The following is a 285,324-nucleotide window of genomic DNA, read 5'->3' as shown; positions in this document are numbered from 1 at the left end:
GACTGGTGGATGAAATCAGCAGGGTCCTAATTGATTAGTGTGGATGCCTGGTCACTGAAACTCAACAGTGTGATAAACTGAGTTCAATGCCGGAGTAAATGAGCAGAACCTGCATTATGTTGCAATAAGTGAAAATGCTGAACTATGTTTGAATTTAAGCACGTTTTTAATAATTGATATGGAGATAACAAAAAGGGTGTACTGTGCAAGTTTTCTTTATTGCCTAGACGCTTGCCTTGCGGCAATACAGTCTCTGCAAGTTGTGATACTGTAGAGAGACAATCTGTCCCTGGTGTAACACACACATGCATATTATTCTAGAAAAATACAGGAGAGGGAAAAAAGAGTAAGCAGTAAGGGATATTGAAATGACTCGCACAATATTCCTGAGACCCTAACTTCAAACCTAGCCAGACATACCGTCTAATAAACTAGGCTTTCAGTTTATAAAAGATGACGGTGCATATTTAAAGAACCATAAAGTCTTTAAATGTCTGTGGCAATGGTCTCCCTGGCTTCTAAATAACTAAAAAATATGTTAATATGACAAGGGCATAACAATGTACACCACACATTGTGTGATTCATGCAATCCTTCATTCAGTATGTATTATCCCTATACTCCTTGACAGCTGCTTTGATGCAATCTCTGCTTCATCTTGGAATAGAGTGGGGTAAAAAATTATTTGATCTACGAGTCAGTGGAACATATTTAATAACTAAATAATACAGTGGAGATAGATTTAAATTCTTTTTTTCCCCAGCCTGAATTTGTTCCGTGTGGATTGCAGGGTCGCAAAGGAAACAGCAGGTGGCAGTGCTGTGTGGAAATGCAGATGCTTTAATGAAGCTTGTATGGAAAATCAGGCTTTTGCACGTGTGTGTGAGAAGCACGCTATGCTTTTGAGGGGGAAAAATCGGTTCACACAGTCCACATACAACCTGTATAGCGTTTGCTCTGCCTCGGCTCGTGCATTTGAATGTCATGCAATGCTGTTCCGGATTCATTCATTGTAATGATTTAACTTCCTCGGGGCTTAAACGCCTTGTCGTGTTTGCTGAGTTGCTTCAAATTTCGTTTATGCTCTGGAAATCCCTGAAACCGTAACATAATCCATAACATAAACCGGAGCAGTGAGTGTAGTGTGGCAAGCCACGTTTACTGATAAGAGATTTTCTTACCTCCTGTAAACTCAATCAATGTTCTCAGGTAATGAAGTGGAAATTTATCGTTTTTCTTTTCCCCCCACACATGGATTATATCAAGAGTGTATGTTTATGATTTGCTGGGCAAGATGTCTCCCTGTTTCTACTTAGCAGTCTGGTGCCATCGATGTGACTTTTTTTTTTTGCGAAATTATTTTTATTGATTTTCATGCTTCTTCATACGACGGCAGCAAGGTTGGAAAAAGATGGCCTGCAAGGAGACCTTTTCCTCCCTAACATGCACCTTCGTCCGTTTTCCAGCAATATAGGCTCGATGCTGCTTTTGCCACTGCAGGCAACATATATCAGCACTTCCAGATCTGCCATTCTTTATCACTGGAGTGTCTGTGTAAAATGCATTGTGTCAGCTTTCCACCGCATTATGGCTGTAATAGAAAATGGGCATGGTCCTCCAGTATGTTGTGAAGGTCTTTCAGCAAAACTGCATGTGCTGACTGAAATATTTTTATAATGTAAATATATGTTGGGGTGATGATTAGGTAGTGATTAGGCTCGTTAACAGAGGCAGAAAAAGGACGACCCTCGCATCTTTCTGAATGAGGTATGAAAGACTTCATGTGATCATCATTATTGCACTGTGCAGTCAGCAGACAGGCCATTGCCAATTATCTTAGGGGCTTCTTTGGTGTAATTGCTTCAGCTAAGCAATACAAAGATTATGGCTGCAGTTCACATCTCAGACACCTTTGTTCACAGTGGCTCCCCAGACTTTCCTGCCTTTTAAATAGCAATCAAAGTCACGTGCAAACATGTATGGAAATGCTGCCGGTATCATTAAAGAGTGCATTGTGTGAAAATGTGGAGACTAGGCATTAAATTACTTCCTCAATTAATAAGCAGGGACACAATTTATGCAGAGAATTTTCGTTCGGGTCTTCAAAGCGAAGATGATTTGGCCATGGTGGAATGAAACCTGATTGTATATGAAGGCATTGATACCTTAACGAGTTGCAGCTGGTAATGTTCGGTGATATTTAAAAGTAAAGTGCTTACTGTTAACGGAGAAAAAAATACTGCGAAGCATACAGATCCCTCCTCCCTTTCACACTCCAATATTGAGCACATTGTGCACCAGTGAAAGCAGTCATATATCTATTTTTCCAGCTGTAAATACATTTTTCAACATTGAAACAGACCTGGAACAACTGCAGTGGACTGATTCAAAAGCTGATCAGGTAACTACGACTGCCTGTAACCTTGTGTCAGCACAATTAGAATCTAAGCAGAAAGGGCATTCTAGCATGTGTGATGATGTCAAAACTTTCAATTAGCCTTTACCATTGTATTCAGTGTCAAAGCAACACTCTTGCTATCAGTTTTTTTTATGGCATCTCATTCTTTCATTCTGCCTGTGTGTATTCGCTTATTGTCCTGCCAATCCAGGGGTTGATACTTTTCTTAGTGGCGTCTGACTGCCCGGAACATATCACAGGTTGAATTTGTCAGTGCACTCTCCTCTTTCCTTTAAAAAAGGATCATTTATATTCTGCTCACGACTGCCTTCCTCTCACCCGTGTCCCTGTATCAGAGCTTTATTTTTGGAAACAGGTCTTGTATTTGGGTGCACTGATTTTTTTCCCCCTTTCAGATGTCCTTTCTTACTTTAATTAGCTTCTCTGTGTCCACTCAGTGATTTCGCTGATTGCCATCTATGTTTTGCCAAACCTTTTGTTCTTTTTAGTCTTCTTTCATTTCCAGCCCTGATTCATTCACCAGCCTGTCTGATTTAATAAGAGCCTTTAGTGCATCCCTATGCCAGTATCGGGCTATTATCCTATAGTAGTTAAATCAAATTGTTGCAGGTGCAATTTGATGCAAAATTTTTAGGCGCTGTTTTTGAAGGCGACAGATGACCGAGAGTTCATTTGTGTTCCTACCTCTTGAGAGCTGAGGAAAAAAATGCGAATCGTGGCCACTCAATTAATCAAATGCATTTTATCATTGAGTATCGCTGCAAGGCCGGCAAAGTGGCTGTCACGTTGCATTTGGAATACAGAAGCTGTTATACTGCAAATAAACTCTGAGGCAAACCCTCTCTGTTGGCCATGACCAGCTTATGTCCATCCTGACTCCCCTGGCCTGAAATGGAGTACTGTCCGTTCACCTATGGGTGGCAGTGTAGATTGGGGACAGTATAACTGGTTTATCCTGTCACTGCTACGTATCCCCTAATTAAGTGTTGAACTCGGGTAAATATCCAGCTGTAATAATGTTAAAAAAATAAATAAAGTAAAATGTAAGTTTACTTGGATGTGGGTTCCTCACAGGAAAAGTAATAATGTGATGTGTTGCATGTCTTGAATTGGTCATCAAGATTTCCATGCTCCTTGTATAACTGAACCTCGGGCCTGAAAATGTCCTTGCAGTTTGTCACATGGGTACTCTGGTAGACTTGCAGTGATTATCCAATCATGAAGACGACTGGAGCTGAGCAAAGAGATTTCATCTGTTTCAGTGTTGGTAAATCTGAACCATTGCTTGCTGTCTTTGTCCCAGTTCATAACCAGATTATGCACCACCGCCTAGGCTGCTGCCTAGGGCCAGGAACTCTGATCATCTGTTGCACAACATGGTGTTCCTATTATTTCTGCCAGTAATGCACAGGGATTTTTATCTGTAATATTGAAATTTAGTTCTGCTGAAAGTATAATTTCATCAGTTATGAATGATGTGAATGAATGAAATTTATGAATGAAAAAAGATTTGTTTAGACTAGAAAGTACTGTTTGAACTTCAGATTTTCTGAGTGTTGGGTATTTTAAATCTATGATTCTCTGAGGTAAGTAAATATTTTGATTGAATTTTTATGCCAGTTTGTGTATTTTTGGTAGCAGAACCAGCAAACATACAATAGGTAGTTACAAGAAGAGATTTGATTGCAAAATGAGCGTAATATTTTCAGCCTTAAATACCGTTATTACATTCGTAATGGTACATTTGTAATTTAATCTTTTTTCCTTGATTCAGTAAGTGAGTTAAGGTGATGGAAGACCAGGCCAGTCTTTCTTAAAAGCGTAAAAGGTCAATTCTGTTATTATACACCCTTAATATGGGTGTCAGAAGAGTGGACAGACTGTAGCTCAATCTGGCTGGCAGGCGACTAAGTAATTTTGAAACGGCTTGGACCGTTTCCCACTTCCTGACAACAGTTGGTTTCCCTCCCAGTTGACAGAATGCTGCGCTTTCTCTTTTGTTTCAGATCCTGCCTTTTCTGGATTTCAATGAAAGTTGGAAATAAAGCCCGTGCATTTACAGATTGTCTGCCTTCTTTCTGTCTGGCATTTACGGGGTTTTCTTCCTCCGCTCCTCTAGAAATTGTCATGTGACCTGGCTCCCGAGCCAATGTTTACAGGGAACAATTAATTTGTGATAACTGTGATTGAAGTGTTGTATGCCAATATTGGGCTCTCTTTTTGCCACCGTAAGAGAACAGAAGAATCACCAGGCAAAGCTTTAGAAATTAAACTAAGGAGTGCAGTTGCATTTGTGGAGGTTTTGTGCTGACAGCGGAAGAGAACGCCACTGATCATTATGTCTACTGCTTTCTCACTATCGCGTTAATGACTTCAGTTAAAATACTCGTAAGATTATAGGTGTGAAGATTTGCACTGCTGTACCTCCCTGGACAGGTAAGAATCAACCAATCTGCAATGGTGTTATGTTGTTAAACTTGACAAACTCATCTTGCAGATTGTAAGAAATGAGATTTCCCGGGGCTCGTTATTTGTTTAGTTTCCATCCAGGGAGATCGCCCGTAAATGCTGCAGAAGTCCTGTCATGCTGGTGCGTTTCTGCAGAGTTTTCATTATGCAGATGCAGGTGTTTAGAAATATGAAGATGTATAAAGATATTTCCCAAATACCGTGGTATTCCATTGCTCGAACGTCTAAACAATCTGTTCAGTATTATCTTTAGAACTTTTTTTCAGACTCTTTCTAACGCCCAGAGGAAAGCTATTCACAATTTGTTTTTGCAGCAGGTGTGAATGAAGGTGGGTGAAACGACACTGGAATGCATAAGTCTAAGTTCTAAGCCTTCAGCGTGTAGGCCTGTCTAATGGCTGGTGTTTCATTCCATTAAAAAAACACAGCCGCAACGCTGGCTGCATCACTTTCAATTAGTGTAGTTCCGTCATAGCGTATCGCTGTGAAAACTGCTCATTCAGCTACATTGACACTTTCATTTATTTCACAAGCCCATGGTAAAAAGATCTATCTTCGTATATGATCCCTCCATTAACTCCCTGGCTTTCATTTCATGTTATGTGCAGGCCATTTTGTAATACTACAATAACTGTCATCTGTGTGGTTGCTCACCTCTTTTCTTCCTATGTATGCATGAATTTGCCTGTTTTAATTTCTTTAGGGTCTTTTTTCTATCACCACTCGAATTTATGTAAAACACCAATTGTTTTCTATAGCCAATTCATATAATATGAAAATACATCTTTATTGGCTTCGTTTATTCTGTGACTCATAAATAATTGAATCTTAATTGACACTGTAGCTAGTAAAATAATTGTCCAACTGTGAGACAATTCAACTCCATGTGCGATTTTCAAGGATTCACTGATGTGACCTAACCACCTTATAGGAATACAGATCTCTTATAATGTGTAACTCCCCAATGTACAATTAATTTCAATTGTCAGTTTACTGGGCAGACTGTTTACTGAAATGATTGGTGGTAAAAAAAAAAAACGAACCATCTGGCTGGTTCTGAGAATTGGGAAGACTTTATTTTCCTGGTCTAAATCAGAGCTTAAAAATCCAGTTGAGGGATCCTTTGGGATCTGACATATACACACACATGAAGGTTAACTGTCAGAGTAGTTCAAATTAAGGAGGTAGGACTTTAATAGTGAAAAAAACTTTCCACCTGCTCAGACTGATACAGTTAGTGATGTAAGTGAGGCTTCACCATTTCCAGGAAGGGAGGAGCTACTGTGTTTTGTCAATCACAGACTCATAGGTACCAATCAAAAGTCTTAGCTCTGAATTTTATTGGATAGAGTCCAGGCAATGCCAGGATTATGTACAGAATTCCTGCAGGGCTACAAATAATTGGCTATATTGTTACCCAGATGTCCCTCTTATCACTTTGTCGATACAATTTGTGTAGTCCTCTGGCATGCTGTTCAAAGTGTAAAGAACTGGTGACTAATACAAGACTGCAGGTGCTTTAGTGGTTGCCGGGGTCAGTGTGTGTTGTCCTGAATGGAGTGATGGGAACAACTGGGAATTATGACTGGTCTTAATTGGTAACAAAATAAAAAATAGCTAATAGTATTTTTTTTCAAAAAGGACTTTGCTTTCTGAAGCAAAACACCACAAATAGTTCAAATCAACATTTTGCAGATAATATATGGTAGCCCAACCCATTTTTTGTTCCTGGAACCTTGCTCTCCCATCACCAAAACAGACATTCTATTCTTAATTTCAGCAATGAGATTTATTGGGCATGCTCCAGTGCTATTGCATTCCAAGTATATCTCTATAAAACATGTTTTCAGTTACCGCCGTTGTGTTAAAATCCACATGCAGGCCTCTAATCCAACATCTGTGATGTTGTTTTGTCGTTTCATTACACAAAGGAATCGGATGGGTTTGCATCAACGTCGCTTTAACGTTGGTGTCTTTTGGTGGCCCCCGTGTGACCACGTGTTGGTGAGTTGCGCCAGATCTGCCGTGTCGCAATGAGGCCTTTCTCAACAGGACAGGCGTGAGTCAGTAGCCAGCAGCAGCACGCCGTGGAAGATCCCCTGGAAATCACCTGCATCCACATAGACCGGTGCAGGAGACTCCAAGAAGAACGGCGACTGAAAGGCCGCCACAACAAAGGCTGACAGTGAGCTCGAGTTCCGTCGCAGCGCAAACTCTGCACGCTGCTGAGGAACTGCTGAGATTGTTTTCTCATTGTTTTATGTGGGATAAAAGGATATTTGCAAAAAAATAAATAAAGAAAGAAAAGAAAGTGACTGCACCAAATGACTTTATTACTTCTGTACCCATAGGACATTTGTCTGGTGCTAGCAGGAGGGAGAGATGTTCCAGCACTAAAATCTAGGGAGAATTAAAAAAAAAAAAAAAAACATGGGTAGGAATATAGCTATTTCACATTTCAGTAAATTTGTTATTGCGAGTACTTTAGGGGGAAGAATTATTCATTCTGAATAATGAATGTAGGCAAGTATCATGATGTATTTTTCCTATTTTGCACAAATGTTATTGTTCATTTTAGAATTAACCAATTGTATCTTGTGAGAAAACTGAAAAGAGGAACTATATCTTCAGCTGTTTTTTTTACTTAGTGTTTAGTATTTTAGAGTTGGATAGAGTTTTAAAAAAGCCATTTCTCAAAGGGGACCTTTCTCTCACTCTCTCTCAGTTAAAGATGGGTGAAGTCCACAATTCCCACATCTCCCTGTGTCTTCTGTCCAGCTCTTCTGGCTTTCCCAGGGGTGTCAAGGTGTGTGACAAATACGTTATGAGACTGTTGGATCTCCGGGTCCAAAGTCTCCTTTTTGAATGCACTATTCTTAGTATCCCAGGTCGCTTTTGCAAAATAATGGTTATAGTTCTCTTCTTAGTCCTTGAAAAATCAGATTTCAGATTTCTTACATCCTTCAAATGAATGAAATGCAGAAGTTTGTTCAGGAAAATCTTGCTGCAGCCGGCTATTGGTTGACCTCAGGAACCACATGTTCTCGGTTTCAACTGAACACATATACACATCACTGCGAGTTCTCATACTCAACCGATTGCAGACACACATCACTACATGTTGTCATACTCAACCCTTCAACATGTACACATCAGTAATGGAGCGCTTTTAAAAAACCAACAGTCAGACCTCTCCTGTGCTGCTCGTTATGCTACTCTTTCCACGCTACACTTGCTGCAGCTCACGGAGTCGCATTTACCCTCCAACACCCAAACTTCCTCCACCTGTTGTTTGGATCGGCTTCTGGTTACTGGGCTATTTTCAGTATTTTTCCAGTTAATTAGGGGATATGCCTTGTACTCCCAGATTGACAGATTAATGCATGTAGGTGCATGCACAGACATACCTAAAGCAGATCCATTTGGTGCCAAACCAAATATTATTACATTGCATATTCATTAATATTCTTCATCTAAATATGTCTGTTGTCCTGTCTGTTCTGACTCATGTTCTTTACCCAGTGAAGGAAAAAGCTGAACTTCACTCAACTTCAGATTTAGCATCACACTGGGCATAGACAAAGTATTCCACAAACCAATTATACAACTGAACAGGCATGCTAGTGACACCTAGTGGAATGGAAGAACGCAACACAGTATGCAGCAAAAAATTGTTTACCAATTTTTAAAGACCTTCATAAGCATGTTAACCTGCCCTAAAAGAATGGTTTCTTAACTCACTTACTTTTGACACATCATAACAAGTTTGACTCTTTGTATAAATACACAAAGTTTGCAGTGAACAATATAACTGGCGGATATTGCAGAGTAAAAAAGAAATGGCAACTGGAGGAAATGTGTGTTCATGTGTCACATTGCAAACGCAGGATATTACATATGCAGGATATTGACAAGGCCTACAGTTGCAATTGGTCATTCCAAATATGGGGGAAAAAGAAAATCAAGATTACTACAACCCGAACAAGCAAATAATGAGCGTAATACTTTGTAGATTGAACATTTGTTTACTTCACACTTTATACTCAAACTTTTTTGGCAGTCGCCTACTGTGCCAACTCTGCCTGGGAGGCACTACATGAGTCCACAGTTGCTATCTCCAGCCCCCTGAACATGCCTCCCCCCATTCTGCAATCTCCCCTAGAGAGGCAGGAAGACTATTGTCATGCCTGATTCTGTTTCAATGCAAACCTCATCCAACTAAAGGAACATTCACCTTTGAAATATGTTAACATCAGGGTTGCTATAAAAATAAATACAAAAGTGCATGTATCTGTGTCTGCCTCCTGCCCAGTGCATGCTGGGATAGGATCCAGCACCTCCCGCGACCCTGTCTAGGAATAAGCAGGTGTATATAATGGATAATGGAGCAGATTGATAGCTTGGCACTCAGCAATGGAGGCATCCCATTAGGATTTTGTAAAAATCTGCCTAAGGAGACAGTCTAAACAATGGCTGCTTAATTTTCTCCTGACCCTCCCATGTATTCATTCTTATTCTGGCTCTTAGTCTTCCTCCAGCTTCACTCTCATTGCACAGAATTATAGAATATTCACAGATGGGAAATTGGCAAATGGAAGATTTTGGGGGGTAAAGGGTAGCCAACCTGTTGCTTTAACATTTTTACAATATAAATGGGCTTTTAGTGGTCTGTGATGTAGTGACAAATCCCATGTTTCACAATTGATTTCTGGCCAAATGCTGACAGGAGGGATTCAGTCAACTATATTTCCCCCTTCTCATGCAAGAACAGGTATCGGGTTCATTGGACACCTGTGTTTTCCCTTCACCAGCTGTACATGAAGTGTAGTTCTCTGATGCAATGACTTAACCGGTGGATAGCAGAATGGAAGGATTTGGCTGCCAGGAAGAACCTCAGAGATTATATTTGAGCCTACACTCTCTTGAATTTACAGAGGATATCACAGGGATGGGTATGATGCCTTACAGGTACAACTGGGCTAGCCAAATTGGGAGAGAAGGAGAAATAATAATACAAATATAACATAAAAAATAAGGGTTGATTTATGAGAAAACAGCACCCAGGAGAAGTATTTGGTTGGACATGCCAAGTGTGTACGAATCAGCTCTCAAATATTGTTTTTCTGGTTTCGTCTCACTAGTCTTTTTTCATGGGCTGCACTATGAAATCCTTATTGACTTTCTTGACGAAGCTTCAAATGAATTTCAGACTCCAGTCAGATTTGTGCGTAAAAGAATAACTGCAAGACAAACAGAGTGCCATTAGATGAGGACTGTGTGGCTGAGATACACATTTCATTTTATGTTTCTGTGGAAGGACGTATGTAATTGCATATTGCAGAAGCACAAAGAGACAGTGCTCAGAATGGTTTGAGAACCTTGCTAGCAGTCTTCCCTTTAATTCAAATTTTAGTTACGTTCACCCCAATGTATGGACATTTTCTTCTCTTTTGTCTTGCAGCCAAATGTGAAGGACTGAAGGGTGGTTTGGCGAGAGTGTAATATAGGATAACTGTGGCACTTGCTCATTTTTGTTGTGTAACATCAATTTAAAAGAAAAAAAAAATCAACGAGGAGTGGACATGGTGGCACATTAGGTGGTATTAGAGGCTTAGAGTTTAATTCCTCCTCAGTGGGGGTGTTCTGGATTGGCTAGATTCAAAACGGATATGTGGATCCTAAGACTGGAAATGGACACCAGACTTAAAGAAAGGCTATGTGCATGGCGTACTTAAACAGCCCCATACCGCCACGGCCACCCCCCCCCCCGCAAAAATCCTATTTATAATTACATGGGCTCCTTACTCCATTTCATTTTAATGAAGCTCCCTAATATAGAATTTCGGAAAGAGTAACTGAATTAGTGAAATACCCCACTGGTATAGTAAAATAGACCAAAGATTATTTGGTTATGGCATACTATTTTGAACCATAACTATACATATATTTAACATCAGCGAAACATTATTTGGTAATATTACGAGCAGGGTATTATCAAAATACATATTTTTGGAAGCTTGTACAACACGTTCCGTGTCTCGAGTGCGGTCCGTTGGCGGAAAAGTCTGCTTCTGCTCAACAGTGATCTGCCAGGGAACCGCAGCGCTGTGGATGTTATTTTACACATGTTCCCGGGTTGATTCCTACTGGCCTTCCTTTATCCTCTTCAGATTCCGGGGTCCATTAGCGATCTTGATGTGATCCTGGGTGCATCGGCAAGTGCGTAAGGCAGCAATTACTTCCACTACTCGAAAAGGGAACACTGGTTTGTTTAAAATTCTGCGTTCTTAATTTTTACAGGTAAGTCGCTAGATATCTTTTCCTTCTTATTGTGTGTAGGCTAAATGGAACAGTATGTGAAGTAAATGCTCAATAAATGGAAATATATGTAGCTTATAGCATCTCTAGTGCCTTAACGGCTTGCCTGTGTCCCAGAAAGCAACGTGAATGTTAAATATGTTCATAATAGTACTAATTACAATTTTTCCTGTTCTGCTGTGGAAAAAGTATTATATATAGATGTTTCTGAGAAACCCTCGCTGATAATAATTGTAACGCGTAATAGGCTGGTATTATTTAGATAACTAGCTTGCTAATTAAGGATATATACATGAACCGGTCACTTTAACCCATGGCCAGAACGTTCATTCAAAGCCAACCTGCACCATAAGTGTATTTCCTCGGTCCATGAAGTCGGTCATTTGAAAAACTGATAATGGTGAAATAAGGAAACAGTTACGGCCGAATTGCACATACTGTAATGCATAATCGTTGGTCGCCTGTGATCAACCTCGGGCTACGTGAGAAGGCAAGCGAAATTAGATGTACAATTGATGCTAACACGATTCAAAAAGTGAGCAAAAACAGGAAAATATTGCCTTTTACTGAAGTTCCATGAGTCAGGATACTCTGACCAAGCCAATTGTGCTGCCAACTTTAAAAAGAATGTTAATCGCTAAATATTGCCTCCCTTCAAGGTGTGTGTGTGTGTGTGTGTGTGTGTGTGTGTGTATGTGTGCGTGCGTGCGTGCGTGCGCCCATGTGTATGACTGTATGTGTGCGCGCGCCTTAGTGGACGATTCTGTTTTAATTCCGTTTTAAAGCGGGGTATGCGTAAATAAAATATGGTAGATTGATTGAGGGCATAGTGGATGTCAGTGTTTTTTTCTTCTTCTGCATGGCTTAGTCTGAATGCTGTATTTCGCATAACAAGATCTCGATTGAATTCTTGGACTTTCGTTTAAATATTCTCGGAATTCTACAGTACACATTATCTGTCGAATATGTTTGCATCGCAATGCAAATCTGAAACGCCATTAGAACTACAACACTGTGCTTTTAAGTTTTGTTTGATATATTGTCAAGATGCAGAGCTTTTCACGAAATAGTTGGCTATTTACGAAGCATATGACATCCATCTGGACTACACAGGATAACGAATCACTTTTGCACATCAAATCAGGACTGCACTGCTGGGCTTACCATCCAATACGTCCCGTTCCCCGCAGACGTTTTTTTTTTGGCTATGCCTTCATTATGACAATTCACCCAGCCTCTGTTCCAGATGTAATTGACCAAACCTTCTGATGCAAGGTCGTCCGAATGAAACCTCAAACTGCATAGCGCGTTTATTATAGAAGCCAATTATACTTCAAACGCCATGCCAAAGAAAATGAAACTATAGACAGGCAGGTTTACAAGAAGGCGCAGCGATTACATTCACGGAGCTTTGCAATAATTCTAAGACATGGAATGTATCACGTGTCTGTATCTTTCAAATGACCAGCGCATCTCTTAAATTTGGTCTATTATATAGGTTTTCTGTTGAAATTGAAATATGCCTTATCCCGTAGAATCGTTGTCCTGAAGAATTTAGCAAAGTGAAAAGTGTGTATACAGGAACAATTTTATAAGCTATATGACTCTCAAGAGTAAATGTATATTTCATCCTTTCTCTGATGTTTACAAGACCTTACAGGTTGTCCATATTCGTTCAAATGAATATCGTCTTTACTGATTAAGGAAGCAGATTATCAGCAAAAAAAAAAAACCTTTTCCTTGCAATATATTTGTCTTCTCTTTAAAGTGTCTGCTGCAATACACCAAATGAACATTCTTTGTTTGTTGCACTGACACTTATAATATTCTGTTTTACAGCTGACTTGTGAAAACAAAGCTTATGGGATACAACCCAGTTATACGTAACACTGAGAACTCCCGTGTAATTCAGGGGTTTTCGACCGGATGTTTCACTTGTGCGTAGTACGTATATAAATGAATAATTTCTAGTAATCTCTTTTGATATAAAGTATTCAAAAACCTAGCTTAATTTTCAAAACACATGCTTTAACTATTTCAATGCTAAACAGTACCAGCTCAAACTAAATTCAAAACAATGCTTTGCTCTTTTGTGTTATGTGTTTTTTCTATGGCAAACTGATACGTCTAAGCTCAAAAGTGCTTTCACTGCAGCGAAAAAGCACAAACATGAGTGGGCACAGCGGGAGAGGAGAGATGGGCCCTGCTGCTGTATTTGGTGTTGACTGGTTTAAAGAGGGGATCCCAGGAGGCTGTTGTGGAGGTGTACTGTACAGGCTGTTACGTTAGTGTGCCCCCCCTTTCCCTCCTCCCCCCCCCTCGCCCCCCCGCAGAGAGGATGCTCGTTACGGTTCTGCGTGCGCCACAAGCCCTGAAGGACAAACACCGTGTTAACGGAGCGTGCCGGGCTGCTTTTAATGCGCCAGTAGGACTATTCTAAATCAGACCCTTGCAGAGAAGCTGGGGTGTCAGGAGAGGTCACTCCTCTGAGAGGGGTTTGATTGTAGGGATCTCGTAGCTCTTCCTCAGCATAATGAAGGTGACTGTTATACTGACAATCACATAAATAAGCAGACATCTCGCCTTGTTCTGTAGAGGTGCTACTATAATCAGGGAAGAGAGGGTGAGAGAAAGAGAGGAAAGGAGAGATATTAGGTACATATTGCAATAATCCATTCTGTGACATGACAGAAGCTCGGATAAGATGTTCGTTTGTGGTGTAAATCAAGATTGCAGAGGTGACGCGGCGATGGCTTCATAGCACTGCCTGCGTGTGTTGAGCGTGCCAGGCTACTTTCAGCACGGGCTTTCATTTCCCTCACTCTCTCTCTAAGCTGCTGTCGCATGCAGCCCTTTGATTTATTCATTCACTTTGTCCTTTTTAAGCGTTTTTGTTGCGCACTGCTCCACTCTGTGACAGTTGCCCAGGCTGGAGCCTGCTGCACCCTGGCTGAGGGGTGTGTTCTGGCTGGAAGGGGCCGGAGGATGTGTGGCTGCACAGACTCTGGGGGGACCGATGGGCCCCATTACCAAGCCGGCCCCCTGTTTGAAATGAATAATGGGGACTGAGAGAAGCAATGCTGGGTCTGTCTGGGGGTTTTCTAACACAGTTTTACCCAATGATGTACGCGCAGTGGTTTGCGTAACACAGTCAGAGCAGGGGAAAAATAAAATAAAATTTAAGAATCAGAGCAGTAATGAGCAAATAAATCAGAAAAAAATATGCCCCTTTGGCTATATTACAAATACCACAACCTTCATCTCAGTATGTACTGTATGGAATCTAGTGATTTGCATTGCCAAAGGGCTGTGTTGTATGCGTGAGAGGGCACATGTTTTTTCCTTGTACATCGCTCAGAGGTTTGAATTTGAGCTTTCTCTTGACTGTAGTTTAAATTGCTGCTAATATTCCTTTTGTACAGGATGTTAAACCTGCGGGAAATATGTCTGCTCTGTGCTTCAGCGTGCCACAGGAGCAATGCGGAAAAGTATCTGGGCTCAAATTATAATCAGCGCCCATTGAATTTCCTCTTTGAAGATATCGCCTGGGATCTGCTTTTTTATTTTCCAGCATTAAATATGCTGGCTTATATGTACTAATTTATTCGGCTCCATAATAACACTTGGCAAGAACCAGGGGGCCACTTTACACTCTTCCTCTACTGTGCATTGTACACAGTTAAAAGCCTCTTGACTTTCATGGTGGAAATCTAATTCTTCGTGATATTATTTTACACTGGGATATGTAGTTGCTAAGTAGAGCAAACAAAGGAGTTACTTATTGCGACCCAAAAACAGGCTTTCAAACTGGAACGGAGCATCTCACCTGGTAAGATGCTCAAAGCAAGAAGTGGTCATTTATACACTCCTTTTTTCATTTTGGGAAAAATGTTCGGTTCCCCCTTTTCCTTCATTTCTCACCCGCTTCCAACAATCCAGGGTCACATCTGGATGTATGGACTATTCCTCTGGGACTAGCCTGGTTTTTCTGCACCTCTGATTGGCAGAGATTTTATGATGCTTTCTTCATGGCAACAGAGAAGAGCAGAAGATGAAAAATACCTGATTATAAAGAGAACCAGACAATTAAAGGTAGATGATTTTTACCTTGAAAATATTATAAAATAACTGTGCTAAGGCATATCTATGATGCACTGGCAATCTCAGTCTTTACACACTTTAACTGAATTTGTGCACCTTTTATCTGTATTTGTTGTTCTAAAATGTGCTTGGGACATTTCTGGGCATGGTGCTCTTTTCTGTGTGGGGAGGGGTGGGCGCGGCTACAGAGCCTGTGGTTCGGGATCAGATCCCAGCAAAGCGTTAGTTGCTAGTCAGCTGCTGCAATGGCAGATGCTAAGAAGCCTAGATACAGCGAAGCAAAAAGACAAGCCGCCAGAGCTCGTTCGAGTCAACCTTGGAGTTACTTTTCTTTGGTGGCGTCAGCTGAAGTTCACCAAGGGGATGAAAAGCGACGAGGAGTAGGCCTGTTTTCTGTTGGACCTGTAAGTAGCATTACTTCTAGCTAGTTACCTTATGCAGCTAGATCACCGAGGTTGGGTAGCTTTTGTGTCAAATTCTGTTCTTCCATTAAGATGTCTTCCCCCCTATGGGAACTGCTGCTACGGTAATTCACCTGCATTTATTTCAATCAGGGGAAATGAATTAGATACAGCACGCATACTATCTAGTTAACATTATGTGTAGCTAACTACCCTACCAAAGCTAACAAAGTTGCTAACAAAAGTTGCTGAAAAGGCTACGGATAACTTCATGAAAAAGTCATTCACTTTACAAGTGTACTGGCTTGCTATGGTAGACCTATGGCCTGCTAATGTTACTTATTCTACATTCAGTTCCGTGTTTATATCCCAATTCTAACTAAATGTCCAGGGGGTATTTCAGGAAGCAGGATTACTGAGTTGGCTGGATGACTGTGTGGAGTAAAATCCAGAACAGCTCTTTTTCAGTCCATGTTCCAGATTTGGGAGGGTTCTGAGTTTTACTCAGTGCAGTTATCCAGCTAACTCAGTAATCCTGCTTCATGAAACAGGGCCTAGAATAGCTAAATACCAAAAAAGGAAAAACACAAAATAGCTGTGCTGGCACTATGGAGTAGCTACCGTACAATGTTCCCATGCTCTAAGGGGTGTGCTTAGTGTAAAGCTTGTTATAACACTGCCTAATTACTGTTACCATCTATATGGAATCATTCATGTTGCTAAAAATATTTTCAATATCTCTGACCACCTCACCGCTTCACTTGACATTTTGCTTGTAGCGTTCAAGGGTGTGTTCTCAGCAGAGGTGTGGGTGGGGTTGAGGATGAAGGAGGTATGAGTGGGTGACTATACAAGGGCTGCAAAGCCCTACATAGTATCCCTTTAAATAGTAGAGGATAGTAGAGTTGGAAATAGTAGAGGCAGAAACCTTACCTTTGTTTCATTAGTAACCTTTCCCTTTATTCCATTCCTGGAACCGCTCTGCCTTATGAGCTAGCTTGGCAATTTAGTTCTGACTGAGGATCACTAATCAGTAGCTGGCTTTTTTTTTACTTAACTGTGTCTGTTTTGTGTTGTTACGGTACATTTCCGTAATTCACGTTGCTTTTAATCACGAGGACGTGATTATGCTGTAACTAAACCTATTTATGTCAGACTGGAGATGTACTATAGGTTAAAATCTAGTTCACTGCCTATTCTATTTGCAGACCACCAGACTATTCTATCCATGGACAGAGCTGACTGCAGATTACATTTCACTGGGTCTAAAGGAAGGTCTCAGGCACACTCTACTGTATGTATTTTGCTGTAGGTTGAGGTTCAGGGCTTTCGTCATGAAAGAAAGAAAGATCAAATTAAATGTTCTGGCTTGTCAAGCACTTGAATCGGAGCAATTAACGTCTTCAGCCAGAATTGTGTGCTGTCAGAAAGATCTGCTAATTTGATCTTCCCCTTCTTGCTGCGGAATTACTTTGTTTTTTTTTTATTTTTAAGAGGACATTACTGTTGCCAAGGAGCCATGCACTTTCCTCTGCCTGGTCCAGCAGCAGATAACTCAAATCATCAAGGCAAAATTGTTTTTCATTCCACTTTTACTTTCCAATTATTCAGTCTAAAGACTGCTTAGAGAAGAATGTTCTCCTTATTGTTCTCCTCCAGTTCCTCAAGGTTTACACATTTCCTTGTGTCTGATGTAAAAGACATTACGCTGTGTGACTTGCATTTAAGGACTCTCAAAATGGGAAAGTAGGATTTTGCCATCAATTGAATATTCACACTCAAATTTCTGATCAGTATTTTATTGCAAATATGGGAACACGTAAGGGCTTGTGTTCTGCGATGTGTTTGCAAACAAACCATCTCACGGATATCGGAGACATTTATTTCAGTGCTGTGAGGGAATTTGTTTATTTACGTGAGCAGTAGTAAGGTTTAATGTATTAAATACAGGACATTTTGAAGTATTCCAGCAAAGACTAGCTGTTTGATCAACAGTGACCCGGCATATACTGTACAGTCTTTGTCTGCAGTACACGTTTATTGGTTTTTGGCTTATTGTTGTCCAAACCAAATTGCCTTTCCCTCTCAACAGTAAATATGTACTGTATTTAGGCGAGGCCATTTTGATTAGAGAAAGCTTTGATGCTGGGACATTAAAAGTGAAACGAATATCCTGTTGCATGAAAGGCTTTTTCTCCTTGTGGGACTTGTTGGTATATTATATTTCTGTCTCTGGTACAGCATTCTGGTTAACCTCTTGTTTTTAAGACAACCCGTCTTCTTACACATTTTGAAACGTACTGTTTGCTTGTGAGGATGAAAGACTAGGGAAAAGCTGCAATACAGTCTTTGGCGCTGATCTCATAAGCGGGGAACGTCTTTTGATGTGAGCTATTTTCAGAAGCAGGATAAATGCAGAACGTCACTTGTGATTTACTCCCGTAATTTACTTGTTTTTTTCTGCGTAGCTTTCAACCGAGGAACATCTCCCTCCCCCCAACCTACAGATTTAAATTGAAGAAAAAAAATATATAATCCAGCTTCTTTTTTCCCATCCTGAGGAAAATGTAATTATGACTGTTTGGTTGGCTGGTGTTATATAAGACACACTGGGATGAGATTTGTTTCATTCCTGCCTGGCAACCATGAAGGCAGAGCAGTGGGGACCAGGGCTGTTAGTTACCCCACTTTAATGAGCCTGTTCTAATCAGCTTCAGCCCTGAAGGCCCCTGAAGGAGGACTGAGATAGCTCCCCAGATCTGGTTTGATCTGTGACATCACTGCACTGTGGAGCCGCACTGTGGCCATGGCGTTGCCAGCATGAAGTGGGGTCAAATTCCACCCTGGTCATCTAAATGCTCTTGGATCACACCTTCATTTCCCAGGACACAGTGTCATTGGATGGGGGTGGGTACTGGTGGTCATTTTTCCTACCTGTCATCTATACAGTGTCCCAGTCAACCTTGATAAACCAGGACATGCAGAATGGGGGAAATGGTGAGGGTGGGGGTCGTTTTCCTCAAATTGCACTGATGGCAACTACATTCATGTGTTGAGGTGTCTGTAGAGGTGCTCGTGGGGAGATAAAGCTAGTGAGGGAATACAGTTGCATGCTCATGTGGTTGTAGCTGCAGGGTTAAGGGAGCATGGTGAACATTTCCTTTTGTAGCCCTCCCTCACTCAAATCCACCCCACCTCCTCCATAGACCTCACATTAGCGGCAGCCATGTAAATCGCATTTCCGCACCGTCCTCCTGCAATTTTACACCGCGGCCACATAATTTACTTGTTATGAGCGGATTTATTCTGCAGCGTGTCTGTGCAATTTAGGTAGGTAAGGAGTGCGGTTATTGAATTTCCTCATCTTTAAGTAATCCAGAATACAGATGTCACACTGTGATCTGCAGAGCTGAATCTCTTTCAGAGCCCGTGATGTGATAGCCACCCGTTAGTTCAGATCCCAGTGCATTAGCATTTAAATGAAGTTGCTCCATTTGGCCAAGTTTGAGGGGCTTTTGTCTCTTGTTGAATGAATCGGGCCTTGGAGAAAAAAAGAGGCGAAAACACTGGACAAAATCAGATTCCTTCGCTTGTTGAAAAAGAATTTCATTCATGCCTGCATAAATTATGAATTGTATTAAAAAAAAGAAAGCGGACTGGCATCCCTAATGTGAGATTCTCTGAAGCTGACAAATCAGCGCAGAATTATGCCCTTCCACAAAAATAAAATAAAATCATCCCCTTGTTTTCATTCTATTCAGTTACAAAAAGGAATTAGAATACGACTGCAGAAGAAAAAAAAAACATTTGAGTGATAAAAATGGCATGTAAACCAGCTGAAATATTAAAATTAGACATTAGCCTTGAAGTAGTGTATGGCTCAGTTACAATGCGCTTGTCTGGTACAGTACCTGGCAGGCAACTTTTGGCAGTGGTTGAGAGCTTGTGCCATTTAGAATGAACTTCAGAGCTTTGCAGGCCCAGGAACTGTTGGTTGAATTATTTGGAGTTTGTTGAAAATCGAGGTGGCTGACTCATTAGAAGTCAGTTGCGCCCACAGACATTCCCATTTAGGAGAGGTTGTCACGACCAGATTATTAAGCATTTTGTATTTAATGGGCTGACAGTGGACTATGAACATGCACTAGACAAAGACCATTGCTCTGTGAAGCAGTGATAGGTGGGAGATTCAAGGACAAAATTCAAATTTACTTCCTTCTGAGGCAGCCCATCATCATATATGGCCTCCAAGTTCTAGTTTATCAACAGCTCTGGCAAAAATAACCCCCAACTCTCCTGACGGAATTTTTTTTTTCGTGTCCTAACGTGCCCATTTGCGAGCGTGAGATATTGCGTTTCTATACGCATGTGACCTTGGTGTATCTTTCATGTAGCATCGTTCCCGAGCGCCAGCAGCTGCATCACGGGTCAAGAGATTACACCTTCCTTTTTGTGCGGCTCCGTTATGTCATTATTACTACTTAGGCTTTCAATTTATTCAGCGGGCTCACTCGTTAGCCGCCGTGCCTCAGTGAGGAATCGCATTGCATTAGCATTTAGATGAAGCTGCGCGTCCCTGCTGAGACGCGGTACTGTACTTCTCGGGCGCGCCGCTGAGAAATTCCTGCTCTGCCGGCAATTTATGCGCGTAATAAAGACACCTAACCCGGTTTAGCGCACGGACTCTGAAAGTGGAACTTTGTATTTGAGCCATCATAGAACCCGGTGCATATATTAGACCGTTTTCCGTTGTAATTGTCTGGGTTTTTACAAAAAAAGAAACAAAATCCCCAATTGGTGCCTTAACGACTGTTTCAGGTGCAGAGCTGGTTCTTTCTGGGCATTGCTTTCGTTTTTGTGTTGTACTCAAAGCGCTTTCAAAGCTGACCACTGGCTTCTAAAAAGATGTGAGACAGGAGGCGGAGTGGGGGGAGTGTCAGGGGAGAGAGAAAGATCACAGAACTTCAGACACACACACCGCAGCGGCTTGTGATCGCTTCCTCTCTGTTGACCCTTGCCCTCAGACTGCATATTTCAGTAAGCCACTCTCTGGTAATACAAAATTATGCACATAAATCTGAAGCTCTTTCAGCTTGAGCCCCGGTAAGAATAGATGTCAGTGAATAAAATGTCAGAGGGTTCATATATGGTACAGCATCACATGGTATAAAGAGGGGCACGATCAAAATACAGACAGCCACAAAGAACAGGCTTCTTTTAACTTCCCAGGCTCCTTAGTTCTTATGATCTTATTAGTGAGTTTAATACATTATTAAATAATGACTGATAGAAGGTGAGTCATTCTTCTCTTCTCTTCTACTGTTATTCTATTTTTCTTCAGGCCTTGCCGTGTTTACCTTGTTTTTGCGTTTCGGGCGATGCTTTTTGCTGTTGTTAAAAGCCTGAGCTCCTCTTCCCTTCATCCTCTTCTTGTAAGCTTGTATTCTTTTTCTCTCTGCTCTTTTAAAAGTGTTTTTGTCACAAATGCGGACGCCAGGTTTCGTGCCCCGTTCTCGCCGTCGCTCAGCGGGGGTCACGATGTTGTGGCGTTATGGCTTCCTGTTTCCTCCTCCCCATTCCGAGGGATTCCGGTTAAGCGTGAATTAACGGCGCAAATAAATGAGCGATTTAGCGGGAAAGGGCCAGCCCGGGTGTGATCTACGGCGTGCTCAGAAAGAGTAACAGCGGTTTCCGCGAGGACCGGAGGGAGAGCGCCTCGCATTTAAATGCCCCTTTCTTCGCACCTCCCCTCCAAGGCTACACCCTCTGAATTTTGATGCCGCGGGTTTGAGATACACCGCTCATCTTTCGTCTGCTGTTGAAGCCAGCGGTTTTGACTTTATGTTCGATGCAAAGCACATATTGATTTCCGTGCGGCTGAAGACGGGGAAGAATAAAAGGTGATGGAGAATTGCTGTTTTCCTTCAAAATTAAATCCACTTTTGTTTGGCACCTTTTCAAAGCATCTTTACAAGGCAGCAGGCTGTCATTATATTCGCAGGGTCTTTGATATACAAAGCCCGGAAGAAGACGCTTTCCTTTTAAGTCTCTGAGTTTTTTTGTACTTTGCGTGACACAGAAAGGATTTTTCCTGAAAATTTCTGCTCCAGAGATCATAGTAACGGGGAATGCTTGGCTTGCTGCTCATTGTAAACACTGTTACAGTTATAATGACTTGTTCATGACCCGTGAGTCGTGTGGAGAATGCGCTACTCAGCACCATGGACAGTTCATTGTAAACCCCCTGGCTGCTTGACAACCAGTATAATGGAACTGCCTTTCACAGGATATGTCTTCGGCAGTTTATGCGATACACTCTGTGATGCACGGAGACCGGTAATCGTAAATGACATTTTACAAACATAATTACATTATTCTGAAGTAATTATATACATGTGATGCCGTGGCACCACCAGGCTTTTATGGCTCCTGGGTGAAAGCATTAGATGAATTTTTTAAACTATAAACAGTGCGCACTATTTGTGTTTGTATTGTGTCTCACTGATACTACTAGCATGCTGCGAATATTAACCTAAATTGCCATGCCATTTTTTCCAGCTGTTGTGTTCTCTAAATTTCTGAAAAGTCTTTCAATTTCTTTTATATCTGCTAGATGTAATTTCCAGAGCTTTGTTAAGTGTCTCCTGTGGAGAATCCTTGACCACGTTTAAATTCTTATCTACCATTGCACAAACACACCATGTAGAACTAAATGATACGGGCAAGTGGCTAATGAATATGAGTGTGTGTACCTGTGTGTGTGTGCTTGTATGTGTGCATGTGTCATGCATATGTTTACCTGTGTGAGTGTGTTTGTGCATGTGTTTGTATGTATACATGTGTCACGCATGTTCATCTGTGTGTGCTTGTGTGTGTGTGTTTGTATGTGTACATGTGTAACACATATATTTATCTGTGTGTGTGTGCGTGTGTGTAGTTCACACTCCCATATCTCCGTAGGCCAGACTCCAAGCAGCTTGATTTAAATGAATACAAATACAGATTCCTTGCTTTGTAGCGTTCGGGAGAGGTGGCAGATAGTGTGCAATGAGCGGGAGGGCTGCAGGGGATGGGGGTGATATGATCAGGGAAGGAGATGTTCTGCTAATTTGAAGGCAGAGAAAGGGCCAGTGATTTGCAGTAGTTTAATATGGGCGGTGGTGATTTGAGGGAGCACCACAATGGTGGTGATTTTAAGGTGTCAAGTAGAGGTGGTAGTGGGAATGGGAAGAAGGGATGACATATGCCGGCTCTGTTGGATGGATCCACGGACCGAATCTCAAAGCACAGCTGAAGCTGACATTTTTTTTACGTCATACATACGGCTGAGAATGATGAAGTGGATGAAGCTCATCCGTGCACTTAAATGCCTTAGTGCAATGGCACGCTTTTTATTTTTGGGAAGGCGTGTGTAGTACAGGTACGTGGTTCGAGAGGGGAATTTCATCTTTTCACAACAAAACACAACGCGAGCTGACAGGAGTGTGCCCACGTTGTCACTTTGCGGAAGCGATTGTTTTAATGACGCGAGGGGAAACCATCAGACGCACCTGAGAATCCTGCGGGGGGGGGGTGGGGTGGAGTGGGGGGGGGTGTTAAATGGATGTCAAAAGCATTGCTGCTAACGCTTTTTTTCCCACTGGCGTGCATGACAGCCTCCCGTAGAAATCAAGAGCAACTGAGGTAAGGAATCAAAAATGATACAACGGAACAGACTAGAGAAACACGATGAGCACAGTGAGCCTCTGACTCCTGATGTCTTAGCGGGCTGGAGGGAGATGAAAGTGGATCCGACGGGGATTTTCTCTGGGTGCTGACAACATTGCATCTTAGCACCTGGCGAAGGCAACCTTCCAACCAACCAACCAATCAAAAAAACAACAACAAAAAGACAAAAAACCGAAATAACATTGGATCCTTTCATCTGTTCGCGAGCCGCGTGAGGCAGCGACCAATCGGGCGAGTCTTTGTTTGCACGTCCCCCGGCCCAGCCCTGCGGTCTCAGTCACTTATAGTACGCTGCCCTCGCTCTGCTCCTCTCACACCAGGGCGGGCTCATGCATGCTAATGAGGGAATTAAGAGAGGCAATTTGAAGTTAGGAGATAATGAGTTTAAAATCATAAAAGTGCTTGTGTCAGCGCAAGCGTGGCGGGCCGAGTCCACCGCTCGACACCCTCGGTTTACTCGAGTTATCGTCCAATCACGAGGCGATGACATTTTAACGGACGGCCGTTAATGTTGGCCAAGGGAATGTGTCCCTTTGCCTGGACTGTGGTGTCTAAGTCAATGCAGCGTGTGTGGGAAGAAAATACTGCCGTTTCCTCATTAGGGTAAAGAAGCGATAACATATATGAATTATGGGATACTTCCCCGTGGTACAGCTTTGCCCAAGAATTTTAGTGGCCCCTGACTTGGGTGGCCAGGAGCAATAGCTCTCCGTATGTCGGCCATTTTGGCTCATTAAGGTGCAGAGGGAGATGTGAATCTTCCTGCAGGGCAGATTCTCTACACTGGACTCCGCTGCAGCCAAATTGCTGTGGGTCAATGTGCCCCATCTTGACCGATCGCTGCGTGTTTATTACTGGTATTGTAGTCGCACTCTGTGATTTCCACTCCGCCGGCAACCACTACCCGTGTTTGTAATGGAGAGAAATGTCTTCCGACTGCTGCTAGATGTAAGAGTGAAGAGCTTCAGGTAGCACAAAATGCCTCTATCATTTTTTGTTCAGTTGTTCAGCAATTTGATCGTCAGATTCTCCCCTGCATAATAGTTTCTGTCTGTCGTGTTAAGCTTATACGGGTTTAGCGCTTGCACAGAGGGTGTACTCTGAGAAAAATGAGGGTGGTTTTATTACTTCTTCGGATTGGTAGGATTTTTTTGTGAGCGTGTAAACAAAAACCATCAAATGAAATAGAAGATGATCTCACATTTCGGAGGAAAACAAATTTCCTTTTGGAGATTAATAAAATATCAGCTGTCTGTCTTATCGAGCATGCTGAGGCCACGCTGTGCCCGCACACGCAGTGTTGTGATTCAGCCGTATGGTGATAACGGGGGCAAGCCCCGGTGTGACTGAACGACTGCAGCGTGACCCCGCGTCCTTAACTTCCTCAGAGACGGCCTGCGCTCGCCCGGTCCGGACGACCCTCACCGCGCACCGCACGCTGAGCCAGGCTCCGGCGGGCAGCGCCGTCTCCCCCACCGCCCCGCCCTCGCGCCGAAAACACCGCTTCGCAGATTGCATATGGCAGCCAGATGTACGCTAGCGGTCCGGAGCAGGAGGGCTCTAATGAAATGGACTTTCCAGCCCTTGCGCGGTGCAGCGGGGACGAAGGCGTGCAGGAAGAGTGATTTATCTGGCGTCAGCCGCTGCCCCCCTCTACCCCTGCTCGCGCTGATGAGGGGGATATCGACAGCGGCGCCGTATCAGCCCCTGGCCTCCGCCGCGGCGCCTTATCTCCGCCCGCCCTCCCGACCAATAACGAGGATTCGGTGGCGGGGGGCGTCGAAGGGAATCAAATCTGCGTCGCTTGTTATCGCGTCCTGACCTTTCTCCCGTGTGACCGTCGCGGAGCGTAGCGGCGACATCGTGCCGGTGGCGCCCGTTCCGAGCCGGCCCTTTCGAGAATAACGGCGCTCCCGCCGTATGCAAATGAGCGGAGGTGAATGTGTCCTCCATTAACTTCTGACACCTCGTAATCCTGATTGTGCAGATGGCAATTAAGGACGGATCTAATCAGCCAGTTTTTTTTGCGCCTTAAAAATGTTCCCGTCCTCGTCCCCTGAGTGGGCTAAATGTTCTCGGGAGGCGGAGCTGTGGGGGTCCAGGTGGGATACGGGCACTGCATCGGGGTGACCGGGGTTAGTGGGGTGACTGGGTACTGATGCCGGAGTGCCAGGACCCGCCTTTTGCACCATGGCAACAGTAATTATTCAGTGGAGGTGCATTATTGCCTGAGGTATAATGAGCACAATCTGGTCTAGGCCAATATCTCCATTACATTTGAGTTATGCAGCTGGAACATTAATGATGCTAATTAATTTACGGAGCTGCTTGATAAGAGGTGCGGTTCAGGTTAGGGCCCTGGTGTACCGTAAGCATACAGTGTGCAGTGCCCCGTGACAGCGTGGTGGCAGAAGTGGAAATAGCCTATTTCAGCTTTTACGGGCCGCTCCCAACATTTATTTCTGTGACCTGTCAGTCCACAGCCCCTCCCCCCACGGCCACGCCCTTTGGAGAGAATGATTTGTAGTGTTTTTGTTCCTCATGATGCACACGTAGTGGACTCCTGTTTTTAATCCGTATCTCTAACATCTTTCACCAAGGTAGAGCAATTAAAGATTTTTGAGGGCGAGTTGACAAATTTGTGCCGATTCAGCTGCTGTGGCGTAAAAACCTGAGCGAAAGGGGGGTGTCTCGTGGCTTAGCCTGTAGAGCACTGTCCACATGCTCATTACGAGCCGCGACGTCGCCGGTTCAAATCCCGACCGTGCGACCTTTGTCGCACGTCTCTCCCTTTCTTTTCCCGTTCTTCCTGTCTCTCTACACTGCTCTGTCCAATAAAGCTGAAAAAAGCCCAAAAGAAGAAAAAAAAAAAAACCTGAGCGAAGCCTGGCTGCCTTGCCTCCTCCTCCTCCTGTCTGTGTGTGTGGCGTGCTGTCGAGCAAGCGGGCCGACGGGCACCGCGCAGGCCCGCGCGCCCGAGGAGACGGTGATGGGTTTTTCCTGGGCGGCGGCACGCCCGCCGTAAGGCTCCTTCTCCATCTTCCTCCTCCTCCTCCTCTGAAGCCCGGGGGGACGGCAACTCCTGAAGCACTTTTCAATCGCTCAGAAAAGCGATTTCACGCGGCCGGCTCGACTGACGGGCACCGCTTGGTAAAGAAAAACCGAAGCCCCGCTTGTTTGCATATCTGCGGTTCTTGTCGCAAGAAAAACAAGTGGTTTTTTCATGGTGCGAGATTGCAAAGGAACTGGCATGTGTCTGGGTAAGAACACCCATTTTCCATACACTCCCTCTAAATTAGTGGGGGGGGTCCATGCGCTTTTCAGGTCAGCAGACGGTGAGACCGAAATACCCACACGAAACCACTCTCCGCCGACCGTTATTATCGTTATTATCATTTTTATTGTTGCGGTCGCCGTTGTTTTGGTTTTCGCCGAAAGGCTGATGACAGTCTTCAATCTTTTAATTCCGTCCTGTGTCTTTAAAACACAAGGGCCGTGGAGCAGCTGAAATAAGCGTCCGCTGACGGCGGGCTGTAATGGCTAATTTAGCGATCTGCCGCGGAGGGCGGCTGTAAACGCGTAGCCGGGTGGGCGGGCGGGCCTGTCGCCTCTCGCGGCGACCGTGTGTATTAGCGACGCCGCGCTCGAGCGGCTGCTGACAGAGGCGACCTCAGCGCCCCGTAATCACAGCCTCTCTCTCCCCCGTCAAATCAGCTCGCCATGTCGCCGCTGTCCCTCAACCGCCACCGCCACCGCCCTCCCACTCCTGTCCTGACAAAACCCTTTTGGTGATGCTTGGTCTTTGGTGGTTAGATTTTGACGACCGCTTCTTCACCACATCGGAGCACGGGGCTGTTTGATGCACCACGGGCTTATAAACAGCGGTGCAGTGCGCTTTCTGGCCGGTTCGGTCATGGGTTTTCGGGTGCCGCAGGTCTCCGGTCCATTCGGGGGGGTCTGGATCCGCCCCAGGTCTTACGCAGAGCTGTGGGTGGAGCAGCGCTCTCACTTTCACTGAGCGCTCATCGCTCTTCGCCCCGCCCGTGTCCTGAAATACCTTTCCTCCTCGACTCACTGCCCTGCCGCGAAAGCGCGTATTGTTCTCTCTGTCTACCCCTGAGAGCTGTTCCTGGTGACCCGGCCTCTGCTGAAGCAGAGCAGAGCAGAGCCCGCCCACTGCAGAGGCAGCCGCAGGCCGCAGCGCACGCCGCTGTACTGCCTGTCAGCGCTGCCGCCCACACGCTCACGCTGTCCACTCCCCCTGTATTCCCACTAGAGGACATGGGGTCAGGAGAGCATACACTACACATGCACACACTCACTGATCGCACACACACGCACACACATGCACGCACGCACACATGCACACACTCACTGATCGCACACACACACACACACATGCACACACGCACACACGCACACACACACACACACACACGCACGCATACCCATACATACTTACACACTGAAAAACACATGCACACATGCACATGCACTTACGCATACACTGTAGGCACACACATACACAGACGCATCCTGACATATGCGCACGCACACAGACGCACATGCACATGCACACACACACTTATACACACACTCAAAACACACACACGCACACACACACGCTCATGTTCAGAGCTCAGAACTGCAGTACAGGACATGCGTCCTCCCCCTCCTTCCCCATGTAGACAGCAGACAGCAGAAGTACTAGCTGCTTCACCACACCGCTGTCCTGACTCTTCGACTCACATTGCAGTGGGAGAGGACCCGAATGAGCGTGACAGCAGGAGCCTAAAATTAAACCAGGTTTAATTTGTCTGGGGCAGGATTTATCTTCTGAGTGAGCCAAAAGGCTTTTAGAGGAAAGGGGGGGGAGGATGTGGGGACTTAAACAAGGAGATAAAGCAAGTTGCGAAGGAAGGTAGCGGAAGTTCTTGTCAAATCGCTTTGGTCTGCATCTCCATTTGGGCTATCTTCTGGAAAACATCTGTACAGGCCAGCCTTTGCCATGGAAACACGTGCATGTTTGCATGATTGTGTGCATGCACGGATGGCTACTTGTATGAGACAGAGAGAAAACGAGAAAGGGGGAGATAGAGGAAGGTAGGAGAGAGATAAACACGAGCAATCAGTGTCCCCTCACTGTTCAATTTCACACTTTCAGTGCGCTGCTTGTCTCTGATGACCACCCCCCCACCCTTCCACTTTCACCCACCCCCCCAACCCTTCCACTTCCACCCCCCCCCACCCCTCAGCAGCGCCGAGGAGCTGTAAAGGAAGCAGACCCCTGTTAAATCACAGATCAGTAATCACGCCGAGTCCAGCTGATAAACAGCTCTTTATTTTCCCTCCAGTCCCCTTGAAAGCGGCTCGGGTTTGAACGTTTCGGCGAAGGGAGTTCTGCCTCGGCGAGCTACGATTAGCGGGCGCTGCTAGACTCTGATCTGCTCCGACCGACCTGTTTGCCTGTTGGTCCCTGAGGGCCTGAACGCCACCGTCGCTCACAGGCTTCCAGGGCGCGGCCGTCAGACGGCTGAGACCCCGTCGTGTCCGTGATATTTTCTCAGAGGTTGATTTAGGGCAGGACCCAAACAGTGTGCCCTGCATTATTTTGCTGCTAAAAGCATTGGGCTATTTTTGTGCTGGAAGGGCGCCAAGGCTGAGGCATTATGCTTTTTAAAAACTGTTCTGTCGTCGCCTGTTTCCTGCAGATCCGAACGGCGATTTGACTTGATCTTTCTGTTCCTTTAAGGTGGGCACCTGAAACACACACCTGAAACACACCACTGCTACTACGACTCCCCGCAGCAATCGGTAAGCGACCAGCTCTTTTGTGTGCATGCGACGACGCCTTTTAAATAAAAATTGTAATTTGCGCCTTCAAAAGCCGGACGCTTCGGGTTATTTGTCGGAGCGCAGGAGAGACAACACACTGGCGGCGGCAAACAGATGGACAATTAAATAAAACAAAGCCCCGTTTGCTCCCTTAAACAAACGAATTTTATACGATTAGATGTTAGACAGCAGGTTCAGCGTGAGGGGTCTTCCGGAAGCTACTGTCTACTTGCGTTGTGCATTTTCCAGTGGCGGGTGCAGTTTTGGCAGTACAGCATGTTCCAGGGAGGCGGAGGTAGGCACTGTACTGTTATCCTCGCACAGATTATGGATGGGAGATGGGTGGAATGAGAGAGAATGGGGGCATTGTGGGAAAAGTCTTTGAAGATGCACCGAGGAATGGGGGAAAAAATGACGGCTGAGAGACCTAAATTGCAATGCAGCCTTCCCCCATTACTTATTCATACTGCACTGGAATATTTATATAGCGCTCTCCTCTGAGACAGTGAAAGACAGCGGTGCTCTAAAGAGCAGTACCAGCCTGTCACTAAACGGCTGAGCCTGTCATGGAGCTGACATGAGCGGGAGACATACACGCGTGCACACACACACATTCACACACATACATACGCTCACACACGCACACACACGCGCACACATACTCACACACACACACGCGCACACGTGTGCACTTACAAGCGCACAGACATACACACACTCACACACACACACGCGCGCACACACACGCATGCACATGCATACTCACACACACACATACTCACACACACACACACACGTGCACACACGCGCACACACGCACACACACGCACGCACATGCATACTCACACACACGCATGCACACACACACACACGCACACACACACACACACGCATGCACACACACACACACACACTCACACACACTCACACACACACACACACACATGGTTGATTCCTGTGCGTAATGGAACAGAACAGTGTCTTCTGGACGTTGAATTGTGAATCCCCTTCTCCTCGCCTTAGAGAGCGGAGTAGAGCACAGCCCCAGGGAAGATTTCCCCTGATCCTCGCTGACACGTAACGTTTCTCGGAGGCGACAGCTTGGCGGTCGTGAGATCGTCCGCCGTGGCGCGGACCCGCTTGAACCCGGCCGTGTTCCTCAGCTGAGACACAGCGGGCGCGTGCTGGCTTTCTGGGTCTGCTGTCGCTAAGCCCTTATCTGGGTCCCTCATAGCTACAGCTGACAGGCCTTAGGTAAGCCATGGATGTGTCACTGTCATCACCGATCAATATGCCTGCGCAGCAGATGATATAAGGATTATTTGTTTTACTTCTCCCAGTTGTAACTATGCAGCAATAGTTGTTAAGTATGAACAAGTGTTTATACTTATTCGACAGAGGAAACCATTCGTATACTAATATTAAATTCCCAGAGGTGATTTCTCATTAGAGATGATTTTCCTTTCATCTGTGTGTGTGTGTGTGTGTGTTTATAAGAATATACAGGTATACAGTGTATAAATGTGAGTTTTGACGCTGATAAGAAAGTACTCCGCAGTGACAAACTACAGTGAAATGCAGAGAGCGCTATCAATGACCTTTGAAGTGTAAATTGATGCATTCGTCACGTAAACACATCAGATGGTATTTCCATATTTCAAACACGGCTATTTTTATAAATGAAATACTGCCCGAATGTTAGGCTTTCTCCGGAAGAAATCTTCTTTTTTTTCTGGATAAAGTGGATTTAGGTTTTCTTTGCGGGCAAAAGAAAAAAAAAAGAGACAAGGATTGATTGAGCACTAAAGAGGATTATCAGCCAGGAGAGGAGCAGTTCCAGCGTGCGGCTCCAGTTGCTGTACAAGTCGAACATGACTGCATGGTCCCCCCAGAAGGACGTGACAGTGCCAGATAGCCTCCAGCCATGGACGCAACAAACAGGCAGCTAATATATGGAAGCCCAAAATCTGGCCTCCAACGGTTCCCAGCCGTCTGTATGTCACTGATAGAGTTAGAGAATGTCATGTGTGTTATCGCCCCTGCAGACAGACAGAGGGACGTCATCGGGACTCTGGGGGAGGGGGGGGACGGACGGACGTTTGAGGTGCTGTTTACTGTCTGTCTGAGTTATGCATTTTTGTAAATGTTAATGCCGTGTCCTCTTTTTATAGACCTATGTCATCAATCATCGATTGAAAGGCTTTGTGTGAAATAACTGAACCGAAGGACAATGATAGGGTGCTCGCTTTATTATCAAATGTCACCACTCTCCTGTGTAGGCTGCTAGCGTACTCCTGAGACCATATGGGTGTGGCGCTTTTCGCTGAATGCAGATCAGCCTTGCCCATCACGTGCATTTCCCCACTCGCCTCTCAGCACCTAGTCTGCTTATCTCTTTACCTGTGCTCTCAGTTGCTAGATAGCCAGCCACCTAATGATGAAGGGGTTAATGGAAGAATTAAGTGGAATGCTTGTGTGTTTCAATGTGAGTACGTGTGTGGAGAGAGAGAGGGGGGGGAGGGAGGGGAGGAGAGAGGAGAGAGAGAGAGAGAGAGGAGGAGGAGGGAGGGAGAGAAGAGAGAGGAGGGGGAGAGAGAGAGGGAGGGAGAGAGAGAGAGAGAGAGATATTTTGAATCTGGGAAAGTAAGCAGCTGTCTGCTTAACTGAATGCCAATTCATCCCCTAATAAGTTTGTCAAGAGGCTGAGAAACTCAAGCACTTTTACAGCATGTAGCAGACAGGCCTTTCTGGCAGTGTAACTAGTTTCAGAAAATGGCATTTTCATTAGGACTGCAGTTTAAATGCATTTCTAAGCAAAGCCTTGGTATGCAGTGGATGCTGTGCGCACTCTTTCTCATCCTTTGTACAATTATTATCACAAGTAAATGTGCAGTGAATAGATTGGCTGATTTCTGACATCTGCATTTCACAGTGGAGAGGGGATTTATGGGTGGAAAAAAAACAGGATGAGTGAGTGATGTCAGAGGCGATCACAGAGAGCTCAAGCCTGTTCCGCTGTAATCCCATGACCAGAGTGCCTCACCACGTCACCGCTTCCCAGAAGGGCCACCGTTTAATGTCATCGCGTGCCACAAGGGACCATAAAAGCACATTCTGATTTCATCTCTGTCCTCTTCTGACGCTAGTGCAGCAGAAAAAAAACTCTACCCGTATCGCTGTCTCTTTGATTTGTGTTTGGCCACTGGTAGTTGCTCTTGTTACATTATGTTGAAGTGGCAGGTCTCTCTCATCTCTCTCTCTCTCTATCTCTCTCACACACACACACACACACTCACAATTTCTTTAACAGCATGCACAAATATACACCATGTGGATGTGCAGTACGTGCACTCATTTCTAATGCAATGCATTTTTGAAGGAACTGAATTTCCTGCTGTGAAGGAACACAATATCAGTCCAGACTAATTCCTTACCGCACAGTCAGATGCTTGACCTCACATGGCTTGGGTAAAACCGGTGACCACCTTGAATGCAGCAGCCGTTCGATTTCAAGCTTTACACCCCGAGAAACTTCTAACCTGTCATCAATAAAACCTCAGGGCATATTAATTGTCTTCAGACATTTTGGCTTCTGTGTTTGCTTTATGTGTGAATGAGGGGCAGAGAACACACAGAATGAGCAGACACCCATCTTAAAATAGCTTTAATCATACATTATTTGTGCTCAGACTAACAGCACTGTCAGATTGCATTTAACACAGGGTTTATAGTCTGGCATTTTCTTTTCTTTGGAAGTGGGCTGCAAACTGAAGTAATTTTCTGAAACCAATTGCTTATCTGTTCTGTGTGAATTTTTACTCTTAGTGCTTTGCTTTGGAGCTCTCTGGAGATATGGAACGGATGCACTGAGCTGAACCTGAAGTTTGAGTGAATCCGTGCACCCTATGTGCCCCCCCCCCCTCCCCCTGGGGACCACTTGAACATTTCAGAGATACAGAACATAACCAGATCCTCCAGAACCTGCCATACACTGTCAGGAGTCACACTTTGGGGCTTTTCTGCGACAGAGCAAGATCGATTCTCACTCTGCACTCACAGCCACACACTTGAATGCTTGGTATGCATGAGTGCGCACCACTGACAGACACTGAATATACTTCTACAGCAGACATACATGCACACACATGTACACACACACACACACACACACACACACATACACACGCCCACGCCCACGCACACACACCAGCTTGTTCAATTTCTCTCTTTCCCTTTTTTCTTTTGTCTTCTGTTCATGTCATTGTGGCTTTTCTTTACTCTCCTACTCCACAGAAAAAGACTATCACTAAGACTGGGCTGGGATGTAGTTAACCTACGACCTCTCCAGTTCTCCACAGTAATATATAAACCCCAGGACACACATCAAATGCTACCGAGACTGTTCATTGTCCTTCCTTTAAAATGTCAGCACCTATAAATGTTCTGTGTGTGTGTGTTCGTGCACGCGTGTGTCTGTACTTGCATGCATGGTGCTTTTGTCTCGTGTAAAGTCCATTGAATTATACATTTCTTGCCTTTCTGTGGGGGTGCTATCACTGAGTTCATTTATATTTGGGTCCTCATACAAATATTAATACTGACCAAACATTTTACTGTTGCAGTAGGACCCAGCCTGATCATTGACTGATTTGCCTAATTGAGGCAGTCAGTATCACATTGCTATTGCTATAGAATATAATTGATACTTTCCATTTTACTTCTCACGCTGCTTGTTTCTTCATTTCTGAAAAAATACCCGTACTTGACAATATGCAGTTGCGGTCTACAGCCAGGAAATGTGTTGGAATGAATGTGCAATTCGCAAACCCAGCAGATGGTCTTAGCATGGTGTTTGATAAATACTTTGTACCTCAAATGAAACATTTCAAAGAAACTTCACTGTATTTCTTTTTCACTGTGAGTCATTCTTGCTTTAGGTTTTCTTATCTTGCTTCTGTGCAGCATTGTGCGCGAAAGGCTTTAACGAAGTGCCAAGTGTAATTAATAGAATGCTGAGTGTAGCACTGGCCAAGGCCAAATATCTATTTTAAATAATTTAACCCTTTAGACATCAGTGGAACTCATTTTTACTGGTACCTATTTAAGTTTATTGACAGTTTCAAATAATGCATCTGGCTTCAGAAATATTCAAGGGTGGATTTATTAGGATGGATATTTTTCTAGTTAGTGAATATCATTTCAGTTTTAGCGTTTTCATGGCTTTGACGGCCTGGATGGTTTTTTTGAGTGCAGTGAATGATATTTTCGATCTGTTTTGGCTGGAGGGGTTTTGGAGGAGAACCGTGGATGTCTACACTCTCCTGAATCAGCGGTGGGGTATGCAGCATGTGGCTGCGGTTGCAGATGATTGGCCATTCCAAATTGGGGTGGAAATTGGAAATGCTCAGCCCCACATTGGGTGCCAAAGTTTAAAAAAAGTAAAATTCTTTCTCTGCACATGATCTCCAGGGGGCTAAAGAGCATTTTAGACAGCTCCCCGCATAGCTATTAGCTATTCTCCTAGTATCCTCTAGTCGCTGTTCTCTCTCTCCCTGTGCTGTACTAGCGGCGTGGATCCCATGCATCAGGCTCCCAGCAGGGGTACAGGACAGCAGAAGCACTTTAATGTCAAACTTTGTTTCCAAAGCGAGCCCCAGCAGGTGCAGTTTGAAGGGGGGGGGGGGGGCAGTGCATTTACAAACAAGGCGGATGTGTATATTTCCATCACACAACAGCAGAGGGTTATGTACAGTGCCTTGCAGAATAATTCTCCTCCTTACATTTTATCCTCAAACTGAACATTTTTTTGGGTGCAGAATGACCCACGGTGTCAGTTCACATCCTGACCCTGCCAGTGCTGTCTGATCGGTAGCTCCACAGGGCGACGTGCAATAGTGTCGCCAAGAGTACGGGAGGATTCAGTTGGTTCGGGGTCAACGGTTGATTGGGAGCCTGTGGACTGCATGTCAAAGGCGCATACAAAAGGTCTTCCTCTGACTCCACTCTGCGTGAGCTGGGTTGACAAGAGCAACAACTGCATGCGAAGAGGCTCTCTGGACACTCTCCCTCATCAACAGTGGGGTTTGCGTGGCTGCAGTTGCAGATAATTGGACATTCAAAATTAGGACATGTTCAGCCCCATGTTGGGTGACAAATTAATTCAGCCCCACGTTGGGTGACAAATTAATTTTAAAAAAAAAGATAATAACATTTTTATCTATATCCTCTGCCTTTGATATGCATTAGCAGGAGTTTTATCAGGCAAAGCATGGAGACAGAGCCACGTAGGGGCGGCCTCTCTGACTCAGATAATGGGGCGGGAATTCAGTGGTCTACAGAAAGGCCTCTGTGTCCCTGAGGTGACTGTCTCCATTTGGGAAAAGCCTGACGTTCAGTCAGGGCTTCCGTGTGGTCAAGAACACTCGAGCCGGGATTCCAGGTGATTTCATCCTGACTAGCACAACGTCTTCCTCAACATTCCGCTCGTGGCCGAGCCAATTATCCGACATTAAAGTTTTAATGAGTCTACCGTCTGCCCAACATATTGCATAGATAAACCCGGAATTGGTAGATTGTTCTCATTATTTTATTAAATCAGTTCAATCCTCTCTCTGAACAAATTCCTAACGATGCCAGCCAAGCGTGACTAATTTAACTTCATCATCGTCCTGATTAACCGCTTAAAATCTTTTCTCTTCCCAAACTCAATTAAATAAACTGCGCAGCAATCAATTTCTGAAACATACTATCATAGTAATAAAAATATTATTATGATAATGCTAATAAAAACATGTAGCCTTCCCTTTTCCATTTCCCCCACGATACTGGGGGAAGTGATTTGCTCTGGCTACCTGAAGTAAATGGAACTTATCCCATCCCAACGCGCTTGTTTCTGTGTTCCGGTTTGCGCACAACAAGGCACACGCAGTGTCTATTCATGCCTCTTTACACGTTTCCCCAACGACCTTCCTCCTCTCTTTCTCCTGTACTGGCACGGCTACTACACAATCTGTGCTGCTGCTGAATCACCAGATAACTGCGAGGGGATGACAGGTGGCCAAGATGGCCGCTTTGTCCAGCGGCAGGTGTGTGCGGCGGGTCCGAGGGAGCGGAGCTGTCACGCCGGATCGCTCCCGCTGCCTGAGCGGGCGCCCGTGTGCCATCAAAAGGGCGCCCGGGCCCGTGTGCACAGGGGGGCCATTTTTCATTTCGCACCTGGAACAATTCCCCCCTCCTTTTTTAACTTCCTTTATTTCCCACCCTTTGATCTGTTTATCGTCATAAAACCATCTGTGGTCCACTCCAGCTTCTGCCCGGAGGCGCAGGGGACGGGATATTGGTCAGGGCTTGTTTGTTATTCTTCTCTGGAGTTCTCCCATGCTAGAGAGAGCAGATAGGAGTGTGTGTGTGCGTGTGTATGTGTGTGTGTGTGTGTGTGTGTGTGTGCATGTGTGTGTGCATGCAAGCATGCGTGTGTGTGTGTGTGTATGTGTATGTGTGCATGTGTGTGTGTGTGTGTGTACATGTGTGTGTGTGCGTGTGTGTGTGTACATGTGTGTGTGTGTGCGTGTGTGTGTGTCCATGTGTGTTTGTGTGTTGGAGTGAGAGAGATAGAGAGAGGGAAAGAGGGAGAAATCAGCCTGTGTCTTTACCTCTCTTCATGATGTGACTTCAGTGCCATCTGTAGTGTTAGCCTGTGCATGCCTTTCAGTGTGCAAGTATGCAGTGCTCCTTGTCTATACTTTACTGACAAGAGCCACAGCTGCATCCATCTGTGTCACAGTGTTAACAAAGTCAGCATGTTTCATGTCTGTGGAGGGACTCCAGCTGGCTTGCAGTGATCAGAGCCTCCGGAGCCATTGTACCTGTCACTAAGTACCGCAGAGCAGATGGTAAGATATGGGCACACTGTCCTGATAAAGAGCAACGAGACCCTCCTGCGTTCGGATGACGCCCCCCTACGCCTCAGGTACCATATGCTCTGGCCGCAAGGGCTCTGGTACAAATAAACGTGTGTGGCAGTGCCATTTTTATAGGCGTCATTTTGCACCATTACAACATGTATCCCCTCACCAATCCCGTATGTATACCTCGCAGGTGATGTCTTTCTGAGCTGGGCTCTCTCAGTCCGGAGAGATTTGGCCCTCAGTAACACTGGTCATTTTTTTCCTGAGAGATAAGCAGGCATTCACACAATGGAAGACAGCCCTTATGTGAAAACCGTATCTCATCTGGCATTGGAGCATTCAGACTTCGGGCCAGTGTCTAAAGTACCCTGTGTCCGGAGATGGATGCCTTCAGCGGCGTTATGGCCATGTCTGTACACACGGCAAAGTGTCCCTCTTGTATGCATTTACCATTCCAGTCAGACATTTACAGCCGAGCAAATATATAGTGTTTGTCCTTCTGTTGAGGCCCATAATAACAACCAGTGGGGTTTTTGTCCTTGTGAGATTTATGTGGCCTGAAGTGCAGTGTCTGGGCCGTGCACCGTGGCAAAAGGCTCCCGTCGCTGATTCGCTGAGTGGAAGGCTGACCTCGCCCATGGAAACAAAGGGGTTGCCGGGGCGACGGCGAGGAGAGGCGTGCGGGGAGCCCGGTCGGCTGCGCGTTCCCGGCCCTCTCGTTGACTCTCTCGCCCCCCGCTGCCCGCGGAGGCGGCGAAGGCGACGCCCGCGGAATCTCAATGAGAGGAAGGCTGCTTTATTCAGGCGCGCGACAGAGGCCCCATTCAGGCGTCTCCGCCCCCCCCCCCCCCCCCACGTTCGCCTGAGTCTGTTTGCTCGTATCATATCATAACAGCCGCTTTGAAGACGAAACGAGCGAACGGCGTTTCATCCCAAAAGAAAGAGCTGCGGGGCTGCCCTCGTTTCTACGCGGCTTCTAGCGGTGGAACCGACCGTAAGTTTTTCTCCCATGTAAATCGAGGTCGCCAGCGAAATCAAAAAGAAAATGGCAGGTCACAGGCCGCGCGATTAGTTTGGAGACCCGGTCGCTCGTTAGGGACGGACGGGGAAAAGTGGAATGCATCATAAACCTGTCCTTGAGAGGAGAAGAGGAGGGCCCCGTCCCTGAGTGTTCATGTTGCCTTTAACCCTGCGCTCGATTCAGAGTCAGGCAGCGGGGAGCTGCTGTAGCACTTAGACAAAGGCCCGCTCCTCATTTGTGTGAGAGGACTTGTCAGAGCCCCAGCGGAGGCTTCGGAGATGGCAGGCGAGGTGAAGGAGATTGAGGGTTTGTGAAACAGTGTGGCAGTCGGCAAAAAAAGCAGTGAGTGCCCGTGAAGAGGCACCATCATCACTCCTCTGGATTTCATTTTGTGAGGCAATTTTCAGGCATGGGTGAGCAGCGAGCAGCGAGCAGCCAAGAACTCTCGCAAAATAAAAATTCTTTCTCTTTGCCTCCCCAAAGGGGAGGCCAATGGTTATTTTGCTTTGCAGTTTCTATAAGGATTTTATATCCTCAAAAGACCTCACCTGGCAAATGCTAATTGCGCAAATTGAAACTGTCACGAAAAATGTTATCTGTCAGACACGCTTACTCCTCCGGTGTGCCATTTACCTGTGGCGTGCCTAGAGAATTTTACAGCTCTCTGACAAAATGCCCCTCATTTATTTGTCCTGTAAATTTTCTTGTTATTTTTGTATTTGGTTGGCTGCATCTCATGACTTTAATTTGGTATTTAATGATTCGGCTATGGTTGATTAAGCCAGTCATTTAAGTTGATGTAGGGCATCTGGCAGCTTATGTTCCGCAAGAGGCTGCAAGGGGTGGAGTTGTTGAAGGCTTCTTGAACCTTGATGCCTCTGGGAGGTCTCTCTATTCTCAGTGCTGATAGACTGAATAACTTTTATCTAAGCTCTCCATGCTAATAACAGGCTTTTTATTCAGTGTTGCGTACAGTATTTTTTGCAAAGCAAAAGAAACAGCCTGCGATGTAGCGGAAGGTTTGCCGAGGTCATGAACGTTGGCCAGAGTACAGGATTTCCAGCTCAAAGTTCAAGTATCTGCATGACTTGAAAAAGTCTATTTATGGTGTCAAACTAAACAAAACAAAAAAATCTACAGTTCAGGCTTCACAAGTCTTTTGATGAGCTCTCTATGGCACCACGTTGAAACCTTAGCATATGTTTAGCATATAGTACTACATACAGAGTCAAAGCTATTTTGGTTATTTATTTTGGTATTTTCAAACCAACAGTTCATTTACAGTATGCGTTTATTGTTATGGTTATTTTTAATCCATGTACAGTATATATTTAAATTAAGAAAGCAAAAGTATTACTTTCGTTGAAAGCCAGTGATAAGGCAAAAAGTAAGCTTCTTGGTTCCATATGCCATTTTGTAAAAATAGCCTGCCAATTTTCACTGATGAATAATACTTTGAGAGAAAATTGGATGTAGAGAAGTACAAACAGAATCATTAGGTAATCCTTATTTATTCTTTCTGCCTGCACCCCCCAACAATGCCAAACCTCACCCACACTTTATTTTAAACATGAGTGTGACTAAGTTTTCTGGAAAAGTAACTTGGAAACAAAAAAGTTAGCCATGCCCTGTAATGAGGAATGTATATCAAAATGGCCCTGAAGCCTTGACAGTGGCTATGCTGAGATGTTTTTCACTCAGTGTGTGGTAATTGGGCGAGTCAGAATAGGAGACAGAAAACTTGCTGAGCAGAAACCATGTAGGCATATAACTTTGTGTTCCAAAGCTTTGAGCTTCCTCCATTTTTGACATTTTCTGTCTTTCACATTCAGAATTACTGAGAATAGTACAAGATTGGAAGTAGAAGAAAGATTTGAACAGATCATTAAGTAAGTAGTGCATGGCAGGGTGAGCAGTAGCCTAGATTTAATCATATGCCCCTGTGTGTGGTTATTCAATACAACACATAAGGGATGGGTCTTTATGGGATGAATGTAAAATCCTTAGGTTTCATTAGACCCACAGAACATTTGTTTTGTCATAGCCATGGTTTGTTCAGTGCTATGACACACCCAATATGGCATTGATATAGCCTCAAGGTGGAGCCATAACCTTGATTAATTTTGCCATGTTTTTTTTTACATTGTCGAACCATATAGCAATCATGCTTTACTGTAGATCACAGATTCATGTATTTATTGCTTATGAAGTAATGTCCAAATGGCAGACCTTTGCTAAAGTAAACTGTTAAGACCTTTGCTAAAGTAAACTGTTCTTACTTCAGAAAAGTTACTTTTGTTTCAGGAACCACTTGGCAGTTAAGACTTTTGCACAAGCGACCCATTCATTAAAATCAGCCATCGCCCAAAACTTTCTCTCTTCACACATCCTTGCCAGCTTCAGGTGCATTGAGAACAAGGCTATTTGCTGTGATGCACATTGTCTCAGTGTTCTCTGTTACAGATGCCATTGTCGAGCGAGCTCGGTGACGTACTTTCAACGTTCTCGGTCTCTACCATATTTCTGACATTCTGTTTAATGCTGTCAGATCCTGTCAGACAAAGACTGGTTAATACAATAGAACTGACTGATATATCAGAGCTGTCCTCTTCTGGGCTTCTCTCAGTCTCATCACCATTTATCATGATTGGGAGGAAATATCCTGCTGACGTATTTGGGCACCTCCAAGCCAAAATAGCAAAGCTGGCCCCAAATGACTGTAAAATCCAACGAACGCGTATCGGGTTCAAAAACTGTAAAAATTCATGTTGTAGCCTTCGGCATTTCTATCTGCAAACAGCAGTGACAATTTTTCAACAACACTAATGCTTCTCTTTGGGATGTAACTTCATATGCACACATTCGGATACTTGTTTGACATGTAAAATGACAAACAAATGAATTTATTTTTGGAACCTATGTTAAAGCTGTTGTTTGAAAATGACAAATGTGTGGACATTACGCTGAATACGAGAGGGTTACATTAGACAAATCTCATCTGAGGATTACAAATCCATGTCACCAAAGCTAGGCTACCTCAGGTAATGTTTGTATTAACTTGACTAAAGTAGCTAAAATTAAGCTAAATCATCGTGGAAACGTGAAAGCAAAGCTTGAACACAGATTTAGTCAGGACGTGTGGTCCCCAGCGCACTGTGGTAATTAATTACGCGGTTGATCTGAAGTTTAGAATACAGTCATTTCTGTTAGGTAAAAAGCTGGCGTTGCACCCATGCCACCAAAACAAAAAAGAAAAAAATGTCTGTCGGTACTCCTTTTTTCTTTTTTATTTTTTTTTAATTTTACATTCCACACATTCTATATTTGCCAAACTGCAGAGCAGGGATGCAAATGAAGAATAATTTGGTGATCTATACTAGTTACTGACAGGCCTACTAGTTTCCTCTAATCCAGCATGGTTGGAATATGAAGAATAAAGAAAGCCCCCCTGTAAGGCTGAGGTATTGGCGTTAGCAGTCCCACAACGTTCGCTCATTTCCCATCAAGCAGATGGATGGGGCCGCGCCTCCGCGCCGTCCCAGCAAGGCCGCCCGCTCCGATTTGGAGAAACCGGGGGAGACGGGGATTCATTTCCCCCTCATAGCGGGCCAACGACAGGACGGGGAGCGAAGGGGCATTCGTCAAGTCAACAAGGAAGGTGTCACTGACTAATCTGAAGCTGTAACTCATCCCTGATAATAAGTCTTCCTTACAAGGAAGTGCCCATCTCACCAGCTGTGCCTGAAATGACTCCAGTGTGTACATCCCCCTTCTCATCATTTCAGTGTAACTAGGCAGCTGTTTAATAGGTGACTTAGTTGATGCGCCAGTCTTAACGACTACTTGTATTTTTATTTATTTTTATTTTTCCATAGATTGCGTTGTTGCCGTTCTCGTTGTTAGTGTATAACAGTTTAACCACCAGGGTCCAGGTTGAACTATGCGGTTGTTCCCTGTACTTGGACCGGTACTTCTCTCTAGGGGTTTCGTCATACTTGTTCCTGGTTATGGTTATACACTTTGTTGTACGTCGCTCTGGATAAGAGCGTCTGCCAAATGCCTGTAATGTAATGTAATGTAATGTGTCCATTTACGTAAAACAAGAACTCACTCCAGTATGCTGTTGGTTCTGTAAAATATAGCAATGTTAGTAGGTGCGATATATACCTATTACATACTACGATAGCATTAGTGTAGGCTGGTATTTGTGCTGGGAGAAATCAGTGGCGGAAAAGAGAAGCTGCCATTGAGTTCCTCATCAAACCGTCACCGAGGTTAGATTCGCTCTAGATAACTGTCACAGGTGACAATGATCTCCGTATATCTCAGAGAAATGTTGCTTTCTGGCACAAAGCTGCCAAGGAAGGCTGCAGAATAAAAGAATCCGCCGAGCGGGCGATTGTCTGATTGCAGAATGCCACTCGGCACCCATTACTAAGGCTACGCAGAGGGCTTTGACTGACAAAGTGACAGAAACGGAAGGTGTTTTCAGCTAAAGACGCCGCAGAAAGAGGTGTTAAATCCACCGGGCTGAGGGCTTCACGGGGTGCTATTGCTGAATGCACTGACTGCTCAGAGCTACTCTGAGGAGGCTCTCATTGATGTTCTCTTGGTCGGGTTCACTCTTGACTGGCATTCTGGGAGCATCTCTGTCATGACACGATGCTGAGGCTGCAGCCTGTTTGCATGCTACTTCTTGCGGCAGCTAATCCGCGTGTCCTGATATCTCCTACAGCATAAATCCGGGGTGCCTGCAACAAAGAGTGATGAATGATTGAACTGTCAGGGTGACGCCGACATCTGCTCCGGCACGCAAAAATCACGTCTCGCGCAGCGCGCAGCGTGAGGGGGAAAACGGAGCGCGGCGGGAGGCCGCCGAGGATGCTGGGCCGGCGTTCGCGGGGGGTGAAGACCACACACCGGCCGCAGCCTTTCCAAGAAATTAAAACACACTCTTTGAAGTTCTCGAAGCAGTCGGGCACTCTCTCTCTCCCTTTCCGTTCATCGCGCCCTTCAAACAGTTTTTGCTGCAGAATGAGTCAGAGAACAGAGTCGGGACAGTTTGGAGTGCTTTATCATTGCTGCGCAAGGGAGAGTGGCCTCTTTCAGTATCTGTGGGGGGGGGGGGAATGTGGGGGAGGTTCGGTACAGAAATCAGCTCATCCATTCCTCTGTCTGTGCGGTTATTAGGCGCTGAGCATCGCCTGTTTTCTCTACGTGGGATGAAAGGAACAGGCAGAGCCTCGCGCCCCTCTGAGGGGCTCCGCACTTTCATTTGTCAGCCCGCAGAGGCCTGGAACTGCAGTAAATCCGCTCTAAATTTTATTGGATCTCTGGCTTTTTAAATTGAAATCATGCATCATACTCCTACGGTCTAATGCGCGGGGTCGCTTGTTTCCAGGTCTTGATGAATGCGTTCGGAAGCAGGGGAACAGTCATCACTGGAGATTGGGTAACACTTTACGAAGAACCAGAAAGTCTCCCATTTTCTCCTCTGCCTATTTTTTTTTTTTGCCTATTCTGTATTATGGTCCATTTGTTTTTTTTTGTGTACAGAATGTTTGCAGACAGTAAAGATCACAGAGGCCAACTGTCATTTCCTTTTATAAATATTTGAGTGGCTACGTCCATGTGTGGAAAGGTGGATCAGTTTGGGTGGGGGAGAGTGTGATGATGGCTAAATGGTAAATGGACTGCATTTATATAGCGCTTTTATCCAAAGCGCTTTACAATTGATGCCTCTCATTCGCCAGAGCAGTTAGGGGTTAGATGTCTTGCTCAAGGACACTTCGACACGCCCAGGGTGGGGTTTGAACCGGCAACCCTCCGACTGCCGGACAATCGCTCTTACCTCCTGAGCTATGTCGCCCCCGTTGTGGCTCTCGTTTAGGAGACTCCGTCAGCATCGCAGTTCCCTCGTCCCTCGTTCTCCTAATCCTGAATGCTGTGATTGGTGGTGATCTTCAGTCCAGCTATCGAAACCTCTTACTGAAAGTGCCACAATTGCATAGTTTCCATAATTTTAAACTGCCAGTAATGCTTTTCATTCTTAAAAGGTTTCTCAAAGCTGCCATGTTGGGTTAGTGAAAGTGTTCATGTATAAATCAAATGCCTTCTGTTCTTCTCCATCCCAGAAGGCAATGGGGCTGCCCCACATAGTGAACAGTTCGTCATAGGTATATATGTTTGCAGCTGTCGATTTTGGCCAGAGTGGCTTCAAAAATGTCCCTGTGAATTCCAGATTGAGGGATGAGGGATGACGCATGCTGCACCCCTGTGGGACCTTCAGTATAGTCTTCCTCCTCTTCCTCACCCTACATGGTGTTTTACTGGACAGCCACATGACATAGATTACAGAATGGTACCAAATCCATGGCTTTCATTTGTTTTTCATGTGAGGGGTCTTGAAGGCCTGTTATACACTTTCTCTTAACAATATACCAACCAATGCTTCACCCTGTATATGCATATCACATTTAACTCAATTCAGCGATGGCTTATGCGTTCTGCTTATGCAATGGTAATTACATAAGCAGAATTTCTCCCAGGTCTTTTTTTTCCCCAACACATCCGGAGTGCGGTACTCTGCTTCCCACAGATCCCGTAGGATGCGTAAAGGCTCGATGTTCAGAGTGCCGTTTTTCTCCCCGAAACGACCGCGCCGGCGTTGTGTGTCCTGCGGTCTGAAGGGGCCGCCGTAAAGCCGTCCTGCAGGGCCGCCAGCGCTGTGGCTTTTTTTACGGGTGTTCAAATTAACCAGCGCCGATGCGCCGTTAAGGAGATGATTACGGCAATTACCGCAGATTCATTTTAAAGCCGGGCAGGTTGTCCTCCAGGAGGACGCCACTGCGCCTGTTTGCGTTTGATTTCTAATTCCGCGCGCGCGTTCGCTTTACAAAATCATTATTATTGCGGCCGTGCGTTGTTTGCATCGGTAGCGCAATAAGCTAAAGGGAGCGAAATGGTTCTTAATGTCGTTCATCGGCTCGCGTGTGAAAAATCCCCGATTATTGTTTTTAATTAGGCCTTGTTGGGAAACTCTGCTTTGCGGAACCTAATTGAGTACGCCGGCGAACGGAACATGTTTAATTAACGGTACAAATTCAAATTTCCCTTTCCGTTCCCCCTTTAACAACCGCAGGGCCTCTTTGTCTCTGGCAGGCAGTCTTAGAGGAAGCACACGGCGCATTCGATACTCGCAGTTGTGTCCTCGCAGTCGTTTCTGGCAGCTCATTTTGCAGACAAATTACCGCTCTGGTTTTCTACAGCCCGAGACAGGCCCCTTTGACTCGCGCAGCACGGAAGTCCGATAGTAAAAGAAGATCTGAGCACAAGCCGTTTCAGTTTCAATTTTGACCCGCTCAGATTGTACCTGCGGGGCTTCGACCCTTTCCTTTGAGTTTTACGGGCACGCGTTGGCTTCAGTCAAATTGAACAGAACAGGCAGGACGGAGTCCTCCTTGTATTACTGTTACGAAGTAGCCATTCACAGGGTAATGTATTCAAATTAAATAAAACGCCGCCGAGCGGGGAATTTACGATGCAAATGCAGGACTCGGTCCCCCACGCGGAGCAGGAGAGCTGCGCTCTTCCGCTTGCCCGTGCTGCTGTAAAGCATGCGGTATCCATAGATACAATGCAAGCCACGCCCAGAGGGTGGGGCGGGGACACAGCTTTGCAAAATAATAAAGCGTGGGTCACAGGTCAGTGGTACCCATGGGAGGCAGTTACCCTTAGTAACCAGTAATTCCTTGTGGGAAGTGGGCGGGGCTTACTGCTTGGAGACGGAAGACGGAGCAGGGGGAGGAGCGCGCGGCAGCTGGTGGTGGGGCGCAGGTCTGCCAGACAATCCCATAGGAAGCCTGTCTTTCACCGGCCGCTCTCAGCATCAGGAAGGCAGGTAGGCCTCTCTCCCGGTTTAGTAGCCTTACTTTGCCGGTCGCTGCCGTCGCTCGCTTTTGGGAAGACGCACTTCTTGTGTTTTATTCAGGAAAGATGGCAGGAATGCACTGGGTATGGATTAACCGCTGCAGCAGCAAGGCAAGCAGGGAAAATAATGACCAGGGAGCCGGTGTGGGTGAACGCGGCTGCAGCAGGAGCCTGAGGCGTCTGATTAGGCGACCAGAGGATGTGATGTGAACACCAGGGTTAGGGAGACTTTGGGGGCGGGGGGGTGGGGATTCGCCTTACACCCTGTGAGGTGCTCAGAACGGTCGCTGAACACTCGCAGCCGGCGTTTGGCCGTCATCGGGGCTCGGAGCGTTCTGTGCCTGAGCACCGCACGGCTCCCCAGCAGGGAGGAGGCCGAGCCGGACGCCAGAGAAGGGCCGCCCTGTGTACAGCGCGGGGGTAATTAGCTTCGGAAACCACCGGCGATGGAAAATATTACTGAAAAGGAGGGAGGAACAAGAGGGGAAGGCAACAACAAAAGGCCCTCAGAGAGCAGTAGTGCCTGGTAGCCTGTGCGAGGGGGTGAGGGGAGGGAGGGAAGGGGTGTTGGGGGGGCAGGGTGAATAGGGAAGGGCTGGCCTGCGCAGTTCTCTCTCTCTCTCTCTCTCTCTCTCTTTTAAAATGGTGCCACTGTATTTCCTGACATGTTGTGCGTTTCTTTGTCCTACTGAGTTTTGTGTCGGCTGCACGCGCTGTCGGGGCGTCTGTATGTGCGTGTATGGGGCCGCATGCGTGTCTGTGCGTGAGTTATCGCGGTTGTGTGCGTCCAGGACTGCCGGATACTCTCTCTCTCTCCACCGCTCTGTCACACTGTGACGGACGGTTTTCACAGGTGTGAATGAAATAATAATTAAACGGCTAACATCAGCGTTGAACAGGTAATCCCAGCTCTGGATCCAGCCGAGCTCCTCGTTGCACTTGCGGTTCTGAATGAAAGGGGCTGATCAGGATTGCCTGGGAGTGCTTATCTGCTGTGTTGTGGCGATCGATACGCGGCCCTGATTGACGTAGGGATTAGACATCTGGGAACGAATCCCTCATAAAGCTGTCGTCTATGGAAGGCTCCCTCTTTGTTCCGCGTAGAAGCTCTCGATTTGAATATTGATCGTGTGCTTTGCTTGTCTGTGCTGTGGAGCAGCCTAATTAATTGAGAGTGATACACTGTTGTTGTTTTATGCTTTTCCTTTGAACCTACTTCTCAGTGGTCAAGAACATTTGTACAGTATAGCGGAATATAATTAAATGTACACGGTAAAGTGTCCAATTCAATTCAACTCAACAGAGTACACATGAGTCCAGTTGGGACTAAGAGTTGATTTAACACTGAACATTTTACTGTGAATCTGATATATTTTACCAACTGATAGGAAGAATTGTGGTAAGCTTAAGGTTTGAAATAAGGAAATGCAGCTTCTGAGCTGTGTGTTATTAGAGATGATTGCAAAACAGTGCGGTTGAGTCTGTAACTCATCAGCCTTTCAATAGAACAGTGTTTCCAAGGAGGAGAGGCAGGTGCTCATTACATACCTGCCTCTGCAATAGTGAAGTAACTACTGAGCTAGTCCTTATGTAACTGTGGCCCCTAGTGAACCCTCTTCTCGGGCACAGAGGGTGGCTCAGCTTGAAATCACAACCCAGGGAGAGTTTTTGATTGGATGTACCATTTATAAATCAGACCTTGTATGGGCTGCTGACTTGGCATGTGTCAAAAACATTCTGCCAAGCTCCCCAGGGTTCATTTTCAAATACTTATCGAATTCTTCATGTAGAACCGCAGAGTGAATTTCACGTCTCAGATAAACATGTACGTTGAACAGCATCCGCAAGGTAACCCCACACAATAAGTGTTCAGCGAGCTGCCGGGCCCGGCCGCCAGCGCGCAGCTGCATGGGGTGAACACGCGTTCAGGCTGCCAGATCAATCGCTTCCGCCTGAGGCCGATGGAAAGGTAAAGACGTGGATAATCTTAGCCGGCTGAGAGAGAGCAGCCTTGTGAAAGACAGCGGCTTCTATGGATCTCTCACTGTCCCATCAGAGCTCATTTTTATCCTTGATTAATGAAATTTACGCCCTTCTGTCTTTGCCAACTGGAATTTCTCTGTCAGAGCTGTGAAAAGTCGGTTTGCTTTTAATTGTGTCTGCAGGCCCTTGCAGAGTGGAAAGTGGAGTAGCTGCGTTGAGCACTTCAGATGGCACCGTGGGGATCTCTGTGACAAAAACTGTGCCTCGCTCCCTGTTTGTCGAGTTTTTCGGTTTCGTAACTTTCCCTTTGACGCGGCTGCGGTGTCTCTGATAGCGCTGTTACTCACAGGAGGGACTCTGCTGTTCTGTGCCCGCAGGACTGAGGAGAGAAGAGATGCATGGCATGTAAGCAGCCCACCATGGCTCACAGGAAGAGGCCCGGGACCTGCGGCGGGATGGCGGAGCCCCGAGCTCGGCCCGGCCCGCCCCCCTTCCCCGTGGAGGACCGCGACCTGGAGCCCCAGGGCGAGCGCGCCTACCGCGGCCCGCCGGAGCGCGACCCCAGGGGCAGCCGGCCGACCACGCCCGCCACGCCCGAGCGCGGGCACGCCGACCGCCGCGCCCACCACGACAGCGTGGACGGGGACTCCAGCTCCGACTACGTCAACAACACCTCGGAGGAGGAGGAGGACTACGACGAGGGCCTGCCCGAGGAGGACGAGGGCGTGACCTACTACATCCGCTACTGCCCCGAGGACGACAGCTACCTGGAGGGCATGGACTACCCCCGCCCCCAGCCGCCTGCCCACACCGACGAGTGCCAGGAGGCGGTGGAGGAGTGGGCGGAGTCGGAGGGGCCGTGCGAGGCCCTGGAGCGGGACCCCGACGCACACGGGTACGAGGGCAGCCCAGAGCCCGTCCCGGACCTGCACCCCGCCTCCCCGGAGGAGCCGCTGCCCCAGGACGAGGAGTACGAGGAGGAAGGGGAGGAGAGCGAGGAGTACTGCCCCAACGAGGAGGAGGAGGAAGAGGGCGACGGGGGCGACAGCGGTGACTACACGGGGGACTATTACGCCCCGGAGGACAATGGGAACTCGGTGCGCGGGTCCCCCTACAGGGGCCGCAAGGGCGGGGAGGGGGAGGGCCCGGAGGACACCGAGGAGGACATCGACCAGATCGTGGCCGAGATCAAGATGAGCATGAGCATGGGCAGCCTGAGCAGCGGCACCGACCACAGCCCCGAGGAGCTGCCCCCCGACTCTGCCCCCCAGGACTTCGCCCCGCCCCCCGCCGAGCCCGAGCCTGAGCCCGCCCCCTTCACCCCGCGCCGGCACGAGGGCCGGCCCAAATCGCTCAACCTCCCCCCCCCCCGCCACACCAACCCCGAACTGCAGAGGGGCCTGAAGGCCCGTGCCCGCACCCCTGAGGAGAGATCCAAGTGGGCCCAGGAACAGGTGAGGGCATCGGACAGGGTTGGAGACATTACTGCCGTTGTGGGAATGGTGCAGACAGTGGCCAAACGTATTACCTTAATTAAAGTACCGATACCCTATTTACTAAAGCATCCCCATTCAAAATCTGCTAAAAGAGTATGTCTGTAGAATGTGCCTCAAATAAAAATAGCCTGTTATCTGATTTGCGATATCAGTGACAAAACAGTTGGTTTTATTATCTGGCGTATAACCGCACATAAATTAAATTAAAACAGTTCAGCGGAGATGACAGCCATGAAATAAACCAGTAATGGTGCATCAAATTCCTGTAATTTTTACTTTCATGACAGGTCGCGAGCATCATCCAATTTTCAGGAGCCACATCTCTGAGTGAAATCTTTCCGAAGGGTAATTTGAAAATGCAGATAAAGCTTCTTTTTTTTTTGCTGGCAAATCTAATGCCAGGGAATGGTATTTTAATAATAGGCCGCTTTAAATGTCACTGTTTGTGTTTGCGTTTGTTTATTTCTTACATTTTTCCATATTCACGTCCAACAGATTTTATGCGCACAAAACATTTTTGCGTACCTCCCCTGCTGGAGTGTTACCTACAGTACAAAATGCAGTGTAAAAATAATTATTTAGAACTGAAAAATATTGTTACCCTCCCCAGTACAATATTATTTTATAATACATGTTCAGGGACAGGGCGATCAGATAATATTATTAGATAATATTGAGGCCTTCCTACATTATACCTGTTTAAATCTTTACTCTTTACTCTATGTATTTGATGTTTTTTCTCAAAGTCCCTGGCATAGTCAGGATTTTACTTATTGTTTTCTTGCTATGAATGATGTTTTATTATCATATTTTTTATATCTGGGAACTGCAGATATCTGAAAGCACTGCTTGGATTATTTATGCTGTGAACATTTTATGAACTCTATGCCATCTGTTAAGGACAATATTGTACAGTGTTGTTTTGGCTGGAAGGTTCTTCAGAAGTCATAGTTTACAGCGCATTGCAATAGCATTGAACCCGGCCATCGCGAGCCATTAAGGGGACAGCCAGCTCACTCATCTCGTATTTGAGTGTGTGTAATGGGCATCGATCCATTGCCGATGCACCGAAAAATCGTGCGTATCCTGGTCATCTTGCATTCTGCCACTGTCTTCCTCCTCGGGTCGTGAAAGGGATTTTTAAAAAGATTTGTGCCTGGAAGATGTTTATGTGCTCACGGGTCTGGTGACAGATTTGTAATTGCCTTCCTGCCAAGTCCCTCCCCAGCAGGGCTTCAAACCCCCCTTCCCCCCAACCCCCTTACCTCTGTCTGTTCACCTTCCTACTGGTACGATCCCATCCTGCCTGTCCCCCCCATATGGCAGCTCGTCTTGGGACTTTTATCTTTGCACCTGCTGGCCAAAATGCCACCTCGGCCCAATCTTTCGGTCGTTGTTTTAAACCAATACGGCGTCGATATAAAATATGTCTCTGGTTGCAGTGTGTGCCTCTGGAAGGAGCTGGGCTCAGGTTCGAGTGACAGATAGCTTATCCTTGGTGGCAGCCTTTCACAATAGGCCCCATATTTATTTATAAATCACTGCCTTTTCTGGGATTGGTGGATATTGATCTATCAAGGTGAACAGTCAAGCCAGTTAAAATGTTTATAACGGCCAATTAAAATACGCTTAATTCAGTGCTGAGGTGAAGTACGTTACTTCAGAGCTTGATTAAATCAATGTCATTTTCATTCGCCACAGGTTTTATATTATTTATGGTGATGTATTTTGCATTATTTAAAAATATGTCATTAGTAGGCACCTGCAGTGACTGTGGAGGCCAATAGGATGCCCATAGAGGCACATGGCTCAGCCCTGTGTCTGCTTAGGTATTCTGTGTGCATCAAGTCCTAGTCTGCCCCTGCCTCTCATTAACCCCTACAGTGCTCCTCTTCCTGGCCTGACAGATGGCTCGAGGGGAGGGGGGGGCGCTGGTGGGGGATGGGGCTCGCTGTTCCCCCGTGGCCTGAGAAGGCCTCTCACACGGAGCCACACCTGCTCTGCGGCATGGGTGTGTTATCGGCATGGCAACAGTGAGGCGCCGGGGATGACTGCTCCGCCTTCCGCGGCGTAGCGATTCTCTCCGGTGCGCTCAGCCCTCCTGTGCGCAAAGCAGCTCAAAAGTAAATTTTTCTGAAGTGTTAAACTTAAGTAGCCCCCGCCGCCGCAGATGGCTTTCGTCTACAAAGCGGGAGCGCAAATGGGATCCTTTTCACGTCCTGCTGCCGATTTTTATTTTCATTTGTTACGTTTCTTCGAATCGGCGTGACTATGCAGCGAATGAGGGAGCGGCGGCGGTGGTGATATATCTGTAGCTCATGACTGCTGGGATCTCAAGGTGCCTGGAAAGATTATCCATCACCAATCTCCCAAAGTAAACACTTCACAAAAAAGCTATTTGACTCCTGCTTGGCAGCTCTTGCCCTGAATGTACAATGGAAGATAATATTAATCCTGAGCCTCTGGAGACAGGGAAACGCCTGGAAGAAAGGGGAGCCATTTTATTTCCTCATTTGCTCACTCCCTCATCACTTAGAGCGAATGCTATGCGGCGCTAACTTGCCTCTTATCTCCAGCTTTATTTTTGCCTAAGATTTGTATTTTATTACATTTTTAAAAAATTAATTCAATTTATCCGGTTAGCTTATGTTTAACTGGTTCATTGAATAGCGACTGAAAAGACGTAATGAATTGTCACGGAGATAAGGAACGTGGGCCTCGCAGTCATGTGCGCGTCTCATAATGAGAACCTTCAAAGAAAAAGCGAATTTGAATGAGAAATTCGAATCATTTTCATTCGACATGCAGTACGGTGTTGTGGGCGAAGAGCAGCGTGCTGGTGTGTAAACTGGCACGCGGGGACGAGGAGATGCAAACCGCCTGCTTCGTTCGCCCGCGGCGGACTCGATAAATATGCCATTAGCATTGATCTGCCCAAGAACGAGAGAAGCCCGCCGTCTAATTAAGAGCCCGGAGCAGCCGAGGAAGCGGGCCATGAATAAAACAGGGAGGTGGGAATCTGTCAGGGCTCCTCGTCTCACCTCGCGACCCCCCCGATCGCGCTCCTCAGATTTGCATTCCGCTGATTGGACGGGAACGCCGCTGCCTTCGATTCCGATCGCCGCGCGTCGGCGAACAAAGAGCGCATCTCACCCGTGATTGTCGGAGGGATGAATGGGGCTATGATGCTTTAATCACACCCAACCACACATTTTAGTGAATGACTGAACCTTGAGACCTTACTTTCTGAATCTCCTTTCAAGACAAGCATGGTAGATGTACATATACATGTATAAACTGTACATACGTTCAAGAAGAGAAAGAGAAAATATGTTGCAGAATGTAGTCTTGAGTTCCTGTTGACCTCCTCAAACAGAAGCTACTGTTTCAGATCCCCCTGGGATCCTCAAAAGCCACCTGCCAGTTTGAGGCAGAATCGAATGTGAGATTATGGTGAAATTCAACAACTCCAGGCAGAATACCAGTCCGCTGGAAGGTTCTACCTGATGTAAACGGCTGTGGGTGTAGACCTTGCAGGCTTGGTGTTGCAGTTTGAAAGCCCAGGGTGTTCCAGCCCCTTCCTCCTGGAATTCCCATTAATACTGTGTCCCTGAATCACCGCTGTGCCCTTGGCATCCACACAGGGCGCGTTACAGCTCTCCATGGCTCGTGGGCAGGTGCATTTTGGGAATGCAGAAAGCGTCCGCGTTCATAAAATGCACCTGCCCACGAGCCAATGGCTGCCTTCCATCCCACCATACAAGCCACACAGTGTTTTGCTGGAGAGCAGCAAGGAGGTCGTGTACAGCAGTGAAGGAGGAACACTGGCTGACAGAAATCCACTCTAACCCCGGAGGGACTAAAGCAATTCTTCCCCACCACGGTGGACTTCCTTTCGTAGCCGGCTAATGATAATGGGCAGACTCTAATTATAGAGCTTTAGTCTGTAGGACCCAGTTTCGAGTCTTAGTCACGCAGGAGGCTCTGTGTGTTATGTCATCCCTATGTGGGAGTCATTCCTGTATGATGTTCAATGTGAGGAAAGGCCAACATAGCACATACAATGTGTGATTCCAGACCCCCCGCTTTAGCAGACATGCTAAATGCATGTAGGTGAATGTAATATTTTGTGACATATTGGGACACACTCGAATCACAGGATAAGTACACGTTGTGTGGGGGTCTGTTGTTACATAACTGTAAAATCACAGATTTTGCGTGGATGTACGTGTAATGGTTCACTTAAGGCCGAATACACTACAGGTATTCCTTGTATTCCTTATTTGTGGGAGGGCAATTTACATTGATCAGTTGCTATATCAGTTTGTATCAGGAATCACCATTCAGCTTTGTGGCTTTTTGCATTTGCATTCTGTCGATTGAGTAGAGCTGTGGAGTTCCTGCACGTGGTAGGAGTGCGCTGCCCGTCCACGGTCATGCAGTCTGTAAGGGGTTTCTTTAAAAAGTAGCCCCTGTGTTTAAGGATTCTAACCCTTTATTGTTTCCGTTCGTTGTGCAGGTGTCTAACCATGTGGAGGCGCCACGGCGACAGCACCGCTCCGATCTCAACGGCCCGGTGGAGAACAACAACGCCCCCGAGGTGAGTGGCCTGGAGGGGGGGGGGGGGGGGGTGCTCTCCCCCCCACTGCAGGCAGCTCAGGGCTGCTGTTAGATCAGTGTTAGCCTCTGGGTTATGGATGTGGCACCACTACAAAGGCACAGAGGCCCATTTCTAATCAATAACTATAAATTTCACCTTGCAAACCAACAAGTGATATTCAAAAGTCAAAAGTCAGTATCACAGTATCACTGATCTAACAGCAGCTCAGGGCTGCTGTTAGATCAGCGTTAGCCTCCGGGTTATGGATGTGGCACCACTACAAAGGCACAGAGGCCCATTTCTAATCAATAACCATAAATTTCACCTTGCAAACCACCAAGTGATATTCAAAAGTCAAAAGTCAGTATCACTATACAGTAAAGCCTCTGTAGAGGTTGGTTGTCAATCTGTGTTAGAAGATGGGTAGGGTTTATGTTGGGTAGGGCATGACAACACTTTGAAAATGTGTTCTGTACAATATACAGGGAAGTGAAAAACAGGTATGCACAATGCACACAATACACACTCTAGTAGGTGGTGATTTACCATGCTTCCAGTACACACTGTGAAATAAGAAAAATAAGCATGACATGCGAAAATGTGTTGAAAATAAGCAAATGAAAGAAAAATGTACTTAATACAATTTAATAATAATATTATATTCCAAGGCAAGGAATATAATATTAAATTCAGCAGAATAGCCTTTCTAGGTAACTAATTAGATTTAAGTAATATTAAAACAAGAAAAATATCATAGTTATCTGAATTTAATCTTATAATACCCATTAAAATTTCATTTTAGTGCAGCACAGCATGCTTCCTCTCAGCATAAATGGCGTGGTAATTTCAGAAGCGTGGTCAAACGTGTGACTTGCTGTTTTTCACATTCCCTTAAATTATATATTATATATCTCTTATCCTGCACAATATTGAGTAAAAAAATTTGACTCCCCCTCCACACACACACACACAACACACACCTGTCTCTCTGCCTCATGGTTGTGAAGGGAAATATTTTTGTTGGAACGGGTTCTACTGTAATCATCCAGGCCGATTACTTGTGCTTGACCTGGCTGTCCGGACAAAGGCTTGTTAAACCTGCCAGAATTTTACGGTTAGATTTAAATGATGTTTTAGTGCTCGAAAAATCCTCTGGATAAATGATAAACAGTTATATGGACACACATTGTAGAAGTATAATTGCGCCATCAATTATAGGCTTGTCTAGAGAAAGGCTGTGGAGCTGAACCTTCGACATCTGCTAGCCAGATTACTCATTTGCTTCTGGCCTTTGCCATATGCTGTGCATTTATACTGAAAATAATTATTTTCAAATTTTAATCGTCATGTTTTAGTTTACATGCTGTCCTTCCTGTTTTAGAGTGAGCTTTTGCTTAACCCAGGATCAGCGCAGTAAAAAGGGAGTAATGAGCACAGGTTTCAAACCTGGTTAGGACATAGACTGTTTTTGCAGGTAGTGTTTTAACTATTGGACACAGACTGCTATTGTAGGGAGTGTTTTGGCTACAGGACGTAGACTGCTTTTGTAGGGAGTGTTTTGGCTACAGGACGTAGACTGCTTTTGTAGGGAGTGTTTTGGCTACAGGACGTAGACTGCTTTTGTAGGGAGTGTTTTGGCTACAGGACGTAGGCTGCTTTTGCAGAGAGTGTTTTTCCAATAAGATATTGACTGCTTTGCATGGAGTGTTTTGGCTATAGGACATAGACTTCTTTTGCAGGGAGTGCCTTTACCAACTCACACACTCAGAAGCCAGGGATGGAAACTGAGTTTGCAGGTTTGATTCCCAGGTGGGGCACTGCCACTGTACCTATGAGTAAGATATCTAGCCTGAATCTCTTCAGTAAATACCCAGCTCTATGATTGGGCTGTATTTAAAAACTGTAGGCAGTGTAAGTCGCTCTGGATAGGAGCACCTGCAAAAGGCCTTGTGTAAATGGAGGCCTTTAAAGAAGCAAGCCACGTATTGTAAACCAGGTTTTCTTCAGCAGCTCCATAGGTCTCCCTTGCTTGCACAGAGACTAGAAAGCCTTTGCATTTAGCATACAGTAAGTGCAGGTTAGCCTACGCCTACCCTTCTGTTTTATTAAGGGGCAGACAGCTCTGGGACAACCCCTCCTAGCAGTAATTGATGAGAACAAATATTTTCTTAAATGTGGATCTTCCATTTGGATGGCATTTGTGTTTAGTGGCTGCCGTTGTTCAGGGGGGAACTGCTCAGGGCTGCTGCTTGCAGGCCCTGAGGAAGATACTCTGTCACAGTGGCTGAAAATATGTAAATGTGACCGATTTTCCTCCCGGTATCCTGAGGTGGAGTGGTATGGGTTACAGTCCACATCTACTAGAGATAGAGCTTTATGCAGCTGGTTGCAGCTCGTAAACAAATTACTCAAACTTTCCCTGCAGTGCCACTTTACATGCATTTGTTAGTCTTATTAAAAATTTTTATGATTTAAAGGTCCAGGAAGCTGAAACCTGTGAATTCTTTGCTGATGTGTTGTTTTTAATACTTTTTTGCATTTGCAAACAACCGAGAAATATTTCTATAAACGATTCTAGCAAAAAGAAAAAAAAAATACATAAAGAAAAATGTATGAAAGCCTGTGCTGAAATTGTCACTTATGGGAGGAAACTCGTTGCAGAGAATTATGTTTCTTACTGCAGTATCATTTCATTTAGAATGGATGTCCTGTTTTGACTTTGTTTGTGCATTTTTGTTGGTTCTTGGGGTGAAAAGCAGGAGTGTCTTGAATGCTGAAAGGTTTTTTTTTATTATAAGCTTTTTATTCTATGTGAAAACCAGAAGTTAGGATGGATGAATATTTCCTGACACTGTAAACTCATCAACTGTGGAAGGCTGGGAGTTCAATAATTAATTTTTTTTTTCAGCAAACGAAGAAGACTGCCTCTTTCCCCAGCTTTGTGGATGGTAAGTCATTTCCCCTCTTTCTCTTCTGTCTTCCCTGTGCCTAATAAGATGCTGTAGACTCTGCTCATGGAGTAGGGACAAAATTCAGCATGAGAAATACGATTCACAGTTCAAAGACGAGCGGCTTGTCAGAAAATATTCTGGGCGCTGAGATGGAAGACAGCACCTTCTGCTGTGATCCAAAATCGTTCTGAGGAAATTAGGCGTCCCATACATCTCTGTTCCGTGCGCCTTGAAGGTCTGCAAAGCGGAATGCGGAGTGATGGTGCAGAATGTCAGTGCTAATGAGCAACCTTAAAGGAAATGCCACGGTGTTGGGACTGTTTGTGGGGTTGTGTTGCTCAACGCCTGCTGCGGAAAGAGCTTATCCCAGGCAGATTCTCCGCTTCAGGTGACTGTTGAGATGCAGAGACGCCGAACTCGCGTTTAACCTTGATGATGAAGGTCAACGGTCAGGGGTCAAATCATGCACCAGCGTTTCAGACCGTATCTAAAGCAAGGCAAGCCAGTCCTGAAAGGCTTCAGGGCTTTGAGGGTGGCCATGAAGAGTCAGATTGCAGAGTGCTGGAAGCTGGCTGTTCATTTGTGTTATTCTTGTGCTTTTTTACACTCGATTCAGTGTATTATTTTTGAAAACAGCTCTCCATCCACTGCAACTGGCAATGCAGCAGAGACAGTTTCACAAGACACATTACAATATAGATACATTTTAATACAAGCGCAGGAGGTTTTCCCTGGTTGCAGTTTATGTAAAATTAATAGTTATGCATGGAGGTACAATTCATACTGAACAGAGGAGCAGCATCTTCTGGGGGTCAAGTCATGGGTTACCATTGTGAAAAATAGGACTTATTAGTACACTAAAGCCATTAAATTATAGCTTTTTACAAAAATTGTGCAAAATAAATGATAAAACTGAACAGAGGTGAATGTGTGGGAGGTTGAGGGTAACAATAGACTGTGCAGTTAGGACGTTGGCGGGCAGTTCGCTTCTCCACCGTGGAATTTGAGAAGAGCGGGGAAGTTTTTGGGCATGTTTGACACGGCGCTGCAGTGTGTGCGCTGTGCGGGGGGGCCGGGTCGCCTCTTCCTTATCTAATCGTGACAGCGCGACGCGTCCCTCGGAGGGTGTCACAAAGTCCACATCTACATATCAGACAAGCGCATTAATCTCTCCATCCGCCGCTCCCGCCGCCAGCAATTTCTCTGCTCCATTCTCCTCGGCGGCTCTGCCACCGGCTCCGCGCCGCACTGAACTGCGACAGTCGCTGAGCCGTAATGGTGATCACATTCTGTTAATGCACGTGTGTGCGCGGTGAAACCATTCCAATGCGTTTCCTTTCCAAAAAAATGTATATGGTTGGCTATGGTATGTAGTTGTTTTAATATGTAGATTGTTGATTTTGGTATGTGTGGGTTGTCAGGAAAGGGCATCTCATACAGTAGTGTGATAGATCTTAGGTGTTTCTTGCTGAAGTGCAATATATGCGGTGTGTCCCAGTGCTTAGATCGAATCATGACCTTGCCAATGCTGACTGGCCAAGAGTCTTAGAAAGTGAGCCCAGTAGGCTGTATTGTTGCCTGTGGGGGCAGGGTTTTTGTTGACGGAGTGTTCTTTGTCATATCACATAATAGCGACTTCCATGATCTTTCAGCACCTGTGATTTGTCTATCCTAACTGTGTAAGATGTGCACTCTGGTATAACAGCTCAGCTGGTGGACTGCAGAATGAAAAGAACTGGTATTCAGATGCATGTGCTTCAGATGCTACTCATGCTAATGTGTGTCCTTTGAAATCCAAACCTTTGAGCAATATTATGATTGGACTTTTCAATCTGCAGAGTTAAGAAAAATAGGGATTTAAAAATACTGATAGTGGGGAATGACATCTATTGTGGAAAGGAGACTGAAACCACACACCTTTCTGTGGTTATCGCGCCAGCTTTGTATGAGATGCTCACCATTTTGTTCAATATTTTCCCTTCTGGAAAGAGTTTCCAGATTAAGGTCCCTTACTGCCGTCTGTCATTGTTTGCCATGATCCTGGAGTACCGGATATTTTTGCTTGCTGCTTTGTGTAATCCCTTAACTACGTAATCAATTAAGCTGTGCAATCAGGCTTGGATGAAAAAAAACAGAAACATCTGTGGCACTCCAGGAACAAGGGTTGCCATGTCCTGGTCTAACTCCTAATATACACTGGAGCAAAGAGAGCCACATTGCAAAGACTGTCAGATGTGGCAGCCATGCTGATATACCCAGAATAACAGTAGGAAGAGCTGCATTAGCAAACTTCAGCTAATGTAAGAACATTTTCATTAGGCCTGGCCCTACAGGATGTGCACAGCTGCATGGTGCTGACTCAGCTCTTAAAGTAGGCTGCCAGTCAGAATATCTGAACAGCACATCTGCTCACACAGAGAGAAAAATGAAAGTACTGTAGTTTGTTGTACCTTAAAGGGATTGCTCTTTTTCTAGATTTTTATAAAGATACTATTTCACTTTTAGTTTTTGACATCCTTCATCACAGTTGGATCGCATGGAGGACAGTTCATGTTCTTACAGGAGCTTCTGATGATCTGTCAGGTTTACAATTGAATACCGTACGTGTTTACAATTGAATGTACATTACAGAAAATATGAATAATAATAAAGACAGCCCCATCCTCTATGTCTTGCCTTCCTTCTCTTGCTTCATCTCCCTGCATGTTCTTCTCTTGCTTTGCATCTCTTTTCAAATCTCCTCAAATCTCATTCCCTTCTCTACCACTCTGTCAATCGCCACATTCTTCAATTACCTTCTGATCCCTCTCTCTTTATCGCTCTCTCCTCTCCTTCCCTTCCTCCCTCCCACTCTCTCTCTCTTTCTCCGTCTCTCTTCCTCCTGATTCCCGTCTCTCCTCCCCAGTTCCTGGGCCCTGCGAGCCGGAGGACCTCATCGATGGCATCATCTTCGCCGCCAATTACCTGGGCTCCACCCAGCTGCTGTCCGAGCGGAACCCGTCCAAGAACATCCGGATGATGCAGGCCCAGGAGGCGGTGAGCCGGGTCAAGGTACGACCATCTCTGGCCCCCACGGCGAATTCCGCTTCTTTGTTCCACGGGCTTGCTGCAATTATGCAGATGTTACCTGCCGGTCTTTGTTGGGGGATTTTGAGGACACGGATGTCGTGTATGAGATCAGGCTTGTATTTACTGCTCGAGAGATGGGGGCTAATCAGTGTCGAGATTATTTCTGCGAGCGAGAGGGAGGCAGGGAGGCGCGCCGTTCCCCGTGCGGAGCTCTAGGGCCTTTTAGCTGTCAGTTCATGAGCCTGAAGTGACATTATTTTTTCTTGTTTTGCCGCTGTTACAATAACAAACAGGCCCTATGGGTGTGAACATAGAGAGCACTCTTCTGTTAAGCTGAGAACTGAGCAAATAAACACTTAAAACAAGTACACTACCAAGACACCTTAAATTAAAAAAGCACGGTAAAAGATGAAAATATGGTTCTTCATATTAGTGTAGCACCATCTAAATGCATAAGAAGATGGCTATGTGGATACCTGTATTACTGTAGACACCTTAACCTAGCACAAGAGACCTGCGTGTATATGAGGGTCGGTCATTGGTCAATGTTCTTAATGCAACTGGATAAATTTATTGGGAAGACAGTTGCTGCCTGTAACTGCAAAGAGCATAGCGAGCACACTAGGAGGAAAAACAATTACAAATAGATCATTATATTTAAAGATGTACCTATGTAATGTTTTAAAAATGAAATCGCACAGTTCACCCTGATCTCTGACAGGGACACACACGGGGCATTCTGTAATCGGAGGTTGACCATGAACGCAGCCTTTTAATTAAAGGCCGGTCCAGATTGTCCCATTAAATTAACTCGCCCATTTGCACTGTTTGTCTCCCCCGCCCGGTTTTAGGCTTTGGATGAGTGATGCTTGTGTCGGTGTCCCAGAGCGGTGCGATGGGACGGGAAGGCGTGCGTCGCGGCGGGGGGATAATGTGATTGCTGGCAGCGGATCGCGCGTGCCGTCGCCCTTTCCCCGCGTTCCAGTCGCGTTCCCGTTTTTATGACCGTATGCTCTTCGCATGCTGATGGTCTGAAACCCCAGCCCCGCACACGCACACGTGCATTCACACACGTCTGCACACACACACACAAACAAGCGCTTCTGTCATTTAAAAACTGTCAGAATGTCATTTCTTGCCTCGCGCGGCGTATCTGCGATACGCATAATAAGGAAACTGTTTATTGTCACGCGGCCTTTTGAAACGGCACGAATATCAACAGGTTCAATTAAATTATGCGTCTGACGTTTATGATCATGTCTATGTGCTCCTCGTATTTTATTTAAATGGTTCCTCCTATAGGAGGGTCATGTGACCTCGTTAGTGCCGATAGGTTGATTCATTTTGCTATCTCAGCCCCTGCGCTCGTCGCTCGGTGTCTGAGAAAGACCGGAGGACCGGGGATGGTGCTTATTTATGCCGTTCTCGCACCACGCCCGCTGATGCGAGGTGGACCCCCCCCCCCCCCACATCACGCGTCGCCTGTCATCCGTGACGCTCTCGGTCGACATGGCGACACGTTGGGCCTGTGACAGATACGCGGCGTGACAGCTCGTCCCAGCAGCGATTACGACGAGACCAGCGTTCGCGAGCATTCCGAAACACCGAAACGCGTCGCCGTGCCGACGGGTCGGTTTCCTTCTGCGCGTGAGACCGCGTTGGATCTTAAAAAAATAAAATGTCAGACTCCGCATCCGTCCGTCGCTCTCTGAAACACTGCAGTGTGGCGCTGCAGGCGCTTGGCTGGAATCTGCCTGCAGAAGCGAACACCTGCAGGAATGAAAAAGTGTGTCTGACTGGCACCGCAGCTGCCCCCGCTGAGCCTGCCTCACTGCAAAGGGTGACGTGTCTCTGTGACCCACCGTGGGACAGGTAATGATGTGTACCCGCCCTGCCCCGGTCACCCTCACACTTCGGCGGCTGCCCAGTAGGGGACAGGGGGGCGGGGGGGTGGGGGGGCGGGGGGCGGGGCAGCTACTTGTCATTCCTCTGATCTGACTCCTCACCTCTTCCTTAAAGGCAGTCTGTCCCTATTCTTGCCACAATCAAAAGCCATTGAAGATGAAACCATGGCAACGCTTTAACTGTCAGTCCCCCCCCCCCCCCCGCCTTTCTGGGATGTGTTTTTTCATTCGCCCTCCCGCGTCCGCTCGCCGCTGTCAAAGAGGTCCTCTGAAAGGACGGCTCTCATTTTGTCTTCCCGAATCAGACGGCGCGGGGTAGATAATGGGGCCTGTGTGGCGCTGAATGGGACGTTTTTCTCTCCGGGGACAGGGGGACCCTCCCTCTTGTGCCCGACGGGGCCCTCGGCGCCGCCCGCGCCACCGGGCCCGGCGCTGGGCCGCAGATTAATAGCGGCGCTAAACGCCGTCGTGAATCTTTCAGCCGGAGCCGGCGGCCGAACCGGAGAGAAGGGGAGGGGGTGAGAGAGATGTCGGCAGGTGAACCGCAACGTCCGTGGTTTTATTTATGCTGATTTTTTATCGCTGCTCCCTCCCTCCCTCCCTCCCTCCCTCTGTCCCTCCCCTGGATGGATGCCATGTTTATTCAGCTCCGGGCTCCCGATCCTTCTCCCCTGCGTCCCTTCGCTTGACGCACTGTGGGGCAGGCTGCCAGAGGACGCTGGTCTGCCCTGCATCGGGGCGGATGAACCGGACCTGCCCCCGCGTGGGAAGCGGAGGAGAGCGCTGGGCTGAATTTCAGCGGGTGTGCTGGGTCAGGCGGGCGGGGGGCTCTCGTTGGTGGCGCTGGCGTGCGGGTCGGCGCGCTGGGGTCGCGCGCGTAAGCTCAGCTCAGCTCAGCGCGAGCCGGTCGGTCGCTGAGGCTCAGAGCCCGTCGCCGGTTTTCCTCTTCCTGTGACGTGCGGGACTGGCAGATGGCGGCTCTTTTCAGCCAAACAGTTCCCCGTGCGAGAGCTGGAATCGCCCGCGCGCGAGAACACATGCTGCATTTATGGTTTAAGAGCCTGTTCCGTGCCCTAAAAAGGTAATCCAGTTGTCACATGTCCAAATGTTTTATGCCAGTAGAAGGACCTAGATGGCATGCAGAGAGATGGGCTGTTATGTAAAGTGTGAACATGTCTCCTGTCTCCTTAGTGTACACTGTACAGTACTGTAGTACAGTACGTATCTCCCAGCTACAGCAGTGTGCGTATTTGTGTTTTAATATCATGTTACCAGTGTGCTCGACTGCCACATTTCAGATTTTAGGCCTGATTTTGAATGAGTGCTTTGAAATGTTGCTTTTTATGGGTTAGACATTTATAACAGCTTTTCCCAGTTTGTATTTCCCAGCAGCTGAATCTCTGTTGATAAGGCCTTCCCAACCCTGTTCCTGGAGATCTATCATCCTGTAGGTTTTCATTTCACCCATAACTTGTCGTGCCTAATTCTACTAATTAACAGCTTGATGTGATCTCTAGCTGAGGTGTGCTTTGTTAAGGCTGGAGTGAAAACCTACAGTACAGTAGATCTCTACGTAATAGAGTTGGGCAGCCCTGTTGTAGATGTTGTATCCAATCCCCTTTTTAATTTGGTCTCAAGGTATCAGTCCATGTTTGCATGTTATGGTTTGCTTTGTGCAAAAAAAGCAATTACGAGCCACTAATTGCTGTTTTTATTTTATTTGTCTACGCAGAACACAGTTATGCCATCGCTCCACCTGACTTTTGTGGGCAGCAATGTCAGAACTTGTGTCTGGTTCTTTTTGTGTTCTTTATCTTAATTTTCTTTGTTTGGACTCCTGCCCTGGCTGTTTTGCTGCTCCTGTGTCTGACGACCCTGTCTGTCTTCAACACTTCGCAGAGGGTTCAGAAGGCTGCCAAAATCAAGAAAAAGGCGGTGTGTAAAACTAAAGAAAAGGAAGATAGAAAAGAAAAGACTTGACTTCACCCTCACCCTGCTACCTCTCATTGCTGCCATTTTTTATGATTTGTTTTTGTGAGCCCTGAACCATTGGATCTGAAGTTCAGCTAAAGTACTGGGGGTCCATCCGTAATAATAGTCCTCCTCTTCAAATCATATAGCACCAGTGCAAGTTCAATGGCTGTATGTGTGGCCAGGATAGTGATGCTTCCTGCACTTAGAATGGAAAATGAATACAACAAAAAGTATTGAATATCACGCTATGCCCAAATATCTTTTGTAGAACGTAGATCCTGAAACGGAAATCATTTTTTAATATTATTATTGTCAGATTAGCATGCATATATTCTACAGAACATTGTGTTGTGTGTTAAATTATGGGCTGGATTAATTGACATAGATTGACCACCACTGAATTTATTTGTATTTATTTGTATTTGTGACTCCGCCTGATCAGTGAAAGTAGAGGTCTCTCTGCAGCCAGAGTTGTAGATGGCGCTAATGGTTCAGAGCTCATTCTCGCCAATCACTGCTTCCCATCTGTTCTTGAGTACGATCACGGTCCCATGTCCTGTTGGGTATTACTGTGGCCATTGTTCACTTTCGACAGACATCCCCAGCACTGCATGCTTGCTTCTGCTCAGTTCTTCTGAATTTTTTTATTTCTTTTTTTTTATCTCTCTCATTGAAGCATTGATTCATCATTTTGGAATGTGAAGACTTTTAATGGACAACCTCACTGTAGCCGTATCATCCTTGAGAGGAAAAAGTGTGAAGCCTGTGTGTGAATTTGGACCATTCTAAAAAGGAATGTGCCATGTAACTTTTTCGGTGAATGATATTTATGCTGTAACAACCTTCTATGAAACCTCCTCCTGCCATTGTTGCTGTAATTATCAAAATTCTTTCAGTTTATGAAACCTTTCACTACATTCCACTGCACTACATTCTAATGCTGGAAGGTATGTCCTGAAACCTAAGCTGGATAGCAGATAGCATCCTTTAGCCCACTGCAATTAGTTCTAACCATATGGAGGAGTCACAAGCTCAAAATATATCTGACCATGGAATTGGCTGAATTCCATTTGACCCATTTGTATGGAAAAGATATTAATGTATGCATTGAACAAAGATGTATGTTTAGTATTAACAAGCGTGTATGCATTAGAAATATTGATTAAATGGTTGTTGGACCAGGTTTGAACAATGTCTCCAAATATAATTTCTCTAAATAAAATATTAGAAATCAATTAAAATTCTATGTATGTCTATGCAATTATATCACTCCTCTCTGGGGAAAATCTGGCCACTGTACAGAATTGTATATGGATGATACTCCTGCCAAGGGGTCCCATGTGACTTAACCTATGTAAATTATTTATAAACAAGCATTTAAGTTGCTTTCAATTGGAGTTTAAATGAGGGGTTAATGTGGACATTGTGAGTAGTCCCTTGGGCCACCACCAGAAGGCGCTTTGACCTGTCTCCTGCCCTTTATTTCCACACAGGGCCCAGAAGGGGATGCCCAAACACTGACTGAGGTGGACCTGTTCATATCCACACAGAGGATCAAAGTGCTCAATGCTGACACACAGGTAAGATGTCTCACCGAGCTCTCATACAGTAGAAAGACTTTATCCAAGTGGTAAAATACCCAAGAGGCTCTTGGGTATAATGCCTCCCTTCTGTGGTTTTCCAAAATGGATGAATAACAGATTATTATCGGTTATATATTTTTTTTCAAATTATGTTTTTTCAAGTAATTCTTCTTAAAAGGCGATTTAAATAGATAATATAATTTTAAAAAGCTTCCATAAACGGGTCTGTTGACAGAAAGCTCATGTCTGTTTTGTTGATAGCCTTAGCATTTTGCTTATTGGATAAAAAACAAAAACAGAAGCAATGCACACACACAATTTCTCCTTTTTCAGCACCATGATGCACTTTTCAACCTGTGTTTCACTCCCATCAAACCAACAACAGGCTGCGGAGCAGGTTATAGCACATAATGAACATGCCATCCAGAGACGCCAATGGAAAATGCTACACGGTGACCAATGCTCCATATTAGCGAATGCTCATTTACGAGGGACAGCAGCGGCCAACAGAACCAGCAGGGTAACTCGTCTGAAAGCCGGAAAAACACTGAGTGCTTTTCTCCTCACGGTTCTTTGTGCGTTTTGCAACAAAAAGGGCCCTCCAAGGGTTTCTCGGAAAAGCCAATTACTGCGCCAGCGCGAAGGCTTTCCTGTCTCCCGCTAGCAAACAGTGCGCACCGGGTCCATCTGCTGTGGGTCGACCGCGAGTTACACAAGAGGGGCTGCGATTAGACTTTTGAGTGCTGAACAGCAGCGAGTCCTGGCTGGAGCTGGAGCGCTCTCCCTCTCCGGCTCCACGTGCGGAGCTACGTCACTTGCTAGCCGCGAGATGCTGAGCCTTTTTAGAAGCCGCCCCCCTTTCGATGTCAGCGTCCCCTCAACGCGCATAGTTTAGATCCATCGGAAACGAATGACTGCGCCCGTTGTTCTCGCTGTGTTACGGGATCGCTACACGGCGAAACGCCGGTGTAAATTCAACTATAAGAGAGTGCGTATGAGTCCAGAAGGGACCATAATGTGTTCTCTAAGTGTTGATTTAACGCTGAACGTTTTACTGTGTACCGCAGTGCCAGTGAAGCTGCTTGCGCTCAAATTTCGTGTGTCTGTGTGATAGTGACCCGAGGCAGGAGAGTTTCACTGATTTGTCTCCTGCATGGAGCCTGCAGCAATAACCCGACAGCTTTTCTCCGCTCACTGCAGACCCCTGCTTGGTGCGAAACAGATTCTGCTCTTTATGTAACACAATGCAATTTTGCAGCAGTAAGACAGATCCAGGTCATGCACAGTAAAGGCATTTTCTTATTTGATGTTTAACTGTAAATCACTCGCTCTTGCACCTAGAGCATTGAATCATGAATCATGGGAGGAAAACGTGTGCTCATAGATTGAAGCTGAAAACAAGTGAGTCATTTTTTTAGGTTTTTTTCTTGAACTCCATCAGGAAGAAAAATGGTCTCGGGCCTAATGTACCTGAGGTAAAGGTACGGAACACTGAGTGAACCCTCTGTACGCATGTGGGTGTGATATTTAAGAAGTGAATGCAGAGAGAATGGTCGGTCTCACCGTGATGCAGCTGTTAGCCACCATCAGAATCACCAGGCTCCAATATGTCTGGGACAAAGACTCTTTGGTTTCACCATGTAAAAATGACAGCACTTTTTATACATAGCCCCCCATTACAGGGCACCATAATGTTTGGGTCATACTAATGTTATGTAAATGAGAGTAGTCATGTTTGGTACTTTGTTGCATCTCCTTTGCATGCAATGACTGCTTGACGTCTGTGACCCTTAGACATCAGCAGGTGCTGAGTATCTTCTCTGGTGATGCTCTGTCAGGCCTGTACTGCAGCCATCTTCAGCTCCTGCTTGTTTCGGGGGCTAGTTGACTAGTTTTCTCTTCAGCAGATGAAACGCATGTTCAATTAGATTTAGATCAGTTGAATGACTTGGCCAGTCAAGAATTTTCTGGTTTTTGGCTTTTAAAAAACTCTTTATTGCTTTAGCAGTTTAATAGCAGGCTATTTGTGATTACTGGGCTCACCAGTGCTCTTTTTATTCTTAATGATGTTCCAAACAGTTGAGTTTTATAAGCTTATGGTTTGCGTATGTCTCTGACTGTTTTTTTTCTTCTTATTTTTCAGCCTCGTAATGGCTTCCTTGGCTTTCATTTTCATTATGGTGCCATGAAAAGCTGAGAATCTGCACTTTAACTACTTGCGAATTGATTACAAATTTAGAATTGTGGAATACAAAGCCAAATTGAGAAAAAATGCCTTGGCCCAAACATTATGGAGCACATTGTATATTACACCCCATAAAATGCAATGCTCCCAATTATAATATGTCACCACAGTAAGACAGGGTGTCCAACTATGCATGGATGCTAACTGCAGCTAACTAGGATGTACAGAAATGTAGGTTCGGGTGTTTCCCGTAGCATTACTGAATTTTTCTCCCAGATATGACAGACTGGTATACACGCCGTGCTGCAGGCATTCTGCAGGTTGGCTCCCGATGGTGAACAGAAGTGTTAAGTCTGAACATCGGTGTGTGGGCTGGCTGGCACCGTCAGCAGGGTGCAGCGCAGTGTGGAGCTGCCCCAATCCTCGCCTCACAGTTGTCGTTTTTTCTGTCAGATTGAACTGTGAGGCTTGTGAGGCTCTGGCAGCTGGTATGAGTGGGCAGGAGAGAGAGAGAGATAACACTTCTTACACACACACACACACACACACACACATACGCACACACAAACGCAGACACACACACACACACACACACACCTACTCACACATGCACACACACACACACACAGAGATACATACAAACGCAGACACACACACACACTCACACACACGCAGACACGCGCGCACACTCGCACACAAACACGCACACACACATACACGCACACTCCAGAAAGGTAAGCCATTGCAACAGAAGAACACGGAGTAGGGGAGGCCTTCTGATATTTAATACACAATAATAACATGCGGGGCAGAGTATTTATATGTATGTACGGTACAATATAAATGGATGTATGTATTTTTTTTTTATTGATTCAACACAGTCTTATTGACAGTTACTGAGCCTTGCATTTGAAAAATGTTAACTTGGACTTGGAGCAAGAAGAATTGTGGAATTGTGCCTGGCCGTAAGATTGCTGGACGAGATTGCTGATGCCCTCTTCAGAACAAAAAAAAAGAGAATGAAAAGGATGAGAGGAGGAGGAAGAAATATGCTAGAAGCGGCTGACATAAGCGGGTGAAAGTACGAGGCGTTTCCATACCCGCAGATAAAACCGCTGTAGCAGACCGAGGTAATACCGCGATAATTTCTCTCGTGGGACTCTGATCTGAAAGGCAGACGAGCAGACTCACCAGCACTCCCCTTTCGTTTCCGAGCCCTTTGTTTTGGCTTTCGAAAATCCGCTTCATTAGAAGCGGCGCCTCCACGCCTGACCTGTTGCTGCCCGTACGCGGCGAATTCAAACGGGGGGATTTCTGCCGCGCGTGCAGCCGCAAAGGTTGCAGGCTGAGCGCGCGCGGCGAGGACAGGCAAATGGGCTAATTAATTCTCCCGGCCGAGTAATGATGTATCTGTCGAGCTCCGGTTGAAATGCCGAGCAATCTTGTTCTCTAGCTGCTTCTGTGGCTGCTCGTCGCGCCTCGAGCGTGTTTCATCATCCTGTGGAACACGCCGGCTAGAGTCTGAGGAAGGCGTCCGTCTCCTTCAGGACCTGGAATCTGGTATTCGAATCATTTCTTAAAGAAAATTTTATCCAGTATTTTTGCTGTTGTCCTTATGTTTTTTAGGCCTGTCCCATCACTGAAATGTCCTGTCAGTCAGGGAGGGTGTAGACTAGGGCACCTGTCTTGCAGGGAACATGAATTCCACCACCGCGTCTTTCCACTGCACAGCCCACTAGCTTAGATTCAGTCCTAACTGCAGGCACCCAATGGACCAGAGAAATCACTTGAGTGTAATGAGGTGGGGGCTGACCAAGCCTTCATTGCACATTTGGTTCTGGATTCAAAAAACAAAACTGTTTTAATGATAGATTGAAACTCTTTGCATGTGTATGGCTGTTTGTTCTCATGTTAGTCACAGCAGGTATAAACACGTCTGCAGTGTGGTTTACTGTAGCCGGCCCCGGGAGGCCGATGTGACTGGACGGCGTCAGGTGAACGGAGCATAAAGGATCGGCGTTCACCGTACCCCAGAGCGAAGTCGATAACGTCGCTCCCGTGTGTTGTTGCCTAGGAGACGATGATGGACAACGCCCTGCGCACCATCTCCTACATCGCGGACATCGGGAACATCGTGGTGCTGATGGCCCGCCGGCGCATGCCCCGCACCGCCTCGCAGGACTGCATCGAGACCACGCCCGGGGCGCCCGAGGGCAAGAAGCAGTACAAGATGATCTGCCACGTCTTCGAGTCCGAGGACGTGAGTGCTTCCTGTTTCCTGCGCTCTTCGCTTCCGATTGGCTGCGTTTGAGATCTGTGGGTTCTGAGGGAGGCTTGACTGTCGTTTTATCAAAGGACGAAACTAATGGCGGGTTGTAGATTACATGTGTCGCATTCTAGTTTGATGTATATGTTATTTTTACATAATAAGTATGTTTGTGTGTATGTGTGTTAGTGTGCATGAGTGCAAGTATATGAGAGTGTGCAAGTGCATGTCGATATATGTGTGTGTGTGTGCGCGCTTGTGCATTGTGCGCAGTCCAATTTTCTGCTTAGTTGTGCAAGATGCCCATTCTGCTCAGATACTCTGCCCATCTATTGGCCACTCTCATACTGCTGTGGAGCCTGTGAAGCATTGTGCTAAAGCAATAAAAAATATAAGCATGGTTTTGATGTATATATAGCAAAAAGAATATTAAATGAAATGTTGTTTTGATATTGTACAGTACTTGTAGCTCTTGTAAAGCACAATGAAGGGAAAATTAATTCCTGGTATGAAATGCGAAAAGTTACAAAGAAAGACTTGTGATACTTAATTTGTTTAGGCTTAGCAAAAGGAGTCTAATGGCAAGGTTTTGAATTTACAAAAGGAATAACAAAAGGAATTTTCTACAAAAGATTTTTCAGGTTCAGTTCTGTCAGCAGAAGTAAAGTGAAAGTAACTTCCTCACTGATATCGAGAATATATATTCTTTACAGAGTTGTCTATGCGTAGAACATCCTGACAGGCCGTGAAGTGGTGGCAGAAACACTCAGGGTGTTAAAGCTGTGCCGTTGACTGTGCCATAGTAGGAAACCTGCCATTTTGACTCTGGGTGTTGCCAAGTGTCCTAGAGTGACTGCAATAAAACAGGCAGGCTTAAGCCCTGGGCACGATGGCGTAATAAAAACAGCACCCTCGGTAGGAAACAGAGGGATCAGCCACTCAGGTGGCTCTTCCACTAGCCTCAGGTGACCAGGCTGCCTGGCGATGCGGCGCTCAGCTCGGGAGCCTTGGCTCTGATTGGCTGACGTCTGCCCCTCACCGGTCCCTGGGCTCCTCTGCACCTCTGAGACTTCCTCTGCATTGCAGTTGTTCCTCAGATTGTACCAGCCTTAATTAGATGGGCCGATGCTTCAGGAACGATGAGTCAGTGTTTGTGCGTGAGTCACTTAGCCAAGGCTCTTGTTTTATGCTCGCGAGTGTTCTGTAGGTCAAATTACATTTACTTTTAACAATTCCCTGCTGTGAACTATAGATTCACTATTTTAGTTGTTCTAGCAGAATGGGAAACTGGCTTAAGTATAGGTTTTTTTACTGCCTTATGAGAATACTGACTTCCTTTGGCCTGATTTAGACTGCAGGTACAAAAATGGAGAGAAGATAGCATCTCTTTATTTCCGTAATATTTGGTTCTCAGAAGAGAACTTTGATTGGCGGTTACCGTGGAAACTCTGATAACCTTGGCATGGGTCATCTCCATGCTTTCTGCAGCCCTGACTGTTCTTTGTGGTTATCAGTGTGAAGCCTTCTTTTAACTGCCAATCTATGAACAGTGTGACCGGAGCAGTCTCATTCTTTAAGATTTTGAGACCCAGCAAATTCCATTTCCATTTGCTCAGGGAAACAGTCACCATGAAACTTCATCTGAACTTTGCCCCCCTTTTCCTGGTTGCGTCGTGCAGACTTCTTGGACTTTATAGAAAGTGGTTGTTGACTTCACAGACAAGGGGACTTTATTTAGATGGGCTCTGTTTTACATTCATAGATTCTTTTTTTCACTGTCAGTGATGTCAGGGGTAAAAGCCAGCAGCCACTGGTGGAGAAGATTGAACAAATGGTGTTTGACATTGGAAAGCAATTTTGGCTCATTTCTGTGATTTTGCACAGAAGTGCATGCATATAAAAAGAGGTTTTTAGTAAACCCTTTTGTGGGTTGAGTGGGTGAGGAGGAAAATGAAGCAAGGAAATCATAACTTACTTATACCTGCTGGGGGTTTTTTTTTTGGGGGGGGAGGGGGGGGGTTAAATATCCATTCCAACACATTCTGTTCACTTCTGTTGTCCACTGAAAGCACATTATCGCGTCATTTCCCCTGGTTTGTGCAGCCAAGTGATGCCCTCTATCTGTATGAGCTCTTTCCCTCTGTGGCTATCACGGTGAATTGTTTGTCTCTACCACTGAAACATTCTGGTTTACCACTGAAGTGTTCCCTCCTCTCCCTTTCGCACCACAGGCACAGCTTATTGCGCAGTCCATCGGACAGGCATTCAGCGTGGCCTACCAAGAGTTCCTGAGAGCCAACGGGATCAACCCTGAGGACCTGAGTCAGAAGGAATACAGTGACATCATCAACACGCAGGAGATGTACAATGATGACCTCATCCACTTCTCCAATTCAGAGAACTGCAAAGAGGTGAGGGTGCCAGCGGGTGAAGAGGTGCACTTCCTGTCAGGGTGGCACACACACGGGTGGTGTGTGCGGGCATCCTCATGCTCAAACCACGGGCTTCCCCCTTGCAATGAATAAGCAGTTTTTATTGCTTTCCTACTGTGCAGAGACATAGCTGTAGAGCACTTACACATGCAGCTCTGGTCCAGGGCAAATTAGAAGTTGGCGTGAACCCTCTTGAAGGAACTGGGAAGATATTTAGGTTGTTTGAAATCTGTTCTGATTCCCTGTCTGTCTGCCTTGTCTCTTCTCTCTGTCTGAACTGACTGCTTACCCCTCTGTCCTCCGACTCCACGACAACCTTCCCGACAGCTGCAACTGGAGAAGCAGAAGGGGGAGATCCTGGGCGTGGTCATCGTGGAGTCCGGCTGGGGCTCCATCCTGCCCACGGTCATCCTGGCCAACATGATGAACGGCGGCCCTGCCGCGCGCTCCGGCAAGCTGAGCATCGGAGACCAGATCATGTCCATCAACAACACCAGCCTGGTGGGGCTGCCCCTCGCCACCTGCCAGGGCATCATCAAGGTACTGCCATGGGTGGCGTGGGTTGGGTGGCATCACATTAGACAGCAGATCATACATAGGGAAACTTCAGCATAAGGAATTTAAGTTCATGGAAGTTATGAATTGCAGCTACAGTCTACATCAAATATGTTAGTCTACTTCAAATATACTACTTTGTGTTGTGTGCCATATTACAGAATGTGCTTCTGCCTTGAAGCAAGAACCATGTGAAATAAATGATTGAAATAGAGATCAGCCTGAAATGAAGGTGGAGAATGGTGATTTGTGTTTTTGCTGCAGCCCTGCAATCTATAATGAGCTCCTGCCTATCTGGGTTTGTGCATTAGGGCCTGAAGAACCAGGTCCAGGTGAAGCTGAACATCGTGAGCTGCCCTCCAGTCACCACCGTCCTCATCAAGCGTCCAGATTTGAAGTACCAGCTGGGCTTCAGTGTGCAGAATGGCATTGTGAGTCTGGGGATTAGAGGCCTTCATTTCAGTGATAACATACAGTATCTAAAATCCACAGACAAGAAGCATTACAGTCAGGATGTTTTGCTGGTTGTTTGCTCCCTCTTGTGGCTCATAGTATATTTGCAATAGCGATTGGATTTGTGCTGCACAATTATTTTCCCTCAAGTGCACTACTAATTGCTCTCTCTCTCTCTCTCTCTCTCTCTCTCTCTCTCTCTCTCTCTCAGATCTGCAGTCTAATGCGCGGTGGCATCGCAGAGCGAGGTGGGGTTCGTGTCGGCCACCGGATCATCGAGATCAACGGCCAGAGCGTAGTGGCCACAGCCCATGAGAAGATCGTCCAGGCCCTGTCCAACTCTGTGGGCGAGGTGAGCAGAGTCATACTGTATCACATGAGCACGGCTTGAGACTGTAGTGCTTTTACACCACCGATGCTCCCAATACATTTTTATTGTTACATTGTTCTGTGCACATTAATAGTGTGCGGGTGTTATTCTTTCTGATGTCATCCTTATCTCTGCTAAACACTTAACTTAATGCGATATACATGTTTTACTAAGCTTACAATCGGTTGAATCCCTGCCTTGATCATCACTTAGGGACTCATAGACTGAGCATTGTAACACATAGTATTGAGCTAAGACAAAGGTGCTGTCTTGAATACAATGTACTGTAAGTGAAACAGCTTTTTTTCATTACCAACATGCTCAAATTATGTTTCTGAGCTCTGACAAGCGTGACACAGAACAGAGCTTAAACACCATCCTCTAACCAGTGAAATTATGTTTCTGAATCATCGTGTGGTCTGCGAGGATGTTTGCTATGTTTACTCTTACAGTGATCCTGCACATCAGGGGTGGCAGTCACACACAGACATGGGGATTTATAGCAACTGGTAGTAACCCCACAATGATGCTATGCAGCTGAATTGCAGAGACAAGGCTGGCATTTGTTGAAAAATGTGTTCATTTTAGAGACCATAAAAGATCAGAGGCTGATTAGCAAAAGGAATGTGCATTGCAAACCATGTGCCCTGAAGAGATGTTTGTGCCTTTTCTTCTCCCGTTGTCCAGATCCACATGAAGACCATGCCAGCAGCCATGTTCAGACTCTTAACTGGCCAGGAGACCCCATTGTACATATAGAGCCTGGGCGGACTCTCTATCACACGCAGAGCCATAAACAGCCGGAGTTTACACACGGTCAGGGGCGGCCAGACGCCGGGCCCCCCAGGGCCGTGGAGGAGACCACTCAAGCAGGCCGAGAGCTCTCCTCCAGTCTCCATTTCCAGCCGTCTCTACTTTTTTCCTTCTTCTCTGCTTCTCGCGTCGCTAAAACAGGGGCTCGCCATTCCTCCTTTCATCGGCACTAACCAATGTACTGACACAATAATTTACAGGCTGTAAACGGGAACAGAGCTGATGACGTGGACGTTATTTATTTGTGCTGTCTGTGTGTGGGATGTAGGTCAGGTTAGACAACGTGGAGAGGATGAGTGAATGCATTATGGTTTATTTTTTTATATGCATTATATATATTTACATGGTATATACTGTATATTCCTATTTTTCTGTTTTTTTGTTTTTGTTGTTCTGTTTAATTCTAAATGTAAATACTTTTTTTTCTTTTTTCTTTTTGCTAATGCTGATGGGGTTTGTCGAGAAAGACCAGTGTTGTGATGTACATACCGACTTTACCAGCAGGTTTTCATTGTGGGAAATGTGGGTTCCTATACAGTTGACATCCCAGATGTTGGACTATGGGACATTTGTAGATAATGCTTGGAACCCATAAACTCACTCCAGATTTTGAATAATCATCTGGCCTTTTTTCCCCTTTCACCATGAGAGTCTAAAGATACCACTATACTAAACATTTAGCGATAGAGAACTTTAGGCCTGTGTTAATACTTCAGTCTAAATATTTGGCAGTAAAGCTGAACGGATGTGGAGACATTGTTGTGCCTTCATCATAGTCCAGCTTGATTATAAAATGGATTTGAAGGGCAGCATTTTTCTTGTGTGTCCATTGTTAAAGTAGCTCAATTTTAGTAGCAGCCCAATCATTTAGATTTGGTCATTTGTGAATCTTGCAAATGGCAAGATTAACTATTATATTATGCCATATAATTATGCATTTTAGGGTTTTAATAGAGAAGCAAAGAAACGATTTCCTTCTCAAAGCAGTGCTTTTTTTTTTTACTACTTACATCGGACAGGGTTTTGTTCCTCAAAGTTTTAAAAATCAAAAAAAGATAAATCCCTTAAAGATTAACACACAGATTTTAAGTTTGTCATGGAACTGAATCCAAAACATTATATGAATACATGCAACTCTATTTTTAAAAATATTAATATTTTTTTGTTCCTTTGTGTTTCCTAGAGAAGCTCTGAAATTTGTTTGAGTGGATTGTGAATGTAATGTACTCTTAGAACTGTGTCCATGACCATCTGCAGTATTAGAATGTGTGTACATAATGCAGACCTTGTCTAGTATTGTGCCCTTTTTGGAATTACTGTTAGTCACTGCAAACCTTTTTTCCCCAGTTACGTTGGGCCTTGGGGTAACAATTCTGATTATAATAATGAAATAAAATACACTGTGACTAAAGAGGCCTTACCATAGAGTAATGCTTATAAAAAATGTACTAAAATAAACATTGAAAAATAACAATACAATAAACTTATTACCTGTTTGCATGCAGATGAAGATAGAAGACAAGTCATTCTGGAAAAATAATAAAATAAGTAAACCAGACTTATGAAAAATGTTTTTTTCTTTTGAGTTGTTTGCCATTAAATGTTTGGTGAAGCTAAACTTCAGCAGTATTCCTGTGTGTCTCCGTAGACACTCTGTTCAGACATCATTTTAGTAATAAGCACAAACATATGATATTATGAAGTTATGTGCTAATTGTGAAGTGTTTATCTATGCAAACCTTACCATGTAATGGATAAGAGAAGAAACTGAAATGTAAAAGAGTGGCCTGCTGGTGCATTGCCTACCCATGGATTTACTTTATCTTGCACACCTTGCAACTTTAGACAACAAAACAAAGAGAGCAATAGACTGGAATTTAAAGGAAAAACAAAAGTCTGAGATGGGGAGATTGGGAACAATTGTAAAAAAGGCATGAAAGGTAAGAGGCAGATTTGACCTGTAATTTAACAAAGCAGTTTATCGGTTCAGGTCTTGCAAAAGTGAATCACACCATATAGCATTTTTAAAAATGTTTAAGCAGAAAGCTAAGATATACAGAACATTAGAAAGATGCTTTTGTTCAGGACGGTTGTTATCTACAGATAAGCCATGCAAAACCAAATAGAGAATTGGGTACTTTGTACTGTTCAAAATACACTGGATTTTATTTAAGGGTTGTTTAGATAGCCATTACACCCAGCATTGTTGCACTGAGGGAGCACAAGCTGTTATTGGAAGATGCTAACTGTTTGAGAAATGACTGCCTTTTATTGCAGAATATGGCAAGTATCTGATCAACCTTATTCAGTAGTTTGACGAGGAAGCAGAATTTGTAGCATAAAAATGAAATTTGAGCCAATGATAAATGCATATCAAACACTTACCCAACAGGTTCACTGCATAGACTATTAGCTCTGCAGATGTAAGGTCCAAATAGGTAAGGATCACCCTCATTGATTACTTTATTAAAGACTATATTGACAATGCAAAACTGTTGAATCACCTCCTGAATATAGCATACCACACCACACAGATGGCCTTGCAAATAAATCGCTTAATGTATGCGGTCACACAAAAAAATCAGTTCAGTAAAATGAATGACTGCTAACAGCCTGCAGGATCTTGCCTTACTGGGCCTCCCTGCTTAATCTTGAGACTAGTGTGGAGACCATGTCTTTAATGGCAATCAAAGAAAGCTGATTGATGTGTGCCACAATCTCGATCTCAGCCCCATTGTCCTCACCTCTTCCCTGCACCATCATTTTCAGGAGATGGAAGGGGCTGGATTGTCTTCTAGCCGTTTGCCTGCAGGATTGACTCAGCTGCTCCAGGATTGAGAGAGCTCTTCTACAGGCTGCTCCCTTTCAGAAAGATCATGCAACTCCAGGAGGATTCCACTGAGGGATCCTTTTCCTCTGGGGCCTCTCTCACTAACCACTTGGAATCTACAGTACCTCCTCCACATCTATGAGGACTTCACTTTTACTACACCCAACTCCTGCTACTTCAACCTCTGTTGAGGATCCTGCCCATGCTGGTTCAAGAGCACATGGTCTCTATTCAAGGCAAGGTATATTCAAGAAGCCAGAAATCAATTTATGCTATAGAACTGATAGACTTGTTGCTGTCTACCTAAGCTAAAAGCCAAAAACGACCAGGCATTCACAGGTGCTTGATTTTGGGCCTCCCCTGGATGGTATGATTGCTCTAATTGACTAATTAGTTTGTAACGTACTCTGTGGAAAGGATGACTCCGAAACTACCTACTGATGTCTGCGGCCTACTCCTACTGACCACTTGCTCTTTGATGAGCCTCGTGGAAGTATGTCTGATGTTCCCAAACCCACTCATGCACTGTTCCTAGGAAGCAGCCTCTTCCACACTCACATAAACTGGCAGGTTGGGGGACTGACTCACGTCAAGAAAAAGGGTGCATACCAAGTAGTAGACTTTCATGTTGTAAGTAAACACCACTTTTGGGAGATGTTATACTCACCTCCTCTTCTTGGCTGGTGGGAGAGAGGGTTGTATTGGTACCTACCTTGTATTGGTAATTAGTCACCTCCCTTTCTCACCAGCCTACAAGACAGCTCTAAGCCCTTGGTGGCTAGTGTTTCTTTTCAAGTAGAAATGCTTGGACAAATGAGCATACCCAAGCACTGGGGCTGATACAAGCTTCCGCTTCAGAGTTTTAAATGTAGACTCACAGCTCTGGGATTCCAGAGCTGTGAGAAGAGTACCCCTAAGGTGGATTTGTGTGCTTTTGGAAAGGTCAGAGCAGAGAGAACATGCAATGAGGCAGTGAGCTGTGAGAAAGAAATCTCAAATCATCTATAATAGCCTGCAAAGCCCAGGAACAATTGCAATTGTGTTACTGTTCCAGATCACTGCTGTTTCAACACAGCATGGATTTTCTCAGGATCCGTGGCAACGGCCCCTGCAGAGATGACATGGTCAAGGTATGATATCGCACTGAAAGAGGGAATATTTGCTTCACTTCACCTTCAGGCTATATTCCCTGAACCAAGACAACGCAAGCTGAAGACAAAAATGTTGCTCAAAGGAAGAGGAAAATACAACACCATCATCCAAGAACAGTAACAGTGATTGGAAATGCTGGCCTCCTAGAATTCTTTCCATTGGCTGTTGAAATGCCCCAGGGCTTTTGCACAGCCTAAAGGGTGTTCTGCTGAACTCATAGAGCCCAAATGGGGCACAAAAAGCGGTTTCTGTCTATCCTTTTCAGACACCACCTGATTGTAGCCACTGGCCGAATCCAAGCTTGAAAACTATTGGGCCCCACTCAAAGCATATAGGAATTCCTCAATCATTGGAAGGGGGTAAGCATCATTTTTTGTCTTCAGTTACCCTGTAGTTGACACAGTTTTAGGCTGTCATCTTTGCAATGACCAGTGACACCCTGCTCTACATCCTGCTTGAAGTGGGCTTTTACCTCCTCACACTGACTAGAGGGCAGCTAATTGTACCGTTGCCAAAGTGGAGCATGATCTTTGAATCTTATCTCATACTTTGAGATAACTGTTTGTCAGAGAAGTAAGGGCGGCTAAACTGCAAGGCACATAGGTGTTCAGCTATGGCTTCCCAGTCTTTAAATACAGCTTCCTGTGAACATACCCATTCCTGTACTTTCCCAGTTAATTCCTCTTGAATTTACATCACCTTGGACCCTCCTGCAACAGCTACGTGTTAGCTAGCCTCAGTTAAGAGTAAATGTGAAATACATGTGCACAGATCTTGGCACTTTTCTTAGCCATCAAATCCAGAATGACTTGCATCTGGACCTCAATATTTGAAATGTACTTGCAGTGTATGACTGTTTCCTCTAGATGACAATGTGGTGCAATAACCTGATATCTTAGTTAACAGCAAAAACATCACCAAGGCATCTTTAAACATTTTAAAATGTTTATTTCAAGTTTTAAATTTCCATGGCACCGGTTACAAGGGACTATCAGAAAGAAACAATATCTCATACTGTTTCAAATGGAAGGTTTCCTACAGTACAAATATGGTTTTGGAATGAGTAAGACTGAACAGGAGCTGGATTTGGCACATAAATTTGTATATATATTTATATTTATATATTAAATAAATTAACAGCAATCTCCAAATGCATTTCAAAAAGATGCAGCCATGAATCAGACTAAGATAAACACAGGAAACGCCTACGGATACACTTGTACACGCACACGCATATCCGTGTGTGTGCGCTACTGTGGGAGAGAGTGGGAGGTGAAAAAGTGACAGAAGCACAGCACATTTAGTATAAATGTGGTATAAATACATGATGTTTTTTCCATCCACTGAATGACACTGAATGACCTGACACTGTAATACCAAGTCGTTTTTAAGGAAAAAATTCATCATTTCATCTAAACCAGTAATGTTCTTGCAGTCCCTTTATCTGGAAAGCTTTCTGTGAAATGGTGGCATCTGGAGGATAAATCTAAGCAACACAGTTTTCCGGAAACAATGCTATTTCCAGGTCCCACTGCTAAACAGAGAGATCCATCTTTTTAATGGCTTTCACCTTTTCTGACAGCACAGCTTTTGGTCTATGAATATTGCCTTCTGTCTCAAACCCACAACCAGATAGGTACCTCAATATTCCATCCTGAACAACAGGAATTCTAGAGACCAAGCTCCCCATACCTCTCATGGTACAGGACAGAAAATCCTCCTGGCTAAGCCTAGCTGGCTATCTTCACAGTGGCTCTGTGTGTCAGTTGATCAAAAGCCAAGTACAATCAAAATAACCAGTTCAGATTTCAGTTTATTGACTGATCATTTTCCTGACTGTGAATGATCAATCGTTGCAGGACCCAAAGTATTACACTAAAGATTTATTCCAAAGTGTGAACACAGAGATGCCATTGTCCACATTTATGGTATACAGTCGCTGCCTACATTGCTATTATTTTTGCTATTCTAAATTGATCAGTGTTCACCACCTTGCAGTCTGTCAAGCACTAAGCAAATTTATTTGAAACTCTGCACTTGAACCCCTTGTTTATTCACTGTATGAATTATTCCAAATATATCCAAATATGACTGCTGAACAAGCCCAACTCTTTGCACTGCCCACTCAAAGCGAAGTTGATGTGTTTAAGCTGCTGGACTGAAGTGCGTGTGGTTTGACGGAACTGTGGCAAGATGATGCTAGCCCAAAAAGACTGGAGACTTACAATGTGTGTGCAGCCAGTGCCCACAGCCAGAAGGACTGGCATTCAAGTAGCATGCCCCATTTGCACCTACATCCACAACAAACAACAAAGCTCGTTTGAATCTAAAAAAGGGGGAGGTGACACTACCAGGAAGTAACATGATTCCTTTTGTAGTTCTTTTCAGCTCTCGCTTGCCTGGATGATGAGTATAGGGTGTTTTGTAGAGGAAAGGCCTTGGTAGCATGGGAAACGCTCCTTCAGTCCCGTGTAAACAGAACCATACCAAAGGTATTTGTAATACAACAATAGAAAACTTACATTTGCAGATTAATTTCCACAAAGTATCAACCTTCAAATAGACCTTACAATCGGATTACTACCGGTAAATAATAATAATAATAATAATAATAATAATAAAAGTAATTCAGCAGCTATATTGAGTTCAGACATTTTATAAATAATAACACAATAAAAAAGTATCCCTAATTCAACAGAATTTTAGAATGTTCTCACTACCCTTGACATTCAATAATCAACACATCACAACTTCCAATTTCAGAAAACCATATCCAACAGTTTATGGCCTGAGGCTACCCATACGACATTTTTTGTTTTTATAATTATTATTGTTTATTGCTTGCTGAGTATTGCAGTCAAAACGTTGTACATTTGTTGATAGACCATTTTTATATGCTGAAGCTACATAATGCTGTTACAATGTAAATGAGTACAATGCAGACCATTAATTCAACACTGTAATTATTCACGTTCCCCCAATCTAATACTAATTACCATCACCCCCACTTAAAAGAAATAAAACCAGTCAGGAGCCACCCTGATTTTCTGTCCACTTCTTTCAGTGCACACAGCTAGGCCAAAAAGAACGAATGAACAAAAACACTTCACTGCAATTATTCTGTCTTAAAATATATTTATATGGTTAATTGTTCATCAACCAATGAAAAAATAAAATGAAAGTATGTCAATCAATTAATTTGCTGTCAAATGTTTATGTTACATTTTTACTCCTTGAAGATGTTTTAAATAAAGTAAGTGCATGCACAAGTCTGTGGATGGCAGACCATGCATTATTCTCATAAGGATTTCAAAAACTGTTTGTAGCCCCAATGGCAAAGGCCTATTTTAAATAAATTGCCAGTTCCATGTCAGGAAATCCGGGTTCAAAAACCTTGTCGCTCAAACGACACCTGCATTCAGATGCCTGTCTCACACCATCCCACAGAAAAGTGGGCATGGCCCACTCGGAGTACTGAATGAGGGGTGGTATGTTGGAGAGGGCAACCCATCAGTATTGTCCCCAACGGGCAATTTGTGTGTAGCATCAATGAACTCACCTGCCAGTCGCTACGAGAGCAGCACCTCTCTACCATCAGCGATGCTAATGCTAACAAGATGTGAACTGCAATGTCTCATCAATGCACCAGAGAAGCAGTCAATCAGCTTAGGCATTAATCAAGTAACCCATTGCAGGAGCCATGAATGCCTAGTAGAAATAGACATTTGTGGGGTATTTTTTTACAAGGCTATCCACAGAGGACTACTGTGATTGATTCCTGGGGCTCAACAGCCATATTATTCACTGAAACAGCAAGGCTTTGGCCATTCACATTCTGATGGACTTTTGATTTCAACTAGGACAATGAGCAGCAAGACCACACAATACCACCTGTCCTGGTCCAAACCATCGTGCATATGCATGGGTAGTCACAAGCTCCATAAGCCACACCCATCTCCCCAAGCTCCACCCCTCCCCCTTCTTACAACCTATGTGCCATGGTTATTTTCATTTATCCCATACCCGTTCTCTCTTGATCTTATTAAAATAAAATCATTTTAAGAAATTTGAAAAATAAATTAATCTAAATTTTTTTAGTCTAGGGATTCACAATATCGGTTTGATTTTAGGTTTACGTATATACATGCATACACACACACCTACATTCTCACATGACGAATTTGGGGGGAGGGGGTCAACAACAAAAAAACAGGGTTTTTATCCAGAATCTTAAGTTAGGAACTGCTTCCTAAAGCCGGACCACACAAGCACTGTTCTCACCTCTGAAAGCAGATCAAAGAACACTGAGACCGACACAATATGATGTACTTCAGACCTGGGTCAAATACGTATTTGTTTTGGATTCAAATACTTTTTTACGCTTTACCGATCTTGTCTGGTGTACTGGAACCAATGAAATACTCTCCAAAAGTGCAAGCCCTGCCTGGTCATATTGGCAGGCTCAATTACACCAGGCAAGATCAACAGAGCACAGAAAAGTATTTGTATCCAAAACAAATACGTATTTGACCCATTTGGTCTGATGTACTTGGATTTAATAATTCTTCATGTCCGTGAATGGAGTCTGCCAAGCCTCTGAACACAGAGGTATCTTTGGTAACTGAACGTGTGTGTGTCTGAACAAATATGTGGGTTCTCTTATGTGCGTGAGGTGGCACAGACATGAGCGGTCAGCGAAACTGGATAAACACTCAGGGCCTTCCATTCCATTCCCATTTTCCCCATAGACACTAAGTCTCACCTCAACCGTAGAGCTAAAAAAGGTATAATTTAATTTTCAATAATAAAATAACATTTCAATTCTGTTAAAATATACATGGAAAAGCTGTCAATATATTAGGAAATAAACTACTTTGTACAAAAAAGTACAGCATTATTACTGTTGTACTAGTAATTAATCATGGTATTATTCCCACAATTATAAACGCAAGAGCATAGTCAACATGGAATTGAAAGCCCAAATTATTATTTCATTTTACATTGAGAAAACCCACCAATTTCATTGTACTTAGAGTGGTAGTTGGAATAAAACCAGGATAATACATTACTCAAAACCAAATCAAGCAAAACAAATGCACTCTTTACAAAAGGCCTTTAAGGTTTTTTGTTTGTTCTGTTTTAAAATCAGAAAATTATAATATTGCACATCTATTTAGACTGGATCTATGGGAGCTAGTGAGTGTTTTCAAGAGGTTGACCATGAACACGTCTCTACTACCTACTGGCATTGCTAGGTCACATAACATTACACCATTGTATCTAGTTTAATCCTTTAAAAAACTCATTATTTAAAAATCTGAACTCTACTACACAGCTTTCTAATGCTTACACATAATTGAAATCCTATGAAAGTATAGCAGAAGCTTTTTGAAATAAGCCAACTAATTCATGACCATTTTATAAATAAAAAACATCTTAACCACTCATCACAGGTTTTCAACACTGAGGTTCTTTAAAAAAATCTGCTTCCTCACAATACCTTCCTCTTTCCAGACAATTACCCCTGTCGTCTTTGAATACAATGCTCCCTCAAATCCACAAAGCAAATGTCCACATGAAACATCTCTGCTGTGATGTCACCAAGGCAGCCCAGAGAAAGCCACCAGCATTGTAAGGGTTAACATGGACGTTATGTCATTGCCATTGAAATAATAAAACAGGCAATGTCTGTCCACCTCTCTTATAAGTCCCCACTCATTTCTTTCTATGGTAACTCAACCACTTCCTGCCCATCTCACTTTACTTCCTTCTGTCCCAAGTGAAGTACGATTTACATTAAAATGAATAAATAGAAAATAAAGGCATCGTTTTCCTTGGGTTGTAACAAAGTTTTAATCCTGTGTCGTTTTCATTGCTTTGATGTCGGTTACATGTCTTTTTTTTTTGTTTGTTTGTTTTACATTTTATTTATTTTTTTGTAAAAATAAAATACCTGAAATGACCTGAAATTCCAGAGAAGAAAATAAACAAAGAAAAATGTCCTCCTCTTGCTTTGTAAAAAAAGGGGTGGAGACCCAGGATGAGGGGGCTTCTCCCAGGAGCGTGCCCAGTCGAGTACGTGGCGTGAGTCTGCGGATGGTTCGTGATGGGATGGGACGGCCCTCCGTCGCTCGCTCGCTCGCTCGCGTCGTCTTCTCGAACCCCCCGAAAGGGGGCCGGGGGGTGGGGGGTGGGGGTGGGGGGGGGGTGAGGGGAAGGAGAGGAGGGGCGTGGCGCCTCACGCCCAGGTGTCTCCGTTTCACTTAATGAGCAGCCCGCCGAACCAGCGCAGCTTGCAGGAGAGCCACCGCCGCAGGGGGCAGAAGTACTCGTAGTGGAACTGCTCGAACTCCGGCGTCTTCCGGATGTCGCGCAGGAACGCGATGTCCAGGTCCGACTCGGTGAGGACGATGAGGAGGAGGAGCAGGGCGAAAAGGAGTCCCAGGGTCACCAGGAGGAGCCGCAGGACGCTCAGGACGAACTTGCTGACCTGCGTCGCCTCCCCGGACGAGGAGGGGCTCTCCCCGTGGCTCGGGGCCGCGCCCGCCGGCCCGAACTCCGCCACGTCCCCCGCCGAGGGCGTGCCCGCCTCAGACTCCTTCTCCTCCTCGATGCTGCAGGGGGCGCCGTTGATCTGGCGGGAGATGGCCAGCTCCAGGCTGCGCTCGGCCACGGGGGTGGGCAGCACGCTGTCGGAGGGGCTGTAGGCCTCGTCCGAGATGACGGCGGCCGCCTCGCCCGCGTCCGCGCCGCGCGAGCGGGGCATGAAGGAGTCGCCGTGGGAGACGGAGCGCACCGGGGTGGAGTGGGCGCTGTCTCGAAGGGACTCCAGACCTGCACGGGGAAAAAGGGGAGAACAGAAAAGCAGAGGGTTTGTGAAAGATTCTCGTTGTTTGTGCAACATAACTCGAGTTACAAAGGTAAAAACGGCACCAAGCCTGCTGGCTAAACACAGGCACTCCAACGGAGCTTCCGTTGATTGACTCCTTCCTGACCCCCCCAACCCACCCCTGGTCAAACCACAAATAAGTGGCAGAAAGGCAAGAGAATATGCAGGTCCTACTCCCCCTGTCCTGCCTGCTTGCTCTGAGCTGTTGGACGTTATGTGTTCCTACTTTCACATAACAACCATCAGGAAGTCTGTGGAGGCAGGAATTGAAATGTTTCAATATCCATTAGTACTGAGGCCCCATTAGAGAGTAGCACCATGTTTGCTTTTTTTTGCACCATGTTACTATTTCTGTACATGATTTTGGTAGACTACTTCCATTAGTTCCCTTGATTCCTTTCAGTGTTTCCTGTCAGCTACTTGTTGCACACTAGGACTTCGCTGGTGGCTGTGGGGGAATGCACTCCACACCCATACGATGGCATTCAGTTGACTTTCTAGTTCAGTTCTCTGCCTACGGAGCCCACATCAGCACATTCACAATTCAATTCAAGCTTCTGGCAATAAGATAACAGCATAGAACAGGATACAAGAGGCAGCCATGTCCACATCATGCATCGTATGACGAAGTGAGCGGAGCTTTTGTGCCACAGGTCTGAGGTGCACTTGGGGATGGTGCAAATGCAACAGATCCATGGCCGAGCCGAAGCAGTGCTGAGTGTGCGCTAGGTGTAAACACAGCGTAAGGTTTCACTGTGAAAACAGAGCCGAGCGGTGTCAGCCACTCGCGTTTCTCGGTGAACGGCAGACAGGGGGATGTGCGGCTCGAATTGAGGCAGGAGACAGAGGTGCGAGGGGGGGGGGAGGGGGAGGGGGGAGGGAATTGGGGTCTGTTACGGGAATCTGATAGCCAGGCCCCGGCAACTCTGGGGAACTAGACTGTGGTGTCTCCCTGTGCCATCGCCCCCCCCGCCTCCCATATCCCCCACCCCCACCCCAGGCTAAGTGGAAAAGGACCAAAGTGTAAATGTGAAAATAGAACACATTATCTCCCAGTGGAAACAGGCTCCTATAAGGAGGTGAGCATGCTTAATGTTGATAGCAACAGATGTGACAGCTCCTATGCTGAGTCTGTGGTGAAGGGGAGAACCACCCAGTAAGGGGTTAAAAGGAATCACTACAAATCCACAGCAGATTATGACTAACTACAGTACCTAGCTGTAAATTCCATTAATATCTCCCCTCACTTCCTTCAAAGGTTTTCTACATCAGGCTACGGTGTGGTGAAAAGTTTTAATTAATATGAAAAAGAGCAGAACAGTCCTGCTAATATTCAAATATTCCCCCCTAATCAGAACGATTGTTTAAAATGAGATAAAGCAAGAATTGTTTAAGAATATTTGAAATGGAAAGCTGTTGCAAATATTCCAGTGTCAGACAGCAAACCACACTCATCAGTACAGAAGGTTGGCCTTTGGCCCACAGGCCTCGGTGGTATTATGGTGGTAACACTGCTGGAAACCCTGCTTAAGAGTAAAGGCACTTTTTATTGTATTTTAAGATTGTCTCACCCATCCAAAGGACTTTGATGAACTATGTGAGGTATTCCATCCCAAGGTGAACACCCTAGAGCCAGTAATACACCACACCGAACAGCCCCACCCCCTAACAATAAACCACAAGAACAACACTCGATCCTCCAGTCTTTGAAAGAGAAAAGAAATTTGTTCAGAAAAGCAAAAAACTTTTTTAAATTGAGTGGTCCTTGCTCTTCGCACCTGCTTCAAAGGGACTGAACTAAGAGTACAACAGAATTGGCTTCCTTAATTCCCTCGCTATGGAGAACCTGGGATAATGTACTGTGCATACTTGATCTGCAACACTGCACGGGTATTAAAATAGAGTACAGCAGAGTCTACAACAGAAGAGAGTGAAACATTAAGTATTTGTGTAAGGTTAACATTGAAAATTATACATTTTGTAAAGACACAAGTAGAAATTTCTGATAATCCTTGAGGCCTTTTCACCAGTACTCAAAACAAAAATCTTCTTTCATATGATTGTGCACTTAGTTCACATGACTGTGGGTTAGATACACTATGTGTAGAAAATGCTATACATGCTCAGGATTCTGTTTTGTGTTCCACAAAACAAATATAACAGAATAATTAGTACATTTTCTTTAAATAAATGGCAAGGTTAAGTGTCAATAATATTAAAATGTGAAACTTATGATGCATGAAAAGGAAGGAAAAAGCAATAAATTGCATTTAGTTTTGTTCTATTAATACTCAGTTGCCACTTTATTACCATTAGTTTAAACGTATTGTCCACAGGAATGCTTGAAGGGGACTTTCGACAAAAGAATCGATTGTATCACAAATCAGCCATCCACGCGGGCTTTGTGCTGCTGTAGAACGCCTCCTGCATTCAAAGTGGCTATTGACTTAGGAAACAGTTTCCCTTCATTCCCGCGTTGACGTGTCCCCGCGCCCATAATTCACCTTCAAGAGCACAATTATGCTTTTACATTTTCTTTCTCCCTTCGGTGGGTACAGAGCAGACACAGCAATTTTCCCTGCAGCAAATGCATTACACTCTCATTCAAACCATAGAATATGTAGACTCGCCACTGAATAAAGGAATATACATTATTTACTGTATGTCTGTGTCTATATACGTATCCAGTTAACTGCAGAAGTATTGAGACAGTTAAACAATTGTTATTGTTTTCTCTCTGCACTCCAGCAGTTTGGATTTGAAATAAAGCAATGAATATGAGGTTAAAGTGAAAACGGTCAGCTTTAATATGAGGGTATTTGAAGTCTTCTGCAGACAGTAGTCACCGACACATTGTGAAGGGTATTTCTGATCTGTCGGACAGGTGTTTTTTTTTCTTCATTACGGTGTCAATTTTTCGATCATCAACTGAAGAGGTCTTCCTTGGCCTACCAGGCCCTTTGCGATTACTGAGCTCAGTAGTGCTCTATTTCTTCTTAATGATGTTCCAAACAATTGATTTCGGTAAGCCAAAGGTGTGGCCTATGTCTCTGACTGGTCCTCGTGTTGACAAACGCCAATAACAGATCCCAAAGGCAATCAAATCTTAGAATCAATACTAGATACTGAAAGCTCTCTGATACCTGCACTTAGGATGCAATTGAACACACCTGACTAAACAGAAAGCCAGGAAGCCATTTGTCCTAAACATTATGGTGCCCTGAAATGCAGGGCTATGTATAAAAAGTGCTGTCATTTCTACATGGTGAAACCAAAATGTATAAAAATACACTTTTATAAAAGCAGAGTGTGTGCACTGTGACCACATGTGACCAATTGTTTGATTACAAATTTAAAATTGTGGAGTGCAGAGCCAAATCAAGAAAAAATGCATTTTAGCATTTTAGCTGCAAAATCCTGAGTCAGGGATTCTAGAACAAACCTGACACAAGGGTCTAAAATATTTGATTCAGCAATAATGCCAGAACAGGAGATAGAACATGGTCTAATATACATCAGCACAGTGAGAAATTTAAGAATTAAGTTTCAACTGCTAGCACTCATTTATCAGAAATCAATAATACACTAATTCACATAAAATGAAATAAATCGCTTTAAGAATGGTTGCTGGTTCATACATAAGACCTAGGCAAAATCACACTCGAATTAGAAAACTGACAGAAAGAGAAATACTAGCCAAGCACAGCAATACCAAAGAGACAAGGCTCAGGTTGAATACTTTTAGCTGACCTTGTTTCAGAGTGCGCATGCATAAGGAGGGGGGTCTCCTCAAAATGCCTCCCACAAAAAGACATGCAGAGTTCACCAGGTGATTTACAGCAGGGACTTTCCAGTGACAGGGTGAATATCGGTGAATACTGCCCAGAGTGCAGCGCATTGTCACCACGGTTACCTGCAGAGGTGCCCGGCTGGGCATAGCCGTAGCCCAGGGAGGACGAGGCCTGGTCCGGCTGTCCCGCCAGGGCCGGGTAGAGGGGCAGGACCCCTAGCGCCTTCCCCAGCAGCCGGGGCCCCAGGCTCAGGACCCGAACCTTCACATCCCGGTAGCAGTGGTTGATCATGCGCAGGTGAACGTTCACCTTGGTCTTGATCCTGACCAGACATTTAACCATGGTGGCGTTTTGGGAAAGTGCACCCCGTGTCCCTGTGTCCCGCGCGAGCGCTTGCTTGTTTGTTTGTATGTGTGCGTGTGCGCGCGTGTGTTTGTGTGTGTGTGTGTATGCGTCTCCCCGTCCTGTCTCCGGTCCCTGTCACGGCTATTGGGGCTGACCTGTGCTCCCCTGGCCCCTGTGCAGTCTGACAGCGGCAGTGTGAAACAGAAAGGGGGCGGAGGAACAAGCTCCGCCCACCCCCGCTGGGGGTCGTCCCCACAAACCCACCAGTGACATACATGGAGAGGAAGGATGGCAGAACAGGGGCCCTGACAGGGTTGTTATTTTTGGAGGGGATATTAATACTCCCTGCAGGCTGCAGGACAGCTGGGGCACCGTCAGCAGGGGCGATAGGTAGGGGCTGGTGGGGGAGGGGGGCAGTGTATTTCTGTTCCCTGAGAGAGGTGAACTCAAAAGCACCTCAGCCTTCCCACCCTGGAACTATCGCCAAACCAGCCCACAGGAAACACAAACAGAGCTCACAGGACAGGTCAGGGTATGAAAAGACCCACTGCAGCCACATCCACACTGCTCCACTGAGCAGTCAGCAGTCACTGTTCCCCCGTCACAGAGAGACGCTGGTTATGCTCTTGGAAGCGGGAGGGAGGCGGAGCAGGCTGGGAGTCCAGTGCTGATTGGCTGGGCCACGCATGGGGTCACACAGACCCTCCTAGACTGATAAGCAGAGAGAACCTGGATCTGTAAATAGAGCTTTTGGAGTGACACGCACACCTGCCGCTCCGCTCTCCAGCTGGGATACACACTCGGGTTACTGCTCAGCAGAACGGGCGCATCACCATGCCCAGCCTCAGAATATGAGCAGGGCCTTAATCCGTACAGGCACACCGGACACCTGGGCGTCCAAACCCTCAACGCCCTTACTCTACCAGCTCCTCTAGACTATCCATCCATCCATCCATTATCTATACCCGCTTACAACCTGAACTGTTCGTCAGTCCATCGCAGGGCACATACACCATTCACTCACACACTCATACCAAGGGACAAATTTAGATTCTCCAGGTAGCGTAACCTGCATGTCTTTGGACTGTGGGAGGAAACCGGAGTACCCGGAGGAAGCCCACGCGGACACGGGGAGAACATACAAACTCCACACAGAAAGGCCCCGGCCGGGATTCAAACCAAGGACCTTGTTGCAGTGAGGCAACAGTGCCACCCAGTACAAATGTACAAAAAGTCCCAGCACTTATTTAAAGAGCCACAACAATACACCATCACAACTCTCATGTGTACTGTATGTGCTAACAGCTTCAACAGCAAATACATTACATTACATTACAGGCATTTAGCAGACGATCTTATCCAGAGCGACTTGCACAACTTCTACATAACATGTACATTGCATCCAACTGGATATATACTGAAGCAATGCAGGGTAAGTACCTTGCTCAAGGGAACAACGGCAGTGTCCTACAAGGGAATCAAACCAGTGACCTTTAGGTTAGAAGACTAACTCCTTACCCATTATACTACATTCCCGCCCTAATAGAATGGAAAGCAAGCCTGGGAATATGCCTGTTTCTCAGCATGGCCAAGAGTGCTCTTTCAGGGCTGAATGTAGTGACTGTCGGGGTCAAAGGTCAGCGGAGAGGACGCTGCAGTCTTACCCTCCATTATTGATATGTGCACCGCTCTCCGGCGTGTCCGGGGGACGCTGCTGAGCCGGGGGCCGTGAGTGATGGACGGACAGCTCCTACTGGGCACCAGGCCAGCCCTGCGGACACAAAGCATGCAGTCAGGCCAGAGAGTAGCACCTTTACACTGAACACATGGGGCCACCAGCACCAGTGTACTGTATGAATGAGAAGAGCAACAGGGGACAGTGCGTGCATACTTAACAAATCTGAACAGAACCAGGAAAGGGTGCAGTGCCAACACTGAACAGCAGAGGGCACCAATGCCCACATAAAGCACAGGTCAAAGGAGGAGAAAGGGAGAGTGTAGCACCAACACACAGCACACGGGGGCGCTGGTGAGTGCTTTGCTTACAATAGGTGTGAATGAGGTAAAAGAAATGTACCACCCATTTAAAGCACAAAAGGACATGAGCGCCAACATACAGCACACAGGAGAGATGCAGGGGAGAGGCTAAAGGGGATGTGGTGTTGTAATCATTCAGGAAGACAGGATGTGAGGGCCACAATTACAACAGGAAATGAGACAGATGTGCCGCCATGCTAAGACTCAGGACACAACTAGGACAACAGATTCCAGCACAAAAGCACAGTTACAATCACAAGCACAACATTTTTATATCATGCTTAAATTCAGAATTCCACCCATTTTACTCATAACAAAATAAAGTTTTAATAAAGCTGAAATATTTGACAAATCTCACCTGTGGATTTCTGGAGGCTCCCTTTTAATTTTTGCACTTTGCTCCATCACTTCTTTTGCAACTCTGCCACTGTGACAGAACACAAAAAGACAGCCTAGAGTCCATGTTCACTGAGTTTAACACAGCTGAAGTTTTGTGGTATTGCACTGTGGCCTTATATAAAAGGATTTAATGCTATACTGCAGGAACAGTACATTCCTAAGGTCCATGACAACTATGATGAGATTAACCTTTTGAACTGCACTTTGTTAAATTTGATTGCCTTTGGGGGACAGTGTATCTGGCACCAAAAACAGTGTCTGTGAAGCTATTCATATGCAGCCTTGATGTACGGCGTTTCTTCCCTTGAGTTTGGCCTGGCTGAGCTCTAATAAAATTAAAAACCCCACAGAACCGATTTCATAATGCCAGAGCAACATTATTGAATCTTTCCAGTGGAAAAAAACCCAAGCACTTCTGCATTATTTGATCATTTTACAGGATGTGTGCTCTGTGAGAGCAATAACCCTGTGCAAGCCCATGCTGTGGGCCATTGCTACACTTAGCCTCCTCCTAGCCTCTTCCTTTCACTAGAAGCACTAGGAACTGCACATGTGCAGTATGCTTGAAGGAAATCTCCAGGTGAAAGAAGGAAGTTCTCTTCACCTAAGGGGACAACTCTGGTTGAGCTGTGAAATATCTTCAGGTTAACATCTAGGCAGATAAAACACACACCCAAAAGACAGCCCTGGTGCCACGTACACTGTTTACAGGCTGCCACATAGCAGTATATTGTTTGTACTATATGGAGGTGATGTACTGTATAATGTGTATAGGTTGAGGCCCATATGCTTTTTTGTTTTTTGTTCTTGTTCACACATTTTTAAGTAAGTGCCTCTCGCTGCAGACCTAATTCCAGACACCTAAAAGAATATCCTGGACCTACACTGTACTTCACTTCACTGCAAGAATTTTTAAACACGGTGCAAGACACCTTGATTCGTATAGTCCTTAGTTTTGATGACATGACTAGACATACAGGTCACAGTTCATTTTTACACTTCAACTGAAAAATGACAAACGTGTACATGGTTGAAATGACAGCAAAACAACATGTAATGACGACAACACGTCTTTCAGCCCATCTAGGGTTTTCTTTTTCGTGCAGCCAGCACATTTGACTTGGATTAAAGAAACTGTGCGCAGGATATTTTTCCTTTAATATCTGCAGAGATCTCTGCGTATTGTCACTGTTTACCTGTATCGGAACCGACTCCCCTTAAAGAACAGGTTACTGCTGGACACAGTCCGCACCTGACTGGACTTCTCCAGCCTGCCAAAGCAAAGAGGGGGGAGGGGAGAGGGAGAGAGAACAGAGGGATGAATTCCTCCTCTTTTTGGTGGAGGGTGGAGTGGGCAGCAAACACAGGAAGTATCAGGCAATCTGACCCCCTCTGCTCTAGATTTCAACCCACATGTTCAGATCTAAGCCTCACATTTCGTACCGTGGACCCAGACACAGGACAGAGTGGCACTGATGCAGAGCCCTGTGATTGGTCACACGTTCTGTACATCAGCTCTTCAGATGGTACGAAACACAAACAGGACTTTTGTGTTCTTTTCTCTCTGTGGTATAAACCGCTGCTGCACTCATTTTCTGTGAAAATACCACAAAAATTTGTGTGTGTGTGTTTGTTTGTTGGTTGGTTTGTTTGTTTGTTTGTGTATATGTGCATGCGTGGGGGTTTTTCTATCTGTGGTTCTCACCCTGTAAACCTGTTAATACCAGAAAATAAATTGAGCATGCAACAGAAAACAATAAATCCTGGCATTTGTAAAATAAAACACTTAATTGCCCCCGTCAATCAGCATGCAGTTTCCTTCATACTTGGCCCCCCAGTGAAGCCCTGTCAATCACACACGCAGCAGAAATAACAAAGGCTCTAATAACAAGCTTGGGCCAAAAGACGGCTCTCCTGGGAATTATGTGCGGATCTGGGGATCATTTGCATGTACTCAGTCATAAACAATCAATTTTCTGCTGCAATTGACTCCCCTAGAGAGAGAGAGAGAGAGAGAGAAAATGTGTGTATGGTAAATGAGTGCGAAAAGAGCAGAACTGCATTACTGAGTTACATTAGAGGGATGTATTAAACAGACATATCTACAGAATTGCAATATCCAAAGTATAGAGTTTCAGCACGCTCACTGATCCACCAGCCAAGAGGTAGACCGCAGGCTGGGACTAAATGAGCCTCTCACGTTGGTCGTCAGGGAGATTCCGCCTGCTATCCAGGGCGGTGTCTTCCCCACAGTGAGACAGAACAAGGGAACGGTTGTGTTACCAGAGACAAAATGTCATGTGATAACAAGGACGGTTCGACGGGCCCAGCTGAGCTCCACCGGGGTGTGGGAGATGTTGGTAAAGGTCAGCTCCCTAACACACATCTCCCACAGGAGTGCTCACACTCCAGAGAACCGGCAAACCGCACATCCACTCTTCTCTCCTCCTCCCAGTTCTCAAGGGTAGGTAGCATGAGTTCATACTGACGTGGGTGTTCTTACGGCATGTGAGAATCTGCCTGTATGCGTGCTTGTACTGTATAGGTGCCTATGCATGCGTGTGAGTATGCAATTCTGAGTGTACCTGCATGTGCTGGTATGTGCGTGTCTGTGTACACCTTACATATGAAATGTAATTTACTTTTGCGAGTGAAAGACCACTGAGATTCACTGCAGTTCATCTGTGAAGGCGTGTTATGTTTAGCACTGCCAGTGAAACTCCCAGGTCTGAGTCAAAAATTATATTACTGCAGTATATCATTCCCGGAACCGGGACAATAATATTTACAGACCATTACACACCACCCCTACGCTAGGGCCTGGGAACACATACCCAGATGCCTCCCCCTGTTGGCGGCCCTGGTTCTGGCTTTGGCGGTACTCACTTGTAGAAGGCCTGGTTCTCCACTCCACACTTCCACAGGTGCTTACAGGCTTCAGGTGTTGGTGCAAAGTACGTCAAGATGATCTTCTTATCCTGTCCACAGCAGATCCAGGAGCCCAGTCATGTTTTCCCCAACATGCCAATCAAAACCACACCAGATACACAATACTGTACCTCCGTCCGAGTCTACGTTTCGCCATTCTTATAAGCAGCAAATTACATGGGAAAACATACCATCTCAACTGACTGTTGCTATGGTGACTAAATACATTACCCACTATCCACTCTCAACAGAGCTGGCACCAGGAGAATCTTTCAGTAACTCATGCCCTCACCTCCTTCTGATTTGCATATATATGAAATGTCTTCCCCTCGAACTTCAGCTTGGTAACTTCGTTCCTGCCCAGAAGGAGAGCAGGGTGTTAACTTAATAGTACCACAGTGCCAGAATGAACTTTTAAAAATATTAATCACAGCCACTTACACAAACTGTAACATACAATTCCCCTCACAGACTAAACAGCTGGATGTTGTTGAAGTAAGGTGGAATCCAAGAACAGCTCACCAGCTCCAACTAATGGCAAATAAGCAGCTGGGTGATTTGGTTGAACAGTATACATTTCTTTAGATTGTGCATTCACAGTACATTGTCATGTCCTAAAACTGACATTATATTTTAAAAAGTGAAGGTCACTGATGACACGCAGCATCACCCCCTACTCCAGGGTTTGTGAAGTCTCACTCTCCCATTACTGGACAGTATCCCCATGAAACACCAGAGATAACAAGAGCAAACCTTGCTATGTGGAACAGTGGTACACTGGGGCACTATCACACACTAACAGTACTGATCAGCACTGACTTGAGGAAAGGTCTACAGTGCAGTTTTACACACAGGAGCTGGGTCCACAATTCAGACAGTGCTCTGAGACTGAGAGTGTCCCTCCGGTCCTGAATGGGGCAGAGGCGTGACCATGAGCAGACCCTTTTATTTTGGGCAGTTCAGGCCGGCCAAATCGCAGCTTGGCACTGGTAGATGGCCATCACTGGCAATTATGAATACACAGCCAGCTGTGACTGCAACTGACTGGTGATATGCGAAGTGCCTACTCTGACCTCCTGCCGTGGATTTTTCTCATTGGTCAGTTTTTGTGCTGCCTCAGTTCAGCAACCAATGAGTGCAGAGCACAAGGGGCAATGCTCAGGGGAGGAGGTTGTGCCGTTCGAGAAGCTGCACTTACCACTTAAGGAAGTGGACTCTCTTGTTTCCCTGAAGCACGACAAATCCGAACGGGGTGAAGGCGAGGAAGGCGGGGTTTCCGGACACATCCTGCTGGGAAGATCACGCAACGCCGCAGACGGACGAGCGGAACACCGCCTGAGAACGTGAGGCTGACCACAGAGGCTCTCCCACCGCACAGGCCTGCCCTCTAACCCCACCCCCTTTATCACATGACCAGATGAAATCATTACCATTCGCATTAATGACAGAGGTTATTAAGGTTAGACTGTGTCCTGCGTTGTCTACTCTGTGAGGCATGTGAAGGTGATGGGAATGGGTCATCTGACCTTGCATGGGTGAGGGTCCACTCCGTACGTCTCCAGCATCTGCGCTTTCTGCAGGAAGTTCAGCTCCGACGTCTCAGGCGTCTGTCCTCTGTGAAAGAGGCATCGGTGATACGTTTGCACAATAAAAGCCCTCATCTCTTAAAGCATCTGCTTCACAGAAACAGTTAAAAGTCAATGGTGATGTCATGGTGAACCGCAACAGTGAATTCAAACTATGGTTTATCGTGTAGTCCTGCAATCCATGCCCTTGGGCAAAGAAGGACAAAAGTACACCACACTCACCTGTAATGCTGGGAACTAAGGGGAACTAATCTGTCATACTTGCTTGCTTTATTATGTTAAGATTTAGTATGGACAGTTCACCAATAGGGAGTGAGCTTTTGTCTGTGCAACCTCATATGACACCTACTGGAAAAAATCCACATCATGATGCAGGAGGAATTTATAGCCACCAGGGGGCAGCAGATGATTTTCTACAAATTGTCCATCGCTTAAATCCTGTCAATTCTACCTGTCTGCTTTCTGTTTCTAAGCCTTGAATGAGCAAGAGATATGGTTGAGTTCACTGGACTCAGATGACCAGAAGCTTCTCGAAAGAGCCAAGGTACCTTGCTTCTCAGATATTTCTAGGGGCAAGCCATTGTAAACTTCAGATTGACTCAAGAAAAAATATAACTCACTCTTCAGTGGATTATTCCACTAAAATATCCTGAAGGAGAGTTTATGTTAAATCATGATGTCAAATCAATGAGCTAGAAAAAAAAACATGATGTACTGAACAAAATCACTTATTCTCAATGACTGTGGCTGGGTGCCAGACATAATAAATAATTAGACAGTGGGATGGGCTGACTAAAGAGATCAGGCATTCAGGAATAGGGAACTGTGGGAATACAGAAAAGGGTGGAGAAAAAAAGATTATTAGTCATAATAATCCATCATAGCTATTAGCATTAACATATTACACCACATAATTTCTTCTATAGCCCATTTCAGTAGACTGAGTGGAAGCTTGTGGTTAAAAAAACGAAAGTTTCTGCACACATCCCAACCTCCATCTGCACTCTGCAGGAGAGTGCAGACAAGGTCTTATGAAAAATACAGTGCCACCGCCATATCTTACTACACCAGAGCTCACAAGCAGGGCTCGTGCACACAAGTCAGAGGCAGATACTCATTGTGCAGCTTGACAAACAAACTGGCAGGTTGCGGATGTGTGGTGTAATGCTGTCGCCCCGGGCACCTGAAACCCTCCCGTCCCTGGGCAGCCCTATAGCTAACTCTGCATTGCCCTGTTGGCAGTTACAGCCGGCGCTAGCAGAATCCACGTTTGATACCAGAGCATGGGGTTTGTCCAGGCACTAAAACAGTGCCTTAACAGGATGATCCCCTGAAACTTACATTTTTAAGGACCTTCGTTTAATTTAATTTCATATGCACCCCAAAATAAGCTCTGCATGGATAATTAAATTTCTTCTTCATTTTTCCTTCCCAGGACACCAGTCGTATGTTTGCGCTGCGCTTGGGGAGTCATGAAGACAGTCCGTACTGTATGTTATTGCGAAGGTGTAGTGTAGGTACTGTTAGACTCTCACTTGACCACACTGAGGAGGAATTCCTGCGATGAATCAGTCAGAGCCAGTGTTTTATTAATGATCTCTGTCTCAGGCACTGAGCAAGCAGGCAATGGAGTAATTATCACACCGATCAATGAGTACAGAGCAGTGAGTGGGGGGGGGGGGGGAGAGAGGGGGGGGTGGACATATTTTTTTGTGGATTATCAAGTAATGGCTAATCAACTTATTCTCATGGGCTTTTCAATTATTAATAAATGCAATATATGTATACAAATTTTTCATTATTTCTCAGTTTTCAATTTTATAAATTTTAGTCAAATTAAGGAGCCAGTCTGCCGTGGCTCTTCCACAAAAGTAAGCCCTGAGATGGACCTGAAAGTAACAGTCGGAAACTCAGCAAATGCCCGGGGCAGTGCCAACGGAGCTAAAATATCCACCGTGTCACTGAGATGGAGATCCTCTGACTGACAGCTAGACAAAAGGGCTCAATGCATTATATTACATTACACTTATTTGGCAGATGCTTTTATCCAAAGGGACGTACAATAACTGTGTACCAAAGGTCATTGGAACAACTACAAAACACAGGTCCGATAAGGAATTGCCATTGGAGAGTGATGTAAAAAACAGGAAGGCAGGAAACTGGTTGCAGATACACAGGGCTAACTTACTTGATGAAGCTTGATTTCAATTTAATTGTGTCAAGATTGCTTTTTCATAATAATATTTTCTTGACAACCAAGGGATTTCATTAAAATACACAAATTAAACAGATACTCTTATTCAGAGCGACTTTTAACATGAATACTAATCACAATTCTAATAAATATGATTCATTCAGTCTTTGTGAAAAATAAGAGAATTGAGATTCATTGGACAAATTCCATTGACTTCCCATCTTCATCCTCAAAATAAAAGTCCTGAGTTGTACTTGTGTGGACAGACATTTGTAAAGAGTTGGACCTCTCGCTAAGCCTTTTCATTTGGAACAAGACTGCGGCAGGGAGTGCCAGCTTGGCAGATTTTCTATCTGCAAGTAATAAAAAAATTACTCAGTAGAAGCAGTATTTGATTTTGAATGGGAATAAATGGGATAGTTATTTTCCAATCTCATCTCAAGTGAGTCAGTTTGAAGCAGGGCTAACATTTTTGAATTTACCAATAATTTGTTTGTCATCATTCTACTTAAAGCCCTCGTGTTACTTGAATATTCTTGTAAATAATCATAAATTATGATTTTTCAATCTCAAAGCATGTCAATTTCCCAGGGCACAACAATTCGGCTAACGACTTGTTGACACTCCATTAAGTTGCAATCTAGCATTTCCATATTCTTATATGCTCCTATTTCTTCCACTGAAATGTGTGTGGGGGTAGGGCTCCTTACATCAGCTCTGTTTTGTGGATCTCAGCAATCCTCCTCTCTAGCTTCTCTGAGTGTTTGGGGAAGAACTGGAACTTGGAGCTGTACCCCTCCGGGTGCTTGCCCGGGTCGTAGTCCCCGATCTCAGCTGAAACAGCAAGGGGGAGAAACACAGATCAACAGAGCCGCACCGCACAGCGACATCCTCCGCAGGGCACACACACCACAGTCAGCTGCTCCGCGCTCAGGGGAGTACAGAGTTACACGGTATCAGAGCGCTCATTATGTTTTAAAAAGATCGGAATCGCTAAGAAACACGAGTCTTATCACGACTATCAATTTCTCTCTGTAAAAGTGGTTAGAGGGGAACAGTAGACCTTAGCTTGGCACAGAAATGTAAGAGGAAATGGTAGTGACAAGACGTAACTCCAGTTCTCATAATATATTTAAAGAGCACATAAACACTGTTGTATATTGTTGTACATTAGTTCACCTAGCAGCCAGTAGGTTATTTGTAATGCCATGGTATGCCAATATTGCCCGCCACATTGGTCATTTCCTCCAATGAGGCGATGAAGCAGCACATCTCTAATTCTGCTGTATCCCCTAACTCCAACCCCTCCTCACTTCCTGTAAATGAGGGCGCCATTACTGCTGCCTTCATCTTTCACGAGCCTGTTACCATCCATCCATCCGCTTGTGAACGCCCGACTCAGCACAGCTACTGCGGGACAACGCACCTCGCTATCAGCCTTCGCCCACCTTGATTACATAATTAGCGGAGAGTTTAAGCCTAATGCAGTCCTTAATAAACATAATGAATAAACAACGGCTCGCATCCTTGGGGTATGAGGTAAATATCACAGTGCCGTGCATCTATCATGCATCTATTAATGAGGTGATGCTAACCCCGCTAAACTAGAGAAAGCTGGTTTCTGATTGGAGGACACTTGTTCCTGCGATCGCGTTACCTTGCAGGATGTAAGCGGCCAACATGGCGGCGTCCGACGTCTTGCACAGGAGGCGACCGTGGTACAGATCTCTCTTGATCTGCAGGAAGACAAGATACCTGCAGCGGCGACAGAGAGGAAAAAGAGTTTTGGACGGTCTGGATTGGGTTTTATAACCAGTGACATCAACTTTAGTAAGAACGATGAGATGAGGAATGCAAACCATTTTATGTCTTTTTCCTTTTATTGTTTCACATTTCTTACATTTGCCTCCAAATTTGGCATGGCAAATCATACTTGCATGCTCTCTCTTTATGAGTCACTCTCTTGTGACACATAAAGTTTGAATAACCACATTCTCTACAGGTGGTAAGATGAAAAAATACAGGGCCAACTTGAAATAATTTAGGAAACATTGGGTAGTACTGCTTTGGAATTGATATTTCGTACAGGGGCTCTTTCATCTTCATTAAGTAATGAAAATAATAATAGGTGAGCAGTTTGTACTCATTTGGTAAAGGCACAGTAACAGACGGTAACAGATTCAACTGCGAACTTTCACCCTCAGGTGTACAACCCAATGCTATTTCCATTACATCATGAACCACCCACAATGCCAAGATGCCACTGCTGTCCTCTAAGTCACACACAGCAGAGGTGTCAAGAGTCAAACTGCTCTCACTGCCCAATGCGGTCAAGTCAAAGTCATCCCTCTCAACAGAAAAGAGGGACACAAAATATCCGTAAGGTTTCTGGGCATGACAGAATCTTAGGGAAGCTTCCAGCCTCAATCCAGAAGAGAAAAGAAATATATTCAAGTCCTGACATCTTCACAGAAGAGAGTTAACGCTCTTTCTGTTTCCTTTACTTTGTATGAGGACAGAAGTTCTTCTCAGCGAGCCTGAGCTTGCTTGCTTGTGGGAACGGAGACATGCTCAGGTTTAATTTTAAAACTAGGCCACCAGCACGGTTAATAGTATTTCACTTAAGGTTCCATATTTGCCGTGAAATAAAAAAAAAATGCAATTACGGTTTCTCTGTTCTCTAGGTGAGGCCGGTGAAATGGCTACTGCTGCTCCCACCAGTCAAATTCTGTCCTATATTTCCATTTCCTTTTATATCACTGACCCCCGATTTTACATGCACAAATTTAACTTGACAAAGTCAAATGGATAATTGAAGAGTGAAAGACTACATGATCCCACTGGCATACACTGTGCATGCTCTATGAAAGACTGATGCATTACGTCATTTCCATAAAGTAGAAGAATCAGTGGAGAAAATAATACAAATGTAAATGAACACATATAAATGTTTTGGTTAGCCATATGCACCCCTATCTGGGAAACCCCTATGTTCCATTGAGAGTTCTCTGTGAGGTGTCTGATCCTCATAGGCTGTCGAAGGCTGCCTATTCATCTCAATGCAGAATACCAAAAGTTGCGTCTCTGCTAATGTTGTTGAAGCTCACATGTCCTAACCTGCTTATGAATATTCATAAAGGGTGTGTGAAAGAAGACTGAATCTCCATATTTATAGACCTGAACCTTTGGGTACCAACCAGCATATCCTAGGCAGTGGTTATATAATGCATATTCCCACACACAGAGACACACAGACACACACACAGATCTAAATATTAATGTGTTTCAGCATCAAGGTGAAGTCCTCATGTAAACCCAGCAGAATAACTCAATAACACAAGAGCCATTTTAAGGGGAATGCAAGAGCCAGCTCCTGGAAATGTGTAAAATCCCATAATATCACTGCGCACAGCTCAATAGTCATCCCCTCCTCGGGTTATAAGAATATGCTAACGATACTACTGATGCCGGGGCAGAGAGATTTTCTGGGTCACCTGATTGCAGGCTGTAAGTGGGATACAGAAGCAGAGGAGTGTGAAAAAGTGTGCTGCATCTCAGGGCTAACTGGGGATAATCACGTACCATTTAGAGAAGGACGCCAGCGGCCAATGTCCTGCCATTACCACCCCCTCCTCCCCACCCCCACCCAAACACACGGTCGCCCTATCCAGGGGCAATTAGAGGAGAGCTACAGTCAGCCACAGAGAGCAGAATGATAAGGCTTACCCAACCATATATCTTCACTGATTTTAAAACCCCCTATTCTCTTCCATTTAATCTTCTGCAATCAAGTGGTGAGATATTCAGACAGCTTTTAGCTTTACAATCATTAAAATACAGTTTACACTAAAGGCTAACTAAATGTTACCTTCTAAACAGCAAAATGAACTCATAAATAATCACATGTGTGAGAGAGGTGAACTGAGGGAATCTGAGAGGACATGGTTAGGGTAACAAAAATGCAGATTTTAGGCCTTTAGCAGATGCTCTCACGCTCTTTTACGTACAAAATCTCACCTGGTGATTTCCTCTTTCAAAGCTGCCGGATCCGGAGGGTAGAACTTGACTCGTAAACACATGGTGAAAGGTGGCTGGGCTTTGGGACAAAAGCAAGGGTCAGAACACGTGCGGAAACCAGCTCAAAACCACACAGCTTCATATTTTACTGATCACAGTGATAATCTCCACAAAGAGTAAAGACTGTGTGCCACATCAATGTTTCAGTGGATGCTCAAACATTCAAACATTATTATTGTACAAATCCATATTTATGATCTGATGAACTTCGTGATGCACAACAGTAAAGGCATCTCAGATCAAAAATACATATATTTTTCCCTTTTTTTGTGTCCATTATTGTTGGCTTTGAAACTAGGATAAAAGGACTTGCAGGGGTTAAATCAAGGGTTGTTGGGTAGGGAGAGGGTGCTTGTGCCTGGGGTAAGCCACATATGTTTATATATTCTTTTGTCGTGTGTGTGTTGGGGGGGGGGGGGGATCATAAAGGGGCACTGAAGTGAAAGTCTTTGGTCACAAAGAACACACTTCCAAAAAAAGTCTGAAAACCTCTGAAATTAAACCAACACCAATTAAAATAATTTCTTTACTGCTTCTTAAAAAAGCATTGAAAGCAACCTAACTATTAGTAGTCTCAGCCTCAGCCTATACAATAGTTTTGTTAAAATATGTGGAATTTCTGAGGGATGTTTTCACCTGTTTTCCCTTTAATCTACGTACATTTGAAATTTTTTTAATTAGCATAAATTAGATTTTACAAGATGGCTTTTGGGGATGTTTGAACAAAAGATACTTCAAAGATTTGGTATCGTTAAAGATGTGATAAATGCTTTTATATAGTAGCAAATATATGTAATTAATTGTCATGCATAATTAAAAGTACAGGAACAAGCTAATACTTACATTTCATTTGTTTGGCAATTGACTTTGTAAACTCCAACCAATGCTGCAATGACAAATGAGAAAATATGTGCCATATTAAAAAAGACCAGTTTAGCAGCAAGCCGCTGGGGAGGACATGAGAGAGTGCTGGAGAAATGGATCAAAACACAGTATTTCACAGTAATATAATATACACACCTTGCAAAACACAGGCCGTGCTACATTTGTCTTCATGAGATGTTGTAAATAATTTCGAACAATGAAATTCGTTATATCATTGCTTGTCTATTTATTTCCAGGAAAAAGGCTGTTGCTTCAGCACATATGTTTTGATTGAACAATAAAAATCCCACAGAAGACCTCACTGGAGAGTAAAATTCTTGTGAAATCCTTACTAAAAGGAATGGGACCCCACAAAGCTATTTCTCCCATAGTGGGCATCGGGTTTAGAGGTCCTATTACTCTAACACACATGCACACACACACACACACACACACACAGGGATAAAATCAATCCCAGCCACACTCGGGCCATCAGTCTAGGTTGAGAGAGTGTTACGCCTGGCTGCAGGGCATTAGCGGTGGGCTTTAACTGAGTTGCCATGGCGCTAATTTATGGCACGCCCTCAGGACAGGCCTCCAAAGGGGGGCTGGAATACATATAGGAGAGAAAGTACAGGAGACTGCACTCTGGAAAAAGCTTGTTTTACAGTGAACACAGGAGAGGGACAGTGGGCCAGTTTGGTAAGGTAGCAGCACTGCCCCAGCACCGAATAGACCACTCAGCAGCACGGCTCACTGTCCCTGAGCGGGAGCACCAACAGTCCCCCCCCCCCACACGGCTCCAAGTCCCCAGAGGAGACCTGGTGAGCGCTTCACTGAAGACCTACAGGAGACTCGGTGGGGTCCAGCGCTGCACCCAGTGACCCTCAGCTAAAAGCTGGAGGTGCCCAGGGGTGGACTGGGGCAGGGGGAAGAGGGTTCACACCTTAAATCTGGGGTACAGCTCCCATTAAGAGTGTTAAAAAATTCAGAAACACACGATTGCATTTTCATTGCATCATTCTTAGTGTCCTCTCAGCATAAAAAATCACAATCCCCTAGTCAATGTGTCAGAGAAATGAGGCAGCACTCCAGAATATAAAATATTATATCCGAAATAAAGTGGTGAAACTCTGTACAGGACCTTACCCTGACAGCCAGGAGCAATCTATTGTCTAGACACCAAGCCAGGTTTTAAGTATTACTGCATTGACTATTACTGCACAGCAGCTACAAGTACCTATCTATACTGTACAATTCATCCTAAAATGCTAACAGATAATTTCTAAATTTCCAAATGTTTTCATATCAAATCTCAGAGGACCAGAAAAAAGGTCAGCAGTACGTAAAAACACAAGTTAGACAGCAGGGGAGGGGAGGGAATGGGTGCCCCCTCCCCATTATTTTGAGATGGTTTAGTCCATCAAGTCTTATTTACAATCTACTGAGTCTCCTCAAAGCAACAACAGCAACAGCATCTACATATAAAAGAGCAGGGGACTGCAGAATCAGAAATGCTGAGTAAGCTGGATTCACTGTCGTCGTGGGGACTAAAATACACCCGGTGAGCGCATGTGAATTGCTCATGAATCAAATGCATCTGGCAGCCAATCCCAACACAGTGAAACTTATAACCCCTGTCTGTTAAGCCTAATGAAATGAGTTCTGCTCTGCAATGAGAAAGAAGGGAAAGCAGATCCCCTCAGAAACAGATCACCCCTCCCCAAAGCCCACCCCTCAGAAACAGATCACCTCCAAGCCACCTAGAACAGATCACCCCTCCCCAAAGCCACCTCGAACAGATCCCTTCCAACCCTGCCTCAAACAGATCACCTCCAAAGCCCCCTGAAACAGCTCACCCTCCCCAAAGCCCACCCTCAGAAACAGATCACCTCCAAACCTGCCTCAAACAGACCACCTCCAAACCAGCCTCGAACAGCAGATCACGTCACCCCAAAGCAGACCATGGGCTAACTCACCCTCTGTTTGTCAGGGTCCACATATCTGATGCCGAAGTAGTCCTTCTCCAGCAGGTTGAGGTGATGGCAAATGAGGTCAAACAGATACTGGCCCTTGGCGTCGCGCTGCAAGACAAGAAAAACACTGTCATTACATGATTCAATTCCCAGGTGTGCGGAAGCCCTGTGGGGCGTCATTTTACGAACATGCTGCTGAAATCATTAAAAAACAGACCGCTGAGGGAACCTGACTGCATGTGGGCTCACCCTAGCCCAACCGTCACATCGGATCTAAAGAAAAGCACTGTAGATTCTGGCTATTGTGGCCAGAATGTGATTCCTGTTTCACGCCACTTCAGGGGAGGTGTATCATTTGTCTTATTGTATATTAACACATGATACGACCATCAATAATGTCTCTGAAAAGTCCTGACAGGGTAAAACATGGATGTGGGAAGGTCTATGAAAAACAGAAAAAAGTGTGGATTAGGGACATTCATTTCTGGAGGGAGGGAAACTATGGAACCCTTTCCCTAAGACGCATGCGCAGAGTGACTCACACTGACCGGGGGCTGACTTGTGGGGACCAGAGTCTGTGGGTGACAGACAGCTCTGATACTCCCCCACGAGAGTGCAGCAACAGACAGCAACAGGTGGGACAACAGAGCAACCTGTCAAACCCAACTGCTTTCTGAGGACCCCAGTTCACACAGCATAGGAAAGAGATCTTTCACTGTTTTGGATGAAACAACCCACTGTTTCCTTTTACACGCACACATATGCACACATGCAAACCCTGTTTCCCCTAGATCTGTTCCCCTTCCTTACTGCTGTAAAACACGTTTCAGACAGGTAATATGCAGGAGGTTAATGAAAAATATCACAGGGCTTAGCGCACGGTAATTCAATCTCTCCCTTTTACACGGATACGGATTTCGATAGCCAGGCTGGCGAAGACTCAGCGGAGGAACCTGGAGTGGGCGGGTACTGTCGTTTACGCAGCCAATCTCCTAAGATTACAGCAGCAAGCAGGTTGGCGGCAGACGTCCAAGCTCCTCGCTAGCTGGTTGGCCAAAGCAATTCTCACAACCTACAACGCACCTCTGCATAGTGGGTCTAAATTCTCTCGCTTCCTTAGAGCGCAGAACAGAAATTAAAAAGGGGATTTAGAGATGAAAGAGAAGGGGGAGAGGAAGAAAAGAGAAGACGAGGGTGGAGGGGCCGGACCTGCAGAAGCATTCCCCTGGCATGTGGCCGTGAGGCCCACCAAATCCAAGCCCATATCTGAATGTGAAACTCCGTGCCCAATTATCCTCAGCCCCAGGAATACTACTCCTGCTTTTTCAGTGATTTCAGAATGAGGAACCACTCAAATGTTTAAAACTTGCAGCAGCCTTTGCTTTATCACAATGAGGTGCAACCTTTTGGTGAGTACTCTCACATACACAAGCTAACAATACTGCAAAATACACTCACATTTCAGAAGATAGCAATTTTGACTAGGTGGCACTGTAGTAGCCCAAATATGGGTTGTCATAAAACATGGTATTTTTGAATATTCTAAATCAGGCTTGGCAGTCAGTATAAAAAATCTAAATATAACGAGTACATAAGGCCTCTTTCCAAAGACTATATTTGGATGTCTGGACAATTAATATGACCAGAAATGTACTGAATCTTGAATCCAAAAGCAAGAGTATATGGAAAAAATGAGCACTGTCTTGCGTGGTATCAGGTAGAGCCAATATACAGGGGTCAACTGAGCAAAAAAAAACAAGTTTGAGGGTATAATAGGTGTTAATAGACAAAAACTACAAATAATGGGTAGTCTGAGTAGTTGGGAAGATGCAAGGTACACACTGGCTGTGTTCACTAAGACCTCGCCCCAAAGGCACAATGAATTGCTCCTTTTTAAGGTAATGAACAGCAACTGGAATACCAATCAGTCCCAGCTGAGTGAAGCGTTAGGTGATTTTGCTGCTGTCCATGGTGCTGAAGACCTCCCAGGTTTCACGGGACACAATGAAGCACCAAAAGAGGTCAAAGAGGAGGCAGAAAGCGTCATCTGAATCTCCTCTACCCCATCCAGCAGTTTTATTACTATACTCCAGCATTTTTCAGAAAGAGACAGGAGTGAATTAACAGACTGTTGAAGAACCTGAATGAGCCATGTTTAGCGTGATTCTATGATGTTGTAAACCAACTGCATCTTCCAGTTTGACCCATAAATCTACCCGACAGTCAGAAAGAAAATAATAAATCACTCTGAGATAAAGTGCAGGGATTAATGAAGGTGTCAGCTGAATGTTGCCCCCCCCCCCCCCACTCTTCTGTGTTCAGGGACATCTGATGCCTGTGTGACACATCTGTGGAAATCGCATGATGGGGGGTAGGCAAAGGGGTGTGTTTAATTAAGTTCAGATAATGAGGCCTGTCAGTAGTCACGCTTCTCGATATGACCCTGTGGACGCACACAGGAAATGAAGCACCTCGGAGGGTCGTTGTGTCATGTGTTGTGTCTTGTGGAAGCATTTGCCTTGGTGCAGGACATAGTTTCTCAGTCCTGTTCTAGGAAGAATACTGCATATTTCTGGTTGTTCTTTGAAGCCAGGCTCCCAATTCATTAAGTTTGATCAAAATGCTAATTGAATACTGGCGTGGACCTGACATTACATAACGCACATATATTTCCCAGGTTACCTAGGTCTGTTTGCTTCAAATGGATGACTACAGTTCAAGGTGTTCTTTTATGCCTCTTAATTAACTAACACTAACAGGTATCCAACATTAATTAGCTGACCCACTTTTGAACTCCATTGATGACTAATAAAGCCTGGGATAGCTTAATTTGTTTCAAGGTTAAAAATGTTAATTAACTGTTCATCCTTTCATTAAGACAAGCACAAATCAAACAGCGCAGTCTTTCACAATCAATTTGCTGCCTTTCCAAGACAATCCAAGCTCTTAAAAAATGACTCAAACATTAGAAGCACAAGAATCACTGCAGTTGCCATGCTGGTTGCTGTTGGAGCTCACCTTGAGTGACTGGTGACTCATTTGGCATCGTCTCCTTCACTCGTGAACATTAGTCCCCATCACAGAACACCAACCTGGTAGTAGCCTGTCCATATATGTTAATGAGTACAGTCTTCGGGCTAGCAACACCAACACTACAGCAAGGGGTGCATGGTGGAGACACATGCAGTCCGTATCAGCGGATTATTCTTTCCCAAATACAATATCCCTATTATTCTAGATAAAGAATCCCAGCCAAAACCTTCGGAAAGAAAATGTGTATTTCATACACTTCACCTACCTAGATGCATTAGGTATTTTACTGCCAACAGAAATACCTTGAGTCATAAATTATATGGGGCAGACGACACCACACACAAAGCTGTGGGTGAGTAGAGCAGGCTAGGCAAAAAAAAAAACATCTCATAATGTCCTTGAATATTCCTCTGAACTCTAAAATAAACCCTGGATTTCTGACATTGGCTAGCAAGTGAGCATGTGCGTGCCACTGCTAGCTGGTAGTAGCATCCCCTCTGTAGGGAAACCTTTAACTCAGCGGTACTTGCCACGCTTGTGGGGACGCCCGGCTCTGAGGGGAGCTGGCTGGCCGCCTTCAGTGCCTGTCAGCAGGCGACAGCTTGGACACGCGCGCCTCAGTAAAACAGTCATTTCAGAGGTCCTGTCACTCCCAGAACACTCCCTCTCCGCATTAGGAGCTTTTATAACAACAAGCAGACACTTTATTAAGTCCTGGACAAAGCGTGGTGGTCTGCGGCAGCCGCGTGAGCCGCCTGACCTTTCCTGATCGAGCCGCGCGTGGAGGCCGCTGTCACTGCGGAGCAGGTACGCGCAATGACACACACGCTTGCTCGCCCCTTATAGAAACAGAAATCAAACAGAGTATGTCAAAGCTTACACACACATTTATCTTCGTGCTACGACATTATGCCCTTTTCTAGGGCATCTTACTTAGGTTGTTTTAAATCACAATTCCCATTTACAAGGCTGTATAATTGCTGAAGCAACTCAAGTTAAGCACAATGCCAAAGTGGACAATGGCAGGACCTCGCATGGGAATCTAGCCTGTAACTTTTTGATTACTGGCTCATGGTCCTAATGTGCACACACACACACACACATTTCTGTACATTCTTTTTTATATTACTAATTATCATGGAAGACCAATGCTAATTTTATAAAAGAGGCTGTGGACCCCTGGTTTAGAGAAAAGTACAACACTACAAATGTTACTCATCTGTTCCCATACTAGCCTCAAAGCACACAAGAAGACCTATGCAGAGCCTGGCATGCCCACTCATATTCTCCAATGTCCCCCCTTTAAAAAAAACCCACATCCCTCCCAACCACGCTTGTCTCTCCAATGCAGTAAAAAATTCACTAACCAATTAGACATAAACGCAAAAGCATTAGACTGCGATTAATCACCGACAGCTGGGTGTAAATTGATATTCATGAGCCACATTTGAAAGGCAATTTACACAACAATAACAAAGAGTCTGAGGCATTTATCTGTTTATTTGCCTGTAAACAACTGAGACTATAATACTAAACCAATCTGTACTCAAGGAAGAGTGCATGAATATGTCCAAAAATGAGCAAACCTCCCAGCTATACATTAATCCTGTGGATGGTGAAATTTTTTTATTTTTAACAATACGTTTTATGTCATCTCGACTTCCTTTTCATGCACGGCAATCTTCCTGTCTGACAATGTCCTTATAATAACTCACTCAGCCACTGAGACCCCAGCAACACTGCACCAGTGCCAAGTGTTGATGCGCTCGATTAAATGGCCAGTCTCAACTTGCATTGTGAACTGACATACCTGACTTGTACAACCTTCTCACAGTGGAAGAGGAATAAAAGGATGGGGGTAGTGAATAAAGAACATGTCCATTTTTGGGTATGCCTTCGTCTCTGACAGCATTATAGCTGTTGGGGAATATGAATTTTAATGAATTAGCCTGACGAGATTCTAATTAAAATCAACGGCAGGTTGCCTTCTCTTGGGCTGAACAGGAAGTGCCTAGCAGTGCATGAACACGCATGAAACAGAGCAATGCACAGACGTCTTAAACACGCACAATACCACACAATATGCTGCAATACAGCTCATTATAATGTAGGGGGAGGAAAGTCAGCACAGCTGAGAATCCAAATTTGAGTGTTAGGTTCACCAACATTATTCATTGTATTTTCTGGAGATAATGTATCTATATTAAATGATACTAATAATGGATTGCACTTACTATATAATGCACCTTTCATGGAGCTCAAAGAGATTTACAGTGAAAAGAAAATAATTGATTTCAAATAATGCCTAATGTGTAGCAGCTACCCGAGTGACACAGCAGCCATTTTGTGCTAAAACTCAGCTGAGGTACTGTTTGGAGCTTCATTGTTTGGACATGTTTATGAATTCTGTTTATTGGCATGAGGTCAGGTACAGTAATGAATGTTTTTAAGCTGAGAGTCTGTGGTCATCGTGGTTATTGCTGTAGGAATCCTGAAATGTGTCAAACTCTCAGTGCTGTATACAGTAGGTATGGGGAAATAGTATCACGGGTACTCAACAGAAAAGTCTGTCTGATTTGTATAACAAACAGTTGTTAAAGAAAGCAGAATCCATCCTGTCTGACAGCACCCACCCCCTGCACCTAGAGTTTCAGACCTTGCCTTTAGGTTTCCACTTCAAATACCCATTAGCCAAAACCAACAGATACAAAAACTCCTTCATTCTGTCAGCCATTTCACTGCTGAACTCCACTAGGAAAAGGTAATACCAGCTGACCACCCAATCAGGCTTGATAATATTATGCACTTTATGTTTTTACAAAAATGTATTTTTATGTTTTTACTGTATTCTATCTTTTCACTTGTATTCTATGTTTTTACTTTTTATTATATGTTGTATTTAATTGCCTTGGTACTGTTTTCACTGCTGCACAACCAATTGCCCCACTGGGGACAAATAAAGTTCTACTTGACTTGACTTGAAATGCCCAATGACATCAGCACTGGGCTTATGCTACTAGTTACACTTCCCAGGGTGTTACACATCACAGACCCAAGACAGGGGTCTGTGGGTCATGTGACAGAATATGGGGGATGTTCTAACTCATGCACTGGTTAACTGGGGCTAACTGACTGAAATGCACTGCTACTGTTCAGGGCATACCTGTTAAAAACACAAGCTCACATTCCCGTGATGCGACCCACAGTCTAGATCTGTATCCTGAGGAAACAGGGTGCACTGAAGCTGGGAGTCCCATGGAGCTGCTCATAATTGGCCAAAGAGCTACCAAAGGAGAGAGGCGTGTCAGTTGGGATGGCAGCCACAGTTTTAACATTCAGTAGAGACCCCTCTGGCCAATCAGATGTGATCTGCCTGCACCAGCTGCAGCACTTCTGCAGTCCCATAGCGTGCTAACTGTGCTGCTCGTTTAGCAGACTGCACTGCGAAAGGAAGCAGTGACTATGTGCCACAGAGGATCTTTAATGGCTGCAGTAGTGCACCCTCCTGGGTTGATGGAACATGTTACACCTGAGGTACGGTACTACAATCACAACTTGGTATTTAAAATGGCAAGAAACAGAAAAACAAGGAAATAAAAAGTAATTAAAAAAGAATTCAAGTGAGCTCATCTCATTGTCCCCTCCAAGAAAGACTGTCGGCTCCGATATTAACTGGGACTAAAAACCTGCTCACAGAAACACGATTCACACAGGGCTGTGCTGGGATCTTTAGGAGCTATAAGTGTGTATTTATTTGAGTCTTCTGAGGTAGCTGGTTGTTATAAACACTGGTACAGTAATTTAATTCTGTGCCATTAGCCTCTCTGACATGCATAAATAATCATGACCCCCCCCCCCCCCCACTCTGCCTCTGTGTGATGTGTATCATAGCAGATTCCAATGCGAAAAGTTGGGCATAGCTGACATCTGCTTAATGAGAGCTGTGCCTCAAATGTTCATGGAATTAAACAAGGTTGACAGAGAGGAATAACTTAACATTCAGCAGAACCATTAGTCTGTAATTGAAACACACTGCTGTTTGATTGCAGAAGATTTTACTCTTTTGTTGTGGAGAGAACGGTGTTGTGACTGCTTCATGTTGGTAAGTCATTTTCAGTATAGAGCTGCCCCACCAATTTAGGGGTTCACAGAATCACTAAACCATGGGTGCTGTTTCATTTCCTTATATTACAGTCATTTAGCAGACATTATTATCAAGAGCACCAATGGAGGAGAACATAAATGCATTCACCTGATTTACATGAGTAATAGTGCTAGACCTGGCTATCAATATTCCTAGATCAACGAGTACATTATGCAACATCACAAAAGCGCTAATGCAAATTAACTATGCTAAACAATGACTGAAATACCAATCCTGAATACAAACAGATTACACCCATACAGCCATAAGAATAGCAACCTAAACAATAAATTGCCATAACCTGAACTAGAACCAAAGGTTTGAGTGTGTTAATGGGTGGGGATGGGAGGGGAACCAAGATGAAGTCTGAAGAGAAGAAAGACAATGAACCTGCTGTCCTGACCCCTGTGGGGAAGTCGTTCCACCACTGCCAGTAAAAATCAATATGAGTAATAACCGTGCAATAAATGCCAATGAAGTGAGATGAGGTTGGGTGTAGAATGAGCACGCTTGAGAAGATTGTAGACCTGTAGACATGGCGTGCAGCTGCACTCTGTATCCGCTGCACAAGTTGAGCTGTAAGGGCAGGGAGACTGGGAAGAAGGGAACTGAAATATTCCAGGTGTGACCAGGGCACCAGGGCCAGGAAGAAGAGCCAACTAGGGTAGTTTTCGAGGAAAGGGCAAATTATTACAGAAAGAATCTGTACACCTGACTCATTTCTTCTATATGGGAGAAGGAGAGTCCATCATCTAGGTTTAACCCTAGGCTTCTAAGGGTAGATACCTTCTGAGTGAGCTCTCCAGTGCCATCAATACTGAGCAAGAGGTCTTACAGTGGGAAGGGAATGAAAAGCATTTCAGTTTCAGCCAGTTTTAACTGTAAGTGACAATCTGAGATAGCATGAGATGCTGTTCAGGCAAGCTGACGTGTTATGTTTTTTTATCATTGTGTTCAGACCACACCAACATTGTATGAAAAAGGGCTCATATGATGTCAGCTTTTTGAGTTTTCAGTCCACTGCGGAGAGATGACACTGTGATTTTACACGGGGTGTGCTCGTAATGCCCTGAGGCGGGAGCCCTGCAATACAGTCCTACCGAAGCTCCGCCCTCTGTCTGCGGCTCCACCCTGCGGCCATGACTCCTTCTGCGAAATTCACTTAAGATGAATAATTTAAACAGGCTCAATATCAGCCAGGAAAACACGTCATGAATAAATGATGGAGCCGTTTTGACGTGAAGGAGGAGAATGCTGTTAACATGGGACACGCACAAATGGTATAAAGTGCTCTGGTCCCCGTGGTAACGTCCACGGGGTGATAACTTCCTCCCTCGGAAAAACCAGTGATCACGGTGCACACTGTATCTGTTGCAGTGTAGGTTTCTAGCAAGTTAACATAATTATTTTTGTTTACTTGTGATTTTAAAAAAAAATTTTTAAACCTGCAATGTAGACATACTCCAGGGTTTTTTTTTGCTTGTTTGTTTTATTTTTATGAGCAAATGGTTTATATAACATGTATAACCTGAAGACGTTTTATTAGAACAATAAACCACTAATCCCTCTGAATCAAATCAGGAGTAGATTGATTACACCTCCTTGATTATATTGGTATCCATCTAGGTGATTTATTTTTTTATTGCTAATGCACCACTGCTGTTCTTTAAAGTCACATCTGTCCATGTGCTCTGTGACTATTCCGGTAAGTGCTATATGAAACATTCATTAAATTGTGTGTCTAATATAGCTGTCTCTGTTGTCTTGTGGATCTGTGAGGAACCTGAATAATCACAGAATGGCCTTAAAAGCCATCCAAAAGCTAGAACAAGCTTAAACAACAGCTTGAACATGAGCTAAAACAATATAGAGGAGAACATTAAAATGAAAGGGAGAGCTCATTCTAACTCAAAAGCAGGCCTTAAAAACTACATTTTCACACAGATGAATAAGCAGCCGCTGATTCTGCTGCCCTAATGTAAACGGTTTGGGACTTAGTTCCATAGACAGGGAGCCAGGGAAAGCGCAAAGAATTGTGGGAAAGTTCCAGGGCCTGAACTCCTTTGAACATACTTAGAGGATTGTGGAGGTGGACAAAGTAGGAGAACTAAGATTTCTTCAGCACAGCTGCATGTCATTATTATACATATGACGCATGGTACAAGAAATCAATATTTCCTCTTAAACAGAACCTATAAAAATTCCCAAGAGTGGAGGGAAAATATGATCACGTAATTGATTAACTATAGTTACCAATAATGGCACATCATATTTGTCAGGCAGTTAACAATTTATTGATCCCTGATGTTGCTGTAGATGCCTGTGTTCTGCGCAGAACACCGGGAGGTGAAGCTGTCCATACCACTCCCCAGACCCTTGTACTGCAAATACACATGCACACGCATTCTCCACAGAGAAAGGAGAAAGGTTTCTGTAACCAGCTTTATCACATTTTGATTTTCTCCACAATAAGGAATGCCCATTCACATTCGTAGCCCTGTCTATCATTACACCGGCCTCCATCAATTTGGTTTTGCACAGACAGGCGGGTGCCTCCTCCAAATCATGTTCTGCTGGCTGTTGATGATTTGGACAGACAGACAGACAGACGCACGCACGCACGCATGCAAACACACACACACACACGCACGCACGCACGCAAACATACACACACGCAGACACACACACACGCAAACACACAGACACACACACGCACACACATGCCAATATACTGAGACCTACAGGCACTCAGCAGTGCACACCTGCATCTAATCAAGGCTCATCAAGTAAATCTTACTTTTTAAAGTGTGGGGGAAGCACACTCGACAAACCATGACAACCACGGCTTCTAATTGGCACTTAATCTTGACTGCAAATTCAACCTGATATAATCTTTATTTTATATATCTGCATTGCTTGGAAATTAGTAATATAATTAAGCTTATATATGAATAATTTTATTGGCTTTATAGTGAAATGATGTTCACTGAAGACTAAGAGGATGAGAATATTGTAGGCATGGTTGACAGGTATAAATATGGCTATAAAAAGCACAAGATATAGGAAAGACCTAGGCCTGTATTCAACCAAAATTTATCTTTAAGTTTGACTTACAAAGGAAACACAAGCATTACACATTTCCTAAACATTTTCAATTTAGCAAGTTAGTTTCAGTGAATGCTGAACTCAGCAAACTCTTGTTGGAAACTGCGATTCAAGATTACTGTCAATTTGAATGTGTCTCCCTTAAGTTCAAACCCATAGAGAAACATGTTCGCTGCTTGGTTTATTTCACGAGGACCATACAATAAGTGTCAAGTACTGTCCAACTCATTGCGGAATTTAATATAATTATAATACACCCACTACCTTTCAATTCAGCATACGTGTAATAAACCCTTATCAGTAGATGAATATGCCTGAAATAAATCATAATAAGCCTCTCAGGGGGAAGCAGACTGTCTCAAGCAGTTGCTGAAACGTGTGATCCATAATAGCTATTACTTCCATCGCAGCAGATGCAGCTCCAACTCAAGGTCCAGGACACTTCAGTGAGAGCCAGGCAGGCCCTTTGGCTATCTCCCATCCCATTGGCTGGCTAGTGTGCAGCCTATCGGCTAAAGCAGGATCAATCCGCAGCCCACTGGCTAAAACAGGGCAGAAGCAGAGACCCTGGGATGAGTCAAATCCTACTGGTTGAGACAGAGCTACAGTGTCCCCTATTAGCTGAAGCAGGGCTAAGGTCCAACCTGCTGAGTGAAATGCTAAATGAAGTTCTGCGCCTACGCCGGGACATGGAGAAATGTATTCCTTTCTGTTTTTTGCAGCTTGGGGCAGAGCCCCCACAAAGCTCCATCCATAGTCTCTCTTTCCTTGCCCAAAGAAGATCATGGAAATGTTAGAAAATATCATAATCTACGTTAGTCATGCGTTTTTGCACTCAAACACCACAGTTACATATTTGTACCTTTATAAGCACCTAAACCAACTCATCAGTCACTGGAATGCAAATATCAAAAATCATATTGCATGATGCTTTTTGGGCTGGTTTCTGTGATTGAAAATTGACATATACAGAATTTAAACCCAAAATATGAAAATGTGTTCATGCACAAAGATGCATTTCCCTTGCACATGTATGTAAATGTATAATTATATCAGAGGTACTGGTAAATGTAGAATTATATCTGTTTAGAAGATTAATATTTTCTATATACTCTATTTTCTATTTTATTTTTTTATTCTATTTCCTTTTTTCAGGATCATTTTCATTTAATAAGCAAGTCTTTAAAGTTAAAACACCATTCAAAGAACAATTAACATAAAAATTTAAAACTGGGGAGTATTCCTTAAAAAAATAGGAGCACCCCAAAGTAATACTCTTCATCCTTTATTACTGGCACAAAATCACTCCTGGCTTCCCTCCTTTGTAGTAAAACACAGCACATGCTGTAGACCAACACAGCGTTGTGGCACTACATTTCCCATGAGCACAGAGAATCCCCACAAACACAGTCATACTAGCAAAACTGGGAGCTGGCTGCACTTGCCAAACATTAACTGGGTCATCCACACTGGGCCTGAAATGAACAGTATGGTTTCGCCCCAGAAATGTGCAGCTAAGCTTTTCTAGCATCATCAAGCCAAGCAGTTGAGCAGGTGTTACTACATTAAATGTGTCAAGTACGGCATCTGCAAGCTAACTGCTGCTAATCTGACACATCATGTTAATATTAAACGTTCCTCCACCCCTTGGTGTTAAAAGCTTAGTGCATATAACTGTAGTTAATGGGAATGAAAATATATGTGCAGTAAATCCAAGATAAGTTATCCCTCAAGTACTAAAGAGAGCGAGATGATCTATTTAAATACTCATGGATTATGATAACTGCAAGTTCATAAGGACTGAATTATCATACAGCTGGGTAACTGCATCTGTGTACTTATGATATATTCATTCGATACATCATACAACATGCTTGTTCAATTTAGCAACATTCATTTAGCCTGCCCCTTCAGAAGTAGAGAACTTCAATGTTAGTTCCAGGAATGCAAATCTACAGTATCACCAAGACACCCCATTTATAATCAATAAATGTAGCCTAATATTAACCTAGCAGACAAAAAATTGAATGGACACAAAAAAAATACCACCAGACATATCTTTACGCAGTTATACCGACAATATTATCCCAAAAGTAGATCCAAAGAAAGAAAGACAGGATATCAATAAGGGGGTCAGGGGAGCCATAGTGCAATCTGAAGAGGTGAGTGTTCAATCTGTTTTGGAAGTTCACTCTACCACTGGGGGGCCAGACAGGAGACAACAGGAGACAGGTGACCTGGAAGTGCAGGCACGCAGGGGGAGAGGAGCCAGGTGCCCATAGGTAGCAGAATGTTTATTATTAGCAATAGGAGTAGTGGTAGCATGGCTATTTATAAATGGCTACTGTACCGCGTGTTTGCGCTGTGGGACTGTGGTCCTTTTTTCTTCAAAATAGTTACAGTATGTACACTACTGTGCCTGTGACTATGCATGTCACTGCAATGTGATCATTTTTTTGACAATCATGTACAGAAAAGTGAAATGGGGGACTATGTTACGTGGAATGTTTTCTGGAGATGATAACTTCTTGCTAGAGTGTACTGTAGATACATGCACATATTTGCATATAGATTAAGGCTTATCCGGGTGTGTCAGTTTTACTGTTAACCCAAAAAGGAAATAAATTTAGATTTGAAAATATATTTTACACACATAAAAAATGGGTGGCACAGTAGTGCAGTGGGTAGGTTCACATCTCGGCCTGGGCCTTCCTGTGTAGACTTTGCATGTTCTCCCCGTGTACACGTGGGTTTCCTCTGGGTAATCCGGTTTCCTCCCACAGTCAAAAGGTATGCAGGTAGGATAACTGGAGACTGTAAATTTCCCATACGTATGAGTGTGTGAGTGAATGGTAAGTGAATGGTGTGTGTGCCCTGCGATAGATTGGTGGCCTGTCCAGGGTGTATTCCAGCCTCCTCTCTACCTGGCAATCTCCATTTCTGGCTTATATCTAAAATTGGCATCAGAATGGCCTTGGAAGCCTTTCTATATGTGGCCTCCCTTAGGGAATTCCAACTCTTAATAGTGACTGTCTCAATCATTTTTAATTCCATCTATAAGAAAAGATCCAGGGGCATGAGGCTTAGCTTGGCCAGATTTGCCCTTGACTTCTTGTCTCATGCTGCAATAGCCTGGGTCTCTAAATCTTTCATCCTCTGGATATCGAGGCTCCCTGGGGCATCCATTAAGTGATAGTAGAGAGAGAGAGAGAGAGAGAGAGAGAGAGAGAGAGAGAAAAAACAAAGAGGGAGGGTATGGGGGGGGTTCCTGTTTCTTGCCTGCTGCAGTGCCAGGCATAGCATGGCATTCCAACAAGCCATTCCGTGTGAAAAGCCAACACTCTTTGTCTGACCCAGAGCATGACACTTGGAAAGGTGGACAAAGAGTTCCCCCCCAGAACAAACCCGCAATCTATACTGCAGGAAGCGCAAACTGAATGGATGGATACCCTGAACTCTCATCCTCATCCTTAAATCTGCATATACAGGAACTCGAAGGCACGTATTCACACATTAATTTGCATACCATACACAGAAGCACAAGCACACACACGTGTATATGTGTTTGTAAGTGTATGTATGTGTGCATGTACATGCATCCCTGCGTCTTTGTGTGTGTGTGTGTGTGCGAGAGAGAAAGAGAGAGAGAGAGAGAATGTGTTTTTGTGTATGTGTGAAAGTACATGCTGCAGCATACTAAGAGTGTAGGCCTGCTTTTGGGAGATTACCTCATGCATATGGATGATGACAGAGAATTAAAGTCAACTCTGGGACACTCCGTCACACTTGCTAGGGTATTTAAATAGCTTGAGACTTAAATAGCCGGTTAAATATGTCATAAAGGAGACAAGCATAGAGCCCATGCTATGGATAAGAGTGCAATGGCAACTCTCCCTGATCAGAGAGAAATTGAAAAAGCATGATCACCATTTTAAAAACAATGAAATATATGTTTCCAGTGCATTATAATGCACCCAGATGTACAACCCATAATTATCTGTACAATCTCCATAATTACCCTTATTGGCTACTCTATCCATTTTGCATAATTAGTACATTTCGAAATGCAGGAAATGTAAGTTGTAGGTATGCATGAGGAACATGCACCAGCAGGTCTTTTTAAATCTTCACATACAACTGATTCATTAGTTTTACAACATCATTCAGTGATGTACAGCACCCCAAAAACAGTGAATCTGTCAGCTTAACCACTTTGCTCTTTCCCTGTTCTGTCGAAATGGAAACCAAATACTGAACTCCCCCCCCCAAGAAGACACACACACACACACACAAAAGAGACAACATTCAACCTGTCACATCAATCCAGTGTACTGGAAGGGGTTTCACAAATCGCTCATTCAGAATGCAGAAACTGTACTGGCAAAGTCAGGGGGCTGGTTTCCTCAGAAACAGTAGAAAGGATCGGTGATGCGAACAGCTGCTCTCTTATCACCCCTGGTCCTGCATGCTCTCCTGAACACATCTGTCAAAAGCCATTCCTTCCTCTCCTACAAGGAAATCCAGGCCTACGGTGGCTGCAGCCTATTTCCTGCCTGTTTGTGACTACTGTCAGTAACCATGTCTGACAGCGGGAAGGCAAAGTGATAGGAAAACAAGGGGGGGAGGGGCGGGGGGGACATGATTGTTGATGGGGTGTGGAAGGTCGGATTTGCCGCTGCGTTTGACAAGCGGGAACATCACGTGATCTCGTTGGAAAACATTTCACGCTCATCCTTGTACCGTAATTTCCTTGGAGTTCGTATCATCTAACACAGCTTCACAGTAGAGTTCATGCCAGCTTCATCAGAATAATTACTGTAATTACTATGCAATAATTATTTCCAGGACCCCACTATTACTTAGCCTTCAATTAATTACAATGGAGTGCAATCGCTGATTACAGCTGTAAATGCAGTTATACCGCATGCTACAATGCTACATAATGACCCTATGTCATATACATTTTATTAGCAAACAGTCACAAGTATTAATGTCACATGCAAAGTGTTGCAGCTTTCATCTATAGTGGTGCTCTTCATTGGTGAACAAAAAAGATCATTTTACAACTGAAAGGTCATTTTCATTAACAACCATGCCATGATATTCAACTGTTATTGAAAACTGCCACTCCAATGCATATCTGCAGCGTGTAACCTAATTTAATTAAGCCCGGCTGCAGCCTTTTAAAATCAAGTGCCTCATTAACCAGTGCATTTATTATTTAATTTTTTCTGTCATAATTATTTTATCTGCATGAAATAAAGTGTACCTGTAAAGGTTATAGGATTTGACTTGATTTAATAGTCGGTGTGCTACCCTGTACAGTGAAGACAAAATATAGAAAGGCTTTTGTGAAGGAGCTTGTCTAGGCAGGTCTAGGGCACAGTTATTTCTATGACATGCCCATGGACGTATCACCTCCTAGGCCTTAACAAGCAAATAGATCAAAAGGTCACCACATGGTTTTACAAAAACTCAAGACTTACAACAATAGCTATATCGTCAAAATGACTCTATTATCCATTAACCACTGCAATCAGCAAGTTCTTGAAACAGTGCTCTTTGGCTGTCAGGAGCAGCAGCGTACATTCAGTGCAGTCAAAAGGTTAGCCCCTCTCCTGGCTCTGAAGGCATTATAGTGCAGTGGATTCTGTTTGAAGCTGGTGTGATGAGCTAAAAGCACCGGTGTCCAAACGGAACCGTGAGTCTGACTGAGCTGCTGCTGAAATGAAAGAGGTTTCCTTACACTGAGCAGAACACATGTGGGAACACAAGTGTTTCAGATGAAGCAGGGGGATTAGCAGTTGATGCTCACAGTCAACATAATGAGGCCATCAACCCCACATTGATTTAGCCTCAGATATTTCCACTGTGAATGAAGCAGCTCATATTTGAACAAAACGCAGGCCTGTTTCTCCCTTCTAGCTCAGAAAAGTCACCTCTTCAAATGTGCATACAGATTCTTGGAAATTTGACAAAATGCTTGAAGCATCTATTAAACAAGAAGTATATGTACAGTATTGTAAGTCTCAGTTACATTTTTGCAATTACACTTGATAACTTAAATCAATTACAGGATTACAGGGCACTGGTGAGCAACAAAATTCCCCAGTCAATATCTTCAAAAAAAAAAAAAAAAAGTCTTAATTTTTGTCTATTTTTAGTAAGGATCTAAGGGCAGGGGTATATTGAAGGAGGCATACATCACCATTTCCCTGTGTTAAGTTTGTCACTGCAATTTCAAAGCAGTAGTCAAGCATGCACTAAGAGACCCAATAAATGGCATCCAACTGACACAGATATATGGAGGAAGACTTCAGACATTCTTCGAGTTCAGATGGTCTGAGAGAGACTCTCTTCTGGCCAGGGAAAACAAATGGAGAGCAGAGAGAATGAAGTAAACACATGCAACAGCAGGGGGAGAGCCGCTGTATTCTCCAAAGAGTAAAAGGAGCAATCAAGCAAAACTAAAGGAGAGACATAACAAGAAAAATTAACTCACAGAGGCTGCATGTCCATATTTCACCAGATTCCTGGAGCTGAAAATACAGTGCTTCCTTACTTCCTGCAGGCGTCTACTGCATGGCAAGTAGACGCCTGACATCACAGCCTTTTCTGCTGGTCACAAAGAGGCTAATGCACTACTGCCCCAATCTTGGGCTATGTGTCTATCATGTATGTCAAACTGGACTGTGATAGTTGCGCTGGTTTAGCATGATCAGTACAGGTTTAGGTTTTGCTGCAAATGAGATGTGTGTGGCTTCGGAATGCACGCGCAAAGCCAAGCATTGGAGGATGATGTCAGTTTACTGTTTACCCAATGAGGAAGGTAGTCAGCCTTTATAACTACAGTAACCCAGTTATTGGACAAGAGGACAGGGGGGGGTGAAAGATTTGATGAAATGTTGGTTAGGGCTGGACAATAATCCAATGCAGTGGTGTATGGTGGCCAAAATACAACACATTCAAGCAACTGGTCACCATGAAGCATAAGGCCCATATACTTGATGCTATGCTGGTGTATATTTTGGTAAATGTAACACAGCAAAAGTATGGCCTGTTCACATGATGTGCACAGAAAGGACAGAAACCAAGTTACTGTTTTATGTGTGTAATGGACCTTGTTTGCTGAATTAAGGGGCTTTAAGGGTGCTCCTATTTTTTAGGGAATACTCCCCGAAACGTTCAGGTTCTACTCACTGATGTATAATGAAATGTAAATCTTTAAGATGTGGAGCTCATTCCCATTTTTGAACATAACAGATTTAGTTAAAGATCACTTCCATGGCAGTGGAAGAGAGAGAGTAGTATAGATTATTTTATCTAGGCAGTGGTTCCCAAACTCGGTCCTGGGGCCCCCCTGTGTATGGTGGTTTTTGTTCCCACCACAATCGCAATCCCATAGTTTTAAGAAGATGCTAATTTTTCTTAATTAGGTGCTTTTCCTGTTTAGAGGGATTATTTACCCTCTTAAGCCATTTTATGTCTTAAATTGCTTTGCTTCCACAAAGAACCCCTGGTCTAAGGCATCTTTTTAAAAAAAAAAAAAACCAAAACAATCACACAGCACACAGCACACTAACTCATTTGAACATTGTCTATCTTTATCTGCAGATAAAAATGGAAATCTGTAGTCAATGTGACGAAGAACAAGGCCGCAATAATTCGGCCAGCTGCACATGCCCAGACAGAAAGAAGGCTGAACAATATCAGTGAGCAAAAAAAAAAAGGTCCAGGCGTTGCTTGAGCTCCAGATATCAAGACATTGCCTCATATTATTGCTCTAAATGAACTGTTGTCCCTATCAGAGCACCGCAGATGCCACAGAATCAGACATTGTTTCCATGCAAATCCCTCGAACTACGCGTCCATGCTGAATGGAGTTCAGTGCTGAGCACATTTGCCACACTTGCCTTTATGCTGAAGACTGTAGCACCACGTCTGGGGCATTTATATTATCGGTAGGAGTCTATTAATGGGACAAAAGGGGGAAAATCAAATTAAGGTAATGAAAAGACAGTCAGAAATGCACACGCTAAATTACTCTACCAGCGTAGTCGTGCATAATGACCTGAGTCAAGCTGAGCAAGCAGACTACGGTTTAAGCCCCTTTCTGCCCTATAGTTCAATACCACACAATTACCATTTTCTCATTTTAAATAGAATATTAATGGAACATGTGAAAATCCTCCGAGTAAGACTTGGGCTGACAGGTTGGCTGCAAAATCTCAAGAAGGGCCATAGTTTGCTTGTTAGCAAGACCCAGAGAGCCACAGATGGTGCCTTTTCTATAAGGCCTATTTGAAAGCGATAGCAAGCTTGTGTGCAACACCCAACTTCAGCAATAGAACGTTGACCTGGTTTTATAACAAAGAAATGACTTCTGACTAGTGACTAGTCAGGCATCATGGCTATTTACTTTTGTAACATGTTAACAAAAAGAACAGTAAACATTACACAGTCATCCCCGCAGCTTAAGAGGATGGCCCCAGGATAGGTAGCTGGCTATGCATCATGGCTGCTGGCACCACTGATTGTGTCCTTAACACAACGGTGATGCGACCTTCAGCTGCAGATTGAGTCAGGGTGGGTCAGTGACTGAGCAGACATTTGGAATGTTGAAGGTGCATTTTAGATGTCTGGACTGATTGAGTGCTTTCTTTGTGACATGTTGCATTTGACCTAACATAGCCATACGCCAAGAATGTCACACGTACATTAGAGGACTTCGGACAGCGCAAGGACTTTTCTATAATTCCTCCTGGTGAAGTAGCTCATAAGGACATGCTACAACACATTAGAATTGTCCTTTCACCATGGTATTCATACAGTGCCTTTGAAAGACCATAGACTGTTTTGGCATAATGGAATAGATCCCTCACTACTAGGTGTTTTATAACACATGATAGACCAGTGTAAACCAGCGCAAAACCAAGTTAAGGGGAATACAAAAAGGACTCATCCTTATAATTAAAACATTAATGCATTAGCATTTATAATCTAACCAAGTTCAACCAGCATAACTGAAATCCTACTGGTCAAACCGCCCAAAAGAATAACAATAATTCCAATCAGCAGTTCTGTGCAATCCTCTATAAAGCCTCAACATTACAGTATCAAACTTACAGCCCTCAGTGCTCAACAGCAAATCCAAGAAGCCTCCAGTTGTGTCAGTTGTCTCTGCAATAACAGTATTTGTCAATCACGTTAATGGTGGATGTCACATGAATGTCATTTTCACGCTGCCCCCACAGGAGGGAGGTGTCAGGCCGGAACTGGGAGGAACAGGATTGGTGGGGGCATTGTCTGACACGCTCAGAGTTAAATTATGGACATGTACACAAAACTCTGAATACAACAGAGATCAATTTGCGACTGTTCCCCAGGAGGTCTGCTTAAAATTGCACATTCAATTTATTCAATTTCCGAATCCTCTGCAGTGCAGCCATGGATGGATGAACTGAATTGATGATTAAAGGCCTTGCCATCCGCACAGATTCTGCATATAGCCCCGGCCGTCACTCAATCAGTACGAATCAAAACGCCAGAGAGCGTTACTGAATTTAATGAGTAAAGGTGGTTCGGCAGGAGCATACTGATAAATCTAGTCAATAAGAAGATTCTGCTCACCCTAACAAAAACACAACAACCAACATGTTAATACTATACAACATGTCATAAATGTCACTGCATTGCTTACAGTATTACACGTGATATGGATGCTAAACATATACTGAAACATATACAAATAGCAGCTTGGCCTTCTCTTGGACATATTTCAGAACTGCCCTCAGGAGTGTACATGCCTTCAACCCAAAAGGGTTATATGTTATATTTATTTAAAAAAAAACTGACAAACACGGGAGCTCTGGCTTTTGAATAACCTTACAAAGCATTTACAAAGCAGATCTCATCCATCATCCAATGACAGAAGAAAGGCCGTGATCTTGATTAAACTACTGGCAGGTAAAGAGGGTGATTGATTTTCAGGAGAAATGCGGGTCAGGCCTTCAGTACAGTTCCTGGTGTCTCCTGGACTCAGAGAGTGGCCTCTCTTGCCCTGATACCACTTGACATTTCGAGCTGACTTTGTCATGCATATTGCACTGCCAAAATAACAACAAAGAACAATTATTACATTTTTTTCTGGGAGTCACTTTTTCAAACAAAATGACATGGAGAAGTTTGCCAATATCTTTTAGGTCACATACAAAAGGAATCGGTGCAGAGAAACAAAGAGCCATTTCAATAGTGAGAATTCCTTCCTGCGCCTTTCTGAAACTATGTCCCCTTTGAAAAGGGCCAAGGGACATTTGTGTAGAGCCATTTAATCCTAACAGACAGGGAAGAGCAGTGAAAATGCAACAGGATTTGTCATGTTTCATAACATTAAGCCTCCCTTGATATCACAGGTTGGATCAGCTTATGATGCAATATCACAATAAATTAAGGTACAAAGCCACTGCTCACCAAAAGGCTAAAGCTGCAGATTTCGTGCATGGCCAGTACCGCCTCATATTTATAACCCCGATAAGACTTCCCAGGAATCTTTATTTCATTCATGAGCAGTGGAACAAAATGGCTGGTTAGAATAAATTGCCTTGTTATTGTACAAGCCTACTTTTTCTTAAACATCAATAATAACGGAGTCCATATTTAAAATGCCTTGATGACATGCAAACCAGTACTGAAAGGCCAGAAAAGTTAATGTGCAAACTGAAACAAAGCTATGATAACAGTCTATTCATTGTGCTTTCAAACCGCAATGAAACGAAGGTTGTCTGTCTGGCTTGATTATTTATGTTTTTTTTTTTTTTTCCAAACAAATAAAAAGTGACTGGTTGCCTAGAACAGCAAATCTGATTGGTCTGCCAGGCCGCAGAGAGCTGCTGTAGCTAAGCAGCTGGGCTGGCGGCCCAAATGCCACACATTCATTTTCAGTAGCAGTAGGAGTAATGCTGTCACACTCCTCAGAAGGGCCGTTAGCCTGAATTGCTCCAGTAAATATCCTGCTGCGCGAATGGACAGAAGAAGGTGACAAAAATACAGAAGAATAATAGATAACATCCGGTGTCTCTATCTTGTCTATAAAGAATGAGCAAGTTTCAATGGGCTGATTCTAAACTCAGTTAAAAACCAGGAAAGGCCCATATGTGAAAAAGATGCAGTACCGACCAGCTACATTAAGCAGCGGAAGGGGGGTTCACACATATTTTATGCTACCAGCAGAAAAGAACGTGCCACTCACAAACAACCGTATTCAGTCCATTCCTTAAGCCTCTTTTGTTGTCTGTCACCAACAGAAGTGAGTCCAGAGTGGACCATTATATCCCATGAAGCATGTTTCAGTTCTAGATAGCATGAAGACATCACAGCCACACTTCCGCATGTAGTCCGTTGTGGGCAGACAGGGCAGGAAGTGGCCCCAGTTGCAGTGACTTCCCGGCCGCAATAATCCCAGTTATAACGAACTGAACCTAAACCACGGTGAAATGCACCACCAAATGCGCTTCGGCTGAGATCGATGAACACATTGGAACTGACAAGCTACGCCCTGTTTGTCAGAGCCAGTCCTCAAAGAGTGGCATATTTATCTGATCTAAAATCCTAAATCACATTCGCTGCTGCTGTTGGTGTAATGACTGTTCCAACATCAGAGAGCCCTGGATGTTTATTAATTTCGATTAGAAGAAACATTGGGTGTCGTCCTTTCTTCCCCTCCATTTAGCAGGGGTGGTGCGGGGGAAGGTGCTTTCATGCCGTAGCAAAATCTCTGGAAGACTTACAAGACTTCCACCCATGGGTCATCGGTTCTTTCCGTGCTTTGGCTGATTAAACACGGAAAGAACCTACTGCTTAAGCACAGGGGCATAGAGGCTTACTTAAAAGTGTGGTAGCTATGTGACTCATTTTCAAATGCTCAAGGGTTCCTTTAAATCAAAAACAAAACAAACACAATTTAGCTGGCTGCATTAAAACCCTGGCTGCATTTAGCAGATCTGCAGTGGGATCACTAATAATTAATACCTTTGCTTCCATAGGGTAACATAATTCAAATACAGTAATTACAACAAACCCAGAACACATCTAGTTAGGTAAACAAATATGAGCAACTTTCTTTTGTAGCCAGCAGCCACTTTAACTACTGAATAAGGAAGAAGAACAAGCTTTAAGTGGGAGATGCATCATGAAAGTATACCTGCAAATGGGGTAACAGCACACGGAGTTCACAATTTGGTTTGTACATCAGTTTTTATTTTGGCATAAGAGTGAAACTGTTATTATGTAGTGCGATTTAAATTAATTGAAAGGCATTCCAGTACCTGCTTCCTGTAACAAGATGAATATTTCATATCTCTAATTAAACCAAGAACTAACGATATAATTAATGCTGAGATCAGCATGGCATAGCAAGTTTATTTTATTAGTTATGTTGGTATTGTGTTATTACTATATAATTTAATTTGTATTATCCTGTTTCTGACATTGTCCTTGTAGCACTGTTGATATGGCCAGGTTCCTCTTGAAAAAGAGATAATAAACCTAAACTCAACTAAACTAGATATTATGAATACATACATTTAACTGCATAGATGGATGTATCCTGAAGTGTGTGGTTTGTGGGCCTACTAAGTACACATACTGCCGACTCAATGGGTATGCTCTGCACGGTACACTGGACTTTCTGGTGCATCATTACGGTAAACCATTGGGTGGGTATAAGGTTGGAGTTCACAGTCTCCTATCTGAGGCAAAGCCTCCATGGCCTAATGCTTGGAGCAGGAAATTAGGGTCTGCAGGGAAAGTAGAGTCTGTTCAGAGGGGCAATTCCTAAAGCTCACTCTACAGCCCCATGTGTTATTACACAAAGCACAGCAAGGATAGAGCAGAAGCCTATATATGCTTTAGCTGTGAGTTTGTTACCTGCTGACTTTTCACAACCCTTCTGACATAAAACTTGGACAGCGAAGAGATTGGTATAATCAAACTACAGTCTTCCACAGCCTGGCCTGAAAACACCACTTACGGAAGGTCAAATACAGCAACAGTGAGGACAAATGAAGAAGATGAGAAATGACTAAGGACAGCTCAGATATAAACCACAGTTCACCCTTGTGCTTCTGAAGACTGAGTTTGTAACCAGCTTTGTTAATGACCATTAATGGCAGTGAGCAGCCTCCATTATTTTAGTTTTCTAATGATGTTACTCACCAGATGTCGTGTAAATGTTTTTCCATTTTCTTTTTGCTAGTCTAAATGGAATGAGACATAAAAAGCTATTGAATCTCATTGTGTGAGGATTCAACAAAATGAAACGGAAAAAAGAAACAAGAGCTGCAAAAAAAAAAGCAATCTTCTGAGGCAATTATAATGAAAACAAACACAAATGCAAAGTATCCAAGCTTGCTGAGGTATGTAATGAGCTTGGATCTAAAAGGCAAAGACAGACTTGAATTTTCCCGAGAGATGACTCTCTGTACTGGAAAAATCCTCCCCAGGCGGGAGCTCATAAATGGCTGCACATCTTTGTTCCTCAGTTGTGCAGATGATCAGAGGCACACTCCAGTGGAAGAGCGGGTGACTCATGACAGTGGTTATCCACAGCTTTGTGACTGACGCATCTTCATAGTGTAGTGTGCACCCTTCTCTCTACACGCCACACCAAGACTGGAACAACCTACTGTACATTTCCACTTGAAAGGGCTTCGGAGGTAATGCTTCAGAACAAAGAATTAAAAGAATCTCTAGACCTGAAAGCCAACATTCACAGAGGCCGTTATTTTGATTATTTTGTCCTGAATTTAATCGAAACCTCAAAGGTTTAGGTATGACAGAAATCATATTTATATTTAATAACATCGCACATAATGCTGGAGCTCAAGTGTTTTCAGTTAATACCCACTGAAGCTCAGTGATGCACCAGCATTTTCACACCTTGAGCTGAAGTTAATCATGGCATTAACCTGCTGAGAATCAGCTCGCTGTGCTGATTAAAAAACGGCAAGAAGCAGAAAATAAGAGTTGTGTGATGTAAACTGTGATGCATATTGCATTGTTGCACGCAAAACAGATATGCAACATCTTAAAAAAGGCATTCTGTTAAACTACATTGGGTACCACAAAACCAGGTCTGATGATGGAGATTTAGCATCTAATAGCACTGTTCTTCCTGAGGTGTCGCATACTCACAGTCTGTATCTTACTGGCTACATCTGACAGAAAGGCAGGAAAAAGTTATAGCGCTTCCATATCGCTCATACCCCTTTATACAGTAGCGATGGTCCCACTGCCTGATTTAGCGAACATATTGTTCCTTTACAATTTTCAAGCGAGTTCCAGAGATCACTTACTTCAGCCTGAGCATTTGAAACATGTTGAACTACTGCTTCGCAATAATTCAGGGGACGAATGTTAAATGAAGAGAGAATCTGCTACCCCGTTTTTCTACATTAGATGCCAAGAGCTTATGCCTCTTGCCACTGCAAAACCTTTCAGAGTACTACTCAGCAGCTTCCTGCTTCTGTTTGTCAGTCCCGAGGGTCAAAGCTCTGACGGTAAGCTGAGACTCCACACTGCTGAATGTGTTTGTTTTCTCCTGATTTAAAGATGGCAACGGATAGAGGAACAGAGCAAGGCCACAGTGGCAGATCTGGTGTGTTACTGAACACTGACTGTGAGAATGGAGCGCCCTGTGACGGCTGTATAGCCATGCCGGTGAAGGAGCACAAAGGAGCATTACAGAACACAGTAAGCGGCAAATGAAACTAGCCCTGGGCGCCCTGCCCAGCCTGAATGCCCAAGCCATGCTGAGAGACAAGCCAGGGTACCAGAGATTCAGCTGCAAGTTTCTGACAGGACGAAAACCCGAACCACAGCAAGATTCATACAGTTGGACTGATCTGCAGGTACAAATGGTACACAGAGCCCAAAGTGGGTTATGCAACAGGAGAACCGCGATGCCGTCAATGCGCTGTGCGGGTAACCTTCTGAGCGTCCATGCCTTTGGGGAGAGTAGACTGCCGGAGGAGGAATTACACTTAATTGGTTTGTTCACTTGGTATGTTTTAAGACCTATCTGATAATGGACCTGTTGACACCATTGAAACGATCTGAAAATAGACACCGTGAAAAAGAGGCAGTAAAAATAGAAGTTTCCAATTCATTTCGGAAAATGAACTTTAGCAGTCTTTCATTTCATTTTCTTTCTGGGACAAATGAAGTTTGTCTTCTCCAGAGGACGGCGGTGACAAGCCCCCCCCCCCCGCAAGCTCCTGGGACACAATTCACCGCCCTCAAATTATATTTCTTTTCCCCGCAGGGTTATAAGCTGTACCAAGAGTGAGGATTATCCCGTGAAATAAATCCATTCTGAGCCCTGACCCATGAAGTTATCGTCCAGCCCACACTGGGAGGCCATGCTGGTAAACTAAGAGATAATCCAACTGCAGAGACTGACGGGCTTGCAGCGACCGACTGCTCCGCAATTTCCACTGTATGCGCAAGAACGAAGATGCAAAGGACTGGAACTTATGCTGGCACTAGGCCAGCTTGCAGCAAGACACAATGTCCCTGTTTCCAGCATTCAACACACAATTGCTCTGCCTTTGCCAAAAACATACACCTACACTCACATTCATACACTATCTCTGTCTCCCTCTACTCTCTCTTTCTCTCTCAAATACACACACAAGCACGCACGCACATGTGCATATGCAGGGACAATATGAAAGAAAGGTCATGTTTGTGTGTGTCTATTACAGTCACCATAGCTTATTTATACAATTACCTCATTCTTAGATATTTTCATTCTAGGCAGGCAATACAATTAAGGCCATTTTGCCAACTGTTGAAAAAAATGTTTCTGAGGGGCCAAAGGGAAAACAGCTCCAAACTTCTGTGTGAAGGGGTCAAAGTTCAACATTTTGGATTTATATTTCTGTACGATTTTTCTATTTTATTTTATTCATACTGTGACAGGACAGAGCCCTAAAATAGAAAAGTAAAAAATAAAGAGTTTCACTGCACCTGAATTTAAGTGGCTTCACCTGTTCAAATCCCACAATGCAGCAGGGGGCCACATTTCAGGTCAATAGCTGAGGTCAAATGACAGCATGTCACATTGTTACTGCTTAAATAACCCCATTTCAAAATGTGATTGCAAACAGAGTAATTACAGCAAATCTCCCCTTTTCCACAATATGGTGGCTCACATTCATGGCTTTGTCCTTTTTCTAAGCGTGTTCTGTGATGGTCAACATAAAACATTTAAACGCTGACCTGGAATAACTGACCGAATGGTACGTTTATAGCAAACGAGGGTACATATTGGTACATTCCGGCCGGAGAAGTCATAGTGGGAGGGAACACAGCGTGCTCCTATGACAACGAGTGCACAAATGAACTTCTCTTCGCTCTCTCTGTGAATGGCCTTTAGCATATGACAAATGTTTTACCAGCATGTCACTCAAACATTCCTCCGCCCCCACTCCACCCCCCCCACCCCCGCCACATTGCTAAGCAGATAGAGGGTGACTGTGACATGGAGGGTGGGGTGGTGGTCACTGGAGCAGGGCAGTCACTGGAGCGCCAGAAGCTGGAAGCCTGCCGGGTCCTCAGTCTTCAAACGGAGCAGGGAGCTGAGGACTCGTTCAAACGTGCCCTGGCATCTGACCCCAGCACATCAACAGCTCTCTCTTCATTGAAAATCCTTTACTGGGGTGACATACAGTACAAAACATACTGGCAAGGCATAAAAAAACTATATGCAAACAACAAGCACTGGAAAAAAATTCAAGGAAAAAAGTCAATTATTGTGATATGGAAATAATAACCATACTCATGTAGTTTTAATTACAGTGTAGACAAACATTACACAGTAACCGCCTTTACCACTCTTACTGTAATCGCCATCAATAATCGCAAAATTGCACTAATATAAATAACTAGGCAAAAATATAAGCAACACAATAATATGTTTGTTTTCATCTACATGCATTTTCCATAAACAATTTATGCATTATTATTGTCAATATTGAGGCATTTTGGATGTGTTGTGCAATATTATCATGTGTGAATTATTATTCAATACAACCGAATTATTTTTATATATGATCAATTTGAATGGCCACAAGAAATAAAATTGTCCTGGCAAGAAACACAATTGTCTCCAATGTCTTTGCCCTCCCTGCACACACTATAGGCTTTCAAAACACACATGATGCTTGTCCGTGTGTTGCCCACGGCAATGGAGGCTCAGAGACACCTGCAATGGCATCCCACACAGTTTACATAACGCTGGCGCTCTGGAGCCTACCATTTCCTGCACTGAACCTTTCTTTAGATGGCAAAGACAAAAGAAATATCCTTTGCAGTCCACAACAAAAATGTTAGACCGAGAGATCCATTTTGTGTTCGTGACCCATTGTATTTTTTTATTTTGTAATTCACTTAATTTCCACTAGCTAAACAAAAGACACCTGAATTTCCAATTGCACAATTTTATGACAGGGACTAAAATTCTCACTCGCTGTTATTACAGTGTTGCATGTTGGAAAACACAAGCTTCTGCTTAGACTGAAAAGGAAACCATATTAAAGTAAAATGTTTGAATAAGTGAATTTCAAGCAACGTCTATAAGATAGGCCTATTTACTTTCACATCAAACCACCACCCCAATCAGGGATGCCTTCATACAACAGGACAACACAAAACACTCACATTAACATTAATTAAACGGTAAATGTTTAATTGCAGATTAATTTTTATATTGATGGAAGATATTACAGTTTAATGAGGGGCTGGCTAGATGCCGGAAACGCACAACATACAGCGCCTCTGCTCTTTAATCGATCGCCGCTCGTCTCTGCAGCATTGCTCAAGCAGCCTTTGGCTCTAAGCCCGTTTCCCAGAGTGCATACGGTTCCGTGGGTCTCTTTGAGATTCCCGCTATGACTCGCTGCATCTTCCTCCAGTGCGCACCATTTTAAACCGTGTCACGCAGCGTGGGTCGGCAAACTGCCTAGCGTGGCTGAGGCCTCCTCAAAATCGTTTTGCCGCCCTCCAAAAAATAAGTAATTACACAGAATTATCCTAGACTGGAAACTGTGCGTTACAAAATCTGACACTTTCTGTAATCCAATTATACATTTACAGCAGAAAATAAGAGATTATATCATTACAAAATTAGCACATATTACATTATTATACAATAAATATTACATGTTTCATACCGAAGCAAGTGAGGTTGAACACCTTTTTCATCGATTCGACAGCAGTGGCACACATAGGGTCTACACCCATGACTCACTGCATCCAGAGCCCAGTGCTCTTACCACTGTGCCACATACTGATCCAGAGCCTAATGTCCACTGACATCAGTGTTGAGGCGCCTTAGAGGGCTGCTCCAGGTACGACTGATCCCAGTAACATAACAGCATTCTTTAGTCAAGTGCACAGTGCAAGAGGGGGGTTGAGTCCCATCATGAGAAAAGTCCCTTTTAGAGATTACACTTATCAGGTCTTCTGGCATGAGATCTTGTTTTCCAACCAATGCTGTCCTCTGGTTGCTATGGCTTCCCCATAAACGCCTCATCACACAAACACGCGGGCGGTGGCTGGATAATAACACAGCGAGTCAGGCATCTGCAACGGTGCTTTAAAAGAAGGATCCAAAATAATGACATGAATAAATATTTGAATAAATAAATAAACATCTGAAATGGGTGTTCTTTTGACACCTTTCAAATGGATCTATGCTACTGTGCTCGGGGTGCTGCGTTGTGGTCTAGAGCATAAGGAACAAGGCTTCAAACTACACAGTTGTGGGTGAAATACCCAGGTGGGCTGATTACCTAAGGTACTTAATCCACATGCCTTAGTAAAAGAAAGAAGCTGTATTAAATAGACAATGTACTCAAAAATAATGAGCCCAGCAACAGTGACATAGAATCCATGTGCATGTACTTGCCCATGACTGTGGTATCACATCAGGGTCAAGATATTAGCATATTTAGGATCAAGACATTGACACTAATGTAATAGCAACAGCACTAGCATTTGTGCTCAATGCTCTAGCCTATACTTTTAAGAACAGCAAAAGACCTTGAATGTTCCAACAAGGAATAGCTATATAAATATTAGCTACTTTTTCATTTTTTCCTCAGTTTTCCCATAACAGAGAGGAGGAACAAATGGCGAGGTCTGTGCTCATAACAAAAGAAGCAAACCACAGCAGCCTCAAAACCAGAGTCATCCATCCTACTTATAAAACATCCATAATTCATTTAAAAACATCTTGTCCTGGTTTTTCAACTTTAAATTGTATCATCTTATCATTATTAACACTCAGCAAAAAAAAGCAAGTGCAACCAAGCCAGGTACTTCTTCGTGCTTTGCGAAAAAGAGAAAAATTACTCTGACCCAATAGGATGGAGAGGGAAGACATCAGCTTCCCTGTGGAATACCACACTGATGATGAATTCAGGACCCAAATCATACAGTAAACACCACCCACATGTATGATAATTATCTATACCCTTTGAATATTTTTCCCAGAATGCCTGCATGGCTAACAGTCCACTCGCAGTCCAGACCATGTTTTGGACCATGTTTTATGCTCTGACAAAGTTAAAGGGCAAAGCATAAAATACCCATAAGCAACAGCATATTTGTAAGCAACAGCATATGTGGGTATAAAGCTGTTCTTCATAAAAGAACAGTAACACAGGCATACAGCAGAAAAAGAATTCTAAGATACCACGTAAGCACAAAACAGTACTTGTCCTATCCAGCAGATAGCATCAATTGCATACAATATCACTAATGTACTCATGGATAAGCTGCTCAGATAAAGCTAATGATAAATCACTCGTACTTCACTTATACTTTGTATGTTACTTGTCTTTCTGTCATCCAAGGTCATCTATTCAACCAAGACTGTAAGATTGTGTATTACTGCAGAAGCAGCACAGATGCACTGATATTTAAATAGTTGGCATATCTGACTTCTTGATTATACTCTTATCTGCTGATACACACACTATACTGATGAGTGTGCCTGCAGAGCAAACACAAGCCCACCATGATAGGGATGAGCAAGGGGGCTGCAAGGGGCCAGCCAAGACACAAGGCAATCTGATTGGCTGACTGCCTCAGTAATAAAACTGTGACATCAGTTATTTGACAGGAGTGAAGCAGCTGACCAGGAGTCATGGCTCGGTCTTTTGTGGCCATGGTTCAGCCTAGTCACAAATCACAGTCCACAGGCTTTCCCCCACTCTCCCATTCACTTCTGCTTGCATGAATAAACAGCTCACTGTACTCCTTTCTGTGCACCAAGGGGCAACTCTCTAATTAAAAATCCCAGCCAGCGAAGCTTCAGAAGTGTGTTTACAGGTCTCTTTTAAAAGGATGCCCATCATAACTTATTAGCTCACCACACTGTTGTTATTTGTGCCTTGTGTATCACTAAGTACTTGCATTGACGTACATATCTACATAAGAGCACATCAAGTGTTTGAAAATTAAACCAAGGCAAAGTGCTGCAGATAGACTTTTTCTCCCCTTATAGAAATGGAACACTCCTCTGTACACTTCTGTGCTCCATTTGGCTCTGAACACAACCTGCGCATTAGAGGTTCAGAGGGATAATGGTCTTATAAACTACCACTGCTATTACTATAATTTTCTCTGTAGTTTTTTATTATGCATGCTTATGTGAAGCAGTTTGAACCTGACAAGCGTCCCACTCTATTCAAATAAAAAATATATATTATTCACAATGACATTAACAACAACCAAAATAACCCAATGAAAGGGGACATTGACCACAGACGGGCATGGCTGAACATCAAACAAACCCACCTGGACTCTGTGGAGAGACCAGTTCACAGCAGCAGTGCCTGATGCCTGGACAGAAACTGTGGGGGATTCCACAACATGTGCCAAAAAAAATGCATCACAGAGCGTGGGCAATGTGCACTAATAATATCAGAGCACCCTTCAGTTTTCTATCAGAAAAGGCACAGCAAGGATCGTATGGATTTTTTGAGAAAGAAATATCATTTTCTCCCTGTTCTCACACTCCCCCACTTGTCTATAATGATGTCAATAAATGTAGACGAAAAAACTGTAAAAAAAAAGGGCCTTCACTGAAAATTGCTCGCTATTCTGCCAAAGCCAGCCAGAGTGAAGTCATCATTCCAAGCCCGCTCTTGATCAGGTGACCCTCACGCCTCACCGCCAGGCCAGTGCATACATCACTGACGACGCGTCCGGCTAATGAGAGGGCAGTCCTCCATTAGGGCAGTCATTAGGCAAGCCTGTTAAGGCAGGGGAGCGAATCCTTTCAAGCAGTGTGATTCACAGTGACCTCCCGCTCTTCTGAACCCTGAAAACACCCCTCCCGTTCCCCTGCACATTCCCTGGCCCAAGCAGAAACCCTGACACTGAGAAAGTAATGTAATGTAACGGCAGAAAACCAGGCTGAATTTCCTTCCACCAGCTTAAAAACGTATAGTAGCACCCATACAACCAAGAACAAACTGGCCCACCAAAAATGCAAACAATCTACCTAAAGACGTATGTAGAAGTGATGCCTGAATCATCCCTATTTACTGTAGAATCCAGAAACTTTATTAAAATTATTTGGAGTCATTTTCCTCACTGAGTCACAGACACCTGCTGCCTGTGGGTAGGGGGTTGGGTGTCTGGTGTACGGAGAGCCACATATTAGCTCTACTGACTGGACAGACCTGAGGATAATGGAGTGCTGGTGCAGTGACTTTCTGTCTCGTTGTTATTACCACTTCCTGCAGTCTCCACCAGTGGCTCTCAATACGTAGGAAGACACAGAAAATAATAAAGACACAAGCCCGGTGGAGTCAACAAACAACCTCTTAATGCAGAACAGCCTGCTGGGAGATGATGCAGACTAGATTGCACTGTAGAATGCGTGCACATTTCTCACTTCCTGTTATTTGTGCTGAATTCTGAAACCGTAAAGAAAATTGAAAAGACCCCATGGCTGTAACTAAAAGACTAACGGCAGTCAAAAAGAAATACTGAACTGGCTAGGACCCTACTGCATATGTAGGCTATTCATATGTACTGAATACATATGTCTAGAATCTTAGAATCTTTGTTGAAAGACAGATATATTCAGACTGCTCTTGTATTCATGCCATTCAAGCAGTTGAATGGGTGAGATGGGTGAAATGTCTTTTTTAGGGACACCAGTGGAATCTGGTGACACTGTCACTGATATTGTACTGCTGAACACTGATTTTTTTTATAAAGAATTAAATTAAACAATATTGGTCCGCAGTTAGGAAATAGAAACTGCGCCTACCTTACAAATGGTCGAGTGTGGGTACCTGGCATGGAATTGGGTACTAATGTAGCAGTAAACCCTGGCAGACTTTAATCAATTCTACACCTGGAGGGACAAGACCAGCTGTGCCCTGCTGGTGCAGACTCCCAGTCATTATCAGCTGATGGCAGAGGTGAGGCCGAGGCTCAGACCTGTAGCTGCGGGTGGAGCTGGGACGACTCCACTGCATAATAATGCTACAACTCCACAGAGTGAGGGGTCACTTCAGAACACTCAGATCAGCAAGTCTTACACTTATTATTCCAGGGAGGTGTCGTTGCCGAAATGACTCACAGCACAATGCACCTCCATAGCAGATATGAGCTCTACAGTCTGTTACTTTAGTGGAGGATTCCAAACCTGAACAACCAAATGCTAAAACAGTACCTTTATACTTTTAATCGTCCTGAACCTGTGTTAGATTGCTTCGCATGATTAAAAAGCCCATACATTTAAATATGCACCATAACAAAGTGGTTACAAGGTGGGTATTTTTGGTAATCTTTTAACCGGGATTCTCTTTCCAGATCTCATTGTTTTGAAGAGTGTGCACCATCATCTGCTCTTCCAAACATGCCTCCTGCCAGCCTCAACTTTAGTCCACTCAGGGCATTAGCCAAGCAGCGCAGTCATTGTGTCAGAGGAGCACATTTCATGCACAGCTGGTGAAGGCAAATTTTGGCTGGGCCAAGAGGAGTCACTCACTTGTGATGAGACGAGAGCAATCCCGCCAACTGAAGCCCTCCCTATCAGGGTAATGCTACAGCCAGTTATGCACCAGCACTGTGAGGCAGCCACTGTACAGCATTTCACATACAGAAAAAGGGACTGAAGACCAGTGTTACCTTTATGCTCAAGGTGGACCCTGGCCAAGTGCAGCTTATCTCAGAAGCAATCTAGCCTGGAAGCAGCACTCTCACGCATTGACTATATTTATACAAAAATGAAACAAGCAAAGACTGTTCATGATATTTGGTTGTTCTGTTCTGTCTCACAGAGCCCAATCCCCAGCATATGCATATGCCCATCCTCTCTGTCTCTCAAACACCCCTGCAACTGTTCTCAGTGGGCGAATGCATCTGACAGGCTTCCAGCTTTTACTGGACAGGGGTATTATAGCACTTTTAAAAAATGTCTTCATAACTTGAGATACAGTATGCTTGTTAGCATGGCAGCATTTCCTTCAAGGATTCCATAAAAACAGCCACCCCAGAATCCAACCTCCACCCCTGTACCCCAGGTAACCAAGTCACTCAGGGTAGCATTGGGGGTTCGTTACACAACCAAAGCCTGTTTCACACAAGGCCTGAGGTGTTACATCAAGCAGCAAGGTCATGGAAGGTTGGGAACCAATTCTGCCACAAGCACCCCGCCAGCCCACCAGGAGGAGTTCATTTAGCTCCTGTTTAATTTCTCTGGAGCATTGCTAACTGAAACAGAACATGGGCTCTGTTCGCCATTACAAAAGACAAAAAATTCCCATGGCATTTACCCTCTCTCCTACAAACCAATGGTACAGTTAATCACAGTGACAGTTTTTGGGCTGTAAAAAACCATGCTACAATGGTACATTTTAAAACTTTATTTAGTGTTATGTTTATTTTTTTTTAAAGGCACCACTTTAATTATGAGTAATATGGTGAATACAGGTCTAGGTCAAGATTTTATTTTTCCCAGAAGTGAACAAGCAGTGTGTGGTGGTTATTCATCAATGGTAAGCACATATGCATAATAAGATTCATACTTTTTTTGGTAAGCAACAGCAGAGAGCCTTACCGCATGTTTGTTAGGTTTATCGTAGACAAACATAAACAGATAGTGCTGAAGAAATTGTTTTAAAAAACAGCCAAAGTTTATTGAACTCTGATTCTTTGATGCTTATTAATGTTAATTACTGGTAACTGCAATTGTTTTTTTTTTTCCTTCACAGATGTTTGTTTCCACTAAAAATATTTATCAGTACAGAAAATGTACCCACTTTTTGAAATGATGTCCTCCTTTATTTTAAGCAAACATTCATAAATACACACGTACTACTGTAATGTAGATTTTATGCATAGCCATGACTATCACTCACCATTCTAAGAGGAACCAAGGGAATGAGGGTAACATAAACTGGAGTGCACACATACATGCATGCATGTACGTACAAAACACACACACACACTCACACACACATGGGCTGTGTGGGGAGTGCCAGTTCATTGACAGTGATTAAAAGGCAGATTATTTAAGACCTAACCTTCCCTTAGGCTAGAACAAAACTGGGGTAACAATGTGCTTCTGAGATGCCACCCTTTACTCTCCTCCTCTTCCTCTTATCTAAACTCTCCATGCTGATCAAAGGTAGCTGAACTCATCCTGAACATTTCTATTAGATGCACACTGAGGTCGAAAAAGTGAGTAGCTGTCACCTGATAAGCTTTTATCATGATGAATTACTTGTGATAACTGCCAGCGTGGCCATTTTAAGTGGCACTTGAAGTGCATTTATCAGCTCTTTCTACATTTAAACCATGTCCACCAACCCCCTTTCCTTCCCTCTTTCTCTGTTTTGATACTACAGATCACCTACTGTAGAGAGGCTTGTCAGCTCTGTCAACTGCTCTTGAGAATTTGCCTCCACAAAAATGACAGACTTCCCCCCAAATCACCAAGCACCTTCTAAGCACACATTGTGCTATCAAGTGATGGGCACAGAAAGTGATGAGCCCCCTCAGCAGCAAATAGCATAGGAAAGCTATTCTGCTTTTATCAGGAGTAGACAGAACCTGTACAGCAATGCAGTTTTAAAATTTTAGTTAGCAACAGTTTGTGGCCAACCATAAGCCTGCAAACCTTTAAAGTTCATTTTGAGAGCCAACCCTCCAAACTATTCTTTTCCTAAGTGCTCAAACATTTTACATTTGTACTAGGTCTCCCTATGTGTGTAAATAAGGCTTGTTAAAAATTATGTTAAGCTACATAAAAATACATTAATCTGTAGTTTTGCATGCAAACAATATCTCCACCCAACTGGGAATCAATCCCTGTTCATCTTGCTTTCCATTCTTTTTCCAATTTCCAATTAAAAAAAAAACACAGATTCTTTTAGACATATTTTAATAAATATTTTTAATTTAAGTAGAACGTTTATTTGCCCACAGCAGGAAAATTAAATCAAAAGCGTAATGCAAGCTTCTGAATGGAGCAGTTTTTAGCAAGAAACGTGAGCGTGAAAGCATCTAGACCTGTGTCAAAAGCACTGCCACCTAACACCTACATAAATGTTTGAAAACTAACGCTGCACAATTCATTCAGACATCCCTACCTCCCATAATTCCAAAAAAATAATCCAAATTTGCTTTTATGTTTGAAATTTATAAAACACACTAAAATGATCTATCAAGCACAATGTTTTTCTCTCAATAAGGCAACACAGGAATGGGCCTGAGCGATTGTTGCAATGCTCTTCAACTTGCAGTAATGTAGCAGTAATTAGGTAATAATATTTTTTTAGCTGATCTGACTCCACTAAATGCATTGAACATTGCTATTTATCTTTCTGATATTTGATTTTGATAAATGATAAAAGTTATTTGATGATTAGATAAAGGATAAATATAATTTGGTAATATGAGAAGGCCGCTGGCTGTGACTAGTAGGCTATGCAATTTCTTGAGATTTGATTTCCAAGGACTGCCCCAGTATAGCTTTCCTTCGTTGATATCTGCCAACATGGTGGCGGCTTTCTCTAAATATCATTCATTGTGTGCAACAAAACACCGCCGCTCCTGAACCAGCACGGGGGGTAGAATGTCAGTAGGGAATCCTGCGGTGGAGGACTGTGGTGTGTTTGACACTGGGCTTGTGCACGTATGGCAGTTTTGCTGAGCGAATCAGAAGATGAACCGCAGTGAGCTGTGGTCAGCGTGGACGTCGCCCGTTCCGCATCCCAGCCCCTCTAGCTGCTGCCTTCTCAGATGCAGCCGCTACACTCTCTGCGGACACAAACGCCATTGCAGTAAAACCCCAGAAAGGACAACACACAACACAGGACTGGACTAAAAAATAATATATAAACACATACAAACACATTCGTCTTCCCACAATCCTGGGGCAGATTAAATCCTGCCCTTATAAGCTTCACTCCTCAGGCAACTGGAGATGTTTTAGCAGTTCACCCAAAAATGAAACTATGGTAAGTTTCCACTTACCCGGGGAAGTATCTGTTTAGCTGAAATGTGTAGAGTTCTCTAGATATTCACTGCAGCTCAATCTGATAAAATGCACCTCGTGGGTCCATCTATGGGTAGCCTCAAAGAGCCAAACATTTACATTTGAAAAATTCAAAGGCAACTTCTCATTCCAAATATAATCTCTTGGTTACTCACAAACATCCCCAGAGCTGAATTTGAGCAATTATTCCATCTAGAACTACTAATACTACTAATTATAACTCTGGCAAATTATAAGGTATGAATAAAATAGTATAGTAACATGTGGTTATACTGTTCCAGCCCATGTGCCTTCAAGGAGCTCGGAGCTACGAGGCTCCTGAAGAATTCTTGAGCAAGGAAACACTAGTGCATCCTTTTCGGAAGTATTTTTTCAGAACATGTGATGTATAATGATCGACCTGTGTAGCCACCTCTCCCCATCTGCCATGTCAGTAACTAACGTGGCTTCAGACTGATGCTTTTTACACGTTTCCTCGATTCCTCCATCCCCGCATCCTTTCCTTGCTTTCTTTCCTTGTGTCCTCTGATGGGTGGAGCAAGGAGCAAGGAAAGAAAGCAAGGAGATAAAATACGTAAATGGAATGAGCCTACGTTGACAACGCGCGATTCCCGACATTAATTTCACATATTTTTGACCCGTTTGGCCTTCCATACTCAGAAAGGAGACAAGGAAAGGAGAAAAATTAGTGGTTGGAACGCACCCAAAGACTCCCTGGCAATCATCCAGCTCAAGGGTGCTGTCCATTCTGAGGACCACAGCCGCGTGGGAGCAGACATTTGCTGAACTGCCTTAATTAAGATGTCTACCAAGGATAATTCTGAAGGAGATTAATCCTCTGTTGTCTGTCAGGTGTCTGTAATTGCAAATGTTTGATGCAGTCCCATTCCTGCTAGCACCCCTTGGGGCGAGAATTATTTGAAATCTCTTGAAGCAATCCATATTTTATAGTAACATATATTTCTGCTGTACCACTGCCCTTCTCTCTTTAAGGAGCTATTAGCAAAATACAGCAAGATAAAGCTATATGAGGGTGCAGGAGTCTTTAGGATTCAAGACTGAGAACAAATAAAATTTTTAAAACTATGTCGGGTCCACATCTTTGCACAGGACAATAGAGTCAAAGCATTGGCTTTGTACACAGTGCCTAACTCTACTATGCAACTAATGGCTAATGGTGGCTACTATTGCTATTACCATTACTATTACTGTATCTGCCTGCCTGGCTGACATCTCAACTTGGATGGCTAGGCATCACCTGAAGCCCAACCTTGACAAGACAGAGCTGCTCTTCATCCATCACAGGTCCGCCCTACAACAAGAGCCACCATCACTGTTGGTGGTACTACAGTGGCTGTCTCTGGCTCTGACTTGGGGGTGGTCCCAGGTTACCAGCTGAATTCAAGGAGCACATTACTGCAACATCACAGTCCTGCAGATTCTTCCTGTACAACATCAGGACAATTTGACCATACCTGATCACATACTCTACCCAGCTGCTCGTTCAGACAGCCACTACAACTGATTCAGAACGCCGCTGCCTGACTTGTGTTCAATCTGCCAAGGTTTTTGCATGTCACAACTGGTTGCCGCCAGGGTCAGGTTCAAGTTCAAACTCTGGCCTACACAATAGCCAACATGACAGCCCCTTCCTTCAGGACGTAATTCAACTCTACATTCCAGCTTACCACTCTGCTCTGCTGCAGCAGGGCGACTTGCACTTCCTGCCATCTGCGCAAATGGTTCTCACTCGTCCCAACCATGGAGTTTCTCCACCTTATCTGACCTGTGTCCTGTAGTTATTTCAATGTCCTTCGACATGCACCTACTGTATGTCACTTTGGATAAAAGCATCATACAGTATAAATGCATAGAATGTAATGTTACAGGTACTGCAGAAACTCTGGTTCTTCAATTGAGCTTCTGTAAATAAAAACTCACATAACAATTCCAATTAATCTGTCAATTTTGGAATTTTTGGGTTGTGTAAATAACCCAGTTGTAAATATTTAAATGTTTCTCTTTTTTCACTCAATCTAATCAATTAGTGGCCAAATCATGAAATATTCAGTATCATTCATAAAACATGAAAAGCAAGCATATTATGTTTTAAGCTGTTGTTTCGAAAAGGAGCCTGGCTGGGCTCAGATGCTACTCAGAAAGAAAAGTGAATAAATTAGCTGCCTATTAAAATGTCCCTTCACAGACAAAAGGCTGCATATGGAATCTCTACAACCCCCATCCTTAACCTAAGTAACCACATAATCAGTGAAAATCTGAACAGTTTCTTCAGAAATGATAGCTGAGACCAGTTATTTTCTGCATGCAAAACTAGTGTTTATCATTAAAAACTGCCCCGAGTCTTTCCACAAAAGTCATGCTTGGATAGGTGGATTAGGTGAACTGCTGAAAAGAGCACGATTCTAAACAGCACTGTGGAGGACATCACCATTATCTTCCAACAGCCAAGGGCGAGAGCACTTAGGAAAATGGAATTTGAGCCGTGCGCTCGCATTGTTGAAATTGCATTGAAGACAAACCATTCGGACTGAGCGGCCATCAGATATCAGATTCAGCTTGTTTATAGGAGCTGCAGCCTAAAAGAAACAGATCGATGCCAAAATTAAATGAACTTCAACTGAAAGAAAAGAAATCGGGGTTCTTAAGTGACCAACAAGAGCTCTCTCTGCTTGTAAAATGGGAGACTAAAGGTATGTGCACAAATGCAAGAGAATGTACAATTTTCAAATTTCTTTATTCCAAAGGGAATAGTACTGACACACAACGACTGGAGTTTCTTTGTAAAATAAAATAAATGAAAGAAAAATAAAAATCAGTATGCCTGCGTAGCATGGTTAAGCTTTTCTAACCCTAACCCTAACACCGTAGGCTTGAGAAATAGTGCGGCACAGTTCTTCAGAATATGGAACCCAGTGTTACAGCACATCAAGAACCAACAGAACTCTGCCCTCTTCGTATAACGTACCCTTGTACCCTTTCGTAGATGAGCAGTGAAAACGGTACAATATTACAAAGAGTGTTGCCCTAATGTCTTTTCTTTTTTGTCTTATTGTTATTATCAATATATACTGTATATTTTTTACTTTTTTCCTGTTATGGGAGGGGGGAGGGGGGTAGGGATTGTTATTACTATTATTTTTTTATTTTATTTTATTTTTTTAGGTATCGTACCTGTCCACCTGGTTTAAGCATGTCTTGTCTGTCTGGTCTTATTATGTATGCAAAATCACTACAAATAAAATGTTCAACAAAAAAAAAAAGAAATAGTGTGGCAGTCTGTAGGGTGGCCGATTCTTGTACATTGTACTAATCCCCGTTGGGTTTGATTCCCTGCCACGGCAATATCTGTACAGTTATCCCATCTCTACCTGTAACCCCCTCTGTTTCCCCCTTGTCTGAACAAAAACAAAGAATCATAAGGAAGCTGTGGAATCTCCCTTCTTTTAAAGAAGAAGAAAAAGAAGCTTGTACGTTCAAATCCCAGGCAAGGCAGTGCACGAGTCCAAACCCAAAGCATTTCACTGCTGGACGCCATCTGAAATGTAATATCACCCTGGGTGACTTTATTAAATTAATAACAACGTGACGATTAATCATTGAATCACTCAAATAATGTTAGCACAAAAATTTTATTAAATTTTGCTTTTCATACACTGCCACTGTTATCAAAACAGTCACTTCCAAAGACTCTCATTGCTGCAGAGTACTAATTACTACATAATTACCTCATTAACCATCTGCAGAAGGTGGGCGTATACAAAACTACAAACTATATCTATTTGCATAAAATACATTTCTATGTACTAGAGTTGTTCATTTTTAAACACTAGACACATTTTTAAACAATACGAAAATGAGAATAAAGTAAATCCGGTATATTGGTTTTACTACCACTACCAACTTTAAACATATTATTCTTAAGTTAAATTATTACATTTAATTTTGTTCACACACACGCATGCCTGCACACACACACACACACACACACACACACACATACACCTGCACACAGAGTATCCCAACTCACGAATGCACATTTGTACCATTTTTACCCAACACACAAATGCACATTTGTACCAAAACACTTGCACCATTTTTAGCAGCAGGGTGCTTGTTCACAAAAACACAAAAACAGCCTGTGTGCAAAGCACGAATCACTCTGGAAATGACTCACCACCAATCTAATAAACCTAATAGTTAGATTTATTTTGACTTCCAGATCTATAATTCATATAGTGGAAGCAGGGGCCTCAATAATTCATTGAGCAACGGAAAACCTGATTGGAATGAATGAGCTGGCAGGTACAGTCAAGAGGGTATGAGTTTCTGTGTCGTGACACTGAGACAAGAGGGCATGAATGGAGCACATATCAATGGCATAGCGCAGTGCTCTGACTGTGGCCCCAGAGCTCAGATGTTGACTGCCATTTCCTTAAGATTGGTATGGATGAAACAATACATTCAGACCTACTCTATATGACCAAACGTATCTGGACACCCCTGGGTCTGGGGCTGTTTTTCATGGTTTGGGCAAGGCCCTTTATTGAAAAGGCAAATCTCAAAGCATACAATGACATTCTAGACTATTCTGTGCTTCCCCAACAGTTTGGGCAAGGCCCTTTGCTGTTACAACACGGCAATGCCCCCGGGCACACAGCAAGGTTCATAGAGAAATGGTTTTGTCAAGAACGGCATGGAAGAACTGGACTGGCCTGCACAGAGGTCTGACCTCAACCCCATTCAACACCTCTGGGATCAATTGGAAGGCAAACTGTGAGCCAGGCCTAATCGCCCAATCAGTGCCTGACCTCACGAATGCTCTTCTGGTTAAATGGACGCAAATCTCTTCAGCAATGCCCCAACATCTAGTATTATAGCCTTTCCAGAAGAGTGGAGGTTGTTATAGCAGCAAAGGGCGGACCAACTCCATATTAATGCCCATAATTTTGGATGAGATATTGGATGTCATGTATCCACATACTTTTGGCCATGTAGTGTATATGTCTAAATGCTTATATGTCATGCACTCTGAGTTTACAGCAGGGAACAGAAGTTTGAGTATAAAACTATTTAGCCTGACCACTACTGTCATTTACAACAGAAAGATCATTCCTGTTGGAACTGTACTGAACAAGTTTGCTAAAGTCAGCAATGTTTTAGTTTTCCTAAATAAATTCATCCATTAATAATTTCAACATCGCAGATACAGCACACCACATTCCAGAATGATCAGTTGTTTCAAACAGCATACATAATTCATTTGGGTTTTCACTTTCTCATTATGTAAGGAAACAAGCCTGCTTTTTACAAAAAGAAATAATTAATAATGGTGTTCCCTATACAGAATATCAATAATACATGTGAGCGGATATGTGTGTACACACAAACAAACACACACACACACAGACACACACACACACACAAGCGCACATCAGTGCACACAATCACACACAAGAACACACACACTATTCTGCTGTGGCTGACGCAAACCCTAGGGATTACTCTGGGTGAAACAGAGAGCGTTATTCTTTTTATCTTCTTTTGATGTCTATGTCTCCCCCCCCGCTGGGCCAACCCTTCAGCTGTCAGTCTTGGAAACTTCCACTTGGTCATTTAATGAAGGCTTCCAGAGACTGCAGAGTGAGAGTGTCCCTCCTCAACTGCACAATTCTGCAGAAATCAACATTCTCATCATCGCATTTATATTTCACAGAGAGCCACCAGCAATGAAATATCACAGAACGCTACCACTCTTATGTCACCAGCACTGAATTCTCTGTACGGTATGATTAAACATGTACATACTTACACTTATATTCGCAGAATTAAATATGTTTAAGAAAATGATTGTATCAGTAAACAAAAATAGAAAAGTAAAGGCAAGCTTAAGTTACACCATCTTGTGTGAATGACATCATTGGAATGCGTCTCAATAATGTTACAAACGGTTTTTGGGCTCAACAGGAAATCTGTGTCACTACTGCGCTATAACCATCCCTAATTAATAATGGAAGGCAGTTAATGCCTCCAGTAAGACACCCAGAGGAAAGTGGCTGGGAAGCTGTGCAGAGAGCAGAAGTCAAGGGGCCCTAGAGTCTCTGCAGAAAACTTCCTTTCGACTTTAGTTCAGCCCTGAGGCTGACCTGAACACTGCAAACCGACTCGACTCACAAGCCCCAAATCACTCACTCTCATTCATCCTTTCAACTCACCTACTCATTCATTTCACACTCACTCATTTCATCATTCCTTGTTCACTCAATTTAGACACTCTTTCAAATGACACTATTTCTCAGACAGTTCACTCAGTTGCTCAATCAACTCAGTTGACTACTCACGCAAGTCACTCACTCGCCCCTTTAACTCCCTCACTCACTCTTGTCCTCTAAAGTCAATTCACTGCCTGTGTCACTTGTTTAACCCACTCCAGAAGACGATATCTCCGCATGCACGAGTGCCTGTGTGTGAGCCATTCCCATGCCACTGTGGTGTGGCACAGGTTTGAGCCGTTTCTCTCCGCTGCGGCACTGCCTCAGCGCCGCTGACAGAAGACAGCGAGGTACACAGACACACGGCGAGACGCGCCGAGGTAACATCAGCAGCATCACAACCAGCCGCTCGGGGCAGAGGGAGCGCGGAGTGGCAGGGCGAGCGGAGAGCCAGACAAGCGTTTCAGAACAAACAGTGAGGAAGAGAGAGAGAGCAGGAGGGAGGGAGGGAAAGCGATTCTTGAAGGAGAGATTGGGAGATGGAGACAGGAAAACAAAGGGGCAGACAGAGGAGAGGGAAAAAAAGGCGACAGAGGAAAAGAGAAGAAAAAGACCAAAAGGGAGTGAGATGGAGAGGTAGAGGAGGTAAAGGAAAGCAGGGTGACAGTCACAATGTTATACAGACAGTCCTGTGATAAATTGCACTCACATCATAAGTGAGCCAAGTCTGATTTGAAAAAGCGTTTGCCCCATATTCAAATCCAGCACCGGATGCAGTAATTTGCATTTCTTAATTATCGCACAGTGTTTCATCTGCTGCTGTATTTTTTTACATTGTAAAATCCTTTAATTTTCTGCCTAAAGATATAAAACAACAAGAGCCAAATGCTCACATCCACACCACTCTATTTAATAAAACACAATATGACTGGCATCGCCCTCCTCTCTTTCACCACCTGGGTCAAATCTCCAGTCCTCGGAACAAAAGCCCTGGAGCGTAATCCTCACAGCTTTCCCTCCAAACGCGAGCCCGAAAGGCTGACATTCAGTATAACTGAGCAAGCAGACTTTCCTCGCTCTACAGCTGAGCTCCACAGACCCCGCCCCCCTTCACCCCCTCCCATTCAGTTAAAGCTGGGGAGGGGGGGGGGCTGCTTTTCAGTGGCTCTGTTGATACAATCCTCTGCGGGACACCCATTTTCCTACCATATGGCACACCTCTGTCTGGCTTGGGCCTCGGCACGCCACTATGCCTAGGCAGACGCAGCGAACGCGAGGCCGCTGTCAAGTCGGAAAAACGTTGCCGCCGTGGAAGCGTGTCCCAAGAGCCCCTGGGGCGCAGCGCCATAAGACGTGCCTTTCAGCACGCAGTGGAGATAGATGGTCTCTGCGCTGTGTGGCTGGTGCCTCATGCTGATGCAGTTTTTGGTTTTAGGGCGTGTGCAGACTGAGGAAGGCTGTGGTAACCGCGGCGTTGAGGCTGAGCAACCAGGGGTAAACCAGGGTTAAGGGATAAACCAGGTTTGACACAGACTCGGGTCAAGGGCGCAGAGGGGTGCTGAGTGAGAAACCAGGCTATTTGCATTTCTCCTGCAAGGCCGGATATTGGTTTTGTCCTGGCCAACGCCTGGGTAGCTTGCACCTCAATGAAGACAGCATCCGTATAAACAATATAAACCAGCAAACCATGTATAATGTGTGCCAGTTTTAATCATTAATACGTTAAAGCAGGCCTCTTGCATGAATGTGATGTCATTAACCAAACGAGAATATTCCAGGCCTTAATGCTCTGTGGTACTGTTAAAGAGCACTTTCAAGTGATTAAAATTATTACAATATTTGTCATTTTTATTACATTGCATTATTTAGCAACCCCAGATGTCAGAATTACTCCAAACATAATTCAAATGATTACAAATACTGCCCAGACCAATGATAAATAATTTATGGTTTTATGGATGTGCCAGCTTTAGTGAGCACTTGCAACCTCTAAAAATTCCTTGCCATTGGTGATCCCTTCACAGCTGTAGTGCATGCTAGGATCAAAGGAAGAAGGACAGAACGCAGGTATCTCTCTCTCTCTCTGCATCTCTCTATACACCTGTGAGGGTTGTGGGTTTGTTTTTGTGGTTGGTAGGCTTTGTGTAATTTCTGATTTTAAAAATCGATCTTTAAATCTCTCTCACACTCTCTCTTAATGTTATGTAAATGCATATCCTTTGCATGCAATTACTACTAGAGGTCTGTAACCCTAGCCATCACCAGGTGCTGAGTTTCTTCTTTGGTGAAGCTCTGCCAGGCCTGCAGCCATTATCAGCTCCTGCTTGTTTTGCCAATAACAGACTCCAAAGGCAATCAAAAGACTAGAATCAAGAAGACCAGATATGCAATGCTTTCTTACACTTGCACTAAGGCCGCAATTTAACACACTTGACTAATCAGAAACACTTGTGAATCTATTTGTCCCAAACATTATGGCACCCTGAAATGTAAGTGTTGTAACGTCTACATGGTGAAAATAAAACGTATAAAAATGGCCTTTAAAAATGCCCCTTTATAAAGCTGAGAATCTGCGCTTTAACCACATTTGAATTGTCTGATTACAAATGTAAAATTGTGGAGTACAGGGCTAAAAAAATGTCTCTGTCCTGAACATTATGGAGCTCAGTGTATATAAAGCCAGGAGTACGAGGATATCTGAGCCAGGGCTATAAATAGTAACAAACACATTTACTTTGGGTGAAAAGCTGAGCAGCTTGGCTTTTTAGAGCTGCAGGCTGCACAAGCTGGTACTGTAGATATCTATCTCTCGGATACTAAGGCAACCCTGAGACGGACAGACATGGAGGCAGACAGACAGACAGATGCAATTGTAGCACCATGACACTCAGGACAGCAACGTTTCAGACAACACCTCCAACCGCCCCCACCTCCACCTCCACCTCCACCTCCACACCCCCGCCCCTCAGGGACACACAGAGACACTCAGACATGACAGCCTGCCTCTCCTGACCTTTTCACTGCACATCTGTTCACGTCTGAGCCGACGTGGCTGCACACACAAACACACACACACACACACACGCATGCATGCACACACGCACACACGCACACACACACACATACACACACACACACAAATGCACACACACGCGCACACACACGTGTACACACACACGCGCCCACGTGTCTTGTTCTGAACATCAGACTTGAAGAGATGAGCAGTACCATTCAATCTGAGTGAATCTACCCATGAATCGCAGGCTTTACTCAGAAAGTACGCCACAGATAATGTAAACAGCTGGATTATCTAAGGAGAGCTTTCTAGCGCATGAATTTAGCAAAAGGATGTGTTCAGTGAGTCTGCCTCTTCATTTGCCATCATGTGTCTCAGAAAAGCAGCACACTGCAAGAACAGCACTTTAGTGATGCCTCCCTCTCTCTCTCTTCGCTCTCTCTCTCTCTCCCTCTTCTTCTCCTTCTCTCTCCCTCTCTCTCTCTCTCTCTCTCTCTCTCCCTCTTCTTCTCCTTTTCCCTCCCTCTCTCTCTCTTGCAGAGTGGGCAAAGACAGATTGGGGAGGTGTAAATGCAGGGTGAGATATTATTGTTATTGTTACATCTATTTTCTGGCCATAAGTAAGTTTCCTTGAACTCAGTTAGCTATGTAATTTGCCCTGGATAATGTTATGAGAAGCTTAAATTTTACACAGGGATGATTTGGAGATTCTGTGCAGGGATGCTCAAATCTTGCCCTTGAGGCCAGTATACTGCTGGTTTTCATTCTTCCCCTCCAATCAGGACTGATTTAAACCTGGGACCCCAGGTGACTTAACTCTCTGGCCAATCAGTGTCATTAATCAATTAATTAACTATCGGGTACGAAAGAAAACCAACAGTATTACTGGCCTCAATGGCCAGATTGAAGTATCCCTGGTCTAGAGGGCCATTGAATCTCTGTACAGCTTTTTAAAACTGGACAAAATGCTTTCTGAAACATTTTAAAGGACTTTTTATGTTTACCAGCACACCATTACGACTTTCATGGGGTTTCCAAACCGTTTTATTAGCTGTTGGGCTATGAGAAATCAGCCGCACATAAAGAAGCAGGAGAACTTTCAAAAGTCCAAAATGGCAAAAATAAACACTGGGCTTGTTTACAATGACATTTTACAATAACACTGACAATGCACTGAAGTTTTCAATTTGAAGTACCTCATGGCTATTTTGGCCCTGCTATCCTGCAATGTTATTTTGCTTTCAAGCCCAGGTCCAAGTGCTACACTGCTATGCTTTGCTTTGCTCTGTGACATTTAGGCAACCTTCAGCTCTGATACCCCAGAACCCCCCCCCCCTTCATGCCCAACTGCCCCCAGGGCCGCCCTGCCCTTGGAGGGAGGGGGGAATGCGGCGCAGTCTGTCAGCTGAAGTGCGCGAGTCTCTCGGGAGTGATGAGCGGCGATCAGCGCGCTCAGTATCCGCGGTGAAGCCCGCTCAGACGGCTGACCCTCATTGTGTCGCAGGCTGTCGTGTCGGTTTTATCACCGTGTCCTGGAAGGGTTAACGGCCTCGCTTGCGAGTCTTCTTTTTTTTTTTTTTTTTGCAACGTGAACATTAAAGGACAGCAGACTCACGCTCTTTTCTCCTCTCCCTGACTCCGCCCCACGCCCGCCCCTCACGCACGCGCTTCCCTGAAAGCCACTGGAGAGACCCTGGCTCGGGTTCACTGCCGCGAGCCTGGAGAAGAAGCAGACTGTGTGAATGGGCTTCTGTCGGCGCGATCCGCGGTCCCTGGAAGGCACGCGAAGGCCGGGGGAGAGGCCCATTCACATCCTACCAAAATGGGGGGGCTTCACGCGATAGCACCAGGGACGTATAAATACAGCCCGCACCCCCACCGCGCACGCTGGGACAGGCGCACTGTAACGGTCTTCAGCACGCATACAAATGAGCACACGCAGGTTTACCCACAGCCTCAATCCGTCCCACGAAAAACTATTTACATGCAGATGCATTTCCAGCAGATGGGAGCAGCAAAGTGTGCCTCGATGAATTAAACATTAAGACATTTATTTTCTATAGGAAAAAATAGAAATCTAAAACAAAAACCAATCTAAGTAGTACACAAAAGCAGGGCGCTATCTGAATACAAATCTGCCTCTGTGTCTACCCCGTGTCTGTCTGTAGGAGGATGTTGCGCTCGCGTTTCGATTCGCAGACAAAACAAAGAGGAGCGAATAACCAAGAATAACCAAGCTCTTACAGCACCCCAAGTTTCCCAGAACAGGTTTCCCATTCCCAAGAGCCCACCTTTACTTTTCAGTCACCTGACCGAAAACATTCCCATCAAACCCCCGCAGCCCAGACATCTCAGAGCGTTCCTCTGAGACAGCCCATTCAGAAAATCTATTTCTTCTTCCTAGTTCTAGTCATTTCTTCATACTCAGTTAAGTTTCTAAAAGGATCGATAAAAAGACGACTTTAAACCGTAACAATACTCAATCTAGCAGAGCTGCATTAAGAGAATATTAACCCGCTGGGCGAACGCACCAGGTTTTGGAGACAAGTGTTTTGTTTTTTCTCCTGTGTGTAATGGAGCAGAGAGCAATCGTCTAGCTCCATGTCATGTGAAGCGCTAATTCACTATCTCAAATTTGAATGCCTCAAGTGCCATTGGCCAGCCACTGTAGTATTGGCTGTGGTAGTTTTTCAAATAAAAAATCAGCGTGGCATAACAGATTCTATAATATCCTTCAGATCAAGGGTGGAGGTGTCTAGCTAGATGCAGGCTGGAGGTTAAGCAGTGTTAGTGAACATATGGGGTTTAATGGAGCTTTAAATGTACATCAGTGACCGTTGGTCAACAAGCTGTAGCGTCTTTGCAAAATTGCCTATCCCCAGGGAAGCCCCATAGCCCCACCCCACCCTGCCCTGCCCCCACCCCACACAGCAGCTAGGACAGACGGTCTGCACCCAGAAAGAGGAGGGCTGGGGCCAAGCCCCACATTTAACAGATGTGAAGAAATAAAAGAGGGGAAAAGAGAGGAGTGGTCAGGTAGTACGTTCCCATTGCCAATGGGGTTCAACACACTCCCCTGAGTACAGAAACACAAATGAGGGGCCAGAGACAGGTGGATGCTGGGATTATTTATCCTTCTCTTTCTTGCCTCCACTGCACGGTAATAATAATGCCTTATTGCTGCTGGGCATCGAGACACCTACTCAGCCTGCAAAAAGCCATAAGGAAAAACACACCATGCGCAGAAACAAGGAGAGAGGGGGGAGGGAGGGAGAAAGAGAGAGAGAAGGAGAGGGAGAGAGAGAGAGAGAGACACAGAGAGCAAGATAGAGAGAGAGAGAAAGAGAGAGAGAGACACTGTAGAGAGAGGGAGAGACAGAGAGCGAGATAGAGAGAGAGAGAAAGAGCGAGATAGAGAGAGAGAGAGAGAGACCCTGTGGAAGAAGAGCAGAGCTAAATGCTTGTGGCAGCAGGGAGAAGAAGCGCAGGCCCACAGATGAAATCCCAGCCTGAACCAGCGAAAGAAAGACCTCTCAGCCGCCACCCAGCGCTCTGCACTGAGCCCGTGTGACGTCACCACGGTCTTAACACTCCGCTGGATGATTTACCGATTCGCCTCAGATTAGGCTATAATCGCCGCCCACGCCTTTGATGTTGAGCCGCCAGATACGCCGCGGCATTAACGTGCCTGAACATCAAAGCTGCGGGAAAACAGAGCACTGTGCCTACCAGATACCCAAGCGTCCAAACGGCCGGCCTATAGCACATTAAATAATGATGAAATAACATAGACAATGGCTACGCTCACACTGTCAGTTTTTGGGAGTGACAACTGTATTAATTTTCAAGAATGTATGTCGTTGTGTATTGTGCACAGTACAGCAGAGCGAAGTGAAATGAGCCCTCTATGTAAAGTAACAGGAGTCACTCTCCTAGTCAGATCTTGTGACAGCTGTAAATATTGTCTGCATTACATTTACACACAGTTACTACAGCGCAATATGGCGTGTTTAGAAAGTGTGGCCTACTTCATTCATTTTTAAATTCAAAACATGAAGGCGTGAGTTTATCAGTCTCCTTATGACAAACTGCTGCCGACAGAGATGTAGCACATTGTTCGTTCTTATGAATTTGCTCATTTTCACCGCTGTGCTTTGTGTAGACCGCCGCATCTGAACAAACAAGGGAGCTAATGTGCGCGTGCACGCTTTCACAACCAAACTATATGAACGTAACAGGATTAAGCACTCCGATGAGGAGTGACAGCCGTATATAGCTGCGGTGTGAACGTAGCCAATGTGGCAAAGCGGTGACCGTTTCGCTGCATGATCCGCTTCCATTCATTTCAACAGTTCAATGGGCCTGATCCGCAAAAGGATCGAGGCTGATGTGTGCCTTATCTTCATTTCACTCTCACCAGTCCCTATCGGACTGCACATGTGACATCAGCAGCATGACGCTTTCAGACCACCTCTCCTGCCTCCTCCATGCCACTCACTGACTGTGAGGGCTGCGGATGAAGCACTTGATGTCGTTAACTTTACTGCGCTGTAAAAAAAATAAGAGCGACCCATCTGTTCGGACGGGCAGAGGAGAGAGCAATCACTCCTTCGGGGTCACCGCCCTCAGCAACCCCCCCGCCATCCCCCCCCCCCACCCCCCACCACCCCACCAGGGACCTCCTGCCAGGGAAGAGCCCGCTGCAGCCGCAGGCTGGCATGAGGACGAGGCGCGGGGGCTCCCAAAGCGCTCAACAGGAAACGGCGGAATCGAGGCAGACAGACACAGGATCCAAACAGACACAACAAAAGAAAACACACAATCCTTCCCCATTAGTCTCTATGGTACGGATAATTTCTTCTAATGACAATGATTAAAAGAACAGGGTGTTCCTCCCATTAACGGCGCCGTGTAGAGTAGCGTCGGTTCACTGCTTTCTCTCCTCATTAGTCTGCTGAGCCGCGGCGCAGGAGACTCGAGATCTGAACAAAGGCCGGATTCTCTGGTGAAGGGAGGCTGGTGGGTGGGGGGGAAGGGGGGGGCGCCTGGGCATCGGCGCTCGCATCACGAAGCCCCGCGGTCACGCCCGGTCAATGCGAACGAGCCGGCACCTGTGCACGTATCTGGGCCCGCTCCGCTCGCACGTCACCTTCTAGAGCCTCTCTCTCTCTCTCTCTCTCTCTCGCTGTCTCTCGCTCTCTCTCGCTCTCTCGCTCTCTCTCTCACACACACACACCCGCGCATTAAGGCCCGCGCTGCAGAATGCAGGGCTACCTGCGCAGGCAGAGAGCCATAAATGCCCGGCTTTGTTTATTCACACTCAGCACGCCTCATTACCCCCCCCCCTCCGCCCGAGCAGCCGAAGCACCCAACCCCCTTCCCCGGCTCGGCGCACACCTCGATGAGCGCCTCTGTGACGCCACCGGAGCAAATAATAAACAGACCGACCGTGAGACCCGCACAAGCGGCAGTCACCAGCAGCTCTGCTGTTTGCCGTGTTTAAATGCTGTGTCCGCCTGAGAGCTTTTAGGAATGTTATCTTTCACTCTCTCTTGCTCTCTCTCTGTCTCATCCTCTCTCAAACACACACAATTCAATTAATATTGCTTTAATGTTTGATATTGCAAAAAAATGTACATTTTTTGCCAGCAGTGCAAGTACATAAGAAACAAATGGAGTAATAATAACATAACACAAGAATACAGAAATAAGAACTTACTTTTCTTACTGCCTTGGCCTCCCTCTGTCTTTTCCCTTTCATTCTCTCTCCTCTTTTCACTCTTTTTCACAGTGGGGTTTAGTATTCCTGCCCCCAGTTGGGAGTATCACCTCAGGTCTGTTCAAATTTCTTCAACACAGGATAAACACACACACACACATATATACACAGGCAGCTGCAGTATGCCTTTGCTCCAGGTTGTTCTACTGGTTGCTGGTGCTCACATCCCGTTGGTCACCTTGGCAGTGACATGGACAGTGACTGAATGAGCTCTGGGGCAGATGCTCGTTTTCCACTCCGAAATCTCATTTTAGACACATTTGTAATGCATCCCAGAGGCTAAAGCTCAAAGCATTACAGGCAGACTTCAACTAACCCAAACCCTAAACACTCAACCAGGAGACGGTACAGTTGAATTCAGAAGTTTACATACACTTAGGTTAAAGTAATTAAAACTCATTTTTAACCACTCCACAGATTTCATGTTAGCAAACTATAGTGTTGGTAAGTCAGTTAGGACATCTACTTTGTGCATGACACAAGTAATTTTTACAACAATTGTTTACAGACAGATTATTTCACTTTTAATTCACTATAGCACAATTCCAGTGGGTCAGAGGTTTACATACACTAAGTTGACTGTGCCTTTAAACAGCTTGGAAAATTCCAGAAAATGATGTCATGGCTTTAGAAACTTCTGATATGCTAATTGACAATATTTGAGTCAATTGGAGGTGTACCTGTGGATGTATTTTAAGGCTTGCCTTCAAACTCAGTGCCTGTTTGCTTGACATTATGGGAAAATCAAAAGAAATCAGCCAAGACCTCAGAAAGAAAATTGTGGACCTCCACAAGTCTGGTTCACCCTTGGGAGCAATTTCCAAACGCCTGAAGGTACCACATTCGTCTGTACAAACAATAGTACGCAAGTATAAACACCATGGGACCACGCTGCCGTCATACTGCTCACGAAGGAGATGCGTTCTGTCTCCTAGAGATGAACGTGCTTTGGTGCGAAAAGTGCAAATCAATCCCAGAACAACAGCAAAGGACCTTGTGAAGATGCTGGAGGGAACAGGTACAATAGTATCTATATCCACAGTAAAACGAGTCCTATATCGACATAACCTGAAAGGCTGCTCAGCAAGGAAGAAGCCACTACTCCAAAACCACCATAAAAAAGCTAGACTACAGTTTTCAACTGCACATGGGGACAAAGATCTTACTTTTTGGAGAAATGTCCTCTGGTCTGATAAAACAAAAATTGAACTGTTTGGCCATAATGACCATCGTTATGTTTGGAGGAAAAAGGGTGAGGCTTGCAAGCCGAAGAAGACCATCCCAACCGTGAAGCGCGGGGGTGGCAGCATCATGTTGTGGTGGTGCTTTGCTGCAGGAGGGCTGGTGCACTTCACAAAATAGATGGCATCATAAGGAAGGAAAATTATGTGGATATATTGAAGCAACATCTCATCTTCAGCCAGGAAGTTAAAGCTTGGTTGCAAATGGCTCTTCCAAATGGACAATGACCCAAAGCATACTTCCAAAGTTGTAGCAAAATGGCTTAAAGAGAACAAAGTCAAGGTATTGGAGTGGCCATCACAAAGTCTTGACCTCAATCCAAATGAAAATTTGTGGGCAGAACTGAAAAAGTGTGTGCGAGCAAGGAGGCCTACAAACCTGACTCAGTTACAGCAGTTCTGTCAGGAGGAATGGGCCAAAATTCCAGAAACTTATTGTGAGAAGCTTGTGGAAGGCTACCCGAAATGTTTGACCCAAGCTAACAAATTGTATGTAAACTTCTGACCCGCTGGGAATGTGATGAAAGAAATAAAAGCTGAAATAAATCATTCTCTCTACTATTATTCTGACATTTCACATTCTTAAAATAAAGTTGTGATCCTAACTGACCTAAGACAGGGGATGTTTACTAGGATTAAATGTCAGGAATTGTGAAAAACTGAGTTTAAATGGATTCGGCTAAGGTGTATGTAAACTTTCAATTTCAACTGTAGGTATCATATCAGTAAAATATATTATTGATATATTATTGACGTATAGTGGCACAATATTGTCAGTTTAGGATTGGCTTTTCCATTTGCTCAATAACAAGGATTATGAGTGTGAGTATCCTTGTGTGAGATTGTGTGCATGCAACATATTGACAGATACTTGCAGGTCAACGTATGGGGCTCTCACAAAAGGCCGAATTCCCCAGGGACAGCGGGAGTTGTAATACCTCTGCGTCCTGCAGTAATGTAGCTCCCAAACCGCCGTGACAGGAAACCACAGCCCTGATGCACTGTGTAACAAGGGTAAACACAGACCACACAGCCTGCACTGAACTCATTACATATTCAAGCCCGGCACATTTTAATCTACGATATCCCCGCCACTGCGGCTGGGAGGCTGCCGGATCCCTGAAAGCCAGTATCAACAGCAGCGCTCTGCAGCTCTGTCTGTGAAAGACAGACAGAAAGGCAACAGGACAGCGAGAGCACCTAAGGCTAGCTGTCACTCAACTCCGATGAACCAATCAGAAGACGACACTCCCTGTTGAACGCGTTATGATTGGTTCAGACAAAGTGGGTCGCTGACAAAACCGCCCAGTTCAGGGTTCCTCTCCTGAGATCTCAGCTCCTGGCCCTTTGGCCATAGACATGACTGAGCCATCCGTCACAGTTCTGTGCGCAGTGACCATCAGAGTCATCAGAGACCAGCCTAGTCCCACATTCACCTTAGAACGGCCGGGAGGAAGAGTGAGTAATTGATGCCAACCTCAAAGCTGGCACTTCAACAGATATCAGGACCCTCTTTTGCCAGGCTAAGGGAGCAGGAGTGTGTGTGTGTGTGTGTGTGTGTGTGTGTGTGTCTACCCATGTGCGTGCATGCGTGCACGTACATGTACGGGGCTGAGAGTATGTGTGTGTGTGCCTACACATGTGAGAACGCACGTATACATGCAGAGCCTGCTAAAAGTATTAGGCCACCTGTGGTTTAAAAAAAAAAAAAAACTTTAGGCAGAGAAGTTCTATGCAAATTGAGTAAATAACGAACTCAAGTATAAACATTCTCCTGTTAACATTACAGCCCATCTGCTGGACCCGTCAGAGTGTGTACTGAACACTCCACCTGGAAATCTTAAGCTTCTATGTAATTTCTTCCCTGGAATAACCTTGCCACAATATGCTTACTTGGCTCTGCAACATCTAAGCCTATTTCATTCTTTGCCATATTTCTTGCAACTTTAGTGTCTATTTTACTTACACTACAGGCCAAAGACATAAGGCTATCTGTAGTTTAAAAAAAACTTAAGGTAAATAAGATTTCAGTCAATTGAACTACCCCTCTGCCTCCCTCCCAATCCTTCACCTTCCACAGAGCAAAATGATTGGATAGACTTCCAATAATTTGTTTAATTGTAATTAAAGCCAAAGGAGGCTATTTTGAGGAAAGTTAGGGGAGTTCCTAACATTATCTGGCTGAATGTTAAACCATATTTATATTACTCACCAATGGCAAATTCATTGTAGTGTTGGAAGTAATCACCAATTGCTGCATAAAATAACAGCAGTAAGCTCTGCAACCTGAATAAGTGTTCGGCCTCCAGCGGTGAACAATCAGAGAAACACTGGGACACATCCATAATGGCCGAACTACCCAGCACTTGCTTCATATGCATTTATGAAACATAAACTACAGATGATCCTTTAACACTGAGAATTACAGAGGTGTGTGTGTGTGTGTGTGTGTGTGTGTGATTCAGTCAAGAAATCTCTGTGCATTCTAAAGCAGCCTTGCCATCCAGCTGAACAAACAGCGGCCGCTCCAGTTGTGCTATGAGCATTCTCTCCCTTTGTGTTCAGAGTGTGAGACCAGTGCTGAAGACTCCTCCCAGCAGGGCTTTCCAGTCAAAATGCTGCACTCACTCACAATGCTCCAGAAGACAAAACAAACCCCATATAGACTCTAAATAAAACCTTTATATAGATTCAATTACAACAACACTGGCTTGCATTTGTAACCTTGTGTGAAAAAAATGTGTGAAATATGAGCTGAACACACACATTACAAAATACTATAACTAGAATATCGGTTACAAAGCTAAACTGAGCATTGCTTGGTGGTGTCAAACTTCATAAATGCGGGAAAGTTAACATCTGACGCCTGAAGACCAGTGAAAACCTCCTGTGAAGTGTTTATACAATGGCCATTCACAGCTACAAAGAACATTCTGATGAACCAATCACAATGCAGAACTGTGACCTGCTTTATACGCGCACCAATCGCAAGGGTCCTATCTGTCACAACTTTAACTGCAGGCCAATTGAAATGCTAGGACCCACCGCTTAGGAGGGATGGGAATTCCATTCATTGAACCCATTCAAAGACCAAACCCTTTTGCGACACTTCACAAAGTGTATACACCAATTGTGTGAGGGAGAAAACGTGGAGATAATATGTTTCATGTTTAATCATATTAAGCACGAGCATGACAGCGTGAAATTCATTCCTGCCTCTTAGCGGAGGAGGACGGCTCATTAATCAAAGAGCGTGCTAACGGGAAGCCAGCGCACCATGGCAGGCTGCCATGGGAACCGGTCTTGGGGAACAGGAAACAGGGGTCAGGGGTAGAACTTGGGTTCATGGGGGGCATGGCTCACAATCACCTGATGACCAGCAAGTTCAAGTAAAAGAGCACAGCGGTGCAGCCGCGGTTCGACAAAGCCCCTCAAATTGAAATGGTGCCTTTCGGAGTACATCTGTCTCCTACCACCACTGCTGCTTTGCGAGCAAGAATCGTCTGTCCATTGTTGTCCTTTGTGCCGGGGGATGTCCAAATCCGAGCGTGTTGGGGGCGCTGCTGGGGAATCGCCGTGGCAACAGGCAAAACTCTGGCACAGGGCAAAGACGTAACACCCCCCACCACCAGCACCCCGGATCCCCACGGTCACCAAGGAGACGCCCTCCGGGTCGACGGGAGTGCACCCTTCGTGCTGTCACGCTGTGCCAGTCCTCTGAATTCCTGGGTTTTCCCCTATAGGAAAGTGCTGTGGTGACACCCAGATCCTTCCCAGAAAAGGGCACACCGAGTAACTGACTCACTGCCTGACTGTAGCAGTAGGGCGGTAGGAGGAGTCCTTCAGCGGGAATGCATGTGGGACTAATTCTTTCCTTGTACCTTTCTGATCTGCTTAACAAATCCAAAGATGCCCGCCTTTACCGTCAGATTATACCTATGGGGAGTTCAACTGATATAACGACACTATCAACTTCCCTGCTAAAACAATTCAAATACACAGAAATAACAGTTCTTTTACATTACATTACATTTATTTGGCAGACGCTTTTATCCAAAGCGACGTACAAAAAAGTGCATTTCATGGTCATTTTATCTTTTGAATCACAAAAGATCACTGGATAACACACAGGACTACTAGTATATGCATTAATTTAACATGTGTGAGAGTTATATCAGACTTTTCCAGAATGAAGATATGAAGAAATGCATTTTTAATATGATAGTGTTCAGATGAAAGACTTTAAAAATGATGATTCAAAGTCTAATTCTTTCACAAAAATGATATGAAAATGAATCCACAGAACACAGACACAATTTCATTTGTTTTTCAGCTGAATGTAATCATTTAAATGGTGATATGTCTTCATTTTCAAAGGAGACAAAATTATATTCTCCATTTGAGACTCTCACTTATCCTTCAGAAATGTAATAAAACAACAAAAATAAAACCCATTATTTCCATGGTTACCGAATGGATCAGCTGAACATTTACACCTATTCTAATACTCTGGCCTGGATTCAGTCAATGTTCATCCAAAACATTGACTGACAGGGGAAATGGTGACTGAATCCAGGCTTCTAAATTCAGATGTGAATCTGTATTGTGGGAAGACTAATGGTGATCCCAATACCACTTGAATAATTTGGCCTAATTCAAAAATATATTAGAGGCACAGACAAGCGTATGTTTAAGAGGTCCTAAATCTAAAAACAAATCATTTGAAATTAGATTCTACAATTCTCTGAATCCAGGGATGCCATTTTGGTGGATGCAAGAACTGTTTGGTGGATGCAAGTCGCCTCTATATTCACATGGGTCAATTTATGGAGTTTAAATGTGCGCAACAATCTTCTTATTCACAAAAAGTGTAGGGGATTTTACTCTCATTAAAAAATAGACTAGAATCAACAGAAAAGGCTGAACTTTCCACATCACTGAGACATTGTCACTGTAATCTGTAATCTCATACAGCAGCAGAAACCCGCCAGAGGCTTAGCATAGGGCAGCTCCACTGTGTGGATTAACATGTTTTTAGCAGGATGCCTTAAAATCAAAAAGACACGGCTTTCAAAAATTGAGCTGTGGTGAAATGCTGTCGATGCAGATAACCAGGGGGCCTGTCTGAGACACATCCTACTCTATATCGGGCCCGAGTTGTTGGAAATAAATCTCCTTAAAGGGCCAGCGCAACCAGCCCGGAGGATCACTATGCACAATATAAGAGAGTTCTCACTTAGCACTGAATTCATTTATTTATTTATTTACTCGCTCACCAATCTTGAATCATATGAATCACTCTGTGTCTGTGTAAGAGCATCTATCTACAGTCACGATTTTATGGGATGATTTTAGTTTCCATTTCAAATGAAAAAAGCTCAGCTCCTCTGGTAGCGTGAGTCTAGTACTGTTGAAGCAAAAACTATTTTAGCTCACAGTATAGTCTTCAGAGGACTGAAGCAAAAGTATATACAAGGATTCAAAGTCTTGTCATAAGCAAGCAAAAGTAAGAATTTTCGGTTTTTAACATGTATTGTTTTTCACATTTCCTGGCAATAGCTGCTTTTGGGATTGAAGACAGAGCCTTGATTTTATCACAGCTCAGCAGAGTGTGCTTGACCCGTGTCGCAATGATGCCTAGCACAGTAATGCTGACCCCAGTGAGGCAGGCTGCCAGTAGGAGGAGGACTGCCAGTATGAATCAACACTGTCTGATGACACGAGACACGTCTCCCACAATGCACTGTGGCAAACATCATTCCAAGCCCATTAAAACACACAAAACCCTGTGCATCTCTCTCAGGCTCTGATTTTCCATGTGCGAGTTGGCATGAAGGGCAATGGGAATCACCGCAATGGATGCCTCTTATCACATCCAATTCATTCAGACTGAATGCCAGTATGCCTACTTCACATAAAACAATCAGCTCCAACTCCTAATTATACACTGCAAGACTAAAACAAGTGGAGATTGCCATCTGAGCTTGTTGTCAGTGGTGAGATATCATCTTAGAAAATCTATGGAGTGGGCAATGGCTGTTGATTGGGAACTAATGTGGACTAAACAATCACCCTCAATTCTACATTTTAAATCTTGATTAACCTTCAGCAAAGGGCCTTTACCCACGGAGCCAATCATGGAACAGCAGGGTGTGACTTCAGGACAACTTCTGCATGAAAAGAAATTGCGAAAAAAGAACAAATTGAACCACATACCCACTGAAAATCACAGCTACATTCTGCAGCTTCATACAATTAATGATTAATTATGGCGCGGCACGGAGGAGCACTACTGCCTCGTAGCAAAAAGGTCCTGGGTTCAAATCCCAGCCGGGCCTTTCTGTGCAGAATTTGCATGGTTTTCCTTTGGCTTCCTCCCACAGTCCAAAGACATTCAGGTAGGGTAATTGGAGACTCTAAATTGCCCATAGGTATGAGTGTGTGTGAGTGAATGGTGAGCGAATGGTGCGTGTGCCTCGTAGTAGACTGGTGACCTGTCCAGAGTCTTTCCCAATGCATGCTAGGATAGGCTCCAGCACCCCCCGCGACCCTGACCAGGAATAAGCAGGATCATAAAGTCAAAAAAGATCTCCAGCACCACTTTTCCTTCCCTATTGTTGTCACATCGGTTATGCTAACTGTGTAATATTCAGAAAACCTGACTTAATCTTTTCTTATCCTTGATAGTGTCAATGAGAGCAGAAAAAAATGTGCTTCACTCGTTTATCCTGTCCTCACAGCATTGGCTCAGAGACCAGACTCTGGAAAGTCAGACCGTCAAGTAGAGGACTGTTGATTTGATGCATAGAGGAATCCTGCGTCTCTAGCTCTCACCCACATGGCACCGCCGGGCACCCCCCACCTCGCGAGAGACCAGCGTGGCGCTGGCTACGGCGGCCCAGCCGCCATTCAAGGGTGACCCGAGGATGTGAGGAGCCTCTAAATGATTTGGTGACGAAAACGTGGCAGCGGGAAACTGCAAGGTCTGGAGCATGGCGGAGTGAAAGATGGCGCTTCCGTATCAGACTCCTCTGAATGCACACTCCCCTCTCCATACTTACTGTACAGCAAGACATCCCCAATCCATCAGAATCACACAAGCACTCAAGCTAAGCCAACAAAATGATTCCCAAGCGATTTCTGCTTTTAGGTAATATCAAATTAAATCAGCTTTACAAGGTCTGACTACGCTGTGTGGCATTTTCTACTGTGCTTAGCGAGGCATGGCATCCAGTGTTCAAAGCTGCACTGGCTCACCTGTTCTGATTACTGTAAAGCAGGGTAAATCACTGGCCAGACAGGACAGCTGCTCCAGCAGTTTAGAAAAACATCTGGGCTCTAAGAAATTCTAAGAAATCCAGGAGGCATTGGCCCCTAGCTTTATGGTGGGAATATAAATCTCAGAGAGAAAGGGTGACCTAGTTATTCCAATCAAGGTTCATTCCCCGCCTAGGTGTCCCCCTCAAAACCATGGATCGCCTCCTGTTGCTTGAGACAGATGGAGCACAGATCAAGAAAGGGCACAGTCCCTTCCCCCATGGCTGCCAGGGTCGGGGGGGGGACCAGGGGGCAGGACCCTCTGGCGAGAGAACAGCGGAGGTAGCCGCCATGTCAGACTGCTGGAGTGCACCTTCCCGCCTCTCGCTCCCTTTGATGCTACACTCCGGAACGGCAAGCCGAACGCCGCTGCTGCTGCCGCTGCTCACAGAAACACCTGCAGGGCCTTTCGGCCCACCTGACCGCCCCCCCGCGATGCCCTACGAACAGCCTACGAGGCACAGTAGTGTTTTTTTTTTTAGCAGGAGATGTGTTCTCGCACAGCCGGCCTCTTCAGTTCACACTAAACAATTTTCATTCACCGTGGATTTCATCTTATTTCATTTCCAGTAATCACGCCGACTCCCGGATGAAAGAGTAGTCTGCAAAGCTTTGTTGAGCATGTCGACAACAGATTCGCCTCCTCTTAATATCAAAAAGAGGAAGAACGCTAACCCAGTAAGGGTTAGCAATTGATCCCTCCCAAAGAAAGAGGAAATCCCCGTCACAACAACATCAGATGTAGTTTTTATGTCTTTCTCAAACGTGGCCTTCAACATTTGAGTATCAGCTCTGTCAGATCCTTGCAGCACAGAAACGATGAGAGCCTTGAGGTGCCGCATCTGCTGTGAGAAGGATACAGCAATTCCCCTGGTAAGATCAATCCAGGGAGCACCCTACCAGTTTCTAAAGAGTCAGGTACCAAGATGCAAACTGACTCTAATAATTTCTGATCAGTGTTTTCTCTTCCATTCATCTCAGACTGAAACAGAATAAACACAACTTTAGCAGCAGGACCCATGCCAAAGACAAACCACCAAGGACAAAACCACCAAAGGTACACATCAGCACATGGTATGACTCACGGCACCCACTGACGTAATCTCATATCACCTTATTCTTTGGCCCAAAACACTGCCACAGACTTTTACAATAAATATAATTCCACTAATAAATTATTTATATAGACAAGTCTAGTTGGAACAGGGAAATTTATTCTGAAAGGGACTTAATTTTTGCCAAAAGCAACAATCATCAGGCATCACTAGAGACCAGGAACTGCAACAACCGTTTCTTCTCCAGGTATTATTCTCAAACCATCTACGGCTGGGAAGCCACAGTTATCTTTTAATACCCCTAGGGCTCAATTATCCTTGAGGCTGATAGCAGAAAATTGTCATTTTATAGTTACGTAGGGCCATATGTTTGGGATTGGTGATGACTGTAGGCCTACACTTGTCTAGGTAGTTAGGCTATATTACAACTGCATAAAATATGTACAGACAATCGTGCAGGATAGCAAATATTATTGATATGTTTTGTTGCCTTTCTCTTTGAGAAGGCCAGTCCCACCAAGCAGAGTAGTTGCATTGTTAAACATACTGCCCTCCGTTATTATGGGTTTTGTGCTTTAGGGGGGTATAAGAGAAAATAGGAGGGACTCCTACTCAAAAACGAGTTGTTCTATAGTCTATCTTAAAGTTATGGGCAGCACGGTGGTGCAGTGGGTAGCGAATCCCGGCCAAGGTCCTTCTGTGTGGACTTTACGTATTCTCCCTGTTTTCTCAGGGTACTCTAGTTACCTCCCACAGTCCAAAGGCAAGTAGTGAAGAGTCTAAATTGCCCATATAGGTATGAGTCTGTGAGTGAATGGTGTAACCTGCGATAGATTGGCGGCATGCCCAGGGTGTATTCCTGCCTCTCCCCCAATGCACACTGGCATAGGCTCCAGCACCCCCGCAACCCTGGATAGGCGGGTATAGATAGCGTATGAAGGATAGCTTAAAGTTATGGATACAGGTTTTATAGCCGCAATTTCAGAACAGACTGTATTATTTCAGAACAAAGACTAGAGAATTCCAATGCAATACATTCTCATTTGAGCTGCGCTAGCTTCACTGCTGTTTGCAAGAGCCGTCGGAATTACATATTTCTTATTACGGAAGCACTTCGGAATGCCTGTTGAAATGTCAAGAAGAGACCAGTAGAGCGTTTTATCCTTGTGTTACCCCTCTGCCCCGATCGTCCATTTAAATGGCACTGATAACGCAGAACGAAAAATCTAATTACAAACATCCAGAACACTTGACACCGCACAGCACAATGGTCATAGAAAGATGAATCACAACATTCGACACAATGCGCCTTTATCGCAGTGCAGGATACTTTGCAAGGTCAAATAACCGTATACACGGTGCCTTGTTCCAGAGCAATAGCCTACATATTAATGAGGGCTGTTTACCTGTAGCCTATTCTAAAGGCAGGGCACAGCTAATAAGTTTCCACTTCACGTATCAGCTGTCGTCATATAGCTGCATTTCCTGAAAGTCAGCCTTGTAATTTTTGTATATCCAGTTAGATCATCGTTTTGTTCACAACTTCTGTCAAAATATCTGGAACCTAAAAAATATACGGACACAGGGGTGAATTTAGAGCACCGAAGTCCACCTCAAATAGGCCGTCTGTTTTCCCTCCCTTCTTTGAACCTGTCATAACACTGGATACCTTTCGGTAAAGTTACACAGGTAGCAGCGGGGATGATCGAGACCCTTATTCTAGCCTAATCGAGACGGAAACACAAATGCAGACAGCTAGCTCCCACTATTATGCTTTCTAGACCACTCCAGTCGTCAGCCGTTAAAGCACAGACGTATATTTACCCAAAAGATCACCCTCCACAAATGCATTACAAAAAGGCATTCGCCCCGAATCGCAACATCATTGATCAGTTAGGATACAGTATGTAGCTGTTCTGAAGCTACATTGGCGACCTCATACAAATTACATGGATAGAGACGCGGGACCCGCGGGATGCAGATACCTGCTGCAGTTATCAGACAGTACCAGCACGTTTCTTCCCTGATCACAAACAAAGCTTTGGTGGTCGCGGTCGCCGTTTAATCCGCACAGGGAGTAGCTTTTATAATGGTAGCTGTTTGATTTCTACCAGTAGGCTATTTAGACTGACCTGGATAGTGCATGTATATTCCGTATCATCCAGAAGCCTGACGGTGCAATTGTATTCTCTCTCCAGATTTCTGATGCTTCCGCTCATCAGTCGACTCAACATCTTCTTACACAATTGCTGGTCTGCGTCTGGGACCAGAACAATAAACTGAGCACAACATAGAAGTAATGTCACATTTACGCTTTCTCCGGTCACCCAGCTGAATAACAGTAGAAGTTTGCAGCCAAGACGCAAGGTTTAAGCATCGTTACTTGGTTGATGCAAACACGCTGGCAGGTCCGCGACTGTGTGCAACCATTGAAACACGGTCAATTCCGCTCCTAGTGCAATCACTGCTGGGGTGTAATCAGAACTGTGTACGATTCACCATTCACCAACTGCTACTTGAGATGTGGGGCGGGTCTAGCGGTACAGAGTGGCGTCACCGAAAACCAATGGAAATAGTCTTTTTTAGTAAGTGGCATTCGGAACTGGCAACCGAGAAACAGGAGCTTGATTCGCTTTTCTTTATGTCCAATTGCAGAAGGGCGGGGAGCAAATTTGGAATCTCACTGTCTCTCGTTTTTGGAGACCCGTCTGAGGATGCTGGTAGGCTGTAATGCGGTGTCGCTCCCGTGCCACAGATTTTGATGACGATTGGTCACACCGGACGCACTCAGCGCAGTGCCTGATATCAAGACTGAAACTCTCTTGCAATTCTATTAAAATTGTTATTTCCGATTTTAAAAAGGCATTCATGGTAACCTACATTTAAAGTGAAACTAATGTGTAATGGACTAATCTCCATGTGGCACAAATGCTTGAGAGTAAACTATAGCAAGTATTGACATAATTCTGTGCTCAAATAGTATTTGCAGTTATGAATGGGTTATAAAGTATTACAGGGTATTCATTAAATTACAACTCTCACGAGGATGCACGAGTAAACATATTTTAGCATATATACATTTAAAATACGTGAAGCCTTGTTTAATTTGTACTAGACTACCTAAAACCCTTAAATGCAACATACCCTTAAATGTATCATTCTGAAAAAAAAACTTGCATATGGAATTCTGTTGGCAGTTGCATGTTAGGAAATAATCCACCATACTGCAGCGTATACATTGTAACACAGGGTACATTTAACATATGCAAACGATGTAATTTGTCACATGATTCGCTAGGGGGAGTCTGAATGCTATGCTACTGCCAGCCCGTCGCAGCTGGTGGTCTGCTGTGTTGTCTGATCCATGGTCTGAAGGTGTACTTTGTCCGTGGTTTGCTGTCTGTGGACTGCCCTCTATAATTGGACAATGTTCAAATCTGCGGCTCGGTTAAAAAATAGATCCCCCGATTAAAATCCTGTGGGGAATGGCAAGCACGCAGAAAGGGTGTGTGAAATAATCTAATAACTGAGCGCAAATCCGACACAGGGACTACAACTAACGTTCAGTTATCTGAATCACATTAAGGCCTACTCAAAATAGGAACTGGCTCCTCCTGGTGGTGGTTCACCAACGGTACAGGAACATCATCACCAGGCTGCAGACTGCAGAACGGGGTGGGTGTCTACTCTTATGACTTCTCTTTTCGTACACTATTGAATTGACTTGTTTTCCCAGTTATATTTGTTAATTATCTATAATCTTTGTTTTGATACATAAAATGATCAGTAACATTGTATCTTATACACTTACTGGCTACTTTATTAGGTACACCTACTGTATCTAGTACTGGCTAGGACTCCCTTTTGCCCCCAGAACAGCCTGAATTCTTGATGGCATGGATTCAAAAAGGCACTGCAAACATTCCTTATGGATTTTGGTAAATGCTGAATCTACAGAATCATGCAGTCCATGCAGATTTTTCAGCCACACATTCATGCTTTGAACCTCCCTCTGTACTTATTCACAAAGGTGCTCTATTGAATTGACGACTGTGCAGGCAAATGAAATGAATTACCCTACTGGGCGTATCCATCTGCAAAAGGTTATATATAATGTTTTGATATAGAGAATTATCCTTACATTTAAGGATATTAAACATGGTCAGCAACAATGCTTAGGTATGACATGGCATTCAAATGAATGATGTGGCACTCAATTGGTATTAAGGAGCATAATGTGTGCCAAGAAAACATTCCCCACTGCTTCCGTACACTAGAAGCAGCAACATTTACCATTGACACAAGCCAGGAAGAATCCATGGATTTATGCTGTTTATGCCACATTCTGAGCCTGATGTCACAGCAGAAATTGAGATTCACCACATGAAATGTCCACTGTAGCCTCATTTTACTGTTCTAAGCTGACAGGAGTGGAACTAGGCGTGGTCTTCAGCTGCTGTAGCCTATATTCAAGGTTTGGCATGTTGTATGTTCAGAAATGCCCTTCTGCACAGCACTGTTGTAAAAAGCTGTTGTTTGAGCATTTGTGGCCTTTCTGTTAGAGGTGAGAGGAGAATGAGTCTGCCCATTCTCCTCTGACCTCTCATTAACAAGATGCTTTTGGCCACAAAACTGCTTTTCACTGGATGTTTTTTTGTTCATCACACCATTCTGTGCAAACTATAAACAGTAGTGTGAATAAATCGCAGGAGGCCAGCAGTTTCTGAGATGCTGGCGCCACCACATTGGAAGGCACCATTTTGGAAGTGAATAAATGAAATAACAAGGGCTTAATTATATGTAATACAGTCTAAGAAGAGTACCCTACTATTTCTATATTGACTTTAATTAAAATGACGCCCATTGCCGTGACATTGTTCCACAATGCCGTGACTCGGATTCGAACCGAGGTTGCTGCGGCCACAACGCAGAGTACTAACCACTATACGATCACGGCGAGCTACATGGGCGGACACGCGCCAGTTGACTATGTCTGTTCATGTGCACTCCATTCCACAGCAAATCGAGAATTAATATTTTTTTCAAATCACTGTTGAAGATCAACACGTGCTACTCTGAAATAAACAGTATTGTATTTTTCAATCACGGTGCGCCTTGCTACTACTTATTAGTTAACATTACAGACTAGAAGTCCGGATCAGCGATAAATAAAAGGCGTGGCATTAAGCGAGTAAGGCGTTACAATTTCGTTTATTAAGAAAAATGCTAATATTGTCCGCCATGCGTAAGGTTAACGATTCTTTCTTTCGTCCTTCTAATTAAAAAGCGAACATTTCAATCAGATATGTTTATATTCAGCTGCGATACTTTGTTTCTGGTGGCAGGTTTTCGATGATGATAGAGTGTGTAGACTATAGCTTGTGTTTTGCGATTGTCGCATTGTTTTGCTCTTCATGGCGTTTTGAAAAGTATCAAAGCACTACAGAATACACTTGCACTACGGGCTAAATGAGTTTAAAACGTAGGTGTTTGCAGAAATGTAATTTTGCCCGCGTGTTGTGCATGGAAAAATACACGTACAATTTCAGTGGAATCGTGCATTGTTATTTCTTTGTCAAAGTTGTACCTTTCAGCCCACGAATTGTAGAAGCATCAGTTGTCCACACAAAAGGCTATTTTACCAATTGTTTAATATTTTTTTAGCCATAGGTTGCTTTTACGTTTCAATAAGGTTTTTAAATTTAGGAGAAAAATTTAACTCGAAGTTTGAAGTCCAATTAATTAAAAAAAAAAAAACATTGGTGTATATACAAAATGCAAAAATAAGTATTCTTCCTGCTCAGTGCTTTCCGTGGCTGCATCGTCATAGTGACACATATGACTTGTGGACACAGTGGCGGCACTACTAGGTTTTTCTCTGGGACTTCTTGCTTGGGGTGCTCCTGCTGGTTCCCGAGCCCCCACGCCTGCTGTCCCGTGGGGGAGTGGCGGAAAGGGCACTGGACACCCTGATCTGCAATCCCAGGTCCACCATCTTTACACGGGGGGACTGCTGCCCGGAAGTCCTGGGACCACCACTGAAGAGAGACACAGGCGCACACACGCACCACAGACGTAACATGGACTGAGCAGCATGGAAATTACTTTCACGCCTACTGTAAGTAGATAGCGCTTACACACACTGTATACAGTAAATGATGGCAGCTACTGCAATATGAAAAAATATATGGAAACCAAATTATCTAAAGTAATTTATTAACTATTTTTTCATTGCAGTACCAGGATGGTAAGACGTCATCTTACAGTAGCAAAGGCTTTTCCCCAATAGTTTGAGACCTTCCTGTGCTTACAGATAATACTGACAACACGTGCAACATGCATTTAAAATAAACAGATCACAGTATGCATTTTAAATGAACGTTAAATTTGACAATCCTATGATAAGCACAAGATTGTAAAATTGCACTTATTCTCCTAAATTAGAAAATAGTGCAATAACCATGAAACTTGCTGACACTTTTGGAGGCTCTTGGTAACCAGTACCACAAATGATTTTTGGAAGTGGTCCTAATGTACTTGTTAGTGAGTTATGAAATTTCTCAGCAGAATCAGCACAGGGACATCAACTAGCATTACGTTAATAACATCTACCTACTAACCTGCCAACACAGATATTTTGTCTTGTGAGCTAGAAAAGGATAAAGTGAGAACTGGTCTGTTTTCACAGAATTTTTTTAGAAGAATGGGAATTTTAAGCACACAACTTTTTCCATGACTTTTCCGAGACTTTTTGAGACAAGAATATTTTGAGAGACTTTGTGTCTTTGCTGCTTACCTGATGGAGGACACGGAGCTGCGAGCAGAGCTTAGGCGGCTAGCTGGTTTGGGTGCTCGTGGGGCGGGAGACTCAGCCCTGAAGCGGATACTGCTGTAAGACCTAGACTCTAGATCTAAAACAAACACGCAACAAACATCAAATAGACGAATTCAAATCGCTTCTAATACACAAAACCAACACAACACAACCAAAACCCAAACATCAAATCAATAGAATACATTCTATACACAACCACACATCAAACATCATAATGACAAACACACCAACATCAAAATCATGAATACCCCTTGAACACGACGTCTGACTTCTAGGAAGAAATCAAGCCTCCTGATAAAATCATTTTGCAGTCTAAATTTAACTGAATAAGGATTTCAGGATGAGCCTTTCCTGGATCATGAGACCTGGCTGTGCTCCTCGCTTACCTGACAGGAGATGTGGCGCTACCAGCAGAGCTTATGAGACTGGGTGGTTTGGACACCCGTGGCGGAGGAGAGTCAGCCCTGATGCTGTTGCTGCATGAAGACCTAGCAGACCTGACGCACACAAACACAAAGATGTCACAGAGGTCCAAGATGCAGGAGATATTTTCCTCCTTATATCAAATGTATACAAATTTGAGGCTTTTCATATTTATTTTTAATTAAACTAAAGGACTAATTTAACACATTTATTTGTCTCTCTAGAGCACAGTAATCCAGTTTATACAGTGCCTTTTAGATTTAGGTCTTAATCTTGTGGTAGTGTAGCATACTGGTTTAGATAGCTGATTAAAATCCTGGCTGTGGTACTACTGTGGTACCATTGACCCTAGCTTTTGTTTCTGAGTGTTTCTGTAAATATTTAGCTATTGGCTCAACATGTATTATATAGAAACCGACATCCATGTGTTTGCTAAGTCAACACATTCTAATGCTAGCATTGTGAGTGCTTACCTAGCAGAGTGAACAGGTCTGTAACCAGGGGTCATATGAATGGCTATCGGGAACACAGGTTCTGGCAAAGGTAGGTTTTTCTGAGGAAAAAACCCAGAGCATATATGCTTCAGCAAATAACATGAAGCAAGCCTGTGGTGCTTATGTGTTGAGTAAAATTTCAGTTTCCTCCATAGTTGAGTGCAGCCAAGGCCAATTTTGTGTCACTCTGAGTGGCTGCTGGAAAGAGTTGACACTGACACAGGCTGGATCTGATATAATACCGTTCATATACATGGAACATGTTTTTTAACGGCGTTAGCTACCCAGATATCCCTGCATACACTTATTTTTGTCACACTGGATGGTGTGTCGGGAAGTTTTCCCTGGATCACAAGCTGGGCCGCTGGCTTTCATGGATTCCCTTTAACAGGGTTCTGATACTGAAAGCAAACGGTACCTCCTGAAAATGCGTTTGCAGCACAGATCTCAGGTCTGGGTCCTCATCCATAGCCTCAAGCAGCATCCTCTCCACAATTTTGTTGAAGTCATTCAGCTGACAGAGGTCTATTTCATATTCCTCTTTGGTCTTGCTTTTGGTCTTCTTGGATGACCGGACATCCCCAGTTAGTTTAGAGCACTGAGGGCAGAGGTGAGAATTCAGCCTTTCCGTTTATATCCACTTACAATTATTTAGCACATGGCCTTATCCAGAGATAAACATAGATGATAAAGCAAAATATGGGACATAACAAAATCAGAACAAAGTGTCACTGTGAATACAATAAAAATCCTGTCACTTTATGTTCTTTTCAGCAATGTCACAATTTTATACCAAGGTTCCAGCGCCATCTCAGGAGGAAACTCCTCCCGTGAAAGGCCAACTTTAAATCTCACCTGTACCTTTCCAGAGGCCATATGGCAGACCCTAAGAACCTTCTGGAAGATGACTTTGTGGTCTGATGAGACTAAAGTTGGGCTCTTTGGCTTGAACGCAATGTGCTATGTCTGGCAATGGCAGAATTGCACTGGGGTTGTATTCAGCACGAGAGCCTGGAAAGGCTGCTTCCATCAAGATCAGTATGAATGGAGACAACTACAGGTTACTACAGGTTAAACCCAATGCAGTCCCCAAGAAATCAGTGTTCAGGAAATATGCCCAGCGCATGGCATGCTGTGAGCTGTCGCACTGTCAAAATGGCATTTCCGTCCTTGATTTTGACGTGTCTGAGCCATTTGGCAATTTCCTGACTCACCCTGTGCCGAAGTGGGAGGAGAGTCACTGCTGGGGGTGTGTCAGTCACAGTCGAGGTGTATGAAACAGTTGCCGGTGACTATCACCCACTTCCCCATTTCTTATTGTGATATGCATTAAATGATCATTATTATTAAGAGAAAATGAGTAAAATCCTCATCGTAATCTTTAAACGACAAACCTGCTTTGTGACCCTTTCCAGCTTTTCTTTCTGAGTCTCCAGTTCTTTGTTCAGGGTGAGGATCTTTCTGCAATTCTCATCCCTCTGTTCCTTTAATGAGGCCTCCTCTTGATGGAGGCTATCAAGTGTGTTGTTCATGCCCTGAGGGTAAGATCAGATTTTGCCTCATTTAATCCTAATGGTGGCAGACACATTTAACTCACTGTCCCATCAGCAGCAAGGACGAAATGACAAGCTACTCCGCCATTATTAAAGCGAAGGTTAGCAGCTGGTGGAAAGTCTGTGCTGAACACCACATGCACTGCACTCAAAACTATTCATTATAGCCATTAAAGGGAAACCAAGAGGTTCCTCACTGTAAGTGAACCCCAGGTATAGAGCTTAGTGGAAGTACAATGGCTTACAGGGTAGATTAATAAATACTCTGTCCAATTAAATAGTTTCCCTGTATTTGATTTCTAAAAGAACAATCTGTCATCTGCTTTCTGCAAGATTCTCGCTGTATTACATAGTAAATTCATTGGCAACAGTACCTACCGCAACTGTACCAAAGGGGACTACATAATTCTACACTATATTCTTTAACAATACTATGGGCCTTTAAGGATTCAGCATTCACATTCAAGTAATGCATCTAGTATCTATATTGTGTGGCATTTGCTATGCAGAAGTACTGCTTTAGACTAATGTAGCAAAAAAGAAATCTGATTGTTAAAATCGTGTGATTGACACACTGCCAATCAGACGCACATCGATATCCTGTTGGAGTTCTCTTATCTGCCTCATTTTAAAGCTGTAATTCTCGTCCACAGCCCTCTTCTGCTCCTCGAGCTGCAGATGTTTTTGATAATCCTCAGCTGGAACACAGAACGATATACAGTGACAGCATTGCTCCTGTATTTCCCTCACCTTACTTCACCTCGATATCAGTCACCGCAAACAGGAATCTAGAGATCTGGCTTATTGAGTCAAGTAACGGTTTTTATGGTTCATTTTAAGAGTTAACCCTAAAGATTAATAAATGCACTGGACAGGCAGAGAATACTGAAACTGTGGCCATAGACCCACTGGACAGGCTGAGCAAACTGAAACGATGGTCATTAACGCACTGGACAGGCTGAGCAAACTGAAACGATGGTCATTAACGCACTGGACAGGCTGAGCAAACTGAAACGATGGTCATTAACGCACTGGACAGGCTGAGCAAACTGAAACGATGGTCATTAACGCACTGGACAGGCTGAGCAAACTGAAACGATGGTCATTAACGCACTGGACAGGCTGAGCAAACTGAAACGATGGTCATAGACACACTGGACAGGCTGAGCAAACTGAAACGATGGTCATACAGTAAACGAACTAGACAGGCTGAGTAAACTGAAACGATGGTCATACAGTAAACGCACTAGACAGGCTGAGTAAACTGAAACGATGGTCATACAGTAAACGCACTAGACAGGCTGAGTAAACTGAAATGATGGTCATACAGTAAACGCACTAGACAGGCTGAGTAAACTGAAATGATGGTCATACAGTAAACGCACTAGACAGGCTGAGTAAACTGAAACGATGGTCATAGACGCACTGGACAGGCTGAGTAAACTGAAATCTCATAAAAAACACGTTTTCAACGTACAAAAATGCCAAGTTACTAAAAAGTATTGATATCAAAATGACGCCAAGTTACGATACTACAAACAATATAGGCTATCTTGCCTCACCGAAATGACATAAGATGTATCTCAAAGCAATGCTACCCAATATTTCCTCAGTTCTTTCAAGTCACTTGGCCCTGTGTATAAGCATGCACTACATGAACAGGCCAAATATATGTGTGGATGGCTCTCTCACAGTCAAGATTGATTGAATAGGTGTGTGTATGTCCAATTTGTATTGGTATGTAGGCCTATGTATTTCGCTGCCCAGGCTTTCTGTTGCGTGAATGATAGTATGTTTCTTGGTACAAGTGTGTTCGTGAATGTGAATGTAAGATGCTGCCAGGGAAATGTCCCCATGCGGATAAAGAAGTTCTCTATGTATGTATGTACAATATGTGTTTTACATGCAGTATTTATTGTACGTAGCAAATATACAATAACTTGCACATGTACTCAAATTCAGTTCAGAAGCAAGTATAAACATGTTTTCTGGAGAAATGTGCTTCCTGTCGTTGCTCAGCAGCAGTTCTGTACATTAATTAATTTATACATTAATTTCAATGTACAATGTTCAATGTGTTCCATGAGGCAATTCGAAATATTTGTCTCTTTGATCTGACAGAAAGTTTGCATGACATTGTGAAATGGTAAGATTAGAAAACACAGGGCCAAGTGACTTGAAAGAACTGAGGAAATATTGGGTAGCATTGCTTTGAGATACATCTTATGTCATTTCGGTGAGGCAAGATAGCCTATATTGTTTGTAGTATCGTAACTTGGCGTCATTTTGATATCAATACTTTTAGTAACTTGGCATTTTTGTACGTTGAAAACGTGTTTTTTATGAGATATCAGTTCTTTTTGCAAAGCGTTTTATTATGAGAGTGAGAAATGCGACCCTGCAAGAAAACGGTTGTGGATTATGGCTATCGTTGTGTGAATCTGTACAGTCTGATGAGCGTGTACCGTTCAGCAGTTTCGGTTTGCTATATATGTAAAACAGTGGCTGTGAGATAGGATGCAGTGGCGTAAGCGTAAACGCATCAGAAACGCAGATGGAATATGGTATGTACTCACGGATTTGACGTCCATCCAACGAGCCTTGACTGACAAAATAATCAACACGCCCGTAGAATTATAACTCCCTAGGTCGCCACTTGTGTAGCCTTCTGTCCTGCTCCGTTGTCTGTTATTTCGTGGAGATGCACTATTAGTGTTTGTAAGGTTTATCCTTCTGTCCTGCTCCATTGTCTGTTATTTCGTGGAGATGCACTTTTAGTGTTTGTAAGGTTTATAAGGCATTTTGATAGGCTAATCTGCAGGTAGGAATCCTCTTCGCCGTTTTGCTAAACTAGAACCGGAAAACATGATAGTGGAGAATAGGAGCAGACGCATATGTCCCAGCAGGCTTTGCATATGAGAGAATAACAACAGTGCGAGAGAAATTAAAATGAAATTACGAAATTCCGTAGTTGAAACAATATGTTTTTAGCAGAATGGGCATGTAGGTGAAGGTTGACATGATCACGGAGTATAGTGCGAAGTAAATGGAGTGACCATGAGCGAGCTTATATTCCTTATCAAATGGTATATATAACAGTCGGTATTAAACATTGGTTGTTGAAGTGGAGGGTCAAATAACATTGCACACATTATTTACCTGTAATGTAATCTATTGCACGAATGTGTTTTTCTCATGTTCAGTGCTAGTAGTTATACTTATGAGTGAATCATGATTTTAAATGTAATGTTTTAATGCGGAGTTGCAGAACGTACATACGTAGTAATTGTGTGTAGCCTATGTGGCTAGATAGAGAACAGGGCGAGGTAACATGAATGTAGAAACGTGGCGTTTGCTGATATTAAGGTTTTGTACGGTAGCCAAGTGAAGAAATATAGTTAGTAGAAATGGCACAGTGGTGAACTGGTGTAACTTTTAAATAAAAGGAATACATTTGCGTCATGAAATGCACATGGGTGGCCGTGAGTGAGTGAGGTTTACCAGTCTGTGACTTCGTTAGCTAATGCCATAGCTATGCAATGCGTGAAATATCATTAGCGAACCTGCCGGTGGTTTTAAAGAAGAACACAAGCCAGTAAGCACAGAAGAGCTTCCGTTGAATCCATATGGCTTAGCAATATTGTAGCCGGTTAATAACTGAACGTACAGACGGTAAGTCATAATGCATATATCTTAGCAATATTGTAGCCGGTTAATAACTGAACGGTCAACGGCGGGTAGAAATGGTGCAAAAGCAGTAATTAAGAAGTAGTAGACAATTATTAGTGAGGATCGAAGCAGGTTAAAGAAACGTGTTTCAAGCTGGCCTTGAACATACGACCCAGTGTTCCCAAGCCTGTAACCTTACCCACTAGGCCACGGATGGATTAGCTGTTCAAATTGCGGAGTTGCAGAATGTACATAAGTAGTAATTGTTTGTAGCGTATGTGGCTAGATAGAGAACAGAGCGAGGTAACATGAATTTAGAAATAGAAACGTGGCGTTTGCTGATATGAAAGTTTTGTACGGTAGCCAAGTGAAGAAATATAGTTAATAGAAATGGCACAGTGGTGAACTGGTGTAGCTTTTTAATGAAAGGAATACATTTGCCGTGACTTCGTTAGCTAATGCCATAGCTATGCAATGCGTGAAATATCATTAGCAAACCTGCCGGTGGTTTTAAAGAACACAGGCCAGTAAGCACAGAAGAGCTCCCGTTGAATCCATGTGGCTTAGCAATATTGTAGCCGGTTAATAACTGAACGGTGAACGGCGGGTAAATATGGTGCAAAAGCAATAATTGATAAGTAGGCTAGTAGACAATTATTAGTGAGGGTTGAAGCAGGTTAAAGAAACGTGTTCTAAGCTGGGCTTGAACCTAGGACCCCATGTTCCCAAGACTGTAACCTTACCCACTAGGCCACAGGCGGACTAGCTGTTTGAACTGGAAATGTTTCAGAATAAAAATGCATGGGTATTTTTCGTGTGTATGTGCGTTTTTGATTGGGTCGTGTAGGGCAGATTTGGCTGGTGTTAGTGAAATGTCCAATGGGGAGACATGTTGTTAGTGGGATAGGCGGCAGGAAAAATAAGAATGAGAAGAAGAAGAAGAAGAAGAAGAAGAAAGAGAAGAAGAAGAAGAAGGAGAAAACGCAAAATCCCCTTAGTTTGGGGCTTTATTGTGTGGACATGTGAAGTTGTTTATGAATTCTGTCTGTTGAAATGGGGTCAGAATGTACAGAATTTAATGTTTTTAAGGGCTGAGTGTCTGTGGCTGTTGTGGTTATTTCTGTGGGGAACCCTGAAAAGTGCCAAACTCTCGGTGCTGTATAGGTATGGGGGCATGCCCCCGCCAAGGCGTAACTTGGCGGGATGGCATACCTGCCATCCCAATGATGGTCATACAGTAAACGCACTAGACAGGCTGAGTAAACTGAAACGATGGTCATAGACGCACTGGACAGGCTGAGTAAACTGAAATGATGGTCATACAGTAAACGCACTAGACAGGCTGAGCAAACTGAAACGATGGTCATAAACGCACTAGACAGGCTGAGCAAGCTGAAACGATGGTCATTAACGCACTGGACAGGCTGAGCAAACTGAAACGATGGTCATTAACGCACTGGACAGGCTGAGCACGCCGGACACCTTGCGGTGCTCTCTTCTGCGGCTGATGGCGTGCAGGGTGTTCTCCAGGGCCTCGATCTCCGTCTCCTTCTTACTGACTTTTTTGTCGAGTTTGTCGCCTTTGCGCTTGAGCTCCTCCCTCTCCTGAGCAGCCTGGTGAGAAAGGAGCCGTTTCATACGTCAAACAAAGTTTCACCAAAGGCCTGAAAAGGAAAGGAACACCTGAGATGAACATGTTTTAGGAAGCGCTCACCTGGACCATGTAATATTCCAGTGACCGCTCTCCCTCTCCATCAGCAGACATGATAGGCACTGCGATGGTCTCATATTTTGTCTTCATCTTGTCGATTCGACTCAGGTTTTCGTTCATCCCCATTCTGATTTGTGATTGCCATGGTGAAATGCAACGTTTTATTCAAACCGATTAAGTGTTTTTTCCACTCTATGAAACACGACATCAGACAATATTGCATATCAAGACATTTGAAGATATCGTCGATATGATTGTCTATAGCCACGCTATAAAAAATTATTTCTTTTTTTTGAGAATAAAATATACATAAATGCTTTTAAATAACAACATGTGTTAGCGATAAACACGTGAGTTAATATTTTAAAATCTGAATATCTATATAGCTATATCTTTATAAGCATTACCGCGTGCACCATGTCCGGCCTTCTCATTTGAGAGACTAATCTGAATCCTCTCTCTGCCACCTTTTCAATTTTAGTTCTGCTGCCTCACAACAACCTCTGTATGCTTTGTATGCCATTTGGAATGCACGATCATATATATACACAATCACATAATCATAATATATATCCTCATTACTGCAATCTGAGGGCAGACAAGCACATCATAACATTACCATTACTCATTTGGTGACCATGTGCTCTGACTGAGATGCAGAGAAATGTACCTGAGACGCTGGGTTTCCTGGCTGCTTATCTTCACCTGCGTTTGGAGCACGTCTCTGTTAAAGTCCACCTCCAGCTCTTTCTCCTTCATCGCTGCCTCTAGATTCATCCTCTGTTTCTCCAGAGAGATGACGCGCTCAGTCTCGCTCTGTAGCCGATCTCGAACCCGTTTCGCGTCCAACTTCAAGAGGTTATCCTCCACCAGGGATTCCTGTCAGGAGCCATCAGATATGCATGAGCACTACCATACTGCCAAACCACAGTACCGCTAGGTAAAGGGTGCCTTCAGCCGTTTTCAAAACGGTGACACTTAGTTTACATGACTACTTGCATTATTGTGTGGTTATCACCAAACTGTTTTTTCTATAGTCAGTCTGGAAATGCATCCCAGGAAAGCGTTTGGTTAGATGTGCAGCATAGTGCAAGAGGTCAGTATGTCGACTCATAAATTGCCCCAGGGTTTAGGCTGATACACGTATCTTTAAGTTTGACTAAATTTAAGTGTGATTTGTTTCCTTTATTATTTTTCGTGGCTGCTGTATTCACCAAACTAGGAAAACAATATTTACACACTTGCAACACCTAGCTGCAAAATTTATTTTACTTGGATTCAAAACAGGAGGCTGAAAGTCGATTGAATCCAGCACTAGAAAGTATTTTTGCACCCTGTCTGGTGGAGAATGGGGATGGTGTCTCTAGTGTTGGGTTCCTTCACCTGATTTTTGGCAATAAGCTTCTTCAATTCCCTTTCAACAATCTCATTACAGAGCTCCATTTCCACAAGCTTGGAGGTCAGATCTCTCCTCTGTGCTCCAACCTTCTCTACTGTTTTCTTCACGCAGCGACTCTCCACCTGAAACCAAGGGAAACGCTCACTAATTACCAAAAAAACAACAGATGTTAGCAAAGGTTTGCCGGAAGCCATGTTATTGCTGGCGAGCTTCACTGAGCTTCAATTTCCTCTACTGACAGTGATATCATAATACTAGTTCAAATAGCGATGAAGCATTCCCAGCATCCCATCTGCCACTACAGCATACGCATACATTTTAGGCAGGTATTTCATGCAGAGTGCATGATGGGCAGGGTGAGAGTGGTAAAGGGATTTTACAGAACACTTAAATTCAATCAGCTCAGCTCCATTTGCCTTAATTAACCCCAATGGGGGAAATTAATTTAGTTTTTGTGGTAAAATATAACAGCAGTAAAACATACGCAGACATATCACAACATATAGACAGTGGCATGACACTGTGCTACTTTGAATACCACAGACATTTGGCCCTCCGGTATGGAATAACAGCCAGGGAATAGTAGAGCGGGTACCTCCAAGCTTCTCAGCTGCTGTGACAGCATTATGGTGGTTCTCTTTTTCTCCTCTATGGACTTAGACAACGCAGACAGCTCCAGTCTAAAGGCGTGGTCTTCCTCAGAATTCTGAATTCCTTTCAGACGCCTCAGCTTCTCCTTTACCACCTTGATCTGGCAGTCCTGTCAAAAACATAAACATCGGTCAGTAGAAAGCTCCTCGGAAACACTCATTTATTTATTGTACAGTAGCTTATATTAGGGATGGTAATTTTCAATTATTTCACAGGTCGAGTGATCGCAGAATGAGCTCGATTCCAAATCGATTCCTAGCAAGGCAAAGGATCTATTTTTAGAATGCATCTTGGCAGGGCAGCACAACTCTTTGTACATAAAATGTATTCACGCAAAACAAAGCACATCAGCACCCAAGATTTTCCATTAAAAATTAAAATAAAGTCTTAAAAGCTTAGCCTATTGTGTCAGTAAACACAGTCAATGTGAGATATGATACAAAGAATTTTATTCTCAGGTCACAAATGTTGTGCGGCTACAAAACCAATGCGTATATGTATCTGTATCTGACTGTGGCATGAAGAGCAGTCACTATCTTGGATGGCACTCTCAGAAACAGTCTGACTGAGATTTCTCTATCTTCAGCCACTGATTTACAGTGCCTCCCTCAAAGTCAAAGCAGGTGTAAGAAGGTCAAAGAGGAGGGCAGATCCCTCACCTGGCTTTCAATCAGCTCCTGGTTTCTGACGTAGTCGTCCTCCGCGTTCCTGAGGTGACGAAGCAGGTTCCTGAGGACATCTTGGGTCCTGGAGATCTCGGCCATTAAGTTCTCCTCCTTGGCTTTCAGGGCCTGCAGGTCTTGTATCTTCTGTGACAGCATCCTGTGATGGTGATGCGTCGTAGACTCCAGCTCCTGCACGACAAAATAGCGGTACGAGAAAGAAAAGAATTACAAATGTGTGCCAAGAACACCGCACAATGGAGAGGAAATGCTAAGAATTATGATGGACATTTAACTGTGATGGGGCAATACCTGTGATATTACAGTGTACTTTGAGCTATGGTACATATAGAATCTCAGCATCTCTGGTAAAACTCTTTAGTCATTTTTAGGGGGACAAAATCCTATAAGCTGGTACTAAACCATATTATCAGCTTTTATAAATTGGTTTCTTGTAATCACAAACTTATTTTGTGAAAATGTTTGATTTCTCTGGATCATGAGAGTTAAATTTGTATATTTTTTATAACCTGTTCTGTGTGTTTGAACTGGTTTTAATGTTATCTTGTTTGAAAATCAAATGTAAATTTTAATTTGATTAAACTGCACTGAAAAAAATGAGAAGAGCCGTGTTTGGAGACAATATTTTTTCATGTTTGGAAAACTCACGGTATTGGCCAGCTCCTCCTCCTCCAGCATTCGCTCCATCATGGAAGCCGCTCCCTCCACACCGCTGGCTGACTCTGTCACTTCCTTAATTTTCTGTTCCAGAGCTGTGATGAGGAGCTTGGCATTTTTCAGCCTGTGCACAAACGACACACACTCATTCACCACACTGCTGATCACAATGATCATTTGCCCTCTATTCCCCATTAAAAACAAATGAGCTTTACTCCCTCAGCAGAGTCACTGAGCATTTTAAATGAACTACAGCCAGGGTCTTTACCAGGAATGATATGTACATACTAATTATGCAGTCAGACACAGTCCCTTCATTACTTAAAGCCATCCGAAATAGTTTTTGTCTAGTTCTATAAAATAGTAAAATGACATCCCATTGATCATAGTTAACTGCCTTTGCGTTATTCATCATAAACTGAGAACATGGTAGCTTCGTACATGTGTGCGCAGGCCCCTTCAGTTGCTTGTCTGTCTTGAGTGGCACCATCTGCACAAGGGCAGCGGCGATGCAAGTGATACCACTGCCAGCCAAGCGCTTGGCATGTTCCGGAAACATGTGGAAATTCTGCTTACTTGAAGCTTTTATCCTTCTTGTCATTATTCTGGCTTGCCAGCTGCGACCTCATAGCATCTACTTTGGTAGCCACCTGCTCCACGGTGCTCCTTAAGCCTTCAAACTGAACAAACGGAGAGACAGTTGACCCCAAACCCTGGTCTCTGAAGAATCACAGGGTCTGCAATCTTTCAATCTAGTCAGACACTGGACCATCCCATTCAAAAAATTATTGCTTCAATAAAACCAATCCAGCCTCTCTGTCCAGGCCTAAGAGATAGCATTACAAATGTGTTAAAGTCATGTAGTACTGTAAGAACCTTACCGGGCAGTAAGTGGTAGCCAGAGATATGCAGTTCTGTCAAACTGCAAACTAAGGTATAGTGGACTACAGCACCACAAATGCGATTATATTTATCACAGGTGTTCATTTCTCCCTGGGAACCCAAGGCTATGTAGGATGATGGATAGAGAACTGGCCTCATAACTATGAGCTTGTGAGTTTGGTTCCTACCTGAGGCGCTGCCCTTGTGTTCTTAATAAAGTAATCAAAGTAAAGGCAGCTTTTAAAGGCAGCAATAAAGTAAGGCAACTTTTTGATTGAATTTCCAACTGTCAAAAATGTTGAGGAATTAAATTATAAATAGTATAAGTTGCTCTGCCAGAAGCCTGAAAATCTAAACACTTTTCACTGACTCATGGTCATGGTTTTATGGATGTACTAGTCTGTATGCATTTAGAATTTGTGCTTTACATTCTTGTTAGCATAGTTAACTTTTACTGATATAGGGCTGTTGCATCTTAACTTGCTTGTCAGGAAATGCTGTTAGTCAGGTCTAGCACCATTGGTCATATTAATCAGGTGAAGGCACTTTTGTTTCACCTATACTGTAAGTCACTCTCGGTAAGAGCATCTACTACATTAACGTAATGTAATGTGATGTAATGGGACAGTCCGTATCAGGATGGACACTTTAAAGGAGCAGAAGTGGCTGTCAGGAGAGGATCGTGCTCCACCATGGCGTCAGTGGCGCCGGGGCACTCACCTCGCTCTTCAGTTGACCGCACAGGAACTCGTTGTCCCGAAACTCCGCCCTCAGCTTGCTCGCCAGCAGCCTGGCGGCCGTAAACTTCTTCTCGCACTCCTGGTTGTTGCTCTCCTGGATTTCCAGCTGTCTCTTCTTCTCTCCTATCGCTTCCTGCCTCTGTCTCACGTCCTGATTCACTTGAGAGAGAGACTAGGACAAAAAACACAGATGAGCGTGTTAGCATTACATTACATCATCCCTCTACGTAGCTGACACGCTATTTCAGAGCAACTAAAACAGCTTTAAATTTATCTATTAAATACTGTCTATTTACATATGTGATTTTTTTACTGATACTCTTGCTCAGGGGCACACCAGGACTGCACCTCCTGGGATTTGGGCCAGCAATCTTTGTTAGTACAGTTCCCTACACAATACACTTTACTGGAATTGAGCAGACACTCTCATTCAGAGTGACTCACAATGCAGACAGCACTGCTTCCCCAAGATAGCATTTTTCTTGCAAGCTCACTGCATTTTATAACCGCAGGGTCCCCAGATATCATGCGGAAACTGTCACACTCATGCTTGGAGACCAGAAAAAATTAGCGCGCCTAAACAATGAATGATTCACACGCGCCATGCTCAGTGGTGCACTCACTAGCACCACCTTGTGGTTACCATGATGCACTGCTCCAAATCGCCATCTCTCTTGCGCATCTGCTCAATGGCATTCTCCCACTGATGAATGAGATCTTGCCGCTCACTGTGGGCCCTGTGGAAATTTTCTGTGACCCTATCCAGCGCCACCTGTGCTCAAAACATAAAACATGATTAAAACAGAAACCTCAGGAATAATTTAAGCAACACGCAGCAGTGAGTGCCAGTGACTGACGACCCTTGCTGGCTTGACGCCCACTCGGAATGGGTGACAGGCAGGAATCTGAGCTCTCAACCTGTGCCGTCATTGTCTTGGTCCACTCCTTGTCCAGGGCCTTGTATTTCTGGTTGATCTCCGCGGTTGTTTTGTCAATATTCAGCGTGAGTCCCTGCAGTAGCCAATGGCAAATGAGCATCAAGCATACTGTCAAATCCAGAGTTTCAGCGCATCCAGTATGTCACTTACAGCAGTGCTATGCAGTGAGGCCCTGGATATTAGATTGTTATGAGTTTCAAAGCTGATTCCCTGAAAGGCTTATAATCTACAATTACAAACATATCAAAAATTGTTCAGCTTGTTTTGGGCATGACAGTTAGTATCTTGTTCTTTACTTCCTTGTCAAGTACCCTCATGCAGTGGGATTGGTTTCGCGTCTGACCTTTATCCTGCTCTCGTCCTGACGGCAGTATTTGACCAGGACCATGGTGTCTTCATCCTCCAGTGCAAATTCCTCCAACCAGTCATCCAGTGTCTGCTGATCCCAGTTCAGTTGGTTCTTCATCTTCTCCAGCTTCTGAGAGCCCCTGAGGATTTCACTCTGTGGCAAAATACCAAGAGAAACCACAGGAAGAAGACCAAGTACAGTACACGTCGTTATCTACTTGTGTTCTTTAACATCCCAGTAAAATGTCAAATGAACAATTGAAAGGCCATTCCATTAGAATGCTGTTTGTCCTATTTCACAAAGGTATGTCATATAGCACAGTTTTGTAAGCGATGCGTGTCTCTTTTCAGTCTCTGTCCCATCCAGTTTGCATTGTTGAATTACTCCCGTAAGTTTGAATGATGGGAGAACTTCCAATCATTTAATGTAATAGAAATGGGTGTAAATTCACCTCCAGTGTGTTCTTTTTCTCCCTCAACAGATGAATGTCCTTCCCCAGCTGAGTGGCTTCCTGCTGCAGGCAGCCCATCTCTCTGTCTGCAAGGGCCTTGAAATGCACCTCAGACTCTGCCTCCTTCTCCACAGCCTCGGAGAGCGCCTGTGCATGCACACATTCACGCATGCACACGCATGCACATAGAAACACAAACACGTTCACAGAGACACATAAACAAGCACATAAACATGTAGACACACACGCACACACAAAATATGCATACACAAATTTAAGAGCACACGCACTAGCATGTGCATACATACACAGATAAGACACATACACAATCACAGACACATGCAAAAGGGAACATACAATATATTACTTTGCTTCATTAATCCCAAAAGGGGAATTTACATTGCCACCAGTGCAGAATATTACATTAAAATTGAGACTTTAGAAAGATAGACAAAGCACAGTATAAGAAGACATTAAAACAACGGCTTAAAGAGACAAACAAAAACACGGGGGGGTGGAGGCTGCCACCAACACACAAATGCACAGAATATCCAATGAACAGTGTGCATACTGCAGTGTACAGGCCTAGGAGCTAGAATACAGTTTGCTGCTGCACTGAAATGGCAGTAAGGCAGTAGGGAGAAAAGATTTCCCGGGCCACTCTGTGTTGCACCTAGGTAATGTAAAACGTCCAGTAAAAGTGCTCCTTGGGCTCTTAAAAGACCCATGCAAAGGATGACCTTTGCGCTGCAGTACAGTGTGCTGTTTTTTCTTAGTGAGTTGCTCTGTAATAATCTCCAAAGAGTCAGGGGGATATTAAAATAAACAATGCTAGCCAGTAATTGTGTAGAATCTTCAAACTGCCACGTGTTTAACTGTACCGCATTCAGTTCCAGTTATATTTTTCACAAGTCAGCAACAGTCCCTTTGGAGATTTGTTTTGAACACCCTATCCACATTATTATTTGTGAAAGTGTAGAACACTGCACCTGGGTGTGAAGCAGCTCCTGTCTGACATTTTTCAGAAAATCTGATAAGGCTTGGATTGTCTCTTGGTGTTGGCTGATTTTGTTATCCAAGTTAGACTTCTCTTTTCGTTTCATCTGAAGCTAAAGAGTAGAGACAAGGGTTAGGTCAGAGTATAGGCAGTATAGCATACAGTAGCCTACATTTTGCCAAACACATTGTATGTGCTATGTTGGCCTTTCCTCACATTAAACATCATACAGGAATGACTCCCACATAGGGATGACATAACACACAGAGCCTCCTGCGTGACTATGTCTGTATTAAAGAGCACTGGAGCCTTGTGGTAAAAATCGATCCAATCACTTTTACTTCAAAAGTTCTAAATTATCTTTCAAATTAATTAGTCAAAAATGTTATATATTGTATCCTGTATTTTCTCAACAAATCAGCCTGGGTGTGCTAAACGAATAAGCTGTGTTTTAACTAATTCCAGCAATAATAACAATAAAGGTGATTACATAATTATCAAATGTGTTCCTTACAGTTACAGAAACAATCTTTCAATAAAGAAATACCTACATAAATAATGTTTTTAAACCCTTGTAAGTACTGTGATATTTGTAATTATTTTATTTTTCTGCATTAAACAGCTGCGCATTCACACTGACCCAAGATAAATATGAGATCACAATGCATACATGCTTCCAAAGTAAGTTACTAAACAACCACTTACAGCAATAGTGGGTGTGGGGAAAAGTGTCAAACATTAACCATTTTAGTGAGGCTTCCGAGCCACTGTGCTTGAAAGAAAATGCCAACTAAACCGAAAAATTGCAAATCGGGGATACTTCGCAAGTAAACTCGGGGGTAGGCCTACTCACCTCATTCTCAAGTGCTTGGTTTTCAGCGTTTGCCATCGGAACGGAGTATATATCACCAAAGCCCATTTCAGCAAAAATTGCGTTTGCCATTTTTCCTTTTAAGTAAATCGAGCAACAAGTATAATTATCACAAAAAAAAACTATAGTAAAAACTAATTCGTTCTATTGAACTGGGACAACACAACACCCAGAAAACCTGTTGCGGAAAACTAGGCTAAAGCACTGATACGAACAATCTGCAGTGACTAATCGGTTGGACTGGAGACTATTGACCATAAGAAGAACGCGCCTAAAAAGGCTGTTCGCGGTGCTACATCGCTTTGGAGCCGTTGCAGAGCGCTAGGCTGCAATACTATCGTAGCCTACGCAGCTATCTGGTTTGCTAAATCGTTGTATTCTCATTGACTGACCATAGCTTACTGTAGTTCGCGATTCATTTAACGTTAGCTACATGGGGTAATTTGTGAAGGAGAATGTAATTTAACGTTAGCTAGTCTACATGGGGTAATTTGTGAACGAGAATGTCCTTAAACGCAGTCTTATTCTTGTTTTTACTATTCAAATGTTGACGATAGGTTATGGTAAACTTAACTAACGGTCGTCAACGGCCTACTGTTGACCTCGAAAGGTGTTTTGCCCACATGAAATCAAAATAACATATGTACTTACGTTAAGTAACAAAAACAATTAAACATACTACATCATGTGAGCTTTACAGTAGACTTGTCGAAACTACACGAGCCTGTTTGCTATGCACAAACCACCTTGCCTAGAAAACCGTTAAACGGCTTGGGGAGAACAATTCTTCAATTCACATGGTAACAACTGCAGAGACCTGTTACTAATATGGACGATACTGAACAGTAACCATTAATATATTATTCCCTTACCAGTTTATGTGGAGTTACAACAAGGTATTTAGACTAATGCACGCCTTCACTAGCTAGAACAATCTGTTTAGCGATCTTCGATCACGTAAGTCTCCTGCAGGTCAGGTATGTGTCGATAGCTAACGTTAGCTGAGTTGTGAATCTAGCAGAATGAGCCGCAGTGTCTCCTGTGATTTAATGTTGCTTAAATTTTTTTGACTCGAGTCGAGGTCACGTGTGGGAAGATCTTCCTTTGTAGGATCTACACTGTTCATTGAAAGCAGAGATACTACGAAAATACTGCCTCTCAAGCTGGGAAAAGCTTCAGCAGGAAAGCTCAGCCCTGACAGGGGGACAACTGGGACATTTGGGACTGTCCTGGGCCCAGACTCAAGGGGACCCTGAGATTTGGGGTGTAACTACTTTTAATTTGTTACAAAATATATATGTTGTCCCAGGCCTGATATCTGCGGCCCTGGAAGCCTGATAATATTTGGAGAGCTCACAATATTACCCATATGTGCTCCCACTTTTAAGGTAAGGTCACATGCACATAATGCTTTAGGCTGACACAAAGCTTGAACAAGGTTTTGTTTGGAGTGTTACTTGCATTTGTTAATGAAATATTGAAGCTGAGATTTAAACACTGACCCACTATTAACTGTGTGCAACTAACAAAAATAGGAATTTAGGCTATAAAAGGAATCCATACCCGGGTAACTTCAAAAGACTAACCTGAAGAATGAAAGTTGAGCACACACCTTTACAGCCATTATCACTTTTAACAGAAAGGCCAAGACTGACATGGTTATCAGCTGCATTGAAACACCTTGCATCTGAGAAGGATAAAACTTAATTTGAAAACATTTAAGTTTTTGAGACTCAGTAAAACAATATAGAGCCAACATAGATGTTGATATATAAATACACATGTCAGGAATCAACCGAGGCAAAGAATGAGCTGCCAGTGCAATTCATGAGTCAACATAGAGTAAAATAAGTCAGTATCTTTCGTGCAATTGCTTCTCATCTTACACCCTGCCTCTGTGAACAAACCTGCAGTTTCTGAAGAGTATACAGCCTACATAAAGACTACAGTGTGATTATTTGCAATGCATTTGCAGCAGGCAGTCCATTTAATCTAACCTGACCACATCTGAGGAAACAACCTCCATTACCAGAATCGCTGAGAGAAAAAAATCAAGAACATTTCAGAGCTGCCATTCCCCCTGTATCTGTCACTCATTGCCAGAGATTTTGATCTCAAACACAGATACAGAAAAGCTAAACATGACCAAATACTGAAAGTTTTAATTGTACGTTTCAGACAAGAGACATGTGGTTTCTCTCCTGGTACACATATCTGGTTTCCAACTCTAGAGGTCACTATCTTCCAAGCCATTCTTGCTTTCGTATGCTAGCCTGACATCACAGATAATGTTTCAAAACATCCATTTTAGATTGTCTGTTATCATAGCTGAAGACTGTTTAGGGCTGTTTGGAGTTCTTGTATTCATGTCAGTCCATTGCATAACTGAAGCAAACATTTTGATTAGATGAGGCGTGTTAGAGTGAACTGTGTGGCCTCAACACACTGTGGCAGAGAACACTGTGCACATATTGTGCAGCTGACTGCAAATTCCAGAGGGGGAGGAAACCTTTGTGCCTTCTGTCGAAAATGTTACTTTTGCTGAGGCAGAAAGTGCCTGTTTCATAAAAACTGCTCATATAGTACTTTATGAGCTGTAAAGACAGGTTATTGAGGGGTTAGCTATGAGAAGTCATGGGCCTTTATTTGTGGAAAAAATTGTTCACTTTGCAGTAAAGGAAAGGAGGGTCCTTCCAGCAGGGTCAAGATACCATATTGACAACAATCAACAACTGCCTGCCTCTAGAACCGTGAATAAAAACCTAAACTGAGTGGAATCATCCAACTTTCTTTAAAATATAACTGTCACATCTGATGAAAAGATTTCACAACTTTCAATCACGAGGCTTTACAGTCGTTCTAGTTAAAGTTTATACTTCAAAAGACAATGTCGGGAGAGTACATTTGAATGAGAAAATGGACTGTGGTCAAATCCCTAGCCTTTACCTGTTGCAGCGCTGACAAGAATAGAGGGAAAAGTCCAGAAAACTGAAGAATTGATGTGTAGAAAACCCACAGAAATGCTCCGCAGATTGACACTGCAGTCCAGGGCCTCTACGGTGGTGAAGACTGATATTTGAGACCAGCACTGAGAAGCTGAGCTCTGCCTCCATGCCACATGGGAACACCAGTCTCCATGTCTCCAAATGTCTCCAATACCTCTGCATGTGAATATACCACAACAGAGCACACAGTCGTTATCACATCCTCAGAGTGCTTCACACCACCTATGGGATTCTGTTATTACAGAGGGTGTAGATATTTACTTGCATGTCTGTGGCTCTGGCATTCCAATGGCATGATCATAATTCATTATGTAACTTATATGTATAACTGTACATTGGCGATGGTTGTGTGGAAAAGTTTTCAACTTTGTGTATAACACTGCCCTCTGAATCTTATCTGACCATAGCCACCTTCTGAAAAAACATCCATGTCATTTTTTTAATATAAAGCAGCTTGATCAGATTGTGCCTCAGTCAATGATTGTGTTGTAATGTATTATTTTCCGTGAAAAGCACAAACATTATCGTGAGTTCAGTTGGTCTGAATACACTGGCTCTCAGGAGGTCATGTATCTGTAAATAATGTAATCAAGGTTGAGAAAGGTGTGGAATATGGAGTATGTCGTCATGTAAATTTATAAATGTGCTGTGAAAAAAATACAGGAATATAACTGGTAGTCAGTGGTTGTCATAACTACTGGGGATGCTTTTTATTTATTATGCCAAAAACAGCAATTTTGTGAAATATTGCATTAATCATCAAAATCTGTTTGAAATGCAGGGTTTCTACAATGTGTGCCAGTACTGCATACAGTACATGTAATTTATTTATGAATTAATTTTTTGATGAGGTGAATGATCATAATGGTATTTTGTGACAGCTATTTCAGAGAGACCTGAAATCACTGCTGGCATGAAGGATGTCATTCTTTGAGGATTAAATCAGGAAACATTATACCGGCTTACTTTAAAATGCAAGCGTGTATTTCCTAGGATTGAATGGAAGCACCGTTAATATTTTAAGCATGTTGTCCTCACTTTGTTTTCATCAAACGAAAGCGTCACTGCATTTTTCCATATATAAATCATTCTGTCAAATGGCATAGATCTTTTAATGTCAGCGGAGGATCATCAAAGGAATCCAAGTGCTTTACGAGACCCATGGCAGCCAGTGATCTACAAATAGAGGAGGCAGAGAACCTTCAAACGAACCGTCCCACACCACTTTTCCCAGATAAGTAGAACACAATTTACCTATCAGGACCTAGTTCTTCATTGTGTCTAATGTATGAGCACTAACTTTGTATTAACATCACATAATTTTAATTATAAAAATGAGCTAGGGTTATATGAAATTATGTGATCAAGAAAAAGATTGAATACCTTTTCAATAAAACATATTATTTGTTCAATTATCACTAAAAGGCTTATACACGAAGCAGACAAAGCCAATATCTACCAAATTAGACGCAATAAGGTACAAAATAAACTGTTGGTAATGGGTCATCATTTAAATGAAAACAGTTGCATTTGCAAAGCAAATGGGTGAAGATCGAGATCTCCAATTTACTGAATACATCCAACTAGTAGCTAAAAACGGCACCACACAGCTCAAAACGGAATAAAATCCAATACTTTCCATTTTGACTTGAACTTGAATGGCCTCCGCATTCAAACTTTTCACTAATCAAAATATGTCATTCAGGTTGTTCCCCTGAATAACCATTGTGCACACATTGGTGATTACACTTTCTAAAGGGATAAACGGCAGATGTTGTTGCAGATTTCGGAGGCATCTGAATCCCCCCAATGGCTGCCTGCCCCATCTCCATACAACAAACAAATAAACAGTGCCTCAACATGACAGGTGCTGGAAAGGCTTCCACAAAAACAACGCAGGTGGATCCTGGTAGTTATTCATAGCTGTTACTTCATCTGTCTCACACAAAGACAGCCCTTGACATCACTGTCATTAATAAACTGTCAGATCCCAGACTGCTATGTGACCTGGGTCTTCTTTGTTACACCTTGCTAAACAGGCTGTGCTGTATGTACAGTGAGATCATCATGCTGGGCAACAACAAAGTTTAATAGCCTATGTAGGTTTGGACTTCGATAGAAATCAAAAGATTGACTTCAAGATGTAAATAAAGAAGAAGAAGAAGGAAAATCTGCTCCATACTCATACACAAGCCAGCTGTTGGCGTGGACAAGCGTTCTCTGGTTTCACCCTATCAGTCGCCTATGCCGGCTTGCATTTTCAAAGTGTGAGCTCAGAGCTTACATATCCTGATCTCGCAGAGCCAAGTCACCTGACCAGATTTGTCCAGCAACACAGCCTATGCGGACGCAAGCAACGGCTCAAGGCTGCCACAGCCAATGACAAAATAAGCTGGGGCCACACCTACTCGGGGGATAAATACCCCAGGGGAGGCCAATGACCGCCAGGAAGCAGAATGATGTCAACATATCATTCCTTCAATGAGGCTGTGTTAATGTGCCCCTGACCAACAGGACTACAAAAACATGCCCCACCAGATCAGCTGGATGCATGTTTACAGGACAGACCCCACCCCATCTGCATAGGTGCCCTTGGCCAAGCTCCTTTGAAACAGCTGACTATAATTCCACATTACATTACAGGCATTTATCAGATGCTCTGATCCAGAGCTGACTTGCACAACTTTTGACATAGCATTTACATTGCATCCATTTATACAGCTGGATATATACAGAAGCAATGCAGGTTAATTGCTCAAGGCTACAATGGCAGTGTCGTTCTCGGGAATCTGTGACCTTGAGGTTACAAGAGTAGTTCCACTACACTGCTGCTTTAATTCTCTGGTAGTTAACGACAAGCACTTTAAATGAATGCAAGCTGTACCATGTGTAAATGTATATTGTCAAAAAAACAAGCTGATGACAGCTCAAAATCGACACGGTATGATGCTTTTCCCCTTTTGCTACAGAGAATCTCACTCTGGTGGGGCCTCTCAGCTGAGCTGATGTGCTGTGCTGCTGTGTGCCTCTAGAGGGCAATAGGAATCCAGGGATCTGACAGCTGGCTCAGCTTCAGACACCGGGAACTTCTCCGGCTACGCCATGTGCTAGCTGCGGTACTGAGGTGAAATTTCCCAAGCCTTTTCCCATCCTGCTCTTCAAACACCATGGCATCTTCACAACTGCAATACGGAAAGTTAGAGAGCTGGGCCCAACTCTCACAGCATTACTTAATTTTGCTGGTATTTAGCAAATTCTCTTATCTAGAGCGACAAACACAAGTGCACTGGTCACAGGTCAAAGTGCAGCAACTCCATAGAGAGGGAAAGTAGTCCCAAGAGACAGTAAGTGCAAGAAGTGCTGAGCTTATCCTTTTACCTGCTTGCCCACTGAAGTTGTGGAAGAAATGTACTTCAGTAAGAAGAACTCAGATATTTACATGAATATGTAAATACATGTTTTGGTTTGGTGCTGAATGGATCTGCTTCAGGTATTATTGCACCCTATCTAACAGGGAGTACTATACATCACCCATACTAAACAGGAGGAACACCAGAAAACCCCCCAGCATCTAGAAGTTGATCCAAACAACAGGTTGTGGTGGAGGGTAAGCGCAGTTCTGAACAGCAGCAGTGAAGCATGCAAAGCAGCGCAGGCAAGCACTGAGAGGTCTGATTGCTGGTTTAAAAAGGCGCTCCATTGGTGATGTGTGCCTGTGATTGGATGGGGCAGATAGGAGTGTTGTGTGTATGCAACTGGTTAATCATGGAACCGCATGAGTATGCAGTTACTGGGGCCGACCGATTGATCGGCTGCAATTTTGAGTTTTCTGACAGAACCTTCTTTGCGCATTCCACGGACACTGCTCATTTATGTAACATATCCATAGACCATGTTTCCCATGGTTTCCCATGTTCCCCATATATATATAACCAAGGCTCTTTACTTTATATTACAACCATTGCTTTTTATTATATTTATATCACACAGCCTTTTTGCATTTCAGCTGCAACTGAGAAATTGGCTCACAATGGGAAACCATTAATTTGTAATTTAATCTTATTTAAACCAATAAATTAAAAAAATGATTAAAGCCAAAGAATATGTGAGCATGTGTACATTTTTGTGGGTGCTACAGCTGATGTAGCATACATGTGTATGCATGTGAACGGGTGAATATGTGTGTCTGCATACTCATGATACATGCTTGGCAGTGGTACACTGTCCGTGCGTGTCCAGCACAACCCCCTTCTGTGTAGCTTTCTTCTTCTGCATGCCTTGCATCACCCTTTACGTACTGACACAGCTCTCTGGCATGCACTGCTTGGGTGTGTCAACAGCAACCAGGCAGTTCCTCCCAGTGCACTCATAACAGTATCCAGCACAGTAGGAGCAGGCTGCTGGGGGGGGGGGGGGGAGGAAAAGACATCAGGATTTCCATCAGCACTCATTTCTATTCATGGGTTCAGATACCACAGATCAGCAAAAAACATATCAGGGCACATAAATATTGAGACACTGAGAGACAAACCTCAAGGACACTCTAAAATTACCCACACTATATTAACTGGACCAAAGAAGTAGGGAGTCTGGAGTGGACTCAAAACCTTCCTCTTTTCTGTAGCCTTTGACTAATGCTTTTTCACATATATTTTAGACATTTTTTACTTTATTTTTCTCTTCATTTTATGAATGTGCATATGCAAGTGCATGTTTGCTTTCATATGTACAGTATATTTTATACATCTTTTTAAACTTAATTTTATACATGTATATACGCAAGTTTGCATTTTTCTGTATAAAGCACAATGGATTTGCTTGTGTATGAAATGTGCTATATAAATAAACTTTTTAAAAGTATGAAATATGATGAAAACAGATCCTTCCCAAAAACCAAAGCAAAAGTAATCAGTGGCGGATTAGCACTGCCAAAATACACACACGGGTGGCATAGTGGGGCAGTTGATCTTGGACATGGCCTTTCTGTGTGAAGTTTGCATGTTCTCCCTGTGACTGCGTGGGTCTCCTCCAGGTACTCCAGTTTCCTCCCACAATCCAAAGACATGAAGTTTAGGATAATTGGAGGTTCTAAACTGCCTGTAGGTGTGAGTGTGTGAGTGAATGGAGTGTCCCATGTGATGGACTAGTGACCTGTCTAGGGTGTATTCCTGCATCTTGGAACTGGCTGCAGCCCCTATGTGAACCTGACCAGGAATACGCAGGTTAGATAACAGAGAGTGGAAAATTTACACACAAGCAAAATATCAGTAAAGACTAACTGGAAAAAACAGGAGAAAATAGAAAAAAAGGAAACAAATATGAACAAAGGACAGATCGCTTGCCTACAATATATTTAAGCAGTGTTATAGGTACAAGGCAGAAATGAGAGTAAGGTCATAAGGATATTGTAATGCAAGCAGTCTGATGTCATCACACTCAATGTTTTCAATTGTGTTAAATTACTTCAAGAGGCAGTATATACCAGATAATGTGGTATGCACAAAAGCCATCCTACTTATTGCTGTGACAATGCAGAGACAGATTGTAATAATATTTAGAACACCTATCCACTGTTTATTTATTCATTTTATTCCATAATCTCTCCATATTTTGTAATGTCTAATCATGATTGATTGTTCAATGTATGAAATGGTAAAAAAATTTCTCATGAGAAACAAATAGTTTCATGGCTGATTTTCAGTAAAGGCAGGTGATGTCTTCCATTGTGAGTAATTGGGAGAAATAAATGTCATTAACCAAAAATTCAGACCAAACGATTGTTTTCTCATTTATACAATTAAGACCAGTTTATGGCATGAAATCCAGAAAGTATGCCCATGTAACTGTAAGAACATGGTTTTTGTGGCTTTTCTTTTAACAATACTATGTCACGTAATATGTAACTGATTGGTTGATTTATTGATTTACTGCTTGACTAGCTGAACGATTTAAGTTTTTTTGTATATTCTTTCAGTCCATCTAAGCAGCCATGCATCCTGACAGGATACTGGTGGTGTGGTTGCTGGCAGTTAACGTGTGAAATCATAAACAAAAACAGGTTGGAAAGAGGGTCTAAACCCAAAGCACTATATATGACAGCTCTGCGTTCTGGCTTCCCTCGTGTTACCAAACACGGAGCTGAGGCAGAAATAGAGAAGGGTTCTCCTCACTCGATGACATCATCCACTGAGCCTGCACGTGCTAGTGGTCAACTGCTCTCTCCTGCAAGTGTCCTAATGTTCTAATGTTCTGTATAAACAAAGCTTTGCTCATTCTGTTCGTATTGAAGAAACAAATCTAGGTATTATCATCAGTTACATCAGTATTAGTGCCATCAGAAACTGTGATGGAAAGAAAAGGTGGGTGAGAGTTACAGGAGCACAGTAAAGGTCACAGTGTTCAGAGTTTTCAAAGAAAAGATTGGCTTGCCCTGCAGCAGTGATGCAGTTATGCTCTTGGGGCTTACTGTCACCGCTTGTATAAATAAACGTTCCACACTGCAACCAGGGCATAATTGGCTTGGACCAGCTCCAGTGCTGTTTAAATACTGTACAAAGATTCACAATGCACCACATCTATACAACACCCACATTCAGCAACATCATAAAAGACATTAAACAGTTACAACGTATTTGACTTTACTTATTGCAGGAAGTCAAATAAATTAGCATTTCAACAAATTATGAAGTCATATATTAATGGCTGCTGGTAAAATGGAGAATTTATGCACCAATCAGCCACAACATTTAAACCACCTACCTAATATTGTGTAGGGCTCCCTCGTGCCGCCAACACAGCTCTGACCTGTCGAGGCATGAACTCCACCTCCAGGTGTCCTCTGGTATATTGGGATTTCTGTATATATTTGTATCTACTGTATATTTGTATCTGATATTTTGTATCTACTGTAAATTTGTATCTGAATGTGTTACTTTGTTGTCTTTGATGCTGCAACAGTGCAAATTCCCCCCGGGGATCAATAAAGTACACTACTACTAATACTACTACTACTTATTACATTACTGGTTTTTATTACATAAAAAAATTTGAAATGGATTACATTATTGGGAGTTATCACACTATTGGTAGTTTATTACATTATTAGTTGCTACAGGGCTATAAAAAGCTAAGATATTGTTAGAGGGTAAATTATTTCCACATGATTTTAAAAACTCTCGATGGCTCAGAGCTGTTTTGGTGGCACGACGAGGATCTACACAATATTAGGCAGGTGGTTTTAATGTTGTGGCTGATCGGTGTATAGCTACAGTATATATACCATTGAGGGGAACTAATTCTTTATAGCAGCCATATACGAATGGGCAAAATTTATATGGATATATCATACACATGACCTAGAGAGTAGACCAATCTATATTTTATTTTATTTCAATCTAAAAATAAAGTCAAATGAACTGAAGAAACATGGTTACAGAAATGTCACTGGGATGCCTTATACGGGTGTGTACACAAGATTTCTATTGTCGATCCTGCAATAATCTAGTTACAAGAGCAGTTTCCTAAGCACTGCATCACAAAGACACGCCAACTGCAGTCTTACTGTACCTGCAATGTCTCTTTGGATTCCCCCTTCAAGTTACTTGTTCTGTACCACTGATAGAGGGGTGCAGTAATACCAAAAGCAGCACAGCGCCATCCTCCTTTCCAAGTGGGTAGTCCGGGATGTGGACTGCGGAGCAATGTAGGGCTCCGCCCGCCATGCCTCAGGGAGACCTGCACCGCAAAGACAAAACGAGATGCAACTGAACTATAGGCTGCTAGGGCCTGACTCCAGTTACAAAGTAAATATTGGCAACTTCTTGGTGGTCCTTAGCAGTACAGTATATAAGAACTACCAAAAATCAGTGTCAGTGGCGTTAAAGACATAACTATTGAACAGTCACGAGATTGTTCACTTTATTTTTTATAGTATTTCCGTTTTTATCAATGTTAATTCTACTACACGGCAAGACTACAAATATGGAAGAGACTAGCAATTTTATGGTATGAATTTAACGTGGCTTTATCAAGTTAGCGGCTAGCTACAGCTACGTAAGGCTTAGAGCAGAAACGTTCCAGTAACTTGTACGTACGCATGCGCAGAACAGTGTATCGAAGTTTAAATCATGTGATAGCATTTTATCCAATAAGAGGTATACCGGATCTGTCCAGAAGTGGAAGGCAACTGTTATTGCAGAGGGCAACAGGTTTTGCAGTGACAGGTGCAAGCTGTTGTTCCAACCAAGCAGTTACACAACTGATTCTATTAATCAACCACTGGCCAGGGGAGGTCCTGGAGAGCCAGAGGGTCTACTGGTTTTTGTTTTTACTTGGCACTCAATTAAAGCAGTCGATTACACAGTTAACTCACCTGGTTTCTTTAGTCTAAGTGGTTGTTGTATTTAGGGTGAAAACAAAAACCTGCAGACCATGTGGCTCCTCAGGACGAGGGCTGGCCACCCCTGCACTAGAGTCTCTGCTAAGGACATTGATGAGTAGAATTAGATGTGTTACTGATTGGTTGAAACAGAAGCTTGCACCTACACCGAGAATCTGGATAAGATTGAGGACCCCTGGCCTAAACAAAGCAATTAAACAGTCAGTTTCGTTTGCTCACTTTGGAAGGGTTGGCTTCTCTATACTTTGACGTAGCATAGAGAGGCCTCAGACATGGAGCAGCTTGCCTGTTCACAAGCCTAAAACAATAACCTTTCAGCTTTCCGGTGATAGTTCTTCCTTCAAAAGGAAGCCCATTGCTCTGACATTGTTCCACAATGCTGTGTCTCGTGTTCAAGCCACAGAGTACTGACCACTATACAATCATGGCAAACTATTTGGACCTCACGTTACAATAACACAAATGTTGAGTCGGATCAGTGTGGGAAACATTGTCTTATTTGTGTAGTTGTTTCAACAACTTTGATCAGTTTTATTATTCTTAAAGATCTGGACAGATAGGCCTATGCATCAAAATTACATTTTTCCCTTTAAATGATCAAAGGGCCAAAAGAAAGTCTGTATTTCCCTATAGCCAAGAGTTGAATAAACACAATGGATAGTAGGTCCACAGAGTTTATAAACATGCAAAAAAGAAAAAACTGATATTAGCTTAATGAATTAATGTGCTACCAGCTGTATTAATTTTATAATTTCCCATGGTGGTATTTATTTACTCACACAGATCATGGGGAAACCTTTACTTGGGTCCTTATGTTTAGCTTAAGTCTTTAGAAAATCTTTAGAGTCATACTTTTTGGTTGGTCATTTTTAAATTGGGACAATCCTCATCTTTTGACATGCAGTATAAATGGAAACCAAATCATGACTGTATATGTAGCTTCCTAAAATGTTAACCAAGAGCACATTCAGCACAAAAATATAATAATAATAATAATAATAATAATAATAATAATAATAATATTTAGTTCCTGGGATTCAGTGGCCTTCTATTGCAGGTCAGTGTGACCAAAGCACTTTTATGCTTGGAAAATAAACCAATGTGACCAGAATTTATGACTCACGTTTATGGTCCTTCAATGCTGGTGTCCTAATTTTGATTGACGGCATCATATGAGACGTTAGCTGTCCTCATTGTGGACACAGCTTGCTTTTCATCCAAAGCAGAGTTAAACACCAGCCAGTGACCCTCACCCCCCCGTTTTGCGGGAACATGTGCTTACATTTTGAAAGACCATGGCTGTAAACATGTAGAACGGTATCAAGTAGAGAGATACTTCTTGCTCGTTCTAAAACGATTAACAGTATCAACTTATATAACCACTGGTATCTTAAAAAATTAAGTTGATGTGGATTTTTTTAATTTCTCGTGTTTTTAAATATAGATTTTAGGACCATTCAGTCGTTCTATTCATTGATTTGCTTATGTTTTTCCTAGTCGTAGACGGGCCTGAAGGCTAGTTTTTGGAAACTGTGATGGGGACTTGTGCCTATTTCTAGGCCTGCTATAAATAGTGTCCCCCAGTAGCGCGTGCTCATGTTTGATTGACAGTTGCAGAGCCTTGCGCTGGGAGAGCAGGCTAACTCAAAAGGGACAACCAGAAACATATGCATGGTAAGTTTATTTAGCGGTGCCTGCTTAAAGATTGTATTTATTCTGATTTATGAAAGGTATTTACATTCACCACAAACATTTCATGGTTGAAATGATTTGTAGATGGGCATACATTTAAAACCGTAAAATTTCTGTCGGAGATCAACGTGTAGCCTATTAATATCTTCATATTGCCGAACTGCCCAGCCTGGTCAAGGAAAACCAGAAGATCCTGCGTTATTTTTATATATCTAAAGATGTAATAATTACGCCGTTTACAGTTTTGAAATAGCCAATTATCTTCCATCCCTAATCTTTTCCCTTCTTTTCCAAACTTGTTCCCTTCTGTCTTTTAGTTGCTGTCTGAACAATAAGTGACGCTGCCCCTCAGCTGAACGTAGCCGAAAACGCTAAAACCTTTTTTATTAAGCGTCAAGACACCCGACCGCTGCAGCGCGCAAGACGTTTTTGCTTCTGTTGGGATTCTACGACTTGTGGTAGCAGCTGAACCTTGAAAATGAGTTCCAGAAGGCCGATGACTCGTGCTTTCTCTGCCAACGGGCGGCTGGGTAGTATAAATGAGGATGATATGCCCCCTCCCAGCGGAAGACCCGATTCCAGAAACTACCTGCTGAACGTGCGGCCGGAGAACAGGTAGCATTCACTTCCTTCTGTAGTCCAGCGATGGAGTACTGGTGGCTCCTTGCTTTGGTTATATGTGAACACATATAACCAAAAATATGTATATAAAACGTGGTTTGCTGCAACAGATGATCTCAGGGATTCCCTTACAAATTCTGTATTACTATATATTAGCCATAATGGTTGTTCCATGAGGGACAGTCTGCGCCTTCAATTCAAATTCAAGGCAGGAGTTGACAGAGAACACTTACATGGCTTGTAATAAAGTGGCCATGCGAAGGTCAGCTGTTTTAAAATAAACTTAATCTCACAGCATAAGCTTCCGGAAAATGTAGAAACACGACAGTAACACCACCAACGAAATAGTAGAAAGCACATTCAGGTGTAAAACTCGCAGGCCTAAATGAGATTCACAATTGAAGCAAACCCATACTATACAAGCCTTAATTAGTTCTTGTACATTGTTGTCTTTGATGATAAATAAACTCACAATAAAACACAAATGTATGTTCTGAATTGTCACAAACATTTCTAGAAGTTACATTTTTATGATTAGTGCCTGCAACAGATTCAGGAATGAATTGTTGTGAATAATTGAAGTAGAGCTAAGCCTCCATCTCATTAAAATTATTGGTGGCCACAGGTAAAGAGTTCAGATATTACATTATAAAATGATACCATCATGAATATCTGCTTTCGCTATATATAATGCCAAAACTATGCAGTCTATTAAAAGTTTAAATATGCTGGTGTGTTACATCAAATGTTGTTAAATATATTGTTCTCAGTTCCATTTTTCAAAGGAAGAAAGTATGTGATGAGTTGTGACAACAATAATTGGGGGCTGGCTAAGGTTGGCTCTACACAGGGTCTGTCCTTGTAGAGCCAAAATCGGTTCAGTTCTACAGAATGCAGTCCATGTATTCTACAGATCTTTACATACAGGTGGCTGGCCCCTCAGTTCCCCCTCCTCTATGTGGTAGGCTTTAATGGCCATTGGTGGCCATTAAATCCAACTCCAGGCATGTCAGCATCCACCACTTACTGGTACATGGAATGTTTTGAAATGTGCAATAAGATCTATGGGTGACTACTGGGTAAGGATATTAGACAGACAGACACATGCGCCATACTTACTTTTTGCCTTTGGTATCAAAACATTAGTTAGTTAAATTAGTTAGGCATATACTGTACTTTACAATCATGTTAAATTTATATTTGGGTAGAAAAGTGACATCCTGTTAATTGGTTGACAGTTAATGCAGTGACGAAAGTCAAAAATTTTGGGACTGTAGCTGTAAATTAGAATTCTTCAGAATTTCTAAAAATACCGCCTATAATTATCCTGAAATTCAAAACCTAAATTTGTTCTAGTCAAACAAATGGACTTTTAGAAGCATAGTTTTCCATCCCCTTCAGGTGTTTTAATTTTAGACTGTTTGGACCAAATTTGTTAACATTTGTTAACATCATTTTCTAATGACCAGAAATAAGTTTACAAGCTCATTTTCACAGGGGTGTTTGCTTGCAGATAAACAGATTTGGCACACACTACAGGGAATTTCAATGGGAAAACTTGATATATATCACATTTTAAGGTGCACTGCATGCTGTAGAAATGTGTTGGATCTTTCATGCATTAAAACCACATGTGTCCTTTTTAAAAAATGATTAATATTTCATATGGGGCAAAAAAAGCGATGTACATGCTGTTGCCTGCTTAAGAGTGTCACAAGTATCTTTGTTGTACATGGCTGTTAATGAATTGCTTTGTCGGGGTTATTCAGATTTTGCCTAATTTTGCCTACAGTTCCGCTTTATTACAGTGGAAAAAACTGACTATTGACTTTACTTTTATACACTGCAAAGCAGTGAAATAATGTGGCCAGAAATTTAGAATCCGATTGCTTGTCTGAGACACGCTGAGAAATGCTGTAAGCCAACAGCCAAGAATGCAACAGAGATACTTCATGATGCTGTATAGAGAATATGGCAGCTCGTATATGAGTTCATTGAGATGAAGAGCTTTATGTGCCTGTGCCTGATAAACTGCTTATGTCTGCCTCCTTTCTGCATAGCTACACAAGTCACAGGTATTCTTGCTACAAGCCATCGAGGTAATCCATACTTTTTAAACATTCATTTAAACTAACGTCCTAACAAGGAACCATTTGTCTGACGCCCATGCTAATATATATTTTGTCTCTGTGCCAAGAGGTAATTGATAGGAAATCAAGAATTACAACTTATTCTGAACAAGGTAATAGTATTTATGAGATTACATTTTTCTGTATAAGGCTGAAGTAGACAGGGCTGAACCGCCATACAAGCTGAAGCTCTGTTAAAGCAACGCAAAAAAATTAACTGCAACCGATTGTTTACAGCTGTTTGGGATAATTTTTTCTTTATTTGGGGAATACAATATTTAAAAATGCCTGCATCAACACAGTGTCTCTCCAAATGCTTTACACTCAAGGCTTGACAGAGTGCATGTTTTCCTGTGCATGTTTCATGTTTTCTTACTTTGTAAGAAGTATTTTCATCTTTAACTAAGTGCTATTACTAAATTAACAACCACCCATTTCTCCCATCACATTTTAAGATGATGCACAAAAACTATTATCGTTTTTATATATTCTTGATTTGATTTCCCTAAGACCATTTTCTCTCACTTACCCATGTGATTTTATCGATTGGATGACTGATCTGGAAAAGTACTGGCGAAACTGCGGACCCAGTGGTTTGAATCCAACGTGTGTTATGTGACAAGCTTTTAAAGCAGTCTCTTTGAAGGCCTCTCTGTTTTCCAGGAGCACACTGTGTAGTGTGATGGCACAGCTGACTGAGGAGACACAGCCATCGTTTGATACTACCTTAAAGTCCAAGGCCGTGTCCGAGGACTCTAACGTCAAGTTCAGCTGCGAGATTTCAGGTATTGAAGCAATTTCCACTGCTCAGCTGTGTGCGTTTGTACATCGAATGTATGCCTGGTATTATGGGAACTTCAAATGTATGCATGGTATTAAAATGGCTTCTTAAAAGGACTGGTTATGTTCACATGTCCTGACATATATTAACTCAAAATGTTGAATGACTATTTAGCAAAAAATGTATAAAGGGTCTTCAGTCACTAAGGATAGTCTGATCAGCTTGACCAGGGTTACTTAGGCTTTGATGAAAGTCATCCTGATACATATTTAAATCCAGAAATCCACTGGCAGTGAAGTCAAGTGGGATTCATTTTACTGCCTGGCTGTTCAGTCCTAAAATGATGATATAACCTACGGAGAACCAAAGGTTGTTAGCAGATCAGTCTAACTTGACTGCCCCAAAGGTCTTCCTCATTTTAATACGATTACTTACAGTTAAACTCACTCATGGTGAGTGAATATATTGCATGTAAGTTAAAATACATTCCAAAACGATGAATAATGCACAACAAATGTACAAATACAAGTACAATATTTTCTATAACTTTTGTATTTATTAATTGGTAAAAAAAACATTCCCCATAAGCTCATTAATTTGTGATTGAAAGGTTAATTTCCATATTCTTTGCAATTTTGTTTGTCCAAACTCACTGTTTCACGATTTTCACAACCGGCCTCAGATATGTTCTAAAGTGCGTAGTGAACTTTTTAAACATACCGATGTCTGTTTTTAGGTTACCCAGTTCCTGAACTGACCTGGTACAAAGATGATATGCAGCTGGACCGATACTGTGGCCTTCCAAAATATGAAATATTCCGCAATGGAAAAGTCCATACGCTCCACATTTACAAGTACGTGCTGTAATAGATGAAAAGGTTTGGTTCTCTTCAAAGCTTTGGTGCTGTAGAACATCCTTTTTGTGTATTTTAATACAGTTCTCACAAATTATTGTCGCTTAAGGAGGTGGGAATGAAAGGGAGGTTTTGTCGGCATGAAGGAATTTTGACATCACAATAGAAGTGAGCATGACTTCTCTTATAGTCTTACTTATTGATATTTCATTTTTTTATTTTTAATAAATTTGCAAAAATGTCTAAAAACCTGCTTTTATTTTGACATTATGGGGTATTGTGCGTAGGCTGATGAGAATAAAAATGAATTTAATCAATTTTAGAATAAGGCTGTAACGTAACAAAATGTGGAAAAAGTGAGGGGGTCTGAATACTTTCCGAAGGCACTGTATGTAAAACATTTGAATTGGTTTTTACAAAATCATGCCATATAGAACCCAGTAAGTCTTGATTTCACTTAAACTGTTTAGCATCAGTTCAGTAACAGTTCCGGTGACTTCATTTGTTTCCTTGGAAATTTGTGACGTCCTCTCAAGGTGAGCTCTTCTCCTTTCTGCAGCTGCACGATCGAAGACGCGGCCATCTACCAGGCATCGGCCCGGAACAGCAAAGGGATTGTCTCCTGCTCCGGCGTGCTGGAGGTCGGCGATATGAACGAGTTTAAGATCCACCAGCAGTTCTTCAACAAGCTCAAGCAGAAGGCCGACAGCAAGCGGAAGGAGCTGGAGGAGAGCCGGCGACGGGAGAGGGGCAAGGAGAACGTGCAGGCCACGGTCCCGGGGCAGCCGCACACCCTCACCCCCGAGCGCCCTCCCAGGAAGCGCAGGTCACCCAGCGAGCCGGGACTCCGGGTGCCTCCTGTCCCGCGGGTCAGGGAGCCTGAGGCCGAGGCGCGCACTCAGGCCGAGGCACGGCTGCACGACGGGGCTAGGGAGGAGGGGACGGAGCAGCCTAAGGCTGCCGTGGAGATACCCAACGGGTTCCCCGCCGACGCCAGGGTGACGCCCATCTCAGACCTGACAAAGGAGGCGGAGCAAGAGAACGGCAACCAGGACCTCACGTACATCTATGAGACGGTGGAGATAGTCACCACCACCAGGCGCCCAACCAAGGAGCCCTTAGCCACAAAGAGACCAAAGATATCTAACGGGGTGGCAGGTGGGGAGGTTAGCAGTGGAACCGTACAGGGGCAGGAAAGCAAGAAGGATGAGCGGGAGGAGGGAGGAATGAGCCTAGCGCAGTATCTTGCGGAGTCCTCGAAGTCACAGGAATGCGAGAATAAGCAGGACTCAGAACAGGAGGTGATGGAAGTAGATGTCGCAGTGTCTCCTGAGAAAGAGAAGGTCGCTCAGACAGCACCCCTGGAAGAGGTACATTCAGATGCCCAGAAACCTGCAAGTAAGCAACCAGAGCCTCCTAATAGCCAAGGATCCCTTTCCTCAGTCTTCTTCTCTATCAGAGACATGTTCTTTGGGAGTAAGAACAATGATGCAATCAAAACAGCCGATGATGCCCCACAACAAAACCATGTTACCACCGCGGAGAAAGAGCCGCCTTCTGTCCCATTACAACCTGACCCTAAAACGCATGGGCGGGGACTGGACGGCCAGGCTGAGGACTTTAAAACACCTGTAGGGGAAATAATACAGATGGATACCAAGGAGCAGGTGGAGCCTCCCTCAGGAGCCCTGAGGGAGGCTCCACCTGGGCTCCCAATTTCCACGAGCCCTGCTCTGGTGGTTGAGGAACCCGGGGAGATGGCCGGGGTTGCAGCCCACCTCCTGCACAGACCAGCTGGGGGCCAGATGCAGGCAGAGGAAGCGGGCGGTGCTTTGGAGGCTCCACATGTACCTGCAGTGCCACTGGTTTCTGAGGTAAGTATCTAGTGGTTCCTTCTCAGGGCTCATGGGCAGTTTTGCTGGTTGGAGACCAGCAGAGTAGCAGGCACTTGACAGCTATTTATAACGGGTACAAACATGCGTTGGCATGACGAGACTTGAGCTGACTGACACCTGGCCTGGCCGAGATGCCACGTAACACACCCTGGAAAAGAGCGGGGTCCAAAAATGAGCAGAACTCCAGGCTTAATTGCCTACTGCCATGGTTTATTTGCGAATGTGGGGTCCATCCACCATCTGCTTTTACAAAAGGTGGCAATGAGAGGCCCGTTGTGAGTCAAGTCTGTTATGCCTTCAACTGTTAAAATATCAAATGTCCACATCCATGCTTGCAGAGGTGCCAAATGGATAGCGTTGCAAAGGAGAAACCGAATAGCCTCACTGCGCACTCTCGTCTCACGACCCGGGTATCACATGTTTTGACCAGAGCAACATTTTATCTGGGAACACAGTGGTTGAATCACTGTTGATGTCACTGAATGAAAGAACAGGGGTGGAAGCTGAAAGGCAGCATGCTAGGCCTCTGTTCAGTTTGTGCTTTAACTGTCCGCAGTTAAACGGTTTTCTTATTTTCAACAACATAGGAACTGAACCTTGTCTGTGACCATGTCAGTGAAAGCACCAAGAGAAGGAAGGGAGTGAAGGCGGGAGGGAGGGAAAGAGAGAAAGAGAGGGAGAGATAGTGAGGGAGAGACGGACAGAGAGAGAATACGAGCCTCAAACAGAAATGCCATAGCAATTGTTCTTGTGAGAGAGAGAGAGAGAGAGAGAGAGAGAATATGAGTCTCAAACAGAAAGCAGGGGAGCACCTCTTTACATTGCCCACATTCTTCACCAGTGGCAGTGCCTTAAAATAAACCTTTCTCTCATGCAGGCTTGGACCGGGCCTGCACCGGACACGCAAAAAGTGTCATATCAGGGGGCACGACTAGTTAACTGACCCCCATAGGGTGATTTACCTTCACCTTTAAGAGACAGACTTCCGACAACTTTGTTTTACCAGAAAGATTATTACTAGAATCTGATACAACTTTTATCCCATTGATTCTGAAGTAATATTCTGTGCTGTATTATATTGTATTTGCTTAATTATTATGTTTGGCTGCATATCTTGTGCAGAAATGAATCACATAATAGGAACCAAATGAAAATGGCTCCAACAGTTATCCTTACAGAATAACATTTGCTTTATGCTAAAGTGTGCATTCAGCCTTACAGTGAACTAAAAAAGGTCCAAAAAAGGCACATTGTGAATCAGTTTTGACATGTAAAAGAATTTAATACAAATTTACTGGCATCGTATTAGCATGCTTGTAGTGGCTAACAATCTGAGCTACATTGCGCTATATCTGAATTTGATGATGGATTTTGTAATCTGGTTCTTAAGAAATATTTGTGTACACATACATATACATTTTGCAGTATTTATGTATTGCACGGGAGGAAGAACATTTAATGCTGGGCAACTTCAGTCCTTTTTGTTTTAGAAGACCAGGCAGTCTACCCTCCTTTTGCATTTATTTTCACGTATTTCAGACAGGCAGAAATCACAGAGGGTTAAATATAGAGATGGGATCAGAGTACAAAAAGAGTCATAAATTAAACCTACAGCTCTATGGGGGATTCATATATAGTTTTCAGACTGTGCCAGAGAGTTGCCATCTTCAAGTAACTTTGAAGCATCTTTACAAACAGTGGTTGGAAGAAAGAAAGACTATATTTATCATTTGTCTGTGTTTGTTTATGTGTGTGTCACCTCACAGTGCAAGATCTGACTTCCTTTCTGTCACTTCCTGTCTCACTGAATGACAGATTGAATGATCCTTTCACTGATGTCACTGTGACACATGGCCTTCCTCTCACTAGGCTGGAGTGACATATGACACAGGGATTCCATTAGGCCCCCTGGTGTTAATTTCATACAAGTTTCAGTCTCCATCTGTTGTGTTTACATAGGATTAAAAGACCATGTGAAAGTAAGTGGGGTGTCTCACCGCTCTTAAAACAGATTCACACACATTTTGCACCTGACCTCAATGTTTTACCTCAGTGCTTTTTTTTGCTTAATACGGAACTACAAGTTGTCTTGCTGTGGTTTGTTAGCATTAGCCTCTGTGGGATGGGATTTGCAGGAACCACAAGCATTCATGAGAACCATTTTAGCTTATGAAAGTTTTGAAAGTCTGTTCATAATATGAAAGATAAATCCTTGCCAATTATTATTTATTGAAATATTTAAATTAACCTCCCTGCATGGAAAATTAATTTACTAAAATCAGACGTCGCCCTGGCTCAATAACCTCATCATCTATATGCTCCGATCCTATTAGATGACCGTAAGATGTTTCATATTGGGGCACAAAAGCACTCTGTCATTCCTCGGCTTACTTGAACTCAGTCCAATATTGTCTGTAGGTCCGCCTCTTTGCTGCAGTGTCCTCTGTCTGCTTGGGAGACCTCAGACAAGCGCTCATCTTCCCCGCCAATTCTTTTCACTCAGCAGTCCATCAGCTGCACATTCATTGTGCCGGAGAACAACAATTATTGTGCAGTTGGTGCTGGCAGAATGCAGGCATCCTAGTGTGCAGATGAGTCGTACCCCGAAATGTAAAGGAGCTTTACTGCTTAGAGGCCAGAGTCAGCATTCCAGATGTTGCTCTGGCAATTTGACGTAGACCTAGCAAAATGAATGGAAATGTTCCTTTGCAATGTTAGTGTGAACAACGGCTCAAGAACAAGAAACTTGCCTTGTTTTGCTAAGACATCCATCTAGCTATGCTTCTTGCTACTGCAAAAAACAAGGAAGTAAAGCATACAGCAATATAAGAACGTAAACCATGGAGCATGTAGGCCCACACCAAATAAATAATTCCTAACTAACTAGCAACATAATACATGCTGTCATTGCCATGTATCTATGTCATATAGTTAGTTATACAAATGTTTTGAAAGTTCAGTGAAAGGTGTATGTGCACATTTAGAATATGTTAGAATGTTAGATGCTATATTTAACCTTTTCTTTGTTAGCAAGCTACTTAACGTTAGCTAGCTAGCTACTCTGGTTAATAGACCAGAGTTAACAAAATTCTCACCTCAGCAGGACTGTACGCATCTTGGTAATGCTCTTGACATATTTCCATCACTTCTTTAGTTCTTTTGGAGTAGTTGACAGTTGCATGTTCAGGCAACAATTACTGTCATGTGAGAACTATTCAAATAACAGATAGTCATTGGTTGTGTGAGCATTGTCAGGAAGGATAATATGGCAATTTTCCCAGTTCCATTTGTGAAAGCGACACCTCTTCTTTGATGAGAGTTTACCCTTTTGACTGAAACATTCTGCCATGTTGCGGTGGAGTGTTCCCTGTGTAACCAGATTCCGGAGCTTATCATTTATCCTGACACGCCTACTAGGAGATGCTCACATATTTTTATTGCGTGGACTACATGGTGATATGCTCATGTTGTATGCACTTTATCAGACACCTGCAGTTGTGTATCTGCTAAGAACATAATTTCTATCTGGTTTCTCAAGATTGCGCAGTTAATGGTCTTTTAAACGGTCAGATATCATATCAGCATGCACAAGAAAGCATTAATGGCAGCTTTAGTGTGTTTCAGAAAGTGGCTTCCCTGCAGTGAATGAGGTCTGCAGTGAGTAGCATAGACCTTTGGACAGACTGAAACCCTGCCCTCACAACAGTAGACTCTTGTTTCAGGGTTGCTAAATTCAACCTGTGGCTGTATAAAGTGGGTCTTGAGTAAACTGATTAGTAATGCACACTGAATAACTAATGACTTAGTACAATAGCTCTAGCTAGTTTTCACTCCTAATCCACTTTATAGAGCCACTTATGCACATGTTGAAGGTTGTGGACCTGACTGGTAGTGTCAACATTTCAGAATTTAAAAATATACAGTATTTGTAGGAAGAAGGATTTAATGCTAAAGCTAATTTTAACTTTAATTTAAGAACATTTCTCACATTTTTTTCAGGAGTTTTTTGTGCTGTAAGGGCTGAATTTCTATTTATACTTCACTTTATGGCACTGTAATAGAAATGGTGTTCAGACTTTAGACTCTAAACACTGACTTGAATTATTAACTGTAATTTTATGCAGAGCCCTGTGGAAATTGTTTTACTATGCGCAGTTGGTTCATATCAAATAAAATATGGTTGACTGATAGAGACTATGGAGTCAAATCAGTTTTAAAAGTCATCAGCACTATAATTCATATTCAGAAAGAAAATAATTGTATCAAACATTGACCATGCCAATGTTGACTGTGGCTTACAACACCACATTGTAACACATAATTGTAACTGCATTGGCCAAGGGTGGGAGGGTTTCACCTGGCTGGAATAACAATGTCTCATCACACACCAGCAACCACTGCTGATCAATCAGGTACTCACGGTTGTGTGTTATCTTTGGCCCAATGTAAGTTGCAATGAGCATTGGAGCATGGACATAATTGGCCATTCCAAAGTAGGAAATAATGAGGAAAATTAATTTTAAGAAAATTAAACGGTAATACTGGCCATGTTCACTCACGGTTGTCTCCATGAGGTCACAAATTTATGATTAGGAAAAAAAAGCCACATAACAAAAAAGAAATCCAGCTTTCCAGATTTTTAAGTCTGTAGCTAGAAATTGATGCATAGAAACCTGGATAAAAATTCATAGAAATGAATGTAGTCACTATTACTGCACCATGTCTCCACTCCAGTCACAGAGAATCTGTTTCTTTTGGCTTAGACCAGGAGCCCTGCTGAGAGCAAGGAGCTATGGTATCATGCAGCGTATAAACGAGGAGAAGGGAACCCCCCATGCACCACAACAGACCACTGTTCTTTTGTTACATAAATGATTGAGAGGTGCTTCAGACGTGCAGCTGGGGCTGGGGAAGGAAGCACACTGCCACTGGTAGCACAGTCCCCCCGCTCTCTCACTGGCTGACAGCATTCAAAGCAAGACGCCAAGCTGGAAAAAGAGAGTCATGCCACTATATTTAGACTCTTCTCCATTTCTTTCAGTTTGTCATTAAAGTATCTAGACCTCGGCCTCCATGTGGGCTAGGCGTGGCTGAGCGTTAAATGAAGAATCTGTTACATCTGTGCAGACTGAGCCAAATTAAAATGAACAGCAGAATTCACAGTGCTGGTGTAATAATGTTACATTATGATTATGCCGCACTGATTCAAGGTGAGCTGAGTGGGGATATGCTCCTTTGGATCTACTTTCTATGTTTTCTGGAGGGCAATACAGGCTTTCTAGCTTTCACGTGCACACTGAACTTGTCTCTTTCACTCTGCAAATTGTTATAGTGACTACTGATTGTGAGGGAGATTTAAAATAAGTTCCACGAAATGAAGGAACTGGATCATGCACTTAAACCTATAATGGTAAGAAATTACACCACTTGAACGGCATTGGTGACTTCATGTGACATGTCTTCTGAGGACTCCATGTTTTCTAAGGCCAGGCACACTTGTGAAGCACACTTGTGCTCCAGGTACTGTTGTGAAATACTGACAGTACATATAAATTACCCCTCCCGACCCCCGCTCAAAGACACTGGTTGCAAAAGAGGTACCCTCACGTAACAGTTGCGAACCACAGTAAAATCAGCCTGGCAACATTTTAGAATTAATAATTAGGTGTATTTGATTGGTCAAATAATTTTACAATTATGGAAGTAGAGTCAGTCACTGAACACAGCTATACATGTGGAAACACTCACAGCAAGGAAATATCTTGATTTCTTAATCTTTTTATGTAGGTTTTTAAAAAATAAGTTTAAATTATCTGCTTATCAATTGCTTGTTTGATATAAATTTAGGTGTGGATCATGGTAGCAACAAAGATCTTCAGGAAAAATAACTTATTGACCTTATAGAGAAATTATAGCATTCAGTTTGGCTCTCATATTTTGAGGGGTTTATGGACCCGCGATTCAGAAAGCGACCCAGAAAGCGATTCTGAATCTGGAAGAAAAACTATATTTTTTCACACTTTCAGTGAAGCTTTAAAATAATGTATTTATTGTTAGAAGTATATGAAACCGATATATTTTGAACTCGGTTTTGAGAGCGTATATACATTCAGCTTGAACAAACACAGCTAAATCTATGAAAACAAGTATTTGTCAGCACTGAAATTATTTTAAATTTACTGCTCTTCACTACTATTTGCATATTGATTTATTATTGGGTACAGCTTTCCCTGGTCTAAAAGAGGCACAGAATGTTGTGCTGCTCAGTTCACTCAGTCAAATGCTGCTCCACTACAAATCATGCACATCTTTTGTCACATGCAGTAAATCATGGCACATTAGCAAAAACAGTTCTACTGTACTTCAAGTAAAATATCTTTAGATTCAGATACAGACCTACCAAAATTGACAGTTGTCTGAATTTCAGAGGAGTCCTAAGGGGATCATCCCTGATTGTAATTAGTATTTATGATGGCTCACATTGCTTGTGATAATTCAGCATACATAGTTTGTACCACCTTTTCAAAGGAGAGTAATATTTTTGCTGATTGAAACAGCAAAATTCTATTAAATTAAAGCAGATGTTTATATGTATGTGCTATGCATTATATGTAAAATATAAATCATGACATGCTGTGCATATACAAAAATATATGGCATTTCAGGGTGGTTAACACCCCAAGGCTAAAAGTCTCGGCTGACCATGACGTGCCATATATTCTTGTATATGCACTGGCATGGAGTTGTTTTATGTTTCTTATACCATGACTACAACTAAAATGTATGGGAAAAAATAATATAAAAAGGTATTTTCAAAACTTTTAATCAAGTGTAAAACTAAGACCATTATGTATACACATCCACCACTTATATATAGTTGATAAATATAGTTCCTCTGCTAATGGTTGATCACACTAGAGTTCTGATTATACAGAGTTGTCTATCACTGTCAGTTATCAGAAAATACAAGACAGGAGAAAAGACATTTCACAATAAAAAATGACATACACATTAATCATTGGTTTGATGCTTTTAGCTACCGGTATCATGAGCAGACAGACAGCTTTGTCATTTACTTTAATCCACGAAACTAAGCTGCGTTAATGTTGCCTAACTTAATGAATACTGCACCCCTGACCACAAAAATGCTTAGTTAGATGTAATGTGTCGCAACTAAGATATTCGCTGGATAATAACACTTTTTATCCACATATTTAACCTTACCTGTTGGTTTTGTGAATCACCTTTTATAAAATCTGTTGCTATGGTTATGTTTCCTTTTATTTTGGGATTTATTAAGCCTACAATTATTGCATAGTGATTTTGAACTGTAATGAAGCAAAGTACCCAAATTTCCATGCCTATGAACAAATATAATGCATGGCTGTCAGCCCATTAAGAATTGCGTATTTATCCAAGCCATGGTATAAAAATATATGTATGTATATTTAAATATATAGCCCCCAATTTCAGGACACCTGAATGTTTGGGACATATCAATGTTACTTAAATAAATGTAGTTGTGGTATTTTGTTGCATGTCCTTTGCATGCAATGACTGCTCCCATAGACATCACCAGGTGCTGAGTATTTTTTCTGGTGATACTCTGCCAGGCCTGTATTGCTGCCAAGTTCAGCTCCTGCTTGTTTTGGGGGCTAGTTGCTTTACATTTTTTCTTCAGCATATGAGACGTATGTTCGACTGGAGTCAGAGCAGGTAGATAACTTGGCTAGTCAAGACTTCCAGTTTTGGCTTTGAAAAACTCCTTTCTTGCTTTAGCAGGATGTTTGGGATCATTGTCTTGCAGTAGGATGACACACCATCCAATGAGTTTGGCAGCGTTTGCTTTAATTTGAGCAGATAAGATGCTTCTGTACACTTCAGAATTCATTCTGCTGCTGTTATCAACAGTTATACCATCAATGAATACAAGTGGGCCAGTTTCTGTGGCTTTTTGCAGATACACATTATTTTAGACCAGCAGATCGTAGTTCCATTTTCACTGTACACAGGGAACCTGGCTTCTCTCTAGTTGCATTGAGTTCCTCCTGTATTTGTATTGCAGTTTGACGGTGGTTTCTTTTCCTGGACATCACAACATATTTGTCTTCTGCCTCTCATGTTATCCTTCTTCCTGGTCTTCTCCTGTTAACATAACTGCCCATCAGCTGGAATATTCTAACTTCTTTTCCATATTTCTTGCAACTTCACCTGTACTGCATATATAGACAGTGAGAAAATACAGTTTTTGTTTGTTGTTTGTGCTTTAAGGTTGCAGAAGACCATATGCAGACAGAGTGGAATTTAGGATCTTCTGTACAGGACATGGTCACACCCCTACGTGAGCTGGACAAAGTGCCAGGAGTGTTTACATCTGCTGTGGGGCAGGCCACAACAGATGTAGGTGAAACGGATACCCTACATGATCATGACCAGACTGACCCAAGTGAGCCGCCATGCAGTGTGCAGCCCCATTCCAGGGGATCAGGTGAAATCTCCATGGATACCAAGGCTGATCAACAGAAATTGGGCCCCCAAAACATAGGAGGCCCGGATGGCACGGCAGAGTATAAAGATTCACCCACAGTCAACACGGATGCAGTAAAAGAAGGGGTCAGTCATGCAAAGACGAATGTGGTAGAAAGTGAAGATGGTATATCCCAGGTGAATTCCTCTGACTTGGTGCAGGATAATGTTGAAATGAGGGAGAAAGAAAGTCCACTGAGCACAGCTCAGAAAATGGAAGTCGAGACAATTCCAGAGAAGCAAGAGAAATGGAGGAAGGATGTCACTGATAAACTAATCACTGTCCAACCAATGACTGTAGAATTAAAGCTTCCAGATGTTTCACAACTAGAAGAAACAATGACAGTTGTGCCAGAAGTGAATATTCCACTGCCCAGAATCCCTGATGTTACTGTTACACCACATCTCACACCTCCCAATCCAGAATGCATTGTTCCAGAATTGCCACAAGAAGAAACAGTAATTTGTGTCCCAAAGACATATATTTTGGAATCACCAACTGAACACACATCTGTTCATGAAAAATCTGGTCCACAGCTGCTCGCAACTTTGGACATAGCCAGTGTGGAAAGTGATCCAGCTTCCATCATAGAGAACATCAGGAAACAAGAGGTACTTTCAACGCAGCAGATTTCACAGCAAGATCAAGAACAGACAGTGCCCAAGGAAAAGGCTGCTCAGAAGAATATTGACAAGACAGAAAATGAAACTTCTATCCCAGTTATTAATGTATGTCTCAGTGAAGACAGTGTACTTTGGTTTGACCCAGAGCCCCACAAAGTAAAGTATCCAACTGAAAGCAAACCAGCAGTGGAAGAATCATCTAAAGTTCCCACCTTCGTGGTTCCTCCTATTTCTGTCATAAGTGCAGATAGCCCTCCTGAGAGCAATAACATATCTAAAGATAGGGTAAAGGAAATTGAATCAACATCTCCTTTAGTTCATGGAGTCAATACTGATGTGGACTTGAAAAAAAGGTGTGAAAGTCCTTCTTTGGTGGGAAAGGAGGACATCGGCCCTCCTGCTTCGGTTTGTGAGAAGATTACAGATGTCAAAGAGCCTGCTAAGCCATTAGTCATAGGTGTGCCACCAGAATCCATTATATTCAGCCAGTCGGACACAACAGATGTGTCCTCTAGTGACACCTTAATGAAAAAGACACCACCACTCATCTCCTGCTTAGAGCAAGAAAAACCACAGAAAGAGTCTCAGACCACTGTAGAGCCTCAATCCTTTGTGGATCAACTCCAGAAAGACAAATCCGCCATTGAGAAGCTTACCCTTGCAGGCCCAGAGCAACCCATGTTGAGTCCCACAACACTGCGGAGGTTTGCAGCCAAGGGTCTTTCCGGTCTGGAGGCTCCAGTCCTAATGGCGGTCCCTGCCATTCAGGTGGACAATTTCCCATCAGGAGAGGAGCAGGCTGAAGAGGTAACAGGGGGAGAGAGCCCACCAGCCGTCCCATCCTGCGAGACTAGTCCCCGGCTGAGAAGGAAGGACAGCCCAACCCTCATCCCCTCTGCCACCCCTGAGGAGCTGGCCTCAGGGGCTCGCCGCAAAATCTTCCTGGCCAAATCGAAAGGGGAGGTGAGTGAGGGGGCCGAGAAGGAGGAGTTGCAGAAGAGGAGGACGCTCTCCCAGGAGCAGGAGCAGCCTTACATGTCACCAAACCAGTCTAGGAAGTCAGCGTTCCTCCAGACCAGCACGGGACAACAGACCCCACCTACTGAGAGACGCTCTCCCCACCTCAACCGCAAGAAGGCCACCCTGGAGGTACCCAAGCGTCCTGAAGAGCTGGTGGAAGAGACAGACTCCACTAAGACAGATGACAAGCCAGCAGAGAAGGAGACCCTAAACCCTTTTAAAGGTCAGTGTCTTCCCCAGGTAGATTTGTGAACAACAAGCTTTGGTAAGGGTGGTGGGTGCACTTGTGTGTCAGAGTTGACAAAGAGGATGCTGGTTATACATTAGGAACTATACATCCTTTAATTGTTGTGCCTCTCTTTCCCACCAGCTCCTCAGGTTATAAGAAAGATTAGGGGAGAGCCCTTCCCAGATGCCGTAGGACACCTGAAGCTGTGGTGCCAGTTCTTCAATGTGCTCAGTGACTCCACGATCAAGTGGTACAGAGATGAAGTGGAGATTGCAGAGGTTAAACGGAGGTAAATGCCTGATGGGTTGGTAGAGGCTTTGTAAATGGCAGCACAAACACTGATATGAACATTGTGTAATACAGCTGTTATACATCTGGAACTTGTTTTTCAGAATTATGATGATGACATGTAAATCTTTTGGACAACATGGTCATATTACACGGTGGTGTTACGTGTGCATTTGTAGACAGCGTTATTTGACATTTTCAGTATTGGTTTATAAGACATACATTGTACTGTTTATATATAGTAATGTACCAAAGATGAATAACTAATTAAATCTCCAGCATGTATTTCCTAGCAGCATCATTTGCTGGTTGCCACTCTAATGCTGTTGGGTGCCCATGTAATTTTGAGGGCCATGGCATGGACAGAGCGAGATTGGGCTCCATCGACTCTGAAGGCTGATGGGGACTGTGCAAACTCATACTGGATGATTTACTCCCTTCGCAGTCTGGACCCTTTCATTCGAATCTACATCTGTTTTGTCATTTACTGCATCATCTGGATAGCCATGCATGTAATGTACAAGCAGGTGTGGGTGTGTGCACTGTGGAGACCTCTTGTGGCCGAACAAAGCCACTATATAAATGTAGGCAATCCTTTGTGTGGGCGATGTGAGAGTGTGTGGTCTGCGTTTCCCACATCCCCCCAGCTAATGTTTATTTTTCCAGTGCGGGAGACGAGAGTCAGGTGGCACTTGCCATCGTTCAGACATCAAGCAGAGACTGTGGTGTGTATACCTGCTCCATAAAGAATGAGTATGGGACAGACACAACCGACTTCTTACTCAGCGCAGACAGTAGGTCACACAGTACCCTCCCTAAATTCACTCTAAATTGAGAATTTCTAGGATATCTCTTACCGTACAGAGGATTCATTTGTCTCTCTCACCTCCCTCCCTTCCTTCCTCCCACTTTCTTCCTCAGTATTGTCCAATTTTCTTCTGAGGGAGGACTTAGAAGGTAAAATGAAACATTCTGTTGTTTTTTGGATTATAAAATGATGCATTGATCACTGTTCCACTGTTGCCTCCAGATACAGTGTAAGGTCCTCCTGCCTTTTTGTCTTGTGCAGTGGGAGAGGAGATTGAGATGACCCCAATGATCTTTGCCAAAGGACTGGCAGACCCTGGGTACTGGGGAGACAAGTTTTTTGGGCGCATCATGATACAGGAAGCGCATATTGGGGAGGGGTGCGCCCACAAGGCCTGCAGGGTGAAGGTCATCTACGGCTTGGAGCCTGTCTTTGAATCCGGCAGCAGCTGCATCATAAAAGTGCGGAACCCCATCGCCTATAGCTCCAAAGATGAGATTAGTCTGGCTGAAATAAACCTGGAGACCACCAAAAAGGTAGGCACCAAATGGAGTGAATGTTCTGCCGTAAAAAGGAGAAATGGGTAGATAAATGTTGGCTGCTCTTCATCTGTTGTTTGTTTAGTCAGTACATCAGACACCACTACAGTGCAGAAGCTTTGAGTGGTCTATAATCTGAAAGCGAGAGAATTAGAGAGGGAAATCATGATTTCATAATGCTATAAAACTGTCTTTATAGAGAGAGAGACAGAGATAGAGAGAGAGATAAATTAAATGATGAAGTGGACTACTCCTGTCTCACCAAAGGAGAAAGAGCGAGGGAGAAAGAGATAATTTCAATATTTCAGTTCATTGAACAAATTAAGGCATTTAATAACATTAAACTTGAGATTGTTCAATGTATATTTCTGTAGCAGAGGGTAGGTTGCACTATTTTATTATTTTCCCACTCTACTGCACGTGGTACATTATTACTGTTGCTATTAATGCTGTTACAAATTGGATACAGTAGAAGTTTCCAGTGCAAGAGAGGTTACTGGTATAGGCTGAAACAAATATATATAATACATACAACTTTATTCAGGGATAGGCTAGTTGGTTGTCCGTATGTCTGTTACTGTCGAGCAGGAACTAGAAAGGGCAGAAATCTTACTTTTAATCTGGTAATTGCTCTTAACCTGTTCTAGTTGAGTCCAATGATCAGTGTGACGGCAAGCCTTCTGTCAGTAATAGTTACCACATGTAGCAGTGTGGGAAAACAATGAAGCGTTGTCACCTTCACTACGACAGAAATATATATGAAACAATCCCTGGTTAAAAATGAGCCATGATGGATTTACTGTGCAGTTTTTAAAGGAATGCCCATTTCTCTTGTAGGAGTGTAAACTCCAGAACACAGCTCGTGAGTACTGCAAAGTCTTCGCTGCTGAGGCTCGGGCGATCGAGAACTTCGGCACAGCACTGGAGTGAGTTTAATAATGATGAATATTTCATTTCATGTTGATTCACAAGATTACTAATCGACTGTGTCTTGAAGCATAATCCTGAGGGACAACTGATTCTAACTTAAAGAAAAGGTATTGCATATTGAAGGAGCATTGGTTTTATGTTCATAGTTTCTTTATGTTTCTTTATCAAGAAAAAAATATTCTTGATGGCTGATTTTCTGTTTATTGTCTTCATTCTCTTTGTTTCTTTCTCCTCCATCTCTTGCTTTTTTCTCTCGCTCTCCCTTTCTTTCTGTTCTTTTTTTTTTTGGTCAACGCAGAATGCTTCCTCGCTACCTGATGTATAGGCCAGCCAACACGGTCCCATATGCCACAGTAGAAGTTGATGTCCCAGGGGTCTTCCAGAAGTACTGCACAATGGACGCTACAGGAGGGTTGATCATGAGGAGCGCGTCGGAGGTGGAGCAGAAATGCTGTGCCTTCCAGCACTGGATCCACCAGTGGACCAATGGCAATCTGCTGGTCACTCAGCTGGAAGGTAAAATTAAAGAGAGACAGGGGGAGGGGGAGGGAGTCAGAGGAAGAGATACATTGCTTTGTGTGACAAACTAGAGCAAAAACTCAGCATGGTCATCTGTTCTGTGTATTGCAGGCATTGGGATGAGGATCACTAACACTGGAGTTGCCACAAAGTTAAAAGGGTAATCTTTGTCCTTGTCTGATTGTTTTTTACTTCTTTTACAGTTTTTACCATAAACATTTGTTTTTGGCTTATGCAAAATCAGTGGGGAACTATAATTAGGGCCCATGATAGAAATTATTGATTTCTTTTTTTACCTGTAATTCTCTCCTCCCAGAGCTATATGGTTGCTCTTGTGTGTTCTCATACTCCTTGATTAATCAATCCGTCATCCAGTTAATCTCAATTAATTATCAAATTAACACAAGTGAAGCTTGACTTCAAAGTAAATATGTGCCAACATTTTGTCTGTACTCAACTATAGGAGCAGAACATTCACCCTCTTAAAATCGAAAGAAAACAGATATATTTATACAATAAATCATAAAAGCAATCCAAAAATAATGGAGGTTTTTACATTATGAACATGTAGTTTAAAACATGTACAGTTCAGAGAAGTGTATGCAATGTTTCTTAGTGCATGTTGTGCAAAACAAATTATTCATCAGTGTGCAGTGAAACAGATGGATATTGTTGCATTCTGTCTCTATTAGCAGTGTTCTAAATATCCTTATTTCATCCATAAAAGACAGCTGTGCTGAAAATCATATTCTAATTGGTTCTTGATGGTATGATTGTTCATGTGGCTGAGCTCTATCTAATCACTTTTGAGATTAGAGTACCTACAGTGAAGTCATAAGGATAAGGGTTGAAACACTGGTCACATGCCTATCAAGTCACACGGTCAGGAATTTTTACAGGCCTTAACTACAACACTAATCAAATCCACAATTCCATGTATGCCTGCCTCAGATAAGCTACAGCAGTATATTATCCAGCCTGTGTGTGCTAAATGGAGGCTCTGTGTTGCAGGTACCAGGGTCTTCCAGACAGCTGGAACCCACAGGTGTTTGAGCAGTTTGCAGTGCAGCACCAGTGCAACTACTACTGCGGTCTCCTGGGCCTGAGGACGCTGAAGCCCATAGACTCCCAGCCTCAGCCTGCCAAGATCAAGGGATCCAGGAGCCCCCTGCTCAACCGGAGGGCAGGTCCGAGCTCCAGCCCCCAGCTGCCGAAGAAAGGGGTGCACAGCCCGCAGTCCACCCGCAAGGCCGCCTCCAGCCCCAAGGTGACCAGGAAGTCCGAGTCAGGGGACAATGGCAAAACCACGGCCAAACCCAAAACCGCGGAGGGTCCCAAAGCTGTCGGGACAAGGTAGAATGTGAGTCTGCTGAAGGAACTCATGTCAAAGAAAGAAAAACGAATAATCAGAAGACAGAATCTAATCTCTCTCTTAACCACTCTTCGGACTGGAACAGTTTTTTTTTTCCCATGTCCGTTGGTATACTCTCTCACCATGGTTTGAACTGAGCGTGAGCTGGAAGTGCCTGCATTTTACCAGATACCACAGCATGACTCTGTGTCAGCAATCAGAGATTATCTCAGTAGAGGGATGAAGTGATGATTGTCTGCACTGGTCATATTTTGTGGTTACTGAAAATTATTTATAATTTATTTGCTAAGTGTCCACCTTTATTTAGTAAAATTCTTGCAGATTTATACCTTGCGTGTTCTAAATAAATATATAACTGGATCATCACAGGAGCTACCAAGGTGACTTTCTCGCACTTTATTTTAATGAACCTACTTGTACTGTTAAACAACAGAGAAATACTTGATTACCTATTAAATAAGCACAACTATTTAATAAGTAGGAAAGTACTGTAATTATCAAACAGATACTAAGTTGGTAGTGAACAGGTTGTAAACTTACTGTCTATGAGTTGGAAATATTCATATAATTCAGAAGTCACTGCTTTAAAAAAATACTTTTTGTATGTTCAAGCTTGTTGTTTTGAATTAATATGAGGTTCTATCAAGCATTTATATTCAAATAAATGTTTGTTAGAATAAATACATATTTGGAATAAATTAAATGAAACTCTTATTACCTGTTTACATGGTGCTTACTGTCTGTTTACCTGCTTAAAAATAATCCTACTTATGTAGTAAGAAGGCTTTTTCCTAATATGATAAACATTAAAATAAAGTGTGACCAAGTAGACTACCCTTTTTATTAGGGATATTAGAACAGTTTCGCACCCCAGGATTTGAATCCAAAACCAGTGTTCCAGAATATGTACCATGATCAGTTAGGTGACTTCAGAAAATGAAGTCTCCAGCAGGAATTGGGTGACAAAACAGGGGTTTTGGCTCTTTATTGATCAGAGTATTCTAGTAGGTGGTGCCTGTGGATCGGATTAAACATTATGTCCCAGTGAAATGCTGCATAACAAAGTAGCAAAAAAATAAATAAATTCAGAAGCTGGGGTTCACATTCTTTATATGGCTGAAATGTGAGGCTTTTTCATTTTAACACGTCTGTTGCACATTTGACTTCATGCCTGGCTACAGTTTCAAGTAGATTGGTCTACCTTTCCTTATAATGGCAGTGCTGTGTTGCTGGACTGCACTTACAGTTGGATCTCTTTAGAATCCTTGGCAAGAAAAGAAAACAACCATTCCTAGGTGCATTGCTTGAAGTCCGGAGTCTGATTATTTGGTCCTTATTCTTTTGTCGAGGCCTGAAGTAAATGTTGCTGGAGCAAACTGCCTTTTTGTGATGCAGCTCGATTGTTGTTACATAGATACTGCACACTGCATCGTTACTGTGAAACAGGCTTTGCCTGGTAATTGGATGAACTTGGGATGACAGGTGCCTCCTGTTGTATGCAAACAAAGGCAGCTGTACTTGAAAAGGCACTAAAGGGTTTTCTATGTGGGGAAAAAAAATCCAGTGAGAACTGTTTAGTTGGGCATACAGTATTAAGCCATCCCAAATCAGCTCTTTTAAGGCTGATTTGTCCAGTGCTTGATACACTATATTTGTCTAAGCACTCAACCACAGGAGTTATTTTTCATACAAAAAATGTGACTGTGATGTATGCATTACATATAATGATAGTTCTAGCAATCACTGAGAGAACAGCATTAGGTGCTCTTTTACGTGTGTGCGTGTGTTACTGTACTGGCCAATGCACACCATTGCATGTATTTTAAAGTTAATTCCGTTTGTTTTGTATACTAGAAAAAAAAAATTCTTGGTTGGATTGTTCTGGGATATGTAGAAGATTTGGGTGGTTTCTTGTTGCTCTGTAGGCCAGACCCATCAAGGAAGTTGCAGAACTGGGTATTACTACTGTTTCTGTTCAGGCTATATACAGTCGAACACCAGAACAGAAAATGTCCATAACGTCAATATACTCTGATGAGAGCTAATATTTAATATTATTTAACAGATAAAGATTGGATATTCATAAAGCCATCATTGTAGAACTAAAACCAAAAGTTTTGGTTCATGCTGAAAGAAGTTTTAGGATCATATATAGATTTTGTTTGTCATTTTTGGCTGCTGTTGTGCACTCCCTGGTCCGTTTCATTTGTCAACTCTGTTAAATTGTATCTCTGCAAATCACTGTATTTATATGTAGAAAATATGGACAAGAGCAACATCTGTTGCTTTAAGTTTGGACAGATATGGCTGTACCAAAACAATGAAACCAAACTGAATGATACTGTTTTTTGTTTGCATTTATGTGTGCACGCACATGGGTGCGTGTGTGCCAGCACGTGTGGTGAAGGAGGCTTTGTTTACTGTAGTCCATGGCACTGTTATACAGTGACTAGTAATGCTGTGCTTGTATTTTTGTAAAATAAAAATGTACATATCAACTTGTTACAATATGATGCTGCATTTAGAGGAGATAATACTACTACTTTTAGTACTTCTATAATAATAATAATAATAATAATAATAATAATCATCATCATCATCATCATCATATGAGCCAAGTCAAAGAGAAATGATTGCATACACTTTGCTGATGTGTGAAATATTTTACAATATTTTAAAAAATATACACAAAGAAATCCCCTTTCTGAATGAAAGGTTGAATTTAAAATAAAAAACAAGAACAGTGTGCTTTAAAATAACAATAATAACTGTTTAGCAGCAACTACAGCACTTCACAAGGCTTTTCACCCATGTATGGCTCTGATAGACTTGGTCAGTTAAGGCCAGTTCAGATCAATGATTCGCAATGAGATGAAACGGTTTTAGAATGTTGCAGAGAAAATTGCAGCAGTGTGAACTGGTTAGTTGCAGAGCGTCTGAAGCCATTGCCTGGGGTCTCAAAAGACCCACCTTGTCAAATCGCCAAGTGCAGTTTTGGAACGTTTACAATCAGACGTCTTGGAATTTTGCAAGTTACATCCAGTCTCGTTGCGAATCATTGATCTGAACTGGCCTTTAGCCAGATAGTGAGTTTACTGCAACCAGAGTTTGTATCATAATCCTCAGAGACAGTCAGTGACCCGCACTACTCCACAGGTTTTTAAGAACATGAGTAATTTCATACATAAATTAGTGTATACAACACATATCTGATATCACATAACACATCCTCTTATTAATCAACACAGAAATCTATGTAGATCTCAAATCAAAAAATTCAAAAATTTTCTCCTAAAGTCCTTGAACGAGGTAATCATGAGGAAGGCCTACAGGCACAATGTGTTGTTGTAAAGACCACAGCAATTGTTGAAGTATAACGTGGCATTCTGCACCGAGCTCCAAGTTCCCTCAAAAATGGCAGTTTCGTTGTCCCAGGAGGTGCTGTAGAACAACAGGGATTTGAGGATGCAGTGTTGTTGAAGCAAAAGCATTCTGTGAGAAATTTCCTTACTGTAATGTCACAATACCACATTAATTTCCTTGATTGCTAATGAGCCAATGGCTTTCAAGGGGTGTTGTTATACATCTGAAAACCTTCCTGGATAGGTTTGATTTCCTGCTTTGCCCCCTCCCCCCTACACTGGGAAGATATGCTGTTTCAATATATGCTATGAAAGGCACAAAATGGCGTGGCCAAATCCACACAGATGTATACAACTAGAATGTTCAAGAGTAATACACACATTTTTAAGGTTAAGTGCAGAGTTCTGATTGCAATACATTTACTGGCCTTACAACAAATCTATTTTCTTTTAATTCCTCCTCAGCTGGATGTTAACAATTTTATTCTAACTGGAACTAAATTCTTACCTTTTAAAGAGGTCTGAGCAGCAGTTTGTGAGCTCTGGAAATGTACTGTTGAAGTCTGCATTTCTGAACACATCTGTACAGTCAGTTGGGGGGACAAACAGAATTCCTGCCAAAGACAGTTCATACTTGTTTTGTATGTTTCAAATCAGGTCAGTTACGATTTTATGGCTTCAAATGAAAAATACTGAGCAAGGATAAACACACTGAGGAGATTAGGTTCATTATTTAACTTTACATAGTTCATGATTATGGATATTTTGAATGCATCATGTGTGCTTGAAATGAATTCAACTTATAAAATATTCAAAACATTGTACATTTCTCTTTCAGAGTGAAAGTTTCGGCAGGCTTCTTAAATGCTTTCAAAATACATAGGATGGACTGAAATGCTATTGACACAGGGAATAAAGTTTGTCCCGGTTTTATTTAAGTACATCAAAAGGCATACATCTGGATGTTACATCACACGGCTTTTTTTGTAACAGTCCGTGGAGTGCCGCAGCTGAAGTGCATGCATTCCACTACCGTACTTTCCTATAAGCCTGTTGCTATTTTCCACACTTAAAGGCTCACGTTACTAAATGGGAGCGGGTGCCGATCGGAGTAGAGTTTGGATCTCTTACTGACGGTACTCGCAGACCGTGTGCACCTGGCGTGTAGCGGGGACGAACTAAGGCAGCGGTAACCTGAGAATCCCTGGGCAGCGTGTCCCGCTCTGCCGCTGGTGCGACACGTCTCGTCATCGTAGGCTGTAAAGGGCAGGGATCGTCGGCTAATGACACAACCCAGACTACAAACTGCGACCGTAGCGCGCAGCCCGCTCGTGTGGAAAATGTCTTTCGCCTCTAATTCGGGAGCCTAGCGCATCGCTTTGGAAGCCTAGCGCGTCTCAGCAGTGGCGGGGTAGTTACGTAAACTCTTACCAGCAACAGAAGCGTTGAGCAGAGACACACAGGTCCCGGTCAACAGGGCCCGCATCACCGCTTGAGAGATATCTCCCCTTCTGGATGGGCATATAGAGGCTTAAAACAAAATGGAAGAGAGGGACACACATGAGGCCAGCCAGATCACTGTCAAACATTCTCATTACAAAATGTGGTTTTATAAAAAAAAAATTAATAAAAGGAAGGGGCAAATGACAGAAAAGCAGTTTCCTAAAGCTAAAATCTGAATATATCAGATAGAATGAACAATGTAAATTCTATGAAAAGAAACTTCCTCACTCACACAGCCCTCCGATCATGATCCCAAGCGAACTGAAATTTGCAAATCCGCAGAGAGCGAAAGTGCAGATGGTCTCTGATCGTGCCTGGCATGAAAAGAGGTTTAGATGAGCGTGTGGGCGCACAAAAGCCATAATGATTCTTGGTACATTTTTGTTTGTTCTTGATTTATCATGATACTGACCGCAATATACTGCTTGAGTTTAGCTAACACTGAACCAGGGTGACTTCATGTACTGTTTTTAGAGTTTATCAATCAGTTGATATTTAGTGAAATAAGTCACTTGGAAGTTGTCCCAAAGTAAAACTACACACAGCTTTCTGATTATGAGCTACGTTCCATAATCGCCATTCCCACATTGCCACCCTTTGAGCCACACATTCTTCTGATTCCAGAGGTGTAGTTAATATCCCTATAGGATACAAAATAGCAGCATTCTGTGCCTTCGAGTATGTCTTTGTTTACAGGGCTCCATTTAGTACCTGTAGCATTGCACCTTGAACAGCAAGGCCAAAGAATGCCTAGCAACCAAAAGGTTGTCTTAAAATAAACACTGTGTTGATACAGGCCTTCTAGGATCAGCGTTTGGTCACCTTGCAGTGTGTGGTAAACTAGCAGTTACAGTACAACAGCAGAATAATAATCTTTGCATACTTACTGATATCCACTGCACGGTTGTGCCATTCATGACAGGCAGGCCATTCAGCCTGTTAGTCTTCAGCTCCGAGAGCCTCTCATAGGCCAGGAATTCATTGAGGAACAGCTTTGTGCCAATGAGCTCAGCAGCTACATAAGACTCTTCATAGGGGATTCCCATCATGAACGTCACCGGCATGAACACATAAGAGCAGATCATCTGTAGGGAAAGGACAGCAGAGTCTCACAATTGCATGTCCATTATTGCACTCAATTACACTGAAAATGCTAAATAACTTCATTTCCCAAAATCCCTACAATGTACTGTTTTTAAAAGGCACCCAATTTCACCTGGATGAGCCAGAAGGTGTGTGGAACTCTACCTGAAAAGTGATGTCAGGATATCCCACCATGCCTCCCAGCCACCTCAGTGCAGCATTTATGAAGTCCAGGATTGCAAGGAAAGCAATTAGATTAGCAGCAATGTTGGCAACCAGTCCAATGGAGGCAGATGCTCCATTGCTGGCAGCTTCCAGAAGATTCTGTTCACCACTATTGGATGAGAAAGATCCCTTCATCAAAACTTGGCAAAGAAGGATGCAAAGAAAATAAAGAAGAGAGAAAGAGGAAAGAAAGACAAGCAAAGGACTTTTCCTAATATCATACCTTAAAACGTAGATTAAAATTTCTAAAACAGTGACTATAGCTTGTCACAGTTCCCTTAAGATAAGCACAGAACAGATCATAATAAGATGTTTAGATTTTGTTTTTCTGACACATACCCGCTGTCCACTTTGATTTCTCCCTCAGTCTTGAACTTGCTCTCCTCAGTCTCAGGATAGGAAAGCTTAGCAAGAGCCAGGGCGCATGGTGCAGCCATCACAGAGGCTGAGATCAAAGAGGAAGCATCAATCTGTAGGAGGATCGACTGAACATTAGCTACATCTCCGTAGCCATGCTGAAGTGTATTCACCTTGGATCCTGACATTTTCAGGATAAGTGGTATCACTGTAATGTGAGTTAGTTACTAGTGTGTGTATTTACCTTACTGATGTCATACTTTGCCAATTTTGTTTCATTGGAAAGAGAATGCTTCCAAATGTTACATAACAGATCATAACAAAAACAAACAACATTTAACATCCAGTTAAATCTGCTTAACTACATTGCAACAATAGTTAGATCCCTGGTCGGTGATGATCACATATCAAGTTGATTGAAATTCATCAGTTCATTCATTTTACAGTGAGACATACACATACATACACCACATGGCAACCGTATGCAGACGGACACTTTTGGTTTGAAAGTAAGAGCACAGTTTTAATGCAAAACTCAAAAAGCGGGTCTTTATGGTTCATGCCTGAGAAAAGAAAGAGATGAGAAGGGAAGGAAACACGAAAAAGGCTCACATGCTCGTGCACTCACCCCAAATGAGATGTAAGCCCCCATGACGCTCCCGGCGATGGTGGCGAACCCCCCAGTCATGACAGCGTGGATCTCAGATTTGGTCATGTCCGGCAGATAGGGCCGGATCAGCAGAGGAGCTTCAGTCTGGAGAGGAGTAAAACTGACATTGTAAAAGCACGCTAACAGCACACCTCCACCATCTGCCATCCATTACATCAGAGCAAGACACATGTGAATACCTCAGCACCTTGTATTAAGCTGATAAGACACACTACACGGCCAAAAGTATGTGGACACCTGACATCCAACATCTTATCCAAAATGATGGGCATTAATATGGAGTTGGTCCAGCCTTTACTCCAATAACAACCCCCACTCTTCTGGGATGGCTTTATACTAGATATTGGAAAATTGCTGCAGGGATTTGTTTCCATTCAGCCAAAAGAGCATTAGTGAGATCAGGCACCTTGTGGGCAATTACGCGGGGCTCACAGCTAGCTTTACAATTTATCCCAAAGGTGTTGGAAGGGGTTGAGGTCAGGGTTCTGTGAAGGCCAGTCACGTTAATTGACAAAGTAGCCATATACCTGCCCGACGAATATGTTGCCCGCAACACTGAGGGTCTCGGTAGGTGAGGTTCCCATGGTGATCTGCATGACCCATGCGATCTGAGAGACAGGGAAGATCACATAACTTTCTGTCATCAGAGAGACCCAACAGAACAAAACTGGCTATGAATATGGTCACAAATGTGAAACATGCCTGATAAAACACAACATCTAAACATTCTTTACCTTAATGATCAGCCACTGCATTATCCCAAGGTAATAAAGGACGGACATGACACTGCTGAAAAAAACCACAATTGGCAATGCCTAGGGAAAAAAGAAACATTAAGCCTATAGAAAACATAAAGGCGAGAAATATATACAGTCACGTACCATGTGTCTACAATAACAACTGAAATTTAAATAAATTGCAATTTAAATAAATAATTTAAATAAAATAGAAACAGTCACTGACCTGGAAAGCAAATGCTTGTTTCACTAGTGCATCTCCAAAAACAAACGATGAGCCAGCAACGGTGTAGTTTAGGAATGTCTGACAGAGAAAACAGAAAAAAGAGACATGTTAATTGACCATAATTTATTAATTATATATTTCTAACAAGGGAAAATTTCTTTTCAAGTTAAAGTTCGGAAAAGCACAATGCTGATACCTGAACTTGTTCTCCAAGCCACTGGAAGGCTATAAGACCTGGTTCGGTTCTTATAACAAACAGGCCAATGACAAACTGCAAACCAAGGCCCCAAAAAACAGCCCGCCATGACACCTGGATAACAGAAACATGAGAGAAACATGAGAATGAGAAGGGAACAACAGCGCAATCTTCTTCTTTGTTTGACACCTTGGATAGAAATCATTCTTCTCTAAATGTAACACACACACAGCCCCACACATTTCAAACCATTTGCCAAAAAATGAAGATCAGACACCTCCCGGCTCACTGCATAAAACAGCAATGCGTGACCTCAGGGCAAGAGGAAATACAAAGTCTAAAACTATTTCAAGATAAGGAAAAACACATGGAGGTGACTGTGGATGATGACAACCATGGGAAAGGCCACAGCCCTCCTTGCTTTCCTGTTCCTCCCCCTTGCCCCACCCCCTCCTCCACCCTACTCGCCTCTCATGGGAACGACATTTGCTGTTGGCCGCTTACTGCTTACCACTCTTCTGTGAGCCGAGAAGATGTAGAGCAGGACAACGAACATGCAGACTCCTCCAAAGGAGATGAGCTGCACCGGCCGCTTGGACGTGTCCACCACAAGCCATGCAACCAGCAGTCCCAGAACCACCACAATGAACACCCTGTGGAGTTAGGGTTAGAGGAGGTTTATGGTAGATTTACAGTTAGGGATTTAATTAAGCTGTATTGCTGAAGCAAACGTTTGGGAGTGTGATTCAAGTAATACAGTGTCAAACGGAATTGTAACTTTGTTTATGAAAATGTAATTCATTTGAAATAAAACCAAACTAGACTATAATTCCATAATGTACTTGCCACTCATACATATTTGTTATACGTTATGTGACTCTTGGTTGTTTGTGCCAGATGTGGAAGGACTATACTATTAAAAAATTATAAAAGATCTAGTGAGAAAAGATTAGCACATCTTTTAAACACTCATCTACTCACCACTTCAGCCACCTTAAGTTGGCCTTGAAGCATCTCCCAGCTGGCTTGAAGCATTTTTTTATGCTGTCCCCCTTATACCGCTTGATGAGTCCATAGACGGTGAAGAAAACTGCCACGCTAGTGAGGATGACCAGAGCGAGAGCCCTGTCAAAGTCCAGCACACAGGCAGCGACGAAATACGCCACATAGCCTTCGGATTAAAACACACAGACAGCAACGACATCATACACTGACAAGATTAGGGCCCATCAGCAGTAATAACTCTATAAAACGCTGTTATATGACTATACGACGAGCCAAAAAAAATGTTTTTTTGCCTAGCTTGAAAACGTGCCTAGCTTGAGTCTGCCTGAAACTACATACAACAGTTGTCCTTTGTGGTGTTCAAATAAACCTGTGACACTTTTCTATAGTTTTAATTAAAAATAATAATTAATTCCCCAATTTGGAATGCAAGTGGAAGGCATTTTGGAATAATTGTAAAAGTTAGATTCAGTCAATGCGGCAGACGCATGTTGCCAGACAACGACTCTTGTCACTCCGCAACTCGCTCACTAAGCTACACAGCCATGGTACTGCAGGACTGCACATAATGCAACTGGCATAGACAGATAACGGGTGTCTGACTGGACACACAACCTGGGGATAAGTTGGGGAATACTGGAATTAGATAGCTTCATCAAGGAGCCAGAGAAAGTTAGAATGTTGGAATTAATTTGCTGATCAACAGACACATTTAATGAATCAGGTTTGGTTGTTTGGCGAGAAGTCACTTGTCCTTTCCGCACATTCCAGAAAGACCAAAAAAGATCACCTGTACCTACCTGCAGCCAGCAGAACTAGTACAATGTTCTTGATGGTCTGTGTATGAGATTTAAAGAAACCCTCCACTTTGGAGACAGACTTTGAGACCTTGCTGAAACAAAAAGAAGAAAAGAAAAAAACATTAACTTATAGTTCACACATGATTTAGGGATGTGTGTCATACAGTGGTGCCATCCTTGATTTTAACCCCAACTGTTAAAACCAGTGTTATGACAACATTATTTCTTGGAAACCATGTTAAATTTAAATGCAGATAATATATTTGATTTCTGACAAGCACTGTGTTGCATATGGACTGGCAATACGTTTTACAGGTCATTCTCAAATTATAATGTGAGCATTTACCATTCAGTTGTCCCTTCACACATTTCATACACAACTAAATTACTTTTGAGAAGTACAACTTTTAAAACTGTCGAACCAATGCGAAACAGCAGATACACACCAGGCATATGAAAATGTCATCAGAGTTACAAGTATTAATTACACTTGTACTATTATTCGACAGTTCACTTTACAATACCTGATGTATTTATTGGATGCATTGTTATTTTCTTTTTCAATGTCATCCTTAAGGTCGTCTTCCTAAGAAAAACAAAGAAAACATCTGTTTAATTATTTTTGGCTTTTAAATTGATGCCATTTTTTTGTCTTGTGTTTTGTTCCCACTCACCTGTAGCTCAAATGTTGGGTTGTCCAAACCGTGACCATTGCATTGAGACACACTTTTCAGCTGGATGTCATCATTTCTAGCTGAAAGATATAAAGAAACACAATGCTTTCTTTTCCATGGCAGACTCAATAAGAGGCATGCATCTTCTTGTCCAACTGATAAAGGTTCGAGCTGTTTTTTCAGTCAGAGATCAATCATTTTCCTGTCCGCGGGAGGAAAAACACAAGGGGGAGACGACCTACAAAAAATACTAAACCTTCCCTCTCTCTGAAAGTTTTATATACCAAATAAAGTGTGACATTGCAATTTACACAAAATTAATCCACCATTTCCTTTGGGCTCTTACTGGGGAGAGTAGAGTGCAAAAGAAAACAAACAAAACAAAATGCTCAATCTGGATCCCTTTAAACCAACCAGCAAAAGAAGTGCAGTCAATCTAATAGCTTACTCATTGTGAGGCTTCTGAGTCTCAGGGACGGACGGTAATGTGGGAAGAGAAAAATACCACAGGAAAATATAGTCTGCCCACGTTGGAGCTTATCATTAATGGACTGAGGTGCAGAACTGCTTTAATTGGCTTCTTCTGGGCTGGTGCTGTGACAGCAGTTAGAGTAAAACACTGACTTGCAAAACGCAGAATCATGCATATTTATTGGCTTGAGTTTTAATGTTATGTCGCAATACAGTAAGAAGATAAGGGTCTTATTGAGAGACTGATAAAAGTCACTGAGAAGAAATTATGGACACACCCCTTCCTCCCCACACCCATGCACATGTACACACGCGTACACACGCACGCACACACACTCATAAACCCCTTACACACACTCTCTGAGTTCTTTATTCTTTCTTTAAGTATTCCTGATTACTGAGATATAGGCAAAGTGTAGTTGTAGCAAGAATGTTAAAACCAAATTTTACAACAAATAGTTAAACTTAATTTGTCCTTGCCTTGATTGTGTCATAGAGAATCTGTCACATATTGTACATTCATATTTATATCAGCCACAGTCTACTTCTGAGTAACCTGCTCCTGAAAATGAATCACACATTCTACGGTATAAAAATGCAGACAGTAAGTGTATGTCATTTTTCCTTTTTAAGTATTACACAAGATAAATAATAACCTAGAAGCAGACAGCTGACAGACATCATTCCAAAAAATTGAAAGTGTTTCAACAGGTACATACAGTATCTGCCTATTGGATTTGTTGAAATAGCTTTTTACTTTACTATGACAAGACAACAACACCCTCATGTAAATGAGATAAATTCAAAGCATAGTGTACATAGATTAGCGAAAAGGAAAAGTATAATTTTAAAACACAAAATAGGATGAAAATAGTAGATTACTTCTACTTCTTTAGCCTGAAACCAGGAATGCTGCTTTTGTGTAAAGTGTATGTACGCATGTATGTATGAACATACGGGGGGGTACAAAAGTCTGAGGACACTACAAAATCATTGTTGCTTTAATTATTTATCACGGAGCAATGCAATTACGATACTCCAATTACACTTCTTATTTTCAAGAATACATTATTTGATTTAACCTTTATTTATACAGGGTATGTTGACTGAGCACACATGGTCATTTACATGTCTTTGGATTATTGAGACCAAAGGGAGCCTATTAGAGTGGCATTCCCACCATAGTCACTGGACCTGAACCCAATCGAAAATCTGCGGGAACAGTTTAAGAGGCCAAACATCAAGCAGCATGAAGACATCATCAATTGGAAATGTTGAGAGAGTGCTGGGATGAAATGGAAGATGAGGTGTTGCATAAGCTGGTGGAATCAACGCCAAACACAATGAAGGCCATAATCAAAGTGACAGGCAAAGTGACTGAATACTAACAATTTGTTGACCTTCAATAAATATCTACACACTTTGTAATGTACAGCATTAAAAAATAGTGTATTCTTGAATAATTAGTATCCTAATTGTATTATCCCTTGATAAATTATGAAAGCAATCAGTTCTTGGTGTCCTGAGGCTTTTGGTCCCCTCTGTATTCATGTATGTATTTTTGCATTTGGTAGACATCATAATTATCCACCCTTATCCAGAGTGACTGAAAGATCACAGAGTGTTACAAGATAAGTGTTTAGTGAGAAGAGATACATAACCTTTAATCAAGTATAATCTATTTTACACCTCATTAGGTAACTATCTAGATAGCCACAGTAATATCTGGTGAGCAGTTACTGTGGCTATAGCCTGATGTATCTTTCCATATCAGGACAAAATTATGCAAAACATTACATTTGGCTAAATGAGTGTTCATCTTTCACTTCTGAAATCACTTCTGATATGATCACTCATAAAGCTCTCACAGACTTTGACATTATTTGATGCTAAAACACAGAACAATTTTTAGTTCAATGAACTCTTTGGAACCAAAAAAATTTGCAGACCAAATACTATTTTTTCCATATTTTTGCTATCTATCCACCTTGCCATCACTTCTTTTTGCAAGTCTGAAAATATGATTCACTGTTGAAGCCAACACATTACTTTATGCAACAATATAGAGAACATACAGTATGACAGCTTATAATACAAAATGTATGGTTTACGATGGCAAATTAATGAACTAACAGAACTATTGAACTTAGAGGGGAAATGTTTTCATAGATTTGAGAGATTTTATTGTGTTTTCTGCAACCATGCCCTAAATTGATTTCATCATTTAAATAATCAATTACCACTTTAACACCCAACCATTCTATCATCAGGCTTCTACATGTAACTAATGTCAAGGTGCAGCTAAGCTTTTAGACTTTGATTCAGGGTGCTATTCTGTACTATCAGGAAGAGCACACCAGTCAATCTACTGCTGATCCTCACCATTTAATTGGTTACCATGGACATACTGTATTTGTGAACTGCACTGCCTTTGAAAGTAACGTGAGTGGAAAGTGAGACCATAAACAAGCAATAATGCCCCCTTGTGCCACTTAGTTCAGCATTTTCTTTTAACAAGATCTTTTTAACAACTGCATAATGCATTTCTTGCACTTTGTCTATATACCATATGACAGTCTATGTCAACAAAACCTCATGATTAATCCATCAGAAACATTGTGGCTAAATTTTTGGTGAAATTAGTTGCTAGAGTAATCTCCTGGCTAGCAGAAGATTAATTGATGTTTACTCACTTGTCAGTCAAAAATATCATGGTAGCAAGATAATTGTTCAAATACAGAGAGCAACTTGCTGCCTCAGTTTAGGCAACTTACTATCGTCAGTTCAGCTTCCAAACAAAATTAGAGTGTTCACAGTATATTTGGACAGCAAAATGAATCATTTGAAGTAGACTACAGTATTTAATGGTGTCAAGAAAGTACAGACAACCAAAATAATCAGTGGGTTACAGTAAATAAACCAGAAGAAAACACGCCTAGTAAATGCTGTGCTATGCCCAGAGGGCTTTCAATGTTTGAATATATTTGAAACTCTGACATCAACAGACAAATTCAGTTGTGCCAAAAATCTGAATATGCAATGGGCACCTGTAGACATATTCTAGTACATCTATTAGACATTGAGGACAACTAGAAGGGATCATTGTTTCCCAGATGTGTTTGCCTCTGGTGGCTTCCCATACCCCTCCACATCATTAGTTATTGCATAGCGTGTTTTTTTCAAAGCACCTCTGCAGCTTGATGGCCTCAGCATAGCAAGAGTGTATACCGGACTCTGTGGTCCTACATTATTACACAGACTGACCAACACCAGGACATCACCTGTATCATTTTCAATCTACACTGGCTCGCTTTTTAAATTATATCATTTTAATAGTGACTGAAATGTTTCTGCATTGTTTGTTTCATTATTGCAGTATTCTTAATAATTTTGGGTTTGATAAGGCATCAGAAATGAATTAGGTCCAATTAATTAACTGTAAAATGGGGCCTGTATTTTCATTTACTTTCAGGTAAAACAGTTAATGTCTAATAACTTTAATGTCCTAGTTTGCAAAGGAAAGTGGTTTGGTATATACCATGAGTGGAAGCTTAGGTGATGTTTGCTAATGTGCTTCATCAATTGCTTTTCCAACCAAAATTATCTGTTAGAGTTTATTCATTAGATCTGCTTGTCCCAAGGATCATTATCACAGAGATAATGTGAAACATTAAACAATTTCAGACTATGCCCAAAATGGAACCTGTGCAAATTTTATACAATTACATGCTTTGTACACCAGAGGACAGTGCTGCATTGTACTACATGTCTGGCACAAAATAGCGTAGTCTGACTTGATCCTACGGACAGTCCTGTTACGGAGACATATAAAGCATGCTACTGTAATTATTACTTTTACCATTCTGTTTCTGGACATATTACTTGCCTGCCCACAAATAAACATCACTGAAATCCTGTATAATTCTTCCTTAAATTATTTATACAGTTTTATACTATACATTTCACTTAAGGCCTACACTAATGTCGATATACAGGAATATAAATCATCAAAGCCTAACATAATTATTTTCACACCATGGACAACTACAAACGGTGAATTAGAAAAGCCAAAGTTAGGCAAAATCTCTTTTCTGTTGTAATAAAAACTAGCATCATGTCACGGAAACCAAGACTAAATTCCCGTCATTCAGTTAAGGTCTAATCAGTTCCCTGGAACAGACTGCTGTTCTTGGCATTACTAGTGCAAACTGTATTACAGGGTGTATTATCAAGATAAGGCTAGATATTAATGACAAATTGCACTTAACAACTGGTGAAAGCAGAGAAAGTGGAGAATGACTTGAACTTTAGCACAGGGACAGAACCGTGCAAGGACATATTACTCAGCAATTGGGAAGTTACTCATTGACACTATAGAGACTACTGTAGCAAAGCATGTTGGCATTCTTAAGTATTTATTAAAACAGCCTCTTTCCTCCTGGTATGCACAGCATTTGTCCTTTCTTTCACCTCAACATTTCCGCTCCTCTGTGTCTCTGAGATTTCAGTACGTTTGTGATTCCCCTGTATGTGATCCTGGGCTCAAAAATCAGAAAATGCTATTTTAATTTTAATATGTGACTGTCTCTGGAACAATGAGAATATATCTATAAAACCGACTACAAAAGGAAAACGACGCTGGGCTGCAACAGCGTTACTTCACACAGAGAGGTATTAACGCTCAGAATAACGCAATGGGATTTGTGTGATTGAGTCAGTGACCCCACAATCTGTCAAACAGAGATCAATTTACTCAAGATTATGAGCAAATAATAAACCTGTTCTCGCCATTGCACCATGTCTTTTATTTTAGAGACAACATGTTCTTGCATGCATGCTTTCATATACAGAACGCACACCACAGGCCAGAAACAGCATGTATATGTACTGGTCACTGTTGACACATTTTCCATTGCTTATTAATGAAAATTGAATTCAGCAAGCTTCATGTTTCCATATTACAAATCATTACTCATTTCAATTTTTTAATTTGCTCTTATGGAGCACATTGTTTCTAAATGTCTGACTGTTTCCCTTGCTCTCTTTCTGTAGCACCACCTGGTGGCCAAATACAGAGAAACATGCATAACTCCTCTGTTATGACTTCCTGAGCTCTTCAAACATCTCACTGGGCAAAGCCTTACAGCCTCCAGGCAGTATCCTCCAATTCATCAGGAATTAATCCAAAGTTTAGACAAAACTGTCAAAATGTCTTAGCATTTAACAATTTTGACATATACAGAATATACATAGTCAAATATACCTTTTGTTCTGAGAGGTTTATTTAACAACAATTTATACATCTTTTCAGTGATTAATGGTTTAATGGCAGCTCACACCAAAATCAATATTGTTAAAAACTCCCAGTAAATTCAGCTAACAGAACATAAACTGTCTCAACTGTCACTAAAAACCAATGAGGCTTTCAACTTTCAACAGCCAAAGCTGTCTGTGCACACGTTATTGGTTCTGTATGATGATTTCCTCAATATTTATGGACATTGTTACAGTTTGACCATACTTTCCTATTTTACAGTTTGCATCACAGTTGTATACACATGTATAACACGATAGTAACTGTATTAATTAAAGACATCCTGCCTTGTCCACATAGCGGTGGAACAGATCAAACAAGTCCTCAAAAATAATAAGGTCACGTGTTCAGTGAGTTTAGATGACTTATTTAGATTATTGAATCAATAAATTAATTCATTTGATCTGTAACTGAAACAGATCAACCAGTAGTGATGGATTAAACCACAGAATACATAAAAATCCACCACTTGTGAACCACAAACTTTTGAATCTAAAAAGCTCACAGAATTATTCTAAAACCTTATTCTGGCTATAAAATCGGAAGGGAAATAGAAAATCAAATGATAGACCGGACAATTCTCTTTTGCAGTTGCATTTGTGATTCATGCCACACTTAAACCTCTGTCCTCTTGATCCTGTGCACCCGCCTCCCCTATCCCCTGACTCTCCACTTCTATGGAATCATTTGCTCTTGATGTTTCCCCAAAACCTTAAGGGTCACTTTTTATTCCTGAGTTCCACAGCACTTCTCTCATCTCTAACTCCACAAATAAACTATAAAATAAAAAATAAAAGCAAAAAAGCAAAATCATAAATACATGTTAGTTACATGACATTTGTTTGAGTGTCAAGGCAAAAGCAGGCGCTTGTTTGTGTTCATTCTGGTATATTATCTTCCCACTCACCCCTTCCAACCCAAATCCAGCTTTTAAAACACTGCTTTCTAATGTAACATGAGAAAAAACCCAGAGAGTACACTTTGGAAGAAATCATATGATTAAAAAGCCTTTACCGAAAAGGAAAATCCATTTTAGGAAGGATCGTTAAACAATATAGGGCCATTTTGTCCAGTCATAAGGCTAATGCCCACACACACTGGCAAACAGTTAGGGCTTGTTAGGGAAAGGTTCGTAGTGCAGTCAACTAAGTATACTGTACATTGAAACAATGTATTAAATGTTTTAGAAACACTGAATAACCTCTAGCTTTGACAGAGGTATCCCTCAATCGTGAGGGTATTACGATTATAGTTGGCCTAGTCAGGGGTGCTGTCACTTCTCCAAAAAACTAAATCAACGCAATAACACCTGCAAGAAAACTGTACTCAACTTGGCCATAGGTCAAATATAGCTGCAGCACAGATGGACTGGGAATATCTCAGTCATCTGTCAGTAGAGTATTACACCAAACAATAAATTCCATCTGCAGATCCCACATCGTCCGACAATTCATACAGTGTGTTGCCAACAATAAATGAAGCTGACTTCATGGCCATAGCTGCATGGACTACCCGGTGTGGTTGGAGATGGGACGCATGTACGAATTATTGCAACATCAAAAGTTGAAGCCATGATCGTCAACAGAAAAAAATCCACAGCATCAACATACAAGTGGTTTAAAGACAATGTTCTTGACATTGTCACCAAATAGCCAGTCTCAACATGACTCCCGGATACTGGAGAGTGGCCCAAGGCAGCAGTTTGAAGAGCATCATGTCCCAGCTGGACATTATTGGTGGGGGACAGTGGCCATCCCTGCAGGACTGACCCTAGTGTAGATGAAATTAATAGGTTAAATGCCCTATTACTTGTGGCAGATGTCTCTGCCTTTTCCCTGCAACCACAAAGAATAGGCTACCAGAGTTTCTCACATGTATCGGTGGTGAGCTGCATTTGGGCTATGGGGAAGCATGGACCGTTCCCAATTCACCTCATAATCACTCCGCCTACACACTGATTTTACGCATTTAAAGCGAGTGCTGACCCAGCATGCACTGTGTTGCTTCATGTCGTTATGAGAGTCCTTAAAGCATAGCAGAGCTAACCACATTTAAAATGCAATTTGACTGCCATCTCATGCCTTTTAAAAAGAGTTATCATGATCATTGCAGTATTGTCCTATTTGCAAAAGTGTTGTCTGAAATTATACTAATTTTGTCAATTAAAGTGTACTGAAAACACCAATCTAAATTGCGCTAATAATTATTTGTAAGGAGGTTCAAAGTCACTCACTGTGCCCAACTGTCAAGTGATTTTTTAAATGATGATGATTTATTTAGATAATAATACATTCTTCTGAAATTCAATATGGCCAATATAAATGTTGCACCCTATCACTTCAACGCTAGCTTGTGAGTTACCCTTACTCTAAAGCCTCCAACACATCCTCCAACGAGAAGTGGCTTGGTACTCGGCTCCGTTCATTTCAATGGGAGGCGAGTTTCTGCGTCTGCAAGGTGAAACCTAACACAGGTCTGAAGTGGAATAGGCCCACTGGTCACAATACTGGAAACTGTGACATACATACATACAAACTGTGGCGGTACTAATACCTTTTGTGGCTAGCTATGTTACCGTCTACAAAACATGCACACACTTTAATAATACTTTAATTATACTTTGCTAGCCCTCGGTTGCTAGCTAACTCCACCAGCCTCAGCTGTAAACAGTATTTTCTTTTGACACAAAATATCAGTTTAGAACATGATACGCTCAACATTTTCTCGGTTGGTCTATCAACAGGGCCATGCATCTTGTACATCTACCTGTAGTGTTCTTTAGGGGAGACATTAGGTATTTTATATTGTGTTTAGTATTTGTGAAATAAATTAATTGTACTCATCAACGTGTTTCAATTTTTAAGTTCAGGGTTTAATGTTAAATGGGTTCAGATAATTAGCTTGCTTTATTGACATAGCATCGTCTTCTGGATGCTCCAAGCGATTAATGGAAAATAAACAGCCACCTGGTCACAGGCATTTATAATAAGCACACACCAGATTGGTCTGTAGGCTATTTGCTTCCCAGGGCGTTAAGAAAAAACAAAAGCAACTTTCCTCACTGACTTGGACGCTGCCACAACTCACTTCACGGTAAATTACGAAGTTGTCTTTTTTCATAAAAGCCAAATGCGTCATAATCTGAGGATGGCTGATCTCACATTACTATTGGAAATGTGTTCCCCTGATTAACATTGTTTGTGCAGAAAAAACCTCCGTACACGCATTGCTGGGAATTTTTCATTTACTATTACAATTATTCTACCCCTGTTATAAATACCGTTAGTATATGTAATTACATGCAATATTGTTTAAAACTTACCATCGATTAAAGTCTTCCTTACATTATAAAGAGTATAAGAAATTGTAGTGATATTCATGTCTTGCACAGGCAAAGGTAGCCTAAATCAGTCGTAAGGAAAAGGAAAAAAGCAAGGTCCTTCCAACAGCAGCGTTGAATTTTTTTTTTTTTTTTTTTTTACAAATGAAGATTCTGGTCCCTTTGTTCCATTAAACGTTCTAGGCCTACTTGTAGTAACCTGACGGCATAACATGCGCTCATGAATATATATATTTATCTCTATATTTATACTTAGAAATGTCTTCACATTAATTATCTTTTTAATACCTTGATTTCTACACAATATTTATAACTGATAAATGTACTCTGGATAAGTTTTTTTTAAAAAGTTCAGTAGTGAAATTTGTCTTATTAGTGATGTTAACCACTCGAAGGAAGCGCTTTTGTAAGTGGCATTCCGCTCAGAGGAAGAAATTCCTGCAATTTTTTGAAACTGGAAAAGCATGAATTTTTTCTTCTGAGCAAAATGTCACCAAAGCTCTTCCTCAGAGTGGTTAACATCACCTGGTGGTTAACAGAGAACTCTGGCAGTCATCCACAATTCATAGAACCAGTTACATTTGTAACTATTGTTTAACTGGCACAACCTGAAAAACACTCCCAGAAAGGAAGTGTTTTCAGGTTTCCTCAGTTTAACAATAGTCTTCAACCCCGCCCACTTACCCCGAGTACCCAAATTGGGCTTTCTAGCTAGCTGGATAACTAGAGGTAACGTTAACAAGTTGGATAACTAGAGGTAATGTTACTTACAGGTCCAACAGAAAACACGCTGCATCACTTTTCATCCCTTTTTTGAATTTTGGCTGTCACCATAGAGGAAAAGCGATTCCAAGGTTGACTGTGTTTTTTTTAACAAGCCCTGTTGGCTTGTCGTTTTGCTTCACTGTACTCTTGCTTCTTCACCTACACAATTGCAGTAGCTAGCTACGAATGAAACTAGATCGCACCCTACAGGGTCGGTAGTCACACCCTCTCCTCCCCACACAGAAAAGAGGGTCACACCCAGAAATGCCCAGAACACATTTTAGAAGAAGAAATACAGGAACACTGAGAAACACAATAACATCATGATAACATGTGAAAGACCTACACAAAAGGGTTAAGAATGATACTTCTCGGCCATTAGAACATTTATAAAAGCACTGCTGTCATTTCTACTCTCCTTGATTCTGGCAAAGAGGTTATGTAATGACATCCATCCATCTGTCTGTCTGTGACTGACATATCTGGAAAATTGTTGTGCATATCCGTGGTCCCATGAGGAAGAAGCCTATTGGTTTCGGTGAACCAATGACTTCTAATGTAACGCCACCATCAGGCCAAACATATCTTGAAACGCAATGACCGGATTGGCATGGAATTTGTAGCGCACATTCATGCTCCCAAGAAGAAGATTGTAGTTATTTTTTTGACCCTATTTCTTTTCCTCCAGTACCACCATCAGCCAAAAATATCTTGAAAAGTAATTACTGGATTGCCATGGAATTTGCTGTGTACATTTATGCTCCCATGAGGAAGAAACCTATTGGTTTTGGTGACCCAATGGCCTTTCCTCTAGTACCACCATCAGGTCAAACATATCTCAAAAGGTAATGGCTGGATTGCCATAAAATTGGCTGTCCAACAGCATTAAGGTTTAGGTCAAATATTCCACTGTTAAGAGCAATGTTATGCAGAGACAGAGTGTAAATATAATAAAATAAATGAATGAGTAAGAATGTTAATATCCAGTTCCCAAAAAAGCCAAGCCAGTCATTGTCGAACCAGCTCATCCAAGATGGCTGATACTGCTTTCTGATTTTTAAATTAGTATAGAATTCTACTATTATGGTATTGGGTGGAATAAATAAGCAATTCCCCCAAGCGCCCTCATCTTCTTCCATAATATATTTAAATTAACATTTGAATAACCATAATGATAGTTGCTGTGCAGCTAGGTGACAATTTATTTTTCTTAATTGCAAAACTCACTTATCAATAATCAGTGACGTTCCCCTGTAGATTTTCACTGTCATAAAAGTCTTTCAATTTGCTACAGCTCCATTAGCTTGCAGCGGAAGCCTGAGGAGAACAAGAGTTACGCTACAACTGTGACTGCTCTCTGGCCCCCTTGAACTCTGAAGCATCATGACTTCCTTGTCTGTGATTCTTTCCATCTTCTGCTGTCATTTTCCGGAGTCTCCTCTAAGATTGTGTTTCACCTCGCTTAGTTGCCAATCCTCAAAATGACCTTGGCTGTCAGTAAATATGACTAACGGATCCTGGTCATCTGCGAAATGAAGTCAACCCACGGATTCACTTATGAGTGCATTGCACGCACGGCTGTGATGACTCATTCATTCACTGAGCAATTCATTCATTCACTTGGTAGAGCTCTCATCTAGAGTATCCTTTAAGGCCCTCATAGAAATTAAATGACTTTCCAAAACAATAATTACATTAGAACATAGAATGAGCATGCACTGTTATAGGGACATGCATCAAAAACAAAACAAGGGAGTGTGTGATAGCTTGCAATCAACGGACGCATATGTACTTACTGTATGGAGTCAGATGGTTTTTATGTTAAATGCGATGTTGAGGGGTATGTTTTCACTCAGCCATGTGTAGGTCAAATGGGCTGAAATTTCCGTATGTCCTGTGTCCCATGAAAATTTCTTTTCTCATATTTGAGGACTAAAATTGATGAAAAAATGAAATACACTTGACGCTATTAAGTTTATTTTTCATACATGTTAAAAATGCTTGGCTGGAAGATTGGCAGGGTGTTGTGTGCTATTATGTAGATTGTAAATGTTTGGCTGAAAATTGGTAGGGTAAGGTATGTTGGATTTTGTTATTCATAACTAGGCATCCACATCTTTTACAGAGAGTTCAATTTAGCTTGATTTAGCATTGCACATTGCACATTTATTTTTATGGCTGCTTGTCTAGATAACCAGGCATCTATACGTGGATTTAATTGGCAATGGCTTGTAGCACTAGGCCTACATTTGAAGACATTTGATGACATGGTCAAATTTGTAATCAAATCCTCTACCCTCCCAAAATCAAGGAACACAAGAATTGACCTATCTGATACTTATTGGCCCCTGATATCTTAATGTGGATATAAAAATAATATGCAAAGTACTACATGCAAAGCTTACAGCTTAACAAAACATTTACCTGTTTATAGTATTCCTTCATGCAGAGACTGAGGCTGATAGTCTTCTGTGACATTCCGGCTGTTATTATCAGCCAATCAATCCCATTTTACTGCCTACTATCCCATACTGCATTTTACAGTCAAAATGAGCGGGACCATTGGAAGCTACCATTAATATTTAATTTAATGGATACTTCCATAATCCCTTTCGCCCTTACATTACCTCCTGTTTATTACTGTTTAAAATTAAACTTTTCCTCACACACACACCTTGTCTTTTATCTCTTCTCTTTTCTTTCTCTTTCCCTTATAGCATAGCATTAAATTCCTTATTGTGCATTTTAAGCCTGCTCATTTGATTATTTTTGTATCAGCAGCCTGTATTGTAACTTTTTGTAATAAAATGCCATCTCCAGAAAAAACATGAACAGAGAACAGATCATTGTTAGGCTGTATAGGCATGTTAGTGTAATGCAATAATATTGTCTGTCAGGATCATTGTTAGGCATGCTACCATGTAAGCATTGTACTATAGTGTAATGTTTTAAAAAAATAAAAATACAATTTCGTTATTCTCTATTTGGCATTATGTATATTCTAAGATATGTTTACATGTCTTCAGGTTTTTAAAAAATAGTTGCTTTTTTTCTTTGGGAGTTCTTTTCCCCACTGTAATGAGTGACACGTGGGGTACATTCCTGTATAACGAGGGCATGGATTTACCAGATTGCATATGTTTTGTCATGAATTAATTGAGATTTATAATGTTAAATGAACAATAAAACATAAACTCTATTCCAAATCATGACTATGTACTGTAAGGTATTCATCATGCAGCTAGCATGGCTAAGTAACTGTTTATATTTAGGAAATAGTGGGAAAAAACTTTTTATGATGTTAAGAGAAAATATAGGAAATTGATGTCTCAGTCAAGTTCCTGCATGGTAACAAGAACATTCTAAGACATGTAGACCATCTGCTGCAGTAAAGAGCAGGTACTTATCACCTTCCTCATCTGAGAATGAATCTGCATATACATTTAATTAATTTTGTGCACACTGGCCTTTCACAGCAATGATCAATGGAATAATAGATTAATTTTCAAACAGTATACACACACACACACACACACACAGACAGACTACCCAATGAGTTCACAGTATTGTTAAACATAAATAAATAAAAATACAAAGAACTTTTGCTTGCAGTTTTTATTAACCGTAAAAGTGACACATTGTGTACCTTACAGGATATTACTCAACTCAAATAGAAGAGCCATCCATTCTAAATTGACTGGAGGAATAAGGAATAATTATGAGTCAGCTGGCACACTGCGCCTCAGAAGAGGTGCGTTTGTTCGTCTGTGTGCAGTTGCTGACAATAATATATTATCACAATATTTAATCTTAAAAGCCATAGTTTTGTCAGGAAATTAGAGTACAGTATGAAAAGAACATTTTGGAATACTGATAAAGGAAATCCATTTGCACCCGCACACTGTTTATTTACGTTGATGCATGTTTGCACAGAGATGACACATTTTGATTTATGCTGAACAATATTAACAGAAAACAGAGTGAAAACTAATACTTACTGTCACAAAGCTAATTGTTTGAGGAGAAACACTGACTTGTGCCATTAGCTTCATGATCTCAGCAGGAACAAGACTGCCCTGTCTTTCAGGTGTCATAAACATGTAAAAATGACACAGGCCCAACATAAAAAAATATTGTCAAAAATATTTGACAGTAAATAGTTAAGATGCAAGAGATACTGAAATGTGACATTTAGTATGAAGTACAAAATAGGATTTCTTTTTACAGAGGTATTTTTGGATTTGTGTATTGAATGGGTATTCCATTTATAAATTAGTTGAACAATGGATTAACTGTTTTATTGATTGAATGGGTGGTTAATAGTGATTGAATGGGTGGTTAATAGTAGTAGTTGTAGTAGTCTTATTGACTGAAGAGACAAAACCACAGTTTGTCTCAATTATTCAAGAATGACTTCAGTGGACAGACTGGAAACATGAAGAGAGAGGAGCTGTAAAAGGTAAATTTTAATGCAAACAGATGCGTAACTTTGGGCAGCACAAATTAAAAATATTTTTGTTGCTTTGAGTCTTCAAAAGACATGAGGGTATCCAGCACAATAGACCTTTCTGGCATTCTTCGCAATGCCTCTTCTACTGTCTTCCAGGACTTTTCATCACCGGCTTTTCTCCAGGGCACACCTTCAAAGCTAAGACAGATGAAAGAGCTTAAAGGAACAGAGGGACTGCCGTGTGACATGAGGACAAAGTCAGTGTATCTGCCCTCAGGGGTCAACAACTTGGACACACAGCTGCAGCCAGCTAGAGAGGCCATCCAGCTGCATATGACAGCTTTGCCCATCCTGAAAAACGGCAGCTTTAGCCTCCCTGTGTCTGCACATGGGTTGTACAATTGAGTGTGCCTTAACTTACATTCATCTTTCATTAATGATATGTAGTATATTACCATGGTTTGAAATTTGTGAGTAAATAAGAAAATAACATAATGCAATGATATAAAATGTATATGTCGTACAATACATTACTGAAGGTATAAATATAAATATTTGCTGTATAAATGTGTATAGTTCCAACTCACTGAGAAACACCAATCATACAGTACAAAACACTTTTTCTTTCAAGGCCCACTCAAAAGTGGAGCGCCAATAATTTAAGTACTTATACCTATCTGATGTGTTTTATTTAAGGTAATTAGATGGATATAGCTGTGAATTATAAGAACTGAAATGAGTGAAACGGAATGAAGAAATAGACTGCCACTGACACAGGCTTTGAATACCCTAAAATTTCATCAGTGAATTAATTTAGTCTCAGAGAGGTGTCTGCCATCTATTGCCTGAGCTCTGCTTTCATAAAAAAAAAGTCATTTTTCATTTTGTGACATGATATAAACTGCTGTAGGCATTATTCTTCCTCCACATATTTCTGGAAAAAACAGATCATCTCCAATAACTTTTAATGCCATTTATGTAAGATGGCATAAATGTAATGGAGCATGCCAAATGATCTTTAATGAACTCACTGGATGCATATGGCGTATAAGAGCAGGGCAAGTGGCCAAATGATGCATGGATTAAGGTCCTGGCCTTATGACTTGTCTGGAAGGTGAAGGCTTGAATGACTTGTGGAACATCATTTTCATACCTATAACTAAGCAATGGGAAATTGTCGGTTAATGGTCAGCTGTGTAAGTTCTCCCAAGGTGTGGCCAGTCGATGTTCCTGGTTGGCTACAGTATGAAATGTGTCATTCTGAGATGGCTAGTATATTAATGCACACAGCCCAACAAAGCACAGTTACGAACCCGTTAATTATCTGTGCTGGTGTTTGATCTGTCCATTCCCTTAGAAATAAAAATATTGTTCAGATGAGGAGATGACATTCATAGAAAACTTTGTGCTGCAGAACCACATTAGTCAGTTGCATAGATTAATAACCTTGGCTTCAATCACGTCAAACTCATCACTTCAGGAGACTAGACTTATCTTGGTAGAAAGAGTGCCAGATCTAAGCACTTATTCCCCTGTTTTTCAAATAATAAACAGCAAAAAAAAACTGATGTTCTGGTGAGCCACATGTTTCATAATACAAAGGGAAATATTTGAATTTTTGTTTAAGCTTGAACAAAAGGTGTTATGGAATCATATGCACTTACATACACTGCTGTGCCTGACATACAGTATTAGTGGTGGCACCAGTGTCCATGTGTTGTCTGCCTTAATTGCAGGTGATTTTGATATAGATTCTAATCGTGTATTTAAATTCCCGTGAGATTTGGTGCATTAAGGGAAAAACATGCTCATTTTATATTGAAAAAATCCTGGTATTCTGTGCATTCTTTGGAAACAGAAAAGACCTGTTTTGGATTCCATTTTTTGGTCTTAAGCCATCTCCTAGCTATTTCAATGGTCTGCTGCTCTTAGGTGCTTTTTTTGTTTGTTTTTTGGAAGAGTAGGATGTTGGCTTTTGCTGGGTTATTGTGTAACAGAAGTATTTGGACAACATGTGTGTTAACCTGAAGTACATGCAGCACTGCTAAGAAGCATGTGATGCTCCCTTTTAGAGGCAAAGCAGGCCCAGACGCTGTAGTCACACTTTAACTTAACAATGACTGTGGCTTTACATGGATAGCTCATCCTTGAGGGCCTGGCTGTATACCTCAGCCAAAAGACTAATTCAGGCAGCAAAGCACCTTCAGACAGTGACCCCTCCCTCCTAGTGCTTCCTATGTGTACCATCTTACATTTGCCTGCCTTGTAGGAAAAACTTGAAATGTAAGAAAATGTAACATAACTCATGAGGAAGCAGGCCTTAACTTAAGAGAGGAACCAAGGAGGTGATGCTTCCAGTAAATCTTTAAACAGTAAGTGTACATGTAGTTCTGCATACTCGGAACAGACCCAATGAATTAGCAAAAATTGGCCCTCTCCAAATGACATTTCAAATTTCAGGCATATGGTGGTATAGCAGCAGTGTTTCAGCTATAGGACATATATATTGTTAGGTCTTGATGTTGTCAATAAAGTTTTCTGAAGGCAGGATTTCCGGTGGTGAAACACCGGAAAAGCTGCATTCAGTTTGATTTCTTTTAGGCTTCTCGTTGAACATTTTTGCATTTTAGTGCTTTTTATTTTTCAGTGCAGAATTGTAAAGAAATCAAAATGCTATCTTTAGACTTCCTCGATGACGTTCGCCGGATGAATAAGCGCCAGGTGCGTTTAGCTTTTGGTAACGTTTAGCTAGCTATGTATGTAGTCTACTAGCAAGTGGAATATTCTTAAAACTACTGTACGAGCAATTAGGAATTTTAAATAATATAGCTAACACGTTAGGTGGATAGCTAATCATGTTACAACTAACTGTCCCTTTTTAATCGCTGAGTGAGTTACAAATGCATCTGAAAATCACTTGTACCTAGTTAGCTGATCAATGTTCATCACAACCGCTAGTCTAGCTACATTCATGACTGCAGGCTAGATAATTGCATAGCCAATATACAGCACAAAATAAACAATCGCTAGTTTGAAATGTACCTTTAGCGTTACATTAGGCAGCTTTCTTAGCGAGACTATTATGGAAGCTAATGCTAGCTAGCTTCACTATAGGTTTACTAACTGAGTTCGCTACAGACATTTCCCATTCATTCATATTATTATCTGTATTGCTTTTCAGCTCTACTACCAAGTATTGAACTTTGGCATGATAGTGTCATCGGCCTTGATGATTTGGAAAGGTTTAATGGTTGTGACCGGAAGTGAGAGTCCAATTGTTGTCGTTCTGAGGTGAGACGCTGATTTATTCGTGAACCTACAGATCACGTAGGCTAGTCATTAAGTGAATGGTAACATTTCATGAACTGCAATATGGGCAGAGCTGTCGTGTATTAAACGGATTTTCACAAATTATAATGTTTTTATAGGTTTTTTTATTCTTTCATTTGATGATGGACAGAATACAGTAACTCCAGCAGCGGTGAAGCCATGCTTTCCGATCACTACCTGTAGCTGTGCTTTCTGATATTGATGCCCCATCTTCTATTGTTTGCAGTGGGAGCATGGAGCCAGCTTTCCACCGAGGAGACCTTCTTTTCCTGACCAATAGAGTGGAAGATCCCATCAGAGTTGGAGAGATTGTGGTCTTCAGGATAGAGGGAAGAGAAATCCCGATTGTGCACAGAGTCCTTAAAGTTCATGAGAAGTAAGACTCAGGTTCTCTCTCCTGACTTTGTAGGTAGACATGTTGGTGAAGCAGCTCCACTATTGCATAAGTTTATGAGTAAACTTGTATATGGCTTATTACCTTTAAAGTGTAATTAGTATAATTTCTGTCGTTTATTGAGATTAATCAATCACCCATATAAAGGAGCAGAACTACCCAGTGACAAGTGCCTTCCACCACTAAGTGCTATTAGCTTTAGTAGCCTATATTGTATTGTAATATCCTTGCTGAACTGAGTTGTTCAACATATTTTCATTTTTAGCACATTTTAACATTAATTACAATATTTATTTGGCCACCTTAGTTTACCATAATGATTCAAAATAATATTCTTATTTATAATTCCTCAACAAGAATGGTGGGATGGATCACTCACTCAAAGAATGGTTGAACAATCTGAGTAAGCCCAAGTGTTTTAGTAGTTATGAAACATTGATATTTAATATAAGCTTTTTTCAGTGGTTGTAGGTGTGTACAATATGATAATTCTAGGATCTAGGCTCAAAATCAATAACTGATATTTGGCTCGCCATTTTGTATCCAAATTCACGGAATAAGTAGAGTATTAAGTTATGAAGGAAATTAACTATTTTATTCAAACTTGCTTACTTTATTATCAGAGAGCATGAGTTTAGAGAATTACTGAATTTCAGTTTGTTTTTTGCCTAACTTTCAGCCAACAGGGTGCCACCTTTTTCAACTTTTTGAATTTTTAAAAAATATCAGAATCAGATGATTTGCTTCTCTGGCACAAATATTTTTGTATTTTGTTTCATGTTGTCAGCCCATCATACTGGCCATAATCTTGGCTTATTGGATGCTACCAGTAAGTTTGTTTTAAGCTGTTTATCAGCCAATAGCAACATGACCCCCGTACTTCTTGTGCATCCCTAGTGCTTCGTCACTGTTGTTTAAAAGTTGATAACTCATTAAGATGAAAACTTCTTATTTGCAGAGAAAATGGAGACATTAAGTTCTTAACCAAAGGTGACAATAATGCAGTGGATGACCGGGGGCTGTACAAGCAGGGACAACATTGGCTGGAGAAGAAGGATGTAGTGGGCAGGGCCAGAGGGTAAGCCACACGCCTGCACCAGCACTTCTTGTCTGTTCATTGTCTGTTACAACATTCACCACGTTATACATCGTACATTGGGGGTGGGGGTAGGGGGGGTGTAGTAATCTTGGCCTTATCGTGAGTTGAGTGAAATAGATTTTAAACATTGAAATCCATGTTGGTATATTCAAAATGCTGTATTGGTAGGTACTGTATCACGGAAAACAAACTTTAATCCTCTCTTCTAGGTTTGTGCCATACATTGGAATTGTGACCATCCTTATGAATGATTACCCAAAATTTAAGGTGAGCTTTCCCCACTCTGTCCATGGGAATGACATTTTTTTTGTGAAGCTGCAAGTTTAAGGTATAATATTTATTTTTGTCTTTCTTTTCCCCTCTCTTTTTCTTTATTATTCAGTATGCTGTTCTGTTCATGTTGGGTCTCTTTGTGTTGGTCCATCGAGAATGACGGCTCTCCTGCCACCGGATTTATTGCTGATGCTTTGCTGTTTCATCGACTCCATTACCCGCCAATCCTGCTCTGCTGTCTATGGATGGGGAGGGAATCATTTACAAAGCTCCATTTTCTTTCTGTGCTTATTTCCAGGCAGTGATGTGTGTCATGAAAGCCCAGCTGACAAATGTATTTCTCATGAGGAGATAGGACTTCTGATACAATAAATAATGCATTCTTTAATCACGAATCTACTGCTTATGTAGATATTGTCAATCTCGCTTTTTTGCTTTATTATTATTTTTTTAACTGTGGATAGGCAGCCAGGCAGTCAGGTAATGCCTTTTCATGCCTTAAAATGTGATGTTTGTGTGTGCAAAAAAATGAGCTGTGTACTTCTTCAGAAGTCAAAGCTGCTGGAAGAATGTTCCAGACAGCACAGGTGTTTACAGTCTGCTGCCTACATCCACCTGGGAAGGGTTTGTTTATTGTGCTGTGAATTGTGGTAAATTCTCACATGTTCTGTGTTGCTTGGAAACTCCATTTTCTTAAGGGGGGGTATTTCGTTTTACACAAAAAAGAGATGGCTTGTGCAAAAGGATATTAAATGTATTTAGCAGCCTTACTGTTTTTTAAGAACACAATTTTATTGGAATAATATTACATGTCACTTGAGGTAAATTATTATTACTCATAAACAGAGAATTGACCACAGTTGTGTTTTTTAAAATTATGTTAAAATTGTATTGTGAAGTTCACCTTATTCAAGAGTGGCATTAATAAACATGTGGAAAGCGTCTGGATCACTTGTCCGAATTGAAAACACAGCAAAAAAAAAAATCTTCAGTCCTGTTTGACCCATGTAGGCAGATGTATGCAGTGTTGGCCCTGCTGAAGTAGACACTTTGGCTTGACCTTTGATCTTATGCATGGTCTGTGTCACATCCTCACACAATGGGTTTGTTCCAATCGCTTATTTTCACTCCTTGCATCTCTTTGTTGCATCCTTTCCTTGCTTCTTCGCTCCACCCAACAAAGGACACAAGGAAAATATACAAGAATGTGAGGATGGAGGAATTGAGGCAACATGTATTGGGCAAATGGAATGTCCTTGTTCAGTCAAGAGTCAGTTTGAAGCCTTGTCAATTATAGATGTGGCAGATGTAGTCCACAGGTGGATCATTTCCAAAAAAAAAAAAACTTCCGCAAAGGCTGCACTTGTGTATCCTTGCTGAAGTGTTCTCTGGCAGCCTCCTCACTCCTTGCTTCAGTAAGGCACATTTATTAACCCATTATTCAAAATTGGACTCTTCTGTTCATATTTGCAATAATTTATTTTATAACTGTATGATTAAAGATGTTGGAACAGCTGGTCATTGCATGTTGGAAAAATTTCACTCTGTTAGAAAAAACAAGTTAACAAACCTTGTAAACCCAAGACAGCACTGTGTAACCCAGGGAGACAGTGACAAGGATAAATCAACCTGCAGAACAGGGTTATTTCACATGAATTTTTCAGAAGATAGGACTGAACAACAGAAAATAAGATGAACTACTAACCTGCGGGCGGTTATGTACAAAGGTTAACGCAGAGCTCAACAGCTCTTCCGGGCATTCTACTCTCTGGAGTGTTCCTCTATATGAGACTGTGGTCTTTTGTATACTGAGTGGCTTTGCATTTGTTTCACCATACTAGACGTGTACTAAATACAAAGCACCTTTGTTAGAATTGGTAATGTGGCCCAGAAGGACCGACCTGCAGGACAAGTTCCAATATTACTAGCTTTTGAATGAGTTTGTGATTATGCATTTTAAAAACCATTCTTCTTTGCTAGGTTAGAGTAGGTTGTCCTGTGCAGTAATAGACTACCAGGCAGCATGAAGGAAAACAACATAAGCTAGGCTTTACCATCATACAGTTAACACTGCAGATCATTCCATGTGTACTAACACTGCAACACTGAGATACACTAACATTCGACTCAACAGCTGTGTTGAACTGGAAATTTCACCCAAATAAAGAAGGGCTTTGATTCCACATATCTAAGCTTGAAAGCTATTATTGCTAGCTAACAGTAGGCCTACTTACCAATCCATCACACGTCCGTTCTGTAACAACCGGGAATGTTACTAGCAACATCAGTTGGAAGGAAAGTGAAGGGATGATTTCCAGCCTTTCTGAAGACCAGTACATTGGCTGGCTTTACAGCTTGTCTATCTGTAGCTGACTAGCACTGTTTGCCTAAGGGTGTCTGCTGTGTCATCAGGTGCAACTAATAATTAGCTCCTGACGCTACTTTGGGCCCCCTCTCTATATGCTTTGAGAATCTAGATAATTGGCATTTTTACTGAAGACGTGTGAGAAAGAATGAATAAAATTGGTCTGAATTAAAATGGTAAAGGTCAAGGCTGGGCCAAGAATAATCTGCAACTCCCCTGCTGAAATCTTATCACCTTTATCTGAAGTAGATGATTGGTGACAAGCAGACTATTAACAGTTCTGATTTTATAGAGGAAATCAGCATGTTTTCACATCACATGAAATCAATCAGATTTCATGTGACAAATGTGACAAATGTCTGTCAGCTTTAACAGTTATTAGAGCAGTGCTTACAACTTTTAATTTCTCCAATATTAATAAAATAGTAATTGCAAAATTTCAGGTTTTTATCAAACTGCATCCATAACTTTTTCATGAACAATTTACCAGTCAGACAAATAGATATAGATGGTCACTACCCTTTGGTTCATCCTGTGGTTTCCCAGCTGTTGATGAAAATTGCCAATTAGCAGAAGAAAAGTACGACTCAGAGCCACATCTGGTCAAATGGCACAATACATGCAAGTGCAATCCTTGGGTGATCATGGGGTTAGAAGTTTGAACTCGTAAGAATAAGGTAGGCAGGTGCAAATGGAGTCCATTATCAACATCAGAAATTGCCTGAAGTAATTAATCACCTCAGTTCCTCCTACATTCATGTTTTTTTTCTGCACTGCTCCTACTTGACTTTTAAGAATTTAAAGTGCAAAGAGTAGTGATTCCCCAAAGAGCAGTTTATCATCTGTTGTCTTGGAATGGATTTGCTGCACGTAATTTAACTGGCTTTGCATGGTTAAGACTTATCCATGCAAAGAGGATAGTCATAAGTGAAATGTCCAGTGAAATGTCCAGTGTTAAATCAACTTTTATAGAGTATATATGGTCCTGTTCTGGTCCACAGTATGATCATATGTACAGGACTCTGTTAGAGTTTAATTAACACATTTTATCATGCAGAGTTGTGGAATTATGGAAATAATCTTTGTGACACACTATCAGACATAGACCACAATTAAAGCACGTTGTTGTCGACTAATCATTTATCCATAATTATCGGTTTTACAAGAAGACAATTCCGTTTAAACTTGAAATCTGCACCAGCGTACCAATGCTGTCTTTTTTATGACAGTTAGCATCAGTTTATTACCAATAAACTGTATAGTTTAACGGAATTATTGCCACATTAACATGCCTTTGTCTCGTGTTTTAAGATGTCTGCGCTTGAATTGTCTTGTCATTCATAATTTGAATTTTGGCAGCATTACATAACCCTCTAGTTGCGAGTGATTGTAATTACTACAGTGAGCGTCTGCTGGAAACACGCACTCAGTCTACTTAATAAACGTTTATGCATCATGCTATAATCGTCCAGAGAATAAAGAATACTAGTAAATTGTGTTCATGTAGTCACCTACCGTGCGTAAAAAGTAATGACTTTCTGCCAATCTGAACCAACACCTACCGTGCGTAAAAAGTAATGACTTCCTGCCAATCTGAACCAAAGCCCACCCAACTGGTATCGTATAAATGCTGATGCATGCGTAAACGCAACAGCGTGAGAGATTCAAGGACGAGGAAGCGGAGCCATCAATAAAATTCCACAGTTTTGTGTTCACCATAAATATACATCAAAAGCGGCGAAGTGGCAAAATCTAAATTCTTAACATTCGTAATACTTTTTGGGGAGATGGCTGGAGTTATTTGGAGCAGTATCTGCAAGTTTGTGCTCCTGATACTTCTTTTTTTCTTCTCCTACATTTCTAAGACCTCTTCAGTGAGTCTCGACCTGACCGAGCTCAGAAATAAGGTAGCAAAGATTAAAGTAAATCCAAGGGGAAATTTATGGGCCACAGGTAAGACCATTTTATCGTAGTCTACTGTCTATGGATATTTGCTGTATAGTGTCCTTTACACTTTATTGTTTATTCAGTTCGCTCCTAAATTTGAAGTTTATTTCGTCATATATTGTATAATATTAGCATTTTCAGTGAGATACTTTCACATTCAAATGGAATATTCGCACTTTGAGAAATAGGTTATGTGGAGGGAAACTTAATTGTTGTAAGAATATGTTTAGACTGCATGGTCATACTTTCAAACGTTTGCAAGATTTGCCTCAGATTTAATATTCGTCGACACGATTCTGTGCTTCACTATTTCTCCGATTATTGGAAATAGTTATAGTTTTTCTGTTTTCTTCCTTTAATCATGAAGGGCACTTCATGGGCAAGAAGAGCGTCATGGAAGGCTCATTGCTGGAGTCTCCAGACGAAGAATCTCTGAACGCAATTCAAACCGCGCTGAATTCAGACCAGCATGTGCAGGAACTGAGGGAGCTGATCACACAAGAGGTTCTGAAATTCGCGCTGCAGAATCAGCTACAGGACACGCGGAGGAGACAAGACAATTATCCGGTAAGCCAACGCACATATCAATAAAATAAAATGTTATGAAATATTTTTTCCCGAAACAAGATGAATAATGAATTTTTTAAAATATATTTATTTTCTTTTTATTTAATCGCTGATTAAAATACTTGTGGATGAAGCTGAATTTTGGCAAAGAGCTTGTGAATACCAGATATCATAAATTTAAAATAATAAAACATTATAAGCCTACTTCCCTGTTTTTTTTTTTTTCTTATTTAAATTTTTTATTTTTTTTATTTTTTTAGAATTGTGTATATAAAAACGTTATTAGCATGCTTTTCAGTGATAGGCTAGTTTGGGAGAATAATGGGCTTATCTGTTCGTACATCACACATTTTCGTTGAGTTAAATATGTTTTGTGAATGCTTTGTGCTCTGCAATGTCTAAAGAAGCATACGATGGACGCTTTGAAAGGAAATTAGAGAAATAGAATTATATATTGACAAACACTGTTTGGGTATAAAACAGCCTTTCACGGTGAGGGGTCACCGCCATACTGTATCAATTCCGCGTCAGTGAGCTCACATAATTTAATCACTTCCGCTAATATGCGGCTCAAATCTCTTGATTTACAGTGCTATTTCAATCTTACAGGATACGGGGTTGCTGCTGAAGTTACTGGAAAACTACATCGGATACGAAACAAAGTGATCAAGGCTCTATAGTACCGAATGTCCCCTATGGTTATAGCCTACTTCGCAGAAAGTTTGCTTTCAATACAGGATTAATTACTCGCGCTAGTAATCTACAAAGGTTTGCATATACATCTTTGTGACAGACCAAAACATCCTTTTGAAATAAAGTGTTTGTAACATTATCCATTGATTTCAAGGTTAACTAGTATATTAATGTTGAGTAAAATTGTTGTGATAAGAGAAAAAACCTGCTTATATATGTAGGCCTATGCCGTCCCAAATTTCTTTTGCATTATCATGTTCATTTTAATGCAATAAAGGAAACGATTTGCAAAATGAAATGTCTGTCTTAAATTGAAAAGAAAAAAGGGCTTTTGAGGGTCGTATTAAGTCTGTTCATATATTAATTAAATATAACCACTGTTCTATTACTTCAGCATCATTGACTGCAATCTTTTTGAACCCCATGGATAGTCCGAAAATAGATAATGAAGAGATTTTTGTCCATAGTAACAGTTTTTCCTGTTTGTTCCAAAATCCTATTTGTCCGAAACAGGAGTCATCTGGACAACTATTCACTAACTACCGAAGCTCCCAAATGCTACTACCATGAATCTGCTGCACTGAATCTCTAACAGCCAAGAATGACTAATTATTGGCTATTTCTTATGCTGGCTCAAGAGAAACTGGTGAGACAGATTTGGTTTCCGGTATTTCTCACTGTTAGGGAACTATTTCCTGCTGTGTATCTGCAGCAAACGTCCACTTCAGTGTCTGTGCACAGCTAGTGCCGGAACGTCCGGACTCGTTATGAATGGCCTTGTTATATTAATCATGCACACATATTGCACGTGCACCAGAGGTGTTTAAGTTGACTGTATCTAATAAGGTCATGTCAGAACACACACTCAGTGGCCTCTTTATTAGGTACACCTGCTTGTTGTCACAAATAGCCTTTTACTCTAAATAGCAAATCATGTGGCTGAAACTATATATATGTAAGACCAAACGTTGAAATGTGAAAGATGTGTGATCTAAGCAGCTTTGACAGTGGTATTATTGTTGGTGCCAGAAGTGATGGTTCTATAATTTTCATGCACTGCATTCTTACATAGAATGGTGCAATAAGCAAAAAATATCCAGTGAGAGGTGTTTGTGTGTGAGAAAACACCTTGTTAGTGAAAGAGGTCAGAGAGGAATGGTCAGACTCATTCAAGCTACCAGAAAAACAAACAGCATCTGTTTACAACAGTAGTGTGCAGAAGAGCCTCGCTGAATGCACAGGGTGTCAAACCATGAAGTGAATGAGCTACTACAGCAGAAGGCCATTCCTGGTTCCATTCCTGTCCGCTAAGAACAGAAAGATGAGGCTACAATGGGCACGCGGTCACCAAAACCAAATGATTTAAGACTGGAAATACGCCTGGCTGGACTAATCACACATCCTCCTGCAACATGCAGATGACAGGGTCAGAATTTAACGTAAACAGCATGAATCCATGGATCTGTCTTGTCTTTGTCAACGGTGCGGGCTGCTGTTGGTGGTGTAATGGTGTGGGAAATGTTTTCTTGGTACACATTAGGCCCCTTAATACCAAATTAATATCATTTTGAATGTCACAGCATACCTAAACATTGTTGCAGACCATGTGCATCCCTTTATGGCCACAGCCTACCCTTTTTAAAATGGATACATTCAGCAGAATAATGTGCTATGTCACAAAGCATGTATTATCTCAAGCTGGTTCCACAAGCATGACAGTGACTTCAGTTCCAATGGCCTGCACAGTCCCCAGATCTCAATCTGAAACACCACCTTTCAGATGAGGTGGAACGAGAGGGTGTCAGCATGAGTGTGTGGCCAAAAACTCTGCAGAAACTGCATGACGCTATCAAGTCGGTATGGACCAAAATTCCTAAGGAATGTTTCCAGCATCTTGTTGAAGTCATGCTACAAAGAATTCAATCTCTTTTGGAGGCAAAAGGGGGTCTTACCCAGTGATAGAAAGGTGTACCTAATAAACTGGCCACTGAGTGTATATGGATAATGAAATGAAGAGAGAGTGAAAAGAAGATAGGCTTTAGGTTTGTACATGCTTTTGAGGTGTTGTGAAACAGGTCTGGATGATGTGTGTTGTGAGCAGGATATTTGAGTGGGATACATTACATGCAATCTGAGGCAAACATAAGGAACGTGTTTCTCTATAGTAATGAGACAGCTATTCCCTGCCCTGAACAGGAACAAACATTACCATAGGAATACGTTTCCCAATCAAAAGCTGTATAACTACCACACAATGAGATCTGTACCGTTAGCTTATGCTTATGCTTATGGATGGACTGCATTTATATAGCGCTTTTATCCAAAGCGCTTTACAATTGATGCCTCTCATTCGCCAGAGCAGTTAGGGGTTAGGTGTCTTGCTCAAGGACACTTCGACATGCCCAGGGCGGGGTTTGAACCGGCAACCCTCCGACTGCCAGACAATCGGTCTTACCTCCTGAGCTATGTCATAGTATGTATAATTACATTCTAATAAAGCTTCATTTGCAAGCTATTTCAAACATGCAACTTTGACAGAGATGGCTAATGTGAATGTTTAATGCGAACATTAAGCAGTACTTTTCGTATCTCAGTAATGAATCCTCAAAAAGAGGTTTTTTGTTTTACATTATGCATGATCAAGAACAAATTCCAAACAATATATACTGTTTAGATTTCATATCTGCCAATGAATGGTGTCATCCCTGTTTCCAAGCAACACTTTCTGTGTGTAAGGGAACATATGACTGAGAAATTTACAGATTGCTTGCACAGCAGGAGTGACAAAAAGATTTATTTGTATGGTTTGTGCATGAAGCAAACACATTTATAAGTTATCTCAGCAAAGACACGTGCACATGATTACATATACTATATTTTCATTGGTCCGTACCAAAGCACAGATTTTAGATGCGTTTCTTTTAAAATGGAAATATCAAATTAATCACGTACATGAATCGTGTTCAAACATATTACAGATACACGTACTTGTTCTCACAGCAATTAATTTATTCTGCCTGTTCAATTTGAGTCCAGCCTTGATGAAGATACATTAAAAAAATTATTTTGCATTTGTTTTATTCAAGTACTAATAAACATTCTAAATGTTTCTGTTCACGTGTGTGAATGTAAAAATTGGGTGATAAATGCGAATTAATTATTAAAACTCAGTATTATCATTATTTAATGGCTAGAATAATGATTAAACTTAACTTGAAAAGTTAAACCACACCTCGGTGTTTGGAAATCTCCTTGATAAATGTCTTCTTATTAGGTATTTGCAGTCATATGGAAAGTGGAATACAGCGGAATTGACCGATCTTCCTGTGTGACCTCTACCCTGCCTTTGGCAGCTGCAAGATTTTTAGGCTTTTGTCTTTTGACTCTGGCTTATCTGACTCCTATGAAGTTATGATGGTACCTTAGTTTTACCACTAGATGGAGAGAAAACACATGAACAAAGTAGATCCAGCCTATGAATGGTTCCTATGAGAGTGATTGAAAATTGTTTTATTTAATTTCTACACTGGTTTATGTACGTGAGACTGAACCTGTGAAGAATTTGCACAGTGGATGTTGGTGACTGAGCTTCCTAGCTCTACAGAGTTTTATATGCACACATCTGCGGTTAAGAGGCCTGTTTCTTTAGCTTTGTATAATTTATCAACCTTTTTCAGCTCTAATTTGTTTGCTGTGACCTCCCTGAACAGGATAATGTCATCATCACAATGCCCAAGTTTGTTTTGCATCTAACAAGAACCAGGGGACTTGTGCGGGTGCTATTAATAATTAAACAACTCCTAATTGCGTTTCTTGGCTTGTGTAATTAATCACTTGCGGTGGCGCATTTGTATCTTTGGGGAGGAAAGAAATATGACAGTTTTGCTTCCCAACTCGCTTAATTACACATTTGAAAAATAAGTTATGGATTTATTCTTTATAATTTATGATATTTTGTGAGATAATCATCAACACTTCTTTACCTTAAAAAACAATGTTGAAAAGAATGTGAAAGAATGTTTTGCTGTATATGTATTATTACAGGACTGGTAACAGACGTGTGTTCTTATGGGACAAATCATAAAAGATACGCAAATTTGAATCTGTATCCAAAATGAACATGTCATATTTAATACACAGTCACACTCTGAGGCCATTTGTTCCTCCTGTTATTCAATCAAACCAGTCCAGCTGCATCAATCTGCTGCCAATCAAATAGCTTTTCTCTCCTGGGCAGCTTAAGATATTGTACTGAGGTTAATTTACTTTATCAAAGCTTCTGGAATAAAGTGCACAATTGGATTTGAGTGAAAATGTAACCAACTGTCATACAACTGTCAAACAATGTTGAGTTGCTGGTTCGGGCCCCTGGTGGGCATAAAAGGAGGCTGACTCGTATCTGGAGAGATGAAGTTGGGTCCCTACACAAAAAGAAAGAAGTCATTGGGCCCTTAACAAAACAACTGCTCTGTTCTCTCTCTCAATTACAATTTGGTATTTAATAGATGCTTTTATCCAGAGCACCTGACAAAGTAGTACACCATCAGGAGTCAACATTCAACACTGACAGGGTCGATGATTAACCTTTAAGAGCCATGAAAACAATTGCTTTCGCAGTAAGGAGTAGACAAAAGAATACTTTCTGAGCATGTTTTTTATATATACATTATTGAATGTATTAATTCTACACATACAAATTTCAGGACAACAATAGAAATTTTTTTTAGCTTTTGCTTTTTTAAGGAGAGCTGATAGTTCACCCTCCTTTCATGATTTTTGCTTTAGTCACACAGATAGAAATCAGAGAGAGTCACCGACAGAGAAGCGATGCAGCCGAGCAGATACCATTGCAGAGACAGAAACCCCACCCATACAAGGGGAATCGCATATGGTGTGAGAGTCTGCCTACATGGATAGATCAACCAATAATTGGCTGGCCAATGGAGGATGGGCTCCCCCTCTATATTCCTCCAGAAATTTCTCTTCAAAAAGATTTTTTTTTCTTGCCAATATCTGTTTGTTTCTTCTCCCAATGGGGAGTTTAAAAAAAAAAATTTTTTTTTAACCTCATTTACTGGATTTTTGTTGGTTCATGTCATGACTGGTTCATGTCTTATTTCCATTTCCTGTTCATGTCTTAAAGTTAATATAAATTGACTGCATCAACACAATTTCACGATGCATGTGTATGTGTCAGTAATAGGCTGCCCCACACACAGTATCACAGCTTGATGCGCAGAAAATGAGGGTTCTTCCATATTCCCCATAAGGAAAAATATTGACTTTATCCTTGCATTTAAAGAGGTGGGCTAATGTTTTGTATTCAGAAATACTGTCACACCTTTATTGGCTTGCCACAATCTACAGTACTTCACTGTGAAAACATAAACAGCTCAGTTTTATTATCCATTTTTTCTGTTTCCCCCACACAATAGTATGTATTTGACATGAGCACAGAATACAGTTTGACAGTGTCCTGTGGAAATCCTGTTTTGAGGTGCAAAGCAGCTGCATTTAAAAAAATGGGGTCTTAGCCAGTTGGTTTCATCCCTGTGTAAGTAGGTTAGGCTTGGAAGTGTAAATGTTGGAATTAAAGCTGAGATTAAAGGCATTTTAGATTTCTATTTAACTGCCATTGTCTGAGATTTAGCTGTTTAAATTATGTTTTGAAATCAATGTTCACATTTAATGAAACTGAAACAAAAATGGACACTATTTATTGCATTCAGTGAGTAATGACAGCTTCACAGAATCACACAGGAAACTGGACATATGCTGATATTCAGAAAATTAATTATCTTAAAATCTACAAACAGCAATATTGAGCCATTAACTACAGCGTTAGCCACGTCATATTGGATCTGTCATTAAACCTACAGCATTCAGTATTTTTTCTTTTTTTTGCAAGAACAGGAATGGCTGTTTTCCCATGGCCCACAACCGATGTGGGAAGGGGAACACTCTTCGTCTATACAAAACTCATCAGTCCAGATCTCCCCTGATAGATCTCTCATGACCCCCAGGGGAGGGAGAATTTAATCTTGCAGGACTTCTGAGTCAGTTTACTTCACAACCATTTTATGACATCAGGGAACATAAGTTTCCTTTTGCCTCATATCCTTGAGCCTAACTCTGACATATTCTAGCATCCATCCCTGCTGGGAAAATAAAAATGAGGAGGAAATGCCTTATTGACCCATAGTCATCGTGTTAATGATGCTGCGGGTCCCAATTAGGCAACAGAAAGTAGTGGAGCATGCTCTGATGAGTACACGCAAATGATAATCTTAAAGAAATAATTGCTTACGTAACACATGCACGTAACTGAAAAAAATGGACATGCATAGAAAGCAAAAAATGTCCTCATATGGAAAAATAATATATTTAAATATATGGTGGGAAATCCAAAATAAATGTAAATATATTGTGCAATATCTGTATTAAATATTATATACTATTATATTTAAATATATATAAATACATCATAATATGCTAAAATGACCCATTTTGAATATTGAAATATATTTTTTCAATATATTTGAAATTGTATGTAAGTGTATGATAATGTTATATAATGTCAGACCAGGAATTATAGAAAGAAAGGATGTTTTGTGGGTCCTCATTTCAATAATGTTCAAATGTCTCAGTTTTTTGGCTGTGGCTAGGACTTTATGTATTTTCATATGTAACAAGAGTGGTTATTTTTATTACCGCTGAATGGATGCTGTTCAGATTGTGATAGTGTTCAGCCTGTTATAGACCTGAAATCAAGGATGAGGGTGTGGGCTTTTCTGTAAGCAATTTATCACAATAAAGGCAACACAGCTTTGAAGGCTAACACTTTGCACTTGACAGGATATTGAATATGAAGTTCCATGTTACAAAAACAAAATTAAACAAAAGCATTCACACATTAGAAGTGCGGCAGAAAATATTTCTATAGACTAAAGACTATGGGTAATACAGGATGACCTTCTATTTTGTCATCTAGGGTACACCTGCACTTTTGATAAAAATCTGTATTTCAGCTAGCAATATAAGACAGCTAAATGAATGCTACATGCACACTCACGCTGCACTACGTTTGGACCCTGCTCTGTGGACACGTATGGCAAAAGCAAATCCTTACCACTCCCAGCGGGAAGTGGCATGTCTCAACACAGTTTCAGAAGTGTTAATCAGAAAGTGTGAACTCCATCCTCGCAGTGAAAATTTTTCCTCTTTCATTCGGCTGTTGATTGTGGCGACACATGCAGGGTGTTATTCATGTCTGCTCAAGCCGTAAAGGGAGCTGCCATTATGGTCTTAAAAGTGCTGACCCGCAAATTTTTCTTGGATTCCATTTTTTTGGGTTGTGTGGAAAAAGAGGAAGGGAGTTTCCTGTTTTGTTCAATCTCCACTGTCTCTTGACCTCTTCTGAATTAGAACATTAGGAATTAGGAAATGATGTCTGTAAAGGAATACTTTGCAGGGCCACTGTCAGTCCAATTTTCCTTACTGTAAATCTGACCATCTCCTTGTCTCCCTCCCCAGGCAAGAATATGATGTCAGTCACTGCATCTGACTGTGTGACCAAGAACAGCTTTTATGACACAGGGTGCAGGGTGTAAAAGTTCCCAGCACATCTGTAAGAAGGCAGCAGCTCTGCAGGTGCCTTTGTATGGCAAGCCTTTTCATTCAAATGCTAAACAAATATACAGGAAACAGCTGGGTGGCATAGCCTCGCAAGCCAATTACTCTGGACACAACCCAGTTTGGTAGCACTGAGCAACACAACTGGAAAGGACTGACTGACTCAGTTTTGAAGTTGAGATATGTAAAATATTTTTTATTTACAGAAATGAGCAATTTATTTCATTCTTATTTTGCATGTTCAGACATGCAGAGTCCTTTAATCTCACAGTGAATGTGCTTTTTCTTCATCCTCAGCAATGTGAGAATCAAGAACGGTAGTGTGAATAAAGAATGCTGCAACACCCCATTGTTCTGTATGGAGGAGGAGAACCTGCCATTGTCTTCACTTGAGTTATTAATATGTAAATAGTTAAGAGTAAGAAAATAGTTTAGATAGCATGTTGACAAGTAATGGCCTGATGCTGTATCCTTTAACTGTTGCCAGTAAAACCTGATAACTACGTTGTGAAGAGAAGACTCAACAGTAATATTGCAGCCTTTAAAATACATCTACATAATTTAAGCAAATACACATTGCCCAGGCTCTACCCAGCCCTTTAGAATCATTGCTTTGGCAGGAGTCAGTCCTGCAAATAAAATACTTTGTTTAACATTGAGAGTAATATTAGTGGCTACTCCAATAACAGTCTATCCAGGGCAAATACTTAGCAACATTTACAGAGGATCTGTTAGTATAAATATTGCATATTTACAAAAAAGTATTAATAAGTGGGTGATAAATGCGCAGAGCCTACCTGTGCAGGCAGCTCCAGTTCCCCCAGGAGATCACCACCACATCCCTCTTTCCAGACATTGTTTTGTGGTCCATGGCTGTCAAGACGATCCTCCTCATCAAGCTCACCGTCCCATGGGAGGAGGGAGTTGAGGCTGACAACAAACGGAAGACACTGAAGTACTCAGAACTAGCTGCTGAGTGCAAGGAGGCTGGCTGGAAGACCATCATCTGCCCCACAGAGGTGGGATGCTGTGGTTTTGTCAGCTCATCGGCGTTGTGGAAACTCCATGACATTGGAGTGGGTGAAGCTTCGGCAGAGGAAGAAGGCCCCACCAGTGAAGAGCAACCCTCCTGTACTGCATGTGAGAATGAAGTAAACACACCCAGCAGTCCCACAACTGCAGAGCTATGCCAAGGAGAAGCAAGATCAGATGGTTAAAGGTGAATGTGTGGCTGGTGGCAGTGTGGCAGAGTTTGCCAGTGCATTCCATCAGAGTGGCAAAGAGCTGTGGCAGTCTTCAATCCCATTTGAAACTGAACTCCTGTGATATCAGCCAGTTCTGAAGCATCAAACTGCTCAATGTTGAAGGAAAGATCTTCTTATCCATTGTGGCCAAGAGAATGACTGACTACCTCATGAGCAATAGTCACATCAACACCAGCTGTCAGAAGGCAGAGGTGCCAGGCTTTCTGGGATCTGTAGAGCACTCATCAATGATATGGAAACAGATCTATAGAGCCAAGCGAGAGAGAGGCGACCTGCATGTTGTTTGGCTAGACCTCGCAAATGTGATCTGTTCCTCACCAGCTCATTGACTTTGCCATGGAGTTCCTCTACTTTCCTGACTGCATCTGTGGCCTGGTATCCAGTTACTTTAAGGACCTCCTGATGTGCTTCTCCCACCAAGACTTCACAAAGGGGTGGCAGCAGTTGGAGGTAGGAATCGCCATGGGGTGCTCCATCTCTCCCATTTTGTTTGTGGCAGCGTTTGGGATTATCCTCACTGGAGCAAGACTGATGGTTGGGGGATTAAAGCTGCAATCAGTACAGAAGCTACATGGATGATGCCACAAGCATCCTTCAGATAGCAGCATGCACAACAAGGCTGCTGATAAGACTGGATGAAGATCAACCCTTCCGAGTCGTGAAGCCTGTCTCAGAAGTCAGAAGTGATAATACCATCTTTGTCGCAGGTGGAGAGGAAATCCTGCTGTTAGCCAGGCGGCCAATCCAAAGCCTAGGGTGGTAGGACACCACAGTGCTCTCTGACATGCAAGATAGGTAAAGTAGCACAGAAACAGTTTTCAGATGGCCTAGCCAGAATTGATCAGAGTGAAACAGGGGCGAAACATCAATGAGTGGTGGTCCTCTTCTGATGACTCTGCTGTTGACCCAAGGGCACCGTAGGAGCTGTGGCAGGCAGTAATGCCTAGCAGGAAATAACACCTGTCTGTACATTACACATTTGAAATTGGCTAAGGCACTGATTCAGCTATGCCTCCTCCATAGTGGTTTATGGCTAATAGTCTATTGCATCACACTGTTCAAGTGTTCAAATTTTTGAGGATGAGGAAAAAAGAAGGGAATTTCTGTTAGACAGCGGAGTATGGAGAAGCAGTGAAAAAAATAAAGCTTTGAAATTGTTAAAGAGGACACATCATTTTCAGAATCTAATTCAATACAAGATTGAACAGGCAATAGTGTGGAGGACTAGACAGGAAAAAGTAACAAGTTGGAAGGTCAACTCCAGTAGGGGATGTTTGGAATATGATTAGGAAAATGGAAGGAAATGAAAGGAAATTGGATTATCCAGTGATCCAAAATGGAAACGATGTAGCAGTTACAAATAAAGAAAAGTATGGTGATGAACAAAGAGCATGTACTTGGAGGCTTTTAGTAAAAAAATTGATGAAGTGTGCAAGTCATAATGCGCAATTCATAGCCAGCGTTCTTTTGGGAGTGCTGTGGTGTGTGGAAATTGCATGCGGGGTAGTGACTACTTCCCTGGGCAGCCTCTGCACAGGAGGAGGGCCAGGGAACTGAGTAAAGCAGGAGAGAGTGGGAGTGAAGAAGAGCATTATCGTTCTGCTGTGTGTACATGGTCATACAGTTTTAATGAATTTTATTTGATAAAGATCCCCTGTTTTATTCTTCTACCTACCTTGCCTGTCTTCTTCTATCATTTAGTGGATTCCTGCAAAAGAAACAGAAGAAGAATAGGTTAATTCAAGGTGGGGGAGAATTTGCCCCCGACATATACACATACATGCTGTGCCTAGAGGTAAAATCCCTGCTCGCACATACCTTTTAATACTAGGCATTGACAAAGATAGATTCCACTGGCCGTATTTCAATATTGAGGACTGGTTGATGTGAAACCCTGCAGCCTTGTGGCTTAACTATGATGTAAGAGGGTGGTTTTTTCTCCTTTTTTTCTTAATTACTGCTCTCATCCTTTGGCTGTCAGCAAAGACTAATGTTCACTGTGTTACAAAAATCTAAATACACAAAAACGACTAAATAAATTTCTATTTACTTATTTGTTCATGGTTTTCTAAAAAAGTTTCTAAAAAATAGACATGAATAGGAAGGCTTGTTGACCACATTCAACACCACAAGTCTGTCATATAACAGAATAAATATACTGAAACGATTATTAAAATCATAATATATTTCTTCATGATACATGTGTTTTCATTATGTCTGCCAATAAATAAACACTGAAATATACAATGTCTTTTAATAGTCTTACATGTAGTCAATGACATTGTCAGTGTTTTTTATTGTGGATTTTTCCTTGTTTGCTTGAAAATCATGTTTAGATAGAGCAGCTCATGTGCATGTGTATGTTGCACCCTTGAAATACACTGCAGACCACTATAATTGTTCTGGCAACTTTATTTACATTCTTGGTTTTACAACTGTTATTTAAGTATTACCAAGATGAAGCGCAAAGACACAGCAATAAATTTATTAAATCTCTTTATAGCTTTCTTCTATGTCCCTCATGCTCATGAACTATCACCTTTTCCCAGTGCATCTCATTACATAACGAGACACGTAGCCATTCTGCGTATATTGTAACACTGCTTAACAAATTAAATGAATTTCTGCAAATATTATTTCCTTAGTATTCTGTAGTATGTAAATATCTGAAAGAATTTATATATAAATTTTTATATACAAAATATCTGAAAATTTGTTATATTCTTAATATTAACTGATATTAATATATCAGTTGATTGATATATGACATCCAGTGGTCAGCTAGGTAGATACCCTGGTCAGAGCCACCAGCCAATGGCACATTTCCACATTCAAAAAACAAAAATACTACAGCCTATGACTGCATTTCTTTCAATGCTCATTAACAGAATTTTCATGAGCCAGAAATTAGTGTATTCAGTCACGACAGTATGCAATGCCAAGGAAAGGCTTATTTTGTCTGCAAAGACTATGCTTTCCCAAGTCAACAAAAAGACATGAATTTGTAGGTGTTGATCAGCATCTTCTGGTGGAATTGAGAAACTGCAGTTGTATGGGTGGACACAAAATAACTTAACTGATAGACACGACAGACACTTTTATGTACCAATAGCTGATACAATGTTAAGCTGTTATCTGTCAACAAAATATGCATTGGAAATATTCAATATTTCACTCAATGTACATAATACATAAAATGTATTTTATTTTCTAAAATAAAAAATGAGGTAGAGGGGACAAAGCCAGATTTATGCCTGGGTTATCTGGAAACATCACCGTTGTCAGCCTGATCAAAGCCTGCCAGCTCCCTTGCCCTAGTGTTTTTCATTTTTGTCTGTTTGGCCACCTTTTTTTGGCATTATTGTACCATTGGTTTAATCATTGTTTGCACCAGTGTTGTATTGGTTTATTTAGCGCACCAGTTTTTCAGTGTATTTAAATTACTTGTTCTTTGTGTTTTATCACTTGGTCTTGGTTTTTGTTCGCATGTTCTGCCAGCCTGTAGTTTCCTTGTGTTTAGTTTATTCCTAGTTGTTTCCCACTTTTTGTTGTATTGTTTTTTATTTCTAGTTGTTCAAGTTAAGACTTTTGTTATTTCACTTACGTCAGTCTAACGAGTTTGCCTCTGCATTTGGATCTGTTCTTTGAGCAGTGCTGATAGCCCTGGGGCAAATGTAGTATTGTCCACTGTACTCATTTTTAATTTTAGATAATATATATATATATAGCTAGGGGGGATAGTTATGGGGTGAGATTTCTCCCATGTAAAATATTGATTAGGGAGAATTTCAGTGCTGTTTACCATATTTTGCTTCAGGGTGCCCAGATATGCACTTGATTCCCTTGAATATCAAGTTGTTAGGCTTATTCATTAGGGTGCGCTGACTTTAGAACCTGATCCTGAAATCAGATCAATGTTTCCACTGCATGCATAAATAATCCAGTGCAGGTTTAGAAACCCTACCCAAGCTTGTTTTACTATTTAGCATGGCAGAATATACTGTAATCCTCTTTTTAACTCTAACATTCCATCAAACACTGATAATTAAATGTATGAAGGCTTAGCATGTCCTTGTGGAAAGCGAACAATGGTCAATTTCCTGTAAATAAATACTATTCTTCATGAAAAGAAGACATCTCCTGAAAGGAAAATAACAGCACTGTCAGCTTCAGTGTCTGCCAGGCCAGTAACAACACTGGCTGCATATTAATCATGACTATTGATCAATCCATACAGTTTGAAACCTTTTTTTAACCACTAGATGTAAATATTAGTCTTTTCTCATTTCATTTTTAAATGGCACTTGCCACAGAGGACTGGTAGCAAAAATGTCTGTTCAAAAATTGTGCATTCATTTTCAGTTAGACAAAAATGCGAAGTTAGACCTAACACGCTGCACAGAGAATGACACTTTTATCGCCAAAGTATTGTCAATGCACTATGATCACTCAACATTTCATTGTAATGTATTATATAGGTCAGGTCATCAGATTTAAGACAACAATATATATTATCTATGGGAATTACCAGATGCTGTCTTCAAAGGCTGCACCCACATCTTTATTCATGGAATGCCTGTTCAGTTCTGTGATTATCAATGAATTGTTGTGATTACAGTCATAACATAAACTCAGCTACAGGCTAAAATAGCACCACAACCATTTTTTTCAAAGTCCTTCCTACAAGCTCTGGCTACTTGTGTTTTAAATTTATTATTGTGATCCCATTACCGTAGGAGCATGTGAATGGTTGGTAGTATGGCAAAATGATTAAGTAACTAGGCTTGTAACTCTAAGGCAGTAAAATCAGTTTTCAGGTGGGGCACTATCATTGTACCCTTTAGGAAGGTACCTGAACTTGAATTGCTTCCAAAAATATTAAACAGTATAAATGGATATAAAAGAATGTAAGCAGTGTAAGTGTTTTTTAGATTAAAGTGTTTGCTAAATACCTCAAATGTAATTTCATGTAAATCCTCTGTGACATTTCACACCTAGACATTACTTTGGGCCAATATAATGGCAGAGTAGGTCTTCATATCATTGCCATGTGTAGTATAATGGGAAATATTATCAGAATCGCCTTCCATTTTAACTAGCAATGAAAGCATACTTTCATCGGTTTACTCCAAATAAAAATAGTATTTATTGCAAAACCGCTATAACATCACAGATGAATTCAACTAAAATGTTGATAAACTGCAACATGTAGGCTATTACTTGTCATGTACCGATAAATGCTGTGCTGTAAATTAATTCCCCCAGGCCGTAGGAGAGCGTGTTGTTTGCAGAGATGACCTCATCTAACCATGTGACCACATTCAGCAGGCTTGTTGCTGTTGTGGTCGTTCTTGTATATCTCGATGGTTGGCGCACCGATGAGCCAGGGAGGCGAAGAAGTGACCGTGGCAGTCAAACAGGAGGAGCCGACAGCCATTTTATAATTATAGCTGCGTTGGAAATTAGTACCGCAGAAATAACATTCTTCCAACGGCAAACATGGGACAGTGTGGCATAACCTCGTCGAAGACGGTGTTGGTCTTCCTTAATCTCATTTTCTGGGTAAGCAAAAAATACGGGGCCTGCTGTAATGCTGTCTGGAATGGCAATACGCAGTAAACTAGCTAGCTACTGTCGTCTAGGGCCTAACGTTAGCTAAGCGAACTGCAGTTGGCGTCGGCAGACCATTGTTATTGGCTGCGGTGTGTGCCCTGTGGCAGATAGAGAGCTAAATGAAATTTATTTGAGTATAAAAATAATATCTAGTAGTCACTGACACTACCATATCGAACACTAGTTAGCTAACGTTAGCTGTGGGTTAGAAGCGCAAAGTATTGTTTGAGCGTCAAGTGATTGGGATTAGCTAGCAGACTGTATGCTATTTCATGACAGCTGAACTTGTATTGCGAAGCGTTTCGAATTTCTTGTCGACAGCTGATATGTAGGTCTAGTTGGACTGCAAGATAGACCGAAACGGGTATATCAACTGGAGGGTAATATTTAAAGTATCTAGCCAGCTATAAACTAGATACCTTGTTACATTTTCAGATAGCGTTAGGATAGTTCTCCAATTGGATAGCTAACGTTACTTCTTACTCGGTTCCGACTGCAAGCTAGTTTAAAATTGACATTACATTTAGCCTACATAAGACAGACAGTTATTCAGAGCGATATGCAAGAATTCTTAGTGTTGGAGTCATTTACAAGATGGCTTTGCACCGGCGTAGTCTGTTTAGCAAGTGAAATCTCCCAGGACGACTACGCTACTTCACACGCAAATTGTGCTTTTTAGTGGTTTATGTTGGCCAACAACTCCTGTCTGTAACAGGTCACCATGAATTATTTCACTTTCCTAAAGTTAGGTGACTTGCAATTTAGCTTGCTAGCAACATCGACATTGCAAAATGTTACCACGCATTATTCTGTATGGGTTGAATTTAAATGGCATTGCATCTGTTTTATTTTATTTGTCAAGTGTTAGCAAGCTACGCACCTTGAATTTTAGTCTATACATGTTACGAATGATGCTTTGTTGTTTAGACTAGAATAATTTGTGCAGTGTCGCAACAAAAACCCACTTACAACCTAGGGCTTTTTGTAAGAATCCACCCAAAATAAACCACATTATCTGCAAAACTATATACAGTACAGACATGGTTCAAAGCTTGAAATAAAGAGCACATTTGTACCAAAATGACCAAATGATCCTCCAGGAGTCTCACACAGTCAACATACAGGGCATATTTATTCTCAAAACAACAAAGAAACCAAAAAATCTTTATTTTATAGTGATTATTTATATGTTCTTCTGATACCGGACAAAACCAGATAAATTCCTATCTTACCCTGGATGTATGTACACAGGATTTGGAGTTTGGAGACGGTTGAACAAAACAGAATTTTTTCTAAAGGGGGGCTCCATGTCTCCAAAACCTCTCCAAATGTCACTAAACCTCTCCAAAGTGGAATATTGTGCATATATGTTGTTCCCCACCCACATTCCATTTCCAGTACCCTCTGGAACCCCAGGAAAAATCTTATTTGTGTACCCATTCTATTTTGGCTAAGCCTTGTATTTCAGTCAAAAGATGTCCTTTTGGAGAGCTTAAAATATGTTCATTATGGTTACTTATCATGCACACTAAATTCACTTAGAAACAATCAAACCACTTGGTTTTACCTTGCTGTGGGGACCTGCAGTCAGCTGTCAGTACTGTAAATCAGGCTTGTAAGTAGTAAATAGGCTGCTACAATTTACATATATAAACAGTGGCTGTATGAAATGTAAGAGGCTTCCAACACTCCTATTATTTATCAAACTTTATAAATGAATTTCACAGGGAAGTGTGAAGTGAGGGAGCTCATGTCTTTCACCAACAATCTCACACACACACACACATGTATGTGAGCAGGCAGTGCTCTCTACAGTAAAGGTTGATTCTCCTGTGCTGACCTCTCACCTTAGACCTGTCCAGTGTGGTAAAAACCTGCCAGGAGTTTTCTCCCACTGGTGTAGCTCATAGCGTCAAAGAGGTACCATAGCCTCCTGATCACAACAGGGAAAATTTGAACTATTTACAAAAATCTAAAATCAAATCAGAAATTACAATACAATATACAATTACAATAATGTAGTGTCCTTTATCAGTATCGCAGTGACCTTTATGCAAGCAGAGACCGATGGTTAAGTGCATAAGTATTGATCCGTGTTTTTGTATAAATTGGCCTCTTGCTTGCTGACAAAGAGGTGTTGCTTTTCAACAAAGTCTATGTATGTTGTGGCTTAACACAGTTTGTTCAGATGCACTTATTCAGATTCTCTCCTTTTATCTAGATTGGTCTGCTAGATGGTGTATTCAACTACTTCCAGGCATTAGGTTATTTTAGGATGGTTAGCAGTGAAAAATATTGCATTACAAATACAACAACTTTTGCTGCTAACACATTGGTTACCAGTCGTAATAAATTAAACCCAAAGGTTTAAAAGCTGTTTTAAAGCTGCGTTTCTGGGTTTGTTTTTGAATTGGCCTATATTTGAATTGGTTGATTCAGGTATTTAACCAAGAAACATCCCCAAAATAACAGGGAAGAATGTGGGCATTTAAAAACTTAAATCGCTCAGTTTTCAGGTGGTTTAATTTTGTTTACATGACATTCATTTTTTGATGATGCTCTTATGCCGAATGACTAAAAATTAAAGAGAATCTAAGGGTATCCACCAGATGTGAGTGACATTGTGCTAACAATACAAACCAAAACTGCACTAATTATGTCAAAAAAGCAGAATAATCACCCACTTAACCACCCACTTAACAACTGTTCAATAAACTACAAAGTGACCCAAAGTAAAAAATAACAACAATTACTTCAGTAAAGTTACACACTCAAAACTACACTGGCAGCTAAGTAATGATATTTAGCTTTAATGATATGCAGTATCTCAATCCACACCTGATGACCCAAAGAATAAAATAACAATTACTTCAGTAAAGTTACACACTTAAAACTACACTGGCTGCTAAGAAATTGCTATTTAGCTTAATCAGTGTGCAGCAGCTTAATCAACACCTGATGAAATGCATTCTACTCAGCAGCTCAATCACCTCATTAATAAATGGGCTATGGCAACACATCCAGGTAATTAGCAAAATGATACAAACTGAAACTTCACCAATCACAGTGCTCTGTGTATTCTTTTAATTGGGTGTACTACAGTTCAAGGGTTTATTTTTGGAAACTGATGTTCAAGCAAATGTTATTCAGTGAGTTTGCTAGATTTGCTCTACAGTGAAAGGGGAAGTTCTGGGGAGAGAGGGGATGTACATTTGGTCTGGAGTTTTTAAAATGTTTCAGTTGAGCATAAGTGTGCATAAAATTAACTCTGGATTGCTGTCTAGATTAAATAAATGTGGTAGCTAGCTCCTGTTATCCACCCTTTAACTACTAAGAAACATGAGTTGCTTTTTTGTGTTTATGTTTCAATCCCAGACTAAGACACTAGAGGATCTAATTAGCCATTTGGAGACTGATGCTCGGTTACTCTCATGCACACCCAGAAGACTGCTATCCTAGTGCTTGGTTCAGTCAGTACTCCAATTGACCATGTTAATAAGGTTATGAAGTTGCTGACAGGAAAGATAGCCCGTAGAGACTGTGGCTGTGGTAACCAATTATGGCATAGGTTTCTTAAACTTGTATGAATGGATCTGATAGGCTTGTGATCATGTTCTTTCTCTTTCCCTCCCCTCTCTCCTTGCAGGCAGCGGCAGGCATCTTGTGCTATGTTGGGGCCTACGTGTTCATCACATACGACGACTATGACCACTTTTTCGAGGATGTGTACACGCTGATCCCGGCTGTGATTATCATTGCCGTCGGGACCCTCCTGTTCATCATTGGCCTGATTGGCTGTTGCGCCACGATACGAGAAAGTCGCTGCGGCCTGGCTACCGTAAGTCTGTCAGGTCTTCCTTGGCTGGCTTTAGTGTTGTCTGGCCATCTTGTAGCCTGAAGGTTAACTGTTGTATACCCAGCACAATAGCTTGCTGCAATTTTCTATGAAGTGTATAGATGTTAATTGGCAAAACTGCTGGTTTATACAGTTGATCCATTATCAAAGGTCATTGCTGGCTGGTATTTGCTGCTAAGCCCATTTGCAGTATGTGTCCAGGTTCACACGAAATGTATTGAAAATAACGGGTCTCAAAATTTATCTTCTCTCATATGTCATCTTCAGATTAGGCTGCTTTCATTGGTTTGGCTGTTGCTGTAATGAAATTGACTTTAGTCACAGTATTACCCCTTTGGATTTATCATTGTAATGAAAGCTCATTGCAGTGGAAGCATAGTTTTGCTCAGTCAGTCGGGTGGTCTCACAGCATTACTGTGACTGTCAGTATAATCCTGCATGAATTTGCTAATGTTTTTTTCTATTTGTCCTGCAGTTTGTTGTCATTCTTATGCTGGTGTTTGTCACTGAAGTAGTCGTGGTGGTGCTGGGCTATATTTACAGAGCAAAGGTGAGTTCCGGTTCTTTCTGTAAATATTGAGAAAGGGCAAAGCATTACGGTAGAACACAAATGATTTCTATGCAGAATTAGAAATGTGAGATAACAACTGATATGAGCGGGTATGTACAATATGCCGGATCAGCAAACTTAAGAACCATATGCTTTCAAAAGTATTTAATTAAACAGAAAGTGGAGATACCAGTCAGAATAATCTTATATTCCTTTGCTTTTGATATGAAAACTGTGCATTACTCTGAGGCCAATGTCCTCAAAATGCAGAAATACAGAAGTGAAATTCCCTCAGAAATTCCCTGGATTCTTTGTTGTCAGACTGGTTTGTTAGCACTGGATTTCCCCCTAATATACATGCAGTTTAACTTTTAAATTGCATCGTGTTTGCAAAATAGGAGTAGGCTTTGGGTTTGTGGCCATAAATTACATTTTACCTTCCTGTTCAAACTGCAAGCTGAGGTTAATGCTAGCATGGTAGCATCGTTTGATTCTCTGTGTATGTGCAAATCCACCAAACGGAACAGGATGAGGTGGTTTTGAAAGTGTTATTGTGCTGATTTCCTTACTGAGTTGCTGCTTGTTCTTCAGGTTGAAGATGAGGTTGATCGCTCCATTCAGAAAGTGTACAACGAATACAACGGCACAAACACAGACGCCCCAAGCCGCGCCATCGACTATGTCCAGAGGCAGGTTAGTACGCTGGGCAGGGGGTTGCTAATTTTACATATGTTTTTTAATAGTTTTTTTCTTGCTTTTGACAAGTTTTTATTCAACTTGAGATGAAAATCTTTACATATTATTCTCATACTGAAATCATAAAGCTTGAAAATTTTCACAATTGAAATTTAGCATTTTTGTTAGTAAAGGCATAGTTGTGCTCCTGAGTGGCTCAGTTAGTAAATGCACATGGCTCAAGTGCAGACCAGGCCCAATAGCTCAAATATTGTAGGCCAGAATCAAGACTTTGTGATTATTTGACTCTGACTACAAGTTCACAGTGCAGTTCAGATGCAGTTGGCTTTGTCCTACCAGGGGTAAGGTGAGTTTAAGTTAGTCTGGGTTCCTGAGGTTACCACTGCATTAGCTCCTTCAAACAGTGTGATAATTGTTTTCAGTGAAAAATTGACCTCTTCTCCCGCTGAACTCTCCTGCAGTACTGCATAGTCTATAGCATGTAAAGTATTAACAGAAAAGAACAGGTGTATTGGACTTATAATAGTGTCCGTGGCTGCGTATTTTTGGCTGGACCGCAACAGCGGGGCCCGCCCTACAAGCGCGAATGTCTGTGACTGACTGAGTGAGTGACTGAGTGAGTGATGAAGTTACACCATTGGTCGGCCGGATCACGTGTGTTAGGTCCAGCCATATACTAGGTTTTAACCTGGTCTTGTTTCAGGTTGGTTTCTGCTTTTGTAATGTCCCCCCCCCCCCCCTTTACAGCTCCACTGTTGTGGGATCCACAACTACTCAGACTGGAAGATCACTCGCTGGTTCAACGAGTCCCGAAACAACAGCGTCCCGCTGAGCTGCTGCAAACCCAACGTCAGCAACTGCACTGGCTCCCTCGCCCATCCCGCCGACCTCTACCCGGAGGTGAGAGAGGCCGCATCATCAGCGTCTCTGTCAGGCTCAACTGCCCCAGTCACTGCTTTAGATTTGAGTTGGTGGGACCTGCCACAGAGCGTCAGAACAGAAGCCGTAACATGAAGTGGGTGCGGTCTTGTTTTGCCAACTGAGAAGTTTTAAATGAATGAGACGCGTAATAATGTTCTGCATTGCAAACCCTGAGATTTGCTGTTGGAATTCCGTGCGGTTACATAAAGCGAGGTGTGGTTGTACGTGTAATCGCAGATCTGCTCTTCAGAAGAGGAAGAAACAACAAAACAAGGAAACAACATTCCCCTTCGGTCCCCTAATTACAGCCTCTGATAAACCATCTGAAGGCCATTAGCCTTCTTTCTCATTGCCTTGGCAACAACAGGAACATTCCTCTCTTTCAGCCATGCACACGCATACGGTACCTTTATGAAATGCTGCTAGGCTCGAATGAGGCATGCATTTGAACCTGCACCTGCTGCTCACCTACACCTGCCCACTCATCCAATCAGAACTCGTGTCCTGGAGGCCTGTAAGGGAGGGTCTTCGTGCCCCTGTGTTCAGAGTGGCAGCACAGAGATCAGTGTCTTCACCACGGCCCTTTTTGTCTCAGTATCTGTGTTGGGACGTACTGCATAATGAGGAGGACTGGGATGTTCACTCATTGTATGGCCACAGTGTTGTGTTTGATTGTAAGGTCATGCTCTTTGGATAAAGGAGGACTCAACAGATCAACATGGCTGGGTTTACTTGGCTCACAGCCACACACCTACCTTCACACGTGTACACGCGCACACACACACACACACACACGCTGGCTTATCAAATTATTTCCTTACCTTCTGGTTCTCAATGTCAGTCTGTTTGTTGTCCTAAAATTCAGTGCTTGAATAAGATGCATGAAACTAATTTAAATCCATACTTATGGTATTTTAATGCAGTGAGTCATTCTTAAGCAATTGATATAGTGGGAAATGGGCTGGAGCTAAAACATTGGTTCATTATTACACTGTGCTGTATATAATGTATTTGTTTTGTGCTTTAAGGGCTGCGAAGCTCTGGTTGTGAAGAAGCTGAAGGAAATCATGATGTATGTCATTTGGGCGGCATTGACATTTGCTGCAATACAGGTAAAAAACTATGTAAATGCACACAAAGAAAATCATGCATAAATAACAGCTACCCAAATATCAGACATCTTTATTCAGTTACTTGTGAGTGTAATCAAATTAAACGTGTGTCCCAGTAAGGCTCAGAATCTACTGCTCACTGCTACTGTAGATCCATCTAAAGGTCAAAATGCAAAGTGTTTTTATACAGTATTAAAAGTAGTTCCGTATTACAGTGTTCATAAGTCAGAATAACTGTAATGCAACATAAAATAATCCGATAATGTGCCAGTAGGTTTACACTCAAATTACGTGTTTAGCTGAATTTTGTGTAATACCTGTGTTTCACCTGTGAGCACGATTAATGTGTATTTAACCTGTGAGCATGATTAATAGAAAGCAAACGGCAAGAAAATTTCACAAATTTATATAACAGCCTATTATATTACCATCCCCAGCAGAAAGAAACAGACTGCAATGGTTCAGTAAATATGTTGTTTCCATTAAGATGGCTGAAAGACCGGTGTAATTGCAAGGGGTGCTTGTCAGTTTGGATGGCGGGTGGAGCGCATAGATGGTCAGTTTGTGTATGAGGTCTGGACCTCTGCAGTGTGCTTTTGCAGGTAGTCAGAAACACAATTTGCAACGCTGTCCCGATTCTCTCTCTCTCTGTCCCCCCCTGTCTGCAGATGCTGGGGATGTTGTGTGCCTGCGTGGTGCTGTGCCGAAGGACCCGAGACCCCACATACGAGCTGCTGGTCACTGGGGGAACCTACGCGTAAAGAGGGATGCGCACGCACACACACTCACCCAAACACACACACTACATTCACATATACACGTACACAGTCACACGCTCATGCACATAAACACAGTACAGACATTTACAGACAAATATACGGACACGCAGTAGCACATAAGCACACACACACACAGACATACGCACACACACAGACATGTACGCACACATACGCACGCACGCGCACACACACACACACACAAACACAGCAGGGCGCAGGATTCAGTGTGTATGGGAGGGCTTATGGGGCAGGCCCACACTGGCTTTCTTTTCCTTTAATAAGCTGAAGCACGCCTTGCACAATTCAGGACTGCTTTTAGTATCCACTGGTGATGGGTAAAGCGGTAACTAAACTATTTATTTTACATGCTTTTTAGAGTTGGTGTTTTAATTTAAACCTCCTTTTGTTAAAGTGATCTGAAATCCTTTTGGCAAACACCTCAAATTGGCAAGTAGTTATTAATGTGTATTTTTTTGTTTTTGGAACCTATGAAAAATATTTGCTATTTTCTGTAATATAGCTTTTTTCTTCTTCAGTGTGACACAAGAAGGTGAACACTAGGGGATTGGGGGGTTTCCTGAGATGAGATTACAGACAGCTGTATGGAACGATTGTACGGAATGTATTCTTTCCCTTGTGTGGCAGTTTGCACTATGTGTAGGGCTTTGGAAATATTTTATAAATATGCGATAACACACGAGTGCAGGGGCGAAGAAGTCACCCTATGCTGCTGCGTTTTTATTTCTGTGGGTCGTCTGCTCTTTTCCAGTCAGTTCAGGTGAGAGGTGTAGGACCCCATTTCCATTCAAAACAATATTGAAGTGTCAGGATATAGTCACACACACCCATACTCAGTCTTGACCAGTGGTTCAAGTAGCCCAAATGACAGGGTATTCTGCTTTCTGGAATAATCTATACGCAGTATATGTTCTATACACAAATGTTTAGTTTGTTTTTTCTTCTCTCTTTTTTCCCCCTCCCCTTTTTCTGTGTTTTGTGTCACCAGTCAAGCGTGCTGTTAAGACATAGATTTTAAAGTTGATTTGGGGATGTGCGTAGCCATTGATATGAACATCAGATGATTTAAAACTGAAATCCATGTAAATAGGTTGAAATGGAAAAACCTTTCATTGAAATAAATCTGTAAATTCCAAATGACAAAACTGTTTATTTTTCTTGCTCCGTCTTTAGTTTCAGTGCTGTGAACAAGTTTTTGCCCCTTTCCTTATTTTATTGCATATTTGTCAGACAAATGTAATATAAGGGAAACTGAGTAAACACAAAACACGTTAAAAATTATAATTTCAATTATTTAATGAAAAAAAGTTATCAAACACCCATATCACCTCTGTGAAAATGTAATTGCCCCCTTAGTTACTCAATAAACCAATTGCCCAAACTTGGATTCTGCTTGGATTTTGTGTTTACTCAGGTTCCGTTTGTCTAATGCATTTTGTGTAAAGATCATTCAGTGTGACAAATATGCAGTAGAGGAAATCAGGAAGTGGGCAAATAGTTTTTCATCGCACTGTGTATATGATGATATATTTTGGTAAACTGTGGTCGGCAAGGGGTGTGGTTTGAATCCCACTGCAGCTGACCACTTATAACACCAACATCAAATCTCACAGTGCGTGTAAAGAACTTTCTGCATAGACCCTTCCGCAGTGGGCTCTGGTATGGCCAGTGGTCTTGATTTACCAAACTGGAGCACATTTCTAGTCTGGTTTTTGCAGATGGGGCCTCAGATGTTTATATCCTTAAGCCAGGTATACACCAAGCTAAGAATAAAAATGAAGATTAATTTTATAAAAGAAAAAATCTCGAGCATCGTAAAACCTTGGAAATAACCCCTTATTCGACATCAGTCACTCTGGTATTTGTGCAGTTGTTGTATTGTGGTATGGGTTCTGTTGATAGGGACACGTTCCCTGCTGTGCCTTGTTTCTTTCCGAGCAGGCTTCTCGTATGATCAACCTCCTCTAGCGCGGTAACGGAAACCTTTGAACCCGAGGGATCGGTCTACACCGTCACCCAATACCGTGCAGAATCTCACACCGTCTGGCTCTCGCCTGTTTCGCTGACAGAACAGCACATACCCCCCAAACCCAACGCAGCAACAGTACTGAAAATCTCCTGAGGGTACTGAAATCTCCAGAACAGAGGATGTTTTTGCTTAGCCGT

General features: G+C 42.6%; 8 protein-coding genes, 1 long non-coding RNA gene and 1 other non-coding gene across 22 annotated transcripts; 6 read left to right on the top strand and 4 right to left on the bottom strand.

Moving 5' to 3' along the window:
• Positions 1-6,791: 6,791 nt before the first annotated feature.
• LOC135255334 (amyloid-beta A4 precursor protein-binding family A member 2-like) lies at positions 6,792-76,331 on the top strand. Of its 6 annotated transcripts, none has more exons than XM_064336361.1 (16): positions 6,793-7,073; positions 7,614-7,694; positions 11,059-11,188; positions 29,189-29,250; positions 48,489-49,565; positions 54,127-54,207; positions 57,116-57,155; positions 60,064-60,209; positions 64,031-64,066; positions 65,599-65,685; positions 69,948-70,133; positions 72,371-72,550; positions 72,899-73,111; positions 73,438-73,557; positions 73,791-73,931; positions 74,637-76,331. In XM_064336361.1, exons 5-16 carry the CDS (start codon positions 48,510-48,512, stop codon positions 74,706-74,708), a joined length of 2,358 nt encoding a protein of 785 aa, XP_064192431.1. In that variant the 5' UTR covers positions 6,793-7,073; positions 7,614-7,694; positions 11,059-11,188; positions 29,189-29,250; positions 48,489-48,509; the 3' UTR covers positions 74,709-76,331. The 6 variants fall into 6 exon arrangements, with proteins under 6 accessions (XP_064192435.1, XP_064192431.1, XP_064192434.1 ...); XM_064336364.1 differs by having other exon boundaries at positions 29,148-29,250; XM_064336365.1 differs by lacking the exon at positions 29,189-29,250 and having other exon boundaries at positions 6,792-7,073.
• A 3,340-nt stretch (positions 76,332-79,671) lies between these two features.
• LOC135255333 (FERM domain-containing protein 5) lies at positions 79,672-169,833 on the bottom strand. 5 transcript variants are annotated; one of them, XM_064336356.1, is made up of 15 exons: positions 169,721-169,833; positions 169,470-169,616; positions 105,834-105,938; positions 103,834-103,876; positions 102,931-103,009; positions 100,571-100,668; positions 99,624-99,747; positions 96,660-96,747; positions 96,332-96,423; positions 95,426-95,489; positions 95,092-95,183; positions 93,402-93,476; positions 92,165-92,233; positions 91,434-91,540; positions 79,672-85,578 (listed from the first exon to the last, which is right to left on the bottom strand). In XM_064336356.1, exons 2-15 carry the CDS (start codon positions 169,569-169,571, stop codon positions 85,004-85,006), a joined length of 1,713 nt encoding a protein of 570 aa, XP_064192426.1. In that variant the 5' UTR covers positions 169,572-169,616; positions 169,721-169,833; the 3' UTR covers positions 79,672-85,003. The 5 variants fall into 5 exon arrangements, with proteins under 5 accessions (XP_064192426.1, XP_064192427.1, XP_064192428.1 ...); XM_064336357.1 differs by having other exon boundaries at positions 96,332-96,420; positions 169,470-169,833; XM_064336358.1 differs by lacking the exons at positions 169,470-169,616; positions 169,721-169,833 and adding an exon at positions 127,361-127,618.
• Positions 169,834-172,222: 2,389 nt separating this feature from the next.
• trnah-gug (transfer RNA histidin (anticodon GUG)) lies at positions 172,223-172,294 on the bottom strand. The gene has a single exon. It is a non-coding gene; the product is annotated as a tRNA-His (tRNA).
• Positions 172,295-172,408: 114 nt separating this feature from the next.
• Positions 172,409-174,796, top strand: LOC135255332 (uncharacterized). The gene is made up of 3 exons (XR_010330154.1): positions 172,409-172,528; positions 173,193-173,455; positions 174,566-174,796. It is a non-coding gene; the product is annotated as an uncharacterized LOC135255332 (long non-coding RNA).
• Positions 173,076-191,752, bottom strand: LOC135255331 (coiled-coil domain-containing protein 39-like). Of its 2 annotated transcripts, XM_064336355.1 has the most exons (23): positions 191,513-191,752; positions 190,623-190,717; positions 189,762-189,881; positions 188,773-188,919; positions 188,316-188,474; positions 187,953-188,045; positions 187,678-187,806; positions 187,015-187,206; positions 185,989-186,092; positions 185,404-185,536; positions 184,732-184,926; positions 184,017-184,181; positions 183,406-183,543; positions 182,693-182,901; positions 182,026-182,149; positions 181,769-181,925; positions 177,234-177,340; positions 176,484-176,624; positions 175,508-175,687; positions 175,069-175,148; positions 174,559-174,669; positions 174,134-174,235; positions 173,076-173,375 (listed from the first exon to the last, which is right to left on the bottom strand). In XM_064336355.1, the coding sequence occupies exons 2-23, from the start codon at positions 190,710-190,712 to the stop codon at positions 173,204-173,206; spliced, it is 3,048 nt and encodes a 1,015-aa protein (XP_064192425.1). In that variant the 5' UTR covers positions 190,713-190,717; positions 191,513-191,752; the 3' UTR covers positions 173,076-173,203. The 2 variants fall into 2 exon arrangements, with proteins under 2 accessions (XP_064192425.1, XP_064192423.1); XM_064336353.1 differs by lacking the exon at positions 191,513-191,752 and having other exon boundaries at positions 190,623-191,000.
• An 11,870-nt stretch (positions 191,753-203,622) lies between these two features.
• On the top strand, positions 203,623-227,368 carry LOC135255329 (alpha-protein kinase 3-like). Of its 2 annotated transcripts, XM_064336350.1 has the most exons (15): positions 203,623-203,717; positions 204,053-204,350; positions 206,417-206,455; positions 207,149-207,270; positions 208,003-208,120; positions 208,680-209,994; positions 218,287-220,408; positions 220,556-220,703; positions 221,369-221,496; positions 221,624-221,659; positions 221,772-222,046; positions 222,887-222,975; positions 223,278-223,495; positions 223,610-223,658; positions 224,510-227,368. In XM_064336350.1, exons 2-15 carry the CDS (start codon positions 204,214-204,216, stop codon positions 224,853-224,855), a joined length of 5,142 nt encoding a protein of 1,713 aa, XP_064192420.1. In that variant the 5' UTR covers positions 203,623-203,717; positions 204,053-204,213; the 3' UTR covers positions 224,856-227,368. The 2 variants fall into 2 exon arrangements, with proteins under 2 accessions (XP_064192420.1, XP_064192421.1); XM_064336351.1 differs by lacking the exon at positions 206,417-206,455.
• Positions 227,369-227,442: 74 nt separating this feature from the next.
• Positions 227,443-236,314, bottom strand: slc28a1 (solute carrier family 28 member 1). Its single transcript, XM_064336352.1, has 18 exons — positions 236,157-236,314; positions 235,709-235,788; positions 235,559-235,620; positions 235,035-235,126; positions 234,211-234,400; positions 233,741-233,882; positions 233,230-233,343; positions 233,034-233,111; positions 232,805-232,885; positions 232,598-232,678; positions 232,029-232,154; positions 231,383-231,513; positions 230,984-231,152; positions 230,623-230,820; positions 229,968-230,049; positions 229,664-229,762; positions 228,741-228,846; positions 227,443-228,311 (listed from the first exon to the last, which is right to left on the bottom strand). Exons 1-18 carry the CDS (start codon positions 236,158-236,160, stop codon positions 228,197-228,199), a joined length of 1,950 nt encoding a protein of 649 aa, XP_064192422.1. The 5' UTR covers positions 236,161-236,314; the 3' UTR covers positions 227,443-228,196.
• A 16,269-nt stretch (positions 236,315-252,583) lies between these two features.
• On the top strand, positions 252,584-256,086 carry LOC135255327 (signal peptidase complex catalytic subunit SEC11A). Its single transcript, XM_064336347.1, has 6 exons — positions 252,584-252,769; positions 253,230-253,339; positions 253,605-253,754; positions 254,731-254,850; positions 255,081-255,138; positions 255,254-256,086. Exons 1-6 carry the CDS (start codon positions 252,719-252,721, stop codon positions 255,302-255,304), a joined length of 540 nt encoding a protein of 179 aa, XP_064192417.1. The 5' UTR covers positions 252,584-252,718; the 3' UTR covers positions 255,305-256,086.
• Positions 256,087-259,133: 3,047 nt separating this feature from the next.
• On the top strand, positions 259,134-261,049 carry LOC135255328 (neuromedin-B-like). Of its 2 annotated transcripts, none has more exons than XM_064336348.1 (3): positions 259,134-259,462; positions 259,824-260,023; positions 260,614-261,049. In XM_064336348.1, exons 1-3 carry the CDS (start codon positions 259,297-259,299, stop codon positions 260,701-260,703), a joined length of 456 nt encoding a protein of 151 aa, XP_064192418.1. In that variant the 5' UTR covers positions 259,134-259,296; the 3' UTR covers positions 260,704-261,049. The 2 variants fall into 2 exon arrangements, with proteins under 2 accessions (XP_064192418.1, XP_064192419.1); XM_064336349.1 differs by having other exon boundaries at positions 259,143-259,462; positions 260,633-261,041.
• Positions 261,050-274,955: 13,906 nt separating this feature from the next.
• LOC135255326 (tetraspanin-3) lies at positions 274,956-284,303 on the top strand. Its single transcript, XM_064336346.1, has 7 exons — positions 274,956-275,175; positions 278,873-279,064; positions 279,558-279,632; positions 280,224-280,325; positions 281,076-281,228; positions 282,278-282,361; positions 283,030-284,303. The coding sequence occupies exons 1-7, from the start codon at positions 275,113-275,115 to the stop codon at positions 283,120-283,122; spliced, it is 762 nt and encodes a 253-aa protein (XP_064192416.1). The 5' UTR covers positions 274,956-275,112; the 3' UTR covers positions 283,123-284,303.
• The last annotated feature ends 1,021 nt before the right edge of the window (positions 284,304-285,324 follow it).

This window comes from Anguilla rostrata, chromosome 5, assembly GCF_018555375.3.
Source record: "Anguilla rostrata isolate EN2019 chromosome 5, ASM1855537v3, whole genome shotgun sequence".
NCBI classification, from domain to species: Eukaryota; Metazoa; Chordata; class Actinopteri; order Anguilliformes; family Anguillidae; genus Anguilla; species Anguilla rostrata.
The sequence above is the reverse complement of the archived record's forward strand: the minus strand, read 5'-3'. Positions and strand labels throughout refer to the sequence as shown.

What these genes read in the sequence shown, in the direction of transcription:
- LOC135255331 (XM_064336355.1), bottom strand. Translation starts at nt 190,712, where the DNA reads ATGGCAAACGCAATTTTTGCTGAAATGGGCTTTGGTGATATATACTCC. An exon ending in AGGAGCTGCTTCACACCCAG is followed by an intron (nt 188,920 to 189,761) that starts GTGCAGTGTTCT and finishes GTGCATGCACAG; the next exon opens with GCGCTCTCCGAGGCTGTGGA. An exon ending in AGACCTGTTCACTCTGCTAG is followed by an intron (nt 174,670 to 175,068) that starts GTAAGCACTCAC and finishes TGTGTGCGTCAG; the next exon opens with GTCTGCTAGGTCTTCATGCA.
- LOC135255327 (XM_064336347.1), top strand. Translation starts at nt 252,719, where the DNA reads ATGCTATCTTTAGACTTCCTCGATGACGTTCGCCGGATGAATAAGCGC. An exon ending in CCAATTGTTGTCGTTCTGAG is followed by an intron (nt 253,340 to 253,604) that starts GTGAGACGCTGA and finishes TATTGTTTGCAG; the next exon opens with TGGGAGCATGGAGCCAGCTT. An exon ending in GTAGTGGGCAGGGCCAGAGG is followed by an intron (nt 254,851 to 255,080) that starts GTAAGCCACACG and finishes CCTCTCTTCTAG; the next exon opens with GTTTGTGCCATACATTGGAA.
- LOC135255328 (XM_064336348.1), top strand. Translation starts at nt 259,297, where the DNA reads ATGGCTGGAGTTATTTGGAGCAGTATCTGCAAGTTTGTGCTCCTGATA. An exon ending in GGGAAATTTATGGGCCACAG is followed by an intron (nt 259,463 to 259,823) that starts GTAAGACCATTT and finishes TTAATCATGAAG; the next exon opens with GGCACTTCATGGGCAAGAAG. An exon ending in GGAGACAAGACAATTATCCG is followed by an intron (nt 260,024 to 260,613) that starts GTAAGCCAACGC and finishes CTTGATTTACAG; the next exon opens with TGCTATTTCAATCTTACAGG.
- LOC135255333 (XM_064336356.1), bottom strand. Translation starts at nt 169,571, where the DNA reads ATGTTGAGTCGACTGATGAGCGGAAGCATCAGAAATCTGGAGAGAGAA. An exon ending in TGGACCCTCACCCATGCAAG is followed by an intron (nt 96,424 to 96,659) that starts GTCAGATGACCC and finishes TGATCTTCCCAG; the next exon opens with CAGGATGTGTCCGGAAACCC. An exon ending in GGGAGTCGGTTCCGATACAG is followed by an intron (nt 92,234 to 93,401) that starts GTAAACAGTGAC and finishes GTTCTGTCACAG; the next exon opens with TGGCAGAGTTGCAAAAGAAG.
- slc28a1 (XM_064336352.1), bottom strand. An exon ending in ACTAGTTCTGCTGGCTGCAG is followed by an intron (nt 234,401 to 235,034) that starts GTAGGTACAGGT and finishes TTTAATCCGAAG; the next exon opens with GCTATGTGGCGTATTTCGTC. An exon ending in AACAAGCATTTGCTTTCCAG is followed by an intron (nt 232,886 to 233,033) that starts GTCAGTGACTGT and finishes TTTTTTCCCTAG; the next exon opens with GCATTGCCAATTGTGGTTTT.
- LOC135255326 (XM_064336346.1), top strand. Translation starts at nt 275,113, where the DNA reads ATGGGACAGTGTGGCATAACCTCGTCGAAGACGGTGTTGGTCTTCCTT. An exon ending in TCGACTATGTCCAGAGGCAG is followed by an intron (nt 280,326 to 281,075) that starts GTTAGTACGCTG and finishes CCCCCTTTACAG; the next exon opens with CTCCACTGTTGTGGGATCCA. An exon ending in TGACATTTGCTGCAATACAG is followed by an intron (nt 282,362 to 283,029) that starts GTAAAAAACTAT and finishes CCCTGTCTGCAG; the next exon opens with ATGCTGGGGATGTTGTGTGC.
- LOC135255329 (XM_064336350.1), top strand. Translation starts at nt 204,214, where the DNA reads ATGAGTTCCAGAAGGCCGATGACTCGTGCTTTCTCTGCCAACGGGCGG. An exon ending in CAGTGCCACTGGTTTCTGAG is followed by an intron (nt 209,995 to 218,286) that starts GTAAGTATCTAG and finishes TTGTGCTTTAAG; the next exon opens with GTTGCAGAAGACCATATGCA. An exon ending in TCTGAGGGAGGACTTAGAAG is followed by an intron (nt 221,660 to 221,771) that starts GTAAAATGAAAC and finishes TGTCTTGTGCAG; the next exon opens with TGGGAGAGGAGATTGAGATG.
- LOC135255334 (XM_064336365.1), top strand. Translation starts at nt 48,510, where the DNA reads ATGGCATGTAAGCAGCCCACCATGGCTCACAGGAAGAGGCCCGGGACC. An exon ending in AGGCGGTGAGCCGGGTCAAG is followed by an intron (nt 60,210 to 64,030) that starts GTACGACCATCT and finishes AACACTTCGCAG; the next exon opens with AGGGTTCAGAAGGCTGCCAA. An exon ending in TGCTCAATGCTGACACACAG is followed by an intron (nt 65,686 to 69,947) that starts GTAAGATGTCTC and finishes GTTGTTGCCTAG; the next exon opens with GAGACGATGATGGACAACGC.